This window comes from Mobula birostris, chromosome 24 (assembly GCF_030028105.1).
Source record: "Mobula birostris isolate sMobBir1 chromosome 24, sMobBir1.hap1, whole genome shotgun sequence".
In the NCBI taxonomy this organism is placed as follows: Eukaryota; Metazoa; Chordata; class Chondrichthyes; order Myliobatiformes; family Myliobatidae; genus Mobula; species Mobula birostris.
In genome coordinates this window covers 2,957,099-3,169,419 of record NC_092393.1, presented here as the reverse complement: position 1 = coordinate 3,169,419, position 212,321 = coordinate 2,957,099, and the positions used below count along the sequence as shown (strand labels likewise).

Sequence of the window (212,321 nt, the reverse complement as noted above, 5' to 3'; positions counted from 1 at the left end):
AACAGATACTCTTAACTCGTATTTTGCTGAAGTATTCATCTGTGAAGATGTTCACAATATGCCCGTAAGTGTGGAGAAAAATGAGGTTGTTTTAAGTGACTCAGAGCAGCAGTCCCCAACCACTGGGCCGCAAAGCATGTGCGACTGGGCCGCGAGGAAACGAAATGATTTGGCGGTATGAAAGGTATGAGTCAGCTGCATCTCTCCTCATTCCCTGTCACGCACTGTTGAACTTGACCTTGGACGTCGGCTGGTCCGCAAGAATATTATCAATAGTAAACCGGCAGACTCGATGGGCCGAATGGCCGACTTCTGCTCCTTTGTCTTATGGTCTTATGGTCCGCGGTGCAAAAAAGGTTGGGGACCCCCGACTTAGAGATCTTAGAAAGTTAGGTCCTGTTTCATCTGAAAAGGCTGAAGGTTAATAAATCTCCAGGGCCAGACAACCTGTGATTATGTGAGGTTTGTGATATTAATATAAATCCCTAGCATATACTTTTCAAAAGTAATTGAAAACTGGTGAAATGGGTTAACATTGTCCAGGTCTATATGAAGAGTGACCACACTGACTCTGGTAACGATAGACGAGTAAGCTTAACGTGTATCGCAGGCAAGATAATGGAAACAATAATAAAGAATGAGATGGAAAAGCAGCTGATAAGAACAGGCATGTTAGTGGAAAGCCATTATGGGTTCAGTAAAGGAGAAATCATGTTTTACTAATATGCTGGAGTTCTATGAAGAGGCAACTAAAATTTATGATAACAATAGAGCGGTTGATATAATCTATTTAGACTTTCGGAAGGCTTTTGACAAGGTACCCCACGAGAAGTTAATAATCAAATTACTGGAGGTAGGGATTCAGGGTATGGTGTGTGAATGGTGCAGAATTGACTCAAAAACAGAAAATAAGTTATGGTGAGACGATCATTTTCATATCGAGATGTTAAAAGTGGGGTTCCGCAGGGGCTGCTATTTTTAATTTACATTAATGATTTGGATAAGCACAAACAAAGTAGCAAAGTTGCTGATGGCACGAAATTCAGGGGACGGGCTGTTAACAACCTGGCAGCAGAATCGATATAGTTGTCTCTAAGCAAAATCCATATCTGGGCACAAATAGCAGATGAAATTTAATGTAAGAAAATGTAAAGTATTACATATAAGAGGTAGAAATATTAGATATAAATATTAAATATAGTTAGAATATGCACTGCAAAAGAAAGATTTGTGTGTCCTGAAAGACTCATCACTATCAACATCTAGTCAATGGACAGAAGCAATTAGGAAGGCTAACAGAATGTGAGGCTATATCATGCACTTAGTGGAATTCAAGTTTGGAGATGTTCTCATTAAGCTGTATAATGTGCTTGTGAGGTCACACCTTGGTAATATGTATAATTTTGGTCTCTGTATTGTGTGAGAGAGTTCAGGGAAGGGCAACTGACTCATTCCAGTCTGAAGGGTATGAGCTATGAAGAAAAATTGAAAGAATTAAATCTTTTTAGCCTAAGTAGACATACATTGAGAGGAGACATGATGTAAGTGTTGAAAACCATTAAGGGTATAAGTGGACGGCAGCTGTCAGTTCAAAATTAATCCCTCATCAGGCACATGGGCCACGTGTGGAGACTGGTTAAAGGGATCCTTCAGACTAACAACAGGAAGCATTTCCTTCCACAGCAAGGTGTGGACACATGGAACAAACTACCTTGTTGTGTAGTTGAGAGTAGTACCTGAGAGACTTTCAAAATCTATAACCTGGTTCTAGATTCTCCCACTGTAGGAAACATCCTCTCCCGTTCACTCTATCTAGGCCTTTTAATATTCAAAATGTTCCCATAAGACATAAGAGCAGAATTAGGCCATTTGGCCCATCGAGTCTGCTCCACTATTTCATCATGGCTGACGAAATTTTCCTCTCAGTCCCACTCTCCTACCTTCTCCCTATATGCCTTCATGCTCTGACCAATCAAGAATCTATCAACCTTGGTCTTAAATATACATAAAGACTTGGCCTCTCCAGCAGTCTGTGGCAAAAAATTCCAAAGAAATTCCTCCTCTTTTCCATTCTAAAAGGATGCCCCTCTGTCCTGAGGCTGTGTCTTCTAGTCTTACTGTCATCTTTAGGAAAGATCCTCTCCACATCCACTCTATCGAGGCCTTTCACCATTTGATAGGTTTCATTGATCACCCCTCATTCTTCTGAATTCCAGTGAATAGTGAATACAGGCCCAGTGCATCAATGCTCTTCATATGACAAGCTGTTCAATCCTGGAATCATATTTGTGAACCTCCTTTCAACCCTCTCCAGTTTCAGCACACCCTTTCTAAGATAAGGGGCCCAGAACTGCTCACAATACTCCAAGTGAGGCCTTGCCAGTGATTTGTAAAGTCTCAACATTACATCCTTGCTTTTGTATTCTAGTCATCTTGAAATAAATGCTACCATTGCATTTGCTTTCCTCACCACAGACTCAATCTGCAAATTAACCTTCAGGGAATCCTGCACAAGGACTTCAGTTTTTTTTGTATTTTCTCTCCATTTAGAAAATAGTCAACCCTTTCATTTCTTCTACTAAAATGGATGACATATGCTTCCCGACACTGTGCTTTCAGTCAGTATTTAATAAATATAATGCTAAATTCACATGGCCAAAGATATTGAAACCTGAGGTATAATAACTCGAGCAACACACATCAAAGTTGCTGGTGAACACAGCAGGCCAGGCAGCGTCTATAGGAAGAGGTGCAGTCGATGTTTCGGGCCGAGACCCTTCGTCAGGACTAACTGAAGGAAGAGCTAGTAAGAGATTTGAAACGTTGACTTTACCTCTTCCTAGAGATGCTGCCTGGCCTGCTGCGTTCACCAGCAACTTTGATGTGCGTTGCTTGAATTTCCAGCATCTGCAGAATTCCTCGTGTTTACGTATAATAACTTGAATGTGATACTTGAGTCTATGGGGAAACAAGGCCTTTGGTACCAAACTGTAACAAGTGGCCAGAGGTAAGAAATCTGTGAAGACACAAAGCTTAATTTTTTATCAGTTTTTTAATATAATTTTCACACATACATAATTCTTATTAGCAAAGACAGCTCTGTTTTCCAGCTCTTACTGTATGCAACGGCTTCACAAATTATCAAACACATTTGTCAGCAGGATCCATGTGCTTCCACTTCACCTCCTCAAAGAGAAAGGGAATTTCCCTCATCATTGATGACAGCAGTCCATAGACCTGATGGAAGGGAAACACTGGGATTTAGTGGAAGCTCAACTCAATGCTTCTCGGTGAGTCTGAGATTATTAGTTGGCAGCGTGTTGAGAGCATGGGGAAGTAGAGATGGCAAATGGGAAGGAGGAAGGAAGCTCGAGAGAGGTGAGGAAGATGGGGATTGGGGAGGGAGGGAGAGTCAGTGTGCAGAGGGGATGAAGTCTATATGGGCATGGGCAACCCTCCAAGTAACGGGGGGTAAAATATGTGCATATAAGTGTTTAATATAACTCTCCAGTCATGGCAGATCTAAATTGCTGTTTACGTCATTGATGGAGGGAGAGAAGTCTTGCGGTCAACACAAAGTGGGAGGCAGAGATGTGAAAGAAGAGGAAGGCTAATCTAGCTGAGGACAAGATTAATTCTGCATTACCCTGCCTACATTGACCAATATTTAGCACCTGAACTAAAACAATAAGATCAACTCATGAAACAGTCCATTGCACCATTGCCTTCAGAGAATGTTATCAGGAGAAATCTGGCAATATGTTGAACTGAAAGAATAAGGTTAAGCAGAACCTTTCTGTCACACTTACTGCCCCTTACCGTCAGAACTATATCACAGCCAAATCTAAAATGTCTACACACTTAAGTAATGAATGGATAGGGCTAGAGCAGTGGTCCCCAACCTCTGGGCCGTGAAGCATGCAGGGGTGCAGCGGTAGCCGGGACGCACCCAGCACATCTTTAAGAAAAAAGCCGAAATAAACAAGCTAATCAATTAGGTGCCACCGGGGATGTAAATGTCGGCCCAGATCAGAGGCGATTGCCGATTTCACCTGCTCTACACGATGTTCACTCCTCTTTCCAAGGCGATGGAGCCTTTAGCTGTTCCATTGTTTGGTCAATTTAAACGCCAGCCCAGACGGGCTGAAAAGACAGGGCTGTCAGGATCGAGGTGACATGTTGAATCTACACAAACTTCTAATAAGGTATAGATGCTGCTGTGCTTTCTTTGTGCGAGAAGATTTACTAGAATGTTCATCTCCTGGGTTTCATCTCCTAAGTTACAAAGAAAGGTTGAACAAGTTAAGTCTTTATTCTTTGGAGCGTAGAAGGTTGAGGGGAGACTTGATAGAGGTATTTAAAATTATGAGGGGGATAGATAGAGTTGACGTAGATAGGCTTTTTCTATTGAGAGTAGGGGAGATTCAAACGAGGACATGAGAGTTAAAGGGCAAAAGTTTAGGGGTAACATGAGGGGAAACTTTACTCAGAGAGTGGTAGCTGTGTGGAACGAGCTTCCAGCAGAAGTGGTTGAGGCAGGTTCAATATTGTCATTTAAATTGGACAGCTATATGGACAGGAAAGGAATGGAGGGTTATGGGCTGAGTGCAGGTCGGTGGGACTAGGTGAGAGTAGCGTTCGGCATGGACTAGAAGGGCCGAGATGGCCTGTTTCTGTGCTGTAATTGTTATATGGTTATATGGTAATGACAGTTACGTGCTGGTCCCAGGACAAATCCTCTGACACTTTTCAGAGAGAGAAACGTCAATCCTTAATGCTGAAGAATTTAAAGTTATTGGCCCTCTCCACCTCAGTTCCCCTAATGAAGTCTGGCTTCTGGGTGGCACCTAATTAATTAGCTTGTTTATTTCGGCGTTTTTCTTAAAGATGTGCTGGGTACGCTCCGGCTACCACTGCACCCCTTCATACTTCGCGGCCCGGTATCGGTCCGCGGCCCGGAGGTTGGGGACCACTGGGCTAGAGAAGTAAAACAATTACAGATGCTGATACTCTGAAAATGCTGGCAATAATCAGTGGGACAAGTAGCACCTGCAGAGAGGGAAACAGGCTTAATGCTTCATGTGAGACGTCTTTGGCCTCTAGTTCTTTGTCATAGAGTTAACCTCACAGAAACAGGACATTTGGCTCATCAATCTATATCAATGATTTTGGCTAATTTTACTAGCTCCGTTTGCCCACATGTCCTTATTTGTGTCTTGCCTATATGTGTACCTGTTTAATTATCCCTGTGATTGTATCTGATCTCACCAGCTCCAGATATTAATGACTTGATGTTTTAAAAAAAAACAAACTTGCCCCCAAATCCCCTTTAGATTTCCTATCTCTCATGTTAAACCCATGCCTTCTCTTTCTTGTTTAATCCTCCCGTCTATGCATCTCACAATTATCTAACTAGTCACCCTTGTCCATTCCAGTGAAAAGAAGCCCAGCCTCCCCAATCTCTCCCCATAACTGAAGTCCCTCAAGCCAGTAAATATGCTGGTGAATCTCATCTCTTCACTGTCTGCAGCAAAACAGAACCTCCAACTCTCTACTGCACACAGCACTCCTAGGACAGCTCAGTCAGTACTTAGACAGTATTTTGTAATGTCCCAACTCTTATTTTGTGTCCGCAGAAGCTGCCTAACCTGCTGCTGCTTCCAGCATTTCCAGTGTCAGTCTGGGATGAATGGTCTGCCTCTGTAAAGAGTTACCTCATTAAAATCCTTACTTACATGGATTAATTCCCAAGAAGAAACCTTACATCACGATCACATTCCAATATCAGCATTTATTATTTTTAAAAAAACTTATTAAGATAAGGTCTTCAATAAATGATGTTCTACTGTCTTTGTTTACAAGTGAGTAGCACACAAAAGAAAATGTGGAGATGATAACTATCACCCTAGGGAACCTCTAGAGATGATTAATATCACACTCTCTCTGCCAGTTCTATTGTTTCTTGATCAGTTCCACCTTTTTCTGTTGCAATTTACTGAACACCAATGTGACCATGTAATCACAGGCAACCATGATCCAGGCTGTGTCAGTAGATCATGCAAGCTGCCTCTCCTATCTGCATTTAGATTACGTTGGTCCTTATTTGGGTACATGATGCTGCCATCAGCTGAGAATCTTCACCAATTGGAACTGGTAAAGGGGTAAATCACAAGCATGAGAAAATTTGTAGGTGTTGGAAATCCATAGTAACACACCCAAAATGATGGAGGAACTCAGCAGGTCAGGCGTCATTTATGATGAGGGGCCTTGGCCTGAAACGTCGACCGTTTATTCCTCTCCATAGATGCCGCCTGACCTGTTCCTTCAGCATCTAACCTAAGTGAAACCCTACTGGTTTCCTTGACTGTGGAAGTCTAGGGAATAAACACTCTGGTCCCACCAAACCAGTGAGATGGAGACAGCTCTCCCAGCCCAAACCCTGGTTTCTGTGGATGCTGTGTCGTTTGCTACCCTGTTACAACTCAGTGCCAAGCAACAACAGACAGCACACTGCATATGGTTAAAGGAATTACATTTATGAAACTTACTTAACTAGAGTGTTAGTAAAGAAAAAACAAAAAGGGCCCGTTCTAATTAAACAGTCAAATTTGCACAAGTTGGAGCTCATCTTGAAATTCTCTGTCAATCATGCGCTGGGCGCCCGGTCTGTGCGAAAGCATCCGAACATCCATCTTGAACAAACAGGTCTCCTCCAGGTTGCATCCTACGACCAGTTCTCCCCAGCGTCCTTGCTCTTCATCTCCCCCCGAACAAAAACTCCAAGACCAACCTTAGTGTCCCTCACCTAAAAAACCTTCGCGCCCCCCCACCCCTCCCCCGTTCCACCATCCTAATTGAATGGCGCATGTTCCTCATCATTCCTCATCTTCAACAGTAACTCAAACAGGCTGAAAACAGAACAGACTGCGCTTACAGAACTGCTCAATGAAATACCTACAGCATAACGGTAACGATGTGAACACTCTCCCCCAACCCCCCCACCACAAATAATCATGGCCTCATGGCAGAAATAATTTGCCATCCCATCATTTTCAAAGGAATTTCATGGTCAGAACCTTCAATCCATTTGTAAATGGTAGTAACATATCTCACTAGGGAGATAGTCGGAACACTGGTGCTACGTAAGCCAGCCCATCTGGGGGTGGGGTGTCCTGACTCTTTGAGACCTCCTTACCCCTTTGGGGGTCTTCTTCAGTTTCAGACACTCCTTGGGATACTTCTGGTCCACATGGTGAAGCCTACCCGATCTGTGGTATAGGACCTAGTTCCTCATCTGGCCTATACTCTCAGTAGTAGAGATACCGCAGTGTTTCATCTGTCTGCTTTGGTCATGTCCCCCTTTGCAACCACCGACCAAACAGTACCAATACACGGTCATCTCGCTGAGCGGCTGCCACCTCCCCAGGGCTCAAATCCGGCAACTGCTTTGCCTTCACAGCAGTCAGGTTGCAGTGAGCTTGTGGGATGCCACCGAGAGAAACTCCCAAATGATCCGCCGGTCCATCCTGCCCTTGCGTTCCCTCTGCCTTCACCGTGATGGAAAACTGGCACGTGGCTTTGGTTCCAGGGGCAGGAATGCTCTCCCACTCTCCGTCCCTGTCCATCCCTCCATGTGCATGTCAGGACAATGCACTGGCATCAATGTTCTGACTCCCCGGTGAACTTCAGCTGAAATCATAGGCAGAGAACGCCGCAGACCACCGACGGCCTGTGGCATCCAATTTCATCGAGGTCAGGATAGAAGTTAATGGGCTGTTGACTGTCCTCACCATTTAGAAGTCATTTGGCTTATTGACCACAGTCCATTTCAATGTTAGGAACTCAAATTTGTGCGTGGGGTGGTTTCACTCAGAGGGTGACAGACTCTGGCTGACAAACACGCCAGGTCTCAACCCTGTGCCCTGATCCTGATACAGAATGCCTCCCAAGCCTTCTCTGCTGGCATCTATATGCAGTACGTATAGCAACCGGGGGGGGGCGCTGCAAAAGCCAGCACAGGCACCTTCAGCAACTGAAAGGCCTCTTCACATTTCGCATCTCATCTTGCTCCAAAAGGCTCTGAAGGGCTAAGACAATCTTTACTGTCCTCTCTTTTTGTCCTCCTCCCTTTCTTCCACAAGGGACGGTAACTGCACAGGAACTGATTTAAAGGGTGACTCACTTTAGAGTAGTGTTTCATGAACCTCCAGTAGTACCCACAGAATCCAAGGAATGAGCGCTAGATGCTCACAGTCTGGGACCTTGCTATGTGGTCATTGCTTATATCTTAGACAGATCTGAAACTACTCCATCTCATTAGACTAGGTGCCCAACATAGCTAACAGACGTGTGGCAGAACTGGCACTTGTCCAGGCAAAGTTTAAACCCTTCAGCTTTCAGGTGGCTCAGCACCTTCAGTAGCCTCACTTCATGTTCTTCCAAGGTGGACACAAACACTATGAGGTCATCCAGACACACCAATACCTCAGGCAAGTTCATATCCCCCACAGTTTTCTCCATCACATGCAGGGGCTCCCGATATGCCCTGGTGCATCCTTTCAACCTGGAAGAATCCCTGTGGACATCCCTGCCATCATCTCTTTGTCAGTCTCACTCATGGGGATATGATAATACCCACTCCTCAAGTCCAGCACACTGAACCACTTTGCACCACTCCAGCAGGCCAGTGTGTCCTTGATTCTCGGGACTGTACGCCTGTTCAGAGTCCAATAGTCCACACACATCCATAACTTCCCATCCTTCTTGGCCACCACTATTGGAGACGTGTAAGGGTTTCTGGACTCAGTGATGATCACAGCTTCCTTCAACTTCTGCGGATACTGTCGAACGTCCTCCACCTCTGCAGTTGCCAGTGGCTGCGACCTTTCTCTGAAAGTGGCGTCCTCTGTCACCCAGATTGTGTGGTGAGTGCTCTTGGAACAACCTATATCAAACTCGTTAGTAGAAAAGACATTTTCCAGCCTCCCTTTTTTTGTAATTTATTTTTTATTGAGTTTCATCATTAAACAAACATTTCCATAAAATGTATTTCAGATACTGTACATATATATCATATAATCATATTTGTCACAAATCTCCACGTAATATTTATCTGAGGTATATACTTATAGAAAGGAGAGGAAAGAAAGAACAATCAAAAGAAGAAAACTATGTACAGATAAATACACTTTATCTGTACATAAATAAAGCTGAATAGTCTAAAGGTAGGGAATGATTTTTTTTACAACATATTTATTGACTTGTGGGAATAAAATCAGGCTTATGAGGTGTTATGTAGTTAAACCAGTTTTTCCAGTATGAATACAATTGTTCCAACTTGTGCTTAACAGATGTTGTTATCTTCTCCATTTTGTAAATGTCCATTGTAATTTCCATCCATACATTTAAAGTTGGGCTCTCCTGTGATAACCATTTCCTGGTAGGGTCTTTTTACCAGCCACCAGCAGTACATTCATTAAATATTTATCTCTTTTCAACCATTCTTGAGGTATATAATCAAAATATATGGTCTTACTCTCTAAGTGTATTTATCTGTTAGTATATTGAAATTTGCAGAATATAACTTAATCGATCTACTCCCTGAACAAATAAGAACCAAGAAAAGTGAATCAGAAAAGGCAATGAAGGTGTGGTTCCAAGGCTGGGGTTTCTAGATGACCCTGGGTTGGGTTTTAGAAGAAACGTCTAGCCGCGGGGGATAGCCCCTCCTACCTGTGGGTTGAGGGCCCCCGCTGCAGTACCTATAAAAGTAAGTAAAAAAAAACTATGTCCATTACACAGAAATGATTTCCCTGTGTATTCCTCTCATGTATAAATTCTCATTCAGGTGGGGAAAAAGGAATGAATAAATGACTTTTTAAAAACTTGAGTAATATAAAATCCACATTATAACATATATTTCTCAAGATAGGTATATCATTGTCTATTTTTGCTTCCGTTTAGTTTATCAGCACTTTTAAAGTTAGCCAAACCTTATGGCTCTTCTGGAGGAGGTGAGGGCTGTCCTCAGAGAACTCACAGTCTCTTCTTAATATCCTTCTCTCATCCTGCTCCCGTCCCCTGCTCTCTCGGTTCTCTATTTCCCAAGCAGCTCGGGACAACTGCTCAGCCACAGTTTCCCTTGGTCTGACCACGCTAACAGACAGTCCTCTGTTGTTCATGTCTATAGTTGCCTTCTCCACCGTCTGGTACAGTCGCATCCCTTCTTGGAAAAATACCCTCAGTTTAGCAGGGTACGGGGTTTGGAATTTAATCTTTTCTTGCTTTAATATTCGTCTCACTTCGGAATATTCCTTCCATTTCTGTAGGACCGCGGGGGGGTGGGGGTGGGTAAAGCTGAATAGGCGAAAGGTAGATAAATCTCCCGGACCAGATGGAATGCACCCTCGTGTTCTGAAGGAAGTAGCTGTGGAGATTGCGGAGGCATTAGCGATGATCTTTCAAAAGTCAATAGATTCTGGCATGGTTCTGGAGGACTGGAAGATTGCAAATATCACTCCGCTATTTAAGAAGGGGGCAAAGAAGCAAAAAGGAAATTATAGACCTGTTAGCTTGACATCGGTGGTTGGGAAGTTGTTGGAGTCGATTGTCAAGGATGAGGTTACAGAGTACCTGGAGGCATATGACAAGATAGGCAGAACTCAGCATGGATTCCTTAAAGGAAAATCCTGCCTGACAAACCTATTACAATTTTTTGAGAATTACAAGTAGGATAGACAAGGGAGATGCAGTGGATGCTGTATATTCGGATTTTCAGAAAGCCTTTGACAAGGTGCCACACATGAGGCTACTTAACAAGATAACAGCCCATGGAATTACGGAAAAGTTACATATGTGGATAGAGCGTTGGCTGATTGGCAGGAAACAGAGAGTGGGAATAAAGGGATCCTATTCTGGTTGGCTGCCGGTTACCAGTGGTGTTCCACAAGGGCCCGTGTTGGGGCTGCTTCTTTTTTCATTGTACATCAACGATTTGGATTATGGAATAGATGGCTTTGTGGCTAAGTTTGCTGACGATATGAAGATAGGTGGAGGGGCCGGTAGTGCTGAGGAAACGGAGAGTCTGCAGAGAGACTTGGATAGATTGGAAGAATGGGCAAAGAAGTGGCAAATGAAATACAATGTTGGGAAGTGTATGGTTATGCACTTTGGCAGAAGAAATAAACGAGCAGACTATTATTTAAATGGGGAAAGAATTCAAAGTTCTGAGATGCAACGGGACTTGGGAGTCCTCGTACAGGATACCCCTAAGGTTAACCTCCAGGTTGAGTCAGTAGTGAAGAAGGCGAATGCAATGTTGGCATTCATTTCTAGAGGAATAGAGTATAGGAGCAGGGATTTGATATTGAGGCTCTATAAGGCACTGGTGAGACCTCACTTGGAGTACTGTGGGCAGTTTTGGTCTCCTTATTTAAGAAAGGATGTGCTGACATTGGAGAGGGTACAGAGAAGATTCACTAGAATGATTCCGGGAATGAGAGGGTTAACATATGAGGAACGTTTGTCCGCTCTTGGGCTGTATTCCTTGGAGTTTAGCAGAATGAGGGGAGACCTCATAGAAACATTTCGAATGTTGAAAGGCATGGACAGAGTGGATGTGGTAAAGTTGTTTCCCATGATGGGGGAGTCTAGTACCAGAGGGCATGACTTAAGGATTGAAGGGCGCCCATTCAGAACAGAGATGCGAAGGAATTTTTTTAGCTGGAGGGTGGTGAATCTATGGAATTTGTTGCCACGGGCAGCAGTGGAGGCCAACTCATTGGATGTATTTAAGGCAGAGATTGATAGGTATCTGAGTAGCCTGGGCATCAAAGGTTATGGTGAGAAGGCGGGGGAGTGGGACTAAATAGAAGAATGGATCAGCTCATGATTAAATGGCAGAGTAGACTCGATGGGCCGAATGGCTGACTTCTGCTCCTTTGTCTTATGGTCTAATCATGATCGAAGTATATTAACCTCCCGTTCCAAAACACCCTCTTCTTACCCCAGGCCCTTTGTAGAATCTCCGCCTTGCTCTGGAATCGAAGGAATCTAAGCACTATGGAGCACGGTTTCTCTTCTCTGTCTCTGGGAGGTGAATGGTGCACCCTTTCGATTTCAATCTCCGTGGTCTGAGGAATCTCCAGCGCTTCCCACAGCGGCTTGTCTACAAAGTCCATCATCGACAATCCCTGCGCTCCTTCGTAGAATCGGAGAAATTAAAGTACAATGGATCGCTGTTTACTTTGTCTGTCTCCGGCAGGCTGCTGGGCGAGAGAACGCCATCTCCATATTCGGGGGAATCTCCAGTGCTTCCCACAGCGGCTTGTCTCCAAAATCTATCATCGACAATCCCTCAGCTCCTTCGGGTACATTATAAATCCTGATATTTTTCTGTTGCGATCTTCCCTCCCGGTCAAGCAATTTACTTTCCTGTTGATTTAATATTTTTATCGTCTTACTTAGTATCTGTTCCACATTTTGCACGCGATCTTCCACCTTCTCAATTCAAGTCTCTGCCACCGCTATTTTTTCATTGACGTTGGCAAGCTCTGAATCTTTTTGGACTTCCCTTATCTCTTCCAGAATCCTTATCATATTTGCTGCTTTGCCTGCGCGAGGCCCATCGTCAGCCGCCACGTGCACGTGTAGGAGAGCCGCGCGTTGCACCTCTCTCTTCCATAGGCTCTGCAGTGATGCTTTTTTATCTCCATTCTTGCCCCCCTTATCAATTCAGATATTTTCGAAAGATCTTATATTTGATGGATTAATGGGGCAAAATATGTGTTTTTCCGGAGGAGCTGTTGATTTAAGCTGCCGTTCTGAGCGATGATGTCATCGGAACCCCCGACATTTTCCAGCTTCAACATTTTCTCTATCAACTTCTTCTTCCAATCTCCAGGTACCGGGGAGTCCGCAAAGTTGAATGACTCGGCGGTCAACTTTGCCTTTGTCAGAGAGAGTTTCTCTCCTGCTTGTCTCGCAGGGACACTAGACATTACCATCACTGGGAAGCGGTGTGCCATTGGCATCCCCTGCCTCTCTGAAGTGTTCATTCTGTTCACTCGTACAATCCAGGCCTCACCAGTACCCCAGCAGGTATCAGGACTCCTCTTTGTGGATTTCCGGAGCATCCACCAAGAGGGCCTATTTTCAGGCATTCCAGGAAATTCAGGGTTTCCCGTCACTCTAGCTACATCCACAGGCCGTAACACAACTGGTTTGAACTGGGTGAACCACATAGCCCAGTGCGGCCACACACTTCCTCAAAAGCAGCTCGGAACACGGGGTGAATGGACAATGTTTTCAGAGCGCTGTCTCCATCTTTCTCCCTGCAGGCTCCCACTAGCCTCCTCACAGTAGGAGTATTCGTGTCCACAAGAAATGAAGCTTCATGCTTCTCAACCGGGTCTGGACAAACCAACACGAGTGTATCAAGGGCCTCAGCTACTCCCACATGTGCCTCTGAAAACTCCAGCTTCAGTGACAAGTAGCCATAGTACAGATAGTCACCTGTACCAAGACCCCAGATCCCTTCTGCACTGAGAGCGTTAATGGTAAGTGCGTCAAATACCGTTTGTAAAACGAATGGTACAGCAGAGTAACCTGAGATCCTGTGTCAACATAACTACCCTCAATCTGTAGCGATACACTGGAGCTTGGCCACACTACGCCTTCAGGAATACGGTTTTTTGCTTCGGGGTGTTCCTTGATATATTGCTGGAAACGTGCTCCCTCACTGGGTCTCTCCACCTCGGCACCCGGGGGCTCACTCTCTGAGGGTTTTCCCATCCTTTCCAGTCTCCTGCCTGACATGTCCTCCTTCACCACAATTAGAACAGACAATACCGGTCGTTCCCCCTCTCGCAGGACCCTGTTCACTTGCAGCCCCCTGCCCAGAGGGTCTGACTCCCGTGTGGGTAACAACCGGCACATCTCAGTCCAAAGCTCTGCCACGAGCTCCTTTACCCCTCCCCGGGCTGGGGATTCACAGTACTCTGCCACAAGCTCCTTTACCCCTCCCCGGGCTGGGGATTCACAGTACTCTGCCACGAGCTCCTTTACCCCTCCCCGGGCTGGGGATTCACAGTACTCTGCCACGAGCTCCTTTACCCCTCCCCGGGGTGGGGATTTTCACAGTACTCTGCCACGAGCTCCTTTACCCCTCCCCGGGGTGGGGATTCACAGTACTCTGCCACGAGCTCCTTTACCCCTCCCCGGGGTGGGGATTCACAGTACTCTGCCACAAGCTCCTTTACCCCTCCCCGGGCTGGGGATTCACAGTGCTCTGCCACGAGCTCCTTTACCCCTCCCCGGGGTGGGGATTTTCACAGTACTCTGCCACGAGCTCCTTTACCCCTCCCCGGGCTGGGGATTCACAGTACTCTGCCACGAGCTCCTTTACCCCTCCCCGGGGTGGGGATTTTCACAGTACTCTGCCACGAGCTCCTTTACCCCTCCCCGGGGTGGGGTTTTACTGTACTCTGCCACGAGCTCCTTTACCCCTCCCCGGGGTGGGGATTTTCACAGTACTCTGCCACGAGCTCCTTTACCCCTCCCCGGGGTGGGGTTTTACTGTACTCTGCCACGAGCTCCTTCACCCGTCCCCGGGGCGGGGATTCACAGTACTCTGCCACGAGCTCCTTTACCCCTCCCCGGGGTGGGGATTTTCACAGTACTCTGCCACGAGCTCCTTTACCCCTCACCGGGCTGGGGTTTTTCACAGTACTCTGCCACGAGCTCCTTTACCCCTCCCCGGGGTGGGGATTTTCACAGTACTCTGCCACGAGCTCCTTTACCCCTCCCCGGGCTGGGGTTTTTCACAGTACTCTGCCACGAGCTCCTTTACCCCTCCCCGGGGTGGGGATTTTCACTGTACTCTGCCACGAGCTCCTTTACCCCTCCCCGGGCTGGGGATTCACAGTACTCTGCCACGAGCGCCTTTACCCCTCCCCGGGCTGGGGTTTCACAGTACTCTGCCACGAGCTCCTTTACCCCTCCCTGGGCTGGGGTTTCACAGTACTCTGCCACGTGCTCCTTTATCCCTCCCCGGGGTGGGGTTTTACTGTACTCTGCCACGAGCTCCTTTACCCCTCCCCGGGGTGGGGATTTTCACAGTACTCTGCCACGAGCTCCTTTACCCCTCCCCGGGGTGGGGTTTTACTGTACTCTGCCACGAGCTCCTTCACCCGTCCCCGGGGCGGGGATTCACAGTACTCTGCCACGAGCTCCTTTACCCCTCCCCGGGGTGGGGATTTTCACAGTACTCTGCCACGAGCTCCTTTACCCCTCACCGGGCTGGGGTTTTTCACAGTACTCTGCCACGAGCTCCTTTACCCCTCCCCGGGGTGGGGATTTTCACAGTACTCTGCCACGAGCTCCTTTACCCCTCCCCGGGCTGGGGTTTTTCACAGTACTCTGCCACGAGCTCCTTTACCCCTCCCCGGGGTGGGGATTTTCACTGTACTCTGCCACGAGCTCCTTTACCCCTCCCCGGGCTGGGGATTCACAGTACTCTGCCACGAGCGCCTTTACCCCTCCCCGGGCTGGGGTTTCACAGTACTCTGCCACGAGCTCCTTTACCCCTCCCTGGGCTGGGGTTTCACAGTACTCTGCCACGTGCTCCTTTATCCCTCCCCGGGGTGGGGATTTTCACAGTACTCTGCCACGAGCTCCTTTACCCTCCCTGGGGTGGGGATTTTCACAGTACTCTGCCACGAGCTCCTTTACCCCTCCCCGAGGTGGGGATTCACAGTACTCTGCCACGAGCTCCTTTACCCCTCCCCGGGGTGGGGATTTTCACAGTACTCTGCCACGAGCTCCTTTACCCTCCCCGGGGTGGGGATTTTCACAGTACTCTGCCACGAGCTCCTTTATCCTCCCCGGGGTGGGGATTTTCACAGTACTCTGCCACGAGCTCCTTTACCCCTCCCCGGGGTGAGGATTTTCAGTGGTCACTTCAGCCAAGGGGGCTACTACCGAGGTCAGTACCCTGCTGATGGAGGCCTCCGTTGCATTCTCCTCCGCTCTTAATTATCTGAGCAGCTCGACAAACAAGGGAGGGGGGCACATCTTACGAGACATTTGGAAACCCCAAGCGATTATAGCCTGTGACTGTGTGCTTTTTGCCACTTGGTCCACTCTTAACTCATTCACCTCAGCCCCCCCTATGCCACAAGGAACTCAACTGCCCCTCTAGCCAAAAAATATAGGTGGAAATTTTCCCCCCTTCTCCAGAAACCCCATCAGAAGCTCCACTGGGCTCCTTGTCACACCAAAAAGCATTTTCTAGCACTTGCATGTAGCTGGTAGAGGTAGCAAAGGGGTTCTCAAGAGGTCAGCAGCCAGCCCTCCCAAACTCTCTACCAGTCACTGTGTTGTACATCGTCAGAGAACTGCCACTCATTCGGCATCTGAGATGTCAGCTCTGCCCAAGTCTCATACTTCTCTTCCCCTTTCGGGGTGGGCTTCGTTCCTGAGAACAGGCTGAGCCTATGATAGCTGGGACTTTGAACCTGGGCATTTTGCCATTTATCGCCAGTGAGGTAAGGGTCGCTACCAACTCAAATTCTCACCCCTCGCTGGAGGACTCATTAGACCTTCCACATCATAGAAACATAGAAAATAGGTGCAGGAGTAGGTCATTCAGTCCTTCGAGCCTGCACCGCCATTCAGTATGACCATGGCTGATCATCCAACTCACAACCCTGTACCTGCCTTCTCTCCATACCCCCTGATCCCTTTAGCCACAAGGGCCATATCTAACTCCCTCTTAAATATAGCCAATGAACTGGCCTCAACTGTTTCCTGTGGCAGAGAATTCCACAGATTCACCACTCTCTGTGTGAAGAAGTTTTTCCTCATCTCGGTCCTAAAAGGCTTCCCCTTTATCCTCAAACTGCGACCCCTCGTTCTGGACTTCCCCAACATCAGGAACAATTTTCTTGCATCTAGCCTGTCCAATCCCTTTAGGATTTTACATGTTTCAATAAGATCCCCCCTCAATCTTCTAAATTCCAGCGAGTATAAGCCTAATCGATCCAGTCTTTCATCATATGAAAGTCCTGCCATCCCAGGAATCAGACCACTCCTTCCCCTCGCTCCACAGAAACAAGGACAACTTGTCTTTACAGTCTCTGCCCCAACTACGGGCATCTTGGCTAGTGTTTCGATATGCTCGCCTACACTCCCCTCCTCCTGGAAAGTTTGGGCAGCCCATGGCCCCCGCTCTCCTGAGGCCCCAGTAGTACCGAGCAGATCCACTGACGTTACGCCAGAATTAGACTGAACTAAAACAAAGTCCTTGCCCGTCATTTGGTCAAACCTCCGCTCCATTATCGTAATTGTTCCTAATACTTTAACAATACTTAAAGTTTGAATAAACAATTCAGTTGGACTACAAATGCCTACCCCACAATACACACACATCCGTTACTGGTAACCTCGTGGACTCACACCACTGCTCAACCCCTGCAGCGTCCATAGCCACATATCTTAATCACTTTACTAGAAAATAGTTTAACACAGGCTTAAACACACAGGATCAATGCTCAGGGCAATCACACAGCATCCAACAAGATTGATCCAGGGTGAAACCCCGCTGGTTTCCTTGGCTGCATTAGTCTAGGGAAGACACACTCCGGTCCTGACAAACCTGGGAGATTGAGAAGGCTCTCCACCCCAAACCCCGGTTTGTGTGGGTGCTGTGTAATTCACTGCCCTGTTACAACCCTGTGCCAAGAAATAACAGCACACTGCATATGACTAAAGGAATTATATTTATGGAACTTACTTAACTAAAGGGTTAGGAAAGAAAAGAAAGAAGGAACAAAAATGGCTCATTATAATTAAACAGTGAAATGTGCACATTTCTGGTAATAACTACTGCTTTTCACTGCAGAATGTGCTACAGCATTTTGAAATATGCAAGTGTTTTTCATTGACGACACCATGTCTGCCCTCCCTATGTGCTGATGGTGCTGCCTATTGCTGTCAGGCGCTGGTGTCCTCCTCACCCTTGCCTGTGTGAGCCTGGTTGGTAGGTATTTGCAGACTAAATTGATCAAGCTGTGCCTTATGCAGCTAATCCTGAGTTTACTCTTGCCCAATACCCACATACTGAAACCTTCCAGGAGAAATAAATACAACTTAAGCAGAGAGTGGACATCTTGGTGATTATATCTCTTCCCAATCTTGCAGAATTGAGGTTAATTGAAGCACCCTTAATGCTAAAGCACTGCCTCACACTGGGTGGAGTGAAACCTGGGGTGTTGTGTACTTATTTCTGAATTCCAGCAGCAGCATTTTTTCCCCGAGTAGCTCACGAGAGGAGCTGTAAGGTCCCATCCTAGCCCAGGATTCCGTACACATTGTCATGCCGTTGCCTTTAATGGATCTTTGCCCGGTTTCATGAACTTTTCTGGGCAACCCAATTGGACATGCAGGACATGTTTAAAAAACTTAATGAAGATGAAATCAGTGAATCATCTTCTCTGTATCGGGTAACAGTTGCCCCAGACGCTCTTACCTCTGTGTACAGCTTCTCCCTGTATAGTTTGTGTATGACGGGGTCTATCTGATGTTGGTCTTGCAGTAGATTTTCCTTGGAGCCTGCCAGCAGCCTGCTGCTCCTGGCTGATATGGGACTGATGGATTTCTTGTCATCCTTACTCCGAGCCTTTTTCCCAGATTGGCGTTTCTATGGGAAAGGTGGCACAAATTTGGTAAAGGCTCATAAGTTTCTCTTTCATCCATATAACAACCCCCAAATGTTTTCCCCTAAAGTCAATAGTGAGATAGCCTGCAACAAATTGCAAAATGTTAGTAAACTTCAGAATAATCACTATATTCATGTGGCCTGTGCAGATAAGTATCTGGACAAATGAGACTCCACAGTGTTTATGATGAGGTACAAGGCAAAGGCCTCTTCTCAGAGCCGGTTGTTGCTTGGTGCTTATGTAGTATGAATGTTACTCGTTGCTCATCAGTTTACTCTTAAATATGGTCAAGATCAGGCTCAAAGCAGATATGGACTGTATGTTTTTCCCACTGAGAAAGAAAGGTAAATGTTGAACTAGACACAATAAGACTGTAAGATCTAGGAGCAGGACCAGGCATTTGGCCACTGAGTCTATTCCACCATTTCATCATGGCTAATCTCCTGCCTTCGCCCTGTATCCCCCCATACCCTGATTAATCAAGAACTTATCAACCTCTGCCTTAAATATACCCAATGAGTTGGCGGCACAGCCACCTTTGGCAATGAATTCCACAGATTCACCACTCTCTAGCTAAAGAAATCCTTCCTTGTCTCCATTCTAAAAGGACGTCCCTCTATTCTGAGGTTGCGTCCGCTTGTCCTAGACTCACTCACCATAAAAAAATCCTCTCCACATCCACAGCTTTCAACATTTAATAGGTTTCAATGAGACCTTGCGCTCCCCGTTCTTCTCAATTCCTGTGAGTAGAGGCCCAGAGCCATCAAATGGTCCTGATATGACAAGCCTTTCAAGTCTGGAACCATTTTCGTGAACCTCCTTTGAACTCTCTTCAATGTCTGCATATCCTATCTTAGACAAGGGGCCCAAAACTGCTCTCGATGCTCCAAACGAGGCCTCACCAGTGTTTTTTAAAGCCTGACTTTTATATTCTAGTCCTCTTGAAATGAATGCTGACATCGGAGGGAGGTTTGCTAATGCTACTTGGAAGAGTTTAAACTGGCTTTCCAGGGGCCTGGAAACCGGAACACCAGGTCAGTAAGGGAAGAATCGGACTAGAAGGTAGATGTCGGGGAAAATATTGAAAGGTAAAATTAAAATAACAAGTATGATGGGTTGGATAGTTTAAAGTGTGTGTATTTTAATGCTAGGAGTGATGTTGCGGCCATTACTGGAACTTGGTTGAGAGTGGTGCAGGAATGAATGATTAATGCAACAGACATAAAATGCTGGAGGAGCTCAGCAGACCAGGCAGCATCTATAGAAAAGAGTAAACAGTCGTCGTTTTGGAATGAGACCCTTCTTCAGGACTGGAAAGGAAGGGGAGAAATCGCTAGTGATTAATGTACCAGGTTTTCGAAGTTCTATTAAAGATAGAGGGGGAGTTGCACTTCTACTCAGGGACAATATCACAGCTGCACTCAGGGGAGACATAATGGAGGGGTGAGACTCTGAGCCCATTCGGGTGGAACTCAGGAATAGGAAGGGTGCAGTCACACTGCTGGAATTGTACTGCAGGCCCCTCCCGCCAACAGCCACCAGGACATTGGGGTACAGATATGTAAACAGATTAAGGAACTGTGTAAAAATAATAGGATTATTGTCATGGGGGATTTCAATTTCCCTAATATAAATGACAACCTTCTTAGTGTAAGGGGTTTAGATATTAAGTGTATCCAGAAAGGTTTCTTAAATCAATGTGTGAATTGTCCAATGAGAGGAAGGGCCATACTGGATGTAGAGTTGTGCAATGAGTCTGGCCAGGTGACTGACCTTTCAGTGGGTGAACAGTTAGGGAAAGTTACTTTCAGGAGAGTTATAAATAAAGATAGGTATGGTCCTTGTGGGAGAGTTTTAAATTGCAGTAGGGCAAATTATGAGGGCATGAGGTAGAAACTAAGAAGCATTAACTGGGAACACCTTTTTGCTGGGAAGTCCACATCAGACATGTGGAGGGTACAGAGTACAGGAAAGGTACGTTCCTGTTAGAAGGGAGAGTGGGGATGGAAAGATAAGGTGTTCAGAGAGGTGATGAATTTAGTCAAGAAGAAAAAGGAAGAAGAAGCAAGAACAGAACGAAGGAAGGGAATTAGGAGAGCCAGGAAAGGCCATGAAATGTCCCTAACAAGTAGGATTAAAGTGAATCCCAAAGCATTGTATACATACATCAAGACTAAGAGGATAACTAGGGACAAGGAGGGACTACTAAAGGATAATGGAGGCAACATTTGGTTGGATGCAGAGAATGTGAGAGAGGTACTTAATGAGTACTTTGCTTCAGTATGTACCAAGGAAAAGGATATGGAAGACCAGTTCAGTGCTGAGCGTTATCGCGTTTAGATATCAAGGAGGAGAAAATATTGGGCTTCCTAATAAGTATTAAGATGGATAAATCCCCAGGGCCTGATGGGATTTACCACAGGTATCTGAAGAATCAAGAGATGAGATTGCTGTGGAATTGACCAGTTGCTTCGTGTCCTCTAGCCACAGACAAGGTTCCGAAGGACTGGTGAGCATTTGGAAGCCCAGCTTAATTAATGAGAGCCAGCATGACTTTGTGCAGGGCAGGTCCTGTCTTCCAATTTGATTGAGTTTTCTGACAAGGTGACGAGAGAGATTGATGAGGGTAGGGTATGCATGTTGTCTACATGGATTTTAGTAAGGCGTTTCACAAAGTCCCTCTTGGGAGGCTAATCCAGAAGATTAGAATGCATGGGGTCTGCGGCGAGTTGGCTGTTTGGATTCAGAGCTGGCCTGTGCATACAAGACAGAGGGTAGTGGTTGAGGTCACTTATTCGAGCTGGAGGTCTGTAATTAGTGGTGTTCTGCAGTGATCTGCGCTGGGACCTCTGCTGTTTGTGATTTTACATATATATAAAAACCTGGATGGACATGTAGATGGGTGGGTTAGTAAGTTTGCAGATGATACCAAGATTGGTGGAGTTGTGGACAGTGTAGAAGACTGGCAAAGAACACAGCAGGATATTGAACAGTTGCAGGTATGAACTGAGAAATGGCAGGTGGAGTTTAACTCAGATAAATGTGAGGTGTTGCACCCTGGTAGGGCCAAGGAGACAGTACACTGTTAAGGGCAAGATCCTTAAGATATTGTTGAGCAGAGAGATCTTGGGATCCAAGTTCATAGCTCCTTAAAAGTGGCTACACAGGTCAATAAGGTGGTTAAGAGGCTTGCGGAATGCTTGCTTTATTAGTTGAGATAATGAGTTCAAAAGTCAAGAGATTATGTTGCAACTTTATAAAACTCTGGTTCGGCCACATCTGGTGTATTGCCTACATTTCTGGTCGCCCCACTAGAGGAAGGATGCTGAAGTTTTGGAGAGGGTGCAGGTACCAGGATGCTGCCTGGTCCAGAGGGCACAAAAGGGTGGATAACCCTGGGCTGTTTTCTCTGGAGTGGTGGAGGCTGAGAGGGGATCTGATAAATATTTATAAGATTATGAGAGACACAGACAGAGTGGATGTACAGTATCTGTTCCCAGGGCTGAAATGTCTCATACCAGAGGGCTTGCATTGAAGGTGAGAGGGGGTAGGTTCAAGGGGGATGTGAGGGGTAAGTTTTTTACTCAGAGAGTGGTGGATACCAGAAATGCACTGCCTGGTATGGTGGTGGAGGCAAGTATATTAGAGGCTTTTAAGAGACATTTGGATAGGGACATGGATGTGAGGAAGTTGGAGGGATATGGACATTGTGTAGGTAGGATGGATTAGTGTTTGGGTGTTTTTGATTTGATTTTTAAATGCTTCGGCACAAAACTGTGGGTCGAGTGGCCTGTTCCTGTACTGTTCTATGTTCTATGTTTAACATTGCATTTGCCTTCCTCACCACCGACTCAACCTGCAAAGTTTATTTTTAAAACTCCTGCATGAGGACTCCCAAGTCCCTTTGTACCTCAGAACTTTGAATTTTCTCTCTATTTAGAAAACAGCTTTTATTCTTCTACCAAAGTAGATGACCATATACTTCCCGACTCTGTGTTCCCTCTGCCACTTCTTTGCCCATTCTCCTAACCAGTTGAAGTACTTCTGTAGCCTCTCTGCTTCCTCAAAACTACCTGTCCCTCCACCTATCTTCATATCGTAGACAAACTTTGCAACAAAGCCACCAATTCCATCATCTAAATTATTGACATATAACCTGAAAAGAATCGGTCCCAACACAAACCCCTGCGAAGCACCACGAGTCACCGATTGCCAACCAGAACAGGCTCCCTTTATTCCCACTCTGCCTCCTGCCAATCAACCACTGCTTTATCCATGCTACTGTCTTTCCTGTAATACCATGGGCTCCTGACCTTGTCGACGGCCTTCTGAAAATCCAAGTGCACAACAGCTACAGATTCTCCTTTGTCTATCCTGCTTGTTATTTCTTCAAATAATTCCAACAGATTTGTCAGGCAAGACTTTCCCTTGAGGAAACCATGCTGACTCCGGCCTATTTAATCATGTGCCTCTAAGTGCCTCGAACCCACATCCTTAACAGTTGTCTCTAAGATCTTCCCAACCACTGAGATCAGACTAACTGGCCTATAATTTCCTTTCTTCTGTCTCTCTCTCTTCTTGAAGAGTAGAGTGACATTTCCGATTCTCCAGAACCATGCCAGAATCAATTGTTTCTTGAAACATCATTACTAATGCCTCCACAATCTCTTCAGCCACCTCTTTCAGAACCCCAGGGTGTACACCATCTGGTTCAGGAGACATCTATCTTCAGACCTTTCAGTTTCTGAAGAACCTTCTCCCCAGTAATGGCAACTTCATACACTTCTGCCCCCTCTGACACTCTTGGAACATTAACATATTGCTAGTGTTTACCACATTGAAGACTGATGCAAAATACTTATTCAGTTCATCTGCCATTTCCCTGTTCCCCCATTTTTACCTCTTGAGCATCATTTTCCAGCAGTCCAGTTCTAAGCTCTCTAATCAGTTCCAGTCCATTGCACAACACACAATCCAAAATTGCTGATCCCCTAGTGGGCTCAACCATGAGCTGCTCTAAAAAGCCATCTCACAGGCATTCTAAAAACTTCCCTCTTGGAATCAGAATCCGGTGACGTGAAATTTGTTAACTTAGCAGCAGCAGTTCAATGCAATACATAATCTAGGAGAGAAAAATAAAATAATAATAAATAAAGTAATAATAATAAACAAACAAGTAAATCAAATGTGCAAAAACAGAAATACTGTATATTTTTTAAAAAGTGAGGTAGTGTCCAAAGATTCAATGTCCATTTAGGAATTGGATGTCAGAGGGGAAGAAGCTGTTCCTGAATCGCTGAGTGTGTCTTCAGGCTTCTGTATCTCCTACCTGATGGTAACAGTGAGAAAAGGGCATGCCCTGGGTGCTGGAGGTCCTTAATAATGGACGTTGCCTTTCTGAGACACCACTTCCTAAAGATGTCCTGGGTACTTTGTAGGCTGCCCAAGATGGAGCTGACTAGATTTACAACCTTCTGCAGCTTCTTTCGGTCCTGTGCAGTAGCCCCTCCATACCAGACAGTGATGCAGCCTGTCAGAATGCTCTCCACAGTACAACTATATGTAGCCCCCCCCAGCCACCCTCAGGGTCGCTCGGCTCGCTGTCGTCTAGGGAAACAGCCTCGGCCCCGCCAAACTGGATAATTAGTTTGTGTGGATGCCGTGTAAGGTACCCCACCCCGCCCAAATAACAGACAATACACCAGATGCAATTAAATGAGTTACAGTTTGTAGATATTACTGGAACTATATAATTAAAAGAGAATAAAATATAAAAGGAAAATAAAAGGCGCCACACTTATCAAAGTTCAATCTCTTCGTGCACAAAACCGTTGGAGCTCAAGGACCTTCTTCTTCACCCTGTGACCCCCTCGGACCACCTCGACCGGCCGCATGGGACCAACAACGGTGGTCGACCAGACGCTCCACACGAGTCTGTCTCCGTCTTCTCGCCGAACGTCCCGCTCGGGGTCCGACCCCGTTAGCGGACTCACAGCACCTGGTCCATCCTCTGTCTCGCTCTCCCGCCTTCTGCCCCAAAACCCCACGCATACAGTATCTTCAAATACACCAAAACCATAACAACTATCCCAATTGGTTAATAGCACTCTCTTATCAGACTCTAAAGCAAAAACAAACTGTTATCGCAAACTTTCTCAGTGTTTAACACAACAAAGCCGCATTCCCCAGATTAACATAACAAAGACGCCATTTTAATTAGCCTCCGCAGTAACATAAAAATCGAAACCCCCTTACATATAGAAGCTTTTAAGTGTACTTGTTGACATGCCAAATCTCTTCAAATTCCTAATGAAGTATAGCTGCTGTCTTGCCTTCTTCATAACTACATCGATATGTTGGGACCAGGTTAGATCCTCAGAGATCTTAAGACACAGGAACTTGAAACTGCTCACTCTCTCCACTTCTGATCCCTCTATGAGGATTGGTATGTGTTCCTTTGTCTTACCCTTCCTGAAGTCCACAACCAGCTCTTTCGTCTTACTGACGTTGAGTGCCAGGTTGTTGCTGCGACACCACTCTACTAGTTGGCATATCTCACTCTTTTGCGTGCTCTTGTCCCACCTGAGATTCTACCAACAGTGGTTGTATCATCAACAAATTTATAGATGGTATTCGAGCTATGCCTTGCCACACAGTCATGTGTATACAGAGAGTAGAGCTGAGGTGAGCCAGTGTTGATCGTCAGCAAGGAGGATATGTTATCACTAATCTACACAGATTGTGGTCTTCCAGTTAGGAAGTCGAGGATCCAGTTGCAGAGGGAGGTACAGAGGTCCAGGTTCTGCAACTTCTCAATCAGGATTGTGGGAATGATGGTGTTAATTGCTGAGCTATAGTCAATGAACAGCATCCTGACATAGGTTTTTATGTTATCCAGATGGTCTAAAGCCGTGTGGAGAGCCATTGAAATTGCATCTGCCATTGACCGATTGTGGTGATAGGCAAATTGCAATGGGAATTGAAAATCCCACACCAACCTGATTTTCCCAACCTATCTTCATATTGAAATCCCCGATGACTATTGTAACATTGCCCTTTTGACATGCATTTTATATTTGTGTTGTAATTTGTAGATCACACCTTTACTGTTGTTGGGGGGGGGGTTGCGTTTGTATATAACTTCCATCAGGGTCTTTTTGCCCCTTGCCATTCATCAGCTCTACCCACAATGATTCAACACATTCCGATTTAATGTTATGTTTTTCTAATGATTTGATTTCACTTTTTACCAACAGAGTCGTACAAAACCCCTCTGCCACCTGCCTGGTCTTTCCATACAATGTGTATCCTTGGATGTTAAGGTCCCAACTATAATCTTCTTTCAGCCACAATTCAGTGATGTCCACAAAGTCATACATGCCAATTTGTAACTGTGCTACAAGTTCATCTACCTTATTCCGTGTACTGCGTGCATTCAAATATAACACCTTCAAAACTGTATTCACTTATCCTGTATTTAATGGCACCTAATGGTGACTCCTTTGCTTGCTCTTTGGAAACAGCTCTATTTTCATCTTTAATATCTCTATTTTTCCCTTTCAGGGTTCTTTTGAAGAGCCTGACCTGGAGTTACATGCTGACTACGGTTCTTTGTGGGAATGGGACCTGCTCTTGGGGTTCCATAACTGGCCATTGTTCAGCACGCCAAAGGTTCAGCCTACTAGTCCGGCTCGAATTTGGAAGCCTAGGATCTCAGGACTCTGGAGACGGACGGATCGAGGGTCAGTGTCATGACAGGAGACCTGTGTGTCATCAGGGGAGTTGGGATATCTGCTGTGTGCCTGGAGACCCGAGATCTTTGCCATCTTAAGGCACAGAGCTTGAAAAAAATGATGTAATGGACTTTTAACATCGCAAACCAGCGAGTTAGAACGTAGAAGATAGAAAACCTACAGCACCATACAGGCTCTTCAGCCCACAGAGCTGTGCTGGACATGTCCTTACCTTAGAACTACCCATGGCCCTCTATTTTTCTAAGCTCCATGTACCTATCCAGGAGTCTCTTAAAAGATCCTATTGTATCCGCCGCCAGCAGCCTATTCCACGCACTCACCACTCTCTGTGTAAAAAAACTTACCCCTGACATCTCCTCTGTACCTACTTCCAAGCACCTTAAACCTGTGCCCTCTCATGCTAGCCATTCCAGCCCTGGGAAAAAGACTCCGACTATCCACACGATCAATACCTCTCATTATCTTATACATCTTGTTTGCTATGTCGCCCTGCTCGCTAGGAAAATGGAGACATCTCTTTCTCCCTTATTAGGGAGGGAGAGAGTATGTTGAACACCGGGTGAAACGCGAAGTCTTTGGGGGTAACTGGAAGTCTGTGTCTTTGCTATTGCTTTGCTCACGCTGGAGTGCTCGGTGGCGTGGCTGATGTTTTTTGCCGGTGGGGGACGGGGGATTGTTGCTTGCTACTGCTTAAGCGCGTGAGGGGAGCTGGGGAGAACTTTGGGGTTCTAACATTTAGCCGTCGTTCATTCTTTGGGGCACTCCTCTGTTTTTGTGGATGTTTGCAAAGAAAAAGCATTTCAGGATGTATATTGTATACAGTTCTCTGACATTAAATTGTACCTTTGAAACCTTTGAATTCTTTTCGATTTTGTCCACTTTTTACATTGCAACTCATGTTGTTGACTGCAATTTTGCCCTATCATCAGCTTTTCCTTACTGGCAGTCTCACTGAACACTGCCTCTGTTTGTAAACCGACTGGCCCATCCTCAGCACGATTACTCCTGATCCCATGTCCGTGCTGAATTAATTTAAACCCCTCTAAACAGCTCAAGCAAACCTGCCCACAAGGATATTGGTCCCCCTTAGGTTCAGGTGTAATCTGTCCTTTTTGTACAGGTCGTACCTTCCCCATGATCCAGAAATTTGAACCCTGCCCCTTAGACCAATTCCTCAGCCACATATTCATCTGCCAAATAATCCTATTCTTGCCCTTAGTGGTGTGTGGCATGGGCTGTAATATGTACCAAAAGTTCTAGCTGCTCACCCTGCCCTTTTAGAAAGCCATGGACCTGATCCAAGACACCCCTGACTCTGCATCTGGGAGGCAACATGCCATCCAGGTGTCTCACAGAATCTCATTTCTATTCCTCTGACTAGGCAATCTCCTATCACCACTGCAGCCCTCTTCACCTTTAGAAAAACCTACAGCCCTTCGACCCACAAAGTTTCTTCACTTCTGAGCCACAGTGCCAGACTCGGAGATTAGATGACACCATGCTTAGTGTGGGGGAAAACTGAAAAATCCAAGCGTTTTGAAAACTTTTAAAAGTACAACAGTACTGAGAAGGAAGAGTGTGTCAGGTAGGCCACATGAATTTCAAAATAGACTACCAGGTACCATGGTGCTGCCTATGTAATTGTAGGACCAAAGTCAATCCAAACTAGATACAGTTTCAAAGCAAAAATACCAAAGTTTGAATTTAACAGAGAAGGAAGAGTAACATTACAGACATTTATCATACCTCCTTCTCGTCTTCCTTGCCCGCAGATCTGTTTGCTCTTTTCCCTTTTCTGTCAGTTGCTTTCTTATCATCTTTCTTGGTTTGTTTTCTTGAATCTGCTGGATGTAGTTACCGGGGCAGATCAGTTGTTAATGGAAAGGTTTTAATGGACAGGAAAGAAAGGAAAACCAAGTGAGTGGCACTAAATGACTTGGATATCCATACTGTTACACCCAGACAAAGAAGGGCCCAGAATGCTTTCTTTGTAATTCTAAATGACAGGGATGTTTAAGTATCCGATGTTTCACTTGGCTCCACAAAGTAACAAGTATAGATGCTGGAAATCTGAAATGAAAACAAAAGATGGTGGAAGTACTCTACTTGCCAGACAGCACTGAGAAAGTGAGAATCAGGGCTCAGGTTGATTGTTGCAGAGTCACTGGCTAAAACATTAAGTCTCTCCACAGATAGTCATGGAGTATTATGGCATGAAACAGGTCCTTCGGCTGATCTGCTGCCTAATCCCATCTACGTGCACCTGGACCATAACCCTCCAAACCAATGCCATCCAGGTACCTATGAATGCCCGCTGAGCGTCCCCAGGATTCCCTGCTACACAAACCTGGCTGGGTAACAGGAAGCAGGCAGCTGTAAAAGATCCTTTTTCAGACTGGATACGAACGTACAGCCGGAAACTGGAGAACTGCAGGATGGTGAGCAGGGTAGGGGATAGCTACAGACTCCAAGGATAAGCAGATAACTGGTAGAATGGGCGGATAGGGGCAGATGACAATTCACATTGAGAAGTGCAGAGTAGGAAGAATGAGAAGGTGTAATATAAGGTAGAGGGCATGGTATTACGGAGACACAAGAGACTGCTGATGCTGAACTTTGGAGTAACAAACAACGTGCAGGAAGAATTCCGCGGGTCAGACAGCATCTGTGGGAGGAAAGGAATTGTTGACATTTCGGGTTGAAACCTTGCATCAGGACATTATAGAAAAATGGACATATTTGTGCGAACTCCTAAACCGAGAACTTGGCACCTTTCTCTGCAATTGGATCCTCAATTTACTGACCAACAGATAGACTGCAATACCTCTGCTATGATTACCCCCAAAAGCCACAGGAACATTAAGGAACAGATATGCAGAATAGGGAAAGGTACAAAAACAACAGGTTGCTGTTGCAGGTGACTTCAACTTCCTCAATAGCCTTTGACCTCCTCAGTGCAAGAAGTTCAGTTAAGGCAGAATTGGTTAGATTGCATCTAGGAATGCTGCTTAAATCAGCATGTAAATAGTCCAGTGAGAGGAGGAACTGTACTGGACCTGGTCTTGGAAAATGAACTTAGTCAGATGACTGACTTCTCAGTGGGAGAACATTCAGGGAACAGTGATCACAACCTGAGTTTTTAGACAGCTATAAATAAGGATAAGCAAGGACTGCGGGAGAGCATTAAATTGATCCAGCGCAAATTAGAGTCATGGAGCACTACAGTGCCGAAACAGGCCCTTTGGCCCATCTCGTCCATGCTAAATTATTAATCTGTCAACCTGTATCTGCACCTGGGCCCTACTCACCCCTCCCATCGATGCACTTATTCAAATTTTTCTTAAATGCTGAAATCAAATCTACATCCAACACTTCTGCTGGTAGCTTATTCACCACTCTTTGACTAAAGAAAATCCCCCTCATGTTCATCTTAAACACTTCACCTTTCACCCATTAATCTATGACCTCTAAATACTAGCCTCACAAAATCTAAATGGAAAACGTTTGCTTGTATTTCTCCTATCTATACCCCACATCATTTTGTATACTTCTATCACATATCCCCCTTAGAATACCTTCCAGTAACTCACCCACCACTGACAGTTCCTTAATACACCAGATTTAAAAAGCGACTGAAGCCTATTGGGATTTGTCTGCTGAGTGGGAGATTGCAGAGTGAGTTGGATACAGTTCCTTGTAGACTTTATGCACCATGATTAAAAAGCGACCGCTGCCTGTTGGAAATTGTCTGCTGAGCGGGAAATTACTTAGCTTATTAGTAAGTTAGCAAAGGCCAATAAAAAGAAGCACGATGTGAGCAGACTGGCCATTGCTGCTGTGGCCAGGGTTAGCGTAATCAGGCTTTGGCTCAACAGACTTGGGTGACAACAGATGCAGGCTAAGGGCGTCGAGTCATTTGGAATCATTTAGTTGATTGTAGAACTTAAGTCAAGTCAAGTCATGTTAAATTTATTTATAAAGCACATTTTAAAAACAACCCATGTTGACCAAGGTGCTGTACAAACCATAACAGGTAGCTAAAATCACAAATACAAGAAACACAGATATAAACAACAAGGCACACAGCTTATAGGCACAAAATAAACAACACATGAGCCAAGGCACAAGCCAAAAATCAGCCACATCGGGAAGATTCAAACGCGAGTGAATGAAGGTAAGTTTTGAGCTTGGAGTTAAAAGAGTCAATGGAGGGGGCAGATCTGATAGGGAGGGGGAATGCTGTTCCACAGTCTAGGGGCTACAACAGCAAAGGCACGGTCACCCCTGAGCTTAAGTTTAGATCGCAGGACAGCCAGGAGCCCCAAGTCAGCCGACCTGAGGGACCAGGAAGTAGAATAAGGGGTTAGTAGGTCTGCGATATAGGAGGGGGGCAGCCCATTTAGGGCTTTATAAACACACAGGAGAACCTTAAAACCAATTCTAAACCATACTGGTAGCCAGTGGAGAGAGGCCAGGATAGAAGTAATATGGTCCCTCCTCCGGGCACCTGTCAGCTTAAGAAGTTCGAGCAAAAGGAGGCAGGATGGTAGTTAAGGCAGTGGAATACTCCTGTAAAATGTGGGATTTCAGGGTTCCTAACAGTCTCCGTGATTACTATATCTGCAGAAAGTGCACCCAATTTCAGCTCCTAACTGACAAGGTCAAGGTACAGGAGCTGGAGCTGGTTGTACCCAGGATCATGCAGGAGGCTGAAAACCTCACAGATAAGACTTTTACTGAACTGGTCACTCCCCGAGTGTAGGCTTCAGATAGTAGGTAGGTAACTACTAGAAGAAGTAAGGGGAGTAAGTAGTCCCTGTGGCCATTCCCCTCCAACAAATATACCCCTCTGGATACTGGGGGACGACCTATCAGAGGACAGCAGCAGCTGCCAGGCCTGTAGCACTGTGGCTTGCTCTGAAGCCAGCTGGGAAGGGCAAAGTCAGGTAGAGCAATATTGACAGTTAGGGGGATGGACAGGAGACTCTGTAGCTGTGAAATAGATGCCAGGATTGTGTGTTGTCTCCCCACCCCCAAGATGCTTGAGTCAAGGATGCCTCAGAGCACCTGAAGAAGATTCTCAAGAGGGAAGGTGAGCAGCTAGAGGTCGTGGTGAATATTGGCACCAATGGCATAGGTAGAAAGGGGAAAGAGGTCCTGAGCACTGACTAATGGGAGTAGGGGAAGAGGCTGAAGAGCAGGACCTCCAGGGTTGATGTCTCTGAATTACTGCCAGTGTCATGTGTAGTCAGGGCAGGAACAGGATGATAGTACAGATGAATGAGTGGCTGAGGAACTGGTGTAGGGGGCAAGAGTTCAGATTTCTGGATCACTGGGCTCTCTTCTGGGGAAGGTATGACTTGTACAAAAGGGATGGGTTACACCTGAATGCTAGGGGACCGATATCCTTGTGGGCAGGTTTTCTAGAGTTGTTTTAAACTAATTTGGCAAGGGGCTGGGAACTAGAGTGATAGGGCTGAGGTTGGGGCAGTTAGTGAAAAGTAGATACTGTACAGTGTGAAGTGAGACTGAGGAAGGACAGGCAGATGATAGGGCAAAATTGCAGTCAGTGGGATGATTTGAAATGTAACACGGGAACAAAATCAAAAAGGGTGATGAAAACAGGCAGTATACGGGATAAGGTAGATGATCTTGTAGCGTAGTTAGAGATTGGCAGGAGTGGCATTGTGGGCATCACTGATTCATGGCTGAAAGATGACCATAGTTGGGAGCCCAGCATCTAAGTATACACATTGTATAAAAATGACAGGCAGGTAGACAGAGTGGGTGGCGTGCCTCTGTTGGTAAGAAATGAAATCAAACGCATAGAAAAAGATGACATAGGATTGGAAGATGTAGAATTCATTTGGGTGAGTTAAGAAACTGCAAAAGTAAAAACTATGGGAGTTATGTACAGGCCTACAAACAGTAGCCAAGACATGGGGTACAAATTACAAAGGGAGATAGAAAAGACATGTAAAAAAAAGTAATGTTATGATAGACACTGGAGATTACAATATACAGGTAGATTGGGAAAATCAGGTTGGTGCTGAATTTGGATCCATAGAGAGAGAATTTGCAGGATGCCTGCAAGATGGCTTTTTTGGAGCAACTTGTGGTTAACCCCACTAAGGGAAAGGCAATTCTGGATTGAGTGTTGTGTAATGAACCAGATTTGATTAGGGAGCTTAAGGTAATGGAACCTTTAGGAGGTAGTGATCATAATATTATAGAATTTACCCTGTAGCTTGAGAGTGAAAATTGCAGAAAAGGAAAAGACGGTTTCTGAAATAGAGCAAAAATTAGTGGGAAATTAAAGGATTGGCAGGCTTTTAAAAACAAGCAAAAGGCAATTAAAATCCATAAGGAGAGAAAAGCTGAAATATGAAGCTAAGCTGACCAATAATATAAAGTAGGATACAAAAATATTTTTCAGATATATAAAGAGTAAAAGAGAGGGGAGAATGGATATTGGACTGCTGGAAAAGGGCACTGGAGAAGTAGTAATGGGGGTAAAGAAATAGCAGGCGAACTTAACAAGTAATTTGCGTCAAACCTCACTGTGGAAGACACTGAAGGTTCAGTCATTCAAGACCAGGTAGTAAATTGGATTAGACATTGGCTTTGTGGGAGAAACCAGAGAGTGGTAGTAGATGGCTGCCCCTCTGACTAGAGGCCTGTGACTAGTGGTGTGCTGCAGGGATCAGTGCTGGGTTCGTTGTTTGTCATTTATATCAACAATCTAGATGATACTGTGGTTAACTGGATGAGCAAGTTTGTGGATGACACCAAGACTGGGTGTGTAGTGGACAGCAGAGAAGTGGGATCTGGACCAGCTGGAAAAATGGGCTGAAAATGACAGATGGATTTAATGCAGACACGTGTGAGGTTTTGCACTTTGGTAGGACTGATCTGGGAAGGTCTTACACAACGAACAGTAGAACGAAGGGATCTGGGAATCATCATCCTCATTATGTGCTGTATCGTACGGTCTATCCATGGCCGTGATTGTTCTTGACAAACTTTTCTAAAGAACTGGTTTGAGATAGCCTTCTTCTGGACAATTTGGAAATACAGGCCCCTAATTTATTGGAAGTGTTGTCACAGGTAGATAGGATCGTAAAGAAAGCTTTTGGTACATTGGCTTTCATAGATCAAAGAATATAGTACAGAAATTAGGATGTTATATTGAAGTTGTATAAAAGGTTGGTGAGGACTAATTTGGAGTATTGTGTGTAGTTTTGGTCACCTACTACTGGAAGGATGCAAATAAAGTTGAAAAAGTACAAAGAAAATTTACAAGGATGTTGCTGGGACTGGAGAACCTGAGTTATAAGGAGAGATTGAGAGGTGATTCCTGGAGGTAGAAAATTGAGAGGTGATTTGATACAAAATTATGAGGGGTAAATGTAAGCAGACTATTTCTACTGAGGACTACAACTAGAGGTCATGGGCTAAAGGTGAAAGGTGAAATGTTTAAGAGGAACATGAGGGGAAACTTCTTTACTCGGAGGGTCGTGAAGGTGTGGAGCTGCCCGTGCAAATGTTGCATGTAAGCTCAATTTCAATGTTTAAGGGAAGTTTGGATAGGTTCATGGATGGAAGGGCTATGGTTTGTGTGCAGGTCGATGGGAGTAGGTAGTTTAAATGGTTTGGCATGGACTAGATGGGCCGAAGGTCCTGTTTCAGTGCTGTACTTTTCTATGACTCTATGAGAACTAAGGAGAGGGTAGGAAGACTCAAAGATAAAGGAAGGAATATGTGTTTGGAGACAGAAGCGGTGGGTGAGATCACCTAGGAGACAGATGTGGAAGATAGTGAGGGTGTGGAGCATACTAATATACTAGGGTATTTCAAAATAAACAACAAGGTTGTGTTTCATCACATAAAAACATTAAGGTGGGTATATCCCCAGGCTTGATGATATATGTATACCCTAGGTTGCTGAGAGAGGCAAAAGATGAGATTGATGGGACCTTGACCAAGATCTTCATATCCTGTCTTGCCACATGTGAGGTCTTGGAGAACTGGCAAATAATTAATTTTGTTCCATTGTTCAAGAAGAGAAATATAGATAACTCTGGGGACTGCTGAGTCTCACATCAGTCGTAGGGAAGCTATTGGATAGGATTCTTAGAGTTAGGCTTTTTAAGCATCTTGATAGCCATGGCCTATTTAGGGAAAGCCAGCACAGCTTTGTGTGGGGCAAGTCATGTCTTACTAACTTAACCAAGTTTTTTGAGAAGGTGACTGATGAAGGTAGAGCTATGGATATGTGTATGTGTTGATTGATGAGGTCTTGCAAGGAAGGTTCATCCAGAAGATTAAGATGCATCGGATTCAGAGTGATTTAGCTGTCTGGATTCTCAATTAGCTTGATCAGAAGACAGAGGGCAGTGGTCAATTCTGGCTGGAGGTCCATGAGGAGTGGTGTTCCATGAGGATTGGTATCGGGCACGCTGCTGTTTGGGATAAATATTAATAACCTAGATGAAAATGTAGATAGGTGGGTTCGTAAGTTTACCTACAATACCTAGATAGGTGGTGGTGTGAATAATGCAGAAGGCTTCCAAAGGATAAAGTAGGATATATATCGGTGGCAGATATAGGCAGAGAAACTGCAGATGGAGTTTAATTGGACCAAATGTGAGGTGTTGTATTTTGAGAGATCAGATATAAAGGGGTGACACACTGTTGACGGCGAGACCCCTAACCATGTTGAAATACAGAGGTGTTGAATCCAACCGTTCGTTAATTTCTTTGCAGCTTACCAATTGATTGTCTGCCTATATTTCATATAACTGCTTATACACAAGTAATTGCTTAGTATGTTTCCTGTGGCCACAATATGCATATTCTGTTGGTTAGTGTGATCTCTAGTGGTTATATTTGTGTGGTGTTTCATTGTGATTATTTGTATGAACTCTTGGTATTGCATGTTTGAATATGGGGCATCTCATTGGGTGACTCTTATCTGTAGATTTGAATAGAGTTTTTCTTTTCTGTGAAGTATAAAAATAGCTGACTACAAGAGAGTGCTAACTTTTGTCGTTGTCTTTGCTCTGCCTTCTGCTTCTGTTACAGCCCGTTTTAGATTTCCTTTGTTCTGTTAATGCTTAATAAAACGACTGTGAAGCAACACATTTTGTGCCTCCTTCCTGACTTCTGAAAAAAATCTTTGATTAAAAACAACAGAATCCAACAGAGGGATCTAGGGTCCAAGTCCGTAGCTCCCTGGAAGTTGTTGTGCAGGTTGATAAGGTGGTTAAGAGGGTGTGTCGCATACTTGCATTTATTAGTTGAGGCATTATTATTAGTTGAGTTCAAGAGTGAAGGAGTAATTTTGAGGTTTTATAAAATGAGTTGGGCCACATCTGGAGTATTGCATTAAATTCTGATTAGCCTATTATTAGAAGGAGGTGGGAGCTTTGGAAAGGGTGTGAAAAAGGTTTACCAAGATACTGCCTGTATTAGAGGACATGTGCTACAAGGAGAGGTTGGCAGCTTTCTCTGGAGTGGTGGAGGCTGAGCGGAGATCAAATTGTCAGAGGCAGAGATAGAGTAGATAGTCACTATATTCTTTCCGGGTTTGATATGTTTAATACTAGAGGGCGTGTGCTTAAAGCACAAGGCAGAAAATTCAAAGATGTACTGGATAAGTATATTTTTCATTGTGTGGTGGGTGCCTAGAATGACCTGCTGCTGGTGGAGGTGCAGGCATTTAAGAGGCTTTTCGATAGGCACATGAATATAGAGAAAATGGAGGGACAGATGAGCAGGCAGAAGGGATTAGAGTGTTTTTAGCATAATAAGCTTGACACAACATCATGAGCCAACTGGGCTGTTCCTGTATGGAACTATTCTATATTCTATCCCTGCCTTCAAGACACAGCAGCAGTTCTCTCTTCCCTCAGCATAGAACTCCAAAGTACAGCACAGAAACCAGCATACATACATGCTGCAAACACCAGGAAATCTACAGATGCTGGAAATTCAAGCAACACACACAAAATGCTGGCAGAACACAGCAGGCCATGCAGCATCTATAGGAAGGGGTACAGTCGACGTTTCGGGCCGAGACCCTTCGTCAGGACTAACTGAAGGAAGAGTTACTAAGAGATTTGAAAGTGGGAGGGGGAGGGGGAGATCCAAAATGATAGGAGAAGACAGGAGGGGGAGGGATAGAGCCAAGAGCTGGGACGTTGATTGGCAAAAGGGATACAAGGTTGGAGAAGGGAGAGGATCATGGGACGGGAGGCCTGGGGAGAAAGGGGGAGGGGAGCACCAGAGGAAGATGGAGAGCAGGCAAGGAGTTATTGTGAGAGGGACAGAGAGAGAAAAAAGGAAAAAAAGGGAAAAAATAATAAATAAATAAAGGATGGGGTAAGAAGGGGAGGGGGGGCATTAACGGAAGTTAAAGAAATCAATGTTCATCTTCCTCTGGTGCTCCCCGCCCCCTTTCTTTCTCCCCAAGCCTCCCGTCCCATGATCCTCTCCCTTCTCCAGCTCTGTATCCCTTTTGCCAATCAACTTTCCAGCTCTTAGCTCCTCCTATCATTTCGGATCTTCCTCTCCCCCTCCCACTTTTAAATCTCTTACTATCTCTTCTTTCAGTTAGTCCTGACGTAGGGTCACGACCCGAAACGTCGACTGTACCTCTTCCTAGAGATGCTGCCTGGCCCGCTGCGTTCACCAGCATTTAGTGTGTGTTGCATACATACATGCTGACCATTTTACCCATTGACACTATTCCCAATTAACATTTGTTCCATATTCTTCCATGCCTTGTTTATTCAAGTGCCTATCTAATTTAATCTTAAATATAATAATTATAACTGTCAACACACACTAGATATCAACCGTGTAAAAAATTAAAACTCCTTCACCACATCTGAAACTTTGTTTCTGCTAACATTACCACGAAAATAAAATTTTGAGTCTACTCTAGTAAGTCTCTCATACTTTTATATTCAGCTTTTGAGGAGGTGACCAAGATGATTAACGAGAGCAGGGAGATAGATGTTGAACTTCAGGAGGTCCTTTGACAAGGTCCTGCATGGTCGGCTGATTTAGAAGGTTAGGTCACATGGGATCCAGGCTGAGCTAGCCAACTGAATGAAAAATTGGCCTGGCATTAGGAGTCAGAGGGTGACCGTGGAGGGTTATCTTTCAGATTGGAGGTCTGTGACCAAGTCTTGTGCTGCAGGGATCAGTTCTGGGTCCACTATATTCTGTCATCTGAGTAACTTGGATGAGAATATAGGTGGCATCGTTAGTAAGTCTGATGACACAGTGTGCGTGAAGAAGGTTACTTAAGATCACAACAGGATCTAGACGAAGGGTCCTGACGAAGGGTCTCGGCCTGAAACGTTGACTGCACCTCTTCCTAGAGATGTTGCCTGGCCTGCTGCGCTCACCAGCAACTTTTATGTGTGTGCTTGAATTTCCAGCATCTGCAGAATTCCTGTTGTTTGAGGACCTAGATCAACTGGGATCGTGGACCAAGGATCGGCAGATGGAATTTAACTCAAGTAAGTGTAGAGTTGCATTTTCAGAAGTTAAATCAGGTCAGGACATATACAGTGAATGGCAGGGCCCTGAGGAGTATTACAGAACAAAGAGATCTTAAGATACAAGTACATAGTTCCCTGAATGTCATGATGCAGGTAGACAGGGTGGTGGAGAAGGCATTTAGTTTGCTTGTCTTCATCCTAGGGCACTAAGTACAAGAGTTGGAACATCATGTTGCAACTGTACATGATGCTGGTGAGGCCACACTTGGAGGATTGTGTGTAGTTATGGTTGCCACCTACAAGGAAGGATGTCATTAAGCTGGAAATGGTGCAGAAAAATTCACGAGGATGTTGCTGGGATTGGAAGCCTTGAATGATAAGGAGATACTGGATAGACTAGAGCTGTTATCCCTGGAGCACAAAAAGTTGAGGGAATCTTTTTTGTGGTTTATAAAATCATGAGGTGCAAAGGCAAGTGAATGGTCACAGTCCCTTTTCCCAGGTTACGAGTTCTACATATGCACCTGTCTAAGTTATTTTTTAAATATTGTGCTACCTGACCTGCTAAGTGTTTGCAGAATTTTCTGTTTTTATTTAAGATATCCAGAGACCCGGATGGTAGTTTGCCTCCCTGGTGCCAGGGTCCAGGATATTTCTGATCGTGTCCAAGATATCCTGAAGTGGGAGGGTGAGGAGCCAGAGGTCATGGTACATATAGGTACCAATGACATAGATAGGAAGAGGGAAGAGGTCCTGAAAGAAGAATAAAGGGAGTTAGGAAGGGAGTTGAGAAAAAGGACCACAAAGGTAGTAACCTCGGGATACTGCCTCTGCCACGCGACAGTGAGAGTAGGAATGCAATGAGGTGGAGGATAAATGCGTGGCTGAGGGATTGGAGCAGGGGGCAGGGATTCAAGTTTTTGGATCATTGGGACTTCTTTTGGCACAGGTGTGACCTGTACAAAAAGGACGGGTTACACTTGAATCCTAGGGGGACCAATATCCTGGCAGGGAGATTTGCGAGGGCTTCTGAGGTGACTTTAAACTAGAATGGTTGGGGGGTGAGAATCAAATTAAAGAGGCTAGGCGAGAGGACGTTAGTTCACAACAGGGGGATGGGAACAAGTGCAGAGAGACAGAGGGGTGTAAAATGAGGGTAGAAGCAAAAAGTAGTAAGGTGAAAAGTAAAAGTGGCAGGCTAGCAAATCCAGGGCAAAAATCAAAAAGGGCCACTTTTCAACATAATTGTATAAGGGCTAAGAGTGTTGTAAAAGCAAGCCTGAAGGCTTTGTGTGTCAATGCAAGGAGCATTCGTAACAAGGTGGATGAATTAAAAGTGCAGATTATTATTAATGAATATGATATAATTGGGATCACAGAGACATGGCTCCAGGGTGACCAAGGATGGGAGCTCAACATTCAGGGATATTCAATATTCAGGAGAGATAGACATGAAAGAAAAGGAGGTGGGGTAGTATTGCTGTTAGAGAGGAGATTAACGCAATAGAAAGGAAGGACATTAGCCTGGAGGATGTGGAATCGATATGGGTAGAGCTGCATAACACTAAGGGGCAGAAAACGCTGGTGGGAGTAGTGTACAGGCCACCTAACAGTAGTACTGAGGTTGGGGATGGTATTAAACAGGAAATTAGAAATGCGTGCAATAGAGGAACAGCAGTTATAATGGGTGACTTCAATCTACATGTAGATTGGGTGAACCAAATTGGTAAAGGTGCTGAGGAAGAGGATTTCTTGGAATGTATGCGGGATGGTTTTTTGAACCAACATGTCGAGGAACCAACTAGAGAGCAGGCTATTCTAGACTGGATATTGAGCAATGAGGAAGGGTTAATTAGCAATCTTGTCGTGAGAGGCCCCTTGGGTAAGAGTGACCATAATATGGTGGAATTCTTCATTAAGATGGAGAGTGACATAGTTAATTCAGAAACAAAGGTTCTGAACTTAAAGAAGGGTAACTTTGAAGGTATGAGACGTGAATTAGCTAAGATAGACTGGCAAATGACACTTAAAGGGTTGACGGTGGATATGCAATGGCAAGCATTTAAAGATCGCATGGATGAACTACAACAATTGTTCATCCCAGTTTGGCAAAAGAATAAATCAGGGAAGGTAGTGCACCCATGGCTGCAAGGGAAATTATAGATAGTATCCAAAGAACAGGGTTCTGAGTTGGATGATCAGCCATGATCATACTGAATGGCGGTGCAGGCTCGAAGGGCCGAATGGCCTACTCCTGTACCTATTTTCTATGTTTCTATGTTTCTATATCCAGTATCTGCAGCTTATTTTTGAACTTCTAGCTACTAGTTACTTGCTCTTTTAGTTTTGACATTGCAAGAAGTCTCAAACAAGATTTGAATTTTAAATTTTCTACCACTACATCTACAGCTGGCTTTTTTTCATTGGATTGGAACTAGATTATTGCTGGTAAATGATTTATTTGCAACAAAATAAATCTGAAATTCTGTGAACATCAAAGCAAGCAAGCCAAAATGCAAAAGTATTATTTTAGGTCCAGAAGTGTGTTGTGAGGGAATTAACCTTTCCGGGATCCAGTTCCATGTATGGCCTTAGCTGGAACCTCTTTCATTTCTGGTTTGCTCTATAGCTTGTTACTGAATAGTGTTTTGAGAAGTTAGGGATAAGCATGTGGTCAGAGGTTAATAGATCAACCTCATCCTTTCCTGTGGATGAGCTTAGGGCATGGTTCAGTACGTGGAATTATGACGTTTTAACCATTAGTGAGGCTTTGTGCAGGAGGGACAGGACTGGCAGTTCAGTACTCCAGGGTTCCGTTGTTTTAGATGTGCTAGAACTGGAAGGGTTAAAGACAGAGGGGTAGGAGAAAATGTCCTGGCAGTGCTCAGTCAGAACAGACTGCAGGGCTTGTTCTAGTGAGGCTTTAAGGGTAGAATTGAGGAATGAGAAAGCTATGACCACGTTAATGGGATTATATTACAGACCACTCAATGGTCCTTGGGATTTAGAGTAGCAAATTTGTAGAGAGCTCACAGACTGTCGCAAGAAACACAATGTTGTGATACACCAGGGGAATTACTATTAAAGGGACAGAGCATAAATTGGCCTGTTACGCGGATGACATTTTGATCTATCTAGGTCAACCAACAGACTCTTTACCTAAATTGATGCAATCCTTTGAACAATATGGCCAATTATCAGGATACAAGATCAACATAGATAAAACCCAATTACTTGCATATAACTATAGCTCATCAAGAGAAATTGCAAGTAGGTATCTTTGGGCATGGCAAACAAAGTCCGTTAAATATTTGGGCATCATTACGCCAAAAGATTTGGCAAAATTATCAGGATGCAATTATCAGCCTATATATAAAAAAATTAAGGAAGATATAACAAGATGGAACCTAATTTCTTTTCTTGGTCTCAGTTCAAAGATTGAATCTATTAAAATGAATATACTGCCCGGACTACTATATCTCTTTCAGACCTTACCAATAGAGATTAACCAAAATCAATTCAATGAATGGAACAAGATGCTATCAAGATATATATGGCAAGGTAAAAGGCCTAGGGTTCATCTCAAAACTTTGCAATTAGCCAAGGAAAAGGGGGATGGGGCCTACCTTCTCTTAGAGATTATTATTTTGCAGCACAGTTGAGAGCTGTGATATGTCGGTGCAACCCATCATATGATGCTCAATGGAAAAACATTGAGGAGAGGATACTTTCCATCCCCATACAGGCAATTTTGGCTGATAACAACCTACAAAGTTACATAAATAATATTGACAACCCGTGGGTGAAATGGACTCTTAAAATATGGAAAACTATTATAAAAGAATATAAACTAGAGGGAGATATTGCAATTCTTAAATAGTGTGCATATGACTCGGATTTTACACCGAATAAACTAGATCATAGATTTAAGGACTGGACAGCTAAAGGAATAACAGCTATTTGCAATATAATGAAAGAAGGAACACTGTTCAGTTTTGAAATGCTCAAAGAGAAACACTTATTAGAAAAACAAGACTTTTATTGGTATCTACAGATGCAACAGTATGTTAATAGGAGGATTAAAAATGTAACAAGGCAAGTACATGTCTGATAGAGCTATTTAGAAAAGCATATAATTCAGATAACGGTAGTAGAATCATTTCAAGCGTGTATAAGGGTTTGTCAAATCTTAAAACACATTCGACTTCATACATTAAAACAAAATGGGAGAAGGAAGGAGGGATAATTATATCTGAGGAAGCCTGGACAATAATACGGAGGTATCAATGGAAGTGTACCAGTTCACAGAAATGGAGGGAGCTCGGGTGGAAAAACGTGATAAGATATTTTATTACACCCTCTCAGAAATCCCATTATGATAGTAACCCCCTTGTTTGCTGGAGAAATTGTGGAAATCAAAATGCAAACCATTATCATATTTTCTGGGAATGCCCCGTTATCAAAGACTATTGGAGTGGGATACATAATGCCCTACAAGACATCTTTAAATGTGAAATACCCTTAGAGAGTAAGACCATATATTTTGGGTATATACCTCAAGAATGGTTGAAAAGAGATAAATATTTATTGAATGTACTGCTGGTGGCTGGTAAAAAGACCCTTACCAGGAAATGGTTGTCACAGGAGAGCCCAACTTTAAATGTATGGATGGAAATTACAATGGGCATTTACAAAATGGAGAAAATAACAGCATCTGTTTATCATAAGTTGGAACAATTTGATTCATACTGGAAAAAATGGTTTAATTACATGACACCTCATAGGCCTGATTTTATTCTCACAAGTCAATGAACATGTTGTAAAAAAAAATCACTCCCTACTCTGTACATAGTTTTCTTCTTTCGATTGTTCTTTCTTTCCTCTCCTTTCTATAAGTATATATCTCAGATAAATATTATGTGGAGATTTGTGACAAATATGATTATATTATATATATACAGTATCTGAAATACATCTTATGGAAATGTTTGTTTAATGATGAAATTCAATAAAAAATAAATTACAAAAAAAAAGAGATAAAGGGCTGGAGAAGGAGGAATCTGATAGGAGAGGACAGAAGGCCATGGAACAAAGGGAAGTGGGGAGGAGAACCAGAGGGAGGTGATGGGCAGGTAAGGAGATAAGGTGAGTGAGGGAAATGGGAATGGAATGGGGAATGGTGAAGGGAGGGGGAAGGAAATTACAGGAAATTTGTGAAATTGATGTTCATGCCATCAGGTTGGAGGCTACCCAGATGGAATATAAGGTGTTGCTCCTCCAACCTGAGTGTGGCCTCATCATGGCTGTAGAGGAGGCCGTGGACTGACATGTTGGAATGGAAATGGGAAGTAGAACTGAAATGGGTGGCCACTGGGAGATCCTGCTTTTTCTGGCGGACAGAGCGTGGATGCTCAGTGAAGCCGTCTCCCAATCTACATTGGGTCTCACCTATATACAAGAGGCCACACCAGGAGAACTGGATACAGTAGATGACCCCAAAAGATTCATAGGTGATGTGTCACCTCACCTGGGAGGGACTGCTTGGACCCATGAATGGTAGTAAGGGAGGAGGTGTAGGGGCAGGTGAGCATTTATTCTGTTAGCAAGGATAAGTGTCAGGAAGGATATCAGTGGGGCGGGACGAATGGATAAGGGAGTCACATAGGGAGCGATCCCTGCATAAAGCATAAAGAAGGAGAAGATGCGGTCGGTGGTGGGATCCCTTTGTAGATGGCGGAAGTTTCAGAGAATTATGTGCTGGACGCAGAGGCTGGTGGGGTGGTAGGTGAGGACAAGAGGAATCCTATCCCTGGTAGAGTAGCGGGAGGATGGGGTAAGAGCAGACATGCGTGAAATGGATGAGGTGTGGTTGAGGGCAGTGTTGATGGTGGAGGAAGGGAAGTCCCCTTCTTTGAAAAAGGAGGACATCTCCTTCTTTCTAGAAGAAAAGCAGATGCAGTGGAGATGGAAGAATTGAGAGAAGGGGACGGCCGTGAGAGTTCATGGGATTGTAATAGATATAAGCTGTCTCCGGAGATGGAGAAAGGGAAGGGAAGAGTCGGACGTGGACCAGATGAATTTGAGGGCAGGGTGGAAGTTGGAGGCAAAGTGGCTGAAATCGATGAGTTCAGCACGGGTGCAGGAAGTAGCACCAATACAGTCGTCAATATAGCGTAGGAAAAGTGCGTGACGGTCACCAGTGTAAGCTTGGAACATAGACTGTTCCACGTAGCTGACAAACAGCATGGGTACAGCTGGGACCCATGCGAATGCCCATCTGTTTGAAGTGGGAGGAGCCAAAGGAGAAATTATTTAGAGTGAGGACAAATTCCGCTAGGTGGAGGAGAGTGGTGGTAGAGGGGAACTGACCGAGTCTGGTGTCCAGAAAGAAACGGAGAGCTTTAGGCCTTCCTGGTGGGGGTTGGAGGTGTAGAGGGACTGGATATCCGTAGTGAAAATAAGATGGGGGCCAGGGAACCTGGAATCACTGGAAAGATCCAGAGCTTGCGAAGTATGGATAAAGGGCTGGTCGACCGGCAGGAGGCAAAGCGTAAGAATAAATGGGGCCTTTTCTAATAGGCAGCCAGTTACCGGTGGTGTGCCACAGGGTTTGGTGCTTGGGCCACTTCTTTTCATCATATGTCAATGATATGGATGAAGAAACTACTGGCTTTGTGGTCAAGTTTGCAGATGATACAAAGATAGGTGGTGGGGCAGGTAGTGTTGAGGGAGCAGAGAGTCTGCAGAAGGAATTAGGCAGATTGGGGAATAGGCAAGGAAGTGGCAGATGCAATATACAGTAGGGAAGTGCATGGTTATGCACTTTGGCAAAAGAAATAAAGGCGTGGAGTATTTTCTAAATGGGGAGAAAATTCTAAAATCAGAGGTTCAAAGGGACTTGGGAGACCTTGTGCAGGATTCCCTAAAGGTTAACTTGCAGGTTGAATCAATGATGAGGAAGGCAAATTCAATGTTAGCATTAATTCTGAGAAGACTAGAATTGAAAAGCAAGGATGTAATACCTGAGGCATTGGTCACACTAGGAGCATTGTGAGCAGTTTTGTGCCCTGTATGTAAGAAAATTATTTTTTTTAAATTTATTTTATTTAATGATACAGCCTGGAGTAGACACTTCCGGCCCTCCATGCCACAACTCATGACAAACCTGATTAGCCCAAACCTAATCACGGGAGAATTTACAATGAATAATTAACCTACCTAGTATGTCTTTGGTTGTGCAGGCACTGGCGAAATCCATAGGAGGTTGATGTGAAAGAACCAAGGAATGGAAGGGTTACTATACGATGCTTCTGGGCCTGTACTCGCTGGAGTTTACAAGATCGAGGGGAAGGGGGATCTCACTGAAATCTAGAAGCATTAGATGTGGAGAGGATGTTTCCTATAATACGGGATGTCTAAGACCAGAGGGCACAGCAGAATACAGGGATATCCGTTTAGAACAGTGATGAGGAAAGATTTCTTGAGCTAGAGGGTGGTGAATCTGTGAAAATCAAGTCAGCGGATATATTTAAGGCAGAGGTTGATAGGTTCTTAATAAATCAGGGCATCAAAGGTTATGGGGAGAAAGCAGGAGCGTGGGGTTGAGAAGGATAATAAATCCGGGAGGAGAAGATGGCGGCGCAACGCAGCTCGCAGTGGCCACTCCGGTGAATGATATCTGTTATCTGTCAAGTAGGGTGCCGTGCACAATCCTGATTTGATGGAGACAGACGTAAGAGCACGGAGGAACATCTGGTGAAACTTCTGAAATGCCTGCTCGCTGCCGCTGCTACTGTGTGATCCAGAATCTCCGGAGGAGAAGGCCCCAAATCCTCGGCTTTGCTTGTTGCTCGGTGGCTGGGACGGGGTCAAAGCGCTCGGCAGAGGATGGTGCTCGGTGCTCGGTGTCGAAGGGCTGGTCAGAGGCTCGAAGTTTTCAGACAGTCTCAGAGTCGGCTGCGGTCGGGTGCTTCCTGTGCATTGGCAAGTCTGCGGCGCTTGGAGGTTCATGGCAGGGAGAGTTTCTCCCTTCTGCCGTCTGCGTGAGATGTTGGGGCTATCAGGACTTGAGACTTTTTTTTACCGTGCCCATGGTCTGCTCTTTATCAAAATACGGTATTGCTTTGCACTGTTGTAACTATATGTTATAATTATGTGGTTTTGTCAGTTTTAGTCTTGGTCTGTCCTGTATTTCTGTGATATCTTTCTGGAGGAACATTGTATCATTTTTTAATGCATGCATTTCTAAATGACAATAAACGAGGACTGAGTGTCCTCATAATCTAAATCAGCCATGATGGAATGGCGGAGCAGACTCTATTAACTAAATGACCTAATTCTGCTCCTATATCGTATTGTCTTAAGGTTTTGTGGAGAATCCTAAGGGCTTCTACAATATATTAAAAGCAAAAGGATAGTAAGGGTCAAAATGGGTTCTCTGGAAGATTGGAGTGGTAATTTATGCATGGAGCTGAAAAAAATGGGGAGATCTTAAATGGGTTTTTTGCACCTGTATTTACTTGGGAGACAGACACAGAGTCTACGGAAGTGAGGCAAAGCAGCAGTGATGTCACACACCCGATGTAGGTTACAGAAGAGAAGGTGTTTTCTGCCTTGAGGTAAATTAGGGTGGATAGGTCTCAAGGACTTGACAAGGTATTCTCTTGGACCCTGTGGGAGGCTGATGCAGAAATTGCAGGGGCCTTAGCAGAGATATCTAAAACATCATTAGCCATGGGTGAGGCACTGGAGGATTGGAGGATTGTTCTATTGTTTAAGAAAGGTTCTAAAAATAAACCAGGAAATTATAGGCCAGTAAGCCTGACATCCGTAATGGAAAGTTATTAGAAGGTATTCCAAGGGACCAGTTACACTGTGTAAGTATTTGGCTGGTCAGGGACTGATCAGGAATAGTCAATATGGCTTTGTGCATGGGAGGTCATGCCTAACCAATCTTATAGAGTTTTTCGAGGAAGTTATCAAGAAAGTTGATGAAGGTAAGGTAGTGGACAGTGTCTACTTTAGCAAGGCCTTTAACGAGGTCCTGTGTGGGCAGGGTCAGTTGTTTGGAGTTCAAGATGAGGTGGTAAATTGGATTGGACATTGGCTTTGCAGGAGAAGCCGGAGAGTGGGAATAGATGGTTGCCTCTCTGACTGGAGGCCTGTGACTAGGAGTGTGTTGGGTCCATTGTTGTTTGTTATCTATATCAACAACCTGGATGGTCATGTGTTAAAATGGATCAGCAACTTTGCAGATGACACCAAGACTGGGGGTGTAGTGGACAGCAGGGAAGACGATCGTGGCTTGCAGTGGGACCTGGGCTGAAAAATGGCAGATGGAACTTAATGTAGACAAGTGTGAGGTGTTACACTTTGGGAGGACCAATCAAGGTAGGTCTTACACAGAGAGCGGGTGGGATCTGGGAATACAGATCCATAAGCTCTTGAAAGGGGCATCACAAGTAGACAAGGTTGTAAAGAATGCTTTTGGCACATTGACCTTCATAAATCAAAATACTGAGTACAAGAATTGGGATGTTATGTCAAAATTGTATAAGACTTGATGAGGCCTAATTTGGAGTATTGTGTCCAGTTTTGGTCACCTATCTACAGGTAAGATGTAAATAGGATTGAAAGAGTGCAGAGACAATTGACAAGGATGTTGCCGGTACTTGGCGACCTGAGCTATAGGGAAAGGTTAGGACTTCATTCCCTGGAATGTAAAAGATTGAGGGGAGATTTGATAGAGGTACACAAAATTATGAGGGGTATAGATAGGATAAATGCAAGCAGGTTCTGAGGCTGGGTGAGACTGCAACTAGAGGTCCTGTGTGTAGGGTGAAAAATGAAATGTTTAAGAGGAATATGAGGGGAACTTCTTCACTCAAAGGATTGTAAAATTGTGGAATTAACTCCTAACACAAGTGGCGGATGTATGGTTGATTTCAACATTTCAGAGAGATTTGGATAAGTACACGGATGAGAGGAGTATTGAGGGCAATGGTCTGGGTGCAGGTCGATGGGACGAGGTAGATTACTGACTAAATAGGCCGAAGGCCTGTTCCTATCCCGTAGTTTTCTATGACATTGACTCCCTGCAGCAGTTCCTGCAGTTTTCTATGAGTCTGACACCCTGCAGCAGTTCCTGCAGTTTTCTCTGACTCCCTGCAGCAGTTCCTGCAGTTTTCTCTGACTCCCTGCAGCAGTTCCTGCAGTTTTCTATGAGTCTGACACCCTGCAGCAGTTCCTGCAGTTTTCTCTGACTCCTTGCAGCAGTTCCTGCAGTTTTCTCTGACTCTGACTCCCTGCAGCAGTTCCTCAGCCACTCATTCATCTGTCCTATTCTCCTATTTGTTCCCTGATTACCAAATGGCACTGGGAGTAATCTAGAGATCACTACCTCGGAAGTCCTACTCTTCATCTTCTTCCCTAACTCCCGATACTCACCGGGTAGAACCTCTTCTCCTTTTCTACCTATGTCATTTGTGCCAATGAGCACTACAACCTCTGGCTGCACACTCTCCGTCTTGAAAATATTCTGCAGCCGGTCTGAGGCATTCTCGACTCCAGCACCTGGGAGGCAGCAGACCATTCTGGTGTCTTTTTCACCTGTCCATCCTAATAATTCTGAATAATCAAGGTGAAATGTGTTGCTGTGGGAAGTTAGAAAATGCATTGTCCCAAGCTCTATCTAACCTATTAATAGCTGATCTCATATAAGACTTAATTTTGTTTATTATTATTACTTCAGATTTGATATTAACTTGTACCACTTTCCATAACAATTCTTCACCAAATTAGAATGATTCATATCCCATCCATATTTGGAGTGTTATGCAAAGTTCATATCTAGACAACCAAAGGTATTTTTAAATAGTGCCTTTAATGACTTAAGGTTATCGCTAATTGTTTTATAACTAATAACTAGATGTATTGATAATACCACTATTAGTAGATCTGATAACATTTGTATTGTTAACACTGACCTAGAACAGAGAGGTTAGATCTATCAAGAAGCCCGACTGAAAACGGAGGATGAAGGCTGGACCAAATAGATGGTTTTCAAATTGTAGAAATAGAGAAGAGATTTCCATGTGTAAGGAAGAGCCAGAAATACATGATAACTCCTAGTAAATCTGACAGTTCCGGGTAAATATCTTTAATGAATGAATGTGAAACTCCGTATTATAGGAAGTGGTTAAAGCAGTGTCGATATATTTATATGGAAGCTGGAGTCATAAACCAGGGAGATGAAACACTGCTGTAGGGTTAGAATGAAGATAGTAGGATGCTCACATGTCATAATGCTGGCATTGATCCAGTGATTCAAACAGGCTATTTTGGTGCCCCAAGTACTATGCAGCCTTCATTATAACAGTCACAATTGTTAAATGCATTCCTGTCCTGGCCCACAACCTTCCATTACCCTGACTTACTTTACTAATATGATTTCTGTCCTTTGGTGATATTTTTGCACTTCACGTTCATTTAGTTATCATTTGACCATTCATAAATATCCATGAATACAGCCAAATGAAACAGTGTTCCTCTGAGGCCAAGGTGAAAAACACATTACTAACAGTCACACACAGCACAAGATATCAAGTAAACATACAGTCACACAAAAAACACATAGCTCAACTCTCTGAGTGACATGCCTCGTAAATTAATGGTAGATGGGTGTTATTGGCAAGAGCAAGTTGCTCTCAGCAGTCCACAGACCAACGTACCCACACGTGCAATCCAATTTATCTTCCACTGAACAAACACTAGAGGGCAGCACTGACGTGAGGGGTCAGCCTCCAACCCAGCATGGATGCTGTGTGCCTCCTCTGCTGCAACATGGAGCTCGCAGCCTGAGGACTAGTCCTCACTACAACCAAGGCTGTGCAGCTGCCCCACCATCTGTCTGTCAGTAAACAAAGGAAATGCACTTGCAGTATTTTATGTTACCAACGTCCACCACGGTTTTCCAATTGCAAGAGAAACATCCAAGACAATCACTGGTTGCTAGAATGTACATGGTCTTTGCACACTGACTCCGATGCTATTCTGTAGCAGGCAGTAACACGGTTCACACTAAGTCCTGTTCCTCTGCCAATGACCAGCTCACTGATGGTGTCCATCTGCTGTACTTGAAGTCCTTAATGTCCAGCATTGTTTTACAATTGTTAAAAAAGGTTTAAAAAAGACAAAACCATCTTTGGTTCACAAGGGAGGGACTGCTACGTCCAATCACGCCACCATCTTATGGGAAAGTCCGTATTCTTTTGATGACTGTCCAGCTGATTGATGGCAAATTCCACCCATCACCTCCAGCGGACATCCAGAGCAGAAGGATGATCATAAATTAAGACTGTTAATATTTCTACGACAACCTATGTGTTTCTGCTTAACGAACTTTCTAGAAGTACCATAGTCGCTCTCAACACTAGATGGAGCTAGATTTTAAAGGTGAGTAAATGAAGGGATCATGGCAAAACAATGATAACAGAGTTTGATCAGAATGCAGTGACTGGGCTCCCAGTCCTGCATGTCAGAAGGCTATTCCATTAATTCATCAATCAGATTTAAAAAACTACTTCTTATTCAAACATGTCAGGTACTTTTTAAATATGAATGTAGAAAGTTCCTGTATTATGGAATGCACAAAGGAGAAAAAGAACTTCTCTAGTTTTATTTGAGCCTCATTCCTGTTGTTCTTGTATCTCCCAGGGATAGAGTGAGTCAATATTATGTGTCTATTTCTACCTCAAATAGTTTTAAAGTAACATCATCCTATCTTTGCCCACCATCCTGCCACACACAGCCCTCCTTCTGTGCCTTCACCCCCATATTACTGCACTCTTCTTTTTATTTGAAATCAGGTCGGTATTGTTAGTGGCACTTTTACACTAAGGTTCAGGTTCTGTGGTCATATCTAAAACCCGCAGCAGTCAACTGTCTCCTAATGCCAAGGTCACACTGTGCAACAAGCTCAAGTTCAATGCCATTCAACCATGCATGAATACCCATCAATACGCCAAATGAAACAGTGTTACTCTGGGGCCAAGAGGCAAAACACGGTACCAACACTCACACGCAACACAAAGTACATTGAGCACATAAACGCTATCGGTAAAATACAGTCACACAAGAGAAATATAGTCCAAATTCCTAGGTCCATAAATATTGCAGAAATCCGCAGTCAAACACAATACAGCTCGTCTTCTGCCAAGCACACTTTGGGGGGCAGTAGCAATGTGGACGCTGCACCACATTACCTCCAAAGCCTCTCTCTCGAGCGGCTGTAAGCAGGCAACACAGTGCCTTGAGGTCTGATCCTCCCTACGACTGAGGCCATGCAGCTCCCCTGCCGTTCGCCAATGAATCAGTGAATCGGACTTGCAGCATTCCACATTAATAATGTCCAAGTGGGTCTTGTGATCACATGTAGAGCAACTAAGCTGATCACTCGCAGTTAGATTGCACTTTCCTTTGTGCAACGACTCCTCTGATGCCTCTCTGACACAGACAGCAGCATGATCTCGATTCTTCAGACGGGAAACAACCTCTCTGTGCCTCGAACCGCATCACCCAGCAACCCCCGCTTTAACTCGAGACTAATCACGGGACAACTTACAATGATCAATTAACCTTCTAACCAGTATGCCTTTGGACTGTGGGTGGGAGGAAACGGAACAGCCGGAGAAAACCCACGCATTCCATGGGGAGGACGTACAGACTTTACAGAGCACACTGGAATCGAATTCCAAACTCTGACGGCCCGGGCTGTAAGAGCGTTGCACCAGCCACAATGTACTGTGGTACTCAATATGTACGGCAAATTATCAGAAGTAAAACAGTTCTCCAGACTTCATCTAAATGTTAGACAATCAAAGACACAAGCCAAAGTGGAAAGTCTAGTGTTAGGTCACAGAGCAGTAATGGGGGTTGTATACAGTTGGTACTGTCAGTAGGAACATTGTGTGAATGTTTTGTGAAATCCCACAGGAAGCAATCCCACAGATACTGCAGAATGTAGAGCAGAATGCTGGTGAATCGCGTGTCCATGTACAATCTAACCAATCATCAATTACATAAGAAAGCAGCTTGTTTAAAGTAATTTACCGGTTTCATCCACAACACTGGCTTCAGTTTCCTTTTCAGGCAAGCCCAGTATTTCCCTGAGCCGCATTGACTTACTGACCAGCCCATCTACTGCTTCTAGCCAAAGCTGATAACTGTAGAAAAAGAAATAATGGAGAAGCTGTTTATTTGCATTAGTCTGTAAACATATAACAATTTACTCATCAAACTAATCAGTATACTGTAATATTAAAAACTTGCATTAATAACAATTGTTTTAATATCATACAGATATGCTGGTTAAGTTGTGGCTGCAGTTGTACAGAACTCAAGTTGGACCTCTGGTCAAAGACCTCCAGACAGAATAAATCCCATCAACTATTACCCTCTATGACCAAGCCAATTCTGAATCCAAATCTTATGGATCAGTCTTCCATGAGGGACCTTGTTGAACACTTTGCAAAAATCCATCCACAGCTCAGAGCACGGAGATCTTGGCTAAGGCCCAGAAATCTTGTCTTTTGCCTCTCTCAAGAATCTTGGGTATATCCCATCTGGCCCTGTGGGCCTACCCACCCTGATGTTGTGCAAGAGACCCAGTACTACCACCTTCTTTATCTCTATATTCCCTGGCACATTAGCATGCTCCACACTGATCTCCTTGTTCTCCACGTCCTTCTCCTCGGCAAATACCGACAGTAAGTACTCGTTCACATCCTCCACATCCAATCACATATCCTCTCCATGATCCTTGAGTGGTCCTAGTCTCCCTCTTGCTTACTGACTACTTCAATAATGTGATTCCGTCTTCAACATCTCTACATGGGACATGGAGGTGATATGCCAATGAAAAGGGAAGGTGCACAGATTCTCTCTTGTTCGAGATTGTCATCATCGAGCATATCTGTAGCATGATTACTATCTGCCATTTGTTGGGCCATGCCTGAAAGCCGATGAGGTCTTGCTGCATGACAGTATGAGCTGCTTCATGTGCTGACGAGTTATCAATGGCATTGAACTTTGTGTAATAATTAGTAAACTTCCCCATTTCTGATCTTATGATGGAAGGAAGGTCTAATCAAAATGGAAGAAGGTTGATATTGTCAAAGTGGAGTGCAGAAGTACAAAGGTGCAATGTTTGTAGCAGCATCACAGGCGAACGGCAACAGATAAGCAGTATTCACAAAAAACATAAATTATACCTGATTTTACAGAAAAACACAATTAGAACCTGAACTAAGTGGTCATAGTGTTGCTAAACTGTAGTGATTTGGATTTTGCCAGCTGATTGAAGGGAAGTAGCTGTTCTTCAAAGTTCAAAAGTTCAAAGTACATTTTATTATCAAAGTATGTATACTTTATACAACCTGGAGATTTGTCTTGTGGCTGCTTGTAAGGAGGTAAACCTGGTGGTGTGGGACTTCAGGCCTCTGTATTTCCTGCCCAATGGTAGGTGTGAAAAGATGGCATGGTCCAGAAGGAGAGGATCTTTGCTAATTTAGGCATGTCAGGAAGCACGGTCATGACAGAAATCAACAGATTTTTGTTAAATGGGGAGACAAGGATATGCAGTAAAGTCAGGGAAATGTAGTTGAGAGGACTTGAATGAATGATGAGGTTAGCTTATGGATCTGAATATCCTCTAATTTATGTCTATATTGACACATATTGTGGAGTAAATATTCCAAACAATTGGGGATTGGGGAAGGGTGGAACAAAACTGGTGATCACTTCAGGAACATCAGTTTAAATTGACATGCACTGAGTGGTTATGATTTTGACGTGGTGGAAGAAGATTGCTGAATTCTGAAAAGTGACATGAATACACTTTTGCAGAAGAAAATTCTGAAGGATTGGGGAGAGGGAAGGGGAGAATGGCTAATTTAATAAGTCAGTAGAAGTATAATGAATCATTCAATGATTTAACTTTGGTGCTGAAGATTAATTAGTCTGTCCTAACTATACATTTCAAAATCACACATCTTTGTCTATTTGAATTTAAGCTGGCATATTGTAACTAACTGGTGATGAACAAAAAATATCATATTTCCCTGACAGAGAATCCAAGGGAAGTGAAGAGAGGTGGAGCCTCAAACTCACTGCAGAATGAATAGTGAAGGCAGAAATGTCCATTATATTTAAAAATACATGGATATCAGAAGCAATTTAACTCAAAGAACTACGGACCAAGACTGTGAAGTAAGTTAGTCTAATTAATTCTCTTTTTGCCAGCACTGACCAAATTGGCCAATGTGTATTGTTCATGTCATGGTTCTCTGAAAAACAAAAATAAATTGAAATATTTATCAAAATAAACCTATTCTATTCATTGTTTCCATAAATATTAATTTCATTGAAGGTTTAACATTGCCAAAAAAAAGGAAAATAGAATGGAGTGGAAGGCACCTACACCATCTTGTAAAAAGTGTCCTCTTGCATTTTGATTGGGGCCACGGAGAGCTCCAGCACCTTCAGGTTCAGATGTTCCAAGGCCTTCTCTTTCAGATGCTCATCTTCCAGCAGTGATAGCACAGCCTGACATAAAAACACCGTACAAATAATCAGAGGCTTTTATCAAAAACTCTAAATCAGAGCAAATTTCTACCCTTCTTTCAATTATACTGGTTGACCTGGTGTCAAATCTGCCCAATTTAAAGTAGAGGGAACTTGCAGCAACAGGGTTGGCCTGTAAATCACTGACAATATAACTTTAAAGGAAGTTCCTGAGAGGAAATCAGGAGCACAACAGATGCAGTTTGGTCAGAGTTGCATTGTTCTTTTGGAACTTTTGTTTCTCCAAGTCGCATTAGTCTGCGTATAAGAGAGCATGGGGTGCAAGTTTAGCTATCACACTATGAGCATGATGCGAAGCAAAATTCTGCAAAAAATACAGACATCCCGCCCTGCAAAAACTCATTTCAGGGAGGTAGCACCATCAATTTGCGGGAGACTCCCGGGAGAGGTGGGATGTCTGCAATAGAGTAGCTCCTTAGCAGCTGGCCAGCTAGTTTAAATAACGTTAGCTATGCTAATGAACGAATGACACTTGTTAAACTCACCTAACATGTCTTTTACAGTCTTAACCCACCATGGGCAATAGAAAAGTCACTGTTGCAAGCAGTGCAGCGAGCAACACTGTCATTATTTTGACCCCTATTAGGCAGGGGCACACTTTAGTGTAGTCTGGGGTGACGTATGTTTTATATTTTTTTTTGGAACACTCTGCCATGGCGCGCTCTCACTTGCTCTCTCTCTCTCTCGCGTGGTCACTCGCACGCTCTCAAGCGCTCTCGCTTGCTATCTCTCTCGCTCGCTCTCTCTCCCTCTCTTGCTCGCGCGCTCTCTCTCGCTTTCTCGCTCGCTCGTTCTCTCTCTCGCGCGCGCTGTTTCTCATGGTCACTCTCGCGCTCTCTCTCTCTCTTGTGGTCACTCTCGCGCTCTCTCTTGCTTTTCTCTCGCTCACTCTCAAAAAAATTGATTTCCGTGATATTGTATATAATTTGCAGGCATCAGGGAGCCACTATTAATATGCAGGAGACTCCCGGAAGTTCCGGGAGAGGTGGGATGTCTGAAAATATGTGCACAGCTTCCAGTCTTTACAACACCTCAGCATCCAAACATACTGAGTGCATGCAGTACAGGGTTGTGGGAATGGGATGAAAGCTTGATATACTGAAACGTCATCTGCCTTTCAGTGTCTGGCCTCAGACAAGGCAAGTTTATTTATATAGCACTTTTCAAACACAAGGCAGTTCAAAGCACTTTACATAAAACAAGATATAAAAATCAAACATAAATTTCAGACAATATAAAGAGGATAAAATTACACATAAAAATAAAGAAATAAAAATTACAGTGCAGGAGATTCTAATTAAAAGCTACAGCGAAAAGAGAAGTTATAAGCCTTGATTTAAAAGAGCTTAAAGTTGGAGCAGACTTCAAATAATCTGGAAGGTTATTCCAGCTATGTGAGCATAGTAACTAAAAGCTGCTTCACCATGTTGAGTTTTGACCCTGGGGACGGTAAGCAGACCTGCCCCAGACGACCTGAGAGCTTGGGAAGATTCATAATGCAGCAAGAAATCGGAGGTGTACTTTGGCCCTAGACCATTCAGTGCTTTATAAACCAGTAGTAATATTTAAAGTCAATCCTCCAGTGTGGTGATCTGAGAACTGGAGTGGTGTGTTCTACTTTCTTGGTCTCAGTGAGGACTCCAGCAGCACTGTTCTGAATGAGCTGCAGCTGTCTGAGGGATCCTTTACAGAGGCCTGTGAAAATGTCTTTACTGTAGTCAAACCTACTAAAAATAAATGCATGGACGAGTTTTTCTAGATCTGCTGAGACATAAGCCCTTTAACTCTCACTATATTTTTAAGATTGTAGCAGGCTGACTTTGTAATTGTCTTAACGTGGCAGTTAAAATTTAAGTTGGAGTCCATCAGAACACCAGGGTTTCTGGCTTGCTTTGTGGACTGTAACAACAGGGACGCTAAGTGAGCACTGACTTTTAACCATTCTTTTCTGGCACCAAAAACAATTATATTGTTTACTCTTTCTATATCTGGAGGAAATTTTGGCACATCCAATCGGTGATTTGTTCAATACAGTTTTTTAGTCATTAGAACATAGAAAACCTACAGGCGCTTCAGCCCCCCAAAGCTGTACCGAAAGTATCCTTACCTCAGAAATTACTGAGGGTCAGCCATAGCCCTCTATTTTTCTAAGCTCCATATACCTTTCCAGGAGTCTCTTAAAAGACCCTATCACATCTGCCTCCACCACCGTTGCCAGCAGCCCATTCCACGCACTCACCACTCTCTGCGTAAAAAACTTACCCCTGACATCTCCTCTGTACCTACTTCCAAGCACCTTAAACCTGTGTCCTCTTGTGGCAACCATTTCAGCCCTGGGAAAAAGCCTCTGACTATCCACAAGATCAAAGCCTCTCATCATCTTATACACCTCTATCAGGTCACCTCTCATCCTCCGTCACTCCAAGGAGAAAAGGCCGAGTTCACTCAATCTATTAGCATAAGGCATGCTCCCCAATCCACAACATCCTTGTAAATCTCCTCTGCACTCTTTCTATGGTTTCCACATCCTTCCTGTAGTGAGGTGACCAGAACTGAGCACAGTACTCCAAGTGGCGTCTGACCAGGGTCCTATATAGCTGCAACATTGTCTCTTGGCACCAAAACTCAATCCCACGATTGTTGAAAGCCAATGCACCATATGCTTTCTTAACCACAGAGTCAACCTGCGTAGCAGCTTTGAGTGTCCTATGGACTCGAACCCCAAGATCCCTCTGATCCTCCACACTGCCAAGAGTCTTGCCATTAATACTATATTCTGCCATCATATTTGACCTACCAAAATGAACCACTTCACACTTATCTGGGTTGAACTCCATCTGCCACTTCTCAGCCCAGTTTTGCATCCTATCAATGTCCCGCTGTAACCTCTGACAGCCCTCCACACTATCCACAACACCCCCAACCTTTGTGACATCAGCAAATTTACTAACCCATCCCTCCACTACCTCATCCAGGTCATTTATGAAAATCACAAAGAGTAGGGGTCCCAGAACAGATCCCTGAGGCACACCACTGGTCACCAACCTCCACGCAGAATATGACCCATCTACAACCACTCTTCGCCTTCTGTGGGCAAGCCAATTCTGGATCCACAAAGTAAGGACCCCTCGGATCCTGTGCCTCCTTACTTTCTCAATAAGCCTTGCATGGGGTACCTTATCAAATGCATTGCTGAAATCCATATACACTACATCTACTTCTCTATTTTCATCAATTAGTAACATCCTCAAAAAATTCAATCAGGCTCGTAAGGCATGACCTGCCTTTGACAAAGCCATGCTGACTATTCCTAATCATATTATACCTCTCCAAATGTTCATAAATCCTGCCTCTTAGGATCTTCTCCATCAACTTACCAACCACTGAAGTAAGACTCACTGGTCTATAATTTCCTGGGTTATCTCTACTCCCTTTCATGAATAGGGGAACAACATCTGCAACCCTCCAATCCTCTGGAACCTCTCCCATCCCTATTGATGATGCAAAGATCATCGCCAGAGGCTCAGCAATCTCCTCCCTCACCTCCCACAGTAGCCTGCGGTACATCATGTTTGGTCCTGGTGACTTATCCAACTCAATACTTTCCAAAAGCTCCAGCACATCCTCCTTCTTAATATCTACATGCTCAAGCTTTTCAGTCTGCTGTAAGTCATCCCTACAATCGCCAAGATCCTTTTCCGTAGTGAATACTGAAGCAAAGTATTCATTAACTACCTCTGCTATCTCCTCCGGTTCCATACACACTTTTCCACTGTCACACTTGATTGGTCCTATTCTCTCACATCTTATCCTCTTTTTCTTCACATACTTGTAGAATGCCTTGGGGTTTTCCTTAATCCTGCCCGCCAAGGCCTTCTGGCTCTCCTAATTTCTTTCTTAAACTCCTTCCTGCTAGCCTTATAATCCTCTAGATTTTAGATCAGATTAGATTAGATTATGAGGACACGCAGTCCTCTTTAATTGTTATTTAGTAATGCATGCATTAAGAAATGATACAATATTAATGGCGGGAGGAGAGAGAGCAGCGTGCCGCGCATGCGCAGCCCTCCGGTGAAAAATGATATCGTATCCATTATATCAGGGGCCGTGGACAATTCTGATTTGATGGAGACAGACGTGCAAGCACAGAGGAACATCTGGAGAAATTTCTGAAACGCCAGTTTGCTGCTGCTGTTACTGCGTGATTCGGAATCTTTCGGAAGGAAGGCCTCAAAATCCCTGGCTTTGCCTGCTGTTGGTGACTGAGATTGAGGTCTAATCATTCGGATAGAGATGGCGCTCAGTACTCGGTGTTGGAGAGCTGATCAGGGCTCGAAGTTTTCGGATGACTCAGAGTCGGACTGTGGTCAGTCATGACGGAGAGTTTTTCTTCCTTCTCCCATCTGCATGAGATGTGGGACATTTGAGAGACTTTGAACTTTTTACTGTGCTCATGGACTTCTTCATCAAGTTATGGTATTGTCGCACTGTTGTAACTATATGTTATAATTATGTGGTTTTGTTAGTTTTTTCAGTCTTGGTCTGTCCTGTGTTTTGTGATATCACACCGGAGGAAATATTGTATCATTTCTTAATGCATGCATGACTAAATGGCAATAAAAGAGGACTGCGTGTCCTCATAATCTAATATTCCTCCAGTGTGATATCACAAAAAAACACAGGACAGACCAAGACTGAAAAACTAACAAAACCACATAATTATAACATATAGTTACAACAGTGCAACAATACCATAACTTGATGAAGAACAGTCCATGGCACAGCAAAAAAGTTCAAAGTTTCTCGAAAGTCCCACATCTTATGCAGACGGGAGAAGGAAGAAAACTCTCCCTGCCATGCCATGCCCGATCCGAAAACTTCCAGCCTCTGATCAGCTCTCCGACACCGAGTACCCAGCACCATCTCTGTCTGAACGTTTCGACCTCAGCCTTGGTCGCCAGCAGCAGGCAAAGCCGGGGATTTTGGGGCCTACTCTCCGGAGATTCTCGATCGCACAGTAACAACAGCAGCGAACCAGGCACTTCAGAAATTTCTCCAGATGTTCCTCTGCTTCTCACGTCTGTCTTCATCAAATCAGAATTGTCCATGGCCCCTATTTAACAGATACGATATCATTTCACCGGAGAGCTGCATGCGCTGCGTCGCACTGCCATCTGCTTGACTAGATTTACAACAGCCTTTGTACACCACGGTTCCTGTACCTTACCATGCTTTCCCTGTCTCATTGGAACGTACCTATGCAGAACTCCACACAAGTATCCCCTGGACACTTACCACATTTCTTCCATACATTTCCCTGAGAACATCAGTTCCCAATTTATGCTTCCAAGGTCCTTCCTGATAGCCTCATATTTCCCCTTACTCCAATTAAATGCTTTTCTAACTTGTCTGTTCCTATCCCTCTCCAATGTTATGGTAAAGGAGATAGAATTGTGACCACTATCTCCAAATTCTCTCCCACTGAGAGATGTAACACCTGACCAGGCTCATTTCCCAATACCAGATCAAGTACAGTCTCTCCTCTTGTGGGCTTATCTACATATTGTGTCAGGAAACCTTCCTGAACACACCTAACAAACTCCACCCCATCTAAACCCCTTGCTCTAGGGAGATGCTAATCGATATTTGGGAAATTATAATCTCCCACCATGACAACCCTGTTATTATTACACCTTTCCAGAATCTGTCTCCCTATCTGCTCCTCGATGTCCCTGTTACTATTGGGTGGTCTATAAAAAAACACCCAGTAGAGTTATTGACCCCTTCCTGTTCCTAACTTCCACCCACAGAGACTCCGTAGTCAATTCCTCCACATCTTCCTCCTTTTCTGCAGCCGTGACATTATCTCTGATCAACAGTGGCATTCCCCCACCTCGTTTGCCTCCCTCCCTGTCCTTTCTGAAACATTGTATGGGACCTTAGTCACTTGATGACACGTATATAAATCCCAAGTCTCAAAAGCAGCACTAAGATCCAGTAAAACAAAAACTGAAATTTTAGCATCATCATGGTTGAAGCAAATGTCATTTAAAACCCTGACCAGAGCAGTCTGAATGCTGTGGTGTTGTTGAAATCCAGACTGGAAAACATCCATACAGTTGCTTAGTGCCAAAAAGCTGCTAAGTTGCTGATAAACAGCAACTCAATGATTTTACTTAAACATGGTAAGTTTGATATAGGCCTGTAGTTATTAAACCTGTAGTTATTAGGCCTGTAGTCTTTTTTAAAAGGGGCTCAATAATTGCAGTTTTCAGGCCTTTTGGGAGGCAGCCTGATAGAAGAAAAGCGCTGACTATTTGTAGAATGTCTGGTGCCATGCAACTAAAAACATTTTTAAAAAAGGTTGTAGGTAAAATGTCAAGGGAACAGGAGGAGGATTTCAGGTGTAGCACAATTTCCTCTAGAGCTTTATAGTCAATCGATTTAAATTGTGTCATCTTAACTAAATTAGTTCTAAGTGAATGGTAGGATGACATTAACTTCTGGCCTGATGCAGGCACTGAGAGCATGTCTAATCTTCTGAATTTTGTCAGTAAAAAAGAACGCAAGATCGCTACATGACTTTGTAGGTAGAAGTTCAGGTGCTACTGATACAAGGGATGTGTGTGCTTATCAACTGTAGCAAATAAGGCATGTGCATTATTGCTGTTCTTGATTATAATACCAGAGAAGAAGGACTGTCGCATAATGCTTACAGCAGCCTCCATTGCTTTGAAGGGAGAAAGATGAAAATATAATACTGTAAAACCATTCAGAGACATAGGCTGCTCACAAATCACGACTGTGGGAACCTAGGATAAAGCATTGGCTGAGAATCTCTTGTAATTCATGAGCAATACCAGCAAAATGCTGCTGAACTGCCATAAAGTCCCAACAGTCTGTGGAGCCTAACCATCATCACCACCCCCTTCCTCTTTTGGCCGATAATTCCAAAACCTCAGGGCAAGCAAATCCCAACTACCACTTTCACAGAATAAATTAGAAGAGCTCTCATAACATTCCTAAGCTCTATATAGAAGGTTATATCATATTGTACTTAAATCAAAATCACTGCCAATTCACAATAACGACAAAAAAATTGTACCTGTCTAAGAGAAATAACTGATAGATCCCACTGGGGTTCTGACTCAACAGTTTGAACTTTGAATGGTGAGTCCTCATCAGGGGCCTTAACATTCTCCACAGGTTCTGAACGCTGAAAGCTCATGCTGGGGGAATAGACTGCGCCCTTGGAGGGTTTCTTGATAGAAGGAATGTTCACATCGCCATGCTGGCTTTCACCTTCGGCTTCTTTTTCACCCTTACTTTTCACAAAGCACTCGTTCCATAATTCCTTAAGACTTTGTACTATTTCATACCTGTAGTGCAGCTACAGAGCAGAAAATAATTAATTAATAATCACCTAAATTCCCCAGCAACTGCCCTTGTGCAGTGAAAGTCGCAGAATGAGCAAAGTTAGTTATGGTGATGATGAACTTTTACTTATTACAGCACCCTCAACAATCCTGTTCTCTCACTGACGTCCATATAACCATATAACAATTACAGCACGGAAACAGGCCATCTCGGCCCTTCTAGTCCCCCCTCAACCTTCTATGCTCCAAAGAATAAAGACCTAGTCTGTTTAACCTTTCTCTGTAATTTAGGAGATGAAACCCAGGCAACATTTTAGTAAATCTCCTCTGCACTCTCTCAATTTTATTAACATCTTTCCTATAATTCGGTGACCAGAACTGTACCAATACTTCAAATTTGGCCTTACCAATGCTTTATACAATTTCAACATTACATCCCAACTCCAATACTCAATGCTCTGATTTATAAAGGCCAGCATACCAAAAGCTTTCTTCACCACCCTATCCACATGAGACTCCACCTTCAGGGAACTATGCACCATTATTCCTAGATTCCTCTGTTCTACTGCATTCTTCAATGCCCCACCATTTACCATGTATGTCCTATTTTGATTAGTCCTACCAAAATGTAGCACCTCACATTTTTCGGCATTAAACTCCATCTGCCATCTTTCAGCCCACTCTTCTAACTGGCCTAAATCTCTCTGCAAGCTTTGAAAACCTACTTCATTATCCACAACGCCACCTGTCTTAGTATCACCTGCATACTTACTAATCCAATTTACCACCCCATCACCCAGATCATTAATATATATGACAAACAATATATTATATATTATATACTAATATATGTAACCTCCTTGCAACCTGTTCGTTCCCACAAGCCCTGCTTCTCCCATCACCAAACAATTGCAGCAGCCAATTAAACTACCAACCCAAAATATCTTTGGAATGGTGTAGAAAACCACAGAACCTGGGAAATCTCTCATGGCCACAGGGAGAATGTAAGAGTGCCCAGAGCCAGAATTGAGCTCAGATTGCTAAAAGTTTGTGACAAGACCCTTGACACCCTTACTAATCAAGTTATGTTGAATTATGAACAAGAGGATGTGCTGGAACATTTGTAAAACATTAACATGGGCAAATCCCTGGGGCCTGACAGGATATATGTACCTCAGGTTACTATGAGAAGTGAGGGAAAAGATTGCTCTACTCTTGGCAATGATTTTTGTGTCCTCGCAAGAGTAGTACCAGATAACTGGAGGGTGGCAAGTATTATTCCTTTGTTCAGGAAGGGGAGTAAAGATAATCCTGGGAATTATAGAACAGTGAGTCTTACTTCAGAGGTGGGCAAATTATTGGAAAAGATTCTTAGGTGCAGGATTTATGAGCATTTGAAGGAGCATAGTCTGACAGAGATAGTCAGCGTGAATTTGTGAGGGGCAGGTCATGCCAAATAAACGTGATTGAATTCTTTGAGGATGTGACAAAGAACACAGATGAAGGTAGAGCAGTGGATGTAGTGTATATGGATTTTAGAGTCATAGAACCCTACAGCACAGAAAGGCCCCTTGGACTATTAATCCGCCTAGTCCCACTGACTCGCATCGGACCATAGCCCTCCATACACCCCCCCATCCATGTACAGTGCCGATAAAAAGTATTCACCCCTCTTGGAAGTTTTCATGTTTTATAACAGATCTCTACAAAGTTATCTAAATTTAAAACTAAATTTGGCACAAGTAGCATTCTTGGATGTCCGGCCCTTTAACTTAGCACCGAACTCCCTGAACTCACTTTGGAGAACCTTGTCCCTCTTCCTACCTATGTCACTGGTACCTGCAGCGCCTATAAAAAGTATTCACCCCCCAACCCCAGAAATTTTCATGTTTTATTGTTTTACACCATTGAATCATGGTCGTTCATATGGCTTTTTTCGTGTCGAAGTGAAAACAGATCTCCACAAACTGATCTAAATTAATTACAAATATAAAACAGAACATAATTGATTGCATAAGTATTCACTCCCTTTTGTTGTGTCACAACAAATGTTCACTGGGGCAGCCAAGTGGTTTTAGAAGTCACATAATTAGTTAAATGGAGATCACCTGTGTGCAGTCAAGGTGTTTCAATTGATTGTAGTAAAAATACCCCTGTATCTGGGAGGTATCCTGGTAAAAACTACTCCATGAAGACCTATGACAACTCTGGATGAATTACAAGCTTTAGTGGCTGAAATGGCAGAGACTGTGTATTCAACAACTTTTGCCTGTGTGCATTTACAGCTTTATAGGAGAGAGGCAGAGAGAAAGCCACTGGTGAAAAAAAACTTATAATTGCTGCCAAAGGTGCATCTACTAAATGCTGACTTGAATGGGGTGAGTAATTATTCCAAAAGCTTTCCTTATGATGCTATTTATTTATGTATGTATTTATAGAGATCTAGTGTGGAATAGACTGTTCTGGCCTTTTGAACCATGGTGCTCAGCAATCCCCTGATTTAATCCTAGCCTAATCACAATGACCAACCAGTATGCCTTTGGGAGGAAACTGGAGCTGCTGGGGAACACACATGCTGTCACAGGGAGAACATATAAACTCCTTGCAGAGGTGGGAATTGCATCCGGGTGTTTTGCTAACCACTCTGCTACTGTGATGCCACTTTCAGGGAATTATGGATCTGTATTTCCAGATTTCTCTGTTTTATCATGCTCCTCAATACTCAAATACTAATTGTGTAAGACCTACCCTGGTTGGTTCTACCAAAGTACAACACCTCACACTTTTTTGCATTAAATTTCATCTGCCGTCTTTCAGCTCATTTTCCTAGTTGGTCAAGATTCTGCTGCAAGCTTTGATGTTTTTTTTTAAACTGTCTACCACACCCCCAATTTTAGTGTCATCTGCAAATTTTCTGATTCAGTAATGTGTTTCATAAGGTTCCCCATGGTAGGCTGATACAGAAAATTAGGAGCCATCAGGAGCAGGGAAACTTGGCTGAGTGGATCCAGAATTGGCTTGCCCATAGAAAGCAGAGGGCAAGACCACAATGCCATAAGACACAGGTGTGAAAATAGGCCATTCAGCCCATTCAGTTTTCTCTGCCATTTCATCATGGCTCATCCACTTTCCTCTTAACCCCATTCTCCTGCCTTCTTCCTGTATCCTTTCACACCCTGACAAATCAATAACCTATCAACCTCCTCCTTAATTACACCCAGTGACCTGGCCTCCACAGATGCCTGTAGCAACAAATTCCACAGAATCAACATGCTCTGGCCACAGAAATTCCTCCTCATCTCCATTCTATTCTGAGACACTGACCTCAGATTCTAGAAATGCCCACTACAGGAAACATCCTTTCCATATCCTCTATATCTGGGTCTTTCATCATTTGATAGGTTTCAATGAGATTCCACCCCACCCCCACCTCGTTCTTCTGAATTCCAGTGAGTATAGGTGCTCCTTGTATGATAACCCTTTCATTGCTGGAATCATTCTCGTGAACCTCCTCTGAACCCTCTCAACTGTTAGCACATCCTTTCTTAAATAAGGGACGCAAAACTACTCACAATACACCAAGTTAGGCCTAACGAGTGCCTTATAAAGCCTCAGCATTGCATCTTGCTTTTATATTCTAATCAAATCTGCTGGATGATGCTGAGGATGTTCTACGAGTCTGTGGTGGCCAGTGCTATCATGTTTGCTGTTGTGTGCTGGGGCAGCAGGCTGAGGGTAGCAGACACCAACAGAATCAACAAACTCATTCGTAAGGCCAGTGATGTTGTGGGGATGGAACTGGACTCTCTCACGGTGGTGTCTGAAAAGCGGATGCTGTCTAAGTTGCATGCCATCTTGGACAATGTCTCCCATCCACTACATAATGTACTGGTTGGGCACAGGAGTACATTCAGCCAGAGACTCATTCCACCGAGATGCAACACAGAGCGTCATAGGAAGTCATTCCTGCTTGTGGCCATCAAACTTTACAGCTCCTGCAATTTCCCTCGGGATCAATAAAGTATGACTATGACTATGAAATGAATGCTAACATTGCCTTTGCCTTCCTCATAACCAACTTAATCCACAAGTTAACCTTTAGGGAATCTTGGATTTTTGAACTTTCTCACCATTTAGAAAGTAGTCTATGCTTCTATTCCTTCTACCAAAGTGCATGACCATATATTTCTCAGCACTGTTTTCCATCTGCCACTTCTTGTCCATTTTTCTAATTTGTCCAAATTCTTCTTCAGCCTCCCTGCTTCCTCCACACTACCTGTCCCTCCACCTATCTTCGTATCGTCCGCAAACCTGGCCACAAAGCTATCAATTCCGGCATCCAAGTACTGATATACAATATAACAAGAAGCAGTCAGAACACTGACCCCAGTGGAATATGACTAATCACTGGCAGCCAATCAGAAAAGGCTCCTTTTATTCCCAGTCTTTGTCTCCTGTCAATAAGCCAATGCTTTACACATGCTAGTATCTTTCCTGTAATACCACAGGCTCTTATCTTGCCATGTGGCATCTTCTCAAAGGCCTCATGAAAAAATAAGTACACAACATCCACTTTGTCTCCTTTGTCTACCCTGCTTGTTATTTCCTCAAAGAATTCCAACAGGTTAGTTAGGCACCATTTTCCCCTTGTGACTTTGGCCCATTTTATCATATGCCTTCAAGTACCTCGAACTCGTCCTTAACAATTGACTCTAACATCTTCCCAACCACTGAGGTCATGCTAACTGGCCTATAATTTCCTTTCTCCCTTCTTGAAGAGTGGCGTGACATTTGTAATTTTCTAGTCCTCTGGAACCATACCAGAATCTACTAACTCTTGAAAGATCATTACTAATGCCTCCATAATTTCTTCAGCTATCTCTCAGATTTATCTACCGTCAGATCTTTCAGCTTCCCAAGCACCTTCTCCCTCATCACAGGAACTGCATTCACTTTTGCCCTTTCACACTCTTGAACTTCTGGCATATAGCTAGTGTCTTACATGGTGAAGACTGACACAAGGTACTTATCAGTTCATCCACCATTTTCTTGTCCCCATTACTAGCTCTCCAAAGTCATTTTCCAGTGGTCCAATATCTACTATCACCTCTCTTTTACTCTTATATATCTGATAAATCTTTTTGGTATTCTCTAATATTATTGGCTAGCTTACCTTCGTCATTCATCTTTTCCCTTCTTATGGCTTTTATATTTACCTTCTGTCAGGTTTTTTAAAAGCTTCCCAATCCTCTATCTTCCTACTAATTTTTGCTATATATATATATATATATATATATATATATATATATATATATATATATATCCTCTCTTTGAATTGTCAGCCATGATGCCTCATCCTCCCTTTAGAATACTCCACTAGTCTTTGGGATGTACCTATCCTGTAATTTCCAAATTGCTCCCAAAACTCCAGCCAATGTTGTTCTATTGTCATCCTTGCTAGTGTCCCCTTCCAAGTAACTTTGGCCAACTCCCTTCTCATCCCTTTTTAATTCCCTTTACTCCACTGTAATACTGACATCTGATTTTTTTTTTTTAAGCTTCTCCCCCTCAAATTGTAGGGTGAATTCTATCATATGATGATCACTGGTTCCTAAGGGTTCCTTTACCTTGAGCTCCCTAATCAAATCTGGTTCATTATACAAGACCCAATTCAGAATAGCTAATCCCCTTGTGTCCTCAACCACAAGCTGCTCTGAAAAGCCATCTGGTAGCCATTCTCCAAGTTCTCCCTCTTGGGATCCAGCACCAACCTGATTTTTGCCAATTCACCTGAATATTGAAATCCCCATGACTATCATAACATTGCCCTTTTGACATGCCTTTTCTATCTCACATTTTAATTTGTAGCCCACATCCTGGCTACTGTTCAGAGGTCTCTATATAACTCCCTAAGTTCCACCAAGTAGGTGGAGTGTATTCTGCCTGGGGCTTGATGACCAGTAGTGCTCCACAGGGATCTGTTCTGGGATCCTCCTTTGTGATTTTGATAAATGACAAAGTTTACAGATGACATTAAGGCAGGTGGAGCTGTGGTAGGTTAATGGCAGGATTCTTGGCAGTGTGGAGATCTATGGAGATCTTGATGTCCATAGATCCCTCATAGTTGCTGTGCAAGTTCATAGGGTTGTTAAGAAGGCATATGGTGTGTTGGCCTTCATTAGTCTGGGGATTGAGTTCAAGAGCCGCAGGATAATGTTGCAGCCCATTAAACCCTGGCTAGAGCACACCTAGAATGTTGTGTTCAGTTCTAGTTACCTCCATTAGAGGAAGGTTGTGGAAGCTTTAGAGGGGTTGCAGAAGAGATTTACCTGGATGCTACCTGGACTAAAGGGTATGTCTTATGAACATGGGTTATGTGAGCTGGGCTTCTCTCTTTGGAATGGAGGAGGAATAGAGGGGACTTGATTGAGGTGTACAAAATAAGAGGCATTAATAGAGTGGACAGCCATAAACTTTTCCTCACAGCAGAACAAGGGGTCATAATGATGACAGCCATTTGATAGAGGTGTACAAAAATAGAGGCATATAGATAAGGCAAATGCAAGCAGGCTTCTTCTGCTGAGGTTGTGTGATACTGGAACTAGAGGACATGAGGTAAGCATAAGAAGTGAAATATTTACGGGGAACCTGAGGAGGAACAACTTCAATCAGAATAGTGGAATGAGCTGCCAGCAAAAGTTGCGGATGTGGGTTCAATTGCAAAATCAAAGTGAAGTTTGAATAAATACATGGATGGGAGGGGTGTAGAGGGTGTGTGGGTTGCTGGGACTAGGCAGAATAACAGTTCAGTATGGGTTAGATGGGCAGAGGCCTGTTCTAGTGCTGTCGTGCTCTGACCTTTATCTGTTCACGACAACATACTAGCTATTAGAAACATTAGAAAAGGCTCAAAGTAGCTGCAAAGGCGGTAATATGCATGGAAGTGTGGGTGTATTGTGCCAGCATTTGCTGGAAGGTTTGAAAGGCACTATTCACATCCAGCCACTGTAACTGACGTAGGTCCCGGACCATCAGGCAGCACTGGCAAATTCAAAAGGCTGACCTGCGAGACCAATTTTGCTGCAATTGAAGAGGTTGCCTCCTGAATCCAACAGCAAGATCTCACTGACTTCAAAGTGAGAAAAGGATTTAAGCAGCAAAGGGTTTAAAAAGGATTAGATTAGTGCTTTAATGCTTTTGGTTAAATGTATCTAACATTTTAAAAATCTCAAATTTTAAGCACTTCAATATTATAGCTTTTTTAATGACTGAATGTTAGAGTCACTTCAAAGACTGTAAATATCTTGTACGTTTCACAGTTGGCAACACATCAGCTGCCAGTCTGGTTTGGCTGAAGGAGAGCAGGATGATGCCACTTTGGGCCCAGTCACCCCTCGGACCATGCCAGTGAAACTCAGCATGCAAGGGCCACATCATAACATCTCCATTTCTGGCTTGGGTATTGTAGCCGTTGCACTTTATTCTGATTTTACCTCTCATTACCTTAATGCACTGTGTAATGTATTGATCTGTTTGAACAGTATGAAAGACGAGCTTTTCATTATACCTCAATATATGTGACAATAGTAAACAAGTTCCATTCCCATTTCCAGGTAAGTGCCGTTGGCGGGGGGGGGGGGGAGCGGGGGGCGGGTGCAGGGGCAGAGTCGTTTTTAAAATTCTTATGGTTCCTGATAGTTTGTGCTGGTTCTTCTGAATACCCTTTATTTATGATTGGAAGTTTCTGTACTCACAAGTTAAGAAAGTTAAATCCTGCTTATCCTGAATCCATTGATTTTCATTTTTCTCCTACCAAATCCTTACCTTGGGGTTCTTTTTCTTAAATATTTCTTCTTCAGTGAGTGAAATTCCAAGAGGAGATTGGGAACGCTGTGGCGTGTGCACACCGGCTACCACCTCATCAAGGACATGTTCAACAATGGCTATCTTCCCCTTCTCTTCAAGTTCTTGCTGAAGCATTAGAAGCAGAGCATTAGATTCAAAGTGGCTGGAGAACCGTCTTGAGGGATAGGATACCCCTATCTTCAACTTCAACTAACTAAGTAACAATTCATTATCATATAGAAACTAACAAAGCAAGTGTCTCATAATTGGAAAAACTTAATTTAATGTAACAAAACACCTATTCTATAATTTAAAAACTTCTATGATTTTCAAAAACATTAAATCTCCAAATAAGGTCATTCAACAGCTTCACATATCTTGTGTAATTTTTATGTCAAATATTAATGTGGTCCTCCCAGTGATATGTTTCATAGAACATGCAGCCCAGTATGGGCTCTTTGGCCCATGATGATGTGCTGACCTATATAAAATTACTCAACTGGACTAAAAGAAAGCTTGAGGCTGCTCTAACAGAGAAGGAGAAGGATAATCCCAAGGGCTTCTTGGTTATATTTTGAGCAAAAGTTTAGTAAGAGATAAGATTGGTCCTCTTGAAGATCAGTGTGGCCATCTATGCATGGAGCTGAAAGAGATGTGGAGATCTGGAACATTTTTTTTGCATCTGTATTTACTGGGGGGGGGGTGGACAATTAGAGAACTGAGACAAAACACCAACAATGTATACAGATTACAGAGCAGAAGGAGTTTGCTGACTTGAGGCAAATTGGGTGGATAATACCTCAAGATTTGACAAGGTGCTCCTTGGACCTTGTGGGAGACTAGTGCAGAAATTGCAGGGGCCCTAGCAGAGGTACTTAAAACATCCTTGCCCATGGGTGAGATGCCAGAGGATTGGAGGATGGCTAATGTGGTTCTTTAAGAAAGGCTCTAAGAATAAGCCTTTTCAGGCTGGTGAGCTTGATGTCAGTATTGAACAAGTTCTTGGAAATTATTCTAAGGAACTGAATATACAAGTGTTTGAATAGACAAGGACTGATTAGGGATAGTCAACATGGTTTTGTGTGTAGAACGGTCATGTCTAACCAATCTTGCAGAGTTTTCTGAGGAGGTTACCAAGGAAAGGCAGTGGTTATTGTCTATGTGGACTTTAGCAAGTCCACTGATGAGATCCCGCAAGGAAGCTTGGCCAAGAAGGTTCATTTGCCTGGCATTCAGGATGAGGCCATAAATTGGACTCAACATTGCCTTCATGGGAGAAGCCAGAGTGGGTATAGATAGTTGCCTCTCTGACCAGAGGCCTGAGACTAGTGGAGTGCCACAGGGATCTGTTGTTGTTTGTCATCTACACGCAGTGGCCACTTTTCTAGGTACACTTGCCCTTTAATGCAAAATTCTAATTGCCCAATCATGTGGCAGTAACTCAATGCATAAAAGTTTACCGAGATGGTCAAGAAGTTCAGTTGTTGTTCAGACCAAACATCAGAATGGGGAAGAAATACAATCTAAGTAACTAACTGTAGAATGATTGTTGGTGGGATGGTGTGAGTACCTCAGAAGCTGTTGACCTCCTGGGATATCCACAGTCTCTAGAGTTTACAGAGAATGGGGTGAAAAACAGAAACATCCAGTGAGCAGCAGTTCTGTGGGTGAGAATGCTTTGTTTAATGAGAGAGGTCAGAGGAGAAAGGCCAGACTGGTTCAAGCTGACAGTAACTCAAATAACCACATGTTACAACAGCAGTGAGCAGAAAAGCATGTCTGAATGCTCAGCATATTGAACCTTGAAGTGGATGGGCTACAGCAGCAGAAGACCATGAATATACACTCGGGAGACATTGAATAAAGTGGTCGCTGAGTGTACCTCAATGATCTGGATGATAATGTGGTAAAATGGATCAGCAAATTTGTGGACGTCAGGATATCAAAGCTTGTAGTGGGATCTGGGCCAGCTTGAAAAAAATGGGCAGAGAAGTGGGAGACAGGATTTAAAGCAGACAAGTGCACTTTGGGAAGACAAACCAGGGGCGGACTTGCACAGTGAACAGTAGGACTAAGTTGCACTAAGGAGTGTGATACAACAGAGGGATCTGGGAATACCACATTTGTTTTGCCCAGGATTCGGGGGAAATAGTCCTATAAACTGGGGAAGAATTAAGGAAAATGATGCAACAGAAGGTAGAACACTCTTCCACCCACGTCAATCATGCATGTGAATGTCTGCCTCACTTCAACCGGTTGTTTAGATACCCAGATGGTGTGAGGAAGGAGGAGTAGCCCCAATTTAACAGTCTTGTTGTACAAACTTAAACAATGTATGACCACAATCCTCCAAAGGTGCTTTTAGTGGCAATAACATTTGAAAAATGAGTTTTAAAAACATTGGAGTTCCTCTTACCCAGTTACATAAAACAGGAGCAGGAGTAGGCCACTTGGCCCCTCAAGCCAGCCCCACCGTTCAATATGACCGGGGCTCATCTCCTGAGGAATGAAGGAATGCTGAACCTTTTGAACCTTTGATGAACAAGGAGACCCAGGGATTCAAGACAAAAGTTCCCTGGAAGTGGCACAGGTTGATAGTGAGGAAGGCATACGGCACGCTTGATTTCATAAGTTGGACATAGAATATAAGAGTTGGGATATTATGTTGCAACTTTACAAAACACTGGCTGTGCTGCAACTTGAGTACAGTTCTGGTTACCATGCCATAGAAAGGATGTGCTTGAATTGGAGAGAGTGCAGAAGTGATTCAGCAGTATGCTGCCCAGACTGGACGATTGGGTTATTGTGACCACTTGGAGGCTGGGCTTGTTTTCCCTTGAGTGAAGGAGGCTTAATGGTGACATAATAGAGATATCAAAAACAAGATGACACAGATTTTGGGGTACAAGGTATGCAATTTAAAGAGACTCTTGAAGGTAAATATTTATACAGCAACACACATCAAAGTCCTGACGAAGGGTCTCGGCCTGAAACGTCGACTGCACCTCTTCCTACAGATGCTGCCTGGCCTGCTGCATTCACCAGCAACTTTGATGTGTGTTGCTTGAATTTCCAGCATCTGCAGAATTCCTGTTGTTTGCGTTTAAATATTTATACAGAGTAGTTTGAAATCTGGAATGTGCTGAGAAAGCTGGTAATATCCAATAGAAACACTATATGAGGCATTTAGACAGACATTTATGTAGGCAATGCATAGAGGGATACACTTCTAATGCAGGCAAATAGGATTAATGTAATGGGCAATAAGATTGAATGTGGTGGCGTTCAAAGGCTCATTTATTATCGAAGTATGTAGAGAGGTTTTTCTCTATATGGCCATGAAACAAGGAAAACCCATGTAAGTTCAAAGAGAAACAGCAAACCCACCCCTCCGCACAAGAAAGGCAACATGATCATCAACTGCCCCGATCTCCCTCCCCATACAAAAATGCAGCAAGAATAGTGCCCCCTAAACCCTTCTCTCCCACACAATGCAACAAGAATATCAGCCCCTTAAACCCCCTCCATTCCTGCATGAAATATAACAAGAATATCAGCCCCCAGACATCTCTTCTCCACACAAAAAAAACCTAACTAAAACACAACAAGAACATTGACACCCCCCACCCCAAACCCCTGACCTCCTGCACAAAAACACCATAAGAATATCGACACAATTAAGACCCTATGACTCTATAATACACCAGTCACACAAAGGGCAATTTAAGTTGGTCATTTCTGTCCTAACTATCTTTGGAAGTTGGAGAAAATCAGAGCCCTGAGGGGAAACCTTTGAATTTGCAGGGAGATTGGGTAAACTACACACAGAGCTCGAGGTCGGAATCAAACTTGGGTCCTTGGTGCTGTGAGGTGCGGTGCCACATCTTTCATGTTGGTTACTTGTTGATGAAGTACCATGACCTAGTAAGTTGCAGCAGGTTAATGACAACAGTTCAGAAATATTTCACTGGCTGTTAGACCTTGGGATGACCTGAGAGTATAACAAGTGGCTGATGAATGCAAATTCTTCCTGACTTCAGTACTTCAATACTTTATCACACAGCCAACAGCCGGTGAATTTCCAGCATGTTACTGACCTGTAACTGTTGTCGTGCTCCTTCATTCCTGTCTGCAAAGACAGCCACACCCCACAGTGCCACCTGTAAAGATGCCCCTGCCAACAGCACTGGGTGGGCACAGAACTCCCAGAGATCAGTGAAGATCCCAGCATTTGGTGACTTAAAGGTGAATGGCAAGTTAATAGTCTCTCCAGGAAGAATCTTTCCTTAGAAAAGAGGAAAGCATACAGAAGTAATCAAGAATTGTGCAATTTGAATCAACAAGTATCAATTATTTGGTAAAATATTTGCAACTTAAGTGCTGCATTTTGGGAGGTGCTTTAGGGATAGGACAATGAATGGCAGAGCCTTGGGAGTATCTGGGAATAGAGGGACCTTGTGATCAGTCTTTACCAACTTGTGGGTCAGTGGGATGTGGGAGAAGCAGAGTGCTGTAAGAAACCCAGTGACAATGTACAAACTCCAGAGGCAGTACCCAAGGTCAGGATTACAGCCAGGCCACTGGAGCAATCAGACAGCAGTTCTAATGGATCTTAGTTATGGGGAAAGACTGGATAGGCTGTATTTGTTTTTCTTGGAGCAAAGAAAGTTTGGAGATGACCTAATAGATGTGTTTAAAGACAGTTATAATTTTTTTTCCCCCCACAGGTACCAACAAGCAGAATGCACATAGGATTTGATAATGTTTTGAAGGGATGTGAGACAGTGGCTAAAATCTGAAAAGCTTTGTCGAAAAGAATGGTGGAGGCAGGTAGTCTCACAACATTAAAGAAGTATTCAGACGTGCATTTGGCTCACCAGTGTAGAGAAAGTTACAGACCAAATTCTGGTAAATGGATATAGTATAAATGGTAGTTGATGGCTGGCAGTGATATGGTGGGCCAAGGATTTGTGTTTGTTATATGGCTCTGTAACTCTAAAAGGATATCTTCCATGGTATGGTGGAGATAAACAGATGATTTTTCTCTATAAAGCCGCCTTAAGCACTTCAGAGCCGGTTAGAAACGGAGGACTGAAGGCAGGTACAGATCTGAATCACCACTGGTGATAATCAGTGCATACCTGAACTGATATTGAAGTAGAATCGTGGTATCCTAGTGTCACTTGGGGGCTTCACACAATGTTCTGGCTCAGGTAGACGCTTCCATTTATAGTAGATGACAGTAGTCCCATTATTTACCAGCTCCAGACAAGAGCTGGCCCTATCACCGGCCATTGCTTCAAATGTGAGTCGGACAATCATACCAACCTCGTCCTGGAGAAATAGTAAAACATGATGGCTGTGTAGCAGAGAATCACACGGCACAGGATGGACTTCTGCCCACTATGGCTATGCTAACCATCTGGTACTTGCTAACCCTTTGCCAACAGTTGTTCCTCTCTGTCATGGTGATTCATGTACATACTTTTAAATGTTGAGTCCCTGTCTCCCCCACCCACTTAGGGAGTGTAGTCCAGAATCAACCATCCTCCACTTGAGAAGGCGATGCATCAAGGAATAAGCATTCCTCATGAAGAGCCGTGACCATCCAGGATGATGCCTTCTCCCTCTTCTCATTTCTACCATTGGGGAGGAGGTACAGGAACTGAAAACATACACTCAACTTTGAGAAACAGTTTCTTCCCCTCCACCATCAGATTTCTGAAGCCCATAAACACTACCTTATCACTTTGCTGTCTTTTGCACTATTACCTTTTAATATTCTTGTTGTAGCTTGTAATAAATAGTGTATTGCACTGTACTGCTGCCACTAAACAACAAATTTCATGACATTAGTGATATAAACCTCAAGATCAAGATTCAATTTATTATCAAAGAATGTATAAATTATGCAACCTTGATTTGTTTGCTCACAGGTAGCCAGAAAACAAAAAAACCAAAAGAACCCAATTGAAGAAATAAAAACTGGCTAGGATCTTTGTCCTTGTTGTCCACGGGAATGGTACCGGAAGATTGGAGAGAGGTAAATGTTGTCCCCTTGTTCAAAAAAGGTAGAAGGGATAGTCCAGGTAATTATAGACCAGTGAGCCTTACGTCTGTGGTGGGAAAGCTGTTGGACAAGATTCTTAGAGATATGATCTATGGGCATTTAGAGAATCATGGTCTGATCAGGGACAGTCAGCATAGCTTTGTGAAGGGCAGATCGTGTCTAACAAGCCTGATAAGAGTTATTTGAGGAGATGACCAGGCTAGATGAGGGTAGTGCAGTGGATGTGATCTATATGGATTTTAGTAAGGCATTTGACAAGGTTCCACACGGTAGGCTTATTCAGAAAGTCAGAAGGCATAGGATCCCGGGAAGTTTGGCCAGGTGGATTCAGAATTGGCTTGCCTGCAGAAGGCAGAGGGCCGTGGTGGAGGGAGTACATTCGGATTGGAGGGTTGTGACTACTGGTGTCCCACAAAGATCTGTTCTGGGACCTCTACTTTTCGTGATTTTTATTAACGACCTGGATGTGGGGGTAGAAGGGTGGGTTGGCAAGTTTGCAGATGACACAAAGGTTGGTGGTGTTGTGGATAGTGTAGAGGATTGTCGAAGATTGCAGAGAGACATAGATAGGGTGTAGAAGTGGGCTGAGAAGTGGCAGATGGAGTTCAACCCGGAGAAGTGTGAGGTGGTACACTTTGGAAGGACAAACTCCAAGGAAGAGTACAAAGTAAATGGCAGGATACTTGGTAGTGTGGAGGAGCAGAGGGATCTGGGGGTATATGTCCACAGATCTCGGAAAGCTGCCTCACAGGTAGATAGGGTAGTTAAGAAAGCTTATGGGGTGTTGGCTTTCATAAGTCGAGGGATAGAGTTTAAGAGTCACGAGGTAATGATGCAGCTCTATAAAACTCTGGTTAGGCCACACTTGGAGAACTGTGTCCAGTTCTGGTCACCTCACTATAGGAAGGATGTGGAAGCATTGGAAAGGGTACAGAGGAAATTTACCAGGATGCTGCCTGGTTTTGAGAGTATGCATTATGATCAGAGATTAAGGGAGCTAGGGCTTTACTCTTTGGCGAGAAGGAGGACAAGAGGAGACATGATAGAGGTGTACAAGATAATAAGAGGAATAGATAGAGTGGGTAGCCAGCACCTCTTCCCCAGGGCACCATTGCTCAATACAAGAGGACATGGCTTTAAGGTAAGGGGTGGGAAGTTCAAGGGGGATATTAGAGGAAGGTTTTTTACTCAGAGAGTGGTTGGTGCGTGGAATGTACTGCCTGAGTCAGTAGTGGAGGCAGATACACTAGTGAAGTTTAAGAGACTACTGGACAGGTATATGGAGGAATTTAAGCTGGGGGGTTACATGGGAGGCAGGGTTTGAGGGTCAGCACAACATTCTGGGCCGAAGGGCCTGTACAGTACTGTACTATTCTATTTCAAAAACAAAAGACCAACTCTCGATGCATGATTTTTATCTTTTTTTACTTTCTCTTGCGTAAACAATTGAGGTGAACAACAAAGCATTCTGAACCAAAACTGAGTGCTCAGTTCTGAACCCTGGAGCAGGCCCCAAGCCTCGCGTATCAGTTCATCATATTGGAGGGCACGGAGCACAGCAGCCAGGGCAGTCTTCATAGCCTCAGCGCCATGGAGACGACTATCGCAGAGAGTGAGTGACATCTGCTCTCGTCCTGACCAACACCCTGACTTTCCAGTCTATCTGGGCTGGCGTTTAAATTGACAGAACAGCAAGAAGCTCTGTGCCCCGGAGGGAGGAGTGAAGATTGCAGAGAGTGAGCGAACTCGGCTCTCACCTCTGATCTGGACCAGCGTTTAGACAGCAAACTGTACTTTGCTCCCAGCCTCTACAAAGGACTCTGGGCTTAGACTGTTACAAGCAGTGACTTGCTCTTGGCCCAGATTCTGTCATCCTGCCTGAAGCCACTCTCAAGATCTTCAGATTAGCTTGGTGCCCAGATCGATCCAACCTTGCACCTGGGATAGTTGAAAGAGAATTGGATTTCTCTACTTGGGCCCTGACTTCTCCTTTTGGGGCACAGTGATCCAACCTCGCTCCCAGGCCAGTCATATGGGCATCAGAGCTCCAATTGCAATGATTCTGCAACACACCATCTCAGCTCATTCCCCAAACTCGGCTTGCCATCACTCACCCTTCACTGTTGCTGCGATAACTTAACACGATTTACCTCAGGAAAGGTATTTATTTAATTAATTCCGCGCCCTTGCCCCCCGTGATGTTTCAGTTGGATTTCTTAGCTCTTTGACTACTAGAAACTGTCACATACATTCGGTAGCGCCTCCTGATTCTGTATGGGCTAGACTTGAAACAAACTCAAACGGGGTGGGGAGCGGGGGAGAAAAGGGTCATTCTGACTTAACTAACATACTACTGACACGCCCAATCTATTCAAACGAATTTTCAAGATGTAACATCTGCACCTTATGAGAGATGGTGTCCTTTAACCAACGGGCCGGATGTCCACAGAATGTAATAGATGGACCAATGATTGGTTCCTCAATGATATCAGGATAAGTGTCCAGCAATTCACTAAAAAGAACCAAATAACAGAAGAATTGTAAATCATACTTATGAACAATGATATCATCACACCCACTGATCAATTGTCAGTGTCTACCCTTCAATCACACCCTTGCACAGTAATTGATGACATTATCATCCCATCAGGGGAAAAAAAAAAACACTTTTTAAAAATAAAAATCTAATGAACAGAATCTATTGCTGACATGAAGTAATTTAATGGCTGTGAAATGTGGGTTTGGGATGCTCAGACCGTATAGTTATAGGAACAGAATTGGGCCATCTGGCCCATTGCATAGCTGATCTATTTCCCCTCTTGGCTCCAATCCCTTACCTGTGCCTCATACCCCTTCATGCTCTTGACTAATCAAGAATCTATTAAACTTTACCTTAAATATACCCAAAGACTTGGATTCCACAGCCACCTGTAGCAATGAATTCCACAGAGTCGCCATTCTCTGGCAAAAGAAATTCTAAACGGACACACTTCTGTTCTGAGGTTGTGCCCTCTGGTCTTGGACCATAGGAAACATCCTCTCTAAATCCACTCTACTGAGGCCTTTCAACTTTCAATAGGGTCACTCCTCATTCTTTTGAATTCCAATGAGTACAGGCGCAGAGCCATCAAACAATCTTCATATGACAAGCCTTTCAATCCCAGAGTCATTCTTATGAACTTCTTTTGAACACTCTCCAAAGTCAGCACTTTCTTTCTCACAACACACACAAAACATGCTGGTGAATGCAGGAGGCCATGCAGTCCTGATGAAGGGTCTCGGCCTGAAACGTCAACTATACCTCTTCCTATAGATGCTGCCCTATAATTTTGACGTTCTTTCTTAGATAAGGGGTCCAAAACTGCTCACAATATTCCAAGTGATGCCTCAGCAGTGCTTCATAAAGCCTCAACGTTATATCCTGGCTTTCATATTCTAGGCCTTTTGAAATGTATTCCATCTGCCACTTCTTTGCCCATTCTCCTAATCTGTCTAAGTCCTTCTGTAGCCTCCCTACTTCCTGAAAACCTCCTGCCCCTCTGCCTATCTGTGCAGCATCTGCAAACTTTGCCACAAGGCCATCCATTCTGTCATCCAAGTCATCGACATAATGTAAAAAGAAGAGATTCCGACACACATCCCTGTGGGACAAAACTAATCACCAGTAGCCAACCAGAAAATAATCTCTTTATTCCCACTTTTTGCCTCCTGCCAATCAACCAATGCTCTGTCAACGCTAGCACCTTTTCTGTAATGCCATGTGCTCTTAACTTGTTAAGCACCTTGTCAAAGACCTTCTGAAAATCCAAGAACACAACATCCACCAATTCTCCTTTGTCTATTCTGCTTGCTATTTCTTCAACTAATTCCAACAGATTTATCAGGTAAGATTTTCCCTTGAGGAAACCATGATGACTATGGCTTATTGTATCATGTGCCTCCAAGTAAACCAAAGCCACATCCTTAATAATTGACTCTAAGATCTTCCCAACCACTGAGGTCAGACTAACTGACTGCAATTTTGTTTCTTTTCCTCACTCCTCTCTTAAAGATGGCAACTTTATACATAATTCTGCCCCCGACACTGGAGCTTTCACCATACTACTAGTGTCTTCCACAGTGAACACCAATGCAAAATACTTATTCAGTTTGTCGGCTATTTCCTTGTCCCCCATTACTACTTTTCCAGCAGTCCAATATCTACTCTCACCTCTCTTTTGCGCTTTGTGTATCTGAAGAAACTTTTGGTAACCTCTTTAGTATTATTACCTGATTTGCCTTTGTATTCCATCTTTTCCTTCTTTATGACTTTCTTAGTTGCCCTCTGTTGATTTTTAAAGCCCAATCCTCTAATTTCCCACTAATTTTTGCTCTATTATATGCCCTCTATTTGGCTTTTATGCTGGCTTTGAAATCTCTTGTCAGCCATAGTTGTGTCATCCTACCCTTTAGAATACCTCTTCCTCTTTGGGATGTACAGTATATATCCTGTGCCTTCCCAGAAATTCCAGCCACTGGTGCTCTGCCATCATCCCTGCCAGTGTTCTTTTCCAACCAATTTTAGCCAGCTCCTCTCTCATGCCCCTGTCATTCCCTTTACTCCACTGGAAAACTGATCAATCTGATTTTGGCTTTTCCTTCTCAAATTTCAGAGTGAATCTGATCATATTATCACTTCCCCTAAGGGTTCTTTTATCTTAAGTGCTCTAATAAATTCTGGTTCATTGCACAACACCCAATCCAGAATGGCTAATCCCCTAATGGGCTTAACCATGACCTGCTCTAAGAAGTCATCTCGTAGGTATTCTAGAAATTCCCCCTCTTGGGATCCAGTACCAACCTGATTTTTCCCAATCTACCTGCATATTGAAATCTCCTATGAATATTGTAACATTTCCCTTTGCATTTTCTATCTCTGGTTGTAATTTGTAGACCACATCATTACTACTGTTTGAAGGTTTGTATATAACTCCCATCAGGGTCTTTTTACCCTTGCAGTTCCTTGGATCACCTCACAATGATTAAACAACTTCCAACCCTGTTACTTCTTTCTAACGGAACTACCCCACCACCTCTGCCTACCTGCCTGTCCTTTCAGTATAATGTGTATCCTTGGATGTTAGGCTCCCAGTTATAATCTTCCTTCAGCTACGATTCAGTGATGTCCACAGTCATGCATGCCAATTTGTAACTGTGCTACAAGTTCATCTACCTTATTCTGTATACTGCCCACATTCAAATATATCACCTTCAGTCCTGTATTCAGCCTTTTTGATTGTCTACTTTTTACATTGCAACTCATCCAGTTGACTGCAATTTTGTCCTATCATCAGCCTCTCCTTGCTGGCAGTCTAACTACATACTACTTCTTTTTGTAAACCAACTACCTCATCCTCAGCATTACATTCCAGTTTTTATCCTCATTGCCAAACTGCTCTAGCAAATCTGCATGCAAGGATATTGATCCCCCTTGGGTTCAGGTGTAACATGTCTCTTTTGTACAGGTCGTGGCTTCACCAGAAGACTCAATGATTCGTAAATCTGCACTCTGCTTCTGCACCAGTTCTTCAACCATGCATTCATCTGCCAAATCATCTAACTTGTACCCTTGCTGGCTCGTGGCATAGGAAACATTCCAGAGATTACTACCGTGGAGATCTTGCTTTTCAGCTTTCTACCTGACTCCCTAAAATCTCTCTTCAGGACCTCCTTCCCAAGTCATTGGTGTCAATATGTACCAAGACTTCTGGCTGCTCACTCTGCCCCCTTAGAATGTTGTGGACATCCCTGACCCTGGCACCCAGGAGGTAACATGCCACCTGTGTGTCTCTATCTTGTGATTCTATCATAGAATCTTGACTTTGTTCCTCTGACTATGGAATTTCCTCTCACCACTGCAGTCCTCTTCACCCCTCTTCTCTTCAGTGCCAGAGACCTAGTTATAGTGGCTCCCCACTGGTAGGCCATCCCCCTCAACAGTATTCCAAGTAGTATACTTGCTATTGAGGGGAATGGTCACAGTTAGCACAGGCAGGGAGAGGGGAATCATAGTTGGGAAAAGGAGAGGGGAGGTAGCAGGAAGCACCGGGGAGGCATTCTGTAATGATTAATAAAACAAATGTTTGGAATCAAATGACTTTTGCACATTATTGTAAAGGCAGGTCACTCTGTTCTGAAGGCTGACTTCTTCAGTATTTGGGGACTGTGAGGGTGCTATCATAGACTGCTGCACCTGCACGAGATTAGATTCTGCCTCAGGGTGTGCCAGTAAAGAAATACTGAGCACTTTGATACAATTCAGAAGGGAGGCGAATGGTTTACTACTAGTAAATTGTATTGATGTTCCAAACAGGTGGCTCCTACCCTTACACCACTTCCCGTGGGAAGGTAAAATTATCCACTGTAATCTCCACGTGCGGGTAAGGAAGGAAGAGACAATAGAAAGAGACATGTAGAATCAGAGACACATAGGAGAGAAAGACACCTCCGATAGGTTTGTGAGAATGTGTAGAATCTTGGGATAAACATACATACAGTGGCATGCAAAAGATTCGGCACCCTTGGTCAAAATTTCTGTTGCTGTGAATAGTTAAGTGAGTAGAAGATGAACTGATCTCCAAAAGTCATAAAGTTAAAGATGAAACATTCTTTTCAACATTTTAAGCAAGATTAGTGTATTATTTTTGTTTTGCACAATTTTGGAGTGAAAAAAGGAAAGGAGCACCATGCAAATGCTTGGGCACCCCAAGAGATTTGAGCTCTCAGATAACTTTTACCAAGGTCTCAGATCTTAATTAGCTTGTTAGGGCTATGGCTTGTTCACAGTCATCGTTAGGAAAGGTCAGGTGATGCAAATTTCAAAGCTTTATAAATACCCTGACTCCTCAAACCTTGTTCCAACAATCAGCAGCCATGGGCTCCTCTAAGCAGCTGCCTAGCACTCTGAAAATTAAAATAAATGATGCCCACAAAGCAGGAGAAGGCTATAAGAAGATATCAAAGCACTTTCAAGTAGCCATTTCCTCAGTTCGTAATGTAATTAAGAAATGGCAGTTAACAGGAACGGTGGAGGTGACGTTGAGGTCTGGAAGACCAAGAAAACTTTCTGAGAGAACTGCTCGTAGGATTGCTAGAAAGGCAAATCAAAACCCCTGTTTGACTGCAAAAGACCTTCAGGAAGATTTAGCAGACTCTGGAGTGGTGGTGCACTGTTCTACTGTGCAGCGACACCTGCACAAATATGACCTTCATGGAAGAGTCATCAGAAGAAAACCTTTCCTGTGCCTTCACCACAAAATTCAGTGTCAGAAGTTTGCAAGGGAACATCTAAACAAGCCTGCTGTATTTTGGAAACAAGTACTGTGGACTGCTGAGGTTTTTTTTTAGATTATGAGGACACTCAGTCCTCATTTATTGTCATTTAGAAATGCATGCTTTAAAAATGATACACTGTTCCTCCAGAATGATATCACAAGAAACACAGGACAGACCAAGACTGAAACTGACAAAACCACATAATTATAACATATAGTTACAACAGTGCAAAGTAATACCGTAATTTGATAAAGAGCAGACCATGGGCACGGTAAAAAAAAGTCTCAAAGTCCCGATAGCCCCATCATCTCACGCAGACGGTAGAAGGGAGAAACTCTCCCTGCCATGAACCTCCAAGCGCCTCAGACTTGCCAGTGCAGCACCATTGGAAGCACCCGACCGCAGCGGACTCTGAGTCTGTCCAAAAACTTCATTCCTCCGACACCAAGCACCATCCTCCACTGAGCACTTCGACCCCGCCCCAGCCGCCAAGCAACAAGCAAAGCCAAGGACTCTGGGCCTTCCCCTCCGGAGATTCTGGATCACACAGTAGCAGTGGCAGCGAAACAGGCACTTCAGAAGTTTCACCAGATGTTCCTTGTGCTCTCATGTCTGTCTCTAGCAAATCAGGATTGTGCATGGCACCCCACTTGACAAATACAGATATTCATCACCGGAGTGGCTGCTGCGAGCTGCGTCGCACTGCCATCTTCTCCTCCCGCTGTTTCTTTTTGGCCACAATGAGAAAAGGTATGTTTGGAGAAAAAAAGAGTGCAGAATTTCATGAAAAGAACCTGTCTCCAACTGTTAAGCACGGGGGTGGATCAATAATGCTTTGGGCTTGTGTTGCAGCTAGTGGCATGGGGAACATTTCACTGGTAGAGGGAAGAATAAATTCAATTAAATACCAGCAAATTCTGGAAGCAAACATCACATCATCTGTAAAAAAGCTGAAGATGAAAAGAAGATGGCTTCTACAACAGGATAATGATCCTAAACACACTTCAAAATCCACAATGGACTACCTCAAGAGGCGCAAGCTGAAGGTTTGGCCATGGCCCTCGCAATCCCCCGACCTAAACATCATCGAGAATCTGTGGACAGACCTCAAAAGAGCAGTGCATACAAGACGGCCCAAGAATCTCACAGAACTAGAAGCCTTTTGCAGGGAAGAATGGGCGAAAATCCCCCAAACCAGAATTGAAAGACTCTTAGCTGGCTACGGAAAGCGTTGACAAGCTGTGATACTTGCCAAAGGGGGTGTTACTAAGTACTGATCATGTAGGGTGCCCAAACTTTTGTTTCAGGCCCGTTTCCTTTTTCGTTATTTTGAAACTGTAAAAGATGGAAATAAAAAATAATCTTGCTTAAAACATTAAATAAATGTGTCATCTTTAACTTTATGCCTTTTGGAAATCAGGTAATCTTTTACTCACTTAGCTATTCACAGTAACAGAAATTTTGACCAGGGGTGCCCAAACTTGTGCATGCCACTGTAAAAGCGGGGTGGGGGGTAGAGAAAGAGGGTAAAATGATCTGATCTGAGAAGCGAAGCACACCACTTTATTCTTAAGACCATAAGATACAAGAGCAGAATTAGGCCAATCAACCCATTGAGTCTGCTTCAGCATTTGATCATGACTGATTTATTTTCCCCTCACACCCCATTCTCATGCCTTTTCCTTTTGACGCTCTTACTAATCAAGAGCTCATCAACCTTTGCTTAAAATACACTGAGTGGCCACTTCATGAGGTACTGAGGGTATGTTTGTGGTGTTGCTGTTGCATCCCATCCACTTCAAGATTCAGTGTTTTGTGCACTCAGAGACGCTCTTCTGTACACCACTGGTGTAATCCATAGTTAATTGAATTATTATTGACTTCCTGTCAGCTTGGACCAATCCAGGCATTCTACTTTAACCTCTCTCATTAACAAGCTGTTTTTGCCCACAGAACTGCTACTCACTGGATGTTGATTGTTTATCACACCACTCTGTAAAGTCTAGAGCATGATAATTCCAGGAGATCAGCAGCTTCTGAGATACTCAAATTATTTCACAGTCAAAGTCACTTAGATCACATTCCTTCCCCATTCTGATGTTTGGTCTGAAGAACAACTGAATTACTTGACTACGTCTGTATGCTTTTATGCATTAAGTTGCTGCCACATGATTGGCTGGTCAGATATTTGTATTAATGAGCTGGTGTACCTAATAAAGTGGCCACTGAGTGTACATCCATGATGTACCCCGATTCATACCCAGGATATACCTTTGATGGTGTATCATCCCACTAAATGCAGAAAAAGAGTGAAATTCCTCAGATGCTTACATGTTCTCTTTGTTAGGTGTAGTGCAATGATCATCCTCAATGCGGAAATGTTCCACAGACATTGAGCTGTAGGGCCTCCCGGTTCCAATGATCTCCAGCTGATCAATGTCCTGTGTGTAGAAAGTGCTATATTAATCCAGGATTTGGCAACAAACTGGCAAAATTGGTGACCTTATGTTGACTACCTGCGGTTAGCAGACATCCCACCTCTCCTCGAACTTCAGAGAGTCTCCCGCATATTAATAGTGGCTCCCTGATGCCCGCAAATTGTATACAATATCACAGAAATCAATTTTTTTGAGAGCGAGCGAGAGAAAAGCAAGCGAGAGCGACCACGAGAGAGAGCGCAAGCGAGAGCGCGCCATGGTAGAGTGTTCCAAAAAAAGAAAATATAAAATGTACGTCACCCCAGACTACACTAAAGTGTGCCCCTGCCTAATAGGAGTCAAAAATAATGACAGTGTTGCTCGCTGCACTGTTTGCAACAGTGACTTTTCTATTGCCCATGGTGGGTTAAGACTGTAAAAGAGGTGTTGAGGTGAGTTTAACAGGTATCATTCGTTCATTAGCATAGCTAACATTATTTAAACTAGCTGGCCAGCTGCTAAGGAGCTGCTCTATTGCAGACATCCCACCTCTCCCAGAAGTCTCCCGCAAATTGACGGTGCTCCCTCCCTGAAATGAGTTTTTGCAGGGTGGGATGTCTGAGTTAGCATCATGCACACTATTGTTTTAAGCGAGGAGAATTCCTACTTCCTGAAGATGATGCATGTGGAGATTCGGAGTGCAAATTCAAAATCATTCTAACAGTACTGCTCAAACGGTATATCATTCTCCATTACAACAATGAAAAACCTTCTAAAGCCTCTGCAACCATCAATAGTATATAAAACATCGGCAGAAAGCACAGAATTATAGTCTTGGGTAATGTTGTGGATTGGAATGGTTTTAAGGTCAGAGTATAGCAAAGACCATGGTCCCATCATCCATTGGAAAGCACCATAGGTCTTATCAATGCAGGAAGCTGGGTTGGAAGAAAGGCTTGAATGTGCCTCTGTTATACAACAACTGAACCGTATTTGCCATAATGCATTCCATATCGGAAAGGACCTGTGTTCATTTGTAGAGTAACAGACACCTTGGAAATGAAGTGTGGTGATACGATAAATGGAGATGCCATTGTCTAAGCTCTGGAACCTCTGCAATACTCAGTGGCAATTCCCTGTGATACTGCAGGTACACAGGATGCTGAAGAAGGTTTGTGGCACACTGGCCTTTTCAGGCTTGTTGACTGAAAGGCTGAAAATGCTGGAGTGCCTCGTGAGTCATAAAGTCATTCAGCAAGCAAACAGGCCCCTTGGCCCGACTGGTCCCCGCGGACCAAGATTCTCATCTGAGCAACTCCTATGTGCCCGTGCTTGGCCCATACCACGCTAAACCTTTCCTATCCACGTACCTTTCCAACTGTCTGTTAAATCTTGTACCACTTCCTCTCTGGTAGCTTGTTCTAAATACTGATCACCTTCAAGATGGAAAAATTGCCACGCAGTTTCCTATTGCTTCTAAAGTCAAAGTTGAATTTATTGTCATCTGCACAAGTACATTAGACTAGATTATGAGGACACGTAGTTCTCTTTTATTGTCATTTAGTAATGCATGCATTAAGAAATGATACAATATTCCTCCGGTGTGATATCACAAAAATACAGGACAGACCAAGACTGAAAAACTAACAAAACCACATAATTATAGCATATAGTTACAACAGTGCAACAATACCATAACTTGATGAAGAACAGTCCATGGCACAGTAAAAAAGTTCAAAGTTTCTCAAAAGTCCCACATCTCACGCAGACGGGAGAAGGAAGAAAACTCTCCCTGCCATGCCCAACCACAGTCCGACTCTGAGTCGACCGAATAACTTCGAGCTCTGATCAGCCCTCCGACACCGAGTACTGAGCACCACCTCTGTCCGAACGTTTCGACCTCAGCCTCGGTCGCCAGCAGCAGGCAAAGCCGGGGATTTTGGGGCCTACCCGCCGGAACATTCTCGATCGCACAGTAACAACAGCAGCGAACCAGGTATTTCAGAAATTTCTCCAGATGTTCCTCTGCTTCTCACGTCTGTCTTCATCAAATCAGAATTGTCCATGGCCTCTATTTAACAGATACGATATCATTTCACCGGAGAGCTGTGCGCGTGCGCGTCGTGCTGCCATCTTCTCCTCCCGCATGTGTGCAGAGGTGCAATGAAAACCTTCCTTGCAGCAGCATCACAGAAACATAGAATCATATTAGCAGCATTCACATGAAAAGCAAATTAAACATAAAGTACATACTCTTTTTACAAGAAATACGTAAAAATGTTCAAAGTGGTCAAAGTGATCATACTGTTGCAATGATTAGCGTTTTGCTGGTGGCAGGTAGCAGCTGTCCTTGAACCTGGCGGTATGGGATTTCAGTCATCTAGTTCCTGATTTCCCAAACCTGGGAAAAAGAATGGACACTAACCTGATCAATGCCCCTCATGATGTTGTACACTTGTATGAGATCACCCCATTCTTCTACACTTCAATACTGTCTCTATAACTCAATGCCTAGAGTCCAGTTCAATTGCATCTTTCCTATAGCAAAGTGAATAAAACTGTTTACAATATTCCAAATGTAGCCACACCAAGCTCTTTTATGTGGTTGGAAGTAGGTACAGAGGCGATGTCAGAGGTAAGTTTTTCACACAGAGAGTGGTGGGTGCATGGAATGCACTGCCAGAGAAGGTGGTAGAGGTGGATACAATAGGGACTTTTAAGAGACTCTTAGACAGGTACATGGAGCTTAGAAAAACAGAGGGCTATGCAGTAGGGAAAATCTAGGCAGCAGCTAGAGTAGGTTACGTGATTAGCACAGCATTGTGGGCTGAAGGGCCTGTAATGTGTTGTAGATTTCTATGTAACTGCAGCATGATATCCCAACCTCTATACTCAGTGCCCTAACTGATGAAGGCTAGGATGTTGAAAGCTCTCTTCACCATCCTGTCTACCTGTGAAGCCATGGGAAGTCACAACTGAGTATTGTAGGACAGGTTCCAAAACTTAGATAATGGCATCACAGTTTATCAAATCACCACACTTCATCTCCAAATGGTTGTTAGTCTACACATAAGCACAGGTTAAGTGACGTGATCCTTTCCGATATGGAATGCAGTATAGCAAATACAGCTTTGTTTTTGTCTAACACGAGGATATAGCACTACTGGGTACAAACCAGCCATTGTATATCACTGGAGGACGGTACTGGCCTGCAAAGGTCTGTTATTTAATGCTGGTTTTCTCAGTTTTGATGAACAATGAAACTCCTCTATGTGTTTGTTGCAACCTACTGGCACTGGTGCAATGGCAGTGATAACTTTCCTGTTTGGCAAACATACCGGTTCTTTAAAGTCCAATTGTCTCAAAACAATCTTCATCTCTTCCAGCCGCTGTTTCAGGAAGGTATTTTCAGATTTATAATTTTTGGAGTAACTTCTGCCATCAAGAAAATCAGTACCTAAAATAAATGGTGACAAGGTTAAACATATCCAGCAAACAGACTGGGGCCTTGATGTACAGCACTCACTGCGATAATACCATCTGCATCATTTAAGAAAACAACTGTACAGGACAATACCAAACCTGGAAAATGTCCACAAAATGTCAAGAGATGCCAGTCAGCTCATTGTCCACATGCGCCATCCAATCACTCCCACTCACCCCATGCATTTCCCACAGCCAAGACCAGAGTAAGGCTAGAATTCGTAGCACACATTTTTGTTTTGGCAAATTATTCTATCAATGAAAGTTGACCATTTGTTTCTAACTTAACAAAGTTGCATTTTTGGGTATTAACAGGACTAATTAAGATGTTAAAAATTTAATGCATTAATTTGTGGTGGTATGTAGCCTCCTAGTATTGAGAATAACTTCTAAGATACGTGCAATACGTGGAAAATGCACCACTTGCTACCTGGGTAAAGGGATATGGATAAGTGTAACTAACGACCAAAGGCTGGGATTGGAGGGAAATGGCGGTGAATGTATCTTGGTAGCAAACAGGCTGTGGTAGGTGATTGCCATTTGCAGATTTTACAGTTTCAGATATTCAGCATGGAAACAAGCCCTTCCGCACAACTCGTACATGCTGACACGCGTCCATCTTCTCTAATTCCATTTGCCTGTATCCCTCTGAACCTTTCCTAAAAATATACCTGGATTTAATTTCATTTCTGTTCCTAAACATAAGCAAGTATATTTAATTGTGCATATAGACAACCCAGTATACAAAATTAATGCAACATGTATACAAAATTAATCAAAGTTCGAAGTAAATTTATTATCAAAGTATGTATATGTTACCATATACTATCTTGAGATTCGTTTTCTTGCAGGCTTTCACAGTAGAACAATGAAATGCAACAGAATCAATGAGAAACTACACACAAAGACTGACAATCAATGTACAAAAGAAGACAGACAACCATCATAATACTGTTACGTAACCGGCAACAATGAATATGAATTGAGACAGGTTATATAAAAATAACCAAACATTTATTAAACACGGATAAACAATAAGGTAAAAAAAAACAAACGAAAACTTTAACCGGAAGTTAACAGATATGCAGCCGTTCACCAACTCGCCACTCGGCTCAGGTTCTCAAAACGTTAAAGGTGAAAACAGTTCTTAAAGCGATACAGTCAGATATAGTTCTTAAAGCGATAACTTCAAAAGTCCAACAGATTTACACGTTCAATTGGGAGAGACTTCTCTGGAGAAGGATTTCTTCACAGATGCAACTTTATTGCTGGTTCTGTCCACAGGATTCACGACGCCGAAAATAAACAGTTTAAATCAACTGACCTTAAATTCATTTAGAGACAGAGAGAGCACCTTTTTGCATGAACTCCTTGCTCTTTTTGGCAAGAGTTATCTCGATGCAGGTAGCTCCTCCTCCAACGAAGACTCAGTAAGGTCGATCCTTTATTAAGCTGCCAAACGATGCCGACTCCTCTCGATCCTTCGATCCTGTAACTTCGATAAATTCTTCACTCTCCCTTCTAATGTTGGAATTAAGTAAATCCACACATCTAGCAAAAATTTCCAGTCCAAATAATAATGGTATCTTACAACAGAACTCACACTCCGTTTTAAAAATGAAACTGCATCACCAAAGACAAACACGCAACAGAAACGGAGATACAACACGTTCTACCTGGAAACCTACAAACTCAAAAACCAACTGCGTCACCTGGATCGACCCTTATATACTCATGGGTCACATGTCATCACATTGGCAGGAAAATCACATCAGGTGACCTCCAAAAGACCATTACATCATTCTCACAAAAAAAACACATCTCCTTGAGCATGTAACAATACATAAACAAAAATATAATATTGAGAACATAAATTGTAGTACCTGAAAGTGAGTCCACAGGTGTGAAAAGAGATCAGTGTTAATTAGTCCCAACACCTTATCCTCTGTGTGTCTATGCCACCCCTAGAGACATACATCGAAGGTGCATTCACGACAACTGCATTTTTGATAAAAGGCTGCTCAAAGTTCAAAGTACTGTACATTTATTATCAAAGTGTATATAGTATACTACCTTGAGATTCGTCTTCCTGCAGGCATCTATAACACTTGGAGAGCACAAAGCATCCCGAAGATGGACCTGGGATGCCCCCAGTGGTCAACATCACAAGATTGACTACATCCTGGTGCAAAGATGGCACAAATCTGGTGTGAACAGACCGAAGACCAGAACATTCCCGGGAGCAGACGTGGGTAGTGACCATGACCTTGTCACAATGAACATCAGAGTGCGCTTAAGGAGAATCAACAAGCCAAAAAACAGCTGGCTGAGATTCGACCTTGAAAAACTGAAAGACCCCGCCATCTCTGAAGAAGTTCAGGCAGCAATTGGGAGGAAGTTTGCACCAATACTCCTCCTTGATGAAGACCTAGAGACCACCACAAATAACTTCAACACAGTGATGACAGAAACAGTAAGCAAGATCTGGGGAAAAGCTGCTGTAGATCTAAACCATGGGTCACCAACAAGATACTGGATATGTGTGACACAAGAAGGAAATTAAAGAAAGATAAAAACACAGCAGAGGGAAAAACAGAATACAGGAAAATTAACTAGGAAATCAGGAGGGAAATGAAGGAAGCAAAGCAAAGATGGATAGCCGAACAATGTGCGGACATTGAAGACAGCCTCTCCAACAACAACACAAAGAAAGCATTCCAACTGGTGAAAGATCTTACCAAAGAAAAACAAGCCAAAGTGAACACCATCCAAGACAATAATGGCAAAAGTCTCACAGAAGGAAAGGAAATAATGGAAAGTGGGCAGAGTACTGTTCAGGACTGCACAACTACCAGAGCAAAGAGGATCCAAGTGTGCTGAATGTGTAGAAATCTTCCAATGAGGAGGACTATCCAATCATGCGTGAAGAAGTTGAAGCTGCAATATGATCACTGAAGTGTGGGAAGTCAGCAGGAGTTGACAACATCCCTGCTGAACTGCTGAATCATGGAGGAGAGGCCACGATAGATATGCTTACCACCATCTGCATTAAGATCCGGCAGACAAGTGAATGGCCGACACCTTGGACTCAATCACTGATCATTGTGCTTCCCAAGAAAGGCAATCTCCAACTTTGCCAGAATTACTGTACCATCAGTTTGGTCAGCCATGTAAGCAAGGACCTCAGGCAGAAGACATCATTGCTGAGGCACAAGCAGGCTTCCGTAAGGGCAGAAGCACCACTGAGCAGATTTTCAGCCTCCGCACCCTCTGTGAGAAACACCTTCAGCACCAGAGAGAGTTCTACCACATCTTCATAGACTTCAAGAAGGCATTTGACAGAGTCTGGCACGATGCCTGATGGGCCACCATGAAGAAACTCAACATGGGGTTGAAGCTGATTCATACAATCCATCAGCTGTACGCCAGGGCAACCAGTGCAGTGCTCTCTCAGGGCACCATCGGGGAGTGGTTCCATACCTCTGTAGGAGTCCATCAGGGCTGCCTCCTCTTCCCCACTCTCTTCAACATCTTCCTGGAACGAATCATGAGTGTTGTCCTTGAAGATCATGTGGGCCCAGTCAGCATCGGAGGAAGGAACATCACAAACCTAAGATTTGCTGATGACATTGATGGACTTGCAGGAAAAGAGGACAATCTGACCAACCTGGTCAGCCATCTTGATAGAACCTCCACAAAGTTTGGAATGGAAATAAGTGCCAAGAAAACCAAGCTCACGGCAAATGCCAACGGTGCCATCACAACAGACATCTCAGTCCATGGTCAGAAACTTGAGACAGTGCAGCAGTTCAAATACCTGGGGGCAATCGTCAGTGATGAAGGATCAAGACCAGAAGTCCTGGCAAGAACCGCACAGACAATGACTGCACTATCCAAACTGAAGACAATATGGAGGGACAGCAACATCACCATGAAGTACAAGATCAGACTCCTGCGTGCATTGGTATTCTCCATCTTCCTGTACTCATGCGAGACATACAAGATACAGGCATTGGAAATGAGATGCTATCGCAACATCTTGGGCATCTCATACTTGGACCACATCACAAATGAGCAGGTCCGCAAGGCCATCCAGCACCACATTGGCTCCCATGAAAACCTTCTCACAACGGTGAAGAAAAGAAAGCTGAGATGGTACGGCCACGTAACAAGATCCAGTGGCCTTGCAAGGACCGTTCTACAAGCAACTGTGGAGGGGAAAAGAAGGAGTGGTAGACAGAGGAAAAGATGGATGGACAACATCAATGGATGGACAACATCAATGAATGGACAGGGAAAACATCTGCGGTGACCCAGGCTCTGGTACACAACTGTGACAGATGGAACAGACTGGTGCAAAGCTTGTCATGATGGCATCTGACGACTCCACCAGGAGCTTTGGGCACAAGGCAAGGCGAGGCATCTACAAAACTAAGGAACACCTAAGAGCTTGTTTAAAAAAACCCATAGAGCAAGACCAGCAAACTGGCAAAATATAATCATGCAAACAACAAAAGGTGAACAAATAACACACAGAACATTAAACATCAAACCACAGAATCCCCAAAGGTGAGTCCACAGCAACAAGCCATTGATGTGAGTGAAGCCAGTCCAAAAGCTGATGGCCGTGGCCACAACCACCACCAGCGAGTCAGTCCATTCTGTGCTTTGTTGATGGCTGCAAGCCACAGCTGCAGATCCAGTTCCATGCCAAAGCACCTTGATCACATCACGCAAATTGTAAAGCGCATTTGGCGCTGAGGACATTAAATATTAAACCGCAGCCGAAAGTGAGTTGACGGCCGTGAGCTGCCGAGGTGATCGAACCTTGCAGAGTGGGACCCAAGACCCCTGAAACTTCCGCTGTCAGCAGCGAGATGGAGAGTGATGAAAAGCAGGCAGACTGCACTGAACACCCATTTATTTTCCACCCTTGTCCTTGTTGATTTTAATCTTGTTCAACAATTTAATTGGCACTGGGTAATGGAGCTGACCACATTTTTGTTTTCTGCCATCAGAATTGATGCAGTGTACACCCCCAGGAGATTGCAGAAGCATCAGATCATTCAATTGGCCAAAAATAATTTCTGAAGAGGGAAATTACAGGCTTCAATTGATCATAGTTCAGAAGAAGAAGAAGAAATATATCTAGACGAAGAGCATCCAGTAGTTTTGTTAGCTTTCTGCAACATAGAAAACTTACAGCACAATACAAGCCCTTCGGCCCACAATGCTGTGTCGAGCATGTACTTACTTTAGAAATTAACTAGGGTTACCTATAGCCCTCTATTTTTCTAAGCTCCATGTACCTATCCAGGAGTCTCTTAAAAGACCCTATTGTATCCGACTCCACCACTGTCACCGGTAGCCCATTCCATGCACTCACCACTCTCTGCGTAAAAAACTTACCCCTGACATCTCCTCTGTACCTACTTCCAAGCACCTTAAAACTGTGCCCTCTCATGTTAGCCATTTCAGCCCTGGGAAAAAGCCTCTGACTACCCACATGATCAATGCCTCTCATCATCTTATACATCTCTATCAGGTCACCTCTCATCCTTCATTGCTCCAAAGAGAAAAGGCCCAGTTCACTCAACCTATTCTCATAAGGCATGCTCCCCAATCCAGGCAACATCCTTGTAAATCTCCTCTGCACCCTTTCTATAGTTTCCACATACTTCCTGTAGTGAGATGACCAGAACTGAGCACAGTACTACAAGTGGGGTCTGACCAGGGTCCTATATAGCTGTAACATTACCTCTCGGCTCTTAAACTCAATTCCATAGTTGATGAAGGCCAATGCACCTTATGCTTTCTTAACCACAGAGTCAACCTGCACAGCAGCTTTGAGTATCCTATGGACTCTGACCCCAAGGTCCCTCTGATCCTCCACACTGCCAAGAGTCTTACTATTAATACTATATTCTGCCATCATATTTGACCTACCAAAATGAACCACCTCACACTTATCTGGGTTGAACTCCATCTGCCACCTCTCAGCCCAGTTTTGCATCCTATTGATGTCCCACTCTAACCTCTAGCAGCCCTCTACACTATCCACAATACCCCCAATCTTTGTGTCATCAGCAAATTTACTAACCGTCCCTTCACTTCCTCATCCAGGTCATTTATAAAACTCACAAAGAGCAGGGGTCCCAGAACAGATCCTTGAGGCACATCACTGGTCAACGACCTCCATGCACAATATGACCCGTCTACAACCACTCTTTGCCTCCTGTGAGCAAGCCATTTCTGGATCCATAAAGCAAGGCCCCCTTGGATCCCATGCCTCCTTACTTTCTCAATAAGCCTTGCATGGGGTACTTATCAAATGTCTGGCTGAAATCCATATACACGACATCTACTGCTCTAATTTCATCAATGTGTTTAGTCACATCCTCAAAAAATTCAATCAGGCTCGTAAGGCATGACCTGCCTTTGACAAAGCCATGCTGACTATTCCTAATCATATTATGCCTCTCCAAATGTTCATAAATCCTGCCTCTTATTTTCTTCTCCATCAATTTACCAACCACTGAAGTAAGACTCACTGGTCTGTAATTTCCTGGGCTATCCCTATTCCCCTTTTTGAATAAGGAAACAATATCTGAGACCCTCCAATCCTCCAGAACATCCCCCGCCCCCATTGATGATGCAAAGATCATCACCAGAGGCTCAGCAATCTCCTCCCTCACCTCCCACAGTAGTCTGGGGTACATTTCGTCCAGTCCTGGAGACTTATCCAACTTGATGCTTTCCAAAAGCTCCAGCACATCCTCTTTCTTAATGTCTATATTCTCAAGCTTTTCAGTCTGCTGTGAGTCATCCCTACAATCGCCAAGATCCTTTTCCATAGTGAATACTGAAGCAAAGTATTCATTCAGTACCTCTGCTCATTCAGTACCTCTACCTATGCAGAACTCCACGCAAATATCCCCTGAACATTTGCCACATTTCTGCCATACATTTCCCTGAGAACATCTATTCCTAATTTATGCTTCCAAGTTCCTGCCTGACAGCTTCATATTTCCCCTTACTCCATTTAAATCCTTTCCTAACTTGTCTGTTGCTATCCCTCTCCAATGCTATGGTAAAGGAAATAGAATTGTGATTACTATCTCCAAAATACTCTCCCACTGAGAGATCTGACACCTGACCAGGTTCATTTCCCAATACCAGATCAAGTATAGCCTCTCCTCTTGTAGGTTTATCTACATATTGTGTCAAGAAACCTTCCTGAACACACCTAACAAACTCCACCCTATCTAAACCCTTTGCTCTAGGGAGATGCCAGTCAATATTTGGGAAATTGTTGGGAAAGATGCTGCCTTTGGTCACTGACCTGCATCTGAGAAGATTGTGGATGGCTATGGAGTGTCCTCAAACAGTAGTAGACCTGGAAGACCAAGCCTTAGACTGCAGTGTTTTTGATTGTGGTTCTGGGATGGCTTGCTGTTACGGTATGAAGAGGGCTGTGGTCAGGATGGGAGCAGTAACTCTATCCTCATCAGTTAGGACCACTTCATTTCACACAAGAAAGCTGCTGCCATCGCTCTGAACTGCGTTTAATAATCTGAATAATGTGTAGGTCGCTGGATTGAAAGACCAATGCAAAGCTCCATGAAAAGTAGACAAGAGGTTGAATACTGGAATAGGAACTACAATGCCAAGGTGATTTTTTACAGAGAATAAACAGTGTCTTGTCTGATGAGGTTCTGTTTAAAACTGATTTTCAATGTGAAACTAAAGAAGATTAGTGCATGCTGAAAGTAGGAGAAGTCCATGATTACTAATGAATCAAAACCAAGAGATAGCAATTGCGGGATGATTTCGAAGTACTTTTGTCTATCAGCCATAATGCAGAAATCTTTACTTCTGTCAACTCAAATCTGTGCTTTTCTAAAGAAATTGATATGAACTTTTTGTATGTTAACATCAGATAATTTCTATGAACCTTTGATTTAAATTCACCTAATTTAAGATAGGTTTAGAAATTACCAGTTTCCTGCTTGATTGTTTGAGGTTTTCCGATGTGAACAATAGGTGGTGGGAAACCACGTTCTGTCTGATTCAGTGTTGTCCTGACTCCACTCAGCTCGTCTCCAATCATTGGTGGTAAACTCCAAAACTCACTCCCAATGCGGTAACCCTGAAGCATTTGAAAGAGAATAGGTACATTTTTTGCTCATTGCTTCAAAATAAACATAACAACCTACCATCATTCTGCATTCTAGCCATGACCCATAGTGTGTAACCCTAGGATGTTTCCTCTTGAACCTCTCATTCCAAAGAATGGCCACAGACTCTCCACTTCAGGAAATGTTCAAAAAGTCTCTCACTCCAGGAACTCCAGAGGATCCTCATTCCAGATTTCCAGGCTATGCCCCATTATATATCACCATATAACAATTATAGCACAAAAACAGGCCATCTCGGCCCTTCTAGTCCATGCCGAACTCTTACTCTCACCTAGTCCCACTGACTTGCACTCGGCCCATTCTCACTACAGCAGGAGAATCCCTGAAGGCTATCACAGAGTATGGTGACGCTGTGCATAGTTGGATCACATACATGAATGGGAGGGTATCATCCTACCTTGCCAGGTCCCAGAGCTGCTATGGTCTGATCTATGAATATAGACCGCTGTCGCATCTGTCCCAAGTCGTCATTTTGATTCATCACTAGATTCTCCACTGGCTTCTTAAGGATATCTGCATAAAGGATAACCATTTTCCAAGTCTAATCAGTGCATTGTTTACAGTACATAGAAACATAGAAAATAGGTGCAGGAGTAGGCCATTCAGCCCTTCGAGCCTGCACTGCCATTCAGTATGATCATGGCTGATCATCCAACTCAGAACCCTGTACCAGCCTTCCCTCCATACCCTCTGATCCCTTTAGCCACAAGGGCCATAGCTAACTCCCTCTTAAATATAGCCAATGAACTGGCCTCAACTGTTTCCTGTGGCAGAGAATTCCACAGATTCACCACTCTCTGTGTGAAAGAAGTTTTTCCTCATCTCGGTCCTAAAAGGCTTCCATTTTATCCTCAAACTGTGACCCCTCGTTCTGGACTTCCCCAACATCGGGAACAATCTTCCTGCATCTAACCTGTCCAATCCCTTTAGGATTTTATATGTTTCAATAAGATCCCCCCTCATATTAATACGATTAAATACAATGATGGCGATATTCACAGACTTCTTTTTAAGTTTCTTCCCAGTGGTATGGTGACCTATAACAGTGGCTGAGGAAAACCTTCTCGTCCAAATGCCACTATAGCACAGTGAACTGTACTTTTTAGCCTATGGAGCAACTCAGGAAGTTACAAAACTCTATTCTTGTACTACTTGACTGGGTCTTTTTGCAGATGGCTCGAATATATTTACAAACTGAACCTGAGGTTTCGAAGCCATTATGTGACTTTTTCAGGGAGGGATTTTATCTTTAGAAGGGTATAACATGATGATATAATCCGTTATATGAAGCAGGCTATTGCAGCTACAAACAGAAGATTGGTGGACTTGCCATGTGTTATTTAGCCACTTCACCTATATCCTGTCTGCAACCACTCAAAGTTCAAAGTAAATTTATTATCAAAGTACATATATGTCAACATATATTGTACAACCCTGAGACTCATGGGTTTCATGTTCTTGTGGGCATTCACAGTAAATACAAGAAACACAATAGAATCAATGAAAGACTGCACTCAACAAGAGGGACAAGCAATCGATGTGCAAAAGACAACAAACTGCAGGTTAAGCTTTAGGGTTAACTCCCAAGTCCCTTTGCATCTCTGCATTTGAATTCTCACCCCATCTAAATAATAGTCTGACCGTTTACTTCTTCCACCAAAGTGCATGACCATACGCTTCCCAACATTGTATTTCATTTGCTACTTCTATGCCCATTCCCCTAGACTATCTAAGTCTCTCTGCAGGCACTCTGTTTTCTCAACACTACCTGCTCCTCCACCTATCTTTGTATCATCGGCAAATTTAGCCACAAATCCATTAAACCCATAATCCAAATCATTGACATTCATCATAAAAAGCAGCGGTCCCAACACTCCTGAAGTCAGTTATCAGCTCCTTGATCTTGCTGACACTGAGTGAGAGGTTGCTGTAGTGATACCATTCAGTCAGACTTTCAGTCTTATTGCCATAGACTGATTCGTCACCACCTTTGATTTGGCCAATAAAAGTGGTGTTGTCAGCAAACTTCAATATGTGTTTAGCTTCACAGTCATAAGTATAAAGCAAGTAAAGCAAGGGGATAAACACACAGCCTTATGGTGCATCTGTGCTGATGGAGATTGTGGAGGAGGTCTTGTTGCCAATCTGAAGTGAGGAAATCAAGTATCCAGTTGCACAAGGAGGTAATGAGGCCAAGGTCTTTAAGCTTATTGATTCATTTTGAGGGAATGATAGTATTGAATGCTGAGCTGTGGTTAAGAAAGAGCATCCAGATGTATTCATCTTAATCATCAGATATTTCAGGGTTGAGAGAAGAGCCAATTAAATGGCATCTGCTGTTGACTGGTTGTGACTGCGGGAAAATTGGAGCAGATCCAAATCGCTTCTTAGGCAGGAGTTGATATGTTTCATCACCTATCTCTCAAAGCACTTTATCACAGTGGATGTAAGTGCTTCTCGACTATAGTCTTTGAGGCAAGTTACCACGTTCCTCTAAGCCACCGGCATAATTGAAGCCTGCTTGAATCAGGTGGGTATTTCAAATTGCCAAAGTGAAAAGTTAAAGATATTGGTGAAGCTTCCAGCCAGTTGATCAGAACAGGTCTTTCATTCTCTGTCAGGTACCTTGTCTAAGCCAGATACTTTCCATTGGTTCACCTTCCTGATGGATGCTTTCACAACGGTCCCACTGGGTTATCAGGGACAGCAGATGCCATTTAATTGGCTCTTCACTCAACCCTGGAACATCTGACAGTGAAGATGCATACATCAGAATGCTTTTCATTGAGTACAGCTCGACATTCAATATGATTATCCCCTCAAAACTGATCAATAAGCTTCAAGACCTTAGCCTCAATACCTCCCCATGCAACTGGATCCTCGATTACCTCACTTGCAGACCCCAGTCACTTGACAGTTTGTGGGTTTTATTTTATAGGAGGTATTAGCATTCAAGCCCTGTCGAGCAACCTTTAGTGATTCAAGTTTGGTCCGGAATTATCACTTCACATGGGAGGTGGATTTCTGGAGTTCGTACCTGGACCTCTTGTACTTTACTTGGTTGCCAGACCTGAATGCCACTCTGGGCCTCAGCAGATTGCAGATCTCATGGTTCATCCAGGGCTTCTCCTTGGGGAAGACAGAATGATTTTTATGGGGACACACTTGTCTGCAGCTTCTTTTTATGAAGTCCATGACAACCATGGATTAATTTGTTCAGATCCTCTAATAAGCCCTTGAACACTGCCCAGTCCGCTGACTTCGCCTCCTGTGGCTAACTCTTTGTTGCCTTTATCTCTGGTTCCTTGCCTCTGTCTGTATGCAGGTAGGAGAAGTACAGCCAATTGATCAGGTTTCCTGAAATGCAATCTAGGCATGAAAGGGTAGGCATTCCTAATCGCGTTATAGCAGTGGTTGAGTGTGTTGGGACAACTGGTGCTGCAGGTGATATGTTGATGATAATTGTGTAGAGATTTCTTCAAACAAGTCTGATTGTCCCTGACAGTAATATGAAAGGCATCAGGGTAGGCTGCTTCTTATTTGCTGATGCTGCACTCAGTACTTTTGAGTTCCTTCCTAACGCCTACCTTTGGTGGTATGTAAACTACGATCAGGATCATAGAGAAGAACTCCTTTGGTAAGTAGAATGGTTGGCACTTAATCATCAGCTGTTGCAGCCTGGGGAAACAAGAACGTGTCCGAGCACCACGAAGAGTTTATCACGAAACATACGGCCCCACCTTTTGCTTTCTCTGAATTAGCAATCTGGTTCACCTTCTGTACCCAGAAGCCCTCGGGTCTCACGAACGAATCCAGCGTGTTCATAGTGAGCCATGTCTCCATGAACAGAGAGTTCCTCAATTCCTCGGGAGTTCTGTCATTTGGTTTTGGTTGAGTTTCTTTCTGAGGCAATATATTCAAATCAGACTTTCTCCCAACTGTCTTCACTGTTGAGGTTGGTGAAGCAAAACGAAGGGCTGCTTGATGTGCCTCAGCGGTAGGTCGGTGCAGGTCACTGACGAGCTGAATAACCTTTCTCTGTTCTGCAACATCCTGATGGATGTAAGGAGAAAATGTGAGGAGTTATAATATTTGACTGAACTGGTGGTCTCTGAACTGACAACCTAAAGGGCTGGGGAACTACCAAGAAGAAGAGATTCACAATCCAATCTCTCCATCCCTTCAGTCTTTGATGTCTCTCTTCAGCAGATGATGAGGAGCCATGAGGAGCCATGAGGAGCAAAAGTGTGCACGCGCCGGTCGTGCATACAGCCTGGTACAGCCGTTCCGACCAGTATCCTTACTTTCTTCTTCTTACCTTATAACTTACGTTATTTTTTGTATTTTTCTCCTCGGTAACACGTCGAAGCTGCACCCTCTCTAACATGCAGGTAGAGAGAGTTTTATTTGGGTTTTTAGCGCTGGGAATAGTTACATTCGGACACGTCTCATTAGCGGGACAGAAGCATGGTCGCATTGTGTATTCCAGGGACCAGCTGATTGAGCTAATGCCGGCCGGTTTAGCGAGCAGAGCGGCGGACACCCCTACTGAAATCTGGAGGAAAACGCACAGAGGATGCAGAGAAGGATCACAAAGTCGAGGAAAGAGGACCGGGCCGAGACAACAGAGACTTATGGAGAAGAGGAGTTTGGTGGGTAATAAAATGGATGAGTTCACGGTGCTAGCCAGGCGTCAGAGAACATTTCGGGAGTGCAGTGTTATGTGTTTCACTGGAACGGGGCTGCACAAGGACATACCCGATCAAATCTTTTCCATGGATGGCTTCCAGACCGTTCCGGCTGACCGGAAGTGCACTGAGAGCCGTAAGCGTAAAGGAGTTGGGTGCTTACTGTTCTGGCTAACAACAGATGGTGCAATCCGGGTCATATTATGATCGAGGAACGTGTTTGTAGACCGGATATTGAACTTTTTACTTTTGGACTTTGGCCGCATTCCACCGAGATACAACACTGGGAGGTCGTTCCTGCCTGAGGCCATCGAACTTGCAGCTCCTCCTGTGGAGGGTCAGGCACCCTGAGCCAATAGACTGGTCCTGGACTTATTTTCCATCTGGCATAGTTTGCATTTTGGTGTTTGATTGTTTGTGGTTTTTGTATTGCTATATTTACGCTCTATTCTTGGTTGGTGCAGCTGTAACGAAACCAAATTTCCCTCGGGATCAATAAAGTATATCTATCTATCTATCTATCTATCTATATAGCATCACTATTTGGGCTCCAGTGTAAAATGTTCTGCTTGTTTTATTTTCAATATCGGTCCTCCCAAACAAATTAAAGCATGCCTATATTGCAGTTGCAGGATATCCACGGTCTTAGATGTCATTGCGTCATATTCCATCACTGCCTCATTTCCCTTCATCTCTGAAGCATCACTCAACCCATAATTAAATTTATACTTTACATTCCTTGCGATCTGGACTTAGACCCATACCTTCAGATTTCTAGGCCCTCGGCAGTGGAATACACTTCTCAGATCTCTCCACTTTCATTTCTTTAAGGAACAAAAACAGATAAAAATTCTGGAAGAACTCAACAACTGTGGAAAGAGAAGCAGACGTTGTTTTGAGTCCACAACCCTTCAGCCTGTGGCTGGTTCTCATTCAATGTTGGGGCAATCTGCAAGATTAAAATGATTGCAGCCAACAAATTCTACAAATCATGTCATTCAGTTTCACAATTGTCTCCAGAGGGCTAGAGGGCTGCAAGTGTTATGGGCTCAGCATAAAAAAGGAGTGTGATAGCAAGCTAACTGTGACCCTACCTAGGATCTGTTGAGGGAAAACTACCAGAGACCCTAGTATCAAGTACCTTGGCCAATGTGACTCATTCTTAAAACATGCCACAAGCTTATTTCAGTGAAAGACACAGTATAAAATGCAAATCATATTTTTCTTTCATATTTTAGCAGGATCATTTTGTTGAGAACAGGACCAGGAACCATTGTAAAACAGCTCTTTTTGATACTCCTGTGATTAATAGAGGCTAAAGTGACAAGCTACAATAACCAGAGCTGTGACCTGCTGCTCTGCTTTGATTATCTACAATCTATGTATTAACATAGCAACAACTAAGCAATTCAGCACAAAATCTTCCATTTGGCAAAAGGGTTAATGTTGAAAGTATGCTTTTATTAGTTCATGCAGAAGGACTTCTCTTCACGAAAAACTCCTTACTTGATAACACGTTCTGTGTCCTCTTCCGCTCTCCCATGTGCCACTGCCAGTTTGCCAAGGCATGGTCCTGGTTATGTAAATTGGAATATATAATCTCCTTTGGTTTCTTTTCATACACTGGCAAATTCTGGGATTTGACTTCAGAAGAAAGATGTTCTGAGATTGTGTTGGCCATCTGAGGAGCAGAGGAAACAGTATGTTACTTGGAGAAGGATTGCAGCTAGTGCTGGAGAACAAAATTATAGTTGTATCAGAGACAACCAACAGTTGTAAATGAAAAAATGATTCATTTTCTCACTGCACCTTTAGTACATGGATAAAAGACTCTTAGCTCACTTTTTGTAAAGACCACACTAAGTATAAACTCATAGCATAATAGAGAGAGATGGCACAGAGATGGACCTTTGAGTCCACAACAATCATCAACACTAATCCTACGTTAATGCAGTACAATGGAAAACAATCTGAAAGATGTGCCCCAGAAGCTGTCAACATCGGCTTCAGGCTCCATGAAGTCTCCTGGCACTGGATCAAACACTCTACTCCAGTAGTTCAATCAGTACTCAATCACATTGAACACATTTGAAGGAAGTACTGAGGTCAGTAAAAATACCAAAATAACCAAGAGTAACCAAGGATAATACTGCCAGACAAGGGCTGCAAATGCTAATGAGAAAACCAACTTAAAGGATTGGTTTCACCATTTTACCTGTGGCTGCATATTTCCATGACAGCACACACAAAATGCTGGAGGATCTTAGCAGATCAGGCAGCATCAATGAAGGGAAATAAACAATCGATGCTTCAGGCTAAGACCCTTCATTAGGACTGCAAAGGAAGGGAACAGAAGCCAGAAAACAGTATTTTTAGCAATGAACGTTATCTATCCTCGTGAACACAAACTCACATCATGGTAGGACCTTGTTTGTTGTATGCCTCTACCAGCTGTTAAAAAGAATAAGTTCAGAACAAATCAAGCTATTGTAGGCTATCATCCGGAATAGATACTTCTACCCATCGTGTAGTTCTGTACAACACGGCAACAGCATCTCCTCTACAATCGCCATCAGTATACAGTAGGTGCTTAGCCCTCTGCTCTACTCATTTTGTACTTATGACTGTGAGGCTAAGCACAGTCCAATGTTGTACTGTACTCAGGTTTACTGAGGACACTGTTGTCGTTGGCCGAATCAAAGGTGGTGACAGATCAGCATACAGGAGGGAGATTGAAAATCTCGCAGAGCAGTGCCACAACAATCTTTCACTCAATGTCAGCAAAACCAAAGCACTGATTATTGACTACATGAGGAGGAAAACGGAAGTCCATGAGCCAGTCCACATCAGGGGATCAGAAGCAGAGAGAATCAGCAACTTCAAATTGCTCAGCATTATCGTTTCAAGGAATCTGTCCTGGGTCCAACACATAAGTGCCATTACAAAGAAGGCACAGAAGCACCTCTTCTTCCTTAGAAGTTTGCAAAGATTCAACATGTCATCTATATTTTTGACGAACTTCTACAGATACATGGTGGGGTATACAGTCTGGTGGCATCATGGCTTGGTATAGAAACATCAGTGCTGTTGAATGAAAACCTACAGGAGGTAGTGGATACAGCCCGGTCTATCACAGATAAAGCTCTCCCCACCATTTAGCACATCCACAAGGAGCGCTGCTGCAGGGGAGTAATATCCATCATCAAGGAGCTCCACCATGCAAGGCCACGCTCTCTCCTCACTGCTGCTCTCAGGAAGCAAGCACAGGGGCCTCCGATTCCACAACACAGCTTCAGGAAAAGCTACGACCCTCATCCATGAGGATCCTGAGCCAGAGTGGATAACTTCACTCACCCCAACAATGAACTGAACCCACAGCCTATGGGTTTACTTTCAAGGACTCCAGACTCATGTTCTCAATATTGATTACTTATTTATGTATTATTATTATTTTGTTCTTTACTTTTTATATTTGCACAGTCTGTTGTCTTTCACTCATTGGTTGTTTGTGTGAAGTTTTTCACTGATTCTATTGTGTTTCTTTGTGAACGCCTGCAAAAACGAATCTCAGGATAGTATATGGTGACATTAATGTAATTTGATAATAAATTTATTTTGTACTTTTACTTGGAACTATACTTATCAGATCTGAAATGTCAACTATTTTCCTTTCTTCATAGATGCTGCCTGATCTGTTGAGTATTGCCAGATCTCTGTTTTTATTTCAGATTTCCAGCAACTCTGCATTGTGCCTGTTACATCCATAATTCCATAATTGGTAGGACAAAGCATCAAAGGCTTCTTTTGTATCTAAAATATAAAAGGTATTCCCAGTAACAGCAACCCTTTCTTTAATATCCAGTGATACATCATGTAATTGCCCTTTAATTTTAGTAAATTGGCTAACATGAACCATTTTAAGAATGGTATATGCTTGAATCAATGTCACCAGCAGTTTGTCCCACTAAACCTGGCGGAGTTGACCACAACTGAGATGAGCCATTGCTCTATTACACACAGTCCCACTCCAGCTTTAAAATGAAATTTGGGTCAACTTGTAAAAAATTTACTGACTCGTCTAAATATTCATGATCTATTACCTCTGCCCATTTGTGGAGCATACTGTACTTATAATTCATGTCTCTAACTATTCACTTTCTTTGATAATGGGCACTTTACTGCAGTTGTTACTTTACCTCAGTAAGTCCCCTTGCCAGCAACTCATGTTTAAAATCTACCAAGCTTCCAAGGATGCTGTGTGGCAGAACTCTTCCCTCTGCGTCAAACCGTGGACCCCCAGGACCTACAGAATTAAAATATGAATAGAAATAAATATAAGCAACTGAATGCTTTTTTAGAACGGTGTTCAATATATAATGTAGTTAAGGTGCTCACACACAGAGGTACCTATTACACATTGTGAAGTAAGACAGAGGGCTGAATCTTTCCGAACAGGTAATAAGAGAGAGTCTCACCAGGAACAGTTTGGCACACATCCTAATGAAACGTTACAATTTTTATTTTCAATGATTTCCTCTATGCAGAAAGGCAGTACTGATATTCTGGAGTAGTGCTCCATTAGCGCTATCATATGCCAAAATGTTTAACCTATTGGAGCTTTAAAGTTCAAAGCTCGAAGTTCAAAGTAAATTTGTTATCGAAGTCACCATGTACAACCCTGAGATTCATTTTCTTGCAGGGACTCACAGTACAACAAAGGAATAGAGTAGAGTCAATGAAAAACCGGCAAGCAACCAATGTTCAACAGAAGACAAACTGTGCAAATACAAAAAAAAGCAAAAAAAAATACTGAGAACATGAGTTGTAGAGTCTTTGAAAGTGAGTCCATAGGTTACGTTCAGCGATCAACTTGTGCTGAGGTGAGTGAAATTATCCATGCTGGGTCAGAAGCTTTATAGGGTAATAACTGTTCTAAACCTTTTGGCATGAAACCTGTACCTCTTCTCCAATGGCAGGGCAAGAAGACAGCATTGCCTGGGTGATTCTGATGATGGAGGCTGCTTTCTTATGGCAGCACACCTTGGATAAGTGCTCAATGGTAGGGAGGGCTTTTCCTGTGATGGATTGGGCTGTATCAACCACTTTTGTAGGCTTTACAATTCCTGGGCAGTTTTGGATGACATGCTAAACTCTGCAAACTTCTAAGAAAGTAGAGGTCTTGCAGCTTATTGTTCAGTCTTGAAGGGATAATGATGGTGAATGCTGAGTTGTAGTCAATGAAGAGCATCCTGATGCACACATCTTCACAGAGTTGAGTGAAGAGCCAATGATGTTGAGCAGCTCTTTGAGCCCTGGTGGAGAAATGGCAGGTGTTAATTACATCAGTTTCTAAATGGCAATGCAAAGGCTCCGGAACGCATATTAAGACTGCCCTCTTACTGGATGGCTCGGCATGGCCAAATGATGAGGAAAAAGCAATAAGTAGAGAAAAGCAGTAAGTGGTGGAGGCGGAGCGGAGTGAAGATGGTGCTAAACGACAACTCCTTTGCTTGCATCTTCGGAAACAGCTCTATTTTCATTTTATTTTTCCTTTTCAGGGTTCTCTTGAAGACCCTGACTTGGAGTACACGCTGACTTCAGTTCCTTGTGAGAATGTACCCGTTCTTGGCATGCTAAAGGTTCAGATTTGGAAGCCTAAGATGTTGGGGCTCTGGAGACAGGCAGACTGAGGGTCAGTGTTATGGCAGGAGACCCATGTGTCGTCTGGGGAGTCGGGATATCAGCTGTGTGCCCAAAGACCTGGCATCTTTGAGATCTTTGGGAACAGAGCTTGGAAAAAGCAACATAACAGACTTTTAACATTGTAAACCAGTGAATTGCTTGTTATGTCTCCCCGTTTGCTGGGAAAATGGAGACATCTCCTTCTCCCTTATTAGGGACAGGGAGAACCTGTGGTATGTCGAATGCTGGGTGAAACGCAAAGTTTTTGCGGTGACTGCAAGTTTGTGTCTTTGCTAAAGTTTGAGTGCTTGGTGGTGGTACTGATGTTTGCTTTTTTTTGCTGGTGGGGGGAGGGGGGATTGTTGCTCGCTACCGCTATGTACGGGAGGGAGGGGAACTGGGGGGGGGGACTTTAGGGTGCTTACGTTTAACTGTTGTTTATTCTTTGGGGCACTTCTCTGTTTTCATGGATGTTTGTGAAGAAAAAGCATTTCAAGATGTACATTGTATACATTTCGCTGACATTAAATTGGACCTTTGAACCTTTGAAAAGATGAAATATGAAGGTAAGCTGGACAATAATATTAAAGAGGATACCAAAAGTTTTTTTTAGACATATAAAAAGTAAAAGAAAGGCAAGAGTGAATAAGATAACCATTGAAAAGTGGCACTACAGAGGTAGTAATGAGGGTCAAACAAATTGCAGGCGAACACAATCAGTCAGTCTTCACTATGGAAGACACCAGCAGTATACATGAAATTTGAGAGTGTCAGGATAATACAAATGTCTTGGGAAACTGAAAGGCCTGGAGGTAGATAAGTCATCTGGACCAGGTGCACTACACCCAAGAGTTTTGAAAGAGGCAGCTGAAGACATTGTGGAGGCATTAGTAGTGACCTTTCAAGAATCACTCGATTCCAGAATGGTTCCAGAGGACTGTAAGATTGCAGGTGCTACTCTACTCTTTAAGAAGGGAAGGAGACAAAAGGCAGGAATTTATAAGCCAGTTAGTCTGACTTCAGTGATTTAGGTGATGGAATTTATAGTTTTTAGACAATACAAGATAGGTTGAGGTGCAGGTAATGCTGAGGAAGCAAGGAATCTGCAGAAAGACAGACAGATTAGGAGAATGGACAAAGAAGTGGTAGATAGAATACAGTGTAGGAAAGTGCATGGTCATGCACTTTGATAGAAGGAATAAAGGCATAGACTACTTTCTAAACGGGGAGCAAATTCAGAAATCAGTGGTGCAAAGGGACTTGAGAGTCCTCGTGCAGGATGCCCTAAAGGTTAACTTGCAGGTTGGTAGGAAGTGGTAAGGAAGGCAAGTATTATGTTAGCTTATATTTTGATAAGACTAGAATATAAAAGCAAGGATGTAATGCTGAGGCTTTATAAGGCATTGGTCAGTGTACTTGGAGGATTGCGAGCAGTTTTGGTCCCTTTATTTAAGAAAGGATGTGCTAATATTGGAGAGGGTCCAGGGTCATGAGAAATACCTCAGGAATGAAAGGGTTAAATGGATGAGGAGTGTTTGATGCATTTGGATCTATATTTGCTGGGGTTTAAAAGAATGAGGGAGATCTCCCTGAAACCTATTGAATATTGAAAGTCTTGGACAAAGTGGATGTGGAGATGATGTTTCCTATAGAGTGGGAGTCTAGGACCAGAGAGCATGGCCCCAGAATACAAGGACATCTCTTTAGATTAGAGATGAGGAGGAATCTCTTTAACCTGAAAATAGTGAATCTATAGAATTCATTGCCACCAGCAGCTGTGCAGGCTGAGTAATGGGCGTATTTAAAGTAGAGGTCGATAGGGTCTTGATTAGTAAGGATGTCAAAGGTTACGGGGAGAAGGCAGGAGAAGGGAATTGAGAGGGAAAATAAATCAGCCATGATGGAATGGGGAGCAGATTCAATGGGCCGAATGGCCTGATTCTGCTCCAATATCTTACGGTCTTAGTGGATTTGAATATAAAATCTTTAAAACACAATTTACATTATTAAAGCATAATTGGGTACTTTGTTGGAAGTGACACTCATCGAACAAGACATGAAACTAATTGTTCATCGCTTTCTATACTCTGGATGTGCAAAGCAATTCTTTATTTTGCACAGCAGTCATTAGTAAAACATCAAAGGTTTTATAGGCAGCATTGAGATTAAGAACCAAGTCTGCTCCAGGCTCAAAAGAGGGAAAAACCATTTTATTAAAACTATGTTTATTTCTGGCTCCTACCTAACTTTGATCCTCTTGCTCACAGGATATGTTGCCGAGAAACTATTACCACAGTCACTTGGATGAATAACAATAGTTCTCAGGTCCCATTAACCCCAATTTCCCACTCTCCAAATTTCTGTTAGATAGACATAACTGAAATATTGCACTGGTCCTGCTCTCACCCCCAGCACAAAATAAAAATTACAGGTCCCTAGCGATGGTAGAATAATGCTGCAGAATACCTCAGGGAAAGAAATGAATAAAGAGCGATAGGAAGGGGCTGGGTTAAAAAAAATCAGCACTAAATATTGTAGACCTGTCTCCAGCCTATATTCTCAATTAATGATTTGGATAGGAATGCTTGAGTTTTGATAGGTAAGTCTTTTGATGGCACAAAAATTGGTAGGGTTGTCAATAATGGACTGGTAGCTGGAGAATGATATCGGGAGGATGAATATGAGTGGGACGTACACAAAGGCTTTATGTAACGTTAATTACTCGGGGACACTGTGTACAAAATCTAGGAATCCTTGAATAAAGCAGCATAAGTAGATAAGATGGTTAAGAAATCATACAGGATGCTTGCCTCATCAATGAGGGCATAGAATACATGAGATTATGCTATAATTTTAAGATGGAGTACTGTGTGCATTCCTGTTCACACAATAGAAAGGGCAAGGTAACACTAGAGAGGGTGCGGATGAGATTTACCAAGACGTTCCATGAGATGGATCATTTTGATTATGTGACAAGACTGGTTAAGCTGAGTTTGTATTCCTGGTAGAAAAGGCTGAGGGTGAATGTGATAGAAAGATAAAAATTATGAGGGGCATAGAGCATAGAATATAACATAGCATAGTACAGGCCTTCCGTCCACAAGGTGCCTACATACATCATGATCAAAATAAGCCTTCCCTCCTACATAGCACATAGCACATTTTTCCTTCATCTATCTAAGAGTCACTTAAGTGTCCCTGATATCAGCCTCTATCCCACTCCTGACAGTGCATTCCAGGCACTACCTCTCTCTGTGTCAAAAAGCTGCCTCTGACATCTTCCTTAAACTTTACTCCCTTCACCTCCTCTGGTATTAGTCATTGTTGCCCTGGGAAAAAGGTGCTGGTTGTCCACTCTATACACAGCTGGGTTAAGTAGTAGAAAACCTATCGCCATAGTGAGGGTAGCTAAACTTAGAGAGCATTAATTTATGATTAGAGGGTAGTTGGAGATAAGCATAGTTGGTACTTAAGTGGGCAGTGAAGGCAGGTACTCTTACAATATTCAAGATGAGCACTTGAATTGCAAGGGGCACAGAAGACTATGTTCCGAATGTTGAAAAATAAGATAGGTACTTGATCATCATGGATCTGGTGAGTTGGGTGTCAGGAAATGTAGAGGAGTCTTGTCCCAAAAGCAGAGCAGCGGAGATGATTTAACAATGAGCAATAACTTTAATAATAAACTACAAAATAAGAAGTCGTGAGGGGCCATGAAACAAGACAGAACAGGTACTAAACACCACAGGCAACAAAATAACTGAAGGCTAGGAACAGCTAGTTGATGCAGGCTGTTTCGATGAGTGAACAAGGACTGTGGATGAAAGCTGGGTTTAAATAGGCTGCCGGTGAGGAGTTGGAAAGGAATGGCAGGTGACTCCTGTTAGCTAGGTAGCTGTGCAGACCTCACAGGACGTCTCACCCCCCCAGCATGCACCCAACAATAACCCAAGACAATTTGGATGGGTCTGGTGGAACTCCTCGATGAGTAATAGATCTAAGATGAAACTGGATGGCACCACAGACCTCTCCTCCAGGCTGTATGCCTTCTAGAAAACCAGATACTACACACCATGATGACATGAATGCATCAACCGGCAAACCATATACACTGTATCTTCCACCGTCCTTGCATAAGAAGGCAAAAGTGTGTATCATCCGGTCTGGTCCTTGCTGGGAGAGGATGGCTCCGCAGCCCATGTCAGATGTGCCAACCTCTACCACAAAAGGCCAGGAGGGGTTCAGATGGCAGAGAATGAGAGCAGTGATCTTGAGTTCCTCGAAAGCCTGGGCCACGGTAGCAGATGAGGAAGGTAATTTGGTGAGGGAGGTGAGAGGAGTGGTGTTCTGGCTGTAGCCCAAGAAGCGCAGTTGCTGCTTGAGGGAGAGTGGTCAGGGTCATTCAAACACCCTTTCTCCGGGTCCATGGTTGTGCCTTGGTGAGAGGACGTAACCCAGGAAGGAAAAGACTGGGGTGTGGAACTCTAACTTACAGTACAGTTTTCGAGGAGATGCTGAAGGACTGAAAGACATGGTCTTGGGGTCCCTTGAAAAGATGAGGATGTCGTTGAGGAAGATGAACACATACCTATGTAGCATGTCTCATTAATGAAGGCTTGGAAAATGCCTAGAGTTTTGAAAAGTCCAAAAGGCACCACCAAGTATTTGTAGTGGCCGATGAGAGCTACGAATGCAGTCTTTCACTTACCTCCCTGGCAGATGCAGATCAGGTTGTAGCTGCTGCACAGATCCAGCACAAGACCATACGCCCATAAGATATAGGAGCAAAATTAGGCCATTTGGCTGATCGAGTCTGCTCTACCATTTCATCATGAGGATCCATTTTCCTTCTGAGCACCAAACACCTGCCTGTATCCCTTCATACCCTGACCAATCAAGAAGCTATCAACCTCAGCCTTAAATATACATAAAGACCTAGCCTCCACAGCTGCCTGTGGCAAAAGAATTCCACAGATTCACCACTCTCTGGCTAAAGAAATTTCTCCCTATCAACATCCTAAACAGACAGCCCTCTATTCTGAGGGTGTGTCCTCTGGACCTAGATTCTCCCACCATAGGAAACATCCTCTTCACGTCCACTCTATCAAGGTCCTTCACCATTCGATAGGTTTCAATAATGTTACCCCTCATTCTTTTGAGTTCTAGTGAATACAGGCCCAGAGCTATCAAATGATCATCAAATGATTCGATCCTGGATTCATTTCTGTGACACACATAAAAAATGCTGGTGAACGCAGCAGGTCAGGCAGCATCTATAGGAAGAGGTACAGTCGACGTTTCGGGCTGAGGCCCTTTGTCAGGACCTGTGAACCTCCTTTGAACCCTCTCCAGTGTCAACAAATTCCTTCTTAGATAAGGGGCCCAAAACTGCTCACATACTCCAAGTGAGCCCTCACCAGTTCTGTATAAGCCTCAACATTATGTCCTTGCTTTTATAGTCTAGTTCTCTTGAAACGAATGCTAACATTGCATTTGCCTTCCTCACCACAGACTCAACCTGCGAATGAACCTTTAAGGAATCCTGCATGAGGACTCCCAAGTCCTTTGTGCCTCAGATTTTTGAGTGTTCTCTCCATTTAGAAAATAGTCTACCTTTTTATTTCTTCTACCAAAGTGCACGACCACACACTTCCTGACACTATATTATGGAATACAGTGCCACTTCTTGCCCATTCTTCTAATCGGTCTCCTAGTAGCCTCTCTACTTTCTCAAAACTACTTGCCCTTCCGCCTCTTTTCGTGTTGTCCACAAACTTAGCAACAAAGCCATTAATTCCATCATCCAAATCATTGACATCGAATGTAAACAGAAGTGGTTCCAACACAGACCCCTCTGGAACACCATTAGTCACCGACAACCAACCAGAAAAGGCTCACTTTTTCCCCACTTTTTGCCTCCTGCCAATCAGCCACTGCTTTACCATGCTAGCATCTTTCCTATAATACTATGGGCTCTTAACTTTTTAAGCAACTTCATGTGTGGCACCTTGTCAAAGGCCTTCTGAAAATCCATGTACACAACATCAACCAATTCTCCCTTGTCTAGCCTTCTTGCTATTCAAAGAATTTCAACAGGCTTGCCAGGCAAGATTTTCCCTTGAGGAAACTATGCTTACTACAGCCTATTTTATCAAGTGCCTCCAAGTACCCAGAAACCGCATCCTTAAGAATGGACTCCGTTATCTTCCCAACCATTGAGCTCAGGCTAATTGGCCTGTAATTTCCTTTCTTCAGCTCCTCTCCCTTCTTGAACAGTGTAGTGACATTTGCAAATTTCCACTCTTCCAGAACTATTCCAGAATCTAACGATTCTTGAACGATCATTACCAATGCCTTCACAATCTTTTCAGCCACCTCTTTTCAGGATCCTGGGGTGCACACCATCTGGTACAGGTGTCTTATCTGGCTTCAGATCTTTCAGTTTACCAAGAACCTTCTCCATAGTAAAGGCAACTTCATAGTAATGGCTCTGAAGACTTGTGCCAACCGACTGGTGGGGGTATTCAAGGCCATTTTCAAACTCTCACTGCTATGGGTGGAAGTTCCCACTTGCTTCAAAAGGCAACAATTATACCAGTGCCTAAGATGAATAATGTGAGCTGCCTTAATGACTATCACCTGGTAGCACTCACATCGACAATGATGAAATGTTTTGAGAGGCTGGTCATGACTAGACTGAACTCCTGCCTCAGCAAGGACCTGGTCCCCCTGCAATTTGCCTATCACCACAATAGGTCAATGGCAGATGCAATTTCAATGGCTCCTCACACAGTCTTAGACCACCTGGACAATACAAACTGGATGCTGTTCATCGACTACAACTCAGCATTTCAACACCAGCATTCCCACAATCCTGATTGAGAAGTTACAGAACCTGGGCCTCTGTACCTCCCTCTGCAATTGGATCCTCGACTTCCCAACCGGAAGACCACAGTCTGTGCGGATTGGTGATAATATCTCACCCTCGCTGACTATCAACACTGGTGCACCTCAGGGGTGTGTGCTTAGCCCACTGCTCTACCCTCTCTATACCTGTGACTCTGCGGCTAGGCATAGCTCAAATACCATCTATAAATTTGCTGATGATACAGCCAATGTTGGAAGAATTTCAGATGGAGATGAGAGGGTGTACAGGAGTGAGATATGCCAACTAGTGGAGTGGTGTCACAGCAACAACCTGGCACTCAACGCTAGTAAGACAAAAGCTAATTGTGGACTTCAGGAAGGGTAAGACGAAGGAACACATACCAATCCTCATAGAGGGATCAGAAGTGGAGAGATTGAGCTGTTTCAAGTTCTTGGGTGTCCAGATCTCTGAGGACTTGACCTGGTCCCCACATATCGATGCAGTTACAAAGAAAGCAAGAAAGCGACTATACTTCATTAGGAGTTTGAAGAGATTCGGCATGTCAACAAATACACTCAAAAACTTCTATAGATGCACCATGGAGAGCATTCTGACAGGCTGCATCACTGTCTGGTATGGGGGGGGGGCTTCTGCACAGGACTGAAAGTTGCTGCAGAATGTTGTAAATTTAGTCAGCTCCATCTTGGGCACTAGCCTACAAAGTACCCAGGACATCTTCAAGGAGCAGTGTCTCAGAAAGGCAGTGTCCATTATTAAGGACCTCCAGCACCCAGGGCATGCCCTTTTCTCACCGTTAGCATCAGGCAGGAGGTACAGAAGCCTGAAGGCACACACTTATTGATTCAGGAACAGCATCTTCCCCTCTGCCATCTGATTCCTAAATTTACATTGAACCCATGAATCTGCAGTGGGTACACAAGCTGTTTTTCTACTGATGCTAGCACTCTTGGGACATTAAGTGAGCTCTCTCTCACTGCTTGGGTTTTGGAGGCATTGCTGAGGCGGGTCCTGCAGCCTGAAATGGTTCTAGGAATGGAGCTGGGTGCCTGGGTGATTAGCTGGAGGATTGCTCCATAAGATGTTTGTCAATACAGAGGGCCAGAGTGATGAGGCTTTCAAGGTCAGTAAACATCTCCCTGGTAGACAGCTCGGTTTTCAAGCACCCTGAGAGGCCGTGACGATGATGGACCAGCAGTGCTGTCATATTCTAGGCACACTCCACCGTGAGGGCCCTGAATTCCACGCTCCATGTGGGAGCCTTGACGAAGGCGAAGTATCTGAACTTCCGCCTCCCTTCCATTTCCAGGATAGTCAAAAACCCATGAAATCCTCATATCAGTTGCAACTGGGATTCTTATCGTCCCAGTTAGCAGCATCTCAAATCAGAGCTTGCCCATTCGAGAGGGATGACAAAAGTGATCTTGGTTCAGTTTGTAAAATACAGAGATGGCTGGAGCTTGATGGACAAGTTTCTTTAGATAAGCAAACTCTGTTACGTCAATCGTGGTTTCACCCATCCTGTCAGGAAATGTAGAGCAGAGCAGCGGAGACGATTTAGCGACGAGCGATAACTTCAATAATAAATTGCAAAATAATAAACCATCAGGGATCACAAAACAAGAGGGAACAGGTACTAAACATCACAGGCAACAAAATAACTGAAAGCTCGGAACAACTAGTTGATGCAGGCTAGTTAAGTGGGAAAACAAGGACTGTGGATGAGAGCTGGGTTTATAGGCTGCAGGTGATGAGTTAGAAACGAGTGCCAGGTGACTTCTGTTAGCTTGGTGGAGACTGGGATAGAACATGTAGTTTTGTGTAGCAGGAAGTATGGGACACAGAGAGAGATGATGAGAAATAAATTAAGGGAGTTGGGGATGCAGGAATTCACATTAAAAGGGTTGCTGGGCATGGGCGAGAGAGCACAAGTCCGGGTATTTTTAGCGTTTTTAAGGGGTACAGGGGTTTTTTATAGAATATGACGAATAAACAGGAGTAGGATACTAGGATGGTCAAAGATGGGAGGGTGAAGTGTAGGTTTGTGTGTGTGTGTGTGTGTGTGTGTGTACGCGTGCGCAATTGGGTGAAGGGATTTAGAATGTATGCCTAGTGCACATTCTGGAGCAGAGGGTGGCGGTAATGCACCATTAAGCTGGATGCCAACCGCCGTAAAACAAGATACGGACAGACAGACAGACAGAGACCGGGATGTGGCTGCCTGTGCAGGCCTGACACTGGAAGGTCTGGTCCTGTGCTGTATGACTCTAAAATTCACCATTAACTTCTTAAAATTGATAAGCAATGGGCAAAAAACACTGACCGTGTCTGTGATGCCAGATCCTGAATATGAATTTTTAAAGAAGCATTAGAGTCTAGTACGTAAAACAACTTTGTCATTGTACATCATTAGGGTACAATACTGGTGGATTCGACTTCATTAGCTGTCATCTTTTCCCAGCAGAAAAAGGGCAATACACACATGGAGTGTATACAAGTACACAGTCACATCAAAGTGGTGTCTCCAGCAAACCAGCTTAAATCCTCTAAATAAATGTTAAAGAAGATTTATTTTTACCCATGTTAGCAAAAAATAACACACCTGAATAGTCCATAGTTCTCAATTCATCCACAGGTAGTGTAGGTTTGGCTACAAGTTTTTTCACCATCACTTCTTCCTTGGGTTTTGGTTTTCGAATTAGTATTCTACTGGTGGTTGGAATTGCCTTTAAAGGCGCCCGAGGAACATGCAGCTATTGGGATGTAAAGGGCTAGAATTAATTTATTGGTTGTCGCAAATCCATGTAGACAAAAATGGCCTTTTCTCAGATTTCTCTTATTAAAATCAATGCATATTGCCTATTTTCCCCACATTTTTCCTGCCTCTTGGCTGCCTAATCATCCTTCATGTAGCATTTTTTCAAAATTTAACCTACATTTTACTGAAGAAACATTTTAATTCATAACAACATTAGGCCCAACCAACACTTTGTACAATTGTAACATAATGTCCAACTCTCGTACTCAATGACCTAGCTGAGCCAATGAAGGCCATACACCTTTCTGTCTCGTTCTAGACTGCATTGCAAGAAGAAATATCCTCTCCACATCCACCCTATCAAGGCCCCCCAAGGTGTTATAAGTTCTAATCAACCACCTCACTCTTTTATCCTCCAATGGATACCCTGCCCAATCCCTTTCAACTTGCTGATTAAAGATATTAGTCAATAAAATCTTGTTTGCACCATATTCACATCCTTCCTTAAATAAAAACATTATTATACACATACTTCAGGTGTGATCTCATGAGTGTCTCATATAATTGAAGTGTAACCTCCCTACTTTTGTATTTAATTCAAAAAGACAAATAACAATAAATGACAACAATCTCTTAGCTTTCCTAATTACTTGCTGTATCTGTGTATGTGCCTTTTGTGAATCATCCACTCGGAGCTCCATAATCTCTTCTCTTATGCTTCGTTTTCATTTGTTCTGCCATAAAGGGCTTCACATAAGGCTCCATTGGCCAGGTCTCTGCAGGTTGATCCCCTTTCCCTTACGAATGCTCATCAGCCTAAAACATTGATTTTCTCCAAGGAATTGCCCCACCTTCCGAGTATTTCCAGCATTTTCAACCATTGGTTGAGCCAGACATCTTCAAATCTGTCCGGACCACATACTGCACTATCAGGTCCTGCTCTCCTTGGCTTCTTTTATTCTTTATATATTGTTTTTTTAAAACTCTATTACTGTGCTACTTCCACCTGTACTTACAACAAAAAATAAAGATTTCACACACTTCTCTGGAACCATGGATGTAATGATTTATTCAGTTGTCCTTCCCTCTCCTCTTCCTTCCCTAAACTTATCAAACCAAATTAATGCTGTTTGCCTTTTTATCATAACACACAAATCCATTGGTGTTGTTGGAATCAGTTGTCTTTTTATGTTTTTAATAAGGTATTAGTTGAAATTAATGAGTTTTTAGTAAATTTGAAATTGTAGTGTAGCCCCCTGGTAAGCCTCAGGGTCACTCAACTCGCTGTTGTCTAGGGGGAGCAGCCTTCGGCCCCGTCAAACTAGGTAATCAAGTTTGTGTGAATGCTGTGTGATATACCCCACACTGCCAAATAACAGACAATACACCATATGCGATTAAATGATTACAATTTATAGATATTACTGGAACTATATAATTAATAGAGATAAAATATAAAAGGAAAGTAAAAGACGCCAAACTTATCAAAGTTCAACCACTTCGCGCATAACAGTTGGAGCTCAATTAACGGAGTCTTCTTTCCACCATTCGATCCCCTCTGACCCCCTCGACCCGCCACCTGGGACCAACCACGGTGGTCAAGCAGACGCTCCACATGAGTCTGTCTTTGTCTCCTCTCCTCGCCGAAGACCCTGGGCCTCGAGGTCCGTCCCGTCAGCCAGCTTACAGCATCACATCCACTCTCTTTGTCCCCATCGCGCCTTCTGCACCAAAACCCGCCCAACACAATAGCTTACAGACACACAAGAAAGAATAACATCTACCCCAATTGGTTAGCAAATGAATACAATTCTCTTTAGAACCCAAACAAGCTGCTGGAGAGAGAACTTTCTCAGCAGTCAACATAACAAAGAAGCCATTTTGATTAGCCTACGCAGTAACATACGCTTATAAAAGAAGAAACCCCTTACAGTAGTTTGACTAACATAATTTGTATTTTAACCCGTATTTTTTACAATATGTGGTGATGGACTCCATCTATTGGTAGTTAAGTGATATAACAGTTATATAAGGGTTTATCACCTTTTCATTGGCTAAGTGTTAAACATGCTAGGCTGGTGTGTCTTTCAATGGCCCTTTGCTTATCTCAGGAATGTGGTTTTAACTCAGTATAAAAGTGTCAGTCTCTACAAAAATCGCCATCTTGCCTTTGCTTTTAATATCTTGTCTTTGTTTTTTCCCTGAGGTTCTTTCCTTTAGTTTCTTATGCTGGTATATGTCCCTTTGTTTAAACTTTAAATAACCGATGATGAAGCAACAAGTTTTCACTCATTCCTGGACTCCTAAAAGGATCTGCGGATCAAAATTCACCAGATCTAACAGTGTTTTTAACAGTGCTCTCTCAAGTATTCATTCTCACTCAAATCTGTTGCCGTGATCCTTTCATAAGTAACCAAAAGCCCATTGCAGTATATTCCCGATTTCCAACCTCCATTTTTCTCTAAGTGCTTCAATATGGTGTCATTTCTCATATTGACACTTTTTTCTGTAATTCCAGGTTTCTGCTCCTTCCAAGGGTCCAAAGTGGCCTTTAACAAAGTCACACATGGGATCCTTGACCATTGTGAGTGTGATTCTTATTCCTAACCTGTCTGCAGCCTTTAATACTGTGAATTAGACTTGCTGCCCTCAATGCCTACCTCCATTCTAAATGGACAGGACTGTCTTTCCATTCTTATGTGTTTCTTCTAGAGACTCCCAAGTCAGCAGTGCTGGCAGAGTGAGGAGTTGCATGCTGTTCCATCTGATCTAGCACGGAAATAGTAAACCGGTTCTCAGCTATATATGTTCCAGTGTGCATTATTTGGGTTTAGGGGAGAACAGAGAAGACCCCATACCAGAGAAATGCCTGTGGAGGGAGAATATAATTTTTATCAATGACTAAAAAGTTAAAAATTAGGGCATGAATGAACAAGTTGGAAGCTACAGAATATTATGGCAAATGGAGTGTCAAAAGCAATGTACCCAGTATTTTTTTAAACAGCTGCACAACCAACTGAGGAGGAATGTTTTACACAGCCTGAAAACTGTGTAGCATTTTAAATGTTTTTGTAATATGCATATTATGAATATTCAGAATGAAACTGAAAAATCTTATTTTTTATTTTATTTATTAATTGAAGAGTATAATGAAATACAGTACAAGAAAATCTTTCACATTCCATCAACTTTTCTCATTTGTCTTTAGTACAAACTTATCATCTACAAACACTGTCCAGATTAAATTTCACATCCAGATGAAAGATATGTATTAATTCTCATTAGATCATCCACCTTATCTCTCCCAGCCCGACATACACATCCAGCTGTCCTACCCTCAAACCTAATCCTAAGGTCCAAGGGGGCACACACCCCCACTAACTCGAGGCGGTTCCACCTCCAGTGTGTTCTTTGGATTTATGTTTCATTGTATTCATAAAACCGAAGCCACATTCACAGTCAGCACTAGAACCAACAATGTCAACAAGAATTACCAGTTCTTCAAATTCTTTGATTCTAAGTGTATAGTTCAACATATCAATCAACATCTTAATTGAATTCTGGAGGTGGAGTGGAGTAATGACGGCGCCAAACGGCAACCCCTTTGCTTGCATCTTCAGAAACAGCTCTATTTCCATCTTTAATCTTTCTTTTTCCCTTTCAGGGAAAACTCCCTGACCTGGAGTTACCATAGAGGGAGTACAAAGAAGGTTCACCAGATTGATTCCTGGGATAGCAGGACTTTCATATGATGAAAGACTGGATGAACTAGGCTTATACTCTCTGGAATTTAGAAGATTGAGGGGGGATCTGATTGAAATGTATAAAATTCTAAAGGGATTGGACAGGCTAGATGAAGGAAGATTGTTCCTGATGTTGGGGAAGTCCAGAACGAGGGGTCACAGTTTAAGGATAAAACGGAAGCCTTTTAGGACCGAGATGAGGAAAAACTTCTTTCACACAGAGAGTGGTGAATCTGTGGAATTCTCTGCCACAGGAAACAGTTGAGGCCAGTTCATTGGCTATATTTAAGAGGGAGTTAGATACGGCCCTTGTGGCTAAAGGGATCAGGGGGTATGCAGGGAAGGCTGGTACAGGGTTCTGAGTTGGATGATCAGCCATGGTCATACTGAATGGCGGTGCAGGCTCAAAGGGCCGAATGGCCTACTCCTGCACCTATTTTCTATGTTTCTACACACTGACTTCAGTTCTTTGCAGGAATGGGACCTGCTCTCCGGGTTTCACAACTGGCCATTGTTTGGCACGCCAAGCGCTCGCACTAAAAGTACGGCTTGGATTTGGAAGCCTAGGATCTCAGGGCTCTAGAGACAGGTGGATCAAGGGTTGGTGTCACAGCAGGAGACCAGTGTGTCATCGGGGGAATCGAAATATCTATGGCTGTGTGCCTGGAGACTCGGGACCTTTGAGATCCTCAGGCACAGAGCTCGAAAGAAGCAACATAACGGACTTTTAACATTGCAAACCAGCGAGTTGTTGGTTATGTCTCCCCGCTCGCAGGGAAAACAGAGACACCTCCTTCTCCCTTATTAGGGAGGGAGAGAGAGCCTGTGGTATGTCGTACACCGGGTGAAACGTGAAGTCTTTGGGGTAACTGCAAGTCTGTGTCTTTGCTATTGCTTTGCTCACACTTGAGTGCCCGGTGGTGGTGCTGATGCTTTTTTTTGGCCAGTGGGGGGGGATTGGGGATTGGGGATTGTTGCTTGCCGCTGTTTACACACGGGAGGGAGGGGAGCTGGGGGGGGTACTTTGGGGTTCTAACATAACTGTCGTTCATTCTTTGGGGCACTCTGTTTTTGTGGATGTTTGTGAAGAGAAAGCATTTCAGGATGTACATTGTATACACTTCTCTGACGTTAAATTGGACCTTTGAACTAGTCTTAACTCCCTCAGTGGGCAGTGGTTTATTAATAATAAGCTGCCAACTTCCATTCTGTATTTATTGTTACAACTTGAAACACTGACAACATAAATAATTTGAAGCTCTAAAATGTATCAAAGATGTAGTACATTCATTATTTAGAAATTTATAGATTATATTCATGAATACATAATTACAGGGTATTTAACAATTTAACAAAGATTTATAGAGGCACAATTTCGAAATTATATTAGCACAAGTTCAAAATTATATTAACATTATATAAAAGAAAATTCTTGCTGTGTTGTGCACTATGGTGCAGGAACATTTCAGTTACTGCCCGGCTGTGCACCCACACAGCTTAGAGGGAAGTGGAAAAGTACCTCTATTAGTATGTTTTCAAGTGATATTCCTCAGTTATCTGGAACAGTGCAATTAGTCTAGATCCTTACTAACAGTCAAACAAATGATTAAGATTTAAATGAAAGATTTGTATTGCAGTACCTCCTTTCATGACCAGAACCTTCAAACGTGGTTCATTCTCACTGCAATATAGTTATTGTTTTCATGTTGAAAACAACACAGCTAATTTGCACAAATCCTGACAAATTGCAATGTGATAACAATCAGAAAAACTGCTTTTGAAATCTAGATTGAGGGATAAGCATTGGGCTAGGTTCTACAGATAATGTTCCTGGTGTTCTTTTGGATCTTTTATGCCCACCTGAAAGAACAGATATGTTTTAATCTTAGAGCAGCACTTCCTACAGCTCACCACTTCCTTGTTACTAAGCTGTCAGCCAAGATTTCAGATCCAAATCAAGCTGGGATCAGAAGATAATGCAGCAGTGATGTAGGATTTGCCCGTCTGTGGTCTTCCCATTGATTCAAGGGGTGATAAACCCTACATCTGAACTGTGTAAACTGAATCAGGACCTTCTGACAGTGGCAAAAGTGTACCAACAGAGCCTCACGGAATCTGAAATTAACTGAGAGGCAGGAGATAAGGAGGATATTGAGCCACTACTCTATTTGGTATCCTGAAAAGAAATCCACTGGGGCTACAACTGTTCACTGGGGTAGGGAACATGTCTGCTGCTGTACACGCTAAGTGCATGGCATAGCAATGGTCAATGTGCGTATGACCATGAACTTATACATCTGAAATATGATTCCCCTGAAGTCAGTGGTCTGAATTCCACTGCTGAAGACACTTTGGATGTATCACAGCACTCAATGATTTTCTTCAGGAGATTGTTCCGTGAGACAATCCTTTGCCTGGCGTAGTCAGCTGTCCTAGTTTTAGATGATAGCATCTATGCTCCCGTCTCAGGCACTCTGAGAAGGTTCTTGCAGTAACACATCAACCAACTAGACCAGAATGCTCTTCCAGATTTCATCTTGGCATTCTCCAACCTGATGGCGTGAACATCAATTTCTTTAACTTTCCTCTGTGCCTCCTCCCACCCTTTCTTTTTCCTCATTCTGGTGACTATTTCACTCCTTCTCTTCTCCTACCCCACCCTCATGACCTGCTCATCACTTCCTACTGGTTCTCTACCTCCTTCCTTTTGTTCCACTGCCTCTCCTATCAGATTCCTTCTTTCCCAGCCCTTTATCTATTTCATCTATCATGTGGCAGCTTCTCACATCATTCCACTTCACCTCCCTCCCCCCATCCACCTATCCTCCCCCTCACCTGGATTTACCTATCCCCTAACAGCTTGCACTCCTCCCCCTCCCCCCACCTTTTTATTCTGATTTACAGTATTTAGTTTTTATTGTCTCCATTCCAAAAGCAAGATCACAGCATCTCCAGTCATCGGACTACAGTACTCATGCGTTCAGAGGTTCAGTTACAAACCATGGAAGCAGGCAAGATCTACTAAGGTGATTCCAGGGGTTAAGTCGTTTTCAAATATGTCATTAGACAAGAAAAGCTGAGTTAGTTAATCTAGGAACAGAGAAGACGATGAAGGGATCTGATAGAACGATTTAAAGTCATGTGGATGAAAGAATGTGCCTTAACACTAAACTTCTGAAAGTTAATGGTTCTTCAACAGATTATCCTTGCTACGTGACACCATCTGACAAATCAGTCAGTTACTAGTTGTATAGTAAATGCTGAAATTCATTACTAAACAAATGGCAACAATATGACTACCGCAGCTGAAATGGATTTAGGAATGGGAAATCATATTAATAATGTTTTAGGCTGTGGCCAGCATAATAGATGGATGAAAGACAGCTGAGGTGATAGATTTGACACAAAGGGCTTTGCTAAGGGACACACAAGAGGAAGGCATTACTAAACACGATTGAGCATATGGTACCAGGGATAGAAGACTATTCTCAATCTGAATCAATGAGTTGATAAGTCTATACCCAAGTTTGCAGATCATACCAAGCTAGGCGGTGCTCTGAGCTATGGAGAGGATTCAAAGAGCTTCAAGAGCCTTAGAAAACAAAGTAAAGAGAAGAACAATGGCAAGGCAAGATGGAATATAATGAGGAATAACATGAGAATGTATACTTTGCTATAAAAAATAAGTAATTTTTTTTTTATGGTGAGAAACTGGGAAATGTTGATGTTCAAAGGATCAGGATTTCCTTGTATACAAGTCATTGATTACAGCTAGAGATGTTCAGGAGCGTTTAAACTAATTTGGCAGGAGGATGGGAACTGGAGTGATAGGGTTGAAAATGGGGTAGTTGGTTTACAAACAGTAGCAGTGCATAGTGAGACAGCTAGTAAGGAGAGGCTGATGTTAGGGCAAAATTGCAGTCGAGGGAATGAATTGCAATGTAAAACAGGGAAAAGGTTACAAACCAATGAAGCAGGCAAGATCTACAAAGATGATTCCAGGGGTAAGGAGTCTTTAAATACAGCGGTATGCAAAAGTTTGGGCACCTCGGTCAAAATTTCTGTTACTGTGAATAACTGAGCGAGTAAAAGATGACCTGATTTCCAAAAGGCATAAAGTTAAAGATGACACATTTCTTTAATATTTTAAGCAAGATTACTTTTTTATTTCCATCTTTTACAGTTTCAAAATAACAAAAAAGGAAAAGGGCCCGAAGCAAAAGTTTGGGCACCCTGCATGGTCAGTACTTAGTAACACCCCCTTTGGCAAGTATCACAGCTTGTAAACACTTACTTTTTTTTTGTAATTTATTTTTTATTGAAGTTCATCATCAAACAAACATTTCCATAAGATGTATTTCAGATATTGTACATATATCATATAATCATATTTGCCACAAATCGCCACATAGTATTTATCTGAGGTATACACCTATAGAAAAGCGAGAAAAGAAAGAACAAGCAAGAGGAGAAAACTATGTACAAGTAGGGAGTGATCTTTTTTTTACAACATGTTCATTGACTTGTGAGAATAAAATCAGTCCTATGAGGTGTTATGCAGTTGAACCATTTTTCCCAGTGTGAATAAAATTGTTCCAACTTATGATTAACAGATGCTGTTATCTTCTCCATTTTGTAAATGTCCATTGTAATTTCCATCCATGCACTTAAAGTTGGGCTCTCCTGTGATAACCATTTCCTGGTAAGGGTCTGTTTACCAGCCACCAGCAGTATATTTATTAAATATTTATCTCTTTTCAACCATTCTTGAGGTACATACCCAAAATATGTGATCTTACTTTCTAAGGGTATTTCACATTTAAAGATGTCTTGTAGGGCGTTGTGTATCCACTCCAATAGTCTTTGATAACTGGGCAATCCCAGAAAATATGATAATGGTTTGTATTTTGACTTCCACAATTTCTCCAGCAAACAGGAAGGTTACTATCATAATGGGATTTCTGAGAGGGTATAATAAAATATCTTATCAAGTTTTTCCACCCGAACTCCCTCCATTTCTGTGAACTGGTATACTTCCATTAATACCTCCATATTATTGTCCATTCTTCCTCAGATATGATTATCCCTCCTTCCTTCTCCCATTTTGTATGAAGTATGAAGTCAAATGTGCTTTAAGATTTGACAAACCCTTATACACGCTTGAAATTATTTTACTACCGTTGTCTGAATTATATGCTTTTCTAAATAGCTCTATCAAACATGTACTTGACTTGGTTACATCTTTAACCCTCCTATTAACATACTGTCGCATCTGTAGGTACCGATAAAAGTCTTGTTTTTCTAATAAGTGTTTCTCTTTAAGCATTTCGAAACTGAACAGTGTTCCTTCTTTCATTATATTGCAAAGAACTGTTATTAGATTAGATTAGGTTATGAGGACACGCAGTCCTCTTTTATTGTCATTTAGTAATGCATGCATTAAGAAATGATACAATGTTCCTCCAGTGTGATATCACAGAAACACAAGACAGACCAAGACTGAAAAACTGACAAAAACCACATAATTATAACATACAGTTACAACAGTGCAAGCAATACTGTAATTTGATAGAAGAACAGACCATGGGTACAGTAAAAAAAAAGTCTCAAAGTCTCTTGAAAGTCCCAACATCTCACGCAGACGGTAGAAGGAAAAAAACTCTTCCTGCCATGAGCTTCCAGCGCCGCAAACTTGCTGATGCAGCATCCTGGAGGCACCCGACCACAGCTGACTCTTGAGTCCGTCCGAAAACTTCGAGCCTCTGACCAGCCCTCCGACACTGAGCACCGAGCACCATCTCTGCGAGCGCTTCGACCCCGGCCCTGGCTGCCAGCAACAGGCAAAGCTGAGGATTTGGGGCTTCCCCTCCGGAGATTCTCGAAGGCACAGTAGCAGCGGCAGCAAACCGGGCATTTCAGAAGTTTCTCCAGATGTTCCTCCGTGCTTCTCACGTCTGTCTCCATCAAATCAGAATTGTGCACGGCATCCTACTTACAAATACGATATCATTTCACCGGCGAGGCTGCACGCGCTGCGTCGTGCCGCCATCTTCTCCTCCTTCCTTTAGCTGTCCAGTCCTTAAATCTAGCATCCAGTTTATTTGGCGTAAAATCCGAGTCATATGCATACCATTTAAGAATTGCAATATCTCCTAGTTTATATTCTTTTATAATAGTTTTCCACATTTTAAGAGTCCATTTCACTGATGGATTATCAATAGTATTTATGTACCTTTGAAGGTTGTTATCAACCTGTATGGGGATGAGAAGTATCCTCTCCTCAATGTTTTTCCATTGAGCATCATATGATGGGTTGCACCAGCATATCACAGCTCTCAACTGTGCTGCAAAATAATAATCTCTAAGAGAAGGTAGGCCCCCATCCCCACCTTTTTCTTGGCTAACTGCAAAGTTTTGAGACGAACTCTAGGCCTTTTACCTTGCCATATATTTCTGGATAACATTTTGTTACATTCATTGAATTGATTGTTACATTCAAAATTGATTGGAATGCGACACTAGCATCAATGATGGCAGAGTGGCAATGCCTGGAAATCCTGGGAGCAATTCGGGAGGCAGAGGATAGATACATCCCAAAGAAAAAGTAGTATTCTAAAAGCAAGATAACACAAATATGGCTGATAAGTCAAAGCCAACAAAAATGCCAAAGAAAGAGTATATAGTAGAGCAAAATTTATTTGGAAGTTAGAGGATTGGGAAGCTTTTAAAAACCAACAGAAGGCAACTAAAAAGTTATAAAGTAGGAAAAGATGGAATACAAAGCTAGGTGAGCCAATAATATTAAAGAGGATACTGAAAGTTTCTTTATATATATGAAGTGTAAAAGAGGGTCAAGAATAAATATTGGACCACTGGAAAATGATGCTAGAGAGGTAGTAGAACCACAAACACGAGAAAATATGCCAATGCTAGAAATCCAAGCAACACACACAAAATGCTGGGGCAACTCAGTAGGCCAGGCAGCATCTATGGAAAAGAGGACAGTTGACATTTTGGGCCGATACCTTTCACCAGGAATGGAGAAAAAGTTGAAGTCATGGTAAGAAGGCGGAGGTAGGGGAAGAAGTATGAGGTTGCAGGTGATAGGTGAAATTGGGAGGGGGAGGGGTGAAGGTGATGGGTAGGTAAAGTGAGAGAGGGAAACGGGAGTAGAGGAATGGAGAAATTACCAGAAGTTCAAGAAATTGATGTTCATGCCATCAGGTTAGAGGCTACCCAAAAGGAATACAAGGTGTTGCCTATAAAAATATAATTGAAATTCCACTTCCCATTCCAACATGTCAGTCCATGGCTTCCTCTACTGCTGTAATGGAAGCCAGACTTAGGTTGGGGGAGCAACACCCTATATTCTGTTTGGCTAGCCTCCAACCTCATGGCATGCACATCGATTTCTGCCCCCCTCCCCCGTCACTGTTCCCATTTCCCTCCCTCACCTCATCTCCTTACCTACCCATTATCTCCCTCTGGCGCCTCTCCTCCTTTTCTTCCATGGTCTTCTACTCTACCCGATCAGACTCCCCCTTCTCTAGCCCTGTAACTGTTTCACCCATCAACTTCCCAGCTCCTTACTTCACCCCACCCCCTTCCAGTCTTCACCTACCACCTACCACCTTGTACTTCTTCATTCATCCCCTCACCTTCTTACTCTGATTTCTCATCTCTTTAACATTCCCGATGAAGGGTCTCAGCCCGAAATGCTGACTGTTTATTCTTTTCTGCAGGTGCTGCCAGGTCTGCTGCGTTCCTCCAGCAAGTTATGTATATTGTCTGGAGAGGTAGTAATGAGGGACAAGAAAATGGCAAATGAAATGAATAAGCAATTTGCATCAGTCTTCACTACAGGAGATACTAACAGTATGCTGGAAGTTTAAGAGTGTCAGGGGAGAGAAGTGAGTGAAGTTGCCATTACGAGGGAGAAGGTGCCTGGAAAACTGAAAGGTCTGAAGGTAGTTAAGTCACCTTCACTATATGGTCTGCACACCAGAATTCTGAAAAAGGTGACTGAAGAGATTGTGGAGTCCTAAGTAATGATCTTTCAAGAATCAATATATTCTGGCATGGTTCCTGAGAACTGGCAAATTTCAAATGTCACTCCACTCTTCAAGAGGAGAGATAGCCAGGTGGAAACTATAGGCCAGTTAGTCTGACCTCAGTGGTTGGGAAGATGATGGAGTCAATTATTAATGTTGTGGTTTCAGGGTGCATGATAAAATAAGCTGTAGTCAGTATGGTTTCCTTAAAGGAAAATGTTGCCTGACAGATCTGTTGAAACTGAAGAGATAGTAAGGAGGATAGACAAAGGAGAATTGGTGGATGCTGTGTACTTGAGTTTTCTGAAGGCCTTTGACAAGGTGCCACACATGAGGCTGCTGGACAAGTTAAGAGCCATGATATTACAGAATACTAGCACGGATTGAGCATTGGCTGATTGGCAGGGAGTGAAGAGTGGGAATAAAGGAAGCCTTTTCTGGTTGGCTGCCGGTGACTAGTCATGTTCCACGGGGGTCTGTGTTGGGACCACTTCATTTTAGAGTATTTAATCAATAATTTGAATGATGGAATTGATGGCTTTGTGCACAACTTTGCAGATGATACGAAGATAAGTGGAGGGGCAGGTAGTGTTGAGGATACCGAGAGGCTGCAGAAGAACTTGGACAAGGAGAAAGCACAAAGAAGTGGCAGATGGAATACAGTGTCAGGAAGTGTATGGTCACGTACTTTGGTAGAAGATATAAATGGAGAGAATATTCAAAAATCTGAAGTGCAAAGAGGCTTGGGTATCCTCGTGCAGGATTTCCTAAAGGTTAATTTGCACATTGAGTTGGGGTGGGGAAGGCAAATGCAATGTTAACATTCATTTTGAAAGGACTGGAATATAAAAACAAGAATGTAATGTTGAGGCACTGGTGAGGCCTCACTTAGAGAACTGTGAGCAATTTTGGGCCCCTAATCTCAGAAAACTTGTGCTGACATTGAAGAGGGGTCAAAGGAGGTTCGCGAAAATGATTCTGGGATTGAACTGTTTATCATATGAAGAGCATTTGATGGCTCAGGGCCTGTACTCACTGGAATTTATAAGAATGAAGGGGCATCTTATTGAAACCTATTGAATGTTGAAAGATCTCGATATAGTGGATATGGAGAGGACACAGCCTCAGAATGGAGGGACGTCCATTTAGAACAGAGATGAGGAGGAATTCATTGCCATAGGGATAGGGGGCTGTGGAGACAAAGTCATTGGATATATTTAAAGCAGATAGATTCTCAATTAGTTAGGGCATGAAAGGGTATGGAGAGAAGGTAGGAGATTGGGGCTGAGTTGGAAATGGATCAGCCATGATGAAATGACTCGATGGCCTAATTCTGCTGTTATATCTTATGGTCTTATGAACAATAAGCCTGCAAGTATAAAAACCTTTATTGAAAGAGAATTTGAATTCAAGAGCTCCAAACTCCTAGACCTAAGACTCAGCACCTCAGTTTGCAACTAGATCCTTGACCGCCTGACCAACAGACCGCAATCAGTAAGAATAAACAGCAACGGGCCGGCTGGTGGTGCAATGACATCAGTGCCGGACTCTGGAACGGAGGTTCCTGGGTTCGAACCCAGTCGGGTCTGCTCCCGAGTACGCTTTCCATCCGTGCCAGGCTGAGTGTCGAGATCGCAACTTGACCTTGTAAAATAAAGAGAAAAATGCTGCGAAATGTCTGAGGAGTGGCGCACTACACAGTCTCTCTCTCGCTCCGCGCCTTGTAAAGGCATGAAAAAGACATCGCCCCGCCAACATCGCACGCGCACAGACGCACACGCACGCATGCGCCAGAAAAAAAGAATAAATAGCAACACCTCAGCCACAATTGTCCTCAACACTGGTGCCCACAAGGCTATGTTCTCAGACCATACTTTTTTCTCTATCCACTTGTGACTGTGTGACCAGGGTCTGTTCTAGCTCCATCTACAAGTTTGTAGGTGACACCACCATAGTAGGCTGGATCTCAAATAATAATGTGATGGAGTACAGGAAGGCGATAAACAGCCCAGTGTCACTGTGTCATGAAAACAATTCTTCCCTCAGTGTCAGCAAACAGTAGTGCTTGTCATTGAATTCTGGAAGCAGGATGGTCCACATGTCCCTGCATGTTTCAATGGTACTGAAGTGGAGATGGTTCAGAGCTTCAAGTTCCTGGGCATAAACATCACCTATAGCTTATACTGGTGCATCCATGTGGACGCCACTGCCAAGAAAGCACACCAGCACCTCTACTTGCTCAGAAGGCTAAGGAAATTTGGCATGTGAAATGTATGTCACCTTCCTCACAAACCACTGACAAAGACGTGAGAGTATGACCACTATCTACTGCCGATGGTAACTTGCTTTGCAGCCTTTTGTCCTTCCTCATAAAACACAGGAAACTACAACACAAAATACATTATCCAACAGTAGAACAGTACCTTATGCAGGTCCTCTGGTTTTATTGCCAGGGCCAAGATGTCTTCTCCAGTTAATACATCATCCTTTTCTGGTTCCTCTGTAATTGGAATAATCTCTTCAACTTCCTTTTTCTCTTTCTTCTTTTCTACTAATCACAAATTAACAAGTTATAACAATATTATCCTATAAAATACACTTTGATTTTCATTCTTAAGACATGAATGAAATTTCAGATATAGCACAGTTAAGTGCCAAGTAAAAGTCCCTTTATTCTGTCCGACTGGAGTCCCAGATCAGGTAATGCATGGTTCTGATACAGTTCTGTTAAATCATTTCATGACACCCATGACAAGCATCAGAGATTTACAGAATGGTTACAGTAAGAGATGAGGCTTTTTAGCCTATCAGGTCTGCACCAACTCTATGTTTCATGACAGTTTAAGACTGATGAAGGGTCTCAGTCCAACATGTCCATTATTCATTTCTACCCATAGATTTTAACATCGTAAACCAGCAAGTTGTTTCTTATGTCTCCCCTCTCGCTGTGAAATGGAGACATCTCTTTCTCCCTTATTAGGGAGAGAGAGAGCCTGTGGTATGTCAAATACCAGGTGAAATGCATAGTCTTTGGAGTACTGCAAGTTTGTGTCTTTGCTCTAGCTTTTGCTGCACGCTTGAGTGCTCGGTGGTGGGTGCCGATGCTTTTTTTGCTGGTGGGGGGAGGGGGGATCGTTGCTTGTTACCGCTTATGCGCACGAGGGAGGGGACTTTGAGGTTCTAACATTTAACTGTCATCCATTCTTTGGGGCACTCATCTGTTTTTGTTACTGGTTGCAAAGAAAAAGCATTTCAGGATGTATATTGTATACATTTCTCTGACATTAAATGTACCTTTGAAATACTGTCCATCTGCTGAGTTGCTCTGGTGTTTTGTGTGAGTTGTTTTCAAGTAGTTATTCAGTTTCCTTTTCAATGCCTCCACTCGGAGACTGCTTCGTGCAATGCAGTCAAGGCTCAGTTTAAAACAACTATTATCCTCCTCATTACTCTTGGCTTTTCTGCCAGTCATCTTAATTCGACATCTCTTCTGCCAATGGTACCAGCTTGCCAAGTTTACTCTATAGCCTCTATGATTTAAATAAAGCTTTACCAGATCTCCTCATAACCTTCTCTGTTTCTGGACTAACTTGGCTTCTCCAGTATAAAGATTTCTCATCCTCTCCAAAGCCTTGTGACTGAACCGTGCTCTATAAAGATTCACCGTGACTTCCTTGCTCTTGTACTCTGTATCAATTTATAAAACCAAGGAAATAGGAAGGATGTCAAGGCTTTGGAGAGTGTACAGAAGAGGTTTACCAAGATTAGAGGGCATGTACTATACGAGAAATTGGAGAGGTGGGGAGAGATCTGGTAGAGGTTTAGAAGATGATGAAAGGGATAGATAGATTAGACAGACAGTATCATTTTCTAGGAGTTGAAATGTTTAATACCAGAGGACATGGATTTAAGATGAGAGAGGTTAAGTTCAAAGGAGATGTTACACAAAGAGTGGTGGGCACCTGTAAGGCACTATCTGGGGTGGTGGCAAAAGCAGATACATAAGGGACTTTGATGAGACATTTCTATAAGCACATGAATGGGAGTAAAATGGAAGTATATGGACAATGTGTAATTGGTTCGACATAACATTGTGAGCCACAGGGCCTGTTCCTGAGCTGTTCTCTTCCCGGCCATCTTTGGGATGTGGGAGGAAGCTGGAGCACCCAGGGAAGGCCCACGGGGTGGCGGGGGGAATGTGCCACCTTCACATGAACAAGACAAGAGGTCAGAATTGAACGCAGGTCACTGGCTGCCGCAGTTCTAATAGCTATGCTAATACTCTGCTCCACAAATAACACCACTCTCTCAAGGATGTTGCCAGTTGAGGAACTGAGCTGTCAAGAAAGGTTGAATGGGTGAGGACTTTATTCCCTAGAATGTAGAAGATTGAGAGGAGATTTGATTGGGGTGTACAAAATTAACATGGGTATAGATAGTGAAACACCCTGGTTTCCTTGGCTGCCCAAGCCTAGGGAAGTGAACCTCCGACCTGTCAAACTAGTGAGGCCCCCCCATCCCCTGTTTGTGCAGATGCTGTGTAGTTTTCTACCCTGCTACAAATTGGTGTCACAAAATAACGGACACTACACTGCATATGATTAAAGGAATAATATTTATGAATTTTAACTTAACTAAAGGGTTAGTAAAGAATAACAAAAAGGACCCATTCTAATTAAACAGTCAAACTTGTACAAGTTAGAGCTCATCTTGAACTTCTATGTCACTCACACACTGGGCCCTCGGTCAGCGTGAACACCCACCCACCTTCTGAACGTCGCTGGCAATCCATCTCGAACAAACAGGTCTCCCACCGGATCGTATGCTACCACTGGTTCTCCCCAGCATCTTCTCTCTCCATCTCCCGCCAAACAAAAGAAACCCAAGCCCAACCTCATTGTCCCTCACTAAGTAAACCTCCCGCTGATTGAATGGCACACATTCCACATCATCCCTGATCTTCAACAGTAACCCAAACAAGCTGAAAACAAGCAGCTCTTGCAGAATGGCCGAAATGAAATACATACAGCATAACAATAAAAATATGAAGCAGGGCAATACAATAGGGTGATTGCAAGCAGGCTTTTTTCTACTGAGGTTGGTTAAGACTAGAACTAGACGTCATGGGTTAAGGGTGAAAGGTGAAATGTCTTTACAAAAATATTTATTTATTTATTGACATACAGTGCAAAGTAGGCTCTCCCGGTGTTACCCAGCAATTCTCCAATTTAATCCAAGCCTAATCACTGGAAAATTTACAGCGACCAAATAACCTATCAACTGGTACGTCCTTGAAATGTGGGAGGAAACCCATGCGGTCACAAGGAGAAAATACAAACTCCTAATGGTACTGTAAAGCGCTGTGCTAACCACTATGCTATGTGTCACCCCACATTTAAAGGGAACTTCTTCACTTAGAGAGTGGTGAGAGTATGGAATGAGTTTCCAGTGGAAAGGGTGGATACAGATTCAATTTCCACATTTAACAGAATTTTGGGTAAGTATATATATGGGAGAGGTATGCAGGTACAGGCCAATGGGACTAAGCAGAAATATAGTTAGGCATGGACTAGATGGGCCAAAGGGCTAGTTTATGTGCTATAGTATTCTGATTCAATGACTCTATCCTTGTTTCTTTAACCACACACCCCTGTGAAGTTCCATAATACACACTGCCCAGTTTGAGAAACAACTTTTCATTACAGTTCTATTTCTTAGTTCTCTCTCCATGCTGCTACTGCCCCTTTCGTTCCATAGCCTTTATCAGATTGCTTGATTACACATTCTGCTGTAAACTCCTCCTTAGTAAAAGGGCAAAGGATCGAAAGGGAGATGATCAGTAGGTAAGAGAAAATAAGTTATGGAGTAGAGAAACAGGAGGAGGGCTATGGGAGTCCTCCAGTTTGTGTGTACCATTGCAATACAGAATGTTCTCTTTCACCTATCCGTCAACACACGGTTGTGTGTCCTCCAGTTTGTGTGTACTATTGCAATACAGAATGTTCTCTTTCACATACTGGTCAACACCCCATTGATCTTTTTGCCACTTTCCTACACTAAGGGGTAATTTATAGCAGTCAATGGGATTGTTCTGTTGGGAGCTAACATGGACTCAATTGGTCAAAGAGCCTTATTCTACATTGTACTAGGTAAATAAATCTTCATGACATTTCTTTAAGGTGAGATTTTATCAAATGCCATATGGGTGTCCACATACAGTAAGTAACTTCAATATTTCCCTCATCAATCTTCTCCACTGATTTATCCAAAAAATTATCAGGCAGAGTAGACATAATTTGCCTTTAACAAATACATGTTGGCTTTCTCTAATAAATGCCCGATGACTACTAGTTCTGTCTCTGATTATTAATTCTAGAACTGATTCATTGTGTATGGAAGTCAGAAACTGGAAGATTAGATTTATTTGTCATAAGTAAATTGAAATGTATAGTGAAAATAAATCAGCGAGTTGTTATGACTCCCCTGTCGCTTATTAAGGAGAGAGAGCCTGTGGTATGTCAAATTACGAGGTGAGCAAGTAGTCTTTGGAGTACTGCAAGTCTGTGTCTTTATTGATGCTTTGCTGCACGCTTGAGTGCTTGGTGGGGGTGTCGATGCTTTTTTGATGGTGGGGGGTGGTCGTTGCTTTGCTGCTGCTTATGCATGGGTGGGGGGAGCTGGTGTGGGCTTTGGGGTTCGAAGATTTAACTGTCATTCATTCTTTGGGGCCCTCTAATTTTGTGGATGGTTGTGAAGAAAAAGAATTTCAGGATGTATATTGTATACATTACTCTGACATTAAATGTACCTATTGAAACCTATTGAAGTGTGTCATTTACATCAAATCAAATCGGTGAGCATTTGCAGGGCAGCCCATAAGCCACACTTCATGTGCCAACATACGAGGGGTGATTGATAAGTTCGTGGCCTAAGGTAGAAGGAGATGAGTTATACAGCTCTTGTTACATGCACATGCAGTTCAACTCTTTGAGTGATTATGCAGAACGTTTGAAGTTAATAAAGTTAAATTGACTCCTTCTACCTTAGGCCACAAACTTATTAATCACCCCTCGTAGAATGCCCACAAGTCAATAACCTGTACATCTTTGGAAGGCAGCAATTACCCTATTGTGAGCATTCTATAACAAAAGAGTCACTTAGGAACAGACCAGGAGGCAGATTTTGGAGAGGTGCAAAAGTAACTTGGGTTATTGTCATGGGTGACTTCAACTTCCCTTATTTTGCTGGCACCCCCTTAGTACAAAAGATTTAGACAGGGTGGAATTTCTTAGGTGTGTCCAGGAAGGATTCCTAACAAAATATGTGGATAGATAAACTAGAGGAGAGGCCATAATTAATTTAGTGCTAGACATTGAACCAGGTCAGGTGTCAGATCTCTCAGTTGATCAGTATTTTGAAAAGATACTGGCACTGTAACATAGTGGTTAGTGACCTGGGTTCAATTCCCGCTGCCGCCTACAAGGGGTTTGTACGTTCTCCCCGTGACTGCATGGGTTTCCTCCAGGTACTTCAGTTTCCTCACATAATCCAGAGATGTACTGGTCATTGTAAACTGTTCCTCGATTAGATGAGGATTAAATCAGAGATTGCTGAATGGTGTGGCTTGAGGGGCCTATTTTGTGCTGTATCTCAATAAATAAACAATAAATAAATAAATATGAAAGTAAGGTAGCCATTAATATTAGATTAGATTAGATTATGAGGACACGCAGTCCTCTTTTATTGTCATTTAGTAATGCATGCATTACTAAATGGCGGGAAGAGAGATAACAGCGCGCTGCAAGTGTGCAGCCCTCTGGTGAAAAATGATATCGTATCCGTTAAATAGGGGCCGTGGACAAATCTGACTTGATGGAGACAGACGTGAAAGCACAGAGAAACGTCTGGAGAAATTTCTGAAACGCCAGTTCGTTGCTGTTGTTACTGCGCGATCGGGAATCTTCCGGAGGGAAGGTCTCAAAACCCCCGGCTTTGCCTGCTGTTGGCGACCGAGATTGAGGTCGAATCGTTTGGATAGAGATGATGCTTGGTACTCGGTGTCGGAGAGCTGATCAGAGGCTCGAAGTTTTCGGATGACTCAGAGTCGGACTGTGGTCGGGCATGGCAGTGAGAGTTTTTCTTCCTTCTCCCGTCTGCGTGAGATGTGGGACATTCGAGAGACTTTGAACTTTTTACTGTGCTCACGGACTGTTCTTCATCGAGTTATAGTATTGTTGCACTGTTGTAACTATATGTTATAATTATGTGGTTTTGTTAGTTTTTTCAGTCTTGGTCTGTCCTGTGTTTTGTGATGTCACACCGGAGGAAATATTGTATCATTTCTTAATGCGTGAGGACTGCGTGTCTTCATAATCTCAAGAAATGACACAATGTTCCTCCAGAATGATATCACAGAAACACAAGACAAACCAACTGAAAAACTGACAAAAACCACATAATTATAACATATAGTTACAACAGTGCGAAGCAATACCGTAATTTGATGAAGAACAGACCATGGGCACGGTAAAAAAAAAAGTCTCAAAGTCTCTTGAAAGTCCCATCATCTCACGCAGATGGTAGAAGGAAGAAAAAAACTCTCCCTGCCGTGAGCTTCCAGCGCCGCAAACTTGCCGATGCAGCATCCTGGAAGCACCCGACCACAGCCGACTCTTGAGTCCGTCTGAAAACTTAAAGCCTCCGGCCAGCCCTCCGACACCGAGCAACGAGCACCATCTCTGCTGAGTGCTTCGACCCCAGCCCCGGCAACAGGCAATAGGCAAAACCGAGGATTTGGGGTCTTCCCCTCCGGAGATTCTCGATCGCACAGTAGCAGCGACAGCGAAGCAGGCATTTCAGAAGTTTCTCCAGATCTTCCTCTGTGCTCCTCACGTCTGTCTCCATCAAATCAGGATTGTGCACGGTACCTACTTAACAAATACCGATATCATTTCGGAGCGGCTGCTCTGAAATATGAGATGAAACCAAGTATTTTCTGATATATAAAGAGTAAAAAGTGAGTCTAGAGTGGACATCGACTGCTGGAAAATGATGATAGAGATGTGTAAGCAACACACATAAAAATTGCCGGTGAACGCAGCAGGCCAGGCAGCATCTATAGGAAGAGGTACAGTCAACGTTTCGGGCCAAGACCCTTCATCAGGACTAACTGAAAGAAGAGATAGTAAGAAATTTGAAAGGGGGAGGGGCGATCCGAAATGATAGGAGAAGACAGGAGGGGGAGGGATGGAGCTAAGAGCTGGAAAGTTGATTGACAAAAGGGATATGAGAGGATCATGGGACGGATATGAAAAGGGATATGAGAGGATCAACCCTCCTCCTCTTCATGGACACCCTGCTCTGGATCTCTTTATCGCTAACTGCTGACAGGACATCAACCCTCTCGACTTCACTGCACCTTGTCCCCATTCCAACCTCACTCCTTCCGAATGCTCTGCTCTCCACTCCCTCCGCACTAATCCTAACCTTACTATTAAACCCGCCGATAAGGGGGGTGCTGCTGTAGTCTGGCATTCTGACCTCTACCTTGCCGAGGCACAGTGACAACTCGCAGATACCTCCTCTTATTTACCCCTCGATTATGACCCCACTAAGGAGCACCAGGCCATTGTCTCCCACACCATCACCAACTTTATCCACTCAGGGGATCTCCCATCCACTGCTACCAACCTTATAGTTCACACACCCCGCACTTCCCGTTTCTACCTCCTACCCAAGATGCACAAACCTGCCTGCCCAGGTAGACCCATTGTCTCAGCTTGCTCCTGCCCCACCGAACTCATTTCTGCATACCTCCACACTGTTTTATTCCCCTTGTTCAATCCCTTCCTACCTATGTTCATGACACTTTTCACGCTCTGAATTTTTTCGAAGATTTTAAGTTCCCTGGCCCCCACCGCTTCATTTTCACCATGGATGTCCAGTCCCTATATACTTCCATCCCCCACCAGGAAGGTCTCAAAGCTCTCAGTTTCTTTTTGGATTCCAGACCTAACCAGTTCCCCTCTACCACCACTCTGCTCCGTCTAGCGGAATTAGTCCTTACTCTTAATAATTTCTGCTTTGGCTCCTCCCACTTCCTCCAAACTAAAGGTGTAGCCATGGGCACCCGTATGGGTCCCAGTTATGCCTGCCTTTTTGTTGGCTTTGTAGAACAATCCGTGTTCCAAGCCTACACTTTTCCTTCGCTACATCGACGACTGCATTGGCGCTGCTTCCTGCACGCATGCTGAGCTCATTGACTTCATTAACTTTGCCTCCAACTTTCACCCTGCCCTCAAGTTTACCTGGTCCATTTCCGACACCTCCCTCTCCTTTCTTGATCTTTCTGTCTCTATCTTTGGAGACAGCTTATCTACTGATGTCTACTATAAGCCTACTGACTCTCACAGCTATTTGGACTATTCTTCTTCTCACCCTGTCTCTTGCAAAAATGCCATCCCCTTCTTGCAATTCCTCCGTCTCCGCCGCATCTGCTCTCAGGATGAGGCTTTTCATTCCAGGACGAAGGAGATGTCCTCCTTTTTTAAAGAAAGGGGCTTCCCTTCCTCCACCATCAACTCTGCTCTCAAACACATCTCTCCCATTTCACGCACATCTGCTCTCACCCCATCCTCCTGCCACCCCACTAGGAATAGGGTTCCCCTTGTCCTCACCTACCACCCCACCAGCCTCCGGGTCCAACATATAATTCTCCGTAACTTCTGCCACCTCCAACGGGATCCCACCACTAAGCACATCTTTCCCTCCCACCCCCCCCCACCGCTTTCCGCAGGGATCACTCCCTATGCGACTCCCTTGTCCATTCGTGCCCCCCATCCCTCCCCACTGATCTCCCTCCTGGCACTTATCCTTGTAAACAGAACAAGTGCTACACATGCCCTTACATTTCCTCCCTCACCACCATTCAGGGCCCCAGACAGTCCTTCCAGGTGAGGCGACACTTCACCTGTGAGTCGGCTGGGGTGATATACTGCGCCCGGTGTTCCGAATGCAGTCTTCTATATATTGGCGAGACCCGACGCAGACTGGGAGACCGTTTCGTTGAACACCTACACCTACAGAGAAAGCAGGATCTCCTAGTGTCCACACATTTTAATTCCTCGTCCCATTCTCATTCTGATATGTCTATCCACGGCCTCCTCTACTGTCAAGATGAAAACACACTCAGGTTGGAGGAACGACACCTTATATTCCGTCTGGGTAGCCTCCAACATGATGGCATGAACATTGACTTCTCTAACTTCCGCTAATGCCCCACCCCCCTTCGTACCCCATCCCTTATTTATTTATTATTATTATTACTATTTTTCCTCTCTTTCTTTTTTCCCCCTCTGTCCCTCTCACTATAACTCCTTGCCCATCCTCTGGGCTCCCCCCTCCCCCTTTCTTTCTCCCTAGGCCTCCCGTCCCATGATCCTTTTATATCCCTTTTGCCAATCAACTTTCCAGCTCTTAGCTCCATCTCTCCCCCTCCTGTCTTCTCCTATCATTTCGGATCTCCCCCTCCCCCTCCCACTTCCAAATCTCTTACTATCTGTTCTTTCAGTTAGTCCTGACGAAGAGTCTCGGCCCGAAACGTCGACTGTACCTCTTCCTATAGATGCTGCCTGGCTTGCTGTGTTCACCAGCAATTTTTATGGGTGTTGCTTGAAATTCCAGCATCAGCAGATTTCCTCATGTTTATGGAGATGTATAAGGGCACTTTATCTAAATGCCCGTAGTATTAGAAACAAGGTTAGTGAACTTGTGGCACAGATCAGTACCAAGGCATGTGATTTAGTGGCCATTACAGAAACCTGGTTGCAAGGTGGAGATGACTGGGAATTAAATATCCAAGGGTATCAGGTAATACAGAAAGATAGGCAGAAAGGCAGAGGAGGTGGGATGGTGCTCTTGATTAGGGATGAGATCAGGGCGATTGTGAGCGACGATGTAAGATCGACGGAGCAGAATGTTGAGTCCATCTGGGTAGAGATTAAGAATAGTAAAGGGAAAAAAATCACTGGTGGGAGTTGTCTATAGGCCACCTAATAAAAATATTGCAGTGGCAGATATGATTAACCAAGAAAAAACTGAGGCTTGTAAGAACAGAACGGCAGTTGTCATGGGGGATTTTAACTTCCACATAGATTGGGTGAATCAGGTTGGTCAAGGAAGTCTTGAGGAGGACTTCATAGAATGCATCTGTGATGGCTTTCTTGAGCAGCGTGTTAATGAACCTACAAAGGAAAATGCTATCTTAGATCTAGTCCTGTGCAATGAGACAGGTAAGATTAACGATCTTGTAGACAGGGATCCTCTTGGAAAGAGTGACCATAGTATGTTTGAATTTCGCTTACAGATGAAGGATGAAATAGTTAGATCTAAAACTAGTGTATTATGCTTGAACAAGGGAGACTACAATGGGATGAGGATTGGGAGCAAGGCTATTTGGTAGGACAGTTGAGGAACAGTGGAATACTTTCAAAGGGATTTTTCACAGTGCTCAACAAAAGTATATTCAGACATCCCACCCTGCAAAAACTCATTTCAGGGAGGTAGCACCATTAATTTGCAGGAGACTCCCGGGAGAGGTGGGATGTTTGCAATAGAGTAGCTCCTTAGCAGCTAACCAGCTAGTTTAAATAACGTTAGCTATGCTAATGAACGGATGACACCTGTTAAACTCACCTCAACATGTCTTTTACAGTCTTAACCCACCATGGGCAATAGAAAAGTCACTGTTGCAAACAGTGCAGTGAGCAACACTGTCATTATTTTGACCCCTATTAGGCAGGGGCACACCTTAGTGTAGTCTGGGGTGACGTACGTTTCATATTTCTGTTTGGAACACTCTGCCGCTCTGACTTTTTTTGGAACTCTCTCTCTCGCTCTTTCGCTCGTGGTCGCTCTCACTCGCGCTCTCTCGTGCTTGCTTTCGCGCTTTTGCTCTCGCTCTCTCTCGCTTGCTTTCTCACTCTCTCGTGCTTGCTTTCTCTCTCTCGCTCTCGTGCTCTCTCTCTCATGGTTGCTGTCACTCGCGCTCACTCTCTCGTGCTTGCTTTCTTGCTCTTGCACTCGCTTGCTCACTCATTCTCTCACGCTCGCTTTCAAAAAAATCAATTTCCGGGACACTGTATATAATTTGCGGGCATCAGGGAGCCACTATTAATTTGCAGGAGACTCCCGGAACTTCCGGGAGAGGTGGGATGTCTGTATATTCCAGTCAAAAGTAAGGACAGTAAGTGTGGGGAGAGCCAGCCTTGGATAACTAAGGAAATAAAAGATAGTAACAAATTAAAAGCTCGTGTACAAAGTCGCAAAGAGTAGTGGGAGACTGGATGATTGGGAAAACTTTAAAAAGCAACAAAGAACAACTAAACAAGAAATAAGGAAAGGGAAGATAGAGTATGAAAGTAAATTAGCACAAAATATAAAAACAGATAGCAAAAGTTTTTATGAATATATAAAGCAGAAGAGGTTGGCGAAAGTCAACATAGGTCCCTTGGAAAACAAGAAGGGGAAATTGATACTGGGTGATAAGGAAATGGCTGAGGCATTGAATGACTATTTTGTGTTGGTCTTCATAGTGGAGGACACGTCTAAGATGCCAAAGAATGATGTTATGGACTAAATGGGAGGTGAGGACCTCGATAAAATCACTGTCACTAAAGAGATAGTGATGAACAAACTAGAGGGCCTGAAGGTAGATAAGTCCCCTGGTCCTGATGGGATGCATCCCAGGGTGCTGAAGGAATTGGCGGAGGATATAGTAGACACGTTGGTAATCATTTACCAAAATTCTCTAGACTCTGGGCAGGTCCCAGCAGATTCAAAGTCAGCAAATGTCACGCTACTTTTTAAAAACAGATGTAGGTAAAAGACGGGCAACTATAGGTCAGTTAGCTTAACATCTGTAGTCGGGAAAATGCTTGAAGCTGTCATTAAGGAAGAAATAGCGAAACATTTAGAAAGGAGTGGTTCCATTAGACAGACGCAGCATTGATTCAGAAAGGGCAGGTCCTGTTTGATAAACTCATTGGAGTTCTTTGAGGACATAATGAGTGCAGTGGACAGAGGGGAACAGGTGGATGTCGTATACTTGGATTTCCAGAAGGCGTTTGATAAGGTGCCGCACAAGAGACCTATAAATAAGATACAGATGCAAGGAGCTGGAGGAAGTGTATTGGCATGGATAGTGGATTGATTAACCAATAGAAGGCAGAGAGTTGGTATAAATGGGTGTTTCTCCAGCTGGCAGTCAGTGGTGAGTGGGATGCCGCAGGGGTCGGTACTGGGCCCGCAGCTGTTTACCATTTACATTGATGATTTGGAAGAGGGGACTGAGTGTAGAGTAGCAAAATTTGCTGATGATACTAAACTGAGTGGAAAAGCAAATTGTACAGAGGATGTGGAGAGTCTGCAGAGGGATATAGATAGGTTAAGTGAGTGGGCCAAGGTCTGGCGGATGGAATGCAACGTTGGTAAACGCGAGATCATCCACTTTGGAAGGAATAATAGAAGAGCAGATTATTATTTAAATGGTGAAAGATTGCAGCATGCTGTTGTGCAGAGGGACTTGAGAGTGCTTGTTCATGAATCGCAAAAAGTTGGCTTGCAGGTGCAACAGGTTATTAAGAAGGCAAACGGAATGTTGGCCTTCATTGCTAGAGGGATTGAATTCAAGAGCAGGGAGATCATGCTGCAACTATACAGGGTACTGGTGACGCCGTACCTAGAGTACTGTGTGCAGTTCTGGTCTCCATGCTTGAGGAAGGATAAACTGGCTTTGGAGGCAGTGCAGAGGAGATTCACCAGGTTGATTCCATGGATGAAGGGGTTAATCTATGAGGAGAGATTGAGTCACCTGGGACTATATTCTATGGAATTCAGAAGAATGAGAGGGGATTTTATAGAAACACACAAGATTTTGAAAGGGATAGATAAGATAGAAGTAGGAAAGTTGTTTCCATTGGTAGGTGAGACTAGAACTAGGGGACATTGCCTCAAGATTCAGGGGAGAAGATTTAGGACGGAGATGAGGAGAAACTGTTTTTCCCAGATATTGGTGAATCTGTGGAATTCTCTGGCCAGGGAAGCAGCTGAGGCTTCTTCACTAAATATATTTAAGATACAGTTAGATAGATACATAGTAGGGGAATTAAGGGTTATGGGGAAAAAGGCAGGTAGATGGAGCTGAGTTTACGGACAGATCAGCCATGATCTTATTGAATGGTGGAGCAGGCTCGATGGGCCGGTTGGCCTACTCCTGCTCCTATTTCTAATGTTCTTATGTAGTAACAAGGGATGAAGAAAAGACAGATGAACACTATAAGTACTTCACATCAGTTTTCACTGTGGAAGTCACCAGCAGTATGGCAGAAAATAGTGTGTCAGGGGGCAGAAGTGACTGTCGTCACTATTACTAAGGAGAAGGTACTTGAGAAGGTAGATATGCAACCAGGGCCAGATGGACCACACCCCATGATTATGAAAGAGGTAGCTGAAGAGGTTGTGGAGACATTAGTAATGATCTTCCAAGAATCACTCAATTCTGGAATGGTTCCAGAGAATCAGAAGATCACTCAATCTTCAAGAGGAGGAGAAGATGGCGGCGCGACGCAGCGTGTGCGGCCTCTCCGGTGAACGATATCTGTAATCTGTCAAGTAGGGTACCGTGCACAATTCTGATTTGATGGAGACAGAAGTGACAGTACGGAGGAACATCTGGAGAAAATTCTGAAATGCCCACTTCACTGCTACTGTGTGGTAACCGGAATCTCCGGAGCAGAAGGCCCCGAATCCTCGGCTTTGCTTGTTTCGGCGGCTGGGGCGAGGTCAAAGGTGCTCGGCAGAGGATGGCGCTCGGGAGGCTGTATCAGAGGGGCTGGTCAGAGGCTCTAAGTTTTCGGATGGACGGACTCAGTGTCGGCTGTGGTCGGGTGCTTCCAATACATCGGCAGTTGTCAATGCCTGGAAGGTTATGGCAGAGAGTTTCTCCCTTTTGCTGCCTGCTATCGGGGACTCGGGAGTCGATCGGGACTTGAGACTTTTTTTACTGTGCCCATGGTCTGCTCTTTATCAAATTATGGTATTGCTTTGCACTGCCGTAACTGTATGTTATAATTATGTGGTTCTGTCAGTGTTAGTCTTTGGTTTGTCCTGTTTTCTGTGATATCACTCTGGAGGAACATTGTATCACTTCTTAATGCATGTATGCATTTCTAAATGACAATACAAGAGGACTGAGTGTTCTCATAATCTAATCTAATTTAAAAAATTGCAAATGTCATTTCATTCTTTGAGGGAGGCAAAAGACAGCAAATTATAGGGCAGTTAGCCTGACTCCAGTGGCTGCTAAGATTTTGGAGTCCATTATTAAAGAAGAGGTTTTGGGGCACCTGGAGGCACATGATAAAATATGCTGAAGTCACCATCGTTTCCTTGAGGGAATCTTGCCTGCTAAATCTCTTGCAATTATTTAAGGAAATAACAGGCAGGATAGATATAGGAGTCTGGTGATGTTGTTTTCTGAAGGTCTTTGACAAGATGCCTTACATGAGACTGCTAAACAAGATACGGTATCACATGAAAGATACTAGCATTGGCTGACTGGCAGGAGGCAGAGATCGGGAATAAAGATGGCCTTTTTTGGTTGGCTGCCAGAGCAAGTGAAGTTATACGGGTTTCAGTGTTGGGACTGCTTCTTTTCATGTTATATGCCAATGATCTGAATGATGAAATTGATCATTTTGTTGCCAAGTTTGTGGACAATACCAAGATGGCTGGAGGAGCAGGTAGTGTTGAGGAATCAGGGAATCTGCAGAAGAATGTAGACAGATGAATGGGTAAAGAAGTAGCAGGTGGAATACAGTGTAAAGAAGTGTACGGTGTAAACTATTTTCTAAATGTGGGGCAAATTCAAAAATCATAGGTGCAAAGGGACTTGGGACTTATTGTGCAGTATTCCCTAAATGTTCACTTGCAGGTTGAGTCAGTGGCAAGAAAGGCAAAGGCAACGTTAGAATTCATATTGAGAGGGCCGGAACGTAAAAGCAAGGATATAATGCTAAGGCTTCATAAAGCATTGGTTAGACCACATTTGCAGTATTGTGTGCAGTTTTAGGCCCATTTCCCTAGAAAGGTTGGGCTGTCATTGGTGGGTCTAGGGGAGGTTCATGAGAATGATCTTGAGAATGAAAGATGGAGTTTAATGCTGATAAATGTGAGGTGCTACATTTTGGTAGGACAACTCAAAATAGGACATACATGGTAAATGGTAGGGCATTGAAGAATGCAATAGAACAGAGGGATCTATGAATAATGGTGCATAGTTCCCTGAAGGTGGAATCTCAAGTGGATAGGCTGGTGAAGAAAGCTTTTGGTATGCTGGCCTTTATAAATCAGAGCATTGAGTATAGGAACAACACACATCCAAGTTGCTGGTGAACGCAGCAGGCCAGGCAGCATCTCTAGGAAGAGGTACAATCGACGTTTCAGGCCAAGACCCTTCGTCAGGACTAACTGAAGGAAGAGTTAGTAAGAGATTTGAAAGTGGGAGGGGGAGGGGGAGATCCAAAATGATAGGAGAAGACAGGAGGGAGAGGGATGGAGCCAAGAGCTGGACAGGTGATTGGCAAAGGGGATATGAGAAGATCATGGGACAGGAGGCCCAGGGAGAAGGAAAAGGGGGAGGGGGGTGGAAAAAACCCAGAGGATGGGCAAGGGGTATAGTCAGAGGGACAGAGGGAGAAAAAGGAGAGAGAGAGAAAGAATGTGTGTATATAAATAAATAACGGATAGGGTACGAGGGGGAGGTGGGGCATTAGCGGAAGTTAGAGCAGTCGATGTTCATGCCATCAGGTTGGAGGCTACCCAGACGGAATATAAGGTGTTGTTCCTCCAACCCGAGTGTGGCTTCATCTTGAAAGTAGAGGAGGCCGTGGATAGACATGTCAGAATGGGAATGGGATGTGGAATTAAAATGTGTGGCCACTGGGAGATTTTGCTTTCTCTGGTGGACAGAGCATAGGTGTTCAGCAAAACGATCTCCCGGTCTGCGTCGGGTCTCGCCAATATATAGAAGGCCACATCGGGAACACCGGATGCAGTATATCACCCCAGCCGACTCACAGGTGAAGTGTCACCTCACCTGGAAGGACTGTTTGGGGCCCTGAATGGTGGTAAGGGAGGAAGTGTAAGGGCATGTGTAGCACTTGTTCCGCTTACAAGGATAAGTGCCAGGAGGGAGATCAGTGGGAAGGGATAGGGGGGACGAATGGACAAGGGAGTCGCGTAGGGAGCGATCCCTGTGGAAAGCAAAGGGGGGGGAGGGAAAGATGTGCTTAGTGGTGGGATCCCGTTGGAGGTGGCAGAAGTTACGGAGAATAATATGTTAGACCCGGAGGCTGGTGGGGTGGTAGGTGAGGACCAGGGGAACCCTATTCCTAGTGGGGTGGCGGAAGGATGGAGTGAGAGCAGATGTGTGTGAAATGGGGGAGATGTGTTTGAGAGCAGAGTTGATGGTGGATGAAGGGAAGCCCCTTTCTTTAAAAAAGGAGGACATCTCCCTCGTCCTGGAATGAAAAGCCTCATCCTGAGAGCAGATGCGGCGGAGACAGAGGAATTGCGAGAAGGGGATGGCATTTTTGCAAGAGACAGGGTGAGAAGAGGAATAGTCCAGATAGCTGTGAGAGTCAGTAGGCTTATAGTATCCAGATAGCTGTGAGAGTCAGTAGGCTTGTCGGGATGTAATGTTGAAATTATACAAGGCATTGGTGAGGCCAGATTTGGAGTATCGTGTACAGTTTTGGTCACCAAGTTATAGGAAAGATGTCAACAAAATAGAGAAAGTACAGAGAAGATTTACTAGAATGTTACCTGCGTTTCATCACCTAAGTTACAGAGAAAGGTTGAACAAGTTGGGTCTTTATTCTTTGGAGCATAGAAGGTTGAGGGGGGACTTGATAGAGGTATTTAAAATTATAAGGGGGATAGATAAACATGGATAGGCTTTTTCCATTGAGAGTGGGGGGGGAGGACATGAGTTGAGAGTTAAAGGGCAAAAGATTAGGGGGAACATGAGGGGGAACTTCTTTACTCAGAGAGTGGTAGCTGTGTGGAACAAGCTTCCAGCAGAAGTGGTTGAGGAAGGTTCGATGTTGTCATTTAAAGTTAAATTGGATAGATATATGGACAGGAAAGGAATGGAGGGTTATGGGCTGAGTGCAGGTTGGTGGGACTAGGTGAGAGTAAGAGTTCGGCACGGACTAGAAGGGCTGAGATGGCCTGTTTCCATGCTGTAATTGTTATATGGTTATATGGAAAGGGTTAGCGTATGAGGAGCATTTGATAGCCCTAGCCCTGTACTCATTGGAGATAAGAATAATGAGGGGGATCTCATTAAAACCTATCAAATATTGCAAGGTCTAGATAGAGTGGACATTGAGAGAACATTTCCTATAGTGGGGGGGGGGGAGGTCTAGGAGCAGAGGGCAGAGCCTCAGGAAGCCCCTTTAGAACAGAGATGAGCGGCAATTTATTTATCCAGTGGGTGATAAATCTGTGGAATTCATTGCCACAGACAGCTATGGAGGCCAAGCCAGTCGGTATATTTAAAGTGAAGGTTGATAGTTCTTGATGAGTAAGAGCGTAAAAGTTACAGGGAGGAGGCATTAAAATGGAGGTGAGAGGGGCAAGCAAATCAGCCATGATGGGATGGCAGAGCAGACTTGATGGGCCAAATGGCCAAATTCTTACAAACCTTCTCATCATACAATCCTGGTGCTTATTCAAAACAGAGCAAAGTTCCCTCTGTACTGTTTGAATAAATACTCTCAAAACCTGCTACTTCCTGGGCACATTCATATTAATTGCCTCAATTCTTTCTCACCACTCCCCTCTCCTCTCTATACTGGCCATTTCACCTCTCCACTCAGCATCAGGCCTGATTCAGGGTTTTGAGCCAAAACATCAACAATTTCTTTCCTTCCACAGATGCTGTAGGACCTACTGTTCCTAAAGCACGTTGTTGGTTGCTTGACATTTGATTAAAAACTTCTACTGGCCAATCAAATTATTATAATTTGGGTAGAACTTGGATGAAAAGCAGAGTGAAACTCATTGTATACCATAGCATCATACATTTCTAGGTTGGAGCAGCAAGGAGAACAGACTCTCAGAGGAGGGCTTCATGGACAAATATACCATTGTCAATAAGCTTCAAAGCCTACCGGTCACACACTCACATCGACTTATGTCTCTGCAACTCCCGCTGCAAGACAACCAATTGTCATCCTTGTAAGCGTCTACGCCCCCAAACTGCCAGCAGACCCTGCTGTGGAGGAGCTGTTCTATGGGGAGCTTATTTTTATTGGAAAAAGTAAGGCAGATAAGTTCATCGTCCTAGGTGACTTCAATGCCAGGGTGGGTCGAGATGTCGAGATATGGCCAGGAGTCTTCGGTCAACATGGTGTTGGCAACTGCAATGACAACAGGAGACTGCTCCTGGAGCTCAGCACAGAACTAGGCCTAGTTAAAACAAATACACTGTTTCAACAAAAAGCCAGGTTCAAGACAACCCAGAGACACCCCCAATCCAAACACTGGTACCTCCTGGGCTACATCATGGTGTGACAAAAGAATGCGTTGGATGTTCTGCACACCAGGGTCATACCGAGCATGAACTTTTATAGGGATCATAGACTGGTCAGGGTAAAAGTCAGACTGGCTATGATATACAGTGGTATGCAAAAGTCTGGGCACCCCTGGTCAAAATTTCTGTTACCGTGAATAGCTAAGCAAGTAAAAGATGACCTGATTTCCAAAAGGCAGAAAGTTAAAGATGACACATTTTAATATTTTAAGCAAGATTACCTTTTATTTCCATCTTTTATAGTTTCAAAATAACAAAAAAGGAAAAGGGCCCAAAGCAAACGTTTGGGCACCCTGCATGGTCAGTACTTAGTAACACCCCTTTGGCAAGTATCACAGCTTGTAAACGTTTTTTGTAGCCAGCTAAGAGTCTTTCAATTCTTGTTTGGGGGATTTTCGCCCATTCTTTCTTGCAAAAGGCTTCTAGTTCTGTGAGATTCTTGGGCCGTCTTGCATGCACTGCTCTTTTGAGGTCTATCCACAGATTCTCGATGATGTTTATGTGAGGGGACTGTGGGGGCCGTAGCAAAACCTTCAGCTCACGTCTCTTGAGGTAGTCCATTGTGGATTTTGAGGTGTGTTTGGGATCATTATCCTGTTGTAGAAGCCATCCTCTTTTCATCTTCAGCTTTTTTACAGATGGTGTGATGTTTGCTTCCAGAATTTGCTGGTACTTAATTGAATTCATTCTTCCCTCTACCAGTAAATGTTCCCTGTGCCACTGGCTGCAACACAAGCCCAAAGCATGATTGATTCACCCCAGTGCTTAACAGTTGGAGAGGTGTTCTTTTCATGAAATTCTGCACCCTTTTTTCTCCAAACATACCTTTGCTCATTGCGGCCAAAAAGTTCTATTTTAACTTCATCAGTCCACAGGACTTGTTTCAAAAATACATCAGGCTTGTTTAGATGTTCCTTTGCAAACTTCTGACGCTGAATTTTGTGCTGAGGACGCAGGAAAGGTTTTCTTCTGATGATTCTTCCATGAAGGTCATATTTGTGCAGGTGTCCCTGCACAGTAGAACAGTGCACCACCACTCCAGAGTCTGCTAAATCTTCCTAAAGGTCTTTTGCAGTCAAACAGGGGTTTTGATTTGCCTTTCTAGCAATCCTATGAACAGTTCTCTCGGAAAGTTTTCTTGGTTTTCCAGACCTCAGCTTGACCTCCACCGTTCCTGTTAACTGCCATTTCTTAATTAGATTATGAGAACACTCAGTCCTCTTTTATTGTCATTTAGAAATGCATACATGCATTAAAAAATGATACAATGTTTCTCCGGGGTGATATCACAGAAAACAAGACAGACCAAAGACTAACACTGACAGAACCACATAATTATAACATATAGTTACAGCAGTGCAAAGCAATACCATAATTTGATAAAGAACAGACCATAGGCACAGTAAAAAAAAGTCCCAAAGTCCCGAGTCGATCGACTCCCTAGTCCCCGATAGCAGACGGCAAAAGGGAGAAACTCCCTGCCATAAACCTCCAGGCACCGTCAACTTGCCGATACCTTGGAAGCAGCCGACCCCAGCCAACCCTGAGTCCATCCATCCGAAAACTCCGAGCTTCCGAGCAGCCTCTCCGATACAGCCTCCCGAGCGCCATCCTCTGCCGAGCGCCTTCGACCTCTCCCCGGCTGCTGAAACACGCAAAGCCGAGGATTTCGGGGCCTTCAGCTCTGGAGATTTCGGTTACCACACAGTAGCAGCGGTAGCAAAGCAGACATTTCAGAAGTTTTCCAGATGTTCCGCTGTGCTCTCACGTCTGTCTCCATCAAATCAGGATTGTGCACGGTCCCCTACTTGACAGATAACAGATATTCATCACCGAAGTGGCCGTGCACGCTGTCGTCGCACCGCCATCTTCCCCCCCCCCCTTACATTACGAACTGAGGAAACGGCTACCTGAAAATGCTTTGCTGTCTTATAGCCTTCTCCTGCTTTGTGGGCATCATTTATTTTAATTTTCAGAGTGCTAGGCAGCTGCTTAGAGGAGCCCATGGCTGCTGATTGTTGGGACAAGGTTTGAGGAGTCAGGGTATTTATAAAGCTTTGAAATTTGCATCACCTGGCCTTTCCTAACAATGACTGTGAACAAGCCATAGCCCTAACAAGCTAATTAAGGTCTGAGACCTTGGTAAAAGTTATCTGAGAGTTCAAATCTTTTGGGGTGCCCAAACTTTTGCATGGTGCTCCTTTCCTTTTTTCACTCCAAAATTGTGCAAAACAAAAATAATACACTAATCTTGCTTAAAATGTTGAAAAGAATGTTTCATCTTTAACTTTATGACTTTTGGAGATCAGTTCATCTTCTATTCACTTAACTATTCACAGAAACAGAAACTTTGACCGGGGTGCCCAAACTTTTGCATGCCACTGTATATACTTTGATAATAAATGCACTTTCAATTCTGAACTTTGAAGACCATGGCTCACAAAGGTAAATTACATCAACACTGCAAGATGTGATACCATCAGTATCCTGGGGGTAACCACTGTGCTGAAACTGTTCCGACACTTCATCGGGGGGATGTCTGCAGCAGAAGGACAGCAGTTCTTCAACGTTCAAAATTCAAAATGCATTTATTATCAAAGTATCGATAACATATACTACCTTGAAATTCACCTTCTTGCAGGCACCCACAAGAAAATAAAGAAATACAATTGAATCCACAAAACACCAAGACCAGGAGAGAGACTGGCGTGCTCATTTTTCTGTTGTTTAGAGCAAAGTTTCCTGTTTGCCGATCACACATTTTATAAACTGTGTTTGGAACATAGCATCAATAGTAAACTGCAGTAAAGATGGAAAGGCTGAAGTATTTATTGCACAAAAATATAGTAGCATTTGCCAAAGAGAAAATAATGTAAAGCAAGTTGTTCAGACTGCAATTTTAACTAACAGTACAACAGGAAGGCCAGATTATGTTTCCTTCGGGGAAATAACATACCTTTGCAGTTGGGATATAGTTAAAAGAAAGACCTTATCTTTTCCTTTAGATACATACACCACTGAATCAATTAACTATTAGAGTGGGCTTAGCAGAAAGCGTTGTCTAAACAGGACATACTATGTCACTTTAGTAAAGCCACAGATGAGGAAGGAACGTAACTGCAGTACATCACTTAATTGAGGAGTCATTTGAGATAACTGTTTGTGATTGGTTCATTTATTGGAGCTGGGTTAATATAATGTTAATAGACATGAAGCATTTACTAAGTTGACTAGGGGTGAAAGGCAACGGAGAGCTCCCTGAGCTGGAAACTTCACATTGACTATGCGATAACATCTGCGGCACTGCCGGAGGTAAAGACCGAAAGGAAGAAAACCAAGAAGGGTATTGCTGGCTGTGGCTAACACTCAGATACTTCATTGCTACCCTTCAACTGACCAATCCGTCATGAGGGAGTTATCACATCCCATTGTTATCACGCTGGTGTTTGTATAAACCAATTAAATTTCTTGGTTTATTGGAAGTATCCTGATGGGTTGAATCCTGGACTGGTGCGGCAGTTTGAAAGCACAGGAACATAGGAAGCTGGAGAAACTAGCATACTCCGCTCAATGTATCACCAGCACATCCCTCCCCACCATCAATTGTATCTACAGGAGGGGCTGCTTCAAGAAGGCAACATCCTTCATAAAAGATCCACAACATCTGGGCCATGCTGTCTTCTTTCAACAAACATCGGGCAGGCAGTACAGACGTCTGAAGCCCCAGACCACCAAGTTCAAGGACATCTACTTGCCCTCAACCACTTGTTTTTGAACAAAATGGCAAAATCTTAATCTATACACCATGATCTCTTTGACGACTATGCAGTAAAGTGTATTGTTCTGTGTTCTTTCTTGTAAAAATTGTGCGTAATTTGTGTTCTTCTTGTGAATACCATTTCTGTGTACCTGTGACGGTGCTGTAAGTTTTTCATTGCACTTGTGCAGACACGTACTAGTGCAAATGGCAATAAACTCTGCAACGGGCAACAGGTGATCTTTGGGAGAAGAAAAGCTCAAATTTTACAAGTTATGTAATGCTACTTTGGAAGACAAGTGTCCAACTACATGAACCCAGATGTCTTGTGCCTTCTTTCTCAGACATTCACAATATACGCAATGCTCCTTCAGACAGTTAGACAAGTAGTGGCTCGTGCACTATAATGCTATGATTGAAACTCTGACATTACCAAATGATTTAATTTTACTTCATGATACTTTATAAGTTTATTTGTCTGTACTTGCGTTGTTAAGTGCTGTTAATTCCCACAGTAGTACATCCTGAACTAAAGCATTCAGATTGGACTTACAGATAGTCATTTATCAAGGCTTTTTATTAGAACATGGAACACTACAGTACAGTACAGGCCCTTCTGCCCATGATGTGCCGACCTTTTAACCTATACCAAAATCAATCTAATGCTTGCCTCCCACATAGCCCTACACTTTTCTTTTACCTTTGTGCCTGAATAAGGGTCTCTTAAGTGTCCCTAATGTATCTACACCTACAATCACACTTGGCAGCACACTACACGCACCCAGTAATCTTCATTGAAAAAAAATCTTATTCTGACATCTCCTCGTAATTTCCTCCAACTACCTTAAAATAGCTCTCCTATTAGTTATTTCTGCCGTCGGAAAAAGGCGTTGGCTGTCCACTCTATGTATGCCGCTTATCATCCCTATCTTCTCCTCTCACCTCTCATCTTCCTTTGCCTCTAAAAGAAAAGCCCTAGCTCATTCAACCTGTCCTCATCAGACATGCTCTCTAATCCAGGTAGTATCCTGGTAAATCTCCTCTGCTTCTACATCCTTCCTATAATGAGGCAACCAGAAATGAACACAATATTCCTAGTGTGTTCTAACCTGAGTTTTATGGAGCAGCAGTACCTCGTAGCTCTTCAACTCAGTACTGGTGAACAATGAATGCTAACACACTTCATGCCTCCTTAGCCACCCCGTGAACTTGTGTGACAACTTTGAGGGATCTTTGGGCATGGACCCCAAGATGCCTCTGTTCCTCCACACTGCTAAGAGGCCTGCCAATAACCCTTCAAGTCTGACCTTCCAAAGTATATCACGTCATACTTCTAAGGACTGAACTCCCATCTGCCTATTCTCAGCCCAACTCTGCATCTTCTTAATGTTCCATTGTAATCTACGACAACCTTCTATATTATCCACAACACAACAAACCTTCGTGTCATCTACAAATTTATTAAACCACCCTTCCACTTCATCATCCAAGTCACCTATAAAAATCAGCAAGAGCAGGGTTCTTAGAACAGATCCCTGTGGAACATCCCAGATCACTGAGCTCCAGACAAAATACACTCCATTACTACTCTCTGCCTTTTGTAGGCAAGCCAATTCGGAATCCATGCAACAAGGTTTTCCTGGATCCCATACTTCTTGACTTTGAATGAGTCTATTCTGGGGAATCTTGTTGAACGCATTACTAAAATCCAAATACACAACATCCAATTGCTCTGCCTTCATCAATTTGTTATGTCACTTCCTCAGATACAATCAGACTCATGAGGCACACCTACACCTCACAAAGACATTCTGACTAACCCTAACTAGTCAATGCCTCTCCAAATTCTCCTAAACCCTGTAGCTAAGAATGTTCTCCAGTAGTTTGCCGACCACTGACATAAGACTCATTGGTCTATAGTTCACAGAATTATTCCTATTACTTTTCTTTGACAAAAGAACAATATCTGCCACCCTCAAGCCTTTTGGTACTGCTGTGGTAGCCTGTGACAACACAAACAGCAGTCTCTTCCCTTGGTTCCCAAGGTAACCTGAGGTATGTGATGTTATGCGCCAGGGACTTATCTGTCATGATGCTTTTAAAAGGATCTTAACACCAACACGTTGTAGTGCATTGCTCTGTTCTACCCTGTCCTGCCTGTTCTAGTACATTCCGCTGTTCTACACTGCCCTGCACGTTCTAGCGCGTTGCTGCGTTCTACACTGCCCGACATCTCCTAGCACATCACTCTGTTCTACACTGCCCTGCATCTTCTAGCACATCACTCTGTTCTACACTGCCCTACATCTCCTAGCACATCACTCTGTTCTACACTGCCCTGAATCTCCTAGCACATCACTCTGTTCTACACTGCCCTACATCTCCTAGTACATCACTCTGTTCTACACTGCCCGACATCTCCTAGCACATCACTCCGTTCTACACTGCCCTGCGTCTCCTAGCACCTCACTCTGTTCTACACTGCCCTGCATCTCCTAGCACATCACTCCGTTCTACACTGCCCTACATCTCCTAGTACATCACTCCGTTCTACACTGCCCTACATCTCCTAGCACCTCACTCTGGGCAATGGCCAACCGTCTGGGTTCGGTAATTGGACAGGTGGTCCATCCTGACCCATCTTACACAGTCCCGGGCCGCTCCATCCAGGACAATGTCCACCTAGTACGGGACCTGATCCACCTACTCCAGGAGACTGGGACCCCGGCAGCATTTCTTTCTCTTGACCAGGAGAAGGCTTTTGACCGGGTGGACCACAGTTTCCTGGTGGGCACCCTGCAGGCGTTTGGGCTCGGACCACACTTTGTGGCCCGAGTTCGGCTCCTGTACTCTGCCGCAGAGTGCCTAGTTAAGATTAACGGATCATTGACAGGACCTATCCACTTCCGAAGAGGAGTGCGTCAAGGGTGCCCCATGTCCGGTCAACTGTATGCGATCTGTGTCCAGCCATTCCTCGGCCTTCTTCGGCGAAGGCTGACAGGTCTGGTTCTGCGCGAACCGGACATGGGGGTCGTCCTCTCGGCCTACGCCGATGACGTACTCCTCATGATGACAGACCCCTGTGACCTGCGGAGGATGCGCGAGTGCCAAGATGTTTTCTCGGCGGCATCCTCCGCCAGGGTCAACTGGGCGAAATGTTCCGGACTCTTAGTAGGCCAGTGGCAGGTGGACTCCCTGCCGGAGGAGATGAGAGCTTTTGAGTGGAGCACCAGACGTCTTCTCTATCTGGGAGTCTACCTGAGTCCTTCTGGGGAGACCTGGCTGGCGAACTGGCAGGACCTGCAGACAAAGGTCATGGCCCGGCTAGGGCGCTGGTCAGGCCTTCTAAGGGTGCTTTCCTATCGAGGCAGGGTGGTGGTCATAAACAAGCTGGTGGCCTCCATGTTGTGGTACCGGATGGTCACCTTGGCCCCCCCCTGCCCCTTTTGTCGCAAGGATGCAGAGGAAGCTAGTGGACTTCTTCTGGGGAAACAGGAAGCACTGGGTCTCTGCAGCGGTTCTGAGTCTCCCAGAAGGAGAGGGCGGACAGTCGCTGGTGTGTGTACGCACGCGACTGGCGGCTCTCCGCCTCAGGACTCTGCAGAGATTCCTGTACGCTGAGCACCCTCCCAGGTGGCACGTGTTGGCGATTTTTCTTCCTCCGGAGGGGCTGCTGTCTTGCCGAAGATATGCAGCTACCACCGGTGGGCGTCAGCCGTGCTGCTTTGCAGAGGCTGCCCGGCTTCTATCAGGAACATGGTTGCCTCAGGCCGGGAATCCCCTCCTCTGGCAGAGGGCGGGGTCCTGGCCGACCCTTGCCCTGTCTCAACAGATGTCAGTGCGGCTCAGGTGTGTGGAACGACTCGGGCTGAGCTGCTCGTCAGGCCCAGGCCCCGCAGCCTTGCCCGAGAGACGAATCCACACAACTTGAGCCGTCTTTCATCAACACCCACAATCCCATTCAGGGATGCAGGCAGGAGGTACCTTTATGGGCTGCTGCTCCACACCCTCCACTTCCTAGCATTTGTCCACCGTCCCGACACGCCATGGCGGTCGGTCTTTCCACCTGGAGGTGAGGGGGGTCCCCAATGGAAGTCCCTCTACAAGGGAGTCCTTCCCATGCACCTTGGGGATCTCGGCTGGAGGGTACTGCATAAAGCGGTGCCCTGCGATAAGTTCTTTAGTTTGTACACGGATCTCCCAGCCGCGTGTCACTTCTGCGGGCTGGAAGAGACCGTGTACCATATGTACGTGGAGTGTGTGAGGCTGCAGCCCCTTTTCGCGTATTTGCGTGGGCTGCTTCTCGCCTTCTGGTTGCATTTCAGTCCCACCCTATTCAATTATGGTCATCCAGTAAGGAGGGGGGCACAGAGGGATGAGGATGTCCTTGTCAACTTGCTCCTGGGGCTGGCGAAAATTGCCATCCGTGGCTCCTGGAAAAGGGTGGCAGGAGGTTCTCCCAGGGCAGACTGCCTGGCTATGTTTAGGGGGTACGTTCGTGCCCGGGTGAATATTGAAAAGGAATACGCACAGTCCACGGCGACCGTAGAGATGTTCTGGGACCGTTGGGCTCCGCGGGGTGTAAATGCCATCATTGATGAGGATGGCAATATATTGGTTTAACATGTATTGTCTGTTTGTAGTGTAGTAAATGTGTTAGTCACTGGGTTTGTAAATATTGTACAGCACCGACATTCGTAATAAAGAATTTTGTAAAAAAAAAATTTTAAAAAAAGCACCTCACTCCGTTCTACACTGTCCTACATCTTCTAGCACCTCACTCCGTTCTACACTGCCCTGCATCTTCTAGCACCTCACTCCGTTCTACACTGCCCGACATCTCCAAGCACATCACTCCGTTCTACACTGCCCTGCATCTCCTAGCACATCACTCCGTTCTACACTGCCCTGCATCTCCTAGCACATCACTCCGTTCTACACTGCCCTGCATCTCCTAGCACATCACTCCGTTCTACACTGCCCTGCATCTCCTAGCACCTCACTCCGTTCTACACTGCCCTGCATCTCCTAGCACATCACTCCGTTCTACACTGCCCTGCATCTCCTAGCACATCACTCCGTTCTACACTGCCCTGCATCTCCTAGCACCTCACTCCGTTCTACACTGCCCTGCATCTCCGAGCACCTCACTCCGTTCTACACTGCCCTGCATCTCCGAGCACCTCACTCCGTTCTACACTGCCCTGCATCTCCGAGCACCTCACTCCGTTCTACACTGCCCTGCATCTCCGAGCACCTCACTCCGTTCTACACTGCCCTGCATCTCCGAGCACCTCACTCCGTTCTACACTGCCCTGCATCTCCTAGCACCTCACTCCGTTCTACACTGCCCTGCATATCCTAGCACATCACTCCGTTCTACACTGCCCTGCATCTCCTAGCACATCACTCCGTTCTACACTGCCCTGCATCTCCTAGTACATCACTCCGTTCTACACTGCCCTACATCTCCTAGCACCTCACTCTGTTCTACACTGCCCTGCATCTCCTAGCACATCACTCTGTTCTACACTGCCCTGCATCTCCTAGCACATCACTCTGTTCTACACTGCCCTACATCTCCTAGCACCTCACTCTGGGCAATGGCCAACCGTCTGGGTTCGGTAATTGGACAGGTGGTCCATCCTGACCAATCTTACACAGTCCCGGGCCGCTCCATCCAGGACAATGTCCACCTAGTACGGGACCTGATCCACCTACTCCAGGAGACTGGGACCCCGGCAGCATTTCTTTCTCTTGACCAGGAGAAGGCTTTTGACCGGGTGGACCACAGTTTCCTGGTGGGCACCCTGCAGGCTTTTGGGCTCGGACCACACTTTGTGGCCCGAGTTCGGCTCCTGTACTCTGCCGCAGAGTGCCTAGTTAAGATTAACGGATCATTGACAGGACCTATCCACTTCCGAAGAGGAGTGCGTCAAGGGTGCCCCATGTCCGGTCAACTGTATGCGATCTGTGTCCAGCCATTCCTCGGCCTTCTTCGGCGAAGGCTGACAGGTCTGGTTCTGCGCGAACCGGACATGGGTGTCGTCCTCTCGGCCTACGCCGATGACGTACTCCCCATGATGACAGACCCCTGTGACCTGCGGAGGATGCGCGAGTGCCAAGATGTTTTCTCGGCGGCATCCTCTGCCAGGGTCAACTGGGCGAAATGTTCCGGACTCTTAGTAGGCCAGTGGCAGGTGGACTCCCTGCCGGAGGAGATGAAAGCTTTTGAGTGGAGCACCAGACGTCTTCTCTATCTGGGAGTCTACCTGAGTCCTTCTGGGGAGACCTGGCTGGCGAACTGGCAGGACCTGGAGACAAAGGTCATGGCCCGGCTAGGGCGCTGGTCAGGCCTTCTCAGGGTGCTTTCCTATCGAGGCAGGGTGGTGGTCATAAACAAGCTGGTGGCCTCCATGTTGTGGTACCGGATGGTCACCTTGGCCCCCCCTGCCCCTTTTGTCGCAAGAATGCAGAGGAAGCTAGTGGACTTCTTCTGGGGAAACAGGAAGCACTGGGTCTCTGCAGCGGTTCTGAGTCTCCCAGAAGGAGAGGGCGGACAGTCGCTGGTGTGTGTACGCACGCGACTGGCGGCTCTCCGCCTCAGGACTCTGCAGAGATTCCTGTACGCCGAGCACCCTCCCAGGTGGCACGTGTTGGCGATTTTTCTTCCTCCGGAGGGGCTGCTGTCTTGCCGAAGATATGCAGCTACCACCGGTGGGCGTCAGCCGTACTGCTTTGCAGAGGCTGCCCGGCTTCTATCAGGACCTACTGAGAGTCTGGAACATGGTTGCCTCAGGCTGGGAATCCCCTCCTCTGGCAGAGGGCGGGGTCCAGGCCGACCCTTGCCCTGTCTCAACGGATGTCAGTGCAGCTCAGGTGTGTGGAACGACTCGGGCTGAGCTGCTCGTCAGGCCCAGGCCCCGCAGCCTTGCCCGAGAGACGAATCCACACAACTTGAGCCGTCTTTCATCAACACCCACAATCCCATTCAGGGATGCAGGCAGGAGGTATCTTTATGGGCTGCTGCTCCACACCCTCCACTTCCTAGCATTTGTCCACCGTCCCGACACGCCATGGCGGTCGGTCTTTCCACCTGGAGGTGAGGGGGGTCCCCAATGGAAGTCCCTCTACAAGGGAGTCCTTCCCATGCACCTTGGGGATCTCGGCTGGAGGGTGCTGCATAAAGCGGTGCCCTGCGATAAGTTCTTTAGTTTGTACACAGATCTCCCAGCCGCGTGTCACTTCTGCGGGCTGGAAGAGACCGTGTACCATATGTACGTGGAGTGTGTGAGGCTGCAACCCCTTTTCGCGTATTTGCGTGGGCTGCTTCTCGCCTTCTGGTTGCATTTCATTCCCACCCTATTCATATATGGTCATCCAGTAAGGAGGGGGGCACAGAGGGATGAGGATCTCCTTGTCAACTTGCTCCTGGGGCTGGCGAAAATTGCCATCCGTGGCTCCTGGAAAAGGGTGGCAGGAGGTTCTCCCAGGGCGGACTGCCTGGCTATGTTTAGGGGGTACGTTCGTGCCCGGGTGAATATTGAAAAGGAATACGCACAGTCCACGGCAACCGTAGAGATGTTCCGGGACCGTTGGGCTCCGCGGGGTGTAAATGCCATCATTGATGAGGATGGCAATATATTGGTTTAACATGTATTGTCTGTTTGTAGTGTAGTAAATGTGTTAGTCACTGGGTTTGTAAATATTGTACAGCACCGACATTCGTAATAAAGAATTTTGTAAAAAAAAAAGAAAAAAAAAGCACCTCACTCCGTTCTACACTGTCCTACATCTTCTAGCACCTCACTCCGTTCTACACTGCCCTGCATCTCCTAGCACCTCACTCCGTTCTACACTGCCCTGCATCTTCTAGCACCTCACTCCGTTCTACACTGCCCTGCATCTCCTAGCACATCACTCCGTTCTACACTGCCCTACGTCTCCTAGCACATCACTCCGTTCTACACTGCCCTGCATCTCCAAGCACCTCACTCCGTTCTACACTGCCCTGCATCTCCTAGCACATCACTCCGTTCTACACTGCCCTACATCTCCTAGCACATCACTCCGTTCTACACTGCCCTGCATCTTCTAGCACATCACTCCGTTCTACACTGCCCTGCATCTTCTAGCACATCACTCCGCTCTACACTGCGCTGCATCTCCTAGCACCTCACTCCGTTCTACACTGCCCTGCATCTCCTAGCACCTCACTCCGTTCTACACTGCCCTGCATCTCCTAGCACCTCACTCCGTTCTACACTGCCCTGCATCTCCTAGCGCATCACTCCGTTCTACACTGCCCTACATCTCCTAGCACATCACTCCGTTCTACACTGCCCTGCATCTCCTAGCACATCACTCCGTTCTACACTGCCCTGCATCTTCTAGCACATCACTCCGTTCTACACTGCCCTGCATCTTCTAGCACATCACTCCGTTCTACACTGCCCTGCATCTCCGAGCACCTCACTCCGTTCTACACTGCCCTGCATCTCCTAGCACATCACTCCGTTCTACACTGCCCCGTATCTCCTAGCACATCACTCTGTTCTACACTGCCCTGCATCTTCTAGCACATCACTCTGTCCTACACTGCCCTGCATCTTCTAGCGCGTCACTCCGTTCTACACTGCCCTGCATCTTCTAGCACATCACTCCGTTCTACACTGCCCTGCATCTTCTAGCACATCACTCTGTTCTACACTGCCCTGCATCTCCTAGCACATCGCTCCGTTCTACACTGCCCTGCATCTCCTAGCACATCACTCTGTTCTACACTGCCCTGCATCTCCTAGCACATCACTCTGTTCTACACTGCCCTACATCTCCTAGCACATCACTCCGTTCTACACTGCCCTGCATCTCCTGGCACCTCACCCCGTTCTACACTGCCCTGCATCTCCTAGCACCTCACTCCGTTCTACACTGCCCTGCATCTCCTAGCACATCACTCCGTTCTACACTGCCCTGCATCTCCTAGCACATCACTCCGTTCTACACTGCCCTGCATCTCCGAGCACCTCACTCCGTTCTACACTGCCCTGCATCTCCGAGCACCTCACTCCGTTCTACACTGCCCTGCATCTCCGAGCACCTCACTCCGTTCTACACTGCCCTGCATCTCCGAGCACCTCACTCCGTTCTACACTGCCCTGCATCTCCTAGCACCTCACTCCGTTCTACACTGCCCTGCATCTCCTAGCACATCACTCCGTTCTACACTGCGCTGCATCTCCTAGCACCTCACTCCGTTCTACACTGCCCTGCATCTCCTAGCACCTCACTCCGTTCTACACTGCCCTGCATCTCCGAGCACCTCACTCTGTTCTACACTGCCCTGCATCTCCTAGCACCTCACTCTGGGCAATGGCCAACCGTCTGGGTTCGGTAATTGGACAGGTGGTCCATCCTGACCAATCTTACACAGTCCCGGGCCGCTCCATCCAGGACAATGTCCACCTAGTACGGGACCTGATCCACCTACTCCAGGAGACTGGGACTCCGGCAGCATTTCTTTCTCTTGACCAGGAGAAGGCTTTTGACCGGGTGGACCACAGTTTCCTGGTGGGCACCCTGCAGGCTTTTGGGCTCGGACCACACTTTGTGGCCCGAGTTCGGCTCCTGTACTCTGCCGCAGAGTGCCTAGTTAAGATTAACGGATCATTGACAGGACCTATCCACTTCCGAAGAGGAGTGCGTCAAGGGTGCCCCATGTCCGGTCAACTGTATGCGATCTGTGTCGAGCCATTCCTCGGCCTTCTTCGGCGAAGGCTGACAGGTCTGGTTCTGCGCGAACCGGACATGGGTGTCGTCCTCTCGGCCTACGCCGATGACGTACTCCCCATGATGACAGACCCCTGTGACCTGCGGAGGATGCGCGAGTGCCAAGATGTTTTCTCGGCGGCATCCTCCGCCAGGGTCAACTGGACGAAATGTTCTGGACTCTTAGTAGGCCAGTGGCAGGTGGACTCCCTGCCGGAGGAGATGAAAGCTTTTGAGTGGAGCACCAGACGTCTTCTCTATCTGGGAGTCTACCTGAGTCCTTCTGGGGAGACCTGGCTGGCGAACTGGCAGGACCTGGAGACAAAGGTCATGGCCCGGCTAGGGCGCTGGTCAGGCCTTCTCAGGGTGCTTTCCTATCGAGGCAGGGTGGTGGTCATAAACAAGCTGGTGGCCTCCATGTTGTGGTACCGGATGGTCACCTTGGCCCCCCCTGCCCCTTTTGTCGCAAGAATGCAGAGGAAGCTAGTGGACTTCTTCTGGGGAAACAGGAAGCACTGGGTCTCTGCAGCGGTTCTGAGTCTCCCAGAAGGAGAGGGCGGACAGTCGCTGGTGTGTGTACGCACGCGACTGGCGGCTCTCCGCCTCAGGACTCTGCAGAGATTCCTGTACGCCGAGCACCCTCCCAGGTGGCACGTGTTGGCGATTTTTCTTCCTCCGGAGGGGCTGCTGTCTTGCCGAAGATATGCAGCTACCACCGGTGGGCGTCAGCCGTGCTGCTTTGCAGAGGCTGCCCGGCTTCTATCAGGACCTACTGAGAGTCTGGAACATGGTTGCCTCAGGCTGGGAATCCCCTCCTCTGGCAGAGGGCGGGGTCCTGGCCGACCCTTGCCCTGTCTCAACGGATGTCAGTGCGGCTCAGGTGTGTGGAACGACTCGGGCTGAGCTGCTCGTCAGGCCCAGGCCCCGCAGCCTTGCCCGAGAGACGAATCCACACAACTTGAGCCGTCTTTCATCAACACCCACAATCCCATTCAGGGATGCAGGCAGGAGGTATCTTTATGGGCTGCTGCTCCACACCCTCCACTTCCTAGCATTTGTCCACCGTCCCGACACGCCATGGCGGTCGGTCTTTCCACCTGGAGGTGAGGGGGGTCCCCAATGGAAGTCCCTCTACAAGGGAGTCCTTCCCATGCACCTTGGGGATCTCGGCTGGAGGTTGCTGCATAAAGCGGTGCCCTGCGATAAGTTCTTTAGTTTGTACACGGATCTCCCAGCCGCGTGTCACTTCTGCGGGCTGGAGGAGACCGTGTACCATATGTACGTGGAGTGTGTGAGGCTGCAACCCCTTTTCGCGTAATTGCGTGGGCTGCTTCTCGCCTTCTGGTTGCATTTCAGTCCCACCCTATTCATATATGGTCATCCAGTAAGGAGGGGGGCACAGAGGGATGAGGATGTCCTTGTCAACTTGCTCCTGGGGCTGGCGAAAATTGCCATCCGTGGCTCCTGGAAAAGGGTGGCAGGAGGTTCTCCCAGGGCGGACTGCCTGGCTATGTTTAGGGGGTACGTTCGTGCCCGGGTGAATATTGAAAAGGAATACGCACAGTCCACGGCAACCGTAGAGATGTTCCGGGACCGTTGGGCTCCGCGGGGTGTAAATGCCATCATTGATGAGGATGGCAATATATTGGTTTAACATGTATTGTCTGTTTGTAGTGTAGTAAATGTGTTAGTCACTGGGTTTGTAAATATTGTACAGCACCGACATTCGTAATAAAGAATTTTGTAAAAAAAAATAAAAAAAAAGCACCTCACTCCGTTCTACACTGTCCTACATCTTCTAGCACCTCACTCCGTTCTACACTGCCCTGCATCTCCTAGCACCTCACTCCGTTCTACACTGCCCTGCATCTTCTAGCACCTCACTCCGTTCTACACTGCCCTGCATCTCCTAGCACCTCACTCCGTTCTACACTGCCCTGCATCTCCTAGCACATCACTCCGTTCTACACTGCCCTGCATCTCCTAGCACATCACTCCGTTCTACACTGCCCTACATCTCCTAGCACATCACTCTGTTCTACACTGCCCTGCATCTTCTAGCACATCACTCCGTTCTACACTGCCCTGCATCTTCTAGCACATCACTCCGTTCTACACTGCCCTGCATCTCCTAGCACCTCACTCCGTTCTACGGTGCCCTGCATCTCCTAGCACCTCACTCTGTTCTACACTGCCCTGCATCTCCTAGCACCTCACTCCGTTCTACACTGCCCTGCATCTCCTAGCACATCACTCCGTTCTACACTGCCCTGCATCTCCTAGCACCTCACTCCGTTCTACACTGCCCTGCATCTTCTAGCACATCACTCCGTTCTACACTGCCCTGCATCTCCTAGCACCTCACTCCGTTCTACACTGCCCTGCATCTCCTAGCACCTCACTCCGTTCTACACTGCCCTGCATCTCCTAGCACATCACTCCGTTCTACACTGCCCTGCATCTCCTAGCACATCACTCCGTTCTACACTGCCCTGCATCTCCTAGCACCTCACTCCGTTCTACACTGCCCTGCATCTCCGAGCACCTCACTCCGTTCTACACTGCCCTGCATCTCCGAGCACCTCACTCCGTTCTACACTGCCCTGCATCTCCGAGCACCTCACTCCGTTCTACACTGCCCTGCATCTCCGAGCACCTCACTCCGTTCTACACTGCCCTGCATCTCCGAGCACCTCACTCCGTTCTACACTGCCCTGCATCTCCTAGCACCTCACTCCGTTCTACACTGCCCTGCATATCCTAGCACATCACTCCGTTCTACACTGCCCTGCATCTCCTAGCACATCACTCCGTTCTACACTGCCCTGCATCTCCTAGTACATCACTCCGTTCTACACTGCCCTGCATCTCCTAGCACCTCACTCTGTTCTACACTGCCCTGCATCTCCTAGCACATCACTCTGTTCTACACTGCCCTGCATCTCCTAGCACATCACTCTGTTCTACACTGCCCTACATCTCCTAGCACCTCACTCTGGGCAATGGCCAACCGTCTGGGTTCGGTAATTGGACAGGTGGTCCATCCTGACCAATCTTACACAGTCCCGGGCCGCTCCATCCAGGACAATGTCCACCTAGTACGGGACCTGATCCACCTACTCCAGGAGACTGGGACCCCGGCAGCATTTCTTTCTCTTGACCAGGAGAAGGCTTTTGACCGGGTGGACCACAGTTTCCTGGTGGGCACCCTGCAGGCTTTTGGGCTCGGACCACACTTTGTGGCCCGAGTTCGGCTCCTGTACTCTGCCGCAGAGTGCCTAGTTAAGATTAACGGATCATTGACAGGACCTATCCACTTCCGAAGAGGAGTGCGTCAAGGGTGCCCCATGTCCGGTCAACTGTATGCGATCTGTGTCGAGCCATTCCTCGGCCTTCTTCGGCGAAGGCTGACAGGTCTGGTTCTGCGCGAACCGGACATGGGTGTCGTCCTCTCGGCCTACGCCGATGACGTACTCCCCATGATGACAGACCCCTGTGACCTGCGGAGGATGCGCGAGTGCCAAGATGTTTTCTCGGCGGCATCCTCCGCCAGGGTCAACTGGGCGAAATGTTCCGGACTCTTAGTAGGCCAGTGGCAGGTGGACTCCCTGCCGGAGGAGATGAAAGCTTTTGAGTGGAGCACCAGACGTCTTCTCTATCTGGGAGTCTACCTGAGTCCTTCTGGGGAGACCTGGCTGGCGAACTGGCAGGACCTGGAGACAAAGGTCATGGCCCGGCTAGGGCGCTGGTCAGGCCTTCTCAGGGTGCTTTCCTATCGAGGCAGGGTGGTGGTCATAAACAAGCTGGTGGCCTCCATGTTGTGGTACCGGATGGTCACCTTGGCACCCCCTGCCCCTTTTGTCGCAAGAATGCAGAGGAAGCTAGTGGACTTCTTCTGGGGAAACAGGAAGCACTGGGTCTCTGCAGCGGTTCTGAGTCTCCCAGAAGGAGAGGGCGGACAGTCGCTGGTGTGTGTACGCACGCGACTGGCGGCTCTCCGCCTCAGGACTCTGCAGAGATTCCTGTACGCCGAGCACCCTCCCAGGTGGCACGTGTTGGCGATTTTTCTTCCTCCGGAGGGGCTGCTGTCTTGCCGAAGATATGCAGCTACCACCGGTGGGCGTCAGCCGTGCTGCTTTGCAGAGGCTGCCCGGCTTCTATCAGGACCTACTGAGAGTCTGGAACATGGTTGCCTCAGGCTGGGAATCCCCTCCTCTGGCAGAGGGCGGGGTCCTGGCCGACCCTTGCCCTGTCTCAACGGATGTCAGTGCGGCTCAGGTGTGTGGAACGACTCGGGCTGAGCTGCTCGTCAGGCCCAGGCCCCGCAGCCTTGCCCGAGAGACGAATCCACACAACTTGAGCCGTCTTTCATCAACACCCACAATCCCATTCAGGGATGCAGGCAGGAGGTATCTTTATGGGCTGCTGCTCCACACCCTCCACTTCCTAGCATTTGTCCACCGTCCCGACACGCCATGGCGGTCGGTCTTTCCACCTGGAGGTGAGGGGGGTCCCCAATGGAAGTCCCTCTACAAGGGAGTCCTTCCCATGCACCTTGGGGATCTCGGCTGGAGGTTGCTGCATAAAGCGGTGCCCTGCGATAAGTTCTTTAGTTTGTACACGGATCTCCCAGCCGCGTGTCACTTCTGCGGGCTGGAGGAGACCGTGTACCATATGTACGTGGAGTGTGTGAGGCTGCAACCCCTTTTCGCGTAATTGCGTGGGCTGCTTCTCGCCTTCTGGTTGCATTTCAGTCCCACCCTATTCATATATGGTCATCCAGTAAGGAGGGGGGCACAGAGGGATGAGGATGTCCTTGTCAACTTGCTCCTGGGGCTGGCGAAAATTGCCATCCGTGGCTCCTGGAAAAGGGTGGCAGGAGGTTCTCCCAGGGCGGACTGCCTGGCTATGTTTAGGGGGTACGTTCGTGCCCGGGTGAATATTGAAAAGGAATACGCACAGTCCACGGCAACCGTAGAGATGTTCCGGGACCGTTGGGCTCCGCGGGGTGTAAATGCCATCATTGATGAGGATGGCAATATATTGGTTTAACATGTATTGTCTGTTTGTAGTGTAGTAAATGTGTTAGTCACTGGGTTTGTAAATATTGTACAGCACCGACATTCGTAATAAAGAATTTTGTAAAAAAAAATAAAAAAAAAGCACCTCACTCCGTTCTACACTGTCCTACATCTTCTAGCACCTCACTCCGTTCTACACTGCCCTGCATCTCCTAGCACCTCACTCCGTTCTACACTGCCCTGCATCTTCTAGCACCTCACTCCGTTCTACACTGCCCTGCATCTCCTAGCACCTCACTCCGTTCTACACTGCCCTGCATCTCCTAGCACATCACTCCGTTCTACACTGCCCTGCATCTCCTAGCACATCACTCCGTTCTACACTGCCCTACATCTCCTAGCACATCACTCTGTTCTACACTGCCCTGCATCTTCTAGCACATCACTCCGTTCTACACTGCCCTGCATCTTCTAGCACATCACTCCGTTCTACACTGCCCTGCATCTCCTAGCACCTCACTCCGTTCTACGGTGCCCTGCATCTCCTAGCACCTCACTCTGTTCTACACTGCCCTGCATCTCCTAGCACCTCACTCCGTTCTACACTGCCCTGCATCTCCTAGCACATCACTCCGTTCTACACTGCCCTGCATCTCCTAGCACCTCACTCCGTTCTACACTGCCCTGCATCTTCTAGCACATCACTCCGTTCTACACTGCCCTGCATCTCCTAGCACCTCACTCCGTTCTACACTGCCCTGCATCTCCTAGCACATCACTCCGTTCTACACTGCCCTGCATCTCCTAGCACATCACTCCGTTCTACACTGCCCTACATCTCCTAGCACATCACTCTGTTCTACACTGCCCTGCATCTTCTAGCACATCACTCCGTTCTACACTGCCCTGCATCTTCTAGCACATCACTCCGTTCTACACTGCCCTGCATCTCCTAGCACCTCACTCCGTTCTACGCTGCCCTGCATCTCCTAGCACCTCACTCCGTTCTACACTGCCCTGCATCTCCTAGCACCTCACTCCGTTCTACACTGCCCTGCATCTCCTAGCACATCACTCCGTTCTACACTGCCCTACATCTCCTAGCACATCACTCCGTTCTACACTGCCCTGCATCTCCTAGCACATCACTCCGTTCTACACTGCCCTGCATCTCCTAGCACATCACTCCGTTCTACACTGCCCTGCATCTCCTAGCACCTCACTCCGTTCTACACTGCCCTGCATCTCCTAGCACATCACTCCGTTCTACACTGCCCTGCATCTCCTAGCACATCACTCCGTTCTACACTGCCCTGCATCTCCTAGCACCTCACTCCGTTCTACACTGCCCTGCATCTCCGAGCACCTCACTCCGTTCTACACTGCCCTGCATCTCCGAGCACCTCACTCCGTTCTACACTGCCCTGCATCTCCGAGCACCTCACTCCGTTCTACACTGCCCTGCATCTCCGAGCACCTCACTCCGTTCTACACTGCCCTGCATCTCCGAGCACCTCACTCCGTTCTACACTGCCCTGCATCTCCTAGCACCTCACTCCGTTCTACACTGCCCTGCATATCCTAGCACATCACTCCGTTCTACACTGCCCTGCATCTCCTAGCACATCACTCCGTTCTACACTGCCCTGCATCTCCTAGTACATCACTCCGTTCTACACTGCCCTGCATCTCCTAGCACCTCACTCTGTTCTACACTGCCCTGCATCTCCTAGCACATCACTCTGTTCTACACTGCCCTGCATCTCCTAGCACATCACTCTGTTCTACACTGCCCTACATCTCCTAGCACCTCACTCTGGGCAATGGCCAACCGTCTGGGTTCGGTAATTGGACAGGTGGTCCATCCTGACCAATCTTACACAGTCCCGGGCCGCTCCATCCAGGACAATGTCCACCTAGTACGGGACCTGATCCACCTACTCCAGGAGACTGGGACCCCGGCAGCATTTCTTTCTCTTGACCAGGAGAAGGCTTTTGACCGGGTGGACCACAGTTTCCTGGTGGGCACCCTGCAGGCTTTTGGGCTCGGACCACACTTTGTGGCCCGAGTTCGGCTCCTGTACTCTGCCGCAGAGTGCCTAGTTAAGATTAACGGATCATTGACAGGACCTATCCACTTCCGAAGAGGAGTGCGTCAAGGGTGCCCCATGTCCGGTCAACTGTATGCGATCTGTGTCGAGCCATTCCTCGGCCTTCTTCGGCGAAGGCTGACAGGTCTGGTTCTGCGCGAACCGGACATGGGTGTCGTCCTCTCGGCCTACGCCGATGACGTACTCCCCATGATGACAGACCCCTGTGACCTGCGGAGGATGCGCGAGTGCCAAGATGTTTTCTCGGCGGCATCCTCCGCCAGGGTCAACTGGGCGAAATGTTCCGGACTCTTAGTAGGCCAGTGGCAGGTGGACTCCCTGCCGGAGGAGATGAAAGCTTTTGAGTGGAGCACCAGACGTCTTCTCTATCTGGGAGTCTACCTGAGTCCTTCTGGGGAGACCTGGCTGGCGAACTGGCAGGACCTGGAGACAAAGGTCATGGCCCGGCTAGGGCGCTGGTCAGGCCTTCTCAGGGTGCTTTCCTATCGAGGCAGGGTGGTGGTCATAAACAAGCTGGTGGCCTCCATGTTGTGGTACCGGATGGTCACCTTGGCACCCCCTGCCCCTTTTGTCGCAAGAATGCAGAGGAAGCTAGTGGACTTCTTCTGGGGAAACAGGAAGCACTGGGTCTCTGCAGCGGTTCTGAGTCTCCCAGAAGGAGAGGGCGGACAGTCGCTGGTGTGTGTACGCACGCGACTGGCGGCTCTCCGCCTCAGGACTCTGCAGAGATTCCTGTACGCCGAGCACCCTCCCAGGTGGCACGTGTTGGCGATTTTTCTTCCTCCGGAGGGGCTGCTGTCTTGCCGAAGATATGCAGCTACCACCGGTGGGCGTCAGCCGTGCTGCTTTGCAGAGGCTGCCCGGCTTCTATCAGGACCTACTGAGAGTCTGGAACATGGTTGCCTCAGGCTGGGAATCCCCTCCTCTGGCAGAGGGCGGGGTCCAGGCCGACCCTTGCCCTGTCTCAACGGATGTCAGTGCGGCTCAGGTGTGTGGAACGACTCGGGCTGAGCTGCTCGTCAGGCCCAGGCCCCGCAGCCTTGCCCGAGAGACGAATCCACACAACTTGAGCCGTCTTTCATCAACACCCACAATCCCATTCAGGGATGCAGGCAGGAGGTATCTTTATGGGCTGCTGCTCCACACCCTCCACTTCCTAGCATTTGTCCACCGTCCCGACACGCCATGGCGGTCGGTCTTTCCACCTGGAGGTGAGGGGGGTCCCCAATGGAAGTCCCTCTACAAGGGAGTCCTTCCCATGCACCTTGGGGATCTCGGCTGGAGGGTGCTGCATAAAGCGGTGCCCTGCGATAAGTTCTTTAGTTTGTACACAGATCTCCCAGCCGCGTGTCACTTCTGCGGGCTGGAAGAGACCGTGTACCATATGTACGTGGAGTGTGTGAGGCTGCAACCCCTTTTCGCGTATTTGCGTGGGCTGCTTCTCGCCTTCTGGTTGCATTTCATTCCCACCCTATTCATATATGGTCATCCAGTAAGGAGGGGGGCACAGAGGGATGAGGATGTCCTTGTCAACTTGCTCCTGGGGCTGGCGAAAATTGCCATCCGTGGCTCCTGGAAAAGGGTGGCAGGAGGTTCTCCCAGGGCGGACTGCCTGGCTGTGTTTAGGGGGTACGTTCGTGCCCGGGTGAATATTGAAAAGGAATACGCACAGTCCACGGCAACCGTAGAGATGTTCCGGGACCGTTGGGCTCCGCGGGGTGTAAATGCCATCATTGATGAGGATGGCAATATATTGGTTTAACATGTATTGTCTGTTTGTAGTGTAGTAAATGTGTTAGTCACTGGGTTTGTAAATATTGTACAGCACCGACATTCGTAATAAAGAATTTTGTAAAAAAAAAAGAAAAAAAAAGCACCTCACTCCGTTCTACACTGTCCTACATCTTCTAGCACCTCACTCCGTTCTACACTGCCCTGCATCTCCTAGCACCTCACTCCATTCTACACTGCCCTGCATCTTCTAGCACCTCACTCCGTTCTACACTGCCCTGCATCTCCTAGCACATCACTCCGTTCTACACTGCCCTACGTCTCCTAGCACATCACTCCGTTCTACACTGCCCTGCATCTCCAAGCACCTCACTCCGTTCTACACTGCCCTGCATCTCCTAGCACATCACTCCGTTCTACACTGCCCTACATCTCCTAGCACATCACTCCGTTCTACACTGCCCTGCATCTTCTAGCACATCACTCCGTTCTACACTGCCCTGCATCTTCTAGCACATCACTCCGTTCTACACTGCGCTGCATCTCCTAGCACCTCACTCCGTTCTACACTGCCCTGCATCTCCTAGCACCTCACTCCGTTCTACACTGCCCTGCATCTCCTAGCACCTCACTCCGTTCTACACTGCCCTGCATCTCCTAGCGCATCACTCCGTTCTACACTGCCCTACATCTCCTAGCACATCACTCCGTTCTACACTGCCCTGCATCTCCTAGCACATCACTCCGTTCTACACTGCCCTGCATCTTCTAGCACATCACTCCGTTCTACACTGCCCTGCATCTTCTAGCACATCACTCCGTTCTACACTGCCCTGCATCTCCGAGCACCTCACTCCGTTCTACACTGCCCTGCATCTCCTAGCACATCACTCCGTTCTACACTGCCCCGTATCTCCTAGCACATCACTCTGTTCTACACTGCCCTGCATCTTCTAGCACATCACTCTGTTCTACACTGCCCTGCATCTCCTAGCACATCACTCTGTTCTACACTGCCCTGCATCTTCTAGCACATCACTCCGTTCTACACTGCCCTGCATCTTCTAGCACATCACTCTGTTCTACACTGCCCTACATCTCCTAGCACATCACTCTGTCCTACACTGCCCTGCATCTTCTAGCGCGTCACTCCGTTCTACACTGCCCTGCATCTTCTAGCACATCACTCCGTTCTACACTGCCCTGCATCTTCTAGCACATCACTCTGTTCTACACTGCCCTGCATCTCCTAGCACATCGCTCCGTTCTACACTGCCCTGCATCTCCTAGCACATCACTCTGTTCTACACTGCCCTGCATCTCCTAGCACATCACTCCGTTCTACACTGCCCTGCATCTCCTAGCACCTCACTCCGTTCTACACTGCCCTGCATCTCCTAGCACCTCACTCCGTTCTACACTGCCCTGCATCTCCTAGCACATCACTCCATTCTACACTGCCCTGCATCTCCTAGCACATCACTCTGTTCTACACTGCCCTGCATCTTCTAGCACATCACTCTGTTCTACACTGCCCTGCATCTCCTAGCACATCACTCTGTTCTACACTGCCCTGCATCTTCTAGCACATCACTCCGTTCTACACTGCCCTGCATCTTCTAGCACATCACTCTGTTCTACACTGCCCTACATCTCCTAGCACATCACTCTGTCCTACACTGCCCTGCATCTTCTAGCGCGTCACTCCGTTCTACACTGCCCTGCATCTTCTAGCACATCACTCCGTTCTACACTGCCCTGCATCTTCTAGCACATCACTCTGTTCTACACTGCCCTGCATCTCCTAGCACATCGCTCTGTTCTACACTGCCCTGCATCTTCTAGCACCTCACTCTGTTCTACACTGCCCTGCATCTTCTAGCACATCACTCTGTTCTACACTGCCCTACGTCTCCTAGCACGTCACTCCGTTCTACACTATCCTGCATCTCCTAGCACATCACTCTGTTCTACACTGCCCGACATCTCCTACCACATCACTCCGTTCTACACTGCCCTGCATCTCCTAGCACATCACTCTGTTCTACACTGCCCGACATCTCCTAGCACATCACTCCGTTCTACACTGCCCTGCATCTCCTAGCACATCACTCTGTTCTACACTGCCCTGCATCTCCTAGCACATCACTCTGTTCTACACTGCCCTACATCTCCTAGCACATCACTCCGTTCTACACTGCCCTGCATCTCCTAGCACATCACTCCGTTCTACACTGCCCTGCATCTCCTAGCACATCACTCCGTTCTACACTGCCCTGCATCTCCTAGCACATCACTCCGTTCTACACTGCCCTGCATCTCCTAGCACATCACTCCGTTCTACACTGCCCTGCATCTCCGAGCACCTCACTCCGTTCTACACTGCCCTGCATCTTCTAGCACATCACTCCGTTCTACACTGCCCTGCATCTCCTAGCACATCACTCCGTTCTACACTGCCCTGCATCTCCTAGCACATCACTCTGTTCTACACTGCCCGACATCTCCTAGCACATCACTCCGTTCTACACTGCCCTGCATCTCCTAGCACATCACTCTGTTCTACACTGCCCTGCATCTCCTAGCACATCACTCTGTTCTACACTGCCCTACATCTCCTAGCACATCACTCCGTTCTACACTGCCCTGCATCTCCTAGCACCTCACCCCGTTCTACACTGCCCTGCATCTCCTAGCACCTCACTCCGTTCTACACTGCCCTGCATCTCCTAGCACATCACTCCGTTCTACACTGCCCTGCATCTCCTAGCACCTCACTCCGTTCTACACTGCCCTGCATCTCCTAGCACCTCACTCCGTTCTACACTGCCCTGCATCTCCGAGCACCTCACTCCGTTCTACACTGCCCTGCATCTCCGAGCACCTCACTCCGTTCTACACTGCCCTGCATCTCCGAGCACCTCACTCCGTTCTACACTGCCCTGCATCTCCTAGCACCTCACTCCGTTCTACACTGCCCTGCATCTCCTAGCACCTCACTCCGTTCTACACTGCCCTGCATCTCCTAGCACCTCACTCCGTTCTACACTGCCCTGCATCTCCTAGCACATCACTCCGTTCTACACTGCCCTGCATCTCCTAGCACATCACTCCGTTCTACACTGCCCTGCATCTCCTAGCACATCACTCCGTTCTACACTGCCCTGCATCTCCTGGCACATCACTCTGTTCTACACTGCCCTGCATCTCCTAGCACATCACTCTGTTCTACACTGCCCTGCATCTCCTAGCACATCACTCTGTTCTACACTGCCCTACGTCTCCTAGCACATCACTCCGTTCTACACTGCCCTGCATCTCCTAGCACATCACTCTGTTCTACACTGCCCTGCATCTCCTAGCACATCACTCCGTTCTACACTGCCCTGCATCTCCTAGCACCTCACTCCGTTCTACACTGCCCTGCATCTCCTAGCACATCACTCCGTTCTACACTGCCCTGCATCTCCTAGCACATCACTCCGTTCTACACTGCCCTGCATCTCCTAGCACATCACTCCGTTCTACACTGCCCTGCATCTCCTAGCACATCACTCTGTTCTACACTGCCCTGCATCTCCTAGCACATCACTCTGTTCTACACTGCCCTGCATCTCCTAGCACATCACTCTGTTCTACACTGCCCTACGTCTCCTAGCACATCACTCCGTTCTACACTGCCCTACGTCTCCTAGTACATCACTCCGTTCTACACTGCCCTACATCTCCTAGCACCTCACTCTGTTCTACACTGCCCTGCATCTCCTAGCACATCACTCTGTTCTACACTGCCCTGCATCTCCTAGCACATCACTCTGTTCTACACTGCCCTACATCTCCTAGCACCTCACTGTGGGCAATGGCCAACCGTCTGGGTTCGGTAATTGGACAGGTGGTCCATCCTGACCAATCTTACACAGTCCCGGGCCGCTCCATCCAGGACAATGTCCACCTAGTACGGGACCTGATCCACCTACTCCAGGAGACTGGGACTCCGGCAGCATTTCTTTCTCTTGACCAGGAGAAGGCTTTTGACCGGGTGGACCACAGTTTCCTGGTGGGCACCCTGCAGGCTTTTGGGCTCGGACCACACTTTGTGGCCCGAGTTCGGCTCCTGTACTCTGCCGCAGAGTGCCTAGTTAAGATTAACGGATCATTGACAGGACCTATCCACTTCCGAAGAGGAGTGCGTCAAGGGTGCCCCATGTCCGGTCAACTGTATGCGATCTGTGTCGAGCCATTCCTCGGCCTTCTTCGGCGAAGGCTGACAGGTCTGGTTCTGCGCGAACCGGACATGGGTGTCGTCCTCTCGGCCTACGCCGATGACGTACTCCCCATGATGACAGACCCCTGTGACCTGCGGAGGATGCGCGAGTGCCAAGATGTTTTCTCGGCGGCATCCTCCGCCAGGGTCAACTGGGCGAAATGTTCTGGACTCTTAGTAGGTCAGTGGCAGGTGGACTCCCTGCCGGAGGAGATGAAAGCTTTTGAGTGGAGCACCAGACGTCTTCTCTATCTGGGAGTCTACCTGAGTCCTCCTGGGGAGACCTGGCTGGCGAACTGGCAGGACCTGGAGACAAAGGTCATGGCCCGGCTAGGGCGCTGGTCAGGCCTTCTCAGGGTGCTTTCCTATCGAGGCAGGGTGGTGGTCATAAACAAGCTGGTGGCCTCCATGTTGTGGTACCGGATGGTCACCTTGGCCCCCCCTGCCCCTTTTGTCGCAAGAATGCAGAGGAAGCTAGTGGACTTCTTCTGGGGAAACAGGAAGCACTGGGTCTCTGCAGCGGTTCTGAGTCTCCCAGAAGGAGAGGGCGGACAGTCGCTGGTGTGTGTACGCACGCGACTGGCGGCTCTCCGCCTCAGGACTCTGCAGAGATTCCTGTACGCCGAGCACCCTCCCAGGTGGCACGTGTTGGCGATTTTTCTTCCTCCGGAGGGGCTGCTGTCTTGCCGAAGATATGCAGCTACCACCGGTGGGCGTCAGCCGTGCTGCTTTGCAGAGGCTGCCCGGCTTCTATCAGGACCTACTGAGAGTCTGGAACATGGTTGCCTCAGGCTGGGAATCCCCTCCTCTGGCAGAGGGCGGGGTCCTGGCCGACCCTTGCCCTGTCTCAACGGATGTCAGTGCGGCTCAGGTGTGTGGAACGACTCGGGCTGAGCTGCTCGTCAGGCCCAGGCCCCGCAGCCTTGCCCGAGAGACGAATCCACACAACTTGAGCCGTCTTTCATCAACACCCACAATCCCATTCAGGGATGCAGGCAGGAGGTATCTTTATGGGCTGCTGCTCCACACCCTCCACTTCCTAGCATTTGTCCACCGTCCCGACACGCCATGGCGGTCGGTCTTTCCACCTGGAGGTGAGGGGGGTCCCCAATGGAAGTCCCTCTACAAGGGAGTCCTTCCCATGCACCTTGGGGATCTCGGCTGGAGGGTGCTGCATAAAGCGGTGCCCTGTGATAAGTTCTTTAGTTTGTACACGGATCTCCCAGCCGCGTGTCACTTCTGCGGGCTGGAGGAGACCGTGTACCATATGTACGTGGAGTGTGTGAGGCTGCAACCCCTTTTCGCGTATTTGCGTGGGCTGCTTCTCGCCTTCTGGTTGCATTTCAGTCCCACCCTATTCATATATGGTCATCCAGTAAGGAGGGGGGCACAGAGGGATGAGGATGTCCTTGTCAACTTGCTCCTGGGGCTGGCGAAAATTGCCATCCGTGGCTCCTGGAAAAGGGTGGCAGGAGGTTCTCCCAGGGCGGACTGCCTGGCTATGTTTAGGGGGTACGTTCGTGCCCGGGTGAATATTGAAAAGGAATACGCACAGTCCACGGCAACCGTAGAGATGTTCCGGGACCGTTGGGCTCCGCGGGGTGTAAATGCCATCATTGATGAGGATGGCAATATATTGGTTTAACATGTATTGTCTGTTTGTAGTGTAGTAAATGTGTTAGTCACTGGGTTTGTAAATATTGTACAGCACCGACATTCGTAATAAAGAATTTTGTAAAAAAAAATAAAAAAAAAGCACCTCACTCCGTTCTACACTGTCCTACATCTTCTAGCACCTCACTCCGTTCTACACTGCCCTGCATCTCCTAGCACCTCACTCCGTTCACACTGCCCTGCATCTTCTAGCACCTCACTCCGTTCTACACTGCCCTGCATCTCCTAGCACCTCACTCCGTTCTACACTGCCCTGCATCTCCTAGCACATCACTCCGTTCTACACTGCCCTGCATCTCCTAGCACATCACTCCGTTCTACACTGCCCTACATCTCCTAGCACATCACTCTGTTCTACACTGCCCTGCATCTTCTAGCACATCACTCCGTTCTACACTGCCCTGCATCTTCTAGCACATCACTCCGTTCTACACTGCCCTGCATCTCCTAGCACCTCACTCCGTTCTACGCTGCCCTGCATCTCCTAGCACCTCACTCTGTTCTACACTGCCCTGCATCTCCTAGCACCTCACTCCGTTCTACACTGCCCTGCATCTCCTAGCACATCACTCCGTTCTACACTGCCCTGCATCTCCTAGCACCTCACTCCGTTCTACACTGCCCTGCATCTTCTAGCACCTCACTCCGTTCTACACTGCCCTGCATCTCCTAGCACCTCACTCCGTTCTACACTGCCCTGCATCTCCGAGCACATCACTCCGTTCTACACTGCCCTGCATCTCCTAGCACATCACTCCGTTCTACACTGCCCTACATCTCCTAGCACATCACTCTGTTCTACACTGCCCTGCATCTTCTAGCACATCACTCCGTTCTACACTGCCCTGCATCTTCTAGCACATCACTCCGTTCTACACTGCCCTGCATCTCCTAGCACCTTACTCCGTTCTACGCTGCCCTGCATCTCCTAGCACCTCACTCTGTTCTACACTGCCCTGCATCTCCTAGCACCTCACTCCGTTCTACACTGCCCTGCATCTCCTAGCACATCACTCCGTTCTACACTGCCCTACATCTCCTAGCACATCACTCCGTTCTACACTGCCCTGCATCTCCTAGCACATCACTCCGTTCTACACTGCCCTGCATCTTCTAGCACATCACTCCGTTCTACACTGCCCTGCATCTTCTAGCACATCACTCCGTTCTACACTGCCCTGCATCTCCTAGCACATCACTCCGTTCTACACTGCCCTGCATCTTCTAGCACATCACTCCGTTCTACACTGCCCTGCATCTCCTAGCACATCACTCCGTTCTACACTGCCCTGCATCTCCGAGCACCTCACTCCGTTCTACACTGCCCTGCATCTCCTAGCACATCACTCCGTTCTACACTGCCCTGCATCTCCTAGCACATCACTCTGTTCTACACTGCCCTGCATCTTCTAGCACATCACTCTGTTCTACACTGCCCTGCATCTCCTAGCACATCACTCTGTTCTACACTGCCCTGCATCTTCTAGCACATCACTCCGTTCTACACTGCCCTGCATCTTCTAGCACATCACTCTGTTCTACACTGCCCTACATCTCCTAGCACATCACTCTGTCCTACACTGCCCTGCATCTTCTAGCGCGTCACTCCGTTCTACACTGCCCTGCATCTTCTAGCACATCACTCCGTTCTACACTGCCCTGCATCTTCTAGCACATCACTCTGTTCTACACTGCCCTGCATCTCCTAGCACATCGCTCTGTTCTACACTGCCCTGCATCTTCTAGCACCTCACTCTGTTCTACACTGCCCTACATCTCCTAGCACATCACTCCGTTCTACACTGCCCTGCATCTCCTAGCACCTCACCCCGTTCTACACTGCCCTGCATCTCCTAGCACCTCACTCCGTTCTACACTGCCCTACATCTCCTAGCACATCACTCCGTTCTACACTGCCCTACATCTCCTAGCACCTCACTCTGTTCTACACTGCCCTGCATCTTCTAGCACATCACTCAGTTCTACACTGCCCTACATCTCCTAGCACATCACTCCGATCTGCACTGCCCTGCATCTCCTAGCACATCACTCCGTTCTACACTGCCCTGCATCTCCGAGCACATCACTCCGTTCTACACTACCCTGCATCTCCTAGCACATCACTCTGTCCTACACTGCCCTGCATCTTCTAGCGCGTCACTCCGTTCTACACTGCCCTGCATCTTCTAGCGCGTCACTCCGTTCTACACTGCCCTGCATCTTCTAGCACATCACTCTGTTCTACACTGCCCTGCATCTCCTAGCACATCGCTCTGTTCTACACTGCCCTGCATCTTCTAGCACCTCACTCTGTTCTACACTGCCCTGCATCTTCTAGCACATCACTCTGTTCTACACTGCCCTACGTCTCCTAGCACGTCACTCCGTTCTACACTGCCCTGCATCTCCTAGCACATCACTCTGTTCTACACTGCCCTACGTCTCCTAGCACATCACTCCGTTCTACACTATCCTGCATCTCCTAGCACATCACTCTGTTCTACACTGCCCGACATCTCCTAGCACATCACTCCGTTCTACACTGCCCTGCATCTCCTAGCACATCACTCTGTTCTACACTGCCCGACATCTCCTAGCACATCACTCCGTTCTACACTGCCCTGCATCTCCTAGCACATCACTCTGTTCTACACTGCCCTGCATCTCCCAGCACATCACTCTGTTCTACACTGCCCTACATCTCCTAGCACATCACTCCGTTCTACACTGCCCTGCATCTCCTAGCACCTCACCCCGTTCTACACTGCCCTGCATCTCCTAGCACCTCACTCCGTTCTACACTGCCCTACATCTCCTAGCACATCACTCCGTTCTACACTGCCCTACATCTCCTAGCACCTCACTCTGTTCTACACTGCCCTGCATCTCCTAGCACCTCACTCCGTTCTACACTGCCCTACATCTCCTAGCACATCACTCCGATCTGCACTGCCCTGCATCTCCTAGCACATCACTCCGTTCTACACTGCCCTGCATCTCCGAGCACATCACTCCGTTCTACACTACCCTGCATCTCCTAGCACATCACTCTGTCCTACACTGCCCTGCATCTTCTAGCGCGTCACTCTGTCCTACACTGCCCTGCATCTCCTAGCACATCACTCCGTTCTACACTGCCCTGCATCTCCTAGCACATCACTCCGTTCTACACTGCCCTGCATCTTCTAGCACATCACTCCGTTCTACACTGCCCTGCATCTTCTAGCACCTCACTCCGTTCTACGCTGCCCTGCATCTCCTAGCACCTCACTCTGTTCTACACTGCCCTGCATCTCCTAGCACCTCACTCCGTTCTACACTGCCCTGCATCTCCTAGCACATCACTCCGTTCTACACTGCCCTACATCTCCTAGCACATCACTCCGTTCTACACTGCCCTGCATCTTCTAGCGCGTCACTCCGTTCTACACTGCCCTGCATCTTCTAGCACATCACTCCGTTCTACACTGCCCTGCATCTCCTAGCACATCGCTCTGTTTTACACTGCCCTGCATCTTCTAGCACCTCACTCTGTTCTACACTGCCCTGCATCTTCTAGCACATCACTCTGTTCTACACTGCCCTACGTCTCCTAGCACATCACTCCGTTCTACACTATCCTGCATCTCCTAGCACATCACTCTGTTCTACACTGCCCTGCATCTTCTAGCGCGTCACTCCGTTCTACACTGCCCTGCATCTTCTAGCGCGTCACTCTGTTCTACACTGCCTTGCATGTTCCAGAGCGTTGCTCCATTGTACACTGTCCTACATCTTCTAGCACCTCACTCCATTCTACACTGCCCTGCATCTTCTAGAGCGTCACTCCGTTCTACACGGCTCTGCATCTTCTAGCACGTCACTCCGTTCTACACTATCCTGCATCTCCTAGCACATCACTCTGTTCTACACTGCCCGACATCTCCTAGCACATCACTCCGTTCTACACTGCCCTGCATCTTCTAGCACATCACTCTGTCCTACACTGCCCTGCATCTTCTAGCGCGTCACTCCGTTCTACACTGCCCTGCATCTTCTAGCGCGTCACTCTGTTCTACACTGCCTTGCATGTTCCAGAGCGTTGCTCCATTGTACACTGTCCTACATCTTCTAGCACCTCACTCCATTCTACACTGCCCTGCATCTTCTAGAGCGTCACTCCGTTCTACACTGCTCTGCATCTTCTAGCACGTCACTCCGTTCCACACTGCCCTACATCTCCTAGCACCTCACTCTGTTCTACACTGCCCTGCATCTCCTAGCACATCACTCAGTTCTACACTGCCCTGCATCTTCTAGCACATCACTCTGTCCTACACTGCCCTACGTCTCCTAGCACATCACTCTGTCCTACACTGCCCTGCATCTTCTAGCGCGTCACTCCGTTCTACACTGCCCTGCATCTTCTAGCGCGTCACTCTGTTCTACACTGCCTTGCATGTTCCAGAGCGTTGCTCCATTGTACACTGTCCTACATCTTCTAGCACCTCACTCCATTCTACACTGCCCTGCATCTTCTAGAGCGTCACTCCGTTCTACACTGCCCCGCATGTTCTGGCACGTTGCTGTGTTCTGCACTGTCCGACATCTTCGAGCACCTCACTCCGTTCTGCACTGCCCTGCATGTTCTAACCACCAATGAAGCTCTTTCAGACCTATACATTTAATAAAGCTTCTGATCAATTAAAGACACATTGACTTAGAAAAGAAAGCAAAAAGTTTGGATAATTACATTTGCAGCAATAAAATAGATGCTAGATATCTGACCTAAATTTCTGGAGTTGCTCAGCGGGTCAGACAGTATCTGAGGTGGACAAAACACACAACTAATCTTTCAGATCAGTAGCCTTTGGCAGATGAAGGTCATTGGAAGACAAGTTTGCCACTTATTATTATTGTTGCTGCCTGAGTTTCTCCATCACTTGTATTTATTTCAGGTTTTCTATTTTATGTCTGTAACATCTGAGATGTAATCAACTTGTTTTTCATAATTTCCTTTAAAAAGCATTGAATCAGTGAGAAAATGAAGCTGCCATCCCTCTTTTCACTGACTGAAGTGTGGCTTCCGATGTGGTGGATTGTGCTCCTGTATTACTCCCTCGGCTTAAAGAGAAGACTCCCGGAATGTGCATGGGAAGAATAGGGTCCCACAGCCGGACATGGCAGAGCTGATCTACCTGCTGGTGTGGGGAATGGTGGGGCTAGGGAAGGGCAGGAAAACGGCGCTGCGGGACGCACCAATATGTTGGGCACAGTTATCACCAGTAACGGTAAATTCGCGGGCAAACTTGGGACGGGAAGGCGGCATCACTGAGTTTGGTGGAGGGCCGAGGGAGAGTGGAAGGGAGGGAGAGGGGAGGAAGGGAGAAGGGAAGGGAAGGAAGTGGAGGAAGGGGAGGGAGAGTGGAAGGGAGGGAGGGGAAGGGAGAGGGGGGAAGGGAGAGGGGGGAAGGGAGAGGGGGGAAGGGAGAGGGGAGGGGAGAGAGAGGGGAGAGAGAGGGGAGGGAGAGGGGAGGGAGAGGGAAGGGAGAGGGGAAGAGAGGGAGAGGGGAGGGAGGGAAAGGGTAATGGAGGGAAGGGGAGGAGAAGGGAGGGGAAGGGAGAGGGGAGGGGAAGGGAGGGGGGAGGGACGGAGGGGAGGGAGAGGGGAGGGAAGGAGGGGTAGGAGAGGGGAGGGAGAGAGGGGAGGGAGAGGGGAGGGAGAGAGGGGAGGGAGGGGGGGAGGGAGAGAGGGGAGGGAGGGGGGGAGGGAGAGGGGGGAGGGAGAGGGGAGGGGAAGGAAGGGGAGGGGAAGGAAGGGGAGGGGAAGGAAGGGGAGGGGAGAGAGGGAGGGGAGGGGAAGGGAGGGGAGGGGAAGGGAGGGGAAGGGAGGGGAGGGGAAGGAAGGGGAGGGAAGAGAGGGGGGAGGGAAGAGAAGGGAAGGAGAGGGGAAGAGAGGGAGAGGGGAGGGAGGGAAAGGGTAAGGGAGGGAAGGGGAGGGAGAGAGAGGGGAGAGAGGGAGAGGGGAAGGGGAGGAAGGGAGAGGGGGAGGGAGGGAGGGGGAGGAAGGGAGAGGGGGAGGGAGGGGGGGGGGAAGAGAGAGGAGGGAGAGGGGAAGAGAGGGAGAGGGGAGGGAGGGAGAGGGTAAGGGAGGGAAGGGGAGGGGGAGAGGGGAGGGGAGGGGAGGCAGAGGGGAGGGAGGAGAGAGAGAGGGGAGGGGAAGGGAGGGGAGGGGAAGGGAAGGGGAGGGGAAGGGAAGGGAAAGGGAAGGGAGGGGAGGGAGAGGGAAAGGAGAGGGAAGGGAGAGGGAAGGGAGAGGGAAGGGAGGGAGAGGGGAGGGAGAGGGGAGGGAGAGGGGAGGGAGGGGAGAGAGAGGGGAGAGAGAGGGGAGGGAGAGGGGAGGGAGAGGGGAGGGAGAGGGAGAGAGAGGGGAGGGAGGGGGAGAGAGAGGGGAGGGAGGGGAAGAGAGATGGGAGAGAGAGGGGAGGGAGGGGGGGAGAGAGAGGGGAGGGAGGGGGGGAGAGAGAGGGGAGGGAGGGGGGAGAGAGAGGGGAGGGAGGGAGGGGAAGGGAGAGGGGAGGGGAAGGGAAGGGAAGGGAAGGGAAGGGAGGGGAGGGAGAGGGAGAAGGGAGAAGGGAGAAGGGAGAAGGGAGGGGAGGGGAGGGGAGAGGGGGAAGGGGGAGGGGAGGGGAGGGGAGGGGAGGGGAAGGGGAGGGGAGGAGGGGGGACGGGAGGGGAGAGGAGGGGAAGAGGAGGGGAGGGGAAGAGGAGGGGAGGGAGAGGAGAGGGAGGGAGGGGAGAGGGAGGAGAGGGAGGGAGGGGAGAGAGAGGGGAGGGAGGGGAGAGAGAGGGGAGGGAGGGAGGGGAAGGGAGAGGGGAGGGGAAGGGAAGGGAAGGGAAGGGAGGGGAGGGAGAGGGAGAAGGGAGAAGGGAGAAGGGAGGGGAGGGGAGAGGGGGAAGGGGGAGGGGAGGGGAGAGGGGGAAGGGAGAAGGGAGAAGGGAGGGGAGGGGAGAGGGGGAAGGGGGAGGGGAGGGGAGAGGGGGAGGGGGAGGGGAGGGGAGAGGGGGAGGGGGAGGGGAGGGGAGGGAGGGGGAGGGAGGGGAGGGAGGGGAGAGGGGGAGGGGAGGGGGAGGGAAGGGAAGGGAGGGGAGGGGAGGGGTGGGGAGGGGAGGAGGATGGGTGAGGGAGGGTGGGGAGGGGGAGGGGGGAGGGTGGAGGAGGGGAGGAAGGGGAGGGAAGGGAGGAGGGGAGGTAGGGGGAGGGAGGGGAGGGGAGGAAGGGTGGATGGGTGGTGGGGGAGGAGGGGTGGGGGGGTGGGGGAGGGGGGGGAGGATGGGGGGTGGGAGGGGGAGGTTGGGGGTGGTGGGGGTGTGGGGAGGGGGTGGTGGGTGGGGGGGTGGTGGGGGGAGGGGGAGGGGGGTGGGAGGGGGAGGGAGGGGGGAGGTGGGGAGGGAGGGGGGGAGGAAGGGGGAGGGAGGGGGAGGAAGGGGGGGAGGAAGGGGGAGGGAGGGGAGGAGGGAGGGGGGGAGGAGGGGGAGGAAGGGGGGAAGGGGGAGGGAGGGGGAGGAGGGAGGGGGGGAGGAGGGGGAGGAAGGGGGGAGGGAGGGGGAGGAAGGGGGGAGGGGGAGGGAGGGGGGAGGAGGGGAGTGGGGAGGGAGGGGGAGGAAGGGGAGGGGGGAGGGGGAGGGAGGGGGAGGAAGGGGGGGAGGGAGGGGGAGGAAGGGGGGGAGGGAGGGGGAGGGAGGGGGGGAGGGAGGGGGAGGGAGGGGGGGAGGGGGAGGGAGGGGGAGGGAGGGGGGGAGGAGGGGGGAGGAGGGGAGGGGGAGGAAGGGGAGGGGTGGGGAGGGAGGGAAGGGGCAGTCGCGGTGGTGGGGGAGCCGGCTGGAGCGTACAGAGGCTGGGAGGGAATGAAGGAGAAGGGGCGCCCCGGGGGTGACAGGAATAAGGGCGGGCGCGGGGAGGCAGAACCCGACAATGGTTCATGTGCGGCGGGGGGAGGCTGGACACGGGACCGGCCCCCGAGCTTCACCGGTAACCTCCGTCCTCCGGGGTTGGGGAGACGGAAACGACAGACCCCGCGGCCGTTACCTGGCGGAGTCCGCAGACCCCCCTCTCTCCGAGAAGCTTTGGAGCCGGAGCGCGTTCCCATGTTTCTTCTCGGCGTCGTGGCTGACTGGGCGGACCTGACCCAGCTCAGCCCGCAACTGGCAACCGGCGCCCTGACAACGGCCGGGGCCTGGCAACCGGCGCCCTGACAACGGCCGGGGCCTGGCAACCACCGGTACGTGGTAACCACCGGCGCCCTGACAACGGCCGGGGCCTGGCAACCACCGGTACGTGGTAACCACCGGCGCCCTGACAACGGCCGGGGCCTGGCAACCACCGGTACGTGGTAACCACCGGCGCCCTGACAACGACTGGGGCCTGGCAACCGGCGCCCTGACAACGGCCGGGGCCTGGCAACCACCGGTACGTGGTAACCAGTGGCGCCCTGACAACGGCCGGGGCCTGACAATCACCGGTATGTGGTAACCACTGGCGCCCTGACAACGACTGGGGTCTGGTAACCGGCGCCCTGACAACGGCCGGGGCCTGGCAACCACCGGTACGTGGTAACCACCGGCGCCCTGACAACGGCCGGGGCCTGGCAACCACCGGTACGTGGTAACCACCGGCGCCCTGACAACGACTGGGGCCTGGCAACCGGCGCCCTGACAACGGCCGGGGCCTGGCAACCACCGGTACGTGGTAACCAGTGGCGCCCTGACAACGGCCGGGGCCTGACAATCACCGGTATGTGGTAACCACTGGCGCCCTGACAACGACTGGGGTCTGGTAACCGGCGCCCTGACAACGGCCGGGGCCTGGCAACCACCGGTACGTGGTAACCTCTGGTGCCCTGACAACTGCCTGGTCCTGGCAACTGACACCTTGACAACGGCCGGGGCCTGGCAACTGGCGCGCTGACAACATCTGAACTTTAAGTCGTCGTCATGGGCACTGTCTTTCGGTGTTTCTAAGGGTGCCGAGTTCTGGAGCTGGCCAGCGTCATCACTCCACTCAGTGCCCACCCTGCAGGCGTGCCTTGCCTTGCCAAGGACCGTTATCCATGGGACTGGGTGAGGGTGAACGGCTCCGGGCTAAAGATCACCTTGGTGAGGAGCTGGCGGGAAGAAACAGGGGCGTGGGAATGGTAGGCTATTTGGGCATTGTAAATTGGCCCTTGTTTAGGCTAGGATAAATAGGTGTATTGATGTACAGCACAGCTGAAACGACCGGAAAGGCCTTTCCCATGCTGTCTCTCAATCAATCAATTGATACAAACTGTGGGCAGTTTCGGAAGGGAGCTGCTCGATGGGCGAATGGTGTGATTCCTTTGGACTGCGAGTGTGGGGAGTGGAGTGGTGTGGTGTGAATTGGAGTCCTGGGCTTAACAAAAATATCTGAGGTAGTATGTGATCGATCAGCTGTCTTGATGGCAGTTGCATATTGCGCCGTTCGGCTGACTAGATTTGAGCTGCTAAATGTACTCTGGATCTACCCTGAGGATCAGGTGATTTATCTGATAAGATCTGAATCACTGGCTCTTTTCATGAAAATGGTAATGCAACAAAACATAATGGTTATGACAAGGAGACAACATGGAGGTCAGGTGAGCAAGCAGTTTGAAAAGCTCAAACAAGTAAATAGAGGGGTAGTTCAAGCAGAGCGGCCAGTGAGTGAGTGGGCCACTGAAGGAGTGGAGCTTTGAGGCTTTGACGAGAAGAGGCGGAGGACAAGCTTGCTCGCAGTTAGTCTTTACAATGCCTCCTGAGACGGTGATGTGCCTCTCATGTGAGATGTGGCAGTCTTGGGGGAACTCCGCTCTCCGGCAGAGTCACATCTGCCAGAAGTGCATATGGCTGGGCGACCTGGAAGACCGTGTAAGGAATCTGGAGCAGCAACTGGATGACCTTCGACTCATAAGGGAGAATGAGGCAGTCATAGATGAGAGCTACAGGGAGATATCCACATCTAGGCTGCCGGAAGCAGGTCGTTGGGTGACAGTCAGAGGGGGGAAAACAAAGGTTAGTAGACAGGTAGTGCAGAGCACCCCTGTAGCCATTCCTCTGAATAATAAGTTTACCGTCCTGGACACTGTTGAAGGGGACAACCGACCAGGTGTGAGCCACGGTGGCAAGGCCTCTGGCACTGAGTCTGACCCTGTGGTGCAGAAGCGTGGGACGGAGAAGAGGAGAGCTGTCGTCACTGGGGACTCTACAGTCAGAGGAGCAGACAGGAGATTTTGTGGACGTGAGAAGGACACCCGCATGGTTTGTTGCCTCCCGGGTGCCAGGGTCCGGGATGTCTCTGACCGGGTGCACGACATCCTGGTACGAGAGGGAAAGCAACCAGAAGTCGTGATACATGTTGGTATCAATGACGTAGGCAGGAAGAGAGATGAGGTCCTGAAGTGTGAGTTTCTAGGCAGAAGGCTCAAGAACAGGACCTCAAAGGTGACGTTCTCAGGATTACTGCCAGTGCTACGTGACAGTGATGGTAAGAATTAGAGGAGATGGCAGTTGAATGCGTGGCTGAGGAGTTGGTGCAGGGAGCAGGGTTTTAGATTTTTGGATCATTGGGATCTCTTCTGGGGAAGGTGGGACCTGTACAGATTGGATGGGTTGCACCTGAACTCGAGGGGAAGCAATATCCTTGAAGGTAGGTTTGCTAGCATGGTTTGGGAGGGTTTAAACTAATTTGCAAGGGGGATGGGACCCAGAGTGATAGAGCAGTGAAAGAAGTGCATGGAGTAAAGCCAGATCTAACATACAGAGAGGCTTTGAGGAAAGAGAAGCAGAATAAACAGTGTAAAGACAGTAAGGTAGAAAGGCTGAAGTGTGTGTACCTCAATGCAAGAAGCATCAGGAACAAAGGTGATGAACTGAGAGCTTGGATACATACGTGGAATTATGACGTAGTGGCCATTACAGAGACTTGGCTGGCACCAGGGCAGGAATGGATTCTCAATATTCCTGGATTTCAGTGCTTTAAAAGGGATAGAGAGGGGGAAAGGGGAGGAGGGGTGGCATTACTGGTCAGGGATACTATTACAGCTACAGAAAGGGTGGGTAATGAAGCAGGATCCTCTTTTGAGTCAGTATGGGTGGAAGTCAGGAACAGGAAGGGAGCAGTTACTCTATTGGGGGTATTCTATAGGCCCCCTGGTAGCAGCAGAGATACTGAGGAGCAGATTGGGAGGCAGATTTTTGAAAGGTGCAAAAATAACAGGGTTGTTATCATGGGTGACTTTAACTTCCCTAGTATTGATTGGCACCTGATTAGTTCCAAGGGTTTAGACGGGGCAGAGTTTGTTAAGTGTGTCCAGGACGGATTCCTGTCACAGTATGTTGACAGGCCGACTAGGGAGAATGCCATACTAGATCTAGTATTAGGTAACGAACGGGGTCAGGTCACAGATCTGTCAGTGGGTGAGTATCTGGGGGACAGTGACCACCGCTCCCTGGCCTTTAGCATTATCATGGAAAAGGATAGAATCAGAAAGGACAGGAAAAATTTTAATTGGGAAAGGGCAAATTATGAGGCTGTCATAGTCCGGTCCGTGAAGTCCATGTTCCGGTTCACGGTCCGGTCCATGGTTCCTTGTTCCAGGGTTTCTGGGTTTCCCCAGTTTCTGTTGTGGGCACGTTTCTCGTTTTGGGGCTGAGACATAAATACCTCTGCAAACGAGGGTACCTCACCTGACTCTCTGCCTGTATTGCTGAAATCTTACCGCCGGAGCAAGACTGGAGCATTGTTAGGTCAGGATAAGGAAGTGTCTTTCATTGTGTGGAATTGTCTCTCTGTGTCCACACCTTTGCTAGGTAGGTCCGGCCGTTTACCGCTACCTAGTGTTGGGATCTGTCTCTGTGTCCACACCTTTGCTAGGTGGGTCCGGCCATTTGCCGCCACGTTCAGTGTTCTGTGTGTGAGTCCCGGCCCTACGTCCTGTTCCCAAGGGGGGGTCCTGGCTCTGTGTTATGTGTGTGAGTCCTGGCCCTACATCCTGTTCCCAAGGAGGGGTCCTGGCTCTGTGTTCCGTGCTCCTGTCTCTTCTTGTCCAAGGCTCCGTGCTCCTGAAGGCCCTCGTCCAGTCCATGCCTAGTCCAGTCCTATCCGAGTCCTGTCCATGTGCCTTTACCTGTCCTTGTGTCTCGCCCTACCCAGGAGTTCCGCATCCAAGTCATGTCCAGTCCTGTAGCCTCATCTTGTCCTCGCCTAGTTCTGGAGTCCGAGCCCGAGTCAAGTCTCAGGTTCTGGGTCCTTGCCCAGTCTCTGGCTTGGAGTCCATACCCAAGCCTTGAAGTACCCTAGACCCAAGACCCCAGCCTGCAGGCCTCAAGACCAAGACCCCAGCCCATCTCCGAGCTCAAGCCTCAAGACCTCAGCCTGTCTCCGAGCTTAAGCCCCAAGTCCCCAAGCCTGTCTCCGAGCTCAAGCCTCAAGACCCCAGCCTCCAGTCCTGCAATCATGTCATGTCCTTGCCTAGTTCTGGGGCCCAAGCCTGAGGCAAGACGCGGGTTCTGGGTCCTTGTCCAGTCTCTGGCTCGGGGTCCAAGCCCAAGTCTGCGTTCTTGTCCCTGCTTCTTGTCTGTATCCTGTCACGTCCCTACTCCAGTCAAATCCTGTTCCTTGTACTTCAGTGTCTGTGTCTTGCTTTTGGGTCCATTCCCAATGCCCCCTTTGTGACAGAGGCTATAAGGCCAGAACTTGCAGGTGTGAATTGGGATGATGTTTTTGCAGGGAAATGTACTGTGGACATGTGGTCGATGTTTAGGGATCTCTTGCAGGATGTTAGGGATAAATTTGTCCGGCGAGGAAGATAAAGAATGGTAGGGTGAAGGAACTATGGGTGACAAGTGAGGTGGAAAATCTAGTCAGTTGGAAGAAGGCAGCATACATGAGGTTGAGGAAGCAAGGATCAGATGGATCTATTGAGGAATATAGGGAAGCAAGAAAGGAGCTTAAGAAGAGGCTGAGAAGAGCAAGAAGGGGGCATGAGAAGGCCTTGGCGAGTAGGGTAAAGGAAAACCCCAAGGCATTCTTCAATTGTGTGAAGAAAAAAAGGATGACAGGAGTGAAGGTAGGACCGATTAGAGATAAAGGTGGGAAGATGTGCCTGGAGGCTGAGGAAGTGAGCGAGGTCCTCAATGAATACTTCTCTTCAGTATTCACCAATGAGAGGGAACTTGATGATGGTGAGGACAATATGAGTGAGGTGGGTGTTCTGGAGCATGTTGATATTAAGGGAGAGGAGGTGTTGGAATTGTTAAAATACGGAATATTCCCCAGGCTGCTCCACGTGGTGAGGGAAGAGATTGCTGAGCCTCTGGCTAGGATCTTTATGTCCTTGTTGTCCATGGGAATGGTACCGGGGGATTGGAGGGAGGCGAATGTTGTCCCCTTGTTCAAAATAGGTAGTAGGGATGGTCTGGGTAATTATAGACCAGTGAGCCTTACGTCTATGGTGGGAAAGCTGTTGGAAAAGATTCTTAGAGATAGGATCTATGGGCATTTAGAGAATCATGGTCTGATCAAGGACAGTCAGCATGGCTTTGTGAAGGGCAGATCGTGTCCAACAAGCCGGCTAGAGTTCTTTGAGGAGGTGACCAGGCATATAGGTGAGGGTAATGCAGTGGATTTGATCTATACGGATTTTAGTAAGGCATTTGACAAGGTTCCACATGGTAGGCTTATTCAGAAGTCAGAAGGCATGGGATCCAGGGAAGTTTGGCCAGATGGATTCAGAATTGGCTTGCCTGCAGAAGGCATGATGGAGGGAGTACATTTGGATTGGAGGGTTGTGACTAGTGGTGTCCCACAAAGATCTGTTCTGGGACCTCTACTTTTCGTGATTTTTATTAACGACCTGGATGTTGGGGTAGAAAGGTGGGTTGGCAAGTTTGCAGACGACACAAAGGTTGGTGGTGTTGTAGATAGTGTAGAGGATTGTCAAAGATTGCAGAGAGACATTGATAGGATGCAGAAGTGGGCTGAGAAGTGGCAGATGGAGTTCAACCTGGAGAAGTGTGAGGTGGTACACTTTGGAAGGACAGACTCCAAGGCAGAGTACAAAGTAAATGGCAGGATACTTGGTAGTGTGGAAGAGCAGGGGGATCTGGGGGTACATGTCCACAGATCCCTGAAAGTTGCCTCACAGGTGGATAGGGTAGTTAAGAAAGCTTATGGGGTGTTAGCTTTCATAAGTCAAGGGACAGAGTTTAAGAGTTGCGCGCTAATGATGCAGCTCTATAAAACTCTGGTTAGGCCACACTTGGAGTACTGTGTCCAGTTCTGGTCACCTCACTATAGGAAGGATGTGGAAGCATTGGAAAGGGTACAGAGGAGATTTGCCAGGATGCTGCCTGGTTTAGAGAGTATGCATTATGATCAGAGATTAAGGGAGCTAGGGCTTTACTCTTTGGAGAGAAGGAGGGTGAGAGGAGACATGATAGAGGTGTACAAGATATTACGAGGAATAGAGAGAGTGGATAGCCAGTGTTTCTTCCCCAGGGCACCACTGCTCAATACAAGAGGACATGGCTTTAAGGTAAGGGGTGGGAAGTTCAAGGGGGATATTAGAGGAAGGTTTTTTACTCAGAGAGTGGTTGGTGCGTGGAATACACTGCCTGAGTCAGTGGTGGAGGCAGATACACTAGTGAAGTTTAAGAGACTACTAGACAGGTATATGGAGGAATTTAAGGTGGGGAGGCAGGGTTTAAGGGTTGGCACAACATTGTGGGCCAAAGGGCCTGTACTGTGCTGTACTATGTTCTATAGTCACAAAAACTCTTTTCTACATAGGTGTCAGTCACAGATGCATTGACAGCGAGTGGATTGGTCAAGGCCAAGTCAAGGCAAGGCTGTCTTTGGGCAAAGCTTGATTCCCCGTTTCTGTGGCTGCACCCCTGGGATCGGATCAGTTCTGAATCCACCAACCGTGTAACACCCCGCACCAGACACATTCTGTGTCCCAGTAACTTTTCAAAGAAGTGTTTGTTTAAAAAAAACATAGATTCAATGCACGTGCCAGTGCGCGGCCTCCTCTACTGCCGTGATGAGGCCACACTCAGTGGAGGACCAATACCTTGTGTAAAATCTGGGTAGCCTCCAACCTGATGGCATGAAACTCGATTTCTCAAACCCCCCCGCTTCACCATTCCCCCATTCCTGTTTCCCTGTCTCACCTCATCTCCTTACTCCAACCTCGTGCCCCAGCTACGCCTGCCTCTTCGTTGGTGACATAGAACTGTCCATGTACTAAGCCTTCGCTGTTAATGCTCCCTAATTATTCCTGCACTACACTAATGACTGCATTGGTGCTGCTTCGCGCACCCAGGCTGAGTTCATCGATTTCAACTTTTCCTCTAACTTCCATCCTGCCCTTAAATTCCCTTGATCCATTTCTGACAATTCTCACCCAATTCTTTTTCTCTTTATCTCATCTCTAGAGACAAACTATCCACTGATATCTTTTATAAACCTTCGGATTCCCATGCCTTTCTCGACTGTACCTCTTCCCACGCTGTCTCCTGTAAAAATGCTATTCCCTTTCCTCACTTCCTTCCCTGTCGCAGTCGTTCCCAGGATGAGGCTTTCCTTTCCAAGACATCAATTCAAAGAATAGGGTTTCCCTTCCTCCACCATTGATACTACCCTCACCAGCATTTTCCACATTTCCCGGACATCTGCACTCACACCATCTTCCTGCTGCCTGAACAGGGATGGAGTTCCTCTTGCCCTCACCTACCATCCCATGAACCTCCACATCTAACACATCACTCTTTGCAACTTCTGCCATTTTCAACGGGATCCTACCATTAAACACATCATTACTTTCGCCCACTCTTCACTTTCCACAAGGATCACTCCCTCTGTGATTCCCTTGTTCGTTCGACCCTCCTGGCACATATCCCTGCAAGTGTCAGAAACGCTACAGCAGCCCATTCACCTTCTCCTTTACCTTCATTCAGGGACCCAAGTAGTCATTCCGGGTGAGCCAACACTTTACCTGTGAATCTGTTGGGGTTGTCTAGTGTATCCCTGGTGTGGCATCCTCTACATTGGGGGCACCCGACGTAGATTGTGAGACCATTTTGTCTAGCACCACTGCTCCATTCGACAAAAGTGGAATTTCCCGGTGGCCAACCATTGTAATTCTTATCCCCATTCTCATTCCGACATGTTGGTCCATGGCCTCCTCTTTTGCCATGGTGAGGCTGCTCAGGGTGGAGTATCAGCACCTCATGTTCTGTCCAGGTAGCCTCCAATCTGATGGCACGGATGTCAATTTCTCCAACTTCCAGTGGTTTTTTTTTTCTTTCCTCTTCTCTTTTCTTCTATTCCCCACTCTGGCCTATTCAGTCTTCTCACCTCCCCCTGGTGCCCTTCCTCCTCTCTTTCATGGTCCACTCTCCTATCAGATACTTTCTTCTCCATCCCTTTACCTTTCCCACCTAGCCAAGTACCCCCAGATCTCATCCTTAGTAATGAAGTCACGCTACTGGCCTGTAATTGGCTGTATTTTGCCTCCCTCCCCTCTTAAGAGTAGAGCAATATTTACGATTTTCCAGTCCATTCCAGACTAGAGATTTTTGAAAGACCATTACTAATGCCTTCACAATCTCTTCAGCGATATCTTTCAGAACCCTGAGGTATAATCCATCTGGTCCAGGTCTGTCTCCCTTCAGACTATTTAGTTTCCCAAATACCTTCTCCTTAGTAATAGCGACTACACTCACTTTTGCCCCCGACACTTGAATTTTTGGCGTGCTGCTGAAGTCTTCAACGTGAAGACGAATGCAAAATACTTATTCAGTTCATCCACCATTACTTTGTTCCCTAGTACTAACTCTCCAGCTTCATTTTCCAATGGTCCAAAGTCCACTCTTGCTTCTCTTTTACTCTTTATGTATCTTAAAAAGATTTTTGGTATCCACTTTTATATCATTGGTAAGCTTACCTTCATATTTAAATTTTTCACTGCTTATTGCTTTTTCAGTTGCCTTTTGTTGTTTTTTTAAAGTTTCACAATCCTCTAGTTTCCCACTAATTTTTGCTATATTGTTGCCCTCTATTTTGCTTTAATGCTGTCTTTGACTTCCCTTGTCAGCCACAGTTCTTTTTTGGGATGAATCTGTCCTCCACCTTCTGAATTACTCCCAGAAACTTCAGCTATTGCTGTTCTGCCGTCATCTTTGCTGTTGTCCCCTTCCATTCAACTTTGGCCAGCTCCTCTCTTGTGCCACTGTGGTAGAGGTGTGATCACTCAAGTCGAGTATGTTATTCTCCTAACAGGTTGCCCTTATTGGAGAATGCCTGTGCATGAATTTGTTTAACGCAGGGAGGCTGATGCACGGATGGGCAGCCACCACGGTCCTTGACCACTTGGGTCGGGGTCTAGAGGCACAGAATGCAGGATGACTGGAGACCCTTCACTGCTTTACCTTCCTCCGCCTTCACTGTCCTTGTGATGTGTCGCCACCTTCCACCAGCTCCACCATTGAGGTCTTGGTTGGATCGCTCTTGGTCTGGAACATCCCCCTTCATCTTACTGCCATGAGGGTCTTACCAGAAGCTAAACTCCAGGATGGCATCGCCCCAAGAATTGTCGGAGAGGAGAGTTTTGTGAGCATATGCCTCTGTAGTATGCTTAACTCCACTGTACATCTGATATTAGCTTCTCCCTCTCAAACTGCAAGGTGAATTCTGTATTATGATCACTGCTTCCTAAGGGTTCCCTCACCTTAGGTTCCCTAATCAAACCTGATTCACTAAGCAACAAGGCAGAGTTGCCTTTTTCCAAGTGGGCTCGACCAGAAGCTGCTTTAAACTGATTCTAAGACAGCACGCTGTCCAGTTAATATTTAGAACACTAAGGCCTATTCCCTCCTGACCTCAAGCTGCTCTGACAGTAGCCCTGGTGTGTTTATCCTGCTTGCTGTTTAGATGCTTCTCAATCTCCATCTCACCTATATTCAATGAATGCCTCCACAACTCTTTGGGAAAGAGAATTCCAAAAAGTCATGACCCTCAAAGAAGAAATACCTCCTCAGCTCCATCTGAAATGAGAGCTCTCTTATTCCAAAACTGTGCCCCAAGTTGCAGAAACCCTCCAATATGGTAAACATCATCCTGGCATCAACCCTGTTTATCTTCCTTCAAGCTTTATGTTTCAATAAGATCACCTCTCATTATTCTAAATGTCAATAACTATAGACCCAACATGCTCAATCTCTTAATCTATCAATTTTTTCATTTCAGATATCAACTAAAGTGAATTTTCTCTGCACTACCTCCAATGAAAATATACCCCTCCTTAAATATAGTATGTAGGACTCCACTCATGGTCTCATCAATACCCAAAACTTCCAATTTCCATACCAAAACAATGAAGATCAACATTCCACTAGCCTTCCTAATTATTTACTGTGACTGGGCACTAATGTTTTATGTTTTATGTTTCAAGTTCCAAGATCTCCAGATTCCTTTGTATCACAACGTTTAAACTAAGAAGGAATTTACTTTTTCCTTTTCCTTCCAAAGTGGGTAACGTCTCATTTTCTGAGGACATCTGTTTTTATTTATTGAGATACAGCAGGGAGCAGAGGCTTTTCCGGCCTGTCACGCCACCCAGCAATTCCCTAATTTAATCCTAGCCTAATCGCGGGACAATTTATGATGGAGCACCCGGAGGAAACCCATGTGGTGTTGGGGAGAACATAGAAACTCCTTACAGGCAGCAGTGGGAAATTAACTCGGATATTATCCATTTTGTTTTTCACTCCCTAGTTGTTCGGTAGAGATTTGAAGTGTTATGAATGAGTATTTTTTAACCAAAGTAAACTTTATTCATAACAAAAAGTATTTACAAAAATAAACTGTACAGTCCTTTTTCATTCTTACATTTGTAGACAGTGTTGAATTACGCTTCTTAACAGTCGGCAATATTCCTCTATTGACATTTCAATAAACTGGCAGACCAAAGGGTGCTTTTCATTGACTTGATGATCTAGCAATGCTTGATATCTGTTTTGCTGTGTCCCTGGGATCAGAGAGTCCTTCTGTCAGACTGCTGCTCAGTACCACACGCAGGTCCTTGCATCTTCCTCCACACCCTCTTCACAATCCCACTGCCTGCAAAGAGGTGAGCAACCAATACAGTCTTCTTGGGGACAGTGCGTGGTGGGAGTAATGGTATATCCGTAGAACACTACAGCACAGAATCAGGCCCATCAGCCCACCTAGCTCATGCAAAACTATTTTTCTGCTTAGTCCCATTGACCTGCACCCAGACCATACCCCTCCATACCCCTCCCATCCATACAATTCTCCAAATTGCTCTTCACTGTTGACATTGAATCCACATCCACTATTTCCAGGAGCAGCTCATTCCACACTCTCCTTACTCTCTGAGTGAAGAAGATCCCCCTCATGTTACCCTTAAACATTTCACCTTTCACCCTTAACCAAAAACCTTCAGTTCTAGTCTCGTCCAACATGTGAAAAAGCCTGCTTGCATTTACCCTATCTATAGCCCTTGTAATTTTGTGTACCTCTATCAAATCTCCCCTCATTCTCCTACACTCCAGGGAATGAAGTTCTAACCTATTCAACCTTTCCTGTAACTCAGGTCCTCAAGTCCAGTAACCTTGTAGATTTTCTCAGTATTCTTTCAATCATATTGATATCTTTCCTATAGTTAGGTGACCAGAACTGCACACAGTACTCCAAATTAGGCCTCACAAACGTCATATACAACTTCAACATAGCATCCCAACTTCTCAATACATTGATTTATGAAGGCCAATGTGACAAAAGCTTTCTTTATGGCCCTATCTACTTGTGTTTCCACTTTCACGGAATTATAGATCTGATTTCCCAGATTCCTCTTTTCTACAACAGTCCTCAGTGTCCTACTGTGTAAGTCCTACCTTAGTTTGTTTTCCCAAAGTGCAAAACCTTACACTTGTCTGCATTAAATTCCATCTGTCATTTTTTAGCCCATTTTTCCAGCTGGTCCAGATCATCCTGCAAATTTTGATAGTCTTACTTGCCGTCCACTATGCCCCCAATCTTGCTATCATCTACAAATTTGCTGATCCAGGTTACCAAATTATCACCCAGGTCTTTGATATACAGTAGGTGACAAACAACAACGAACCCAGCATTGGGTGCAGCACACCGCTAGTCACAGGCCTCCAATCATTAAGGCAGCCATCTACTGGCACTCTCCAATTTCTTCTGCAAAGCCACTGTCAAATCCACTTTACTACCTCACCCTGAATACCAGATGACTAAGCCTTCTTGACCAACCTCTCTTGTCAAAGGCCTTGTTAAAGTCCATGAAGACAGTCTTTCTTTTGTCAACTTTCCTTGCAACTCCCTTGAAAAACTCTAAGATTGGTTATGACCTACCACACACAAACCCATGTTGACTATCTCTAATCAGTCCATGTCTATCCAAATACTTAGATATCTAGTTCCTTAGAATACCTTACAATAACACACCCACTACTGATGTCAGACTCATTGGCTAATAATTTCCCACCACTCTTGGAGCCCTTCTTAAACAATGGAACAACATCAGCTATCCTCCAGTCCTTCAGTATCTCCCCTGTGGCTAAGAACTTTTAAATACCTTTGCGAGGGTCCCTGCAATGATCTGGCCATGCACAAAGGATCTGACTGTGAGGGACCCTCTCACCATTTTTGAAGCAAAATCTTGGTGCCTGTTGGTGAGATCTGATGATGAGACATTCTGGCAAATGGTCTGCTCAGGGAACCACTCTATTGTATCTATCGAGTCCCTTTCCTGCAGTGTCTACAGAATGTTGTATGCAGACCGCTGTCTGGTAGGCTTGTGGTCAAAGGTGTTCTGGAAGAACTTACCTGTGAAGGACAAGTAGCGTGGCAATGGGACCAGACCCATCCTTTGCACCACCGAGGACAGACAGTACCTTGGCATGTGGTGGTACTTGGCTGCCCATATATTTAGGCTCCACACACAGTCTGATGCGACACACACAGAAATTGTCATCAGGCCAAGGACGATATTGGGCCAATTTTTGACTCTCTTGTCCTGGGATTTGTGTATCATTACCTGTCCAACTCATCCCATCTTTGATCACAGATGAAGTAGGAGATGGCCCTGGTGACTTTTAAGCTGGAGGAGTGGTGGATGGGCCACATCTGTGTCAAGCACATCAGCTCTGAGAGCACCTCACACCTGATGACCAAGTTCTTTGCTGTGCCTTCCCCACAGTCCCAATTTCTGTTTTACCTTCCCATATCAGCTCCAGACAATTCCTGCTGCATGTCTCAGATCTTGGCGCCTTCAGGTAATCAGACCTGATGGTGGAGGGGATGCTGGATTGGTCAGGCCAGTTGCTGAAGAGCATAGCTTCACTCTTCGTGTGGTTAACTCTGATGCTAACTCAACCTGGTTGCAGATGCTGATCATTCTGCAAACTGACCATGGATGCACAGGGAAGTTTACACCTGGTCTGTTCACTGCCTTGAGTGTCACCCCGTTATGCTCTCATCCTTCTGGAGGGTTCGGTAAAGGGTTCTATACAGCATACAAACCAGACAGGATAGTCTTAATGATTTGATGGGGAAGCTATTTGTTTCCCAGCCATTGATTTAGACTGCACTACAGAGAACTGCAACAGGAGGGAGGGGAGAGATTGGTCTCAGAGTAGGTAAAATGGTGCGCCAAAGAGCCTGTACGGTGCTCTGGTGTTATATATTCTATGTGCAGATGTCTGTATTGAGCAGTGGAATACAATTCCTGATTCCTTCCACTGAGCCCATTTTGGAGAGCATGTCCATCATGTACTTTGTGTGAAATCCCATCAAAGGCCTTCTTCTAGTCCAAGCTGACCAGGCAAGCATCTATCTCTCTGTCCTGCACATAGGTGATAGTGTCCCTGAGCAGTGCAAGGCTGTCAAAGTTCTTCCTACCAGATACAGCATAGATCTGGCCAGGGTAGATCACCCATCCCGGAGCAGACTTCACCCTGTTGTCAATGGCCTTGGACAGGATCTTGGAGTCTATGTTCAATAATGAGATAGGTCTCCAATTCCTGATGTTATCTCTGTACCCTTTCTGCATAGAGATGAGGGTAGTGATGCCCTTCCTCATGGAGTCTGATATGCAGGTCTCCCACTCTGCTGGCCCGTCCCATGTCTGTGTTGCTGATGTTTGGATACTGAGCAGAGACATATTCTGAACTGACCTGTAATTCCCCCACAACCTAAACCCTAAACTTGACCCCTAACTCACCTCTCTGTCCCCAAAACCACTGATACGAACCAAAAAATAATTAAATCTCAGCTGTAACCCAAGAGGGGTTACAACTGAGCACCATTCTGAGTTTACAGTGGCCAGTTAAATTCTGGGAAGCTAAGCTGTCTGTGCCATTCTGTCAAATTCACAGGCGTGTAAGGATCTGCAGACCCTCGAGATGTCAGTCTGTGAGGGTGCTAGTGAGCCACCCTCTTCCTGAAGACTACGGATCACAAAGCTCCCTCTCTTGGAAGACAAAAGCATGAGTGTGGTGTGGACCCTAGATTGGAGGATTCAGAGACAAAGAGCTGGGATTGCTGTCCCTACACCTCTCATAACTCCTTCCTCATGCCACCCTTCTTGACTGCAGAAAGAGATGTTGCTGCAACTGTCTAGAGTTTGTGCAGTTCCCTCTGACCCTGTCTTGCTTTGCAGATGAAGAACATCTTGACCTTCTTTTTGGTTGATTCCCACCAGTGTACTGGGGGGTCAAAGACTGGTTACAAGGTTCTCAAACCTGCATACTCCCTCTCTAATTCATTCATGTTCCCTGAGGTCAGCTGCTTAATGTTCAACTTCCACATCTCCCTGAATGCCTTCTATAGCCGACAGGAGGCTTGGATGAGGCCGTGGTCAGAGAAGAACACCATTGTGACGGCAGTGCATCTGACCATGATGGGCTTTAACAGGACGAGACAGTCAGTCTGGACTGGGCTGAGCACCTGATCTCGCCCAGGTGGTTTGGGTCTGAGCTCTGCCTGCAGGGATGCTGAAAGCGTTGCACAACTAGATGACTTCAACTATTTCCATCTGGCATCTGAAGGCGAGGTCCAGTGCTGTCAGTAACGTAGCTGAAGTCACCAGCCTGGACATCACCAGCAATGATGGGAACATGCAAATTAATTAGCCGGAGTAGAGTGTTCAGTGCGTTACATCTGCCCCGGGGAGATGTCCATCAACCCACTCTCTGATTTAGATGATTGAGAATTTGTCTCCCTACGGCAGAACCCCAGACTGCAAGTGTGAGTCATTGCCCCCCAACCACACAAACAAACACTGGGACCACCATTGCAACCACTTCCTGTAGTTGTGGAGGTGTGGTAGCTTTGATCTTGGCAAGGTATTGAAAATTATCAACACATCGCATAGTGCTTTTCACAAGGTTCACATTTAAAGATGACAGTTTATCTGCATGTTTGAGTTCTGGAATCACAGTTCTAGTCCACTGTCACTCGGTCTGAGCTGTTGTGTCCACAACTGTGGTTAACTGGCTCACTGCTTATGGGCTTAGGTACTGAGAATAGTCCTCCCCTAGGTGTGGTGATGCTGGTGGTGGATCTGGGAGAGGTTCATCTCTGCTGTTGCTCCAACATTTTGCTCTGGCCGACCCACATACATCTGCCATCTCTCTGAGATGGGGTGTGCCGGCTGCAATTCTGCTCCGTCTCCCAGACCTGGAGGCCAGTAACCTCTGTACAACACCCAGTCTCCCGGACACAGGGGCCAGTGGCCTCTGTACAACACCCAGTCTCCCGGACCCAGGGGCCAGTGGCCTCTGTACAACATCCAGTCTCCCGGACCCGGGGGCCAGTAACCTCGGTACAACACCCAGTCTCCCGGACCCGGGGGCCAGTGGCCTCTGTGCAACATCCAGTCTCCCGGACCCGGGGGCCAGTGGCCTCTGTGCAACACCCAGTCTCCCGGACCCGGGGGCCAGTGGCCTCTGTGCAACACCCAGTCTCCCGGACCCGGGGGCCAGTGGCCTCTGTGCAACACCCAGTCTCCCGGACCCGGGGGCCAGTGGCCTCTGTGCAACACCCAGTCTCCCGGACCCGGGGGCCAGTGGCCTCTGTGCAACACCCAGTCTCCCGGACCCGGGGGCCAGTGGCCTCTGTGCAACACCCAGTCTCCCGGACCCGGGGGCCAGTGGCCTCTGTGCAACACCCGGTCTCCCGGACCCGGGGGCCAGTGGCCTCGGTACAACACCCGGTCTCCCGGACCCAGAGGCCAGTAACCTCGGTACAACACCCGGTCTCCCGGACCCGGGGGCCAGTGGCCTCTGTACAACACCCAGTCTCCCGGACCCGGGGGCCAGTGGCCTCTGTACAACACCCAGTCTCCCGGACCCGGGGGCCAGTGGCCTCTGTACAACACCCAGTCTCCCAGACCCGGGGGCCAGTGGCCTCTGTACAACACCCAGTCTCCCGGACCCAGGGGCCAGTGGCCTCTGTACAACACCCAGTCTCCAGGAGCCGCTGTGCTGGTCTCAGTTTCCCGGAGTTGGGGGCTGATGGCCTCTGTGTCTTCCTCGGTCTTGTACGGGTTTGGGGGAGGTGGGGAGAGTATAGTGCCTGGCAGAAATTCTTCCTCATTGATATTTGCCTGTTGGCTCCCTTCCAGTTTGTCCTCTCTAGTTTGGCACTTGCCATGCCTACGTTTTTGGTTTCTCACTGTTTCCTAATCCTCTGATGAATGGAGGTTGCTGGCATCTGTCTGCTGAACTGCCCTTTTCCTCCCACTCCTTTTACTCTCAGCAACCTGCTGTTCCTTGGATGGTGTCTTCTGGGACTTCTTCCTTTCCACTACCACCATCCTTGTCCCTCTGCCCTTCCCTCCTCCATTGACTCTTCCTCATCATGTGAAGAGGCCTGAGATTTTTTGCCGGGGGCTGGGAGCTCAAGGCTGAGTCTTTCCTCAGTTCTGGTCTCTGTTCCAGTCTTGGCAGTGGCCTCTGCCGTGGTAGTGGAGGTGTTGCTGTTTCTCAAAGCATTATTGGTGCCAGCTACCCCTCATTGTCTGAGTGTAGGTACCAGCATGTTTGGAACAGCTGGCCAGGCACCATCTATAGAAAAGAGCACACAGCTGCCATTTCAGGCCAAGGGCTTTCATCAGGACTGGAAAGGGAGGGGAGGGAAGTCAGAGTAAGAAGGTGGAGGGAGGGGAGGGGAGGAATAAGTACAACGTGGCAGATGATGGGTGAAACCAGGAGAGGGGAAGGGGTGAAGTAAAGAGCTGGGAAGTTGATTGGTGAAAGAGATAAAGAGCTGGAGAGGGAGGAATCTGATAGGAGAGGACAGAAGGCCATGAAGGAAAGGGAAGGGGAGGAGCAACGGAGGGAGGTGATGGGCAAGTTAAAAGATAAGGTGAGAGAGGGAAACAGGAATGGAAAACGGTAAAGGAGAAAGATGGGGTCAATACTGGAAGTTCGAGAAATCGATGTTCATGCCATCATGTTGGAGACTACCCAGACAGATATAAGGTGTTCTTCCTCCAGCCTGAGTGTGGCTTCATCGTGGCATTAGAGGAGGCTGTGGAATGACATGTCGGAATGGGAATGGAAAGTAGAATTGAAATGGGTCACCACCAGGAGATCCTGCTTTTCATGGCGGATGGAGCGAAGGTGCTCGGTGAAGTGGTCTCTCAATCTATGTCAGGTCTCACAAGAGGCCATAACGGGAGCACCAGATACAGTAGATGACCGCAACAGATTGATAGGTGAAGTGTCACCTCACCTGGAAGGACTGTTTGGGACCCTAAATGGTACTGAGGGAGGAGGTGTACGGGCATCTATGGCACTTGTTCCACTTGCCAAGAGGGAGATCAGTGGGGAGGGATGAGTGGACAGGGGAGTCATGTAGGCAGTGATCCCAGAGGAAAGCCAGAAGTGCAGGGGAGGGAAAGGTATGCTTGGTGGTAGGACCCATTATGGAGAAGTATGTGCTGGATGTAAAGGCTAGTGGGGTAGTAGGTGAGGACAAGAGGAACCCTATCCCTCGAGTGGCTGTGAGAGGATGGGGTGAAGGCAGAGTTGCATGAAATGGAAGAGCTGTGGGTAAGGCAGCGTTAATAATGGAGGAAGGGAAGCCACTTTCGTTGAAGAAGGAGGACATCTCAGTTGTTCTGGAATGAAGAGCCTCATCCTGAGAGCAGATGCGGTGGAGATAGAGGAACTGAGAGAAGGGGATGGGATTTTTACAAGTGACAGGGTGGGAAGGGGTATAGCCCAGAGAGCAGTGAGAATCAGTGGGTTTATAAAAGATATCTGCAGATAGATGGAGACAGAGAGATTGTGAAAGGGGAGGAAGGTGTCAGATATGGACAAGTAAATTTGAGGGCAAGGTGGCAGGTGACATTGATGAAAATCAACAAGCTCAGGATGGGTGCATGGAGCAGCACCAATGTAGTCGTCGATGTAGTGTAGGAAGAATTGGCGAGTGATGCCGGTGTAGGCTAGGAACATAGATTGTTCCACGCAGCTGATGAAAAGGCAGGCATAGCTGGTACCCACACAAATGCCCGTGGCTACACCTTTGGTTTGAAGGAAGTGGGAGATGCTGAAGGAGAAATTATTGAGGGTGAGAACCAGTTTCTGCCAGATGGAGGAGAGTGGTGGTGGAGGGGAACTGATTGGGTCTGTTGTCCAGAAAGAAGCAAAGAGCTTTAAGACACTCCTGATGGGGGATTGGATGTGTATAGGGACTGGACAGCCATAGGGAAAATGAAACGACTGGGCCAGGGAACATAGTCGTCGAAAAGATCGAGCGTATGAGTGTCACAGATGTAGGGACTGAACCAGGAGAATAAAACAGTCGACATATGCAGACACAAGTTCAGTGGGGCAGGAGCAGGCAGAAACAATGTGTCTACCTGGACAGTCAGTTTTATGGATCTTGGGTAGGAGGTAGAAATGGGAGGTGCAGGATAAAGGAATTATGAGGTTGGTAGAGTGGATGGGAGATTTTTCAAACTTTCGGTAATTGCTCCCCCTTCACCATTTGCCATTCCTGTTTCCTCTCTCACCTATCTCCTTGCCTGCCTATCACCTTCTCTGGTGCTCCTCCCCTTCTCTTTCTTTCATGGTCTTCTGTCCTTTCCTATCAGATTCCCCTTCTCTCTCTGACCAATTTCTCAGCTCTTTCCTTCACCCCCTCCCCCCTCCTGGTTTCTCCTATCACTTACCACCTTGTACTTCTTCCTCCCCTTCCTCTACCTTCTTACTCTGACTTTTCCCCTTTTTCTCCAGTCCTGATGAAGGGTCTCAGCCCAAACTGTTGACTGTTCACTCTTTTCCATGGATGCGGCCTGGCCTGCTGAGTTTCTCCAGCAGTTTGTGTGTGTGCCTTGGATTTCCAGCATCTGCAGATCTTCTCATCTTTGACATTTTGGATGGGCCTTGCAGAGGTGGCCTGCCTCCCCCCACAGGTAGCAGCATTTGCTTTCCCTGCTGTACCTGGTCTGATGGCTTTCATGCTTGCAGATGAATGAACTGCATTGGGCCACCAGATGTCCAGACGTTGCAGTTACGGTACAGCCCAGGTGAACGCCGTGCACCTCGTAATCACAGTTCCCTCTGATGGCAAAAACTGAGGCAGGATGGATGATGACACCATTTGCATCCAACCTCAACTTGACCTTCAACTTGTGCTCACTTGTTCAAATCCCAAACATGTCCTTGACATCCTGGTAGCTGCCCGCTGCCTCGATGTGATGAGCCAGGAACATGCGGATGTCTATAACAGGCACATGTGGGTTGATCACATGTTCCTTCAGGGTGGGGATGCTGATTGTGGCTGCACCTTCAGCGGTGACAGTGGTGCCTCGTTTACCTTCTCCCAGAAATCCCACAGCAGGCTCTGGTATCCTGGCAGTACCTGAAGGTGACATCAAAAAAGCTGTTACCGGTGAATTCCTGGATACAGTTGTCATTAATTTCAAACCTGTGGGACCTTCCCAATGAAGCAGTCCCTGTTGAAGAGGTTCCCACTCAGAGAACCTTCACTGCGACTCTGACAGTTCAAAATTCAAAAGTCCAAAAGAAATTTATTATCAAAGTACATATATGTCACCACATCCAACTCTGAGATTCATTTTCTTGCAGGCATTCACAGTAGAACAAAGACATATGATTGAATCAATGAAAAACTATATCCCTGAGACCAGTGGTGTGCCTCAGGGATCTATTCTGAGACCCCTTCTCTTCGTGATTTTTATAAACGACCTGGATGAGGAACAGGAAGACCACAATCTGTGCAAATTGGTGATAACGTATCCTCCTCACTGATGATCAATACTGGAGCACCTCAGGGGTGTGTGCTTAACCCACTGCTCTACTCTCTATATACACATGACCGTGTGGTAGGCATAGCTCAAATAACATCTATAAATTTGTTGATGATACAACCACTATTGGTAGAATCTCAGTTGGTGACGAGAGGGTGTACAGGAGTGAGATATGCCAACTAGTGGAGTGGTGTCGCAGCAACAACCTGGCACTCAACGTCAGTAAGACGAAAGAGCTGATTGTGGACTTCAGGAAGGGTAAGACAAAGGAACACATACCAATCCTCATAGAGGGATCAAAAGTGGAGAGAGTGAGCAGCCTCAAGTTCCTGGTGTCAAGACATCTGAGGACCTAACCTGGTCCCAACATATCGATGTAGTTATAAAGAAAGGAAGACAGCTGCTGTACTTCATTAGGAGTTTGAAGAGACTTGGCATGTCAACAAATACACTCAAAAACTTCTATAGTTGTACTGTGGAGAGTATTCTGACAGGCTGCATCACTGTCTGGAATGGAGGGGCTACTGCACAGGACTGAAAGAAGCTGCAGAGGGTCGTAAATCTAGTCAGCTCCATCTTGGGCACTAGCCTACAAAGTACCCAGGACATCTTTAGGAAGTGGTGTCTCAGAAAGGCAGCATCCATTATTAAGGACCTCCAGCACCCAGGGCATGACCTTTTCTCACTGTTACCATCAGGTAGGAGGTACAGAAGCCTGAAGACACACACTCTGCGATTCAGGAACAGCTTCTTCCCCTCTGCCATCTGATTCCTAAATGGACATTGAATCTTTGTCACTACCTCACTTTTTAAAAAATATACAGTATTTTTGTTTTTGCATGTTTTTTAATCTATTCAATATATGTAATTGTTTTACTTGTTTATTTATCATTATTATTATTTTTATTTTATTTATTATTTTTTTCTCTCTGCTAGATTATGGACTGCATTGAACTGCTGCTGCTAAGTTAACAAGTTTCACGTCACATTTAGATTTAGATTATTTAGATTATGAGGACGCTCAGTCCTCTTCTATTGTCATTTAGTAATGCATGCATTAAGAAATGATACAATGTTCCTCCAATATATCACATCACAGAAACACAAGACAAACCAAAACTTAAGAAAACTGACAAAAAACACATAATTATAACATATAGTTACAACAGTGCAAAGCAATACTGTAATTTGATAAAGAACAGACCATGGGCATGGTAAAAAAAAAGTCTCAAAGTCTCTCGAAAGTCCCGTCATCTCACGCAGATGGTAGAAGGAAGAAAAAGTCTCCCTGCCATGAACCTCCAGTGTTGCAAACTTGCCGATGCAGCACCCTGGAAGCACCCGACCACAGCCGACTCTTGAGTCCGTCCGAAAACTTCGAGCCTCTGACCAGCCCTCCGACACCGAGCACCATCTCTGCCGAGCACTTCGACCCCGACCCCGGCCCCAGCAACAGGCAACAGGCAAAGCCGAGGATTTAGGGCCTTCCCCTCCGGAGATTCTTGATCGCACAGTAGCAGCGGCAGTGAAGCAGGCATTTCAGAAGTTTCTCCAGATCTTCCTCTGTGCTTCTCATGTCTGTCTCCATCAAATCAGGATTGTGCACTGTACCTACTTAACAAATACGATATCATTTCAGAGCGGCCGCGTACACTGCGTCACGCCGCCATCTTCTCCTCCCCTCCAACATGCCACTGATAATAAACCTGATTCTGATTCTGGAGGGATGGGTTAGTAAATTTGTTGATGACACAAAGGTTGGGGGTGTTGTGGATAGTGGGGAGGGCTGTCAGAGGTTACAGTGGGACGTTGATAGGATGCAAAACGGTGCTGAGAAGTGGCAGATGGAGTTCAACCCAGATAAGTGTGAAGTGGTTCATTTTGGTAGGTCAAATATGATGGCAGAATATAGTATTAATGGTAAGACTCTTGGCAATGTGGAGGATCAGAGGGATCTTGGGGTCTGTGTCCATAGGACACTTAAAGCTGCTGTGCAGGTTGACTCTGTGGTTAAGAAGGCATACGGTGCATTGGCCTTCATCAACCGTGGGATTGAGTTCAAGAGCCGAGAGGTAATGTTACAGCTATATAAGACCCTGGTCAGACCCCACTTGGAGGACTGTGCTCAGTTCTGGTCACCTCACTACAGGAAGGATGTGGAAACTATAGAAAGGGTGCAGAGATTTCCAAGGATGTTGCCTGGATTGGGGAGCATGCCTTATGAGAATAGGTTGAGTGAACTTGGCCTTTTCTCCTTGGAGCGACGGAGGATGAGAGGTGACCTGATAGAGGTGTATAAAATTATGTAAGATATTGATTGTGTGGACAGTCAGAGGCTTTATCCAAGGACTGTAATGGCTAACGTGAGAGGGACAGTTTTAAGGTGCTTGGAAGTAGGTACAGAGGGGATGTCAGGGTTAAGTTTTTTTACTCAGAGAGTGGTGAGTGCATGGAATGGGCTGCCGGCGACAGTGGTGGAGGCGGAAACGATAGGGTCTTTTAAGAGACTCCTGGACAGGTACATGGAGCTTAGAAAAATAGAAGGCTATAGGTAACCCTAGGTAATTTCTAAAGTAAGTACATGTTCGGCACAGCATTGTGGGCCGAAGGGCCTGTATTGTGCTGTAGATTTTCTATGTTTCTAGAAAGACTGACAAAGAACCTATGTGCCAAATAAGACAAACCACAAATACAGAAAAGAATAATAAATAAATAAATATGTAAATAAATAATACCAAGAATATGACTTGTAGAGCCTTTGAAAGTGATTCGATAGGTAGTGCAATAAATTCATTTTTATCCACACTGGTTTAGGAGCCTTATCACTGAAGGGTAATAACTGTTCCTGAACCTGAGTCTGCTGTACCTCCTTCCCGATGGCAGCAGTGAGACGAGAGCCTGGAGAGCCTGGGTAGTGGGGGTTGATGCTGTATTGTTGTTGCAGCATTCCTTGTAGATCTGCTCGGTGGTGATGGGATGGGCTGGGCTGTATCCAACGAGTTTTGTAGGTTTTTCCACTCTTGGACATTGGTGTTTCCATACCAGGCTATGGTGCAACCAGTCAAGATACTCTCCACTGTGCATCTACTGAATCATCAACAACTTTGAGCAGTGGTCAATCAGAGAGATCAGAAAATTGAGAAGATGCAATCCACTCAGCTTTGCTGATCAAGTATAAAAAGGCAAAAACTCATAGCAGTTTTGAAGCTTTGAGCAGTGGCCAAACAGTGTGCAAGATTGATTAGCAAGAACAAATTAAAGTAAGGCAGGGGTAAGCAGAGTGCCCATCATGGGAATAAAGTTAGAGTGGTGATTCTGATGCTTTAGCTCTTCAAGGCTTCAGTCAGAGAAGGCAAAAATAAATTTATAGTTAGAGTTTTTTCTCTCCTTTATATTTACTCAGAACGGTAGAGATGCCAGGCAGGGTAGTGGAATGCTTCTCTTGCGGGATGTGGTAAGGCAGGGAGACTGCCAGGGTACCTGATAACTACACTTGTGAGAAGAGCATCCAGCTGCAGCTTCTAACAATCTGTGTTCAGGGGTTGGAGCTGGACTGGATGAACCCCTGATTATTAGGGAGGCTGAGGCTGTGATAGGACATATAGAGAAGTAGTTACACTAAGGTGCAGGACACAGCAGATTGGGTGATGATCAGGAAAGGGAAAGGGGTTAAGAAGCTAGTGCAGAGTACCCATGTGGCCATCCCCCTCAGAGGGTTGTGAGAGTGTGTAATGAGATTCCAGCACAAGCTTGATTTCAATGTTTGAGTTTAAGTTTGGATAGGTACATGGATGATATGGGTATGGAGGGCAGGTTGATGGAAGTAGGTAGTTTAACTGGTTTTGGCATGGACTAGATGGCCCAAAGGGCCTGTTTCCATGCTGTACTTTTCTATGACTCTAAGTCTACAAACTTAGGACTGGCTCATGGACCACCAATTGCTTCCTCCTGTAGTTAATAATCAGCTCTTTGGTTTTTCTGACATTGAGTGAAAGGTTGCTATTGTGGCATCATTCAACCAGATTTTCCATCTGGGTCCTATATGCTTATTTGTCACCATCTTTGATTTGGTCAACAATGGTATCACCAGCAAACTTAAATATGGCATTGGAGCTGTGCTTAGCCTAAAGCGAGTAGAGCAGGGGGATAAGCACACAGCTTTGTGGTGCACCTCTGCTGATGTGATTGTGAAGGAGATATTGTTGCCAATCTGAACTGACTGGGATCTCCAAGTAAGGAAATCGAGGATTTTGTACAAGGAGGTATTGAGGTGTAGGTCTTGGAGCTTGATTAATTTTGAGGGAATAATAGTGCCAAATGCTGAGCTGTAGTCATTCAAGAGCATCTGGATATATGCATCTTCACTGTCGAGATGCTCCAGAGCTGAGTGAAGAGCCAATGAAATGGCATCTGCTATTGATCTTATGTGACAGTAGGAAAGTTGGAGCAGGAGTTGATATATTGCATGACAACCTCTCAAAGCATTTCATCACAGTGGATGTAAGTGCTGCAAGAAAATAGTTTTTAGGTAGGTTATCACATTCTTCCAGGGCATCAGTATGATTGAAGCAGGTGGGCACCTCAGACTGCTGTAGCTAGACATTGAAGATGTCAGTAAACTCCACAGCTAGGTGACTAGCACAGGTCTTCAATACTCAGCCAGGTACACAACCCGGAGCAGATGCTTTTTGTGGGTTCGCTCCTGAAGGATGCCCTTGTATCAGCCTCAGACTGAAATCACAGGGTCGCCAGGGGCCGTTTCTGATCTCCAGTCCTCCCGCTGATGCTGTCATAGCTGCAGACATTCCAACTGAGCTGGAACATTGAATGTTGAAGACATTCCTGTAACTACAGGCACTTCGACCCGCTGAGCTTTTAACCTACTCCAAGATCAGTTTAACCTTTCCCTCCCACATAGCCCTCTTCTTTTCTGTTACTCATGTGCCTATCTCACAGTCTTTTAAATGTCCCTAATGTGTCTCTTGTTACCACCAGGGCATTCCACAAACCCACCATTCTGTGTAAAAAAAAACCCCTCTAACATCACCCCTATAATTTCCTCTATTCACCTTAAAATTATTTCCCCTCATTTGTTAGTCCTGTTTCAGCCCAGGCTATACCAGGACCTCACTGAACACCGGTCATGATCATGTGTAAAGTGGGATTAAGAGAGGTACTGCTTGGAGTATTTGGAGTTAGAGGAAAGTTCAAACTTTTTACAGTAGAATGTCAGAAGAAAATACATTATTAATTTGTAAATTAATCTAACAGTATCTTTGATACAAAGCTGGTTAGCTTGCTTTCAAACACCAGAGCAGCTGGTGCAGGCCAGATGTTCTGTTCCAAAAAGAAAACAGTGCTTGCCGTTCAGAAATTCCCCATTGGCTGTTTGGTGCCTTGGAATATATTAAGGTGTGAAACCTTTCATCAGAATGGACGACAGAAACATTTTCATGTCTGTAATCATGGTGAATTGAACCTTCACATCCTTAAAATGTTTGCAGTCTTAATCAGATACTTGAGTAACTATCTCACAAATGTTTCCCCTTGTCCTTTCTCTTTCACCAAGTGTATTTCTAACTGCACTTCCTTTAAACATTGTTTTTTAATAAAAGGCCCATTGCCTGTAATTGTCTGAGTGTGGCCTATCATTGGTCTCCGTTACCTGCGTCAGCACGAAATGAAGAACTGCTACACGTACCCACCCTGAGGGAACTGTGACTCCAGGATACGCCATCCAGTTAGCTTGATCTCTCTTCTGGCAGACAGAAATACCACAATCTCCGGTAAAACCCATGGAGGAAGGCTATGTATCTATATTAATAAGAACTGGT

General features: G+C 45.9%; 1 protein-coding gene across 4 annotated transcripts; it reads right to left on the bottom strand.

Annotated features, from left to right (window-relative positions):
* Window positions 1–3,072: 3,072 nt before the first annotated feature.
* Window positions 3,073–186,263, bottom strand: mycbpap (mycbp associated protein). Of its 4 annotated transcripts, none has more exons than XM_072242040.1 (19): window positions 186,186–186,263; window positions 131,559–131,683; window positions 117,186–117,336; window positions 106,212–106,318; window positions 103,522–103,696; window positions 97,725–97,840; window positions 97,128–97,278; window positions 88,985–89,103; window positions 85,561–85,670; window positions 78,319–78,427; window positions 74,987–75,179; window positions 73,943–74,130; window positions 69,825–69,971; window positions 61,730–62,014; window positions 54,461–54,585; window positions 52,093–52,205; window positions 28,217–28,314; window positions 18,527–18,697; window positions 3,073–3,237 (listed from the first exon to the last, which is right to left on the bottom strand). In XM_072242040.1, exons 1-19 carry the CDS (start codon window positions 186,244–186,246, stop codon window positions 3,142–3,144), a joined length of 2,640 nt encoding a protein of 879 aa, XP_072098141.1. In that variant the 5' UTR covers window positions 186,247–186,263; the 3' UTR covers window positions 3,073–3,141. The 4 variants fall into 4 exon arrangements, with proteins under 4 accessions (XP_072098141.1, XP_072098140.1, XP_072098142.1 ...); XM_072242039.1 differs by having other exon boundaries at window positions 131,559–131,686; window positions 186,186–186,256; XM_072242041.1 differs by having other exon boundaries at window positions 28,217–28,311; window positions 131,559–131,686; window positions 186,186–186,256.
* Window positions 186,264–212,321: the final 26,058 nt, after the last annotated feature.

What these genes read in the sequence shown, in the direction of transcription:
- mycbpap (XM_072242039.1), bottom strand. Translation starts at nt 186,246, where the DNA reads ATGGGAACGCGCTCCGGCTCCAAAGCTTCTCGGAGAGAGGGGGGTCTG. An exon ending in CTACTTCAATATCAGTTCAG is followed by an intron (nt 74,131 to 74,986) that starts GTATGCACTGAT and finishes CTCTTTTCTAAG; the next exon opens with GAAAGATTCTTCCTGGAGAG. An exon ending in TTAAGAAAAAGAACCCCAAG is followed by an intron (nt 62,015 to 69,824) that starts GTAAGGATTTGG and finishes TCTGCTCTGTAG; the next exon opens with CTGCACTACAGGTATGAAAT.